Genomic DNA, 243,793 nt, shown 5'->3' with positions numbered 1-243,793 from the left:
TAAAAAGGTGGAGGGAGGTGAGGGGTGAGGCAAGATCATACCTCACACAATAAATGGCAGGTCTGTACCCGACACGGGCAACACCCTGAATAAATCAAAGCATGCTCAAAGTGCTAAATGCCACAGAAAACACAGAGACTGAGTGAATTCTAATGTAGTAAAAGATCCACTTAACTTTATCTTATAAGGGTTTACATTGGATCAAGTGCAAGTGTTTATTTTTAGTCTTTATCGGTAGAATTCCACCCAGAGGTGTATTTTCCTCTAAGAGTAAACATGGTGTTGTACTTGTCCGACCGGTGTTGCAGTGGGTGTGGACTGACACTGCATAAGAGCCTACTGGGCTGGCATTCACTGCACACTGAGCGGGGCGGCTCAGAGGAGGACACGGGTTGGATTTTTCCCTGCATGGGACAAGGATACAAGTTTAATTGTTGTGATAGTTCATACTGTATAGCCAACAACAAACTCTGAAAGACTTTAACTCGACACATGGTCATTCATTTTGACTGGAATCACAATGGAGCACAATGGAACAGTTGGGAATCACGGTGAGTTTGTGTGTGGTGACGAACAGATGTTTTACCATAGTGCAGTTAATGTCATGGAGTTTAATTTAACCTTTGTGACATTTGAATTTCTTCTACTAGTAAAGTCAGGTGAAAAAAAAGTCAGATTCAGCAGACAAATGCTGCTGTTGACAAAACACCGGCAGCTCGCATGTTGTTTTCCTTTAAAGCAAATGTGTGGTCCGAATAATCAGGGTGGGGGCAGTGGTTTTGTTTGTTGATATGTCCCTGTTGCCAGTAAAATATCACGTCTCACGAACTAAGAGAAATGTATGCGGGTGTCATTTCTAACCACAGCCAAAGTGGTTGTTTGGTTTGGTGATGATGGGAAACTTGCAACTGACTCACACAGATTTCAAAGAATAGTTATATAAATCTTTGATTATCTTAAAAGACAGTGGAATAGCAGGGAAACATTTACATTTATCTTTAAATGTATGGAGAACTGAAAACCAGAAGGTTCAAACAGGACAGTTAAGTTATTGTTAAATCTTCATGCAAATTCCCCATGGGGTGGCGCTATTTCACAGCTCTGTCGCACAGCTGAGGATTCAGCAGCATGCAGAGTTTTATATTCAAGATTTTATTGTAAACTATTTGTAAACAGATACAGCAGGATATGTATGTATCCAAGCCCATACTGAAAAGAAAAACACATTTCAACTGTATATCAACATAATTTAGTGTGCATTTAAAGTCGTAATGGAGACTATGATGTAATTTTCTTTTCTTAAAGCACGGGGAAATCATCTCTAAAATGAGACTTTTCACTCAAGGATTGACAGGGTTTTATGAAGTCCCTGAATGTATCATTTGAGCTGATAAAGGCGACATTAAAGCTGCTGTGAGAAGTTTTTGCTTGTTATGAAACAGACTGAAATTAATTCTGATTACTCTATATGATCTACATAAGCAAACAAGACCATCAGCATCAAGACTGATTATTTCTAATGCCTGAAACTGTTGGCGGGGGGTAGGTGTCAGACGACGTGATTAAGCACGCTGCATTTGTTTACATTTTCCAAAGCAAAAATTTTAAGTGATTGATACATGTGACTGTTAAAGAAAGCAGGATGAGATTTTCTGTTATTAACCACTCAAAGCTCCTGTTAGGAACTTTCAGTTTGTGTTAATTTTTGTGCCCCCAGAGGACAAAGCTGTACCTCTTACCTCTTTGCTTATTTTGTCCTGTACATGCTTAAGTTTAAGCTTTAAGTTTGACAAAAAAACGTATCCTGCTGTCTTTAACAGTCATATGTATCACTCACTTAAAATTTTTGCCCTGGAAAATATAAACAAAGGAAGCGTGCTTAGTCTCTTCGTCTGACACCTACCACCCCACCAGTAGTTTCAGGCATTCAAAATAACTATATAGAAATAATCAGTCTTGCCGCTGATGGTCTGGGGTTTTTTTTGTAGGTCATATAAAGACATCAGAATTTATTTCAGTCCATTTCATAACCATCGAAAAGCTCCTCAAGGGGCCTTAATGTGAGTCTCCATTTTAGACCTTTTACCTCTAAAGTGTTTAAAGTCCTCTTCAGCGCGTGCACAGCTGTGGACAGTCACCGCTGCAGTCATAACAGAGCAATAGATGAGTTTAGACCCGCCCCATGAGAGGGGGGGGGACCAGCCTACGTGGTGCCTGCTTCTCTTCCACACCGAGCACAGATTAAACACCGACTGGATGTTTTCATGTTTTTAAAAGTTACCCCACAATGTCTTGTTTACACAAGCGTCCCAAAAGGACTAAATCACAGGAGCTCGCTTTCCAGGAGCAGATGAAAAAAGTTGCGTTGGAGAACGGAAAACGCCTAGGTAAGTGTCCCCCCTAAAGGTGCAATGTGCCTGAGCAGAATGATGCGCGCGCGCTCAATAGTTTGCTAACATAAGCAGGCGCGCGCCCACAATGTTTTGATAGCCCGGATTTTGGAGATCTTAATCGCGTCAGAATAAATCAGTTGTACCTTGCAGGATAATTTGCCTGGTTGTGGTGCTGTGAGGTGAAACGGCGGTGCTTTAACGGTGAGCTGTAAGAGTCTGTATATAGGCTTCCTCATTGCCCGAGGCGATGAATTCTTTCGTTTTGCCATGAAGACAACTCAGGTGACATGTTTCTGTCTTTAAAATAAAGTCAAGTACAAGGAAGTGTTTATAATTAAAATTTAAATATTGCAGGGGAATGTCCCTGTGAAGCTGAGTTTCATTACTTGTGAGTCATTTTGAAAGAACTCCTGTTCACACATTTTTAAATGTAGTATCAACGTGTTGCATTACCTTGTTTGTTCTGCCTAGCCTCTTTATTTAGCTGCCATTAGTGGGGCTTTTGCATCACAAGTCCCTGTAAAAATTATTTTCTTACTTACAAAACAAAAGTAGAGTATTTGTCTGTACCCAAAAGCCTCCCCCACAGTTTGTGTGTGAACCTTTATCATTACCTACTCTCCCTGGAGGAATCCCTCCCTGTTATTTAACCCAAATTCTTCCAATCTTCCTGCCCTAGCTTGCCTCAAATCACGGGGTGTAGCAGTACAAGATCACTTCTTATCCAGGGTTTCATCTGAAAGTGATTACTCTGCAAAAAAAGGAAAAGAAAACTCTTTAAAAAATCAAATATGACTCACTGTTATGTTTTGGGAAGTGTTACAAAGTAGAAACATATGTGTGGCTGTTCTATTAACCTAATGCTAGCATGTACACGTCCTCTTCATGGTAATGGTCTTTATGGGTTACATGGAAAAGGAGTTGGAGGGAAAGCTGACAGAAAGTTTGAGTGAGCAGAGGCGGCGTTCAAACTCTGGAGTCCTCCTCCCTGCCCGCAGAGACACTCATAAACAGCCTCTGTGAGTCTGTGGTTAGAGACGGGGGAAAAAATGTCTGTTATGTTGTGGTCCTGCCCACGAACCAGTCCCCACTGAATCGAAGTGAATGTCATTATCCTCAAATGCCCTGAGAGGACATTAATAACTGTCCTTTTTTAGTCATAACAGTTTCTACGCAGTTGCCTTGTCTTACATTAAAGAACTATTTTAATCTTCTGTAATACATAAAGTGGCCTGTAAAGTCTCCTCCCCACCCACATACACTGACAAACACCCACATTACCTCATATCTGCACAGATGGAAAACAAATAAACCAATCGTCCTGTGAGCTTACTGTTGCTTCCTACAGTGTTGTGCATGAGTTATGAATCATGTCACACACCCTTACAAAGAAAGCCTCCTCAGCAGATTGCTTCACCTGAATGATAAGCCCCTGGCACTGCTCATCTGTTGTGAAACTCTGCACTGTAGATTCAACCCCACCCTCTTACTTATCAGCTGGCGTATCAAATGGAACATGTTTGATATAACCATAGTGTTATTAGACATTAGGCACGACACCACAAAATGCAAATCTGCCTAACTAAGGTTATAAAGGGACATGTAGTGTATGCCTAAAGGGCCATGCCACTGATTTTACACATAAGGGCAAATATTATCTGCAAGCTTGTAAAGAGATAAGACTTATTATCTGCCCTGGTGTTTGAACCCTCGTTTTTAATTAACCCACGCTCAATGTTTTCCCTACCACTTGTAAAAACTGATTTAATTGAATGCAACACTAGTCAAAAAGCAGACTAAGTGGATTTCAAATATGGTAAAACATTCATTATACCTGTGTTAGAAAAGGGCAGGGATGGTCCAGTGAAAAGATGCCATTGGTTGGATTATGGGTAATGTAGGTTATGTGTTTGCGGGTCTTGACTCATACAAGGAACTAAAACTCAGGATATTTCAGCTTCTACTGCTATGATTTGGATTGTTGTTTTTTTAAAGCTCCTGTGAGGAACTTTTGGTTTGTGTCGATTTTGGCGCCCCCTGTGGACCGAGCCGTACCTCTTATCTCTTTGCTGATTTTGTGGTGGTTTTTAACGAAAAATCTCATCCGGCTTTCTTTTAGAGTCACATGTATCACTAAGTTTAAATTTTGCCCTGAAAAATGCAAACAAAAGCAGCGTGCAGTTAAAGACTTCGCCTGACCCCCCCGCCAGCGATTTCAGGCATTAAAAATAACTATTTAGACATAATCAATCTTGTCGCTGATGGTCTGGTTTGCTTGTGTAGGTCATAAAGAGTACTCAAAATACATTTCAGTCTGTTTCGTAACCAGCAAAAAAACTCTTCACAGGAGCTTTAATGTGTCTTGTGTGAGTCACTCAACTTCAAGGAAATGCAACACTACCAGGATGATCCCTTTAAGGAAATAAAAACCCGGCAAACATTTAGTAGTCCAACTGAAAACTTACAGACATATTTCCCCTCAGTAAAAACGCCATTATTTCACTCATAGTAAGATTTGTGTATGACATTTCCTTTTCCACTCCTGCAGGTTTGGAGGGAGATCCAGACCTTCAGTTCCTGCTGGTCGGTGGGGAGCTGGTTAAGGTTCGCTCAAACACCTGGAAGAAGATTCGCTTCTTCAAACTGCAGGAAGACTGCAAAACGTTTTGGCACGAGTCCCAAAAACTCTTCAGGCGAAACCAAACCTGTAAGTAAAATATTCTACTTGGTTTCATGTCTGTTTGCTTTTTTATGTGTGTAAGCAAAATTGGATTTAACTGATATAGTTTTAAAAAAAAACTTAAATAATGAATTCTGTAGGTCATTTTATTTAAGTTAAGTTACTCCGTCTGTCAACTTTGATATCAATATCCCTTTTTACACTGTGGTTCCGCCTCAGCGCCGTAACGAAGCTCCGCTGTCATGCAGCCTTTGCTATTTTACATTAGACCAAGCAATGTCGGCGTAAAGTCGCCTCAACGGTGTTTTTACATAGCGTTCTGGCAGAAGCAAAATGTGCGTGAGGTGTAAACAAACAGTGCGTAATTCAAATACAAACACATGGCGCCCTGCTGGCTCTGCTATTTACACAGATGCCATCTCGCTTCTGTTACAGAACGACTTTGCCCCCCTCCATTACGCCTCCGTGTGTAAGACATAGAAGACAGAACGTAACAGAAGCGTAATAAAAGGGCATAATAATAGCTTCCTGCTTTATAGCAAAAACACACAAAGAAATGGAAACAACTCAAACTGATTCTGCCGACAGAATAGAAAACATTATTTTGAATCAGGACTGTGTGAGGGATTATGTTCCTCTGCTCATCCTGACCGCAGCTACCAGGCCTGATAACCTCTGACCGGAGTCTGAGCCTTGAACAAACACTGAGAGAAAACAGCAGGCCTTATAGTCCCCCATACAGTCACAGCAGATAGTCACTCAGAGGTGATACGGAGCGATGCAGTTGTGTGAACGGTCATGTGTCAGAGATGAGGGCCTTGAGTTTGCAGCCGTTTCCTTGTTTACGGAAATAAGGCTTTATTGCTTTCCTGTGGGCTTTAGCTTTCTGCAATTTACTGATCAGCTCTAAAGGTAAGAGAGTGGGATGATAGCTTTTTTTGTTTTAACCATGTGTTGTATGAGTTTTATCTGATGAAAGGGTTAAGGTTTTTATTGGTGGGAATTTCAAATTCATATGATCATTTTGTTTCCCAAGATTGTAAATCTGCTACTGATGCATGTCTGTGAATCATTCCATCGGGTTGCCATAGTGGTAGAAATCTAATGTCACTAAGCAACGATGGATGACATGTCTATGACAAACAGGAAAAACAGTCACATTAGCGGGTATCTTTAACAAATATACTAATAATCCATACAGCTACTAGGAGTAGAAAGGAATATAAACAAAATGCTTACACTTCAGCCGTGTCCCGATCCACGGGCTGCAGCCTTTGAAGGAGGCGGTCCACTGAGGATGCGCCATTCATAGCCTGCGTAGAGGACCATTAAAGCCGAACTGAAATGAGACGGTCTGGTCCATCCTTGCGTCACCAAACGCCGCTCCTGTTGCCTAGCAACAGGTAGTTAGCGGGCTTACTAGCTAGCATATCTAACTTCATGTAACTTAACCTCTTATTTTAAAGATAATTCGTTTCAAGGGCCCTTTTGTTTTCTTAAACATGTGTAACACTTGCTATTCGATTGAGTTGAAACCAAAAATCTTTTACATTTTAAAGTGTATTGCTCGGCCGTTTAAAAGTCTGCCATTTCGTTTGAATTAGCACGCAATGCATCTCGGTATACGATGGGCGGGGAAATGTAGGATGCATTTGTCGGACACATCTGAAGGAGCCTTCGAATTGGGACAGCCTTCGGTGCGTTTCTGTGACGCAATCAGCCTTCAAATATGGCCTTCGAAGGCTGCGGCCGCTGGATTGGGAACCAGGCTTTTGACGTTGTACTGACTACGGCAATCCAGTCTTTCTCCCGTAGTAAACAGCTGGGCTACAACGACAGGAAGTGCGCAACATGGAACCTTTTTTTTTTAGCCGCCAGTTCACACATCACTGCTTAAAGTCCCTTATAACATTTCCTTTGCGTGTTTTAGCATCTTCAAGCTACTTGAACTTAACAAAAAAAAGTGAACAACTAGCTAGTGAACATGCTGGCTAATTAAGCTGCTAAAGAGGCAGATATGTCCCTCAGGAGTTGGTAGAGACCAAAAACAGAGCTTAAATTACAGTACTGCAGCACAAATAGGATACTGTTTGTTAGCATGTTAGCTAATGAACTTGCAAGCTTGTTTGGCTGCCTAGCTAAAAGTTTCTTGATATACATCAGGAAGTATGTGATTCCATTTTTAATGCTAACTTTTTATTTTAAATGTGTGACGCGTTTCAATTCTACTGACACATTCTGGGTGGTTCATTAATAGAAGTCATTGCCTGTAAATCGTCCACTCTCTATAAGTGAGCGAGAAAAAACCCTTCACTTCTCCTCAGTCCAAATAAAGATCAAAGCTCTGTTTTATTTGCCCTTTTCCACGCACAGTGAGTGACATTTGCCTTGAAATTATTCACACACACCTAGATAAACATGCACTGCACACTGTCAGGGTCATATGAGTTATTCATCAGATGACATGAATATCTCAGGCACGCCCGTCTTACTAGTGTCAGTCTGCTAATTGTCACAGTGATAAAATAATAAGCTGTTGTAAGACTTATCAGATCAGAATTTGACTAAGCAGTATTCATGGGCTCATATCAAGATTGGTGGGTGATTATTTTTTGCATTTCACTTCAGCCTCAAGTTAAATATTAACTTTAAGGTCAAGCTTACATTTAAACGCTAACATGGCTAACTAGCGCTCCACTACAAGGGAAACACCCTTTCCACTGCTAAATACAGACTTCTCTTTGAAGAAAGGAGTTTTAGAAACAGCAGCATGAACTTTGCCAGGGCTTAAACAATAATCTCATTGTGTAAAATTTCATCTGGTATTCAAGCAATGCCGGCGTGACACGGATGACATGACTTGGACATTGTGGTTTCAGCTCTCCAGATGGGATTCTCTGAAAGAGGTCCAAATTTACAGGCCTAAATTCCTCCACAGTGGTCTGTTTTGCTGGGGATAATGTGCATCTACAGATAAAACAAACTCTCCTCTTCTGGCGGGTGCCTTTCAGGTATTTTGTTCACCCGGCCCGCAGTCAGCTGAGTACTCCACCAAGCCTTGGGTGTGTTTCAGCATGCCACCCCCTCACTGTTGTGTTTTTCCCTTCAAGTAGCGTGACCTTTAGATTTATCCTTCCCCGAGATAGTCTCTGATTCTCACAGTAACAATGGCCGCTCTTTATGTGACTCTCAAACGTCGGGATGTAAAGGGCAGGAACACTGTGATTGTAACCCAGCTACAACATATGGCCTCTTAGCTAAGCCTGTGGTCTTTAGTGTTTTGTTACAAGGGCAGTTGCTGCCATTTAGCGTGATTAGATCATACATGGCCGTGCATGCTCTTTCCGTACATTACAACAGAGCTGGCCCCCAACATATGGGTAAAAAACAGAGAGTGGGTGTCTGATGCAACATATCTATCCCAAGATTTGACAACAGAAGCAAGGAGATGTGATGTTAAGTGCGGTAATCAAATCTTCAGATTGTGTTTAGCTAGTTCCATAGTGAACAACAAAATGTCTGTGAAACTATCACAGGGCACTAAAATTGCTGATTTGAGGCCACAATATTCTTTGTTAACCCTAATCTGAGTGAGAAATATTTTATGTATGAAGTATGAAGTGTTTATGCTTTTAAAGCTGCGCTCATCAATCCATTAACAATGGATGGAATGACTACATGTGATGCTAACGTCGCTAGCTAGCAGTGACAAACAAGCAACTGCATCTCCCCTCAGCTTTACTGAGTCTCTTTCAGCTTTGTTTGGGTTTTACGGCCCACAGCTGTACTGTTTTGGTTGACTGTCATTCTTCTAATTATTTTAAACATATTTCCAGTATCAGTCAGCTGTTTCAGTAAAAAAAAAAAGCTCTGATAAACCCACATGAACACAAAACGTCAGAGAGACAAAGTTAGCAGCTAGCTAACAAAGGGAGGTGACTTAGGAGGAGGCAGCTTTAATACCCTACATTACTGCCTACATATTCACTGGTCTTACAGTTTGAAAGTTATTTCCAGTATCAGTCAGCTGTTTCAATTTTAAAAAACATCTGATAAACCCACACGAACACGAAACATCAGAGAGAAACGTCAAATTAGCCCCTAGCTAACAAAGGGAACTTAGTTGTGCATTTAGAAGCAAAAGACCAACATGTCCCTCAGTTAGCTGTACCAGTTTTTATCTTTTGTGTTGTGCCTACTGAGTGAAGGACACAGAAGCGAGCTACAACACAGAAACAAGGCCTTTCCTGTTAGATAAGATGTAAAAACAGTTTGTGCGCTCTGTGTCATTGTGCTCACAGGACAAAAAGTCTGCTGCCAGAAGATACAGACCAGATACTCCATGGTTGTTCCATAATATCACACCAAAACAATTTACAGTGTGGTTCTTATAAAGCCATTAACAATTATCACTACTGCTGAGACTGGAAACCTTGACACCAAAACCATATTATGACAATATATACCTATATATAGGTCTTAATACCTTACTACCAAACCAATCCTTGGCGTCGCCTCAAGGGCCAGAATTTCTAACAAACACCTCCTTCTCTCCAAACAGTCTCCATTGATGACATTGATTCAGTGCGCAAGGGTCGCCAGTCTGAGGGCCTTAATAAACACACAGAGCCCAGTGCTGAACAGCAATGCTTCGCCATCATCTTCAAGGGCCGCAAGAAAAATCTGGACCTGATGGCAACCAGCGAGGAGGAGGCTAAACAATGGGTCAACGGCCTGGAGAAGATCATCAACAACATGCGCAACCTCAGCCGCCAGCAGAAGAGTGAGCAGTATCCTTGACAAGGGGTTTTGGGGAAATGTGTTACATAGGGAGGAGACATTACGTAGTGTTTTTGTAGTCCCAGATTGGTTGGGTACTTTGCGATAAAAGATGTAAACCAAATCCTTACATCTAAATGCCAGCTGGATCATCAACTGCATGCGTAAAGCTGACAAGAATGATGACAACCAGATGACCCTGAAGGAGCTGAAGCACTTCCTGCGGCAGATCAACGTTGAAGTGGACGACACGTACGCAGAGGAAATTTTTAGGGTCAGAAAATTCATCAGTCATCATCTCCTTTTTAACATCAATACATTACCCGTGAAATGTGTTGTTTGTTCAACTTACGTGGGTCTGGTTGATTGATTGTCTCATGTTGTATAGACATGTGACAAGTCCAATTCAGGCTCCTTGGAGGGCTCAGAGATCAAACACTTCTACGACCTGCTGACACACCGGGAGGAGGTCGATGTGATTTATGAACAGTACGCTGAAACAGAAGGCCAGATGAGTGCCAGAGACCTGCTTAACTTCCTGCTGAATGAGCAGAGGGAGCAGGCGTCCATGGAGGACGCTCTGAAGCTGATTGAAAAGTACGAGATGGATGGGACAGGTAGGGTTATCATTGCTAAGGCTTTATTCTGTAGTTAACATTCCTCATAAAATATCATGATCATCCTGTCCTCTGTCCTCCAGCGAAGCAGAAGAAACGCCTAACCAAAGACGGCTTCCTGATGTACCTGCACCAGGAGGACGGCTCCATCCTCAACCCGGCCCACAAACAGGTGTATCAGGACATGCACCAGCCCCTCAACCATTACTACATCTCCTCCTCACATAACACGTACCTGATGGAAGACCAACTCAAGGGACCCAGCAGCACAGAAGCCTACATAAAGTAACTCATTTCACATATTCTAAAAAAACATCTTCAACCCTAACCCCACATTATTTTGATGCCATTCCATGCCACTATGGATATGTTTTAAAGAAATAACCTAAATACTTTTCACCTACTTCCTTTATTGTAAGGAAGTAGTTACATAATTTAGTTTCAATGTCAATGAAAGGAGAAGAAAGTTGGACCGTAAGTCCTAATATTTATTTTAGCAACAACCAGTGTCTGCTTTCAGTTGCACTAAGTAATGCACATACGTTGTAGCAGTCTTGGACCTTCAAATGAAATGCAGGTAGAGTAGTGTGGAGGTTTTCAGGAATGTTTTCCCTCCTTGCAGAGCACTGATGAAAAGCTGTCGCTGTGTGGAGCTGGACTGTTGGGACGGGGCAAACGGGGAGCCTGTCATCTACCACGGCTACACGCTCACATCCAAAGTGCTCTTCAGAGACGTCATCAAAGCCATCAAAGATTATGCCTTCAAAGTATGTCAGATAGTGTGTTAGTGTCCATAAAGAAAGATAAATTCCCCTTTACACAATAAGGGAGAGGCTGAGATTAATCTTTACTGAATGATTGTTTCTTTTTTTTCCTTCCAGACGTCTGACTACCCAGTGATCCTGTCTCTTGAGAACCACTGCACCGTGGACCAACAGAAGCTCATGGCCCATCACCTGATCGCCATCCTGGGTGATGCTTTGGTCACAAAACCTCTGGGCAACGTTATGCCCGCCAACTTCCCCTCACCTGAGGTGGGTGGCCTTTAACCTTACCTTAGTAATTCATATAGCCTCGCTTCAGAGCCTTGCTGTAAATACCCTTCCAGTAAGCTGCAGAGGAAGACCACACCTTCTTCTGTAAGTTAGTGAACCGCTCTGCAAGATTCCTGTCTACCTGTTACCGTTAGATTTATCAACAGATATTTGTGAATCTGAGGCTTGGCTTTTAAAAGAGAGGCTGTTATCCAGTGGAATTTGGTTTGTACTGTTATACTTAAGCAATATCACACTCTTGGTTGTGCTGTTTGATGAATAGCAGCACGGATATTAGGGCTTTGTGTTGAAGATAATCACAGCCATGCGGATATTCAGTACAACAGCACGACCTAGAGTGTGATGCTTTTATACAACAGTTCTACAAACAGCATTTAGCAGCGAATATTTGCCTCGCGTTGTTCGTGCGAGTTTGACGGCCGGTTTAAATAACAGGCGAATATCTGCCCTTCGCTTCCGGAATGGAGGAGAGGAAGCGGGGCTTATCTCCATGGTTACCAATGGCGTCAGGAGAATCTCGATGTTGATAGGCTTTCGCTACACCAAGTGAACTCTGCAAATTCGCAGAGGAAGTAAAATGTTTTCAACTCACGCAAATATTGTGTCTCGTCATTCGCGCCACCCGACACAAATTCGCGTCCTTGCATTGACTTTGTAGGTAATCTCGCCGCAGATTTGCGCCTATTCGCGTTCAGCGTGAACGCACAGTAACGCTAATTAATGCTATTCAGAACACCTTAGGTGAAGGAATACATGGGGTTAAAATCCCAGTGCTGTTGTGCTATATATCAGCAATACGTTGAACAGTTTATTCCAAACAAATTCTTATCTTGTATGGTGATAATTGTCTGTCCAAATGCGGAGGTCCTTGGCTGTGAGAGCGGGGTGGTGGTGGTAAGAGTCTCCAGAATCCAGAGTCAGGGGCTGGCAGGGTTGCAGAGGCTGTAGTCTTGGAGCTGGGCGCAGGAGGCACAGAGATCTGGGCACAAAAAGAAACTAGGACAAGAAAACACTTTCAAAAATTCCTTCAAGAAAAAGCCTGAACTGTGTACCACTCAGGGTAAATGGACGATCTGGCGAGGAGCGGAAGACTGAGCCGGGCTTTTATCTTGCAGAGTGTGTAGGTGGCTTGATTGTGGATGAGTAGCAGGTGTGCAGACTTGATTGGCAGAACAGGCGTGTGAATCCATGCCCAGCTCCTGATGAATGCTCACACACAAACACAAAGAGAGAGAAAAAAGGAGCAACAAGGGGAAAAAAGAGTAGGATCCTCACACACTCATGCAATGCCTGTGGTCCAATCAAATTACTTGCTCAGAACTAACTGTTCTGCAAAACCCTTGGCTGTTAAGGGGGGTGGGGGGGTGACAAAACAGATGCTTTTCCCTATTGAAAAATCAGAATATGCTTCCCTGCATACAGTAATTATATGCCACATTACTTCACAGTATGTATCCTGGGTTTTATGTTTACATATTGCATAACAACACATTGTTTTTGTTCAGGATCTGAAGGGCAAATTCCTCATCAAGGGAAAGCGATTAAACAAACTGAATGCTGCCTTCAACAATAGCAGCACCATAGAGGAAGATACCGTGTCTGAGGAGGACGAGGCTGCAGATGTTAAGGAGAATGGACAGAAAGCCAAACCAAAGGTGTGTCAAGGGTGCCAAATTAAAAAATATATCACCTTTGGATGAGTCGAAACTAAGCTACTATCCCGTCTTCTTTTTTAGAAATCAAAAATCAAACTCGCCAAGGCACTTTCAGACATCGTCATTTACTGCAAGAGTGTCCATTTCAATGGCTTTGAACACGCGAAGGAGAACCAGGACTTCTACGAGATGTCCTCCTTTAAGGAGAGTAAAGCTTTCAACCTGGCTGAGACTTCAGGTAAACACCACATCTTACTAACTTTACTGACATACTTGATAATAATCCTCGAGAGCAAAGTATGAAAATTGTGTTTAAGTGTGTTAAAGGATTGTTGTTTTAATGTGTTACCGTAGCTACAGCCTATATCCATCACAACATGGACAAACTCAGTCGGATCTACCCAGCTGGCTCCAGAACCGACTCCTCGAATTACAGCCCAGTGCCCATGTGGAACGTCGGCTGCCAGATAGGTACACTCCAACATCATCTGCATCATGCAAAAATCCAACTATTAGCATATTAAGTGTTAAGTGTGAGTAATGGTTTTACTCCCTTCTCCCTTTGAATTGGTTTTAGTGGCATTGAACTTCCAGACACCCTCCAAGGAGATGCACATAAACCAGGGTCGCTTTCTGCCAAACGCTGTTTGTGGCTACATCTTGAAACCTGAATTTCAGAGAAGCCTGTCCTCCCAGTTTGATCCCAACACACTTACCAATGGGCCCTGGTTAAAGAGGAAGACCTTTCATGTCATGGTGAGACTTATTTGAGGTTAAAATGGAAAGTTTTCTGCTGAGTTTTCTTCACCTTACATTCAGTGTCAACAAGCTTCACGTGTATACCCGAGAGCTCACAAACATTTTGAATGCTCGTGAAATAATGAAAATGTGTATATATATATATATATATATACCTCTGAAGTTGTGCCGATGTATCTGGCACCAAGACGTTAGCTGTAGATCCTTTAAGTCCTGCAATTTGCGAGGTGGGGCCTCCATGGATCGGACTTGTCCAGCACATCCCACAGACGCTCGATTGGCTGAGATCTGGGGATTCTGGAGGCCAAGTCGACAACTTGAACTCGTTGTCGTGTTCCTCAAACCATTCTTGAACTATTTTTCAGTGTGGCAGGGCGTATTGTCCTGCTGAAAGAGGCCACTGCTATTAGGGAATACCGTTTCAATGAGGGGTGTACTTGGTCTGCAACAATGTTAGGGTAGGTGGTACGTGTCAAAGTAACATCCACATGAATGGCAGGACCCAAGAACATTGCCTCTGCAGGCTTGCCTTCTTTGGGGACAGTACATCCTGGTGCCATGTCTACCCCAGGTAAGCGATGCACATGCACCTGGCCACACTTTAAGCGGTGGACAGGGGTCAGCATGGGCACCCTGACTGCTACACAGCCCCATACGCAACAAACTGCGATGCACTGTGTGTTCTGACACCTTTCTATCAGAACAAGCATTCACTTTTTCAACTACAGTAGCTCTTCTGTTGGATCGGACCACACGGGCCAGCCTCCACTCCCCGACTGCATCAGTGAGCCTTGGCTGCCCATGACGCTGTCGCAGGTTCAGGGGTTTTACCTTCCTTGGACCAACTTTGGTCGGTACTGACCACTGCAGACCGGGAACACCCCAAAAGAGCTGCAGTTTTGGAGATGCTCTAACCCAATCGTCTAGCCATCACCATTAGGCCCTTGTCAAGTCGCTCACATCCTTAAACTTGCCGATTTCCCTGCTTATCAACACATCAACTTCGATCAAAATGTTAACCTGCTGCCTTACATATGGCTTACATATGGCCATTGTAACGAGATAATCAATGTTATTCACTCGACCTGTCAGTGGGCATAATGTCATGGCTGATCAGTGTATATATTTGAGAAAAAGGTCACCTACTTTGTTCACTGTTCAATGTCACATCCATGGTTCAAAGCTAAAAGTCCCCTTCCTTTCATTTCTGTTGGCCTGTTTCTGTTTTTTTGGTGCATTGCCACCACCTGTTGCTGGAAATGTGTATTGAGTGACCCCCTGCTAGAGGACACACTTACAAAGTGGGGACCCTAATAAAAATAAACATTGCTCTACAGCGCTACTAGTGGCCAAAGAAATCATAGCGCTACTAGTGGTTAAAAACTCTACATCTTGTATTTGGATTTGTTTATTATATACTTCAAGGTTTACTGAGGACTTTTTCATGCTGTACACATGATTGAGGTTGTTTTTAACTCCATTTGTACATGTTTTTTGTACTACTAAAGGTGATCTCAGCTCAGCAGTTACCTAAACTCAACAAGGACAAACACAAATCCATTGTTGACCCTCTGGTGAGAGTGGAGCTCTGTGGTGTCCCAGCGGACAACGCAAGCAAGGAGACACACTACATTGAAAACAACGGTCAGCATAACACACATAAGCAGATATGACACACGGTGAATTTTTCCAAACATGAATTTCAGTTTTTTTATTTATTTAACATTTGGCAGAACAAAAAAAAGTTGCACCATCTAAATACTCATCCATCCCTGCAGGGTTCAACCCCATGTGGAACGAGAAATTCCAGTTTGACGTCCATGTCCCAGAGCTCACCATGGTGCGATTTGTGGTTGAGGACTATGACTCAACATCCCAGAATGATCTCGTCGGGCAGTACTGTCTCCCGCTAACCAGTGTACAGGACGGTAGGAAAGACCGGCTCAAACTGCATAAAGTACTGAAGTGGAGAAACAATTCTTTAGGCCCAGATGCGAACAAGAGTTTTACTAAACATACACCCTTTTACCAGTTGATGAATTTTCACCTCATAAGGGTTGCTGACGTCTTGCAATAGATCACATGACGTGCTTTTGACTCTAATTTGCTGACGAAGCTAAAACTCACTTCCCTTTTTTTTCCCCAGGATATCGCCACGTCCCGCTGCTCACAAAGAGAGGAGATGTCATCTGCTCAGCGGGATTGTTTGTGCATCTCATGCTCATCGACGCTCAGTAGGTTGTGTTTGTAAAAAACCCCTCACATCAGCAGCGGAGTCTTTTGTGGAAACTCTAAAGAAAAATATGTCCAGTTTTAAAGCTTAATAACAACAACTCTCATCAAATGTTTTAATGATTTTTCATGGAAAAAAAGACACATCAGCTTCAGGCGCTGACTCACTCTCGTTTGTGCAACACTTTCCTGTCATTGTATAATTTTAGCTTTAAAAAAAGTTTGGTTGAGAGCTCCTGTGTGCTAAAAAGAAGAGTGAACTAATGTGAATGAAAGAGCAGTGAATGAGCAGTGTAGAAAATTATTTAAATATAGTCTTTAAACTGTATTTGCCATACTGGGGAGACGTACAATAAGTAGTAAGAGTAATAGTAAGGTGTAATTCCTAGCTACAGATTTATTTGCTCTGTACTTTCTGAATAGTATTTTAATGTTTTAGGATTTCCCTTCAGAATCAAACAGAATAAAAGTCTTGAAATAATGTATTTTACAAGCAACACAAGTACTTTACGTTTTTGTATTAGTGTTTCTAACTAGAACAAGCCTTGATTTACATTTTTCATTTTCAACACCGTGATGATGTTGGTCACTGCAGCAGTATGAACAGTACGAGAAGGCAAAATGTTTTCCCCAGAGAGCCACGTGTATGTGCATGTGTTCAGGTGTCTTTTTATGCAATGTTTATAGATTCTATTTTCTTTTTTTTTTTAACAGACTAAAAACTTGTTTTATTTGACTAATGAAAAAGTGAATATCAAGAAATGTATCATATGTGAATCTTTTTAAACATATTGACCTTAACACACTTTCTCAAGTATGTCGTGTCAGACAAATCCCATTTTTGTTTTTCAGCATTCAGTGTATTAGGGCAGTTTTTTCAATGACAAATTCACGAGTGTCTTTGCTTTCAGTAGGTCTTGTCACTTTTGCGTACATTTGCACTAGCTCTAAAATAAATCCAGCAGAGACCCTGAATGATTGTTTCGTGTGTTTATTCATAATATACATGATCTAGCCATGCGAATGACAATAATATGCTGAGACAAAATGATCATGCTGTGATCAGCATAAATAATGAAAGATATATATAAATATAAAGCACAACAATTGAATTATTTTATTTATATTGTAATTCAGGTATTTTAGGGATGCACGATATTTGATTTTTTGCCGATATCCTGATATTTTCCAAGCATTTTTGCCGATTTCGATATCGATATATTAGGCACATGTTTTTCAGCTAATGGCAGAGTATATCAATCATCATCACGAACATCATCGTGCACAGTCGCACCGAATAATGTTGTAGCATTAGGTCAAGCTTTTTTAGGAAATCATCGAGCATTTTGGCAGAATTAAAGTGTTGTTTTATCAGTGGAAAATATCGGCAGAAAAATCTCCGATGCCAATATGTCATTTTCAAGCCATAATCTGCAGATACAGATAATATCGGCCATCCCTAATGTATTTGTTATACAACAATCTGGTTAATAAGCACAATCATTAAAACACTTTCATCACTTTAACTTGATTTATGGATGGCAAAATTGTAAGAAAGTAAAAGAAAAAGACAATATTGAGATGAAATGATTGAGGCCTCTAATCGTGTCTCTCTCAACAACTGATAAAATGCTCCCTTAGTTTGCTTGACAGAGTGAGACAGGTTTAGCAACGTGTGTAATCAAACGTTTCTCAGAAAAGACCTGCTTTTTTCTTCAAGTCAGTCTGCCTCCATTTTGGCAGGCGGTAGAAGTCTAGGCGAGTCGTGCCAAGCAGGTTCTCAAAATCCACATCAGACAGGCAGTCCTGAAGTCAGAGCACAGATGAGGACAGAACATAGTTAGGATGACCCCTACTGTACACACTGTGTTATTACATCAGGACACACAAATACTTATTACAATGTGCTGAGCACCTCCCTCTGAATCACAGTCATTCTTGGAGCCATGGAACGATTATAAGACAATGGGGAACTTGGCAGAGGCATGTAAAATGTGCTCCACCCCTGCTTGAATAAGACACTCTGTTTGTGGCTGTTAGTGATGCAAAAAAACTAGATAATAACAACAAAGGTGCATGGTGCCTTTTTGAAGTTGTTTTGTTTACCTTTGCAGCTACTTTGTTTATTTTGTAGTTGTTTTGTGTCTCTTTGTAGTCAGATAGTTACTTTGTGGGTGTTTATCATCTCTTTGAAGTTGTTTTGTTTATCGTTGTAGTTACTTTGTTTATTTTTGTCATTGTTTAGTGTCTCTTTATAGTCAGATAGTTACTTTGTGGATGTTTATCATCTCTTTGAAGTTGATTTGTTTATCTTTGTAGTTGTTTTTGCATCTCTTTGTCCTCATTTTGTGTCTTTGAAGCGTCTCTTTGTAGTTGTATTCCTTCTTTTTATAATCATTGTGTGCTGATAGTTGTTTGCACGTCTTTGCAGTTGTTTCAGAAGTAACACCTTACACATAATGACTACCATGTTTGTCGCCATTTGCGCCAGATCCATAATTCTGCACCCACCTCTTTCTGGCTTGGGTCCACTCCCTTCGGCAGCTCGGTGGGAGACTTGCTGATGAGGAGCTCTGGCTTCAGAAACGTCCCAGAGCCTCCAGCAGAGGGCGACTCAGTGCCACCAGCTCGGAAAGATGACGGGCTGCTGGGAGTAGAGGGTCTGGGAGAAAGATCATGGAACCGGTACATGGGAGGGGAGCTCATCGGGCCCCCTGGGGCCCTGTAACCACCCCCACTCATCCCAACAGGACTCTTATTGAGATCAGCGTTGTTTAGATCCTGCAGGAACCGGATATTAGCGTATGAAAACACATTTTTTAGAGCATTTAGGATAAAACAGACAATATATGTTATTTTTGATATTAGTATGTTTAGTCATTAGGGTTAGCGTGTGAGGATTAGTGTCAGTCAATCACTTACTAAAGTTATCTGTGAGATAGATTCTGCATCACTCAGCTTTTTTTTCATGTCCTCATAGGAGTTTCCTCCCTGTTAAGAAGATCGGGTTAGACAGGGCTGGAAATTAGAAAGCATGCGAGGTCCTCTTCTTTGACAAACATAAGATCATCCACATATAACTGTGTCATTTGTAAGATTTGTGTGAATAAGATTATTCATTGTATTCATGTGATATTTGATGTAATGGAAATGTACAGTCATATAATTAAAAGCACTCTGATTGACATCACAGAGATTAAACAAACTCACGCTCCACTTATGTGGGTCCCATGCGTTGAACCAGCCGGTGAAGGTCAGCGGTTCATATCCCTGTTTAATAAAGATGACGGCTGTGTCGGGGTCCCGGCCTGCTGGGTGGCTCCTCAGGTAGTCCCGAGCGCTGTTCCACGCCTCTTTGGTCTCGTGCTGGTTGGCTGATATTCCAACCCACAAGAAAATCTAAAGAGATTTTGAGAGAGATGAAAAATAGAGATTTATTCCACTTGAATGTATTGCTCATTACTTGTCCATACAAAAGCATATGATTAGTATTTAAAAAAAAAAGTATTTAAAAACACTTTAAATCAAATCTTCCTTAAAGTAACAATCTCACACTTTTTCATTTAAATAAATGTCTTTTAAGTCACTATCCCTGTATAAGGTAACACAATGGTGATTGAGCCAAAGGCCCTCTGATGAAAGCCTTTGCATTTGCAGGATATAGTATAATTATGGACTGGCTGCCTGGTGCGACTGTCGAGGAACAAATCACAAGCGGCGCCCAGTTAGTGACGCGTTTTCCATCAGCCAGCAGTGGTTGGTCTGCCAGAGAGGGTAGGCGGAGCTAAGTGGCTGTAAACAGTAATCTACTATGGCTGAACAAACAAAGAAAAGATGGATGACGACAGATACAACTTCAAAAATAAGTGAAAATCCAAAGAAAAAGAAACAAATTCGACAAATTCCTTGTTGGAAAGGGGTATAACTAATTCCAGCTCCTCCAGCTCCAGACCTCTCACCTCCTCCCAGGCGTCCAGCAGCATGACATCCTCCTCGTCCAGGTCGTTCTGGGCGAAGTCGTTCACCTCTATCATCCTGAACTGGCCGCTCTGATTGGAGCATTCAAACAGCCGGGGACAGTGAGCAGGCTCCTCCCTCTGCAGTCTGAAACAACATCACGCTAGCTGTCATTACAACTGCGTAATCTGCTCCATGTACGTGTGTGTGTGTGTGTAGGGGAAGATGACATTGGGCATATTCCACTGACCTTGATGTAAAAATAATCCATGCAGATTTAAATGTAAGCTTATTACTGTCTCAAAATATGATTAAAGAGCTTTTTGGACCAGTTTTGGAGACTGGTGCTTGTTTATATGTTACTTAAAATAACATATTTTTTTGCTTTATTTACTACAATTATAGCAGTGCCTGTGTTTACCTTTTGTCACTGGCATAGGGGGCCTTTCCTCCCAGAGCTACCCAGAATTCAGCTCGCTCCTGGCCCTCCATCACCACCTGCTTTTCCTGCCTGGACAGCACATCAGACATGGCTCTCCCCATCACCCTCTCGTCCCCGCTGCAGCCCTGGAGACACACAGAGGCAGACATGAAAACACACGCGCGTGTGTGCGAAAATGCAAAAACCTACATTTGCATTCGTAAAAAATTCAGTTTGCGTGATGCTTTTTGCACGCACCTTTCCATACCACAGGTAGCATACGCGGTCGGTCTTCAGCAGGAAAACATCGTTGGTGTTGAGAGAAGTGGAACTCGCCGGCACTTCAGTGGCCTTTGTGTTCAGCTCATCGCTCCCTCTCACCTGGAACAGCCTGGCACCTCGGTCAGGGTTGACCACGCCAGGTCGGCCTGTACCTCCCTGATAAATCACACAAAGCACGCACAGATTTAAACACTTATATGCAAAAGATGTTTGTTATATTTGTAAGTGTTTTGTAAAGCAATTCGCCCCTGAGAAATAAAACATGTTCTTATTATATTGCCGTAACATTTTCCCCAGTCTTCTTCTATAATTGCAGCCATAAAGAAGATATAAATCTTATAGTGCATTTAACAGTTTGTAATCAAGAACAAAGTTGTCTTCTGTGTGAAAAATCGCACCTCGAAGATGATGAATTTGCCTTTGAAAATAGCCAGGAAGTGGCGCGGCTCCTTTCCCATGACCACCCTGACCTGCACTGGGGCTCCATTGTACTGGTTATCGACATTGACAGCCTGGAATGCACAAGCTGTGATCTCATCTTTAGTGGCGTGACGGCCCTGGTGTCAAATAATAAAAAAGGGTTGTAAGAGCCAGAAAGAGATATAAAAAAAAGAGATTCCTTCTGTGGTGATACTGACCTGCCACATGTAGAGTATGTACTGCTGCTGGTATGATCTTTTATACGAGTACAGCACCAAGTAGCAGTCTCCTCCATAAAACTGTCCGTAAGTACTTGGATTTACTTCAGCCAGCTCCAAGTCCTCGATACGCCACACCTAACGTCAAAGTCGACAGAAATGTGAGCGCATTCTTCCTCTCATGATACAGACATAAGCATCAATAATCTTTTTTCTTTGAGTCTTGACCTTAACATCCCCAGCGGCGTCGTCCACCATGCGCTGCTTTGCTGCTAGTTCAGGACGTGCGTGGAGCTGCATCACGTCGAACTTCACTTGCTCCACTTTTGCTGTACGGAGACCCAAAGTTTTCAGTCTTTAAATAAATAATTACATAAATGATACAGAAACAAACTATACTATATTATTGTGAAACTGTTGAAAAAAAAAGATGCTGGAATAAGACAAAAAGTATATCAATTATTGTACACTTTTGGCCTCCATAACCTACGGAAGAGGACTAGGGCCACTGGAAAAAAAAAAAATTAAGGTCCAATTAAAATTTTTTTAAAATTTTTATTCGGAGAAAAAAAGTCAGAATTCTGAGATTAAAATCAGAATTCTGACTTTTTCCTCAAAATTCTGACTTTTTTTCTCCAAAAAAACAAAAAAAAAATGTATTGGACCTTCATTTTTTTTTTCAGTGGCCCTAATCCTCTTCCGTAATAACCACATTTTAACCATCTCTCGTATTTGACCATTTACTTTGACCCAGATGTAAATAAAGGTTGTGTTTAGTTTACCCGTCTTTCCCACGCTGTAGGTGGTACCAAGACCCTGAGTCAGCCCCTGATCTCTCCAGGATTTGAACAAGTGCTTGAACATGGCTGACTCTCCGCCCTCTGTCATTACCTCCACACTGGTGCTGGACGGGTAGTTCTTGGCTTTGATATAACCCTGGTAGAAATGAAGAGTGTCTTTTACTACTTGAATGGTTACTGTTTAACATGCTGGCAAGAGAGGACTATAATATTGAAGAATCATGGCGTGTTGAAGTGTTTTATTTGTAGTACACAATTCGACCTCATATTTAGGTTTGCCAGCTTCACACCTGATTTTTTGTAAACTCACCACTGCCCTGTTGAGAGCTTCCCGTCGCTCCTCTTTGGAGGCGTGTTTGCCTTTCCACACCATCACACTGGAGCCCCTCTGGTCCAAAATGTAACAGTCCTGACCGTGAAAGAAAAAGAACAATAAGACTGGTCCTGTTTTCTACAATAACAGTGTCTGAGGTTTAAAGAATAAAATACATTACAGAGGAGCGCAGCAGGTCTTGTGTGAGAGGCTGCGTGGCCACTTCTTGAACCACCAGATTCCCGCTACTTTCATAGACGCTGAGGGAGAAAACAAATCATTGTCTTATAAAATGGCCAAAACATTTTCAGCAATAACGCTACAGATGAAGTAAAAGTACTTACTGGTAGAGTCTGACCGTGTTGCTCTGCACACTGTCAGTTTGGTCATCAGGAACGGCCCCCCTCAGCGGCCCACTTCTCTGACCCAGCACGGCGGTCATGACCTTCATGAGCTCTGGGGAGCCTTGCTCGTCTCCTCCCTCCACAACGCCGATCTGAGCTCGGCCTGCTCTCTCCCTGTCACGGATGTCCTGAGCCAACAACACCGCCTGCGAACAACCGAGGGGAAAAAAAAGTATCGCTATGATGAGAAATCCTCCATAATCACAATTTGGCAAAATAGACAATTCTGTCATATCCAGTTTTGTTTTACCACTAATTGTAAATCATAAGCTTTAAGTTGTAATTTCAAAGAGTCTCTTTGGCGGCACCTATGGTGATAAACAGTAATTGCGGGAGCACACTTCCCAGATATCCAAACAGTGTTGCATGTGTGACGTCCACGGTTGGCTCCGGTTGTAACTCTTGATTTTCCTCACTGGCGGTCGCTTTTCTTTTTAGACTGTTTGCCTTCATCTGAGCGTGAGAATATACTCCTACGTTGCAGTGGATAGATTACCTTGAGCTTTTCTCTCCTGTTGCTATGGGGCCCGTTCCACTGAATGATGGCTTTCCCGATATCCAGCAAGAATATGTCTCCATTGTTAAAGCTGTTCCATGCCACCTCCACCTGCACACAAGCAAACAATCATCAGCTTCCTTTATTCAAATAAACAGTACATGCTGGCATGAAAACGATAGAAAAACATACTGGGCAACAAATGCTGCGAACACAGGGAAATATTACTCAAGCACCGCACTGTCAGAGAACTCCTCAGGCAATTAACAACAGCTTTGACAGCTTTAAAAAAAAAGCACGCCGTCATTTGTTTAAGAGGGAAAGACAAAACCCCCTGTAGCGACAACAGGAAGTTAGCAACTGTGGCGGGAGGGATATGCTAGTAGGGTGTTATGTTAACCTTTAACCTTGCTCTTGTGTGATTGTATCATTGCAAGTCGGTTTGAATGTGTAGGACAACATAAACAAACATTATTCTAACAGTTTATTGTAAAAGAGTTTCTACAGAAGTCGAATCATTTCGGTGAAATACAATAAATTCATGCTAATCAGCTGCATATTGACCGTGTTGCTCTTGCTATCGATAAGAAACAAGGGAGAGCGGATCATGACAGCTAATTCCAGCACTGAGCATGCTAACACGGTGGAGACATTGTATTCTTACAAATGGAGGCGAATTAAGAGGATAAAAAGGACGAGTGTCTGACGAAGCTGCATTTAATACTGTAAATTAGCGTCGTTAGCTGAAAGTAAGCTAGTTCTGTTACGTGCTGTGTACATTGGGCTGACGTTAGCTGCAGCTAGCAGGCCACTGCTAGCTAGCTTGAGTTGTGTCGCGCTTTTTACACTGTAACATTTAATGAATCTGCTTTTACTGCTGTTATTTTGTAAATTTACAAATGCTTTTCGATTAGCATTGTGGTGTTTTAGATTGTTCAAAATGTTTTTATGCATTTGTTTAGTTAAATAGTGAGGCACAGAATTCATTGTGCCTGCGTTTTACATGTAGTTAAGTACATTTTGATTATATACTTGGTATTATTGAATTTCATTTTTCTTTGTAATAATTTTTGTTATTATTTGTTTTGGTAAAAACCTTTAGCGCCTGCTACAAACAATTCAGCTACCCCATAATTCCTTCAATCCAATTCCCTGCTACGGTGCCAGCAGATTTAATCCCCTATCACAGCCTTTTATATCTCACTGTGCATACCTCTGACGCTGTGACATGCTTCCTCCCTTTGACGTGGAGCAATCTCAGGACATTGTAGGCGTTTGTGTCAACATGGTGAAAACCTGAAGCCACTCCCCCTTTCTTGTAGCTGTGGAGAGATCAGTAACTAAAGTTCAAGTGTAATAAAACAAGAGCAGACTGGAAACAGAATGAATGCAAATCAAAACTATTGAGAGCATTTTTCTTATTAAGTTATATTATGATGAAGGAAAAACGCAATGAAAAGTAAGAGGTCCATGAACTGGTCGAGAGGAAACTGTTTTTCTTTGCTAAGCTTCAACAAAACAAGTGTAATTTGTGTCATAATGATTCCATGCCGAGGGATTAGTCGTGTAAGCCTTGTCCCAGCAAGATTACAGCACAAGTGTGACTCCCTCTTTTTATTTAGTCACCACCCACTTCTCACTCTCATACCAGTCCCTTTTTGTTCACTTACATGAGGCCATTTTTAAAGTAGCTCCTAAACCGTGGCGACTCGCAGCCCTGCACCTCCCTGTGCTGGACCGGACTACCACCCAGGTGCTCGTCCAGCTGGGTGACGAAGATGGCGGCTGCACCTTGCTCGTCCTGAGAGGAGGCCTTTCCTATCCAGTAGTGGATGTCGGCAGACTGTCCTGAACCCTTGTTCTGACTTATCTGGTGTAGATAAACAGAAGGAGGCACCATCACACTTCCATACATACTAGCAAATCAGGCATGAATCACACGGCTTCATTCATTTATGTTGAACCTCTTGTACTCACATAGAGAACAATGTAACAGTCCCCCTCAAAGAAGTTACCAAAGCCCTGGGCTGGAACATGCACCATCTGCATGTTCTGAAGAAGAGAACAACAACAAATGAGTTGATTGTTATGAATTCTGGCACAAAAATAATATTCGAGCACGGTACAACCTGCCGAGTAACGTGCACATAAGCAGTGTTGTGGGTTGTAAGATATTTGTTTCATGGCTGACTTACATTGATGGTCCATATCTGCAGGCCTGGCTTTCGGTGGACATTTCGAAATGCGTCTTGACTGTCATCACTCATCCTTCTGCTGAACTAAAAAAAGAACATAAAGCAAAAAAGTGAGCGAAGCCATTGCTTTCAAATTTCATTAAACAGTGTTTTTCTTCCCCATGTGAAAAAGAAATATACGTATACAGGTGTCTGATTTATGCACAGAAACTTTAAACATCTTACATGCTGAAGCACGATATCTACAACAATACAGTCTTAATATATAGATATATGGTCATCGATAGAATGTAACTTTGTATATTTACTCATGAACTGTGATTACGTGCTGTTTTAATTATATATCAGTATTTCCTTTTACAGCTCCTTTCAAATTTCTACTTCACTAATCTTCATAGTATAATTTTATGAATAAATAATATTGTGTAATAATATGACAATTAAAATTAATTATTTATATACAGTATATTATATATTATTTTATAATAATGTATTTATTTATTTCTATTTACATATTTTATAATAATTAATGAATTAATAATTATTTATATATAATTATTCATATAATGTATAATTATAAAATAATAATATAATATTTTTCATACAATAAAAAAATGGTTACTATTAGGACAGTGGCTTCACTTGATTATTTTTAAGAAAAAAAAATACTACATTTTATTTTCAGAAACAATTAAAAGCTATTAAAAACGTTACAGTTTCACCTCAACCAACTACAACATACATAAATTATTATGAATCCAATAATATATTACACAATAGTTACATCCACCAAAGGTTCTAAAACTGCAATAAAAGTAATCCTATTTTTATTTTTGGAAATAGGTTTTCAAATTGTGTATTTTATTGATAAGACTGCTAATGATAGCTATAGGTTGTGGTTAGCATACTTTGGCTTACCTCAGCTACACTCTTCTGCTATATTAATTGACATCCTAACAATAACACATCTTGGCAAAGTGCGTTGACCTTTAAGTACAAGATTTGAATGAGGGACTTTTACAACGATAACCGTTGAATGGTGAACTTTTTGGTGAAATTGATAAGTGCACTCAATTGCTCTCTTTGAGCTCTATTTTTGGTCTCCACCTCCTCCTGAGGATTATAATTGTCTATTTCACTGCTAAATGCTACATTTTAGGTAGCGTATGGTGGTTTTTAGTCTTTTACAAAAAATAAAAATAATAGTATGCTGTGACATCCACACTTTGAGAGCAGTAAGAGTGAACAGAAAATTAAGTAAATGCCCATGGTCTACTCAGGATTAGTATGTGTCAGATCCTTTAATAGTACATTAGGAAACATCTACAATTAGTCCTCCAGACTACTTCAACAGAGAAACATGCCTTTTTGAAGCCATCTCCTCATCATTGCTCAGTCAGTTTCCTATCTTTTCACTGGAAACAGATGTCCCTGACATGACAAGTGAATCATTTCAAAAGATTGCATCTCTGACAGCAAAACACCTCTAATCCCTCAAATGAGTGTCAGCTTGGCTCCATACAACCTTCAAGTTCTGCAATCAGCGCTGCTTAAACAGCCTCCTGACTGAGATATCAGAAACAACAGCACTGATAAGCAAACACTGTAACCCCAGCAGAGCCACAAATATAGGCTTAGTGATGACACATCATATGGAAACAGGCTCAGGGGGATGTCACGCTGCCGCCAACATATCATGAGTGCAAATACAGGATCCATGCATACAGTAATTGATTTTCGAATAGCCGGAGGAGCTATAGCTGCGGTTATTCTCCAGAGAAATAACCCAGCTTTAATTCATGGCTCATGTACTGCTCGCTGCCTCCGAATCTAATCTTTGCTCCAGGTACAGGTATAAAAATGTCGTGCTAGGCAGTGATTGATGGAGTGGGTGGTGAGAGGTGAAGTGAGCAAGATCAGGTCAGCTATACGCCACCACAATGTTTACCACACCCTTTATTAATATCAAGGCTTTGGTGTACAATAATGAGATAAAGAGGTGACACATGCAGAGCAAACAGAAAAAAGGTTTGAGATTTCAATTAAATTATTGGGCTTGGCTAAAGTTTCAAAATCCAACTACATTCAGTGTGTGAGTCTGAGGAGAACTAGGAGGAGGAGTTGTACGGGAATGACTTCATGATATCAAATGATATCGAGAGTTGCACTTGGATCTTCAGAGCCAGATTATGCAACTAAGCACGGTCAGTAGTGGTCAAAGTAACAATTATGGGATGATAATAAATAGTATAACATAGTGTATCAGTAGGCAAGTGGATAAGACTCATAAAATTAACCAACTGAGTCAGCAATATCTAGCTTCAGTATGCTAACTTTAGCTAACAATAGCCACCATAAGCTACTTGTCATACCAGACCAAAAGAGACTGTAGCAACAAAACTACTGAGTGTATTCAAATGTGTATGCACTCAACATTTAATTTGTAATTTGAATATTGTGTTTTTTTCTGTAGTCAAAAGTTACACCGTCTCACTTTAAAGCCATATTGAAAGCCTGCTAACAGCTAGCCAACTCGTAAATAACTCACATTGCTTTGTAGACAAATGTCCTTGATTTTAATTTGTCTAACATATACATATAATGCGATACACTGTTGTAAGAGTGTGTTATGCTTTATACTGTGTTGGTTATCCCATCCTGTTTGTTAAGTGCATGGCGTTGTGTGACCTTCCAAAGGGCATGTTAAAGTTAGCTCTAAGCTAACTCTGGTAGAATTTATGAATTGTTAATCAAATGTTTGTGTTTAATTTTGCACACGGTCCCATTCAAATCCAAGAAATAGATATGTAACTGGTAATAGTAATTACTTCACAAACTTCGGAAATGTTTTATTTCTTAATTTATGTTGAGAGTTATGCTACGCTAACAGGCTCAAACATCTATTGACCATAATGGTTCAGGCCAAAGATGAGGCCAAAGTTCACCCATGGCTACTCCTTATACCAACTACAAATAATATTTAGCTTCTCTTACTATATCAGTGCATGATATATTTAATGACTTCTGATCAATCTGTACAACAACAAAAACACACAAACAAGCATATTGTTGCCGGGTTTTTGCATCACTTCTCAACAGATACATGTAAATGGTAAACGGACAGCACTTATATAATTATAGACATGATAGAAAAAACACTTCAAGATGTTAAAGAAGTATATTATGAGTATCTTTCTCTTCCCCTCTCTCTTTACTGTGGTTGATTAATTTTATTCAATGGACTTATTAATGTTGTAAATCACATTGCTTATTGCCGGTTATAAAAGGCTGTGGTGGCAACTCCCTGTTGTGAATAAAAAAACAACCATTGTGCTGTGCCACTCGATACCGGTCACCAGAAATGAAAAACTAAAACAAACAACTTATGAAAAGATAAATTGACGACCAGCGAGAGTCTCCTCCATTACTAAGACAGGACAGACTGGTTCCGCATCAATTAAGCTGCGGTGTCCATTGACTTAGCGTACACAATGAGCTTTGTTAATGCTCTATATGAATCCCGATGATGTCATCTGCATTTAATAGAAATGTTGACGGTTGAGGAGAAAACAAAAAGTCTGTTTTAAAGTGTTTTATTTCAAACAACAATATTAAAATATGATGTGATATGCAGTGATTTCAAAAAAAGAAATGTTAAAAATAATGCAGTGAAATGTGTCAGCAAAATAAAAGTATAGCTCTTACCTTGTGTTGTGTCTGGCGGGGTAAAGGCCTGTGTGTCTCCTACAAATTGTGAAGGTGGATTAGTAAGGTTTGGTCTTAATGTAATAAAGTATCACTGGCTTCCCCTCCTCCATGCAAGCTGGAGTGCGTAACGGAGAGAGGAGGTTGGGTGTATTTGTCTCCACGCCCAGGTTTGAACACACCTGCAATTTCCTGCCTGGATATTTACAGTGCAATAACCTCAAATACGCCTCTTCTTACATTACATCCTGGGCATCTAAAATAAAAGGGCAAGTTGTTGTAGAGGGTCTGGCTTGTTTTAATGATGAATGAAGAGATTTACAAAGTGCTTGACGAATCATCCACAACACCTGGATTAAGATGGACACAAGCCTCACTGGAGGTCCTGATTGTGCCTCAAGCAGCCAGACGGTGTTGTGTTTATGTTCAGCTGAGCCCTCAGCAGCACAGCGGGTATTACAGGGACCACTTGACACCAATTATTTATTTCACAACTGTTACAACTAGCAGATGGGGGAAACTGGACTCAAGGAGCTCTGAGTGGTATTGGAGAGGAATCAGAGGCTTTCTGTGGCTCCTTACACAGACTCTCAAGGAGGACGTTATTGAAGGTTTATAGCTCTGGGCTTTGATCAACCAATAGAGGAGGTATTGGCAGCTTTTGTTTCCTTAATGTGAAGATGTATTAAGATGCTGCATCCAAAGTATTTTGCAGTTTTTCAAAATAAAAGAGGATATTCTTTTGCAGAATGTGGACGTTAATCTTAGTAAAACAGTGGATTTTAAGTAAAAATACAAGATCAATTGTGGGTTAGTTGCTTTAACATCTTAAGATAACCTTTAACCTTCAAAAATCAAGTATTCCCCCAAGCATCAAACCCTGCTTCTGCTGTCATCCCGAACATTTCCAAACTGTATGACCAGTCTGTAAACCCCTCCTGCTGCACGTTGCAGTCAGAGCATGAATCATACATCAGGCTCCATGCTTACGTTTTCAGTTCAGGGAAACATCTATAACACACGTCTTTGTCTAATATAGTTCACACAATCCCTGCCAGGGAGTCTGAGGAAAAAAAAAAAGTTACGCAACTAACCTGGTTTTCTCTCCTTAACCAACAGCTTCAAGTGAACAGGCTTAAGTTTTTCTTACCTTTGACCACGGCTTTTCATGTTTAGAATCAGTCCTGAACTCCATCATGAAAATATGGTCATTTCAACAACGTGGAGAATTTCCGTGCACACATTTCTGAGGGACAAGTGGGAAATTAAGGGTGAAAAAAAAAAACAGGCTGGAACAAGAGGCTCTGTAATGCCTAATCCACTGCAGCAGTTAAAGTGGCTGCTACGTAAGCGGAAGCCAAAAGTTCACATCAAGATATCACATGAAGCTTAACGCCTCTTGGTTGCACATTAACCAGTTTATATCCATATCATTAAGGCACCTGCAGATCTTTTTACCCTGCCGACGAAGGAGGTTGTTGAAGAAGTCACTGGTTGTCTCTTGTTATCAATTTATGTTTACAATGTCTTTATTAAAGCACTTTAAACTTTGAAGCTGTAATCTAGCCATAAATCAGCTTGTGCTATAGCTATATTTTGGACGCACTTTTTATTATACGTGTTTAAATCCACTTTACAGCCTGCCAAAAGAAATGGAAAGAAATGTGATTTGTTTTCACTTATGAAACTTCTTAAGACTTTAAAAGAACAAACAAGATCCAAAATAAGTGCCCTAACATTTATTTTTAAAGGCCCTTTTTGTGAGCACTCTAAGATCTTCTCCTCCATGTTGGCTGGATGAGGTTCATTCACAACGTGATCGAAAAGCTCCAGAACAGCTGCAATGGCTGTTAACAAGGTCAAGGGTTAACTTTGAACCCATAATGGGTTTTGATGGCAATTTAAATTAAACTAGAGTATCACTTAAAGGGGACATATTTTAGCTATGCAATACATTTTTCTAATGTGTTTTTGAATCATGTTTGTTTAGTTTTATAAACTGTATACATATTTTAATTTAATTATTTTTCAGAGCCTCTCCTTCCTCCTGAAACGAACAAGCCGTTTTGCCATTCAAAGATCAGACCTTAGCCACGATTGGCTGACAGTATTTGGAGTGACGCCATAGCCCCTCCCCCATGTGGGGGAGCGACCGCACTGCACTGTCACTCCAAAGTTGTAGGAAACATGGCTGCTCTAGGATCAATTATTCTGACTCACATGGACTAGCCAGAATCGCCAGGAGGTAACGGAATGGTAAGTTGAAATCTTGACAACAACTTGACTACAAGCGAGTGCAAGAAGGCAGCCTGAGGTGAATGACAGTGAATGACGATTGGTCGATTTCAGTATAAGCAAGGTTCTACGTAGAAACCTGCAGCTGTTCTGAACGACCCATTTCAGAGGCGACCTTTTTAAAAATGTAATTCTGGAAAGACAGAATAATGCAGTTTTCACTTTTTCACTGTGAACAATAAACACACAAAAATATGAAACCCATGAGGTATGAGAATAGCCATTTAAAAGATATGGCCTCTTTAAATATTGATCCAATTTTCTAGCCAATAGGGGGCAGCAAAACCAACCTGTGACAAAGCCCTCAACATATTACCTTTTACGCTGATATGACAAAGTTGCTAGCAAACAGTCGCTTATTTACACATCCAACAGACAAGTCGCAACATTAGCATCAAGTTAGATTCCTGATTTATAAAGGTCCAATACTCACTCTCTTTTAGCTTTGTTTTTGGTCTCCACCATCTCCAGGCTCTTTAGCAGCTAAGTGCTACATTATGTTCACCAGCCACGCACCAGCCACGTCTACTAATCTGTCCTGGGACATTTAAATACACATTTTCAATTCATTACATGTGAAATAAAGATATTACCTACAGCATCTTTAAGGTAAATTAAAGTCATGACACCATGATACATAGTGACAGTGTGCAAACCTGCAACTTTAATAATGTTGTACAGTACGATTTCAACAGCAGTCTTTACAATGCACCCAACCCCATTTCCCCCAATAAATATAATTTCATGTAATCTAAGCTAATCTTTATATTTTCTTCAAAAGTTTAACATTTATTGGTGGACAGTGATGTCATCACAAAGGTTTCATTTTTTTTTCAATAATAAAGTGGGGTTTCAATGTCTTTTAGGGTCATCAATTTACAGCCACTGTCAAGGATCAAATGACGGCATTCAGTCACAAATCACATTGAATTGTAAAAATCTTTGGTAAATTTAACAATTCAATGTCACTCAACTCAAAAGCAAAGAATCATCCAGGCTGGTTATACTTCTAGAAAATATTCTTTCCTGTTTTCTTAGATTAAATCACAATTAACCAAAGACTTAATTCCGACTTCAATTTAAGGATTTAGTTCAGATGCTTTTGGAGATTTGAGTAAATATGCAGCATTAAAATGCGCACCCCATAACCCGACACAACAAAATCAGCACAGTAATGAAGGCACTTCATTCTGTAAGAGAAGATAAATCACAGTTGTTTGAACAAAAGGTCAGACGAGAAACAACAGCCTGCATAGCACAGCTCAACACAAGAAAACAAAAGGTCACTCATTCTCCAAAAAGAAACAAAAAACTCTTCGTTCTGTCTATTTGATTATTTTTGGTAACTAAAATATTACTTGATAGGATAGTAAAACCTCCTTTCTCTGATAGAAAAATTACTTTATGTATGTCTTGCTCTTAGAAACATATAGTATGTACATACAGTAATATAATCTTTAGTCAGTAGGAGTCCTGTACAAAGAGTCCAAGAATGCAGTTGTTGTCTCTAGATTTCATTTTGACAACGGAACAAATTGCCTGAAGACCTCCGTTTGAGGGCCACGCTGGGACGCCTGGTTCGGTCGTTCGCCGGGCTGCGGAGGGCCGTGGCGGCGAGGTGAGGCCTCTGTGCAGCAGGAGGGGCAGAGGCAGGAAGGACCAGCTGGAGCCTCTGTCTGCTACCTGTTCCTCAGGCTCTGTAACAGGCTGTAAACGTCCTCCTCCTTACTGAGGCCCTCGAACATGGGGATCAGGTCCAGCAGCTCCGTGTCTGTCATGTCGTCAAACCAAGACTGCACTGGGACCTGTTGAGAGGAGAATAATAGAGAGAGCAGAAGAGTCAGATTGCACTCCTTTAATCAAGGGAGCTGACTGTCGATGCTAAAGCGTTGCATTATAGGTGAGGGGATGGTGCGAGCTTTGTGTAAATAATTAATGGGGGAAATGCATCAAAGGCATGAAGAGTGGCAGCAGCAGGGTAACATCTCCACAGAGGAGAGAAATCTCATAAAATTGGGAACACCGCCTCTGGCTCAGCGCTGCTTTTAAGTCAACAGTGCGGATTTAAACTGACACTGTCTAGCAGATATAATGATTTACCATCATTAGTAACTTTATAACTAACTTTTTTCTCTTGTACTTTGACCTCATTTTTGGTCAGAATTTTTTTAGGTCTAAAACACACTGTAAAATGGAAAATCTCACTGTAGCCCTCATAAATATGTGTATAATCACCTTGTTTAGGGCTACAAAAAGAAAATATATCAGGCAGAAGGAGCTCATCAATTATTGATTTTTATGAACTCCTGACAAGGCACATTTATTTTGGGTACCTAAACACAACATCCAGTCTTTCCTCAACGATCTAAGATCATCATGTGAAAAGTTAACAAGACGCCAAACTTGACTTACTGCATTCTCAGGGTGGAAGATGTAGGAGGCAGGTGAGTTGTCTATGATGATGACTTTGCTGAGCTCTCGGCCCAGCCGGCTGAGGTCTTTGACATAGTTTCCTCTGTGGAAAACACAGGATTCCCTGAAGAGCCGGGCACGAAACACCCCCCACTGGTCCAGCAGGTCTGCCACAGGGTCAGCATACTGAACGAACCGAACATCATAAGTTAACACGAGTCAGCGTGAAGCGAAGTTAGTGTTTTAGTCTTAGTGCTACAACATGTAAGCTAACCTTGGCTAAGCTAGCTGTGAAGAGGACACATTCGAAGAGCTCCCCCATCTTCTGGAGGAACTCGTCCACGTGAGGCCTCTTCAGTACATACACCTGAAATATAGAAAAAAAAGCACACACACATTTGTACCAACCCAACATGCCTGTAGTAACTTTTTGGTACAGAGGCCCTTGTGTCAAATGTTGTGTCAAATTATTAACTGTCTACAGGGAAGTGTAGCATCCCTGTCAATGTTTAAGGACGTCTTGCTTGTGAGCTAATTGTGATATCTTTCTGTCAACATATCCATTCACCATTTCACATCACTACAATTTCCCTCTGACGTCATGCTCGCTCAGGGTGGGAAGCTTAAATGCAGTGATTGTAATTTAAAAGCTCCCCAATTGATCGGTGAGGGAAAAAAACTGTTTATAGTAAAACAAATCTGGAGGGAAATTGGGCTAATGTCAAGGTCAATCAACATATTGTGTTACCCGCTAGCTAACGTTTGACGACAGCTAACATGATCAAGCAGCTGATTCCATTAACACTACAGTTAGCTGGGAATTTGTGTCATGTAAAGCTATCAAAGGTAATGTTAGCTAGGAGCTGGTTGAATGCTAACATTAGCCACTTCCTAGCTAATCTTACAGTTCGGTAAATTATAACAGGAGCATACAAATCCCTGGATAATATTAGCTTGAAATTAGACGATTTCTTAAGCTAGCAGGTGTCTTACATTAGCGAACGGATTATCAGACATGTTGTTACTACCTGTAGTATGTTGCTATTTCCCTCTAGGTTTTTCCTATCAATTGTCTTTTTATGGTAAACGATCAGGAATCAGTGAAATGAAAATTACAAATTTCCTACATTTAAACAGTGATAGGACATTGTCCTTTTGCTAACAGCATTTGAGCTTCCTACCCTGAGAGGGACGACAGTGAAAAGTGGCTACCATGTGAGTTCAATGAATTGCTCTTGTCCTAATGAGCAAAATGTACGGAAGCCCTTAGCGGACATGAGTCCATACATTTTATTTACTCAGTTTTCCCATTTCAAATAGTTATTTCAGGTCGTTTTCGCGACACCTCGACTTATTTATCGAGTTATCTCGAGATAACAAAGCTTGTTTTCTCATAATAATGGGATAATTCTCCGGCTATCTAGAAAACAAAACAACAGGCTGCTCACTCTGATGTGATATTACAGAACACGACATACCCTGCTGCCATTTCTCACACTAATGAGGGAAGTGAAGCGTGTTTCTCTGTTTGTTTTGTGCTTTTACAACTCTGGGGAGTTATGATTATCTGACGTTATGGTGGTGCTACGTAGTTATCTAGTAATAACATGATAAATAAGTCAAGATCTCAAGAAAATAAGTTGTTATCACGGGAAAACGGAGTAAATATAATGTATGGATGCATGTCCGCTAAGGGCTTCCGTAAAAATGAGCTAATGTATAAAAAAACATATAAATAAATCTTAAATTCATTTGTTTTTTTACATCAAACATTTGTTAATTTTAGAATTGCCCCGGATATCCTGAAAAAGAAAACATGAAGAACATCTTTATTTGTAGCGAGACTTTGGAAGTTAGATACATCCAAGTATTTGACAAGGCCAGGTGGTGTACACAGCTCCAGATTTAGATTCAGATCAGACTATTTAGGAAATATTCTTGCAGGGCTTAAAAAATAAAAGCTTTGTACCCATTACTTTCTGATCAGACATTCCCTTTCTGCTCGTCTTCTTCCTCTTCAGCAGGCCTCTGCATGGGTCAGTTGCTGCCCCCAAGTGCAAGTAATCAAGCATAGGCCAAGACAGATACAGAAAGCCTATCCTGGATTACTTGAACGTGGTCACAGCTACAGTGCAGCAGCTGTTGCTTCAAAAAGGACACGGAAAATAAACCTTGAACATCAACCCTTTACAAAAAGAAGCACAACATGTGATAAAAACAGGTATGGATAATGCCTCCTTTCTGCCGCCATCAGTCTGATCGCGGCTCATCTCTCTTTACAGCTGAGCAAAGACAGAGAATAAAACAAGAAGCACTGAATTCAGAGAGGGGATATGAGCTGCCCCACTTTGACGTTTCTGTGAGATAATAGAGAATATTAAATCCCAGCTTCCAAGGGATATCTCATTAATTAATACACACCATTTTATTCAAGCCCACTTTTTTTAGGAATTCCTGCACATCAGTGCTACTGTACCTGATGAACTGTCCCATCAATCTCCACTGGAACGATGAAGTCTGCATTGCTGATGGGCTGCAGCAAAAGAAGAAACAGAGAAAGGATTTAAAAATTGTGTTGTTGTTTTTTTTTTTCAAAAATAGGACAAGGGAGTAGCTGAAACATACACCTACATTTTGGGTTCGAAAAAAAGACTAGGGAAAGGTAAAATACTCCTGTAAGGTTCCCCAGGCAAACTAGGAAGTCTTTAAAGCATAATGTGGTTCCCTCTGCTCCACTGCTCTGTATCTCAGTGTTAAATAAAATTCAGAAGTGAGACTCCGGGGAGAAAGCTGGGAGCCGAACAAGGTGACTGACGCGAACAGGAGGAGTGCTGTCGTTTTCTCAGTGAGACTTGTGTCATCTTTAGAGGCAAGAAAGAGGAGAGGAGAGGTGCGGGAGGAAGAGGAAGATAGATGCCGTAGGGTTGTGGGTGGAAGACAAGTGGAGGGCGTAAAGACAAGGATGAAAGGATTAGGTGGGAGGCACAGCGGTGTCATTTCGGAGAGAGAGAGAGAGAGAGAAAGAAAAATATGTGACACTGATAAAAAAAAAAAAGAGCGCTACTGTGAGTTTGACGCACAAAGAGAGCTTTTCCGTAAGAGCTCGACTATCACCTGTTTGGATACTTTGTTGTACAGACTGAAAAGAATAGAGGATTATTTAGAAGTATCTTGTGTATGTTGAACTGACTGTAATGCATCCGTCCACATTTGAATAAAGCAAGTAAATCTGCATCATTACTTTTTTGCCTAGGTGTGCTGCCGAAGTGCACTTCACCTGTTTTTCTCCAAGAGAGGAAATTCAATATTTGCAGTTCACATAATTCAGTTCATATAATTGTTTTCAAATAAAGTTGAAGATGCCATGCAAAAGGACCAAAACAAATGTAATGGTTAACATATTCATTGATTAATGATATCAGCTAATGTAGCTTAAGTTAATTGCAGGAAAATACTCTTAAACTTAACTTCTTTAATTGTTCTTACCCTTTTATAAGTCTAGTGCTAGCTAACAATAACTAGTAAAATAACGTTTGCAACCGTCTGCTGTTTGGCAAAGTAATGTTTAGCACAACTTTTTATCCTATAATGAGCTTTTTTCTTAAGTTAGCATCTATTTAACAATTCGGGTGTACAAAGTCAGACATCAGCAACACAGAAACAGCAAAGCTGTGGAAAAGGTTTTGAAGTTTGAAGCTAATTAGCCAAAAAGCAAAGCAGCTACATCAATAGTTGAATACTTAATTTTATCCATTGAAGAAAAATATATACATTTTTTAATTATTACATTAAGCAACTGCTTTATTTATATGGTATAAATAGTCAATGACATGTAAGATTATCAAATATTCTTTTCAATTACAGGAAACAGGCTTGAAAAGTCAGTAAATTAGCTTTAGAAGTCACTGCCCTCAAGCTAGCTGCTAGCTTGAAATAGCTAGTTAATGCAAACTGTTTTGTTTGTTTATTACCTCTGTTCAGCATTCCCTGAAACTCTTACGTGTTGTTTTATTACACATTTCTTTCTACTATTATAATATAATACATGAAACATTAAAAATCTTGGTGTATGTTTTAACCAAATATGTAGCCTAGTTAGCATTTAGCAACACTTCACTTTAAATCCCCCTGTTAAGTGTTTTTTGGCAGCATATTAACACTGATTAAATGGTTTAAATCACTTCACGCTATAATTGTTAACACATCTGTGATACTACAGATTTGGTCAACAACCAAATGGCTGCTGTATAAACACATGATGAATGAAAACACTGTAAAACAGATTATTATAATCATATGTTAAATATTTGTTGATAGGAAGCGTAATAGGCTAATTGTTGTTCATTGGTTAGTGTGAATTAATTTACATTTAAAAATACTTATAATGCTTTATAGTGTTATAAACCCTTTGCTAGAAATAGGTTTATTTAATGCGTATAAATGCAACAGGAAGTGAAGTGTGACCAGTTGCCGAATAAAATGCTCTCCCCTTTTCATAAAACCGCTGACATTTCTAAACCAGCTGTCCTTGAACATAAGCCTTCTCATGTCTCAAGTGATTGTGTAAATTCAATGCTATTTGTCATCCAGCCTAATACTATAGCTGTAAATTTCAATTCCATCCAACAGAGGGGGTGTTTGCTGTAGGAATACTAAACACAGCACTTTGACCTTCCTCTTGTCACCTGTGTAATCTGTCTAGTATTGACTTTTATGATGGTGACAGTGGAACAATAGACCTGCTGTACTACAGTTGTTTGGTTTTCTTTATGTTATGTAGAGTGACTCGGTTAACTTTTGTTTTTTTTAAAGTGCCAGTAATAAGTAGAATCAGTGACCGGCAGAAGAATAAACAAAAAAAGCAGCATTTTTGTCGAGCTGAGAAAGAGGAAAAGGAGAAAGACACACAGATGGAGGAAGAGATGCAGAAACAGACTTGGCGTGTGCATATTGCTCTTCTGCTGAATCACTCGAATCATTTGAAGACTGAAAACACAACAGCTGCTCATCTCGCTGCTCCGTAATGGGGAAGGATCTGAGACAGCGAGAGATATGGAAATGGAGGAGGGCGAGAGGGAAATGTATGTGTGAGAGAAATGAGAGAGAGTGGTGAAGTTAATTGTTGTTTTATGGATCTCTGATGAGCCGGCGTTGACCTCGACAGCTCTTACAGAGGGAACTTTTTCCGGCTTGTTTCAACAGATGATCACATCTGGCTGTGGTCTAATGTTTCCTTTATATACCTACATATCACAACATTAAATTATTTGGAACAACTGTTAATACATGCCTATGAAAGATGGTGTCTCATAACATATCATATCGTTCTGATTAAACCTGACAATACAATTTTCCGTGATGAGTGTCTCGATATCAAAATAAGCGAGCAGCTTCGCTATTTACTAATTTAAAGATAAACAACGAACCTCTCGTAAGAAGAGAGTCGAAGCATATCACAGCTTGTAGTAGCAGCTACAGCAGTGTTTCTATGTTGTCATGTAGATCCAAACGTGGACGCTGACTGGGTGGGCACAGAGTGGGCTAAAACGTATTATGAAAATGTGCCAGAAGCAACCAAATTTGGGCTTTTACTGCCAAAAAAATTCCCCCAGACGCTGCCTGAAACCACCACCACCACACCAAAACATTATTCAGTTTTCTTTGCAAAAAAATTGTGAAATATCGTGATATAATTTCTCGTCCATATCGCCCACTCCTAATACCTTGTTGGAAAAATACACCAAAATCTGTAAGTATTCAATTTACTATCATAGAAAACCTGCAAATATTATGGTTTAGAGGCTAGCAGCGCTACATAAACGACTAATAAACAAATGACACCTCACATGCTGTATGTTTTATTCTGTATGTTATGAATACAAAAATCCTTGGCCCACTTTGGGATAAGATCTATTTTACGTTTACGATTAAAGTGGATGATAGGATTGTTATTGCTATTTATAGTAATTAAAAGGTAAATTATAGTGCTGTTTATGATCAAAATAATTGCAAGGTTTATTTATTTATTTATCAATTAAAAAAATGTCGAAATAGTTGTAGATTCATTTCTGTCCACCAACATTGAATTAACTAATAGATTCAGTTGTATTTAGTCTGTCTGATAATGAGACTATTTTAGACGCTTGCTTCTGACTTGGTGCAGTCTCAACACCACACTGCCAATACAGTTAGGTCCAAATGGTTTTCTGTAGACAGGGGGAGGCTGTAATAGCAGACGATTAACACTCATTGCTTTGGAATGAGATGATCGACATCATAAATTAGTGTAAAGTTCAGGCGTCCACATACCCTAAAAGTAATTGTTCTGGCTGAATTTTATTCCTACTTCTGCTCTCTGTAAGGCCTCTTATAACACTGGTTTTAAGTAATGTTATATAAAGAAACTTTGCTATTATTATTTTCATTATTCCCATTATTATAAATAGCATGTCCTATCAGCTACTTACACATCCAACGCTAACTGGATCTAATCCTAGAGTGGGCCCGGGAATTCATTTTTCATCCGTAACATACAGGATGAAGCCTATAGTGTTTGAAGCGTTATGTAACCTTTGTTTTTTAGTCTATGTCCATCTGTGCAGTACGTTAAATGTCCCCTGTCAGCTCTGCTGGTTTTTCTGCACTAATTGTCTAATTTATACGGTTATTTGAACGCTGTGGAATAAAAAACCTTAAATTACCTCCTAACCTTCCTCATATTAAAAAAAAAATAATCGACAGGAAATCCTGCCAAAGTGTTGAACGGAACTGAAAATGCTTTGTGTGCGTCATTTTCTGTTTCCCTCTCTTCCTCTCTCAACTGATTTTCATTTATTGCATTGCCTGAGTCCATTTCATACTGCATACTGATCTCTGCACTGAAAGCATTCTGATGGACTGTGCCACTGGGTTTCATCCAAAGGAGAAAAAAAATGGAGTTCCTGTGAGAGTTTCTGATTTGTTTTGTCAGGGGAGAAAATAAAACCCTCCAGAGTTTGAGAACAGATCCAGGTTTTCTGTGAAATTCATCCCGCAGTCATTCAAGGCAACAGAACACTGTTCCGGACACACCCTTGTATGAGTGTGTGTGGCCCTGTACTGCTGGCATGTGACTGTAATGGGTGGGTCCACTACAGTGTGTGTGTGTGTGTGTGTGTGTGTACATTTTTCTCTTTTCATAGCAAATGGGGAATGTATTCTTTGTCATTGGAAGATTGACTGAAAGCGTTTTCCTTGCACTTAGTTTGACGGACAAATAATTTTCTTTCACTGAGTAAAACAGGAGCGAATCATAAAAAGGTTCTTTAGCTTTCACCTAGAGCTCAACCTCTCTGACTTTCTCATTTTAGCAACACTCACGCTGAGGACAAAAGGCACACAGATACAGTAGACACAGGAGTAATCAGTTCAGCTGGGGCCGAGGCAGAGCAGAGCTGAAGTGGGTCACTAGGTGTGCCAGGTGTGTCAGTGGAGGGATGGTGAGATTTTGTGTCTATTGGCGCTATGAGGTAGTGTAAAACTCTGCTTTTTCCCACAATAGCTAAAAATAACTGCCCTCCTTGGCCTCATAGTCGTCAGTTAATTCAAGATATTTTAGACTTACAGTATTTTTTTGTGTGATGGGACAGCAGAGGATGTGTGGTGCGCTGTCGCAGGACTAGAGCACATACAGTAAAATGTACCATTTTTATAGTTTTATTAGTTCATACGACCTTTACCCTCTGCACTGCTGTATAAATGAAGCAGTGGTGCCATTAAAACAAGCAAACAATATTTTTTACATTAGAAAATACACTAAAAATACACAACAATTTTAGCTAGCAACTTAGCTTATGGGGACGACGCTGTTCTATCCTTCCACCGCTTTACTTTAGTACATCTCAGAAACAACTAGAAGCCCTGCCATGGTATTTGGTAGAGACAATAACAGTATGTAGACCTGAGAATTATTATTTATTTATTACCATATTGTTTACTTTAGCAGGGACAGCGCTCAATTAAAAGTAATTGCACCAGAGTTAGCTAGCAGCTAATTTGCATCCGTCACTCCTGAATTGTTTATTTCAATACTTTTGTTGATGAAATACCTTTAAATTTAATGTCCCCACACCTCGCCAGATTCAGTTGTTTTTTTTGTGTTAAGTGAGCATGTGTTAGCATGCTAGCACCCTATGGGAAAACAACACGTTGACGTTGCCGTGGGCATGTTAGCATGCTAACATTAGCGTTTAGCTGTAGCTAAGTGCAGCCTCACAGAGCTGCTAACGTAGCTGTAGACTCTTAGTCTTGTGACGTGTTGAATGAAGGTATGAAATGCTCATTTATGGTTTAAGATAATTCTCCCACGACATTATCTTATAAAACCCTTGAACGCTTCATATAGGCTCATCTTTTGCGTAACAGTTAGCATGTTAAAAAAATAATTGCGGTTAAAATGCACCGCAATGTATACAACCTACTAATGAAACCTTGAAAAATTTGGTCGGCTATCTGACTTAAAAACATTCTCTCCGTGTAAAACCTTGAAAACGTCTTGTATTGCAAGGTCTGAAACACAAATATAATCAATTTGTGTGATTACGTAGGCGGACTCCTTCAGTGGGAGTTGGTGGTGAAAGGTTTCAGGCGGTTAGCTCATAAAAAGCTGACATTTCAGAGCTGCTGCACATGGTTTTCACAATAAAGAGATGATGCTGTGCCTGCTGCCAAACAACTGTATTAGCCAAAGATAAATCCCAGACATGCTGATGAATTGCATGATTTACACAGCAAGCGAGGGTGTATCGCTTGGTAACATTTAGACCTGCTTTTTGCCTTCTCCGGTATAAAAACACCCTCAGGGATATACTCTGCGGTGATTATGTGTACTTCACTGACTCTGACAGCTCAATGGCACCTCATGCTAATCGTCACCATGCCATCGTTCCCATATTGAAGGCAAAGAATGGCATCTCCAGAATTTATTTTGGTATAATCCTATTATCCCTCTAAGGCTATGGAATAAAAGCCCAGCTGAAAAGATGAAAAAGGAACGTACATTATGCGTCTGTAAATTTAAATGTGTATTTGTGTGTTACTGGGAGGTAAACTACCTTGAACGAGCTGTGTACGAGGGTTTCGTCCAGGTCGATCACCACACAGTTCTTGCCGTAGTCTTCTATACTGACCTCGGGCAGGAGGAACTTGGCTGGAGGCTGAAGAGACAAAACATTTACAATATTATACAGATTTTCATTACAGGTTGAAAACACACAGAGTGTGATGATGGCTGTTTCAGGTGCCACTGAAGAAACACTAAACAGCACAAATGCAGATGTCTGTCAATAAGCTTCTGTGGAGGCGTGTCAGAGATAGGATATCAATAAAACACTGGTGTTAGAACCCTTATTCAGTGTTTGTCATTATATTGCAAAATAGTACTTCTCCTTAGTCTTAAGAAGTCCAATTAGTAATTTGTCAATCAACAGCAAGAATCCTGATGATTGATTAATCATTAAAGTAACTTCTTATGAAATGTGCCGAAATAATCCTAAACTCCAGCGACTCAGTTATGAGGATTTTTAGAGAAGGGAAGGTTTTTAGTGACCAAATTAATTATTTGTGAAAAAAATTATTGATGCCAGCCCGAATGAAAGCATATGAGTAAAGATATGACTACTCCTCCTGAATAAAAGAACAATGTCTGCCTTAATTAAAGCTCCTGTGAGGAGTTTTCTGATGGTTATGAAACAGACTGAAATTAATTCTGATGTCTCTGTACGAGCTACAAAAGCAAACCAGACCATCAGCGACAAGACTGATTATTTCCACATAGTTATTTTTAATGCCTGGCGGGGGGTAGGTGTCAGACGAAGCGATTAACTGCACGCTGCCTTTGTTTACATTTTCCAGGGTAAATATTTAAAGTGAGTGATCACCACTTAAGCATGTACAGGAGAAAATCAGCAAAGAGATAAGAGGTACGGCTTTGTCCACAGGAGGCGCCAAAATCAACAATCTGAAAGTTCCTCACAGCAGCTTTAATCAGTATCATCAGTTTTTCACTTGATAATCTTAATAATTTTGTTTAGTAATGTCCAAAAATAGTGAAAAGGGTTCATTACAAGTTCTCAGACTGCAAGGTTAGAGCCTGACTGATCTCGATCTAGTATTTTTGAGACAGATAATATTTATTTTAGGGGCTTTTTTGCCTTTATTAGACAGGACAGCTGAAGAGAGACAGGAAATGTGAGGGGTAGAGAGTGGGGATGACATGCACCAAATGATCTGCAGGTCAGGAGTCGACCCTGCGATCAGTGCGTCGAAGACTGTAGCCTCTGTAAATGGGGTGCCTGCTCTAGAAAGGTAGGTAGCTAGGTAGATAGCTAGATAGATAGTCACCCCAAACATATCGTAATACATATACACTGAAACTAGGGATGCACGATATTATCGGCACGTTACCGGTTAGGCTGATATCGGCTTAAAAATGAACTATCGGCGTGTTGGCCAATATCCGATAGTTAATATTTCATTCATTCGACCGTTGTAATAAATGTGATAATAGTATCACCATTATACTGTACGCTAATTCTAATACAGAAGAGAGTAGATGATCTGTGCAATTAGGTCTGCGGGAAAACAATATCGGTATCGGTATCGGTAATCGGCTAAATGAGTTGTAAAATATCGGCGTATCGGATATCGGCAAAAAAACTAATATTGTGCATCCCTTACTGAAACCATTAAATCTGTGATAGGACAAATCAGCCTGATGTTACTGACCAGCAGATATATCAGTTGGGCTCCAGATGAGATGAGATGAGATCTTATGTTCTGTTCTAATGTCGTACATCCTGTACATGCCGTCATATCAAAATAAGTACTTTGTTCTTGTTGTAGTGCTATTATTGGTTTGAGTGTAAAGACACCCTGCTGATACTTCCTGTGTGACCTCATGTTGACTGAGCTCTGCGACTGACTGTGCTGCCTTCAGGGTCAGGGGGGAAAAAAAAGGGAAACACTTGTGTCCTTTGCCAAGAAGGCCTGGGGTTACAGACGGGCACAGGGCAGATGGTGCGGCCATAGGGGGCGGGGTTACACACACACACACACACACACACACACACACACACTTACACCAACGCACACTCACATATACACACGCTAATCTATCTAGAGGTGATGAGCAAGGACTCTGTTAATCTTACACATACATTTCCTGCATGTATGTGTTCTTTAGTGTGTTTGGTCCTGGGTCACTGTATTTATCACGTCTTATCACTGGTCTGCATGCTGATGTATCACAGGAAGGAGTCTCTGTGAGCGAGGACGCTTAATGGCATCCTGTCAGGGTGTGATGAATGTGATTTACACATGCAGGTTGAGCAAAGACAAAAGACTGACAGGGACCTTGACATTTTCAGCAGGAAGCTGCACTGTGATAAAAAATAAAAGCCCTTTGTTTTTATGCCACAGCCAGGGGGCGCAATCCTGAACCGATAAGGCTCAACCGTCACATGAAACATTTTTATGTAAGCTTCACAATGCTTGTAGAATGATGTGACACATTTAAGCTATAATTAAAAACTAGGAAGCTCCTAATGAGGAAGTACTCGTTTGAGGATGTTGGGACTCAAAGTGGAAGTGTAAAAGAAAGTAAAGAGAGCTTGGGAAGATTTGTGAAGACACAAGGGAATAAATGCACACTGCTATGTGGTATTGATTAGTCTATATTGAGTTCTATTTTGTCCTCATATGTGATACGTTTGAGGTGCATCATTTTCTCGACAGAGAAAGAAAAATTGCTCACTGCAACTGTGATGTGGATAAAGTAAAAGTTGTGCATCAGCCATAACATTATGACCAACTGCCTAATACTGTCCCCCTTTTGACGCCAATACAGCCCTGACTCGTGGAGGCATGGACTCCACTAGACCTCTGAAGTTGTGCCGATGTATATGACGTTAGCAGCAGATCCTTTCAGTCCTGTAAGTTGCGAGGTAGGGCCTCCATGGATCAGACTTGTTTTAAGCACATCCCACAGATGCTCGATTGGATCGAGATCTGGGGGATTTGGAGGCCAAGTCAACACCTTGAACTCGTTGTCGTGTTCCTCAAACCATTCCTGAACCATTTTTGCAGTGTGGCAGGGCACATTATTCTGCCAGTAGGGAATACTGTTTCCATGAAGGGGTGTACTTGGTCTGCAACAATGTTTAGGTAGGTGGTACGTGTCAAAGTAACATCCACATGAACAGCAGGACCCAAGGTTTCCCAGCAGAACATTGCCCAAAGCATCACACTGCCTTCTCTGGCTTGCCTTCTTCCCATAGTGCATCCTGGTGCCATGTCTTCCCCAGGTGACCTTCTTCGACGGCTCCGTGGTCCAGTTCTGATGCTCACATGCTCATTGGAGATGCTTTCAGAGGTGGACAGGGGTCAGCATGGGCACCCTGATACGTTTCTATCAGAACCAGCCAACCACTTTTTCAGCAGTTTGAGCTTCAGTAGCTCTTCTGTTGGATCGGACCACACGGGCCAACCTTCGATCCCCATGCGCATCACTGAGCATTGGCCGCCCATGACCCTGTCACTGGTTCACTGGTTTTCTTCCTTGGACCACTTTTGGTAGGTCCTGCCCACTGCAGACCGGGAACACCCCACAAGAGCTGCAGTTTTGGAGATGCTCGGACCCAATTGTCTTGCCATTTTCCTGCTTCCAACACATCAACTTCGAGGACAAAATGTTCACTTGCTGCCTGTCATATCCCACCCACTGCCAGATGCCATTGTAATGAAATAATCAATGTTACTCACTCCACCTGTCAGTGGTCATAATGTTATGGCTATTCAGCTTATTTGTTGCAGACCTCTCTTGGTGGTTTACTTCCTGATGATGCCTCTAACACTTAAAATCAAGAGTGACGCACATGAAACCTGTCCATGTCAGCTCGAGTTATTTAAGTCGCCTCTCAGTCCTCGCCCAGGAATTTTAAAAAAAAGGAGCAGATCTCATCACCGCATGCACCCGCAGCCATTGAAGGTAGGTGTGTGCTGGGTGGTGTAGTTTAGAGCTTGGCTGCCATGTGGGATGCTGTGAGTGTGAAATCCGAAATTACAGTAAACCGCAGGCACCGAAAAGATTCCAAAATAGCGAAATGAAATGCAGTTTCAGCACAAACAAATCAGCTTTCTGAATGTCTGATGACGTACGACAGTTGAAACCAGTTCTCTCCTAATGGACTAGCAGCAGTTTATTGACCTCTGAGTGCATACTCATGATGTCATGTTTCTCGATACGGACAAGTACCTAATTCAATCAAGTGTTTTAAGGATGTTTCATTCATTTGTTGCGGCTGAAAGGTCTGGTGTAAAATTCAATAAATTTGATCTAATAAGAAAATCAATCTCATGTTCTGTTCCAGCGATCGGACAAACACGGGACAAATGGACATGAAGTCAAAGCCATAAATGAATCACATGAGAATGAATGGACTGGGACGACTTCTTTCTACTGATTGAGTGAGTGCAGGGTAACAGCACAAAGCAGAGCACTGGAAGCGTCACGATTTCAGAAGGCCACAGTGCAAAAAATTTCATCTGCGAGCAAAGAAAAAAAAAAAAATCACCTTTGTGTCAACATCCACATGCAGCAAGAACGATGGAGCGCAGCGAGCAGAGGGAGGAGGTTACTGTGATGGAGCGAGGTGATGAAGAAAAATGAACGATAATAATACATACACTGGGGATGGGGATGACCTGGACCTGGTCACACTGGAGAAAACAAACAAGAGAGAAAAAGAGTGAGCGAGACAGGGTGGAAATAACAGAAAAAAAGAAGCAGGACAGCAAAAGAAAAAAAATCTTTGCGAGGAAGAAATCCACATCAATTTTGTAATCTAGAAATGCGCAGGGAGAGAAAGAGAGAGAGAGAGAGAGAGGGACGGAGAAAAGGGGACACACTGTGATAGAAAGTGAGAACAACTCGCTGAAAAACAAACAGAGCTGCCATAGTAACAAACACGGCTCGCTAGAAATCCAGCAATGGTACACTGATGGGAGGGACTGTGGGGAGGACCCAGTTTGAAAATCAGCCTTGCACTATTACAAGCAGGGTTTTCCCTAGGAGGGCTTCGGTGCTAACTAGGTAATATACGAATGAGAATGACATGAAAAATGATTGAGAACTGTAGAAGACTCCGTGCTGAATCATGGGCGGTTCATTTGAAGTTTGTAGGTGATTTAGTTTTGGGGTTATTGCATTTTTAAACTAACCCATATTGCAATTTGTTGACGGTCCCTTAATCGTACACGCAGCAAGACGGAGATTAGGCTTCATTCGTTCACTAGAGATCGTGATAAACTTAGGTTCTATGTTGATGGTCGTCATCAGCCATTTCTGAATATGCCATCCTTTTGATTGTGTGCCGTTAAGCTCAAAGGTTATTGACGTTAAAAGTCTGAATATCCAATATCCAACCAAATTTAGGCTACCTCCCTGGTTCAGCCACTGACATGGATTTTGCTATACCGTTATTACCGGGATAAACACACGTTTTATTTTTTGTACACACAAGAGGGTCGATTTACTTCCCCCACGTAACACCCGTAGCAGTGTTTCCCACACATAGAACAACAGGAAAAGTCTGTTTGATATCACATTAGTACAGCTTTTTATGAGCACATGAGTCTGTGTGTCACCTGGCTGCAAACTTAAAACATGCACCTGCGTGATGACAGAACAAACGGGCAGTTGCGCGAGGTGGCTAAGTGTGTGTATTCCCGTTATCAGCGGCACCTCGTCCTGGTGCACGTTAACGCTGTGGCTACATAAACAGACCGTTCACGGTTCACTGTTTACTTAGCGGCTACACCTGCAGCGCACACACAGCGTGAGAACGCTCACCGTTGTTTGCCTTTTTATGATCATTCGGCTTAGGCGATGCGCAAAAACTCTTTATGGTAGGGAAAACCCTGACAAGGCTTCTTTAAGTTTAGTCTAAATTGATTTCAAATCTTTGTTGAGAAGGGGATCCAAAGTGGGTCAACCCTGACCTCATGTACGGTGTCTGTAAAGGGCCACACATTCCTCCCCTGAATGAGACATTTACAGGTAAACAGGAGTAGAAATGTGACACGATTTTGCTCCATTTTTAGCCCCGATTTCCTGCTTTGGCAGCAGAACGCCGTGTTTGTTGAGGAGCTCTGGCTTTGGCGCCTTTTCCACAGCTAAAACATTCGCTTCACACGTCCTCACTACACTGACCGGAGTGTGTGTGTGTGTGTGTGTGAGGAGAGGGGGGGGGGAGGCATGGGTGCCAGGCAATCCATCACACCGGACACACACAAGGCCCACTTTATTGGGATTAAAGAAGCAGCAGTATGTGTGCGTATATGTGTTGCCATGGGTGTATGTGCAAGCTTGTGCACTAAGAGCGAAGCGTGTGTGCTTCTCAGGGTGCTCTGTGTGTAATTCTGTGTGTGCGTAGGCCGATATCGAAGAATGCAAGATGGGAAGCGAGCCCGTATTTTCAAGCGGTGGATGGTAAACAACCTCTGGGTTCAACGGGTTTGAAGCAGCTGGAAAAATTTGTGGAAGGAGCTCAGCGAGGCTCTCTGCAGGGAAATACAAACCCCTAACAAGCTCTCTGTAAGAAAACCAAACAAATGTTACTCGTTATTGAACCCCTCGAGTCAAACTATGAGCTCTGTCATACGTTAACCAATCCCCACAAGGGTTTTTTTTGTCATGTGGATGCAAATGGTGTGTAATTTGGACGCTGGCCGAGTATGATGCGAGAGAAAAATAAGCCTCACCTTGGGAGGGCTGCCATTCTCCTCCGGCGGCGGGGGCAGAGATAGTGTCTTGTTGTTGGCGGGTGGTGGCTCCACGTGGTAGTCATTGTAGTTTCGGAAGCAGCAGAAGAAAGGGCTGAAAATGCTCCGGCTCCGGTGCTTCTTTAGGCTGCTGTTGGACTGGGAGACTGGAGGAGAGAACAAGAAATGATAAACTAAAGAGGAAGGTTCGACTGTTTTGTGAATAATAGCTAGTGGTGGACAAAGTATTTAGATATTTTACAAAACCACAATGTTACATGAGAAGAGTTATGTTAGGAATGTTACGAGGAGGATAACGTTTTAGGACACATGGGGTTTGCTTATTTGTGGAAAGCAGGGTGAAAAGGCAGATGTAAAGCTAAAGCTTGCAGGCAGTTAGCTTACAAACAGGAGAACTCAGCTAGCTTGAGTATGTACGCACATACCGAAACACAAAGAAATTACATTTGTTTTTCATGTGAAAAAATCAAGATATACCGTAAAATTTGGTGTATAAGACGCTTCCTCTATAAAGTGGGCCGCGTCCTATTTACTGGTGCGACCAATATACCAGTACAAAATGCAGAGAGAGGTATGTTACGGTACTTTACCCATGGCGCTTATGCTGCTATAATCTAGCTAAAGTTGTCCGTTGTTAAGTGGCAACGCCACACCTCCGCATTAAACTGTTTCCAGGTCCAAGCCACTACGTCTCCTATTTACAAAATGCCGCAGTGCTGTTTTAAGCTAACTTGGTTGTTGCTAACGCTTCGTCATGGACATGAAATGCCATGATCGCCATTGCAGCCGCCACCCTCACAACAATCAACGTTACCGTACGCTGCCAGCTACCGCTACAGCACCGGTAGCTAGCAGGATTGCAAACTCGACTCGGTGAAAACAGATGGTAGGCTGTCATTTGTGTTTTGAATGTGTTTTAAATGAAAATAAATTTAAATATTGTTGAGATAACTTTTATACACATATTTTTATTAATAAATAGCTATAGAAAACCCTTCCCCTTCCCTCTGGGATACCTCTAAAAACAGACTGCGACTGTATGATGTACTGCGAGTAATGTTTGTTTGCTAGTAGGCTAATTTCGATCCTGCAGGACAGAGCTGGCTAGCTGTTTCTGGCCTCTTTGCTCAGCTAACCATGTAGCTGTAGCTTCATATTTAGTCAGCAGATATAAAAATGTCATCAAAGCAACAAAATGTAAGTACTCAATGAAGAAAATCAGCTTATTTAGTGTCTTGCTGTTGTATACAGTGAATTATATACTATAATTTTATGTGCTGTTTAGGTACCGCTTGGTAAATCTCAGAGCTCCTAAAACTTACTCTTTTATGCTTGCAAGTAGAAATCAATACAGTGATTTTTAAGTTTATCGTATGTTCATAAAAACTTTATTAGTTAAGTAATTAATAATTATAGATATAAATTTGTTAAGAAGACATGTAAACACTCCAGTTAACTACAAACAGCTCAAATCTGTATAGGCCTATATTGTGTTAATATGCTTTGACACGCTCCATCGCTGCCTCCTAAAAATGACACTTCCAGACCAGAAACGGCCTCTCGACTTTGAATGAAGTGCTGTTTTAGTGCCTTTCCATCGCAATGGCACCTGTGCAGAGCAGGTTTTTAAAAAAGCCTTTATGTTAATGAAAAACATCCTCTTAAAAAGAGTGTCGCTCAAGAGTTTTCAGACAGACCGTGTCTCACATGCATCATCTCATCGCCGTGACAAAAGGGGCTGAGATGTATGTTGCAGAAAACAGTGAGGCATCGGTTCATGCAATAGGGAGCACGGGGACAAAAATAGGCATCATCAGCGTGCCCTCTGGGAAGGTAGTCGAGTTAATTAACATCAAGAAAGTAGAGAGGAAGACAGACGGATTCATATTATAAATGTGAGGGTGAACTTTCAAAATAAAAGACTGTATCGCCAGAACAGCTGAGATTTGACTCGACTCGACATCAAAGTTAGATTCAGATGCTTGGCAAGAAGGTTGATGAGCGGCCGAGTGTTGCAAAGCTCCAGGGAGCAAACAACATACACATATAGGTCCCTGGTTACATCATTCCTCCTTCACTGTCTCTGAAGCCCGTGGCCTACTTTCACTCTGACAGAGGAGAAACAAGCAGGCTCGCATGCTCTGTAGGCCTGTATGAGAGTTCTATCACGGATTATGATTTTTACATTTCGTGTCGGCGAGGGCGAGGGGATAAAAATAGAAATTTGGGCAGCTCCAGCACAAAGGCTCAAATCTGACAGCGGAAACATCCGGAGGTGTTCCTGAAGCAGACTTTAATTGCCTCAAAGGTAATTTTTTTTTCTAGGCATGGAAATCCCAAATCTGTTCAGGACTTTGAAGTGTCCACGAGCTGACTTCAGCTGGAGTCGTCATTTTCGTGCCTCGGAGCGGCCGTCACGCAAGCGTCCCTGTTTGCCGCCGTCTTGTTAACGTGCTCATACAGCCGTGTGACACGGGCAGCACAGTTAGCCGCACATGCTGAGGCTGTTCGCAGTCTGTTCGGAGAGACTTCAGATTGACGACTGGAACTTTTCCTCGGGTTGCTCCGACTGGATCTGACAGGCTGCGGGCAGTTCTTCTTCTTCTTTGTAGTCTTCGTCTTTGTAGCCCATAGCGTGCTCTGTCTCTTCCTGTCTCCTGATAGATGCTCCTGAGATGCAACACTTTGGTAAACAAACTGAGCTATACAGTGGGAACATGCTGCGATACTATATCCTGTGTGGTATTGAAGTATATGTTCTGCCCTTGTAGAGTTGATGTACTGACAGCAGGTGAACTGAGAAAGTACCCAGACTGCATGAATAAGAGTAAAATTGAATTAATGGTTGAAGTTTAGGAATTAAACTGATTAGAGAGCAAAACCCATAAGAGCAAGGTCTCCATCAAATACACAAACATGTCCACTTACACAGTGCGAAGTGTCATTACTTCAAAGGTGACTTGGTGGTGATGGAATAAGATTACAATTGCCGATCTTTATATTGTGGCGATTACATTTTAGATGCTCGCAGCATTGAATAACTGGTACCATATTTTAATAACGCACCACTGAGTAAGGTATGTAGTATATGCTGTAGCCTAATCTAACGGCTTTAATAATGGTTAAAATAAGTCACACGATTATGAACCGTAATCCATCAATAATGACAATTTTTGGGTTGTGATGTAAATAAAAATGTCTGACTGGTCTTCATCATCCTCCAGGATTTACAATTCTGATAATCAATTAATAATCAATTATCCAGCACTAGTTTAACATTCTTAAATGGGTTGCTGTCTCTTCATTTTATTCTAAATTACCGTAAAATTCAGTGTATAAGACGCACTTTTAACACATTTTCATTCATCTAAAAAGTGACCTATATGCAGGTGCGACCAATATATCAGTATAAAATGCAGAGAGGTATTTTATTTTGTTACGGTATTCCTCCCAGACAATGCTATAATCGAGCTAAAGCTCAGTCACGGACATGCGCCGTCATGATCGCCAGTGCAGGCGCCACTCTCACAGCAATCAACGTTACCGCAGGCTGAGCCACACCGCTAGCTAGCAGCAAACTTCACATGGTGAAAACAGATGGTAGGCTGTAATTTTTGAAGGTGTTTGAAATGAAAATAAATTGAAATAGTGTTGAAATAACGTTTTTATTAATAAATAGCTTTAGTAAATCTTTTTTCCCTCTGGGATACCCCCCAAAATTGACTGCATCTCATATTCCGGTGTGACCTATATTCCAGATTTTACGGTAAATATCTTTGGGTTTAGACACCTGCCCGGACAGAAAAGGGAATTCGAAGACGTCACATTGGTGTCTTGGAAATTTTTACAGCTATTTTTCACTACTGCTGAGTGTTATAGACGTGAAGATGAATTAAATAGACGAGATTTATTAGATTTATCACAATAAAAAATATTTTCAGTTCACCGTCCAGAAACAATGTCATATTGAATTTTTAAAATACAATTTTTTAGGCGAAATAAGTAAAACCAATCCACGTTTATTGCACTGAGGTTGCAACAGAAATTTCAAAGAGAGAGAGACTCAAAACCTGGGAGAAAAGGACAAAGTTCGTAAGTTTACAGAGGCACCCTGAGTCTCCCTAACTCTCACTTTGATGTCATTCTTCGCTCCTCCATTTTGAGACCGTCTACATTTTCCCGCCCTGATCTGCTTCCCCCGAAAAAAGCAGGTGGGAGCGCACGAGAGAGAGAGGGAGAGAAAGGAGAGGAAGCTTGGAGAGCGGAGAGAAGGGCGTAGAATGGGTGGGGAGAGTTACTGTGGCGAGACAGCCTATACTTGGGTCTGATTCTTACTCCACCCCCTCCTGCACCACCACCCTACACAAACAGAGCTTTCCTTTCTCCCTTTGACACAAACAACATAGCTGAGAGTTGACTGCTGCCGGAGAGCGAGGCACACATGCAGCATATGTTCACATGTACAGGCAGAGGGCCACGTGTACGATGATCAACAAGCAGCATACTTCACGGACTTTATTCTTTTAGTGCCCTTGCTCAGGAATGTGAATGAAGTCAGCTCGGCTTGCCCGGCCGTGAGAAAAATACTAGGAGGTTAAAGTGCAACATTTGCCATTAAGAGTACATGAAGCTTGAGCTGCACAAACACTACAGCAGCCAAATAAGACACCCAAAGATCTCTGGAGAGTAAGAGAGAGATATAAGGCGGAAGCTGCAGCCTCTTCAGAGCAGGTGCACGTTATTTACCCACTGAATACACTTCCTTCGATCAGCGTATTCCCTTGATGTGAGCGCTATGAAAACCCTTTAAGGCAGTGCCTGTGTCAATGCTCCGGCAGACGTTAGGTAACAGTGATACTGTAGAAAGGATCGAGTCAATCAGAGCCAGCCAGGCCCAAGCTTTCTGTCACATGTTAAAGGCGCAACCGCTAACAAGGCCGGAAGAGGCGGAAAATGCAGGAAATTCTCTGCATTCCTGACAGGAAGAGATAATCACCCCATGACCCGCAGTGTGGAAAAACGCCAAGCTCCGAGAGGGAACGTGATCCCCGGCTTAGCTCGAGACTTTTGAGGTGGCCTTCTTTACTGTAGCACATAGAGTGTGCGAGCAGTCCAAACACAACATGCCACATTTAAAATACCACAGTATGTTTAAGTTTAGCTGCTGGTTCTCTCTTTACACTGGCGTCTCAAAGGTTTATGTCAGGACAGTCAACACTCTTCGGCCAAATGCTCCTGGGGGAAGCTGCTAAAGGTTTGTTTTAACTTGGGTCTCAGTTTCAAAGTTTTGGCCAACAATTTTAAACATTGTGTTGCCCAACCTAGCTGCTGAGGTCTGGAGATAAAACAACATTGCTACAACAAAACCAGAAAGGGCATTAAACACAAGCAGCCCCTGAATCACACAGAAAAAATTGAGCCTGATTATTTAAACCAACAGGCTTAGACCTTGTTGTAGTTGCTACCAGGTTGTGATTAGGCTAAAGCTAATATCATTTGACATAAAAAGCTGATTAATAATAGGAACTTTATAGGCTATTAAATTATCAACTAGAACTTTCTGTGCTATATTCGTCCACTCTGCTTCCACCTGGTTGTTTATCCGAATATAAAAACAGTCTGGTGCGTTTGGTCCGAATGTTAGCACACCTGAAATGTCAGTTTGACATCCCTGTGTGCACCACAGAGTGTAAAAAGATGGAGGACATGACAGCTCCTTAAAGGTGAACTCAAAACATCTCTATCGCCCCCTGCTGACTGGCTGCGGTATAGGTCATAAAGCCCGTCTCCTCCATGTTAACAGATGGGACATGAGTCAAACTATAAAATCAAAATACACGTCAAATAAATGTTTCTCAAACATGTTTTATGTCATTATAGTTAGTTCTTATCATGCTGATTTACGTCCAAGTGTTCATTTTTCTGAGAAGTTTATTTTTAATTAGTTATTTGATGCTGTAAAAAGGATGATTGACAGCTCTGTTGACAAATACGGCTCCTGCAGCCTATCTGTTTCGGATTAGCAGAGTAGAGGAGGAACGGCGAGAGGAGACGTAACTAAAACAATCACTACAGTCATTGAAGTTTAATATCTGTGAGCGTCTGCTTCAGACCAACACAAAGAAGCTGTTCTGCTGTTAAATACGCCAACATACGGGATCTTTGCTGTTTTTTCGTTAATATTACTGTATTTTGGTTAGCGGAGGTGGCTACGCTCCACCCACCGATCTCTACCCGAACTACTCTATAGGGGCTATTTTGGCTTCAATTTCGTACAATGAGAGCAAACGGAGATGTGTCGCCCATCTAAATATACAGTCATTGCTGTGCACGCACAACTAAAGTAAATACTATAGAAACACGACTCCTCGTATTCACAAATGTTATCATTTTCCTTCAGTATCACTTCCAAATTACTTGGCTGGCCGAACAGCTCGTATCTCTTGTGCTGACCTTGTTAGCAATGTCTTAGCAGTTGGTTAATAATTTTTTCATGATATTTGTTGAAAAAATAATTACATTACTCAACAACAAAATTAATTTGTTACTTAACTTACATTAGTCAAACCAATCTCTGTCTAAAGAGCAGTTAGGAGATTTACTATCCATCAACAGCTAACGTTAGCTTAGCCACTATAAGTATACTGCATACTGCTTTCTATTCACAGAAAGAAAGCTTAAAAACTGAATGCAGGACAGGACTGACAGCTAGCGGGCAACTAGTAAGACATAATATGAACTTATATAATATGAATATGAACTGGACAACTTTTGAGTTACTGGAGTTGTGTTTCTCCCCTTTAGGTAAAGGCTAACTGGTCTATCTTGGGGACAGTTAGCTAATGAATCTTTAAGCTAATTTATTTGAGTGCTACACCACTAAAAAGAGTTCAATGTTGTAAGTTAGTTTTTACTGACAATGACTGATAGGAATGATGGCCAAACTGAAACAGTACAGGACAGAAATTGTATTAGAGCTAAATTATCCTTTAATGTATTGGTGTAGTGCCTGTGTGACAGCCCTTTAACTGCAGCAGTTAGTCAGGCAGCCAGGCGGGTAAAGAGTACAGTACCTGGGGGGCATGAAGGTGAATGTGAGAACGATCCATGTGGAGGTGCAGCTTAAATAATTCAGATGGAAAACAGGCTGGTTTTAAATGGCGCAGCCGGGTACTTAACATACACCAAAATAAAACCGCCAGGAGCCAAAGGGATTATCATGCTATCTCTGCTATACAAAGCTACTGTAGAACTCCGAATATATCCGCCATGACACAGAGAGAACTTGATATCATGGCACAGAGACAGCAACAGTCAAAAATGACATGCTGAAACCCTGCCATGGCCGCAGGCGGTTGGCACGATTTCACAGATTATTCTCCTCCTCCCCTCACTGAGATTTTGAGTGTGGGGCGTTTGAAGCAAAAGTGGGACCAGCTGTCTGGGGCTTATATAACAGAGTGTCAGATAAAATACTTATTGTGCTGCAGCGAAAATAAAGAACAGGACTCCACACACATACACACACACGTACAGGTAATCCACTATTAGCCTGGAGACTCAGATCTAATGTCTTTAGTTGACAACGCTCATGGGTGGAGTGAGATTCACCTGCAGATGAACGCTAACAGCACCAGATAGCAGCTAAGGGGAAGTCCTCTTTCTGCACTCTGTCAGCAAAATAAGAAGGAATCCCTGTAGTAATACATCATAGCCCCAACTTAAATGAAGCTCAGAGAGGAAACACTTTTTCTGCAGTTACACACGATTCATTCATCTCTTCTTTCAACGATCCTTTTATCGCTTCACATGTACAAACGTGGAAAATGCCAGTCACACGCGTGTAATCTTCAAAGTGCTGGTTTTGTTTGATCAACAGTCCAAAATGCAAAGAAATTCAAAGTATAATAAAACAAAGCAAAGAAAAACAGTATTCTTCACATTGAACCAGTTGAAACTGCCGACATTTGTCTAGCTGCATTTGTCCACCATTTTGGTTCTGAACTCAAATATATAGGATGAATTGCTGTGAAATTTGGTAAACATTCATGTCGTCCTCAAGATAAATCTTTGATGATCCCCTGACTTTATATTTAGTGACATCATCAAGGCAACAGTGCAGTGTATAGCCAAATACCTACATTGACAATCCCATTAGCTTCAGCTATACTTTAAATAGCATGTTAGCAAACGTCAGCATGCTAACAAAACTACCATGCTGAATGTCTATCTATCTATCCATCCATCGTAGGCGTACTGTCATTGTGAGACAGTTACCATGCTGACTTTAGCATTTAGCTTAATACAGCTGTGGCTAAACGCAGCCTCACGGAGCTCCTCGATTGGCTGTAATCTTCTCCTTTTATTATAAACTGTTTATTTATCCTGGTTCTGACCTTGTTTTTTCTGCAGCCTAAAACCTAGATTTTTAATTTACAGTGGTATAAAACAGCAAGAAGCAGCAAAACGTCACATTTTGGCAGCTTGCACAAAGATTCAACCACCAATCAAGCAACAAAGAGTAGACCCTTAACACCAACTGAACTACAGTCAATCTACTTTTGGTTATCGGTCGATTTGTCGACTCTTTGTTCAAGCCCTTCTTAAGAACTGCCAAAGACAATCACATTTAAAAGATAAATATCATCAAAAACAGATTATTGATCGTTGCCACACACGAGAAAATCCCACCAAGAGAGGCGACAATAATTACAACAGATCGGCTTCCAAAATACACCAAAGAGCATCTGCTTCACAACTGACTTGAACATGTGTCTGTTTACACACACACACACACACACACACACACACAGAGTAAATCTAAACAGCTGAGTGGAGTTGGGTAGCATCAGATGAGCTGAGCCTGACAGTTCAGGCTGTGTGTGCTCACTGTGCAGAGGTCCTTGGTGGGTTATGTGTGAGGCCATTAAGGCAATAATAGCACAGTATGATAAAATAAACTCCCATTAAGCCTCCTTACTTCCCTGCACAGACAGCTGAGACCCGGGTGAAAATTACACACTGTACTAGCACATGCCTTTAGTCACAGCGACCCTCAGCTGCCCTTCTGGCTTTATTTCCCTACTTATCCGGGAGGATTTATATAAACATATGCATCCTACATGACCTTATATAACTGACATTCACTCACTAACCCAGTTATAAAATAACAAGGAGATGCATCTATTTCTTGCTTGCACCCATGTTGTTTAAGGTCCTAATTCTGCCTGCTGCTGATGTGAACTCTGACACAAAGATGTGGGTGGGTTTGCCCCGCTTTCCTGTCTCAGCCGTTCAACGGCGTAGGTGCTGTGGTGGCGGTGCCAGCCTGCCTGAAGCCCCCCGGGGATGAGGGCTGCTGCTGCTGCTTCTTGAAATGAAGGAGATGACAAGCGCGGGGGGAATTAACCAACTGAGAGCTCAGGGAGAAATAATGAGGGAGATCTGAGTATTCCGACGGAGTTACGCAACCGGCAGCAACGCAGCCCACGTTGTTTGTGGCTACGGCAGGAGATCATTATTTATATATCTTTTTATATTCTCATCCACAACTGAGCGCTCGGTGCCAGAGGCTCAGCGACTGATGGGAAATCCTTTTTTGCCTGCGTGTTGGTTAAAAGAACAAGTTAGTCAAATTAATGTCAGATAAAATTAAAGGCCGTCAGTCTTCAGGCTTCTCTCGAATAAGGACATGCTCATTCACTTAGTGGCTCCGGAGATGATGCTCGTGCAGCTGTAAAAATTATCCTGGAGGTTGTTTCAGAGAACAGGACTGGAATTTAAAGGGGTACTCCAACAATTTAGTATTGATCTTCCATAAAAATGGGGGAACTGTAAACAGACAGATAAAAGAAGAAAGGTAAAAATCGAAGCAGTAGAGGCTTAGAAATCCTCACTTTTTGTCCCTAACTTCGGCCATGCTCCAAAAAAAGACTGGATCCTACATTTCCCATAATGCAACCAATACCATATTTGCATTAAACTTACAGACTATATATAACAAGCAGACGTAGCCTTTATGTCTGAAAAATAAGGCCAATGTGAAAGTGCATTAAACCTGTATTCTTTGTAATCCAGCTGGTTGCAAAAGAAGTCTGATTCTATATAGGTCTATGAGAAAATTACCTGTTTCCTTAGCTGATTATGAGCCAAGTAAACATTTTTCTCACAAGTTTATTGTCTCAATCCCAAATTTCAAGACTTTTTAAAACAATGAATTTCATAACAATGCGTATTCAGCCATATACGACCACTTCTGTCACAGTAGAACCAAGATGATGATGGGGAAAATGCCAATACGTGACATTACAGGGACCATGTCCACTTCTTTTACAGTCTTTTAACTTTATTATTAAACCATTCCTGTCGGATAAATAACTAGGTCTTTGAAAATGCCTGTCCCAAGCCTGTATTCCCTGATGACATCACAATTACATCATCAAAGTTATTTTCAGTCTTTCCAGACTCATCCAGGGTCACAGAAGGCATTATACAACTGTTCTCACAGCTTGAGAGGTACTCTGGATGATTGTGAACTTTCATGTGTAAAATCTTTGGAGCTCCTCTTTAAGTAATGCTATTTGTAGCAGGCGTCACATTACAAATTGAGTGTTTCTCATTAAATCAAATTCATTAACATGCTTTGAATTGAAAGTAGGAAACAAGTAGGCCGTGTATTAGTGAGTGTTGGTGCGAGCATGTGTATTGCTGCTTCAGTTTCCCACGCCTCTGCTCCGTGAGAGGCGTTCATCTCCACATTTCCACACACAGCATGTCCTACTTAGCGCCCCTTGAGATCCACAGTTAAACAGCATTCACCTTTACCTCCAGAGAGGCCTGAATAATATCTTTTTGTGTCTTTTACAGAACTCCAAACTTGTGTATTTGCTTGTCCATTGCTCATTAAAAATGCATAAACCTTTGATAGTCTTCTGTCAAATATCACACAAACAGGCACGCAGCACAATTCAGGAGAGGTGACAGAAAATCATTGAGGACAAAACATGATCTCCCCTCTAGATAGCCAATTACTGGTGATGAATGCCAGGCAGGGGAGGGCAAAATATGCAGAAAGGCCATCGCTTTGTCTGAGACACGCTGGGATGCACCACAGATGCTTTTCTCAACACACAAACACCTCAAGTCTTTCTTCCTTGACCCCTACCTTTTCTGTTGGTATCGACCTGTTTTGACAAAGTCCTTTTGGCTGAATTGACGCTCAATTAATCCAAGCTTGTGGCTTGTTCAAGTCAGGCTTTACAGCAGCGGCATCCAGACGTGTGGCGGACGATTGTCTTTCTCCAGAGGGATTGCAGCTTTTGGAGAACTAATAATGGTTTTCACTCATTCGAAGCTATTGAATGCAGATGCGTCGAGATACACAGAGAAGACGGAGTGATGTAATCCTTAAACAATGCTGTGCGTTCAAATTGAAGCACGACAAGACAAGCTTGAATCAGGGGAACACTGTCAGTCTTCAATTAGTGTGAAGGCTAAAAAGCAGTGACAGCAGCAGTCAATTAGGCCCAAAGTTGGAGACGGACACAAGCCGCTTAGTATGGATGGAGCTCTTCTGTTGTCTTGAACTAAAATGCATATTTTTCTTATTCAGATCAATATAAACTACTTTATTATAGTGCAGTCATAACCGATCAATGCTGAAGATGGAAGACAACTGGGCATTTCATAAAAAATTCACTTAAAATCCCACTGTTGTAGTCTCTTCAAAGTTTATGGTAGACATTTTGAAGTAGTTCTGATCCAAAACAAGCAACCACAGCATACAAGCTGCACTTGAGACAATTTTCAACATGTGTCTTCCCCACAAAGCCGTCAAACACACGGCCAAAGCACACAGATGCCCAGAAAAAAACCAAACCATATAGAGAAGCAGAACCAGCTAACGGGAAGACAAAGAACTTTACTGAGAGCAGAGATATGTTGAGTACTTTACCAAATAAATGGTTTTATTAAATCATAGCAGCAGTTAGGCCTATAGTAATGGTGTGCAGTGGAATTCAAATACTGGCCCTATTCTGTCTGTGGTGGATATAGAAGACGTAAAATATTAAAACAGATTCAGATCCATGGCACAGAGGAATAAGATGACTTTAGCTAAACAGACAATATTTATTTGTAGGATTAATTTATCGTTCTTCTGTCTTTTTATTGGAATTGTTCACAAAATAATAAATACAGACTTTAAGTAAGCTCTGGTGGTTGAGGATAAATGGTCCAAAAGGTCAGATTGTGGAGTCACTGTGGATCAGAGGGCTCTATGGGGGACTGGAATCATATCAACAAGATTCATTACCAAGCAAAATGATGTTGAAGCTCTATTTTAACTACATGCCAGCTTGAGGATTTGAGAGCAGCAGTGATGTGAACTCTTTTCTCTGTTTCCCAGTTAAATCTGCATTCTGAGTGAAGTATTCAGAGGCAGCCAGTGTAGGAGTGAACAAAGTCAACCCACACTTTTTTTCCCCTGTGGCCTCTCCGAGGACGGATTGCAGCGCGATTGCATCTCCATCAGTGAGTCTCACAGTGCATAGATCTACAGGCTGCCTCCTCCTAATTAAGGGCCACTTTGCTGATTTCTAGCTTGAATCTTTATTATGAGCTGGACGTGAAAATCTGACATCTTCCTAATGCATTCTGTGTCACGAGAGATAATCGCTGGCTCTGGAAAACACTCTGCCAGCCATTAGAACACTTAATCAGAGAAATTGACGTTTTTATAATATGTTGTCAGGATCAAAGTCCAACACTGAACGAAAGCACAAAAGAGAAGCAGCAGTTTACAGGACTCCTACTCAGCTAGCGTCCACATATTCAAACACACTGTATCTTTTGAAGACTGGTTCAAACAAATAACGTCTAAAATTGACCAAACACAGTCGGGTCTATGGTCTAATCCTGTAACTCTTGTTAAGGAAATTACTTTTTAACAGAGAATGATCTGCATCTGAAACATAAGACTAGCTATAGTTAGCTTAAACACCAGAAACGGGGAAAACAGCTAGCTTCCACCCATACACTGTAGGCTATATTTTAAGGACTTTGAACAATAAAAAACATCTAAAATTGACCAAACACAGTCAGGCCCATCGTCTCTTCTTAACCTTTTTTTTTTAAATAGAGAATTATCTGTACTTTGGAGGAAATTGTCATCGTGTGAACAGAAACATCTTCTGTTAGCATAAACACTATAAACAGGCTGAAACTGCTGCCCAACAGCTTTGCTCTGTTGGTTGTTTTTATTCTTTAGTTTATGTACAATTTAACAAACAAGCAATAACATGTTATTTTGTTAGCTTTAGAGGTGGTAAGTGAATGATTTTTGTACCTTTTATCGGAGCCAGGCTAGCTTTTTTCTTAATTTAGCCGAATCATTATGGATACTTCTGTTTTTTCAAAACCATTTAGTACAACATGTTCTTACTGAGTAGTGCCAAAATAATTTGAACTGGGGGATATCTTTTTAAGAAAAATTATATTTGAAACATTTGACTGCTTGTTAATTTTTATTTTTAATGGTTAGTTCCAGATGAGTGTAGCAGTTTTTTGCCAACATTTTACATTTCCCTTGTGCTATGTAACAAATATGGCGACTATTTAGGGTGACACGCGTCACTCATTCCACAATTAAAGTTTGAACTTCATGATAACACCATCAAGGACTCCTTGTGCAACGTATTTTGATATAATTGTTGATTTGCTTGTACTTATTCACTCAAAATATCAAGAGTAAGTACATAGGTAAGAGACACATTGTATGTCTTTGGCTAAGCTAAACTATGCTAACCTTCTCCTGGGTGTAGCTTAGCGAATATACAGTCAGTGGTATCAATTTTTTCATCTGTCTTTTGGCAAGAAATAATATGGCAGTATTTCCAAAATTTCAAACTATAGCTGTGTCCCAATCCACGAGCTGCAGCCTTTGAAGAAGGCGGCCTATCGAGGATGCTCCATTCGTAGCCTGCGTAGACCGTTAAAGCCGAACTGAAATGAGACGGTCTGGTCTACGGAGGATTCCCTGTTTGCGTCACCAGCTGTTCCCGCCCTTACCCTTGCGTCACCAAACTCTGCTTCTGTCGCCTAGCGACGGGTAGCTAGCGGGCTAACAAGCTAGCATAACTAACGTTGAGTGAGTTAACCTATTGTTTTAACATCTCATTTGAACTGGTGCGCATTGAATCTTGGGATACATTGGATTCATTTGGATACATTGCACCCGATGGATCCTTCATGGCCCTGGAAAAGGAGGACGCATTTGTCGTCCGCATCTGTTGGAGCCTTCGAATTGGGACAGCCTTTGACGCGCTACTGTGACGCAATTGGCCTTCAATATGGCATTAGAAGGCTGCAGCCCCTGAATTGGGACACAGCTCCAGTGTGTGTCTTTGGCTGAGCTTTAGCCCTGTTATAAATTGTCAATTGGATTTTTCTCGAGAGAAAATTTTCCAACAATTTTTCTAAAAAAATGGAATTGCTGGCCAAAAAATTATATCAAGGGAAAGATATAGTTTTAGGCACAGTTCTTCAGTTAAAACAAAAGATTAATACATCAACAAACACCTCAGGGAGCCACTCTTTGTGATTGACTGTTTATGAGCTCATACGTAATGTGAATTTAAGTGCTGGCAGGTCCATCGTGGTTACTTACAACACCAAACAGACTCTGTGCAGAGCAACAATACAAAGTTACAACAATACATGTGTTTGCTACTTACAGCTGTAAAAACATCACGTTGCATGCTGTGGGACTGAATGAATGTAAAATATGTGATTAATACTAACCCCTAAGTTCCCCTTCAGGCATGTTCACTGAGACAGGGGCCGATCCCGCACATACAGCTAACAAGCTTATCAGCTTAGGCTTGGAAGAAAAAAACATTCAACTCTTCCCAATCAGCTGCCCAATATGGTCCTGGACCCAAGTAATGAAGATGTGTCTAATACTCCAACACTTCCCTGGAGGTGCAGATAATCAGCTTTTCTGAGCAGCATTGGCTGAAATAGGCTCATAAATCTGTAATAAGGACGTGCACTTCAAAGAGTCCAGCTTTTCCTCAGTACAAATGGTGCTGAGAGTACTCACTTCTCTGTACACACACGGCCATCCAATGTGAATGTTAAAGGCTTGAGAATTACTGCATTTTCTAAATAAAACTATGGCACCTATGATCGATTAAAAGATGGTAATCCTCCTCTCCCCGGCACTTGAGTCCACTCATGACAGCTCAGCGCTGTAAACAGCAGAGTGTGCCGGTTGTGCCAGAGACTCCAGAGCTGCCAAAACTCACAGTAGCTCCCCTCGCTCTCTGTGCTGCACACAGCCCTGCAGGTGTGGTCCACACATCGTAAACACTTTATTAATGTACGGCAGCGAGTTCCAGGAATAACCTCAAAAGCCAAGTGTGCATGAAAATCTCAGGGCCGTTCTCCAGATTAATAAATAATTACAGCTTCGGTAGTATTTTTTCATTTTCTGTCTGGCAATGCAAAGATTCTCTAACCAAAACCCTTGAGGGAATCGGGATATTTTAACATGGTATTAGAATAAATCCCAGCATCTGCTGCTGAAAATGTGGATTTCTACTCCAGAAGAGACATTCACAGGCAGTAGGACAGACATGGTACCTTCACCACAGAGTTTTTCAAAGGCTGAAGGTTAATGGGTTCTTTGAAATACACAGTCTGAACCGTCTTGTCACAGCTGCTCAGGATTATGAAGATTACTCAGCCTCAGCCAGGAGGACGCTGCATATGATCAAAATTAAACAGTTTTTCGAGGGACTCCAGGGTAAATTCTATTGATCACTATGAAAGAAGCGTAACAGACAAACACACTGCTTCATTGCTCTGCGACACTAGAGCGCAATCAAAGAAAAAAACCTGCGATATAATATATTTTTCTTCTCGTGAATAATCCCATATAAAGAAATAAATAAACAGTAAATGAATCATACTAGGGCTGGGCAATATGACTATATACATCGTTAAAACAATATGAAAATGTTTTTCTATATCGTCTCTATCGTGAAGTCACAAAAGCTGAACTGCTTTACGGCAGTTTTTACATCATTTTGACTTTACGTTCTAATCCTTGCACGTGGGAGTGAACCTGGAGCGAACCATAGAGGGAGGTGCTGTTTATCAACATGGACATTAACATGCAGAAAAGGACTCAGCCCAAGCAAAAACGGAAACTCTGTGCTTATTTGTCAAGTATTAATTCACACAGGATGATCCAAAAATAGCCTTTACCGTGTGGTTATTTCATATAGACTATGAGATAGAATATTTCATATTATTTGTTAAAAATCCAGAAAACATAAGAAATATCAGGATTTTGGCCATATCGCCCCGCCCTACATCATACTGACAACTTTTGTCAGTGTACCAAAAGCTGGATAAGATATTCCTCTGAGCTAAAGACATCCGTTGTACTGGGAAACAGGATTCTTTCAACCAAAATACACCATCCTGATGCTGTCAATACTTACTAGAAAATGTGTATTACTCCGCAGGGGAATATAGTCCCCAACAAATTTACAAAAGACTCCTGTTTGAGTTATCTTTGCTAAAAACTAAAGTGCCCAGCTATTAAAGGAAATGACTGTCCCTTTTTTAAAATTGGTACTATATGATTGTGACCTGAAATATTTCTTCAATAGGAATCAATTTGGACAGAAAGTATCGAGACACTGGCGAACAAATTGTTAGTTTCTGCTTTCTAAAGGGATTTCTTGCCTATAAAGATAACAGAAGACAAACGCTTTAAAGAGTAATGTAGTGAAGAGAAGGAATGTGCAAAAACATAAAAACCAATCATCGTAAAAACATAAATCCAAACACAAAATCTGTTTCTCTGAATGACTGTTGAAAATGGGAAATGGGGAGTAAAAGGTCCAACTGGAAATGTCCATTACTATAATGTTATTAACTCTGTTGATGTTAAACTGCAGGTTGATCTCAGTGTCTGTCATCACTCTCACTGCCGCAGGGGAAGAGCTAAACTGAGATTTGAGCTAATCTGATTAAGGTAAACAGCTCTGCCATTGATACCTGGCGGACTGTGAAGTTCCCAGAGCAAAGCCTCAGTGATTCCCCCCCAGTCGCAGTGAGACTGAGGCTGGCCGGCCTGTGACTCCCTGCGCTTCGCCGGTCCGGTCGTTACATTTCATTGCATCAGATCGTGAAACGGCCGCCAAATGAAAAGCTTAATTTGGGTTTGGAGAGAAGAAGAGAAAAGCTGTTCTCTCAGCCTCCTGTAAACGCGTATGCTCTGGTTCCTGTGTGAAATATCCAGCCTTGTTTTATTTGATTATACAACATACAGTTTCATAGCCTGCAGAAGTATGACACATTTGACTTTGTACTAATGCATAGGCTGCATCTGAAGAAAGAAACCTCCCACGTTATGCTTCCAACCCTCACCTCATTTAACATAATCCATAATGCATACAGATATAATCTCCACCTGACCAAACGTCTAAAAACACTCGCCTCTAATGAGTTACTACGTCTTTGCTTGGAATGAAACTGATAGGACTCTGAAAATAGCCTGCCCGTGCTCTGAAATATTCAGCATGTGTGTGTGTGTGTGATCATTTGTGGCCTCAGTGCAGCCCGAGCAGGTCAGAGAGTATCCGTCCTGGACAACAAGTGCTGCTTGTTGTCTGTCTGCATTGACAAAGGCGGCAGTGAAGGGCAGGGACTCCATTCAGGAAGCTCCCTGCTGAAACTGTGTGTGTCACAGCAGCCGTTTCAGGAGTGTGTGTGTGTGTGTGTGTGTGTGTGTCCTCGCTGGACAGTGAATGACCCCAGATTTTATCCTGCTAGATTGATTGTTGGATACCACATGTCATCTGGGATTTGCTGTACAAGACAAGCAGGATGTTGCTGACAAGACAGTGTGGGAATCCTGTGTGAGGGATTAAAAATGTGCTAAAAAGGGGAAAAATCTATTTCCTGAATGCGGCTATTTCTCATTAATTCAGCCGAATGTTTGCCGTTAGTAATTGTTTTCACTGATTTGTGATGATGGTTGTAATTATGAAGGCGTAACCAGAAGATTTGACTAAATCGCAAATGTGAGGTTGTGTATAAATTGATCTAGTCGACCTGGAGTAGTTTCATTAGAGTCAAAATAAACAAAACACTTCCTCTCTTGACTTGTATTTGCGTCCAGTTATATCTTATCCAAGCAAACAAGCCGTGATCTTTACGTAAAGACAGGTCAGCGAGTCAGATTGGCTCATGTATGTCAGTGTTGTTCAGCAGAAGGTGATGCAGGAAGGTGACCTTTTCTCCAACAGAGCGCTGGGTGTAGCAGGAAGTAATGGTCCCTGTGGCCTCCAGGCACCCCGTGGCTCGCTGGAATGGGTGCTGGAGGAGGAACACAGCGGTCATGCCCGCCTGCTGCGGCCTCCCGTGGACACAAGTGTCTCCCACGTTCGAGTACACAGCCCTGCATGGCCTTATTTTCTTGTTTGGACTTCACAAACGCAATGTAAGTGTCACCGGCCTGTAGAGACTAGTTTAAACCTCCGTCCTTGTAATGAAAACTGTAAAGCTCCTGATTCATGAAGGGGGGATTTGTCGTTGATGTCATCGCCACAACATGCTGAAGTGGCGACAACACAACAGGGAGAAAATGTGTTTTCATTCAGCCTCTACAGTAATCTGTGCAGCAGCTGTTGACATGTTGTGTTCAGGCACTTTTTACACATCTGGAAGTGGATTTTTCTGAGTATTTAAACACACCCTGTCAGTTATATATCAATATTTGTATTATTGTCCTCAGGCACAAGCTGATAATACTGATAAACACTGTTTTTACTGTAGAGAAGCACATTTTAATTGCCATAAGTGAGTGAGTGTGCAAGACATACACATGTATTTGATGTTATTTGTAGCTTTTGGCTTCATTAATGTAAAAACAACAATAAAGGGACTTCCAATCGTACAATAAAATACATTCCTACTGATATCCATCAAAAATGTGTTTTTCTTCCAAGCCAAACTCTTCTTTTTACCCCTTATCACTGGTGGCATTTGTTATTGTTGGTACATTAGCATTTTATCGTGTCAGTGATGCGTTCAGGGATGTCGCCAGTGCAAGGGAAGAGGAGTAACGTTAGAGTACCCGCCCCCTGTAGTAAACCCAGCTCACTCCACATAGCTACATATTAAAAAATATCACATTTTTAAAGATGTAAAATGTGTAAGATTTTAAATTAGGTTTGGTTTCAGCAAAAAAAAAGCTCCTGGTAGTAAAGTAAAATTGCTCCCTAAACATGATATATATTGACAGGCTGGCTGAGGGCTCTGGCTGTTAATGTTTTTCTGCTTTAGCTGAACAATGGAGGTTTTCCGTCGATACTCTTTGGTGTTACAGAGACCCAATGTGCTTTGGGGCTGCAGATCAGATCTGGCAACCGAGCAACGTAAATAATCTAACGCAGGAAATAAAAAAAAATAAGGCGTCAAGATAAAATAAATAAATAAAAAATGAGAAATTTCTGAGCGTCTTACCTTTATCCTGACTTGAAGAAATGCTCTCCTCCTCTTTCGGATTTGCAACCTGTGTTATTATGGACGTGTTGTCCATGGAAACGAGATGGTCTGCACCTTCGGCTACACCGTTTTATTCCTTGGCAAACATTACCGAGCGTACTACAGTCCCCGGGCTGTGCACAGGCTAGCAGAGCGTCCGCTGCGTGCACCATTAAAATCCCATTTTATTCGAAGCATGCAGTCCCATATCCCCGGACCTTACAAACAAGACGAAATGTCAGCATCAGAGGTGACAGTCCGAGGACGTGCAGGAGACAAACAAAAGCGTCAGTCCTGCATTGGAGTCGTGTGTGTCCGCTGTGGTTGTTGCAGGCAGCATAGCACCCCGCCTGCTGCTCCCGCTGCTGCTGCTGCTGCTACTGTACGCTCCAGCTCCAACCACACACTACACAATATCAACTGCGTGATACGGTTACACTGTTTACCCAGAGATGGCGACCGTGCTCCTGCCACAGGGCCATGCAGGCTCACTACAACAACACGCCGTTAATATTTCTATTATCCATCTCAGTCCAGGCTGAAAAAACACCCTCTCAGTCCGCCCACCACTCACTGTTTGTTGGTGTTCTGATCCTTAAAGCTGAGGAGGGGAGGGGGCTTTTCACACGCAGCTTATATAGTAGGCTCGGGATAGGTTTACAAAAATAAAATAACATTTAATTGATTCTAAATGTTCCAGAAAGTGTTAAGGAGATCAATCGGCAGTTATTGGCACATCAAATAGGCATCGTTTCCAAACAGTTAGGATTTTAGAGTTGCATAGGTCAAGAGTCAACCAACCCCATCCACCCCAAAAACAGAAAAAACTCTTTTTTTGATATATTTTTCATGGTAATATAACAACTAAAATGTATTTTGGCAAATTTCATCCCCCTTCATGCGTGACCGTATTTGTTTTAAAGTCTTCCCCAGGATGCCATTAGTTTTTTTCTAATGGAGAAATGCCAAATCCTGTTATTTTAATTAGCACGTCTGCCATAAAATAGTCCCGCTCAAGGATATGACCTTAAATTTCTTTTTAATTTTACTAAGGCAAACCCGGTCCCCCAACTTCTTTGAAACAATACAGAGGTCATGACCTTGGTGTCATCAATGGTGGCAACAGCCTTGAACAATACATAAAAGAAGGGCAATGCAAAGTGTGTGTTCTTTTGTACATGTTTTTAAATGTTGCATTTATACTGAACAAAAACATGAATGCAACATTTTCAGGCTTGCTATCATTTTTAATGAGCTCAAGTCGTATTTCTATCCAGCAAAAGGGCTTATTTCTACAATATTTTGCTCAGAAATGTGTTTAAACCCTCATTAGTGAGCACCTCTCCACTGCCAAGATAATCCATCCACCTGACAGGTGTGGCTAATCAAGATGCTGATTAGACCGCCTGCTAATTGCACAGGTGTGTCCTCGGCTGATCACAGTACAAGGCCACTTTAAAATGTGCAGATTTATCACACAACACAGCGGCACAGATGTTGCAAGGTTTTGGTGGAAGTGTGCAATTAGCATGCTGGCTGAAGTCATATTGCCAAAGACGTGTAGTTTTAATGTTTATTTCAGAGACCAGAACATCTCTGGCATTGTGTTGTGCGATAAATCTGCACATTTTGAGTGAGCTTTAAAACCATGCACACCTGTGTATTAATCAGTGCCTTGATGTGCCACACCTGTCAGGTGGCTGATTAATCTCAGAAGTATTTATCTCGGTAAAATACCTAATAGCCATTGATAAAGCTCTTACTTACTAAAATCAATAGAAAGTAGTGCTAATATAATCCTTAAAAATCTGTGCGTTTGAGGGTCCTACATTTCCCATAATGCAATTTGAGAACATCTTTTTCATCTACGCAGAAAAAAAGTTGCTGCTAAGATAATTCCTTTAAAACAACATTACCCAGATTTTTGGTTAAAATCACTATGACATCATCAGGGTTATTTTCTCACACTTGATGAGGCTTCTCCAAAACAAACACACTAAAGCTTGTTTAAAATCAGTGAACTGCCCCTTTAATCTACTGTTTACACTGTGTAGTCTCTTCCCCATCTCTTGAGCTGATTCCCACCTGTGCACCACAGACCTCCACCCTCCACATACTCTGATAAACGAACATTATTCATGCTATTTCAGCCTCACTGGACCGTAGAATAACAACAGGGGAGATAAAGTGGTTCTCTGGTCTGTTGCCAGCGGTGACGCGTCCGAGTGTTCGTCCCTCTTCACCTTCGCTGTCACTTTAATGGAGCCGAGACTCCTCAGCCCTAAATAACCCCACCTGAGAGACGGGCGTATGATGGCATATGGACAGGAGGCAAACAGCAGTAAGGGCAGGCTGTCATCTGTTGATTCTGCTTATAATTAGTATGTAATCTCCGGGCCAACATGATGCTCTCAGCGTGGGTCAGTGCCTCTGTGTGATACTTACAATAATGTATGTGTACAACTGACACCACAACCGCAGTCTGTGAGACAATCAGAATCTCTTCTCAGCACTTCACAGTCAGTCTCAGGTTACTGTGTGTGACAGGACTGAATGGACACTTGAAATCTGATGACACAGAACCTGTTGTAACCACAGCTTAGATGTTTGCATGGGTTAAATGAATAATTGCTTAAAGAAATATGGAAGCCTATTCCTGCCAGGAAAAAACAGACAAAAACTTGGGCGATATTAAGCTAATATTATGAGATTAAAAGGTATGCTCATGGGATAAAATGTATTCCTCTCTCATAATCATGAACTTTTATCTCCTAATTTTGACTTTTTATCTCATTAATATCACTTTTATCTCTTTTATTTTGACTTCCTAGCTTATCATTTCCTTTTTTTCAGTTAAAAAGTCAAAATGTTGACATAAAAAGTCCTAATTAAAAGATGACATGTCATGATATCAATTTATCTCATAATTATGAATTGAATCTTTTAAAAAAATTTCTCTTTCATCTCATAAATAGGAATTTGTTCTCATGATTTCACCCTATTATCTCATTATTATGACCATGGAGATATTTTATATATTTTATAGAGGACAGTGGATGGTGTCAGAGGAGGGGAAAGACGCGTGGTAAGGGGCCGCGGGAGGGAGCTGCCGCTTCAAGGAACAAGCCTCTGAACATAGGACGCAGGATTTAACTGCTGAGCTAAACCATAAACTCCATAAAGGAAAACCGTGATAAGTCAGGAGTTGGTAGAGACCAAAATTGTGTTAAAAGTTGAGTAAAAAATTGAAATTGAATCCAAAAAACCCTGTGACAGGCGCTGCCATCTTGCGCTAGTGACGTCATTTGGAGCCAGAGCTGCGCAGTATAGATCGGCAGGGGGAGCCGCCATAGCCACTTCCACTAACCAACACACACCTGACTAAAAAAAACCAACAAAGATCCCGCACCTCGGTGTGTTTAACAGCAGAACAGCTTCTTGTGTCTGTCTGAAGCAGACGTTCACAGATATGCAAACTTATTTGTCAACAGGGCTGTCAATCATACTTATTACAGCATCAAATAACAAATAAAAATAAACTTGTCAGAAAAATTAACCCTTGGACGTAAATCAGCATGATAAGAACTAACTATAATGACAGAAACCATGTTTGAGGAGAATATATTTGACGTGTATTTTGATTTTATAGTTTGACTCAAGTCCCATCTGTTAACATGGAGGAGGCGGGCTTTATGACCTATACTGCAGCCAGCCAAAAGGGGGTGATAGAGATGTTTTGGCTTTGCTTGTAAGTTGCCATCTTTTTATACAGTCTATACTCCATTCAAGAGCTCATCACAAAAACTAGCAGTAAATATTGTTTTCACTGCCCCCCAGTGGCTAATCATAAAACATAACAAGTTTTAAAAAGAGTAGGAGGATTGCCACAGACATCTTTTATAACCTGGTAATGTTTTAGTGCTTATATAACTTATCTGTAAAGCACTGATAAAGTCAGTCATAGCAGGAATAAATGGTGGCATGTGTGTCTTGTGTGTGTGTGTGTAGGCCTTTGCACTGCATTAAAAGCTTATTGTGGACACTGATAATTGCTTTTAAAAATCACAGCAGAAGGGCACAAACGTTCCTCACCCTCTTGTTGGTGAAGGGAGTGGTCAGTGTCAAAGGCTTAAAGAAAGACCCACTTATAATAGACCAACAGAGACATAAGGTTTAACACTGGAGGTTTCACTTCTTTATCACTGACATCAAACAATGCTGCCCTCTGACATTCCTCTCTCTGAGCCACGGCCCTGGAGCAACACATTTCTGTTGATGAATAATTAAACCAAATATGGTCTCGATATTAACTCTGATAAGACACAGATGAGTTTTTTCACCGCCTTCGAATACATCTGCTGTGCCGTCAGACTGCGGGTCCTTTGAATGTTTTATGAACGTGGGTGTAGTTCAGTAAGAATTGGAAACACAGTAATCCTCTCTCTCGCTCTCCCTGCATGGGCCTCGTAGGCTCGTACACGATGTTTCCTCAAGAGGTCGAGCCTTCGAGGTAAACAATGACATGGTGAAGGGTTGAACAGGGACACGGTACAGTACTGAAATAGAAGAACTTAAACCTTTTGTTTCTGTCTTTTGAGCATTGAAATACTTGATTATATAATCTGTGCTGTTAATCTGCCTGTATTATGTCATTGGTTTAGTAAAACTAGGAGGTGTAGCACAAATACACCAGTTTAGTCCTTTGTGTAAGTTTTAAAAGACCTGGACAGAAATAAAAAGACAGAGACATTTTAAAAGCAAAAGAGTGCTCCCTTTCCTCTTGATCAGGCTGATAACTGAAATGGTACCAACAGACTCAAAATGACAGCTTTAAATCATGTGTCCAAACCCTGTTCTACTGTTAAAATTATGTTAAAGTTACCCTAAGACCATCATGTGTGCAAACTGATCAATAAAAACACTGTAAACTGACGTTTGTGGCGTCTCTGGCGCAAAAAAAGTCATACGTTTGCCTGCAGTGCCACCTTGTGGTAAAAATCGGAACTCGCTAGAAGGCATTATTTGTTAAACCTTATTTGAATTTTAGTCACATTTAGAAAGATTATGTAACGTATATTTCCTTGGTGTTTTATTCAGTAGGCAATCCATACCTCATAGTATATATTCATCATTATGATATATTTTAATTTGTGCATTTAAAGCTATTGATGTTGATGCAATGTTTTCTGACAGGCAGTTTGTGTTTGACATTAAAAGAGGAGGAATAGATGACTAGTTTAATGCTTGATCTGCTGCAACTGATTTTTATTATCTTTTATTTATAGATATAAAGTATGCAAAACCAAAGTGTATCTCTTATGTGTTTATATTTATAGCCTATACTGTATATGCTTGCTGTTTTATATCTCTATACACAGAACATAACATAGCATAAATAAACTGAAATTGTGCATGTGTTACCAGATTGTGGACATTTTAGACGAGTATCAGAAGGGAAAACACAGATATAAACGATTAAGTGAATGATGGCTGAATTCCATTTAGCTGCTTCAGATTTCAGGTCCTGGGATTGCACATATTGGCTCACCGTTAATAGAAAAGAGCGGAGTCAAAACAACTGCTACAACAAGTTAAAATATCTGTTGTTAAAAAGGTCAATTAGATCAATGAAATTTGCCACCAAACAAGCGAAACTGATCAAGTCAACAATCCAACGTGACCCCCTGAACTCAAGGATGTTAACTCTGAAAAAGACTCCGACAATAAGTGGCTGAGAAGTCCTTGAGAAACCAGCCATCATCAATCAGATGTCAGGAAATCTTTCTATCAGTGAGGGTTATTAAAATGATTGAAACAGTGAAGGCCGCGTCATCTCGTTCCTCTCCAAAATCAGGACAGGTTTTTAATAAGACTGCGATGATGAGATTTAAGCCCCGGGGAGACGTGAAGTGTCTTGGATTTATCTTGTGGGAGGAATGATTGACTCCTTGTCTTTACAAAAAGGCAAAAGAGTTGGGCAGAAAGATTTCACAGGATTGATTATTTGGGGCCTTCATTGATATCTGAGGGTTTATATCCATGTCTTTCCTGCTCTCTTGTGTTCTATTCAATTTTTTAGTTCAATGCATTGAATTTAAATGGCTGTAAAATCTGTTTGTTGCAAATGAGCTTCTTATTAAGAGTACAGATACCTTAATTAATTTAAATATAACCCTTCATTGCAGCAAAGTAGCCACCATGTTTTTAACTGTATCTGCTTTAAAGCCATCTGCCTCTCTGCACCATTGTAGAGCCATGAACATATCACAATTACATAGTAACAGAAAGTTACACAACATCATAAACAACCAAAGACTATTAAGTAGGCCTGTAACTATATAACATTTCAGTTGTTTTCCTTATAATTTGTAAGCTCATAATTGTATGGAAGTTCATTTTAATAACGACAAAGCAAAAAAAAGTATATCTACATAAAATGAAAGAAGACGTATGATAAAATTAGAAACGGAGTCTTAGTAAGAATTAAAAATACTAAGTAAAATGTTTACAATAATAAAATTACACTTGACTGACGAGACAAAAAATATGACTCGCTATATCAGCCTTCACATCATAAGTTACATGCATCATGTGCATTTTGTATTTTGTATTTATGGATAACATTTTATCTAAATATTTTTTTAGTTATAAATAGTCAAAAATAGGTTTTCAGTGTGGAAGACTATATAAATAAAATAATGTAATCATTATAATTTAATATCCATGTGTTTATTTTATTTTATTATATCTGTTTGACGAATCTGCCGTTACATTGCGGGGTGTTTGTGCCGGTCGTTACGAAAGTGCTTGCCCGGAACAGAAGCAGCATTTACTTACTTCCAGAGATTTCATCATTCGCTTCTCGCATTACGGCGGTCCATGCTTCGTAGCGCAGCAGCAGCACTGCTGAGGACCAGCACTGAGCTTACCGCCCTCTGTCCAGTGTCCACGGTCCGGTTCGCTCGGCAGTCGCTCCGCTTCCCGCCTCCAAACAGGCCGTTTTCCACGTCGGTCTGCTTGTTTAAGAAGAAGAAGAAGAGCCTGTGGCTGCAGCTGCCGGAAGGACAAACCATGGACGGCAACATAGAAGAGATTCTCGCCCCTTTGAGGCTCGCCGTCAAAGAACAGGTACCTCTCATTATCTCAGAATATCAACTAATAAGGAATAAGTGTGTTTGCTTATGTTATGTTATCTTTATTATCATCTCAACCGTAATAACATTAACACAATAGCTGGCCAGGCTAACCGGCTAACCTGACCGGCTTCTGGCAAAGCTGTCAATGAATGAGGGCAGCCATTGCTGTCAAGCTAACTGCTAATGCTAACTGCTAGCCATGTCTGCGCCCTTTGCCACGTTTCAGTCTGCTGCTGCTACTGCTGCAGAGATTTGTCAGCAGGGTGGGGTTGAGAGGAGAGGCAGGCCAAGTCTGTGCAGCTGCCAAAAATATCCCAACCATCAAGTGATTTTAAAAACATGTCTAAACTTGAGTTGAACTGTCGATGTAGCCGGCTCAGGGCTTTTCTGTGTGTCAGTCTCATGCTTCCTCTCTGTTTTAGGGGGACATGGTGCGTCAACTGAAGCAGGATGGAGCTCCTGATGTGGATGTTACTAAAGCTGTGGCTGAACTGAAAGCAAGGAAGAGAGCTCTGGAGGCCAAGGTGTGTGCAATTAACTGTACATTTAATGCTTTGAATTGAATCTGACCTAGTCTGTTGAGTGAATCATACAGCTTCTATACATTTTCAGCTTAAACAGTCAGGCTGTTCTGCAATTATTGATGCAATAAATACATATTTAAAGAGCATCTTCACTCTTTTCTTCACTCATATCCATCAGCCATGTTGACAAGTAGCCGATTGGATATAAGTGCTGCCTGGGGATGCAGGTTAGATTGCAGGTTTGGTTTGAGGTTGCATTTAATTTAGAGAATTTTAATATGATGTTGAGCCCAACTCAATGAAAGAATATGTAACATAATTATATATTGTCAACAAACAAGTGTGGACCGGCGTCTTCTCAGTTGTGGTGCCGACAACACGTGCTGCAGAGATTTATGTAAACAACAGAGTTGCAGTGTGCTTTAGGGAACAAACTTTTTGATGACAGAATTTTATACTATATAAAAACAGTCAGATGCAGTTTGGAGACTCTTTCAGTAAGTGGACCTTTTCAGCCATATTTCTCAAACATCAAGAAAGCATTCCCTGTTCATACATTTCAAAATGGATCTTGGTCTTCAATGCAGGAACTGTCATTGGAACCCAAAGATGACATCGTCGACAGAACCAAGATGGAGGACACCCTCAAGAGGCGATTCTTTTACGATCAGGCCTTTGCCATCTATGGAGGTAAGACTTTGACAGCACGTTAGAAGAAAAATGGTTCCACTTGGTTCTTATACACCACACACACATAGTCTTTAAGCATTCTGTTACCGTACAGTAATGCTCCTCAGGTGTGAGCGGCCTGTACGACTTCGGCCCTGTGGGCTGCGCCCTGAAGAACAACATCCTGCAGGCCTGGAGGCAGCACTTCATCCAGGAGGAGCAGATCCTGGAGATCGACTGCACCATGCTGACTCCTGAGCCTGTCCTCAAGTAAGTGTCGAACATTTAGTCTACATTTTTATGTGCATTTAATTAATGTTAATATTTGAAGCTGCTGTAGAGAGTGCCTGGTGGTTCCTGGAGTCAGCTCCAAAGTGCTGAACTGTGGGTTTTTTGTGAACAGGCGCATATTGATTCTGCGATTTTATGCATGGGAGCTGCCACTATAGCAGCCTTCCATAGCCCGGTTGCAGATACATTGTTTGGATTTAATTGAATATCAATATCCCGTCTCTTAACACGACTTGATGCATCAGATGTTTTGTTTGTTTCTTTGTTACCAGGACATCAGGACATGTTGACAAATTTGCTGACTACATGGTGAAAGATGTCAAGAATGGAGAATGCTTCAGGGCGGATCACCTCCTCAAAGGTGAGCTATTTCAGACATCTGCTTGTTTGTCTTTGAGTTTTTTACAGTCTAAGATTAGTCATTTCAGAACATTTCAGTTTTGTTCTCTTTGGCGGCACTTGTAGCGATAAACCGTTATAGCGGGAGCACCCTTCCCAGATATCCAGACGGTGTCGCAGGTGTGACGTCCACGGTTGGCTCCGGTTGTGACTGTTGATTTTCCTCGCTGGCGGTCACTTTCCTTTTTAGACTGTTTGCCTTCATCTGAGCGTCCAATTTGTTTCTTTTTCTTTGGATTTTCACTTATTTTTGAAGTTGTATCTGTAGCCATCGATCTTTCCTTTGTTTGTTCAGCCATAGTAGATTACTGTTTCCTCACCGGACCGGAAAAGCAGCCGCTTAGCTCTGCCTACTCTCTCTGGCAGGCCAACCACTGCTGGGTGATGGAAAAAGCGTCATTAACTGGGCGCCGCTTCTGATTTTTTTCCGCGAAAGTCGCCACAGACACCCAGTCTGTAATTCTGCAAATGCAAAGGCTTTCATCAGTGGGCCATAGGCTCAATCACCATTGTGTTGCCTCATTCGGCGATAGATATTGACGTAACCAGACGTTTATTTAAATGAAAATCTTTGAGATTATTACTTTAAAGCGCCTCCATCAGAGGTCTTTTATAAGTTTATCTGTATTTGTCGTGGAGCTCTGCAGAGGAAGGGAGGGACATGGTCCATAGTTGTGTCATCAGAGGTTTCTGCTCGTCGGCCGGACTCCGTGTATCATTGTTGTGCCCGAGGTTGAATGGAAGTGGCCGGAGCAGCTGAAATCACACAGGGCTTTCTAAGCTAAACACACTGCTGTGAGCACAGCGACTGGAGCACAGCCAAAAATCTGGGCGGAAATATGACAAGTATGCCGAATGTGAAGAGTTGGAGGAAATGACCGAATGACCCCTGAAAATGTTACGCAAGAAAAGCTGTGTTGTATAATATGTAAGATGTCGTCTTGAAATCTCACTCCTCATAAGTTTGCAGCTAATATTCACACTTTATATTCTCCGGTCTATCAAATACTATCACACCTGTCTTTTAACGCAGCGTTTTCATGTGTCCTGCAGCTCATCTCCAGAAGCTGATGTCAGATAAGAAGTGTGCAGCAGAGAAGAAGGCCCAGATGGAGGAAGTGATCACTCAGGTCAGCCTTAAAACCGTCCTTTAAAGGGATCATGTGGAGAAGCTGTTACAGTCAGATTCACTGTATTTGTTTCCCCCCATCAGATGGACAACTACACCCAGCAGGAGCTCACAGATCTGTTTGTGAAATACAACGTCAAGTCTCCCACTACAGGAAATGACCTCACAGCCCCCATCTCCTTCAACCTGATGTTTCAGACGTCCATCGGGCCGGGGGGGAACATGCCAGGGTAAAATAAAAATGTACAGCTGCAGCTTATTTACTTTACATGTTGCATCATTGTTGACTGATTGATTTAAACTTGCAGCTATCTGAGGCCTGAAACCGCTCAGGGAATCTTCCTCAACTTTAAGCGACTATTGGAGTTCAACCAGGGAAAACTTCCCTTTGCTGCTGCTCAGATAGGAAACTCCTTCAGGAACGAGATCTCTCCTCGCTCTGGACTCATCCGTGTCAGGTGGGAGATCCACTGTGTCGCCGATTATTGAAGCAGTCTGACTCTACTGTAAAGATGTGACATGTGAGTTGTTTTCTTTCACACAGAGAGTTCACGATGGCTGAGATCGAGCACTTTGTGGATCCAAACGAGAAGGTCTCCCCTAAATTCTCCAATGTAGCCGACCTGGAGATCATTTTGTACTCGTCCAAGGCGCAGACCAGCGGCCAGTCTGCTCAGATCATGAGGCTGGGGGACGCCGTGGAGCAGGTAGGAATTACTCCAAGGTCCTTTTTTTTGAGATGATCTTGCACTCTGATTCTTACCTTCTGTCTCTCTTCAGGGAGTGATCAATAACTCCGTCCTGGGATACTTCATCGGGAGGATCTACCTCTACCTTACTAAAGTTGGAGTCGCCAAAGATAAGCTGCGTTTCCGGCAGCACATGGACAACGAGATGGCTCACTACGCTTGTGACTGCTGGGATGCTGAAACCAAAACCTCCTACGTAAGCTCTCCTCCATCGTCTCCTCCTGGCTTATCGGGGAGTTGTCAGAAGTGTGCTCTGAGTAAATGTTTGTCTCTCGCAGGGCTGGATCGAGATCGTTGGATGCGCTGACCGCTCCTGCTTCGATCTGAAATGTCACGCACGAGCTACAAAGGTCCCTCTGGTCGCCGAGAAGCCTCTTAAAGAACCCATATCCTTAAAGTGACACTGCAAAGGAAAACATTTGTTCCATCACAGAGAAAATTATAAGCCAGATGCCTTGTTACTCTCCTTAACTTCTCAACACAAAGTTGTAAACGTCGTCCAGTTCGAGCCCAACAAAGGCGCCATCGGGAAGGCGTATAAGAAGGATGCAAAGATAGCCATGGAGTATCTGTCCGTGTGCGACGAATGCTTCATCACAGAGCAGGAGCAGCTGCTCAATGAGACTGGGTGGGTGCAGTTAACCACAGTCACAGTACAATTATGGGCGTTTGATGAAGCACAGTCAGTGACTTATTTTTGACTCCACAGAGAGTTCACCATCGAGACAGAAGGCAAGACGTTCAAACTCACCAAGGACATGGTCAGCGTGAAGCGCTTCCAGAAGACTCTGCACGGTGAGATCAGGAGAAGCGTGATTTTATTGTCGTAGTGCGTTTTTGTTTTGGGATACTTGGACGTCTTCTATAACTGCTTCCGTCTCTGTTTGTTGCCCACAGTGGAGGAAATTGTTCCCAATGTAATCGAGCCGTCCTTTGGCATCGGCAGGATTATGTACTCCATCTTTGAGCACACATTCCAAGTCAGAGAAGGTGACGAACAAAGAACGGTGAGTGGATACGCTTCAGCAGCAATGTAAACTGTAAACATGGAGGTGTTTGATGTCACGATAATATTGACGTTGATGTTCTTGCAAAGTGCCATTTTTTGCCATGTGAATCAGACAGACATGGCAGCAGATCCTTAACAGTAAAAGCCTTACCTTCTGGCTTAAACATGTTTTATGATTTAATTATGTTAAGGTTTTAGGAGCTTCTTTCCTTCATGCTCTATGATATCAAACAGAATTCCTTGGGACCTCATTGTTTGAATAAATTGAATCATCCATGTGATTGGTTCAGCTTTAAAGTGGCAGTGAGCGACATGAACATACCAGTGTAAAGAACATTCTCTGTATCACTCTACTACACCAAACATGCATGTGCATTTTGCAACCGGTGTGCCGCTCAGCTGTTGTGCGGAGCGTCTCTCTGCAGCACTGAGGCAAGGAGAGAGAGAGAGGAGAGATGCTGTTTAAATACTAAAGTTATCATTACAGTTCTGATTCTTGGTGTGGACCACTGTTTTACCTCTAGGTGTTGAAGCTTAGTGCTACCTCTTCATCGGTTCGCTCTTTAGCCCCTCACACTCCCACTCGTCTGACCCCTCTTTTTATTCAGGGCTCTTTCTAGCTTTTATCTCCTCCAAGCTCGTCCTTCTTTTTGCTTCTTTAGCAGTACATGCCGTTGTCGGCAAAGGAGGTACAGGAAATTTACCGCAAGTTGCCATAGCTCCTGACTGACACAACCTCCGCATCACGTAGAAGCCGGATGGCGCTAGTTTTTTACAGAGTGGCTGTGATTGGCCAGTTATGTGGAAAGCTAACCCTGATTGGTTGTTTGATTCAGACACATTTTTAAACAAACTAAATACAAAGGGGCACTCAGTCACCGATCAGCAATCAACATCATTTCAATTTCTTATAAATTAATGTTCCCTACTGTAGCTTTAACGAACATTAAAATAAGGCTTAACTGAATCTTGTATGATTCACATTCCACACTTTCAAAGCTTAATATTTCTATCATGCAAACCTCAAAAGTTTGTACCACTGCCCCCCATTGTACCCTGTGGCTACACTTTCATGTGCTGTGGTGCTTTATGTATTCATAATCATTTGTCTTCTCCTCCTCTGCAGTACTTTAGCTTCCCTGCTACTGTAGCTCCATACAAGTGCTCCGTCCTGCCTTTGAGTCAAAACCAGGAATTCGTGCCCTTCGTGAAGGAATTATGTAAGTTCCCACATAATGGCAAAGTTTCTGTTCTATTTCTGTCTCAGTGGAGGGAAATCAGCATGTGCTGCTGCTGCTGCTGCTGTGTCGGTTAACTTTTCCCCTCTCTCTCTCTTAGCGGAGGCCATGACCAAAAACGGTGTGTCTCACAAAGTGGACGACTCCTCAGGATCTATCGGGCGGCGCTACGCCAGGACGGACGAGATCGGTGTGGCGTTTGGCATCACAATCGACTTTGACACAGTGAACAAGACGCCTCACACTGCCACGCTGAGAGACAGAGACTCCATGAGGCAGATCAGGGCCGAGGTACACCACAACTTCCCTTATTTAGTCTCGTAAATGTAGGTTAGGGTTCGCTTTTCTTTTAAATGTTCCTTGTGTTTCCTGTTAGAGCCTTCTGGTTTAATTCCCCTAAACTATGAAGCTCACTGACTCTAGATATCGACACGCTCTTCAGAAGTAACGTGTAAAGTAAACGTGTCCCTCTCTCCTCAGGTCAGCGAGTTGCCTGTGATCATTCGGGATTTGGCCAACGGCACGATGAGCTGGGCAGAAGTGGAGAGCAAGTACCCCATCTTTGAAGGACAGGAGACCAGCAAGAAGGACACGGTTGAAGAGTAAAGCTCCCTCATCTGCCTCTCACTCCATTAAAACCCACACAGACTTTGTTGCATTTGCATCACCAGGAAGAAAAACTGCAACCGTATTGTGATAAGCTACAGCGACGCACCGGGCCCTCCTCGTGTTCTGCACCGCTGCCATCACTAAAATGTCATGTATTCATCATATCTAACAGCTGTGGAAAGCTCGCACAGGACTGGTGTTTCTTTGAGGAGCAACTTTTCATCCATGTGACCATGTCGTGTTTTAAAAGGGAGAAAATGTAATCGGGTTGTATTCGTCATTGGATCGAGGCCTCCACCATTCCAGACTTCAGGCAGATTGGATTGAAATATAAAAGAGTTTCAATAAAAACAACCAGCACTTACTGGACACGGGCACACAGCTGTTTGTTTATTTATCAAGAGCATCAAGTCACAAACACACCAGCTTAGGTATAATAAGTAAGATTTTCTTGCATTTTGTCAACAACACATTCAAACTGGGCCCCTCCTCCTGGGCTCTGCGTCACCAGAAGCTCAATCTTAGTCGTGCGAGAACACGCCCATCCCGGCGAGCAAACACCGACAGCATCATGGTTACCTTTGCGCTAGCATGCTAACCGCTGGTTAGCTCGTCCTAACCGGTTTGAGGCAGCTACCTGTCCAACAGAAAGAAGGCCAGCTCTGCATCGCTCTTTCGCCGTGTTCGCCGGTCTGAATGGGGCCCAGCTGCTAATTTGAACCACTCCCACACTCACCTATACGCTGTGATTGGCTCAGGGAACCACAACAGCGCCCCTCCTGAAAACGTCCTGTGCAAAGCAAAACAGAATAGATGCAGAGGGAAGGGTCCTCACACCCACTCACCAACACACGTGTATAGAGGCCCATAAGTTATTATTTACATCATATTATATTTGTAAAAGTCTATTTTATATTTCTAGGAAAATCCTACTTATTATACCTTGTAAGAAATCATGAAGTGCTGCGCTCCAATCAGCAAAATGATATTAGCTTACGTATTTGGAAACATGTCCTGAGACAATAACTGTATTTAGCATGCATTGTTATCTTGAATTCAAATTATAATATCAGATTTTCACTTTCACTTTTACCCCAATGAGTCTATACAATGTTATATAGCTACTGCTGAATTGATTTTCACTTTCATTATCCTTCTAAAACTGTCCCCTATAAGCACTTCTGTTGTTTAATTCAACCCTAAAGTCTTGTTAACGTGTTGCAGCTTTATCTTATGTAACATGACTGCATGTAGGATTATTACAATATAAAATATATAATACAAATATAACAGGGTCCCTTTGATATTTGATATTAATGGTGGCCACTGGATGGCGCCAGATCGTCCATTATTACTTGGGAGGGGTTTACAAGAAATCCCTTTTAGTTATTGGAAAGACCCTAAACCTCCACATGCTTTAACAGTAAAGAAAAGTCTATAGGCAGTGTTTACTGTGAGTATTTATGAAGACATTTTGAAACATTACAGGATTACAAAATAAGATTCATACTTGATTATAGCTAGAAGGCCTGATGCTTGATATGCTGTTGAATTAGTCGTTAGACTTTGTAAGAGTCCAAAGTGTACAACTGGGTCAGGACTGCAAGGGTTAAGGGGTCATTTATATTTAACAAATGATCGTACTCGGGGGCATTTTCAATCAATACAAACAGGAAATGAGTGTTTTAAGACAAGTCGTACCCTCCATAAAGAGTCCTTAATTGTCTTAATATCCCACAGGGGCCTGCTGTCAAAATCTAGTCTTGTAATCTTTGTCTTAGTCAAATGTTGCATTGTCTAAGTGCATTTCTGTTAGGTCTAATTATAAAAGAATTTGGCCTCAATGAAATATATAATTCTGCTATTTGTAGTCTGATGTGTGCAGGAGTATGAGCTGGTTCAAAGGGGGGGTCAAAGGGGTCCCAAGAACTTATTTGTGCCCTGGGACCACAAGCTACTTTAAAGCAGCCGTGCTGGATGCATTTAATAAAATAATTATTTTTGCACTCAATAAAAGTCACTTTTAGAACCTATAGAGCCTGCACAATGAAAGTAAAGTCTGAGCTTCCTGGATGATGCAACAAAAAGCGCTGGTTTCAAACACAATACAGAATGTACAAGAACGCGCCTCCCCTTCTTCCCTTCTCCTCCTCCTCTCTATAAGAGAACGGCCCTTAAACCGGGAAGAAAACAGTTCTGAGTTCAGATCCACGTCTGACTGCTGAAAGAGCGCTGCTCGGAGCTTTTTAAACGTGTCAAGATGGAAGAAGTGCTCGCGCCTTTGAGGGAAGCTGTGAGGGAACAGGTGAGTTACTGCGACAGGTTACACACCTGCAAAACCGAGCATGCAGTTTTACCACAAAGAGCGACCATTGACGTATAATACTAGATAATTTTTTTGAGAATATTTTAAAAACTTTTCGGAGCATGCTCACACAGAAACACCCAAATAGTGCGTATTAACACAGACATTACAGTGATTTCTGTGTTTGGAGCATAAAATAACAACTAAAATACCAACAAATCACTGCCGAATTTAATTGTCGCATCTTAGTAGCATTAGCAAATTGTATTAAGCTTTTCAGTTTGTGTCTATAATGATTAAAACAAATGCAAAATAATTTTTGAACAAAATTTGAACGTTGTTTGGCTACAATGTATGCAGCAGGTTTCAGACCGGTTGTTTTCAAAAGACAAGAAATTCTACAGAGCATCGAGGTGTGAAACAGAAGTGAAAGTTACACTTTGCACCATCCAAACTGCAATTTGTCACTTTAATTGCATTTATAATTATTCATAAATAGATTTACAATACGAACAAACATACACTTATCTCCGAGCGCAGATTTTTTTTTTAATTATTTTGAAATAACGCATTTATACAAATTAGGATTTTTAATAGGTATAATTACAAATTCAATAAAAAACAATTACAAGGATGATTGTTGAGGTGTTTTGTCAAGTTGTGTGGGAAAAAGGTGAAATAAAGTATTTGTCCTCAGGGTGACCTGGTGCATCAATTAAAGGAAAAGGGCGCAACAGAGCAGGAAATGAACAAAGCTGTTGCAGAGCTGAAAGCAAGGAAGAAGATTCTTGAAGCAAAGGTCTGTCTTACAAAGGCTTGTTTTATATTTTCCTTTTGGTTTCACTTTCTATATGTGTCATAATGGCATTGCAAGTAAGCATTCACCTGTGTGTGTGTGTGTGTGTGTGTGTGTGTGTGTGTGTGTGTGTGTGTGTGTGTGTTTGTGTGTGTGTGGGTGTGTGTAGGAGCTGGCGCTGCAGCCCAAAGATGACACAGTGGACCGCGTGAAGATGGAGGACACCTTAAAGAGGAGGTTCTTCTACGATCAGGCTTTTGCCATTTATGGAGGTAAAATATTACGCATGAATTAAAGTGAAGTCACAGAGAGGATCCATAACTTCCAAATATTTCAATGCATAGATTAATCACTGCTGGGTTTGTCTCTCAGGTGTGAGCGGCCTGTACGACTTCGGCCCTGTGGGCTGTGCCCTGAAGAACAACATCCTGCAGGTGTGGAGGCAGCACTTCATCCAGGAGGAGCAGATCCTGGAGATCGACTGCACCATGCTGACTCCTGAGCCTGTCCTCAAGTAAGTTCAAAATAAGCATTTGGTAATTTTGCATCTAAACTTGTTTCGATTCAGGAGGTGCAATCTGTAGCTGCGTGACATTTGTCTTTAAAGTTGTTACTCTCTTCAGGACGTCGGGGCACGTGGATAAATTTGCTGACTACATGGTGAAAGATGCCAAGACGGGAGAATGCTACCGCGCTGATCACCTCCTCAAAGGTGACTTACTTTTTCTCACACCATGACAGCATTTAAAGGATTAAAAGAAGCCCCGCCTACTCCATGCTTGAGCTTTCAGTTATTTCTTTGCATTGCTAACAAGGTGTCAGATTTCACACCTACACCCTGCAGGCTGAACACCAGCTGAGGTGTGTACTTGCACATGATCTGATACTTGTTAGAAATTCAAGTACCTCCAGACTGTCAGATTACATCACAGTAATCATCTTTCTCATCGATTTTGCTGATATTTTCCATGTTTTTGAATTCCTCTGTGCAGAGCAGCGTGTGTGCAGGTTGTTACCTGCCTCACTGGTTCAATTCCTCAGGGAGAGTTGTAGGTCGGGGGGAGAAGTCATGGGTGACTGGTTTTTCAGGTGTTCCTTAATGTGGAGTCAGTCTGTACATCCTTGAACATACTCAACATGTTAAGCTTCTAGTGACATAACTTTATTTAAACATCATGTACAGACAAGCTGAGGGGAGCAGCTTTATTATATTATCTAATCTCTGTCGATATACCATAGCAGACGTTTTTGAAACTTTACATTTTTAGAATACACTTTTAATAAAAAAGGAACAGAATAGTTGAGATATATAAAATTTTCAAGTACATAGACCAAACTATAGTTTTATTTCTTACATTTTTCAGATGTAATTGTGTCTTTTTCTTGATTCTCTCTTCTCTATTCTAAATCTTTTCTGCCATATGCATCATTTTTTATTATATTTTAGGTTTCAATAAAGTTTTATACGCTTAAGAATTTTCCAAATAAGGCTTAAAGCTTTGCGTGTACTCATAAAAAAGGATCGGGACAGTTTATAATGTGCTTAACAAAGACAAAAATAAACGTAAGGAAAATTAACCAATGCTTGTTGCTCCCCAAAAAATAGAAATACTTATGATGTTTGCTGATTCTGATGCTAAATTGTGGGAAAATGCTCAATCTTAGGCTTCTTTTGAGCCTCCTTTTCCAGTGACATTTAATTCAGATTCATGACATTTTCATGACAAAAAAAACACCAAGCTGCTGCACAAATTAAAGCTGCTGTGAGGAACTTTCGGTTAGTGTCGACTTTGGCGCCCCCCCGTGGACAAAGCTGTACCTCTTTTCTCTTTGTTGATTTAAATCTCATCCTGCTTTCTGTAACAGTCATATGTATCACTCTCTTTAAATGTTTGCCCTGGAAAATATAAACAAAGGCAGCGTGCAGTTAATCACTTCGTCTGACACCTACCCCCTGCCAGCAGTTTCAGCCATTAAAAATAACTATATAGAAATAATCAGTCTTGTCGCTGATGGTCTGGTTTGCTTTTGTAGGTCATATAGAGTCATCAGAATTAATTTCAGTCTGTTTCATAACCAGCGAAAAACTCCTCACAGGAGCTTTAATATAATAATTATGACTTGAGCATCTGTTGCTTTAATTCTTCGGCTGTTACATGGCGTGTTTGTTTCCTCGCAGCTCACTTAAAAAAACTGATGTCTGATGAGAAATGCACCACTGAGACGAAGGCCGAGATGGAGGATGTCATCACTCAGGTGAGCGCTTGTTTGCTCACACTTCTCCCACGCACACCAAGCAAATTCATATCTGAAGTGGCTGGGTAAGCTGACATCCTGTTGTGGTTTACTTTCGGTTTCAGATGGATAACTACACCCAGCAGGAGCTGAGTGATCTGTTTGTGAAGTACAACGTCAAGTCTCCCTCCACAGGAAATGACCTCACAGCCCCCATCTCCTTCAACCTGATGTTCCAGACATCCATCGGGCCAGGGGGGAACATGCCCGGGTACTGATCAGTAAATCTTCTGTCTCACGCTTCTTATGTTAAAAGAGGTTTCCTGTATTAACACTGTGGTAAATGATGGTGTCTTTGCAGCTATCTGAGGCCTGAGACAGCTCAGGGAATGTTCCTCAACTTCAAACGCTTACTGGAGTTCAACCAGGGAAAACTTCCCTTTGGAGCCGCTCAGATCGGAAACTCCTTCAGGAACGAGATCTCTCCTCGCTCTGGACTCATCCGCGTCAGGTAGACGGAAACTCTTTAATAACTCAACTGAAAATTTTAATGACAAGTATTTTGAGACGTGACTTCTCCTGCCTGCAGGGAGTTCACCATGGCTGAGATCGAGCACTTTGTGGATCCGAATGACAAGGTGCACCCGAAGTTCTCCAACGTGGCCGACCTGGAGATCTTGTTGTTCTCGTCCAAGGCTCAGACCAGCGGGCAGTCCGCTCAGATCATGAGGCTGGGGGACGCTGTGGAGCAGGTAGGAAGATATGCTTGACTTCTTAAATTATGCCGAAAATGTCTCTTATTTATACCTATAATAAATCTTCTTTCTTTCTCTTCAGGGAGTGATCAACAACTCCGTCCTGGGATATTATATTGGCAGAATCTACCTCTATCTCATTAAAGCCGGTCTGTCCAAAGACAAAGTCCGCTTCCGTCAGCACATGGAGAACGAGATGGCTCACTACGCCTGCGACTGCTGGGACGCCGAGTCCAAAACCTCCTATGTAAGTCTTCTTCTCTTTTACTGACACGTATAGGCTGAGACGTTTGGAAGCTTAAACATGAGCCGAGACTGGTTTGTTTTTCTCCCTCAGGGCTGGATTGAGATTGTGGGCTGTGCTGACAGATCCTGCTACGACCTTTCGTGTCACTCCAGAGCCACCAAGGTCCCCCTGGTGGCGGAAAAGCCCCTGAAGGAACCCATATCCTTTTAGGCATGTAGTGTTCTTTTCCTGCAACAACTATCTTTAAAAAACTGAATGCTATAATCAATTCTAGGCATGTTATTGGACACAGCAGCCTGGAGTGCTGTCGAGTACAGTCTCTCTTATTGTGAAACTACCAGCAGGAGTCGCCAAAGTCTATTTTTAAATCGAGATCTTTAAAGTCTCTCTTCACTCAAAAATGTGTTCTGCTTTCAGTCAGGACATTCTTATGTTTGTCTTTCACTGTGCACATTCTGACACTAGTCTGTTTTTTAACATTATCTGTTTAAAGGAGGAAGTTTCCCTGTGCTCACCTGATATCTGAGTTTAATGTGTGCACCATAATGGAAGAGTTTTGTCACATCACAACAAGTTTAGAAACCAGTTGTGTTTCAAACATCTTACACACATCTGATCAGATCTGACACACTGAGAATGTACTTTCTAAGTCAAGAAGGAAACATCTTGTGTCCAGTCTTAAAATTGAAATTAATTTCTTATTCACCAATTCTTTTGTGAGAGACTTGTTTTGGGGTTTTTTGTCTTGTATTTTACATCTTCAAATATTTCTGGAAGATCTTTAAAGTTATAATCTTGAAGATCTCAGTTTCGTTCTCTTTGGCGGCACCTATGGCGACAAACGGTAATTTCGGGAGCACACTTCCCAGATATCCAGACAGTGTCGCATGCGTGACATCCACGTTTGGCTCCGGTTGTAACTCTAGATTTCCCTCGCTGATGGTCGCTTTCCTTTTTAGACTGTTTGCCTTCATCTGAGCGTCGAGTTTGTTTCTTCTTCTTTGGATTTTCACTTATGTTTGAAGTTGTATCTGTAGTCATCGATCTTTTCTTTGTTTGTTCAGCCATAGTAGATTACTGTTTACTCGCAACGCTCGAGAGACCGGAAAAGCAGCCGCTTAGCTCCGCCTACCCTCTCTGGCAGACCAACCACTGCTGGCTGATGGAAAACGAAAAAAAAACAAAAAACAAATATATATATATATATAATAAAATAATACTATATACTGCAAATGCAAAGGCTTTCATCAGTGGGCCATAGGCCCAATCACCATTGTGTTACCTCATTCAGCGATAGATAGAGACTTAACAGACATTTATTTAAAGCAAGTTTGTAATTCATTGGTACATTAGCATGATGACGTTTGACCAAGGGGGTGTAATATTATTATAAAAGAATATTCAAAACAAATGCATCACTATCATTTTCTTGAGTTTATGTTTTATTCCACCTGCTCAACAAGACTTTATTCTCCATAAAATGAAGGCAAACTACACCCCTCTGTTCTACTCCTTAACTTCTTAACACAAAGTGGTGAATGTCGTCCAGTTTGAGCCCAAAAGAGGACCAATCGGAACAACCTTCAAGAAGGATGCCAAGCTGGTGCTGGACTTCCTGGCTGTCTGTGATGAATGCTACATCACAGACCAGGAGAAGCTTCTCAATGAAAAGGGGTAATTGTACACGGCAGTAATCACTGCTGAAGCTAACTCCATTAGGTTTATTCATGAATGGGTTTTGCTAATCGGTGATGCTGTTTTTTTGTCTGTAGGGAGTTCAGCTTTGAGACAGAGGGCCAGACATTTAAACTGACCAAAGACATGGTCAGTGTGAAGAGGTTCCAGAAAACTCTGCACGGTAAGAGCCCACATGAAACCTGCCTCAGAGCTGCAACAGTGACTTGTTCATGTGGGAAAACAACCGTCTCTCTTTTCCCACAGTGGAGGAGATTGTTCCCAATGTAATCGAGCCGTCCTTTGGCATCGGAAGAATCATGTACTCTATCTTCGAGCACTCGTTCCGCGTCCGGCAGGGGGATGAACAGAGGACGGTGAGAAAACAAAACAACGAATGAGACCTGAGAGAAATAACATGTTGATTTAAAATTGTCTCACTGATCCTCATAACTGAAAATGACTTTTTTTATTGTCCAGTATTTCAGCTTCCCTGCCACTGTAGCTCCATACAAATGCTCCATCCTTCCTCTGAGCCAAAACCAGGAGTTTGTGCCATTCGTCCAGCAGCTATGTGAGTGTGATGCTAACTTTCAGATTTCAGTATTAGCATTATTAAGTTCTGTTACGTTTCCAGAGAAACAAAACCTGGAGGACACGGGTCGCCGTTTGGGAAGCTAACAAAACTTTGCACATGTCCCAAAAGGGTCAAAGCAATATGGGTCCTTTGGGTTTCTCAAAGGTGGCAGTGGGAATAAAACTCCGAAAGGAGAAGTGAGAGTCACTGGAGAGGGGCGGGAACAAAATGAATGGGAACGGAAACTGGCCAAAAGAAGAACACCTCTTCTAACACACACTCAAATCAGATTTTCAGTCAAACCGCCAACTCATGGTGTTGACTCTCTGGAGACAAAAAAACAACTGAACCGGGTATTCAAACTCTCAAATCTGAAAACATTGTCTTTTCACAAAGCATGAGTGCAGTCATTCTGCTGCGCTAGGTTTATTTAGAAAACATTATTTACATTTTTAAACTCACATGCGACAGATTTCCAGATTAGCAGCTCCAGAATAATAGGAACAATAATAAGAACAACCAAAAATACCTGATGACCAGGGAGAATTTCTGCCGTATCCATCATTACCACCACTAAATGAACTGCCTGATCTGAGCGACGTTTGCTCTACGTTCAACCATGGTGACACTCGAGGTACAGGCACGGCAACACCACTTAGACAAACCACAGGCAGAACTACAGGAACACAGTTTATTGTCTTTCAGATTTTAGAAAAGACAAGGAAATCACCAGCTGACTTCAAAGCAAAAGTAGCGAGTGACGAGAATATTCATAGTAGTGGAGTCAAAAGTACGATATTTGTCTTTCAAATGTAGTAGAGTAAAAGTAATAAGTTTACCAGAAAGTTCCCTCAAGTTTACTTTCGTACTGTCCACCCCTGCAGTTAAGAGAAGTAGCTTGTTAAATAGTTTTATTTCTAGTTCAGAGTCGGATAAAAAAATCAACACCACTCTTAAATCTGTCATTTAAATACGGAACTAGTGCCAGCGGACGGTTAGCTTAGCCTAGCAAGGCTGAAAACAGCACTGCTAGCCTGGCTTACTGACGGTAATACATTTTGCCTTTCAACGCGTCTTAAGCTAACTTCTTGACATATTCTATCAAATTTGTTAAATCTGTACAAACCAAGAGTGTAAAAACTACACATTATGGTGTTAAGGGGGTTATGTGCTGGAGTTTTTCTTGGTCGAGGGCAGTTACTTCTCAGAGACTCTTGTTGTCATGTTAAGCTAGGCTAACTGGCTAGTTGGCATCATATTTATTGAATGTCTAATTAGTTGTGTCATAATCTGATCTAACTATTGTCACTAAGGGAAATAAAATGTATTTCCCAAAATTTCAAACTATTTCTTTAACTGTTTCTACTTGAATACCCTTTTTTTCTTTCTAAAGCTCAAGTACTCAAAATAATTGCTAATTTTTGTCGTCCTCTTCTTTCTCCTTTAAAGCTGAGGCGATGACTAAAAACGGCGTGTCCCACAAAGTTGACGACTCCTCTGGATCCATCGGCAGGCGCTACGCCAGGTCCGACGAGATCGGAGTGGCGTTCGGCATCACCATTGACTTCGACACAGTGAAGAAGACGCCTCACACTGCCACACTGAGAGACCGCGACTCCATGAGGCAGATCAGGGCTGAGGTAGAAATACGAAAACTGCAACTCATGAGAACAAAATGTGAGACTCATACAGCATTAAAGCTGATACTTTGTTTCTAATACACAAAAATTGTCTTGCAGGTCTCCGAGCTGCCAGGAGTGGTTCGAGATCTGGCTAACGGCACCCTGATGTGGGCTGAGGTGGAGAAGAAGTACCCCATCTTTGAAGGACAGGAGAGCAGCAAGAAGGAGTAACAAAGCTGTGACTCCTTTACTGAACACCATGACCAAACATTTCGTGTCATTTTTAAAAAAACATATTAGTCCTATACATTTACATTTTTACATTTAGGAAGCAGCTATTTTCTTTCACTGGTAGTTGTTAATGATTGAGATTTGAGTGTGTCACAGACTGGAGGAAAGCTCCACCAGTCACAAACATGCTGGAGGGTTAGCACAGTCCTCTGTGGCCTCCTCACTCGAGCAGTATTACGATCACCTGAGCAACTGTCTTAACAGCTCCCAATGGATGTGTAGCACTGATACTGTGAAGCAGCAACAACCAGTTGTGAACTTGAGTTTCATACATATGTTTTATACTGTATTCCTTTGTCGTTCCTTTCAAATAAACCAATAACTCAATGGTTCTTTTCTTTGTTTGAACATGTCCCACAATCTCCCATTCATAATGACTATACACTGCATTTTACAGCAGTGTCACTAGACGGCACTGCGCGTCATTTCACAGCTAGAATGTGTGAGAGAGAAGCAGGGATGTTTGTTGGCTGCCGCTCAAAATAACAACAGGCTTAGACCCTCCCAAAACAGACCTGGCAACCAGGAATATGGAAAATAGCAACAAGAGGAAATAAAGGGAAGGGCTTTAATTTGAAAATGTTAAATATTTGCAGCACAATGAGGATGCAGACACAGGCTGCAAATGTTAGTTACTTCTTTTATGGTAATTTATGTTATTTTGCATACAGTGACTGTAATGAACCTTTGAAGACAGTTTGCACGTTTTATTTTGACAGGAAATGGGTTTAGGTTACTTTCTGCAGCAGTGAAAGTGGTAGCTGATGGGATCACTGAAATATTTGAAGATAATAGACTCTTAATATAGTGTGGCTTACAGTGTGTTACAATGTTTTAGCACTCTGTTGTTCCGCCCCCTCTTTGTCAGTGGTCAAAGTATAAATACATCATGTCACCTTTAACCGGTGGCAGCTCCCTCACAGGGAGTCAGAGGGACCTGCAGCCCAACCTGCGCCTTAGCAGTTGTTAAAGTTTACATTTTCTTACTTTTTTTTCTGAATGTAAGACGAAATTGTAATTTCCCTTTTGAACGAACGAAAAGGTGCATTTTAATACGATTTTCTTGAAGCCCGCAACTGCTGCGTTCAAGGTCAGTATCACAACAGGTGCTGCGGAGGACAAACTGGAGTGCATGACCGAGTGGCATTTCAACAGCAGGCAGCTCATCTCGGTCAGATATTGTGAAGAGAAAACAGGCAGGGATTTTAACGTAGCCCAAAAAACAAAGTGCTTTTCAGTGACACAAAGATATGAAAGACAATTTTAAATGTGTTTTCCGTTTTAAAAAGTAATACAGTGGGGTTTTTTTAAAGTAGAACTAATGAATAAGTCCACAGGAGGAGTTGTGAGGTTAAAAATAGTGCGCAGCTGTACTTTGTTAATGTCTTTACGTCTCATCAGAGTGAACGTTTGCACTCCACTGTCCTTTTAACATGATAATCACAACAAAGTCCGGAAGATAACATTCATATGTAATGCTGGCTTGAAACACTTAAGACAAACATTTGACGGACACGTGAACCTCATGATTGCATTACTCTACACGACACTGATACCCTTTCATGTAGAAGAGGAAAAAAATAAGCTAGGTCAGAGAAGAGACATCAAAGAAGCACGCAGCATATTTTATGAGCTAATATAGATAACAATATATGGCATGTATCCAGTATGAATAAGTAGAAGTGTGTAAAAGTTGCATTTACTGCTCTAAAGTTTTTTTTCCCACTTTGCTTTACTAATTTACAGTTACTTTACTATATTGCAATTTTTACTCTTTAATTGACTCACACAGAGAAATTTTCCTCGTGGGAAACCTATGATAAGCTAATAAAACGTAAATTTGCTAGCTAACAGTTAAAACGTAGTTAAATAAGCTGCAACTCAACCTACTTCAACATTAAGTTATCAGAAAAACATATATAAAACGTCCTGCTGCCAAATGGGTACTTTTACTTCTGATACTTAAACTCCATTTTACTGCTTTATCCATTTGTATTTTTACATTACGATATTACTTACTTCATTCGAGTAAAAGCAGGATTTCCTACTACTTGAAGCAATGGCGCAGTCTTTGAATAGCCTTTGTAAAACAAATTTAGCACCAATATGTTCTTCAGTAATGACAAGTGAAAAACAAAAAAAACAATTAAAATAATAAGATTTGTTACTGTTTAATTGTAGAATATTGTTTCTCATTGTCCAGGTAGTGCCAAGGCAGTGCTAGAAACTTCTAGAAAGTACATTTACTTGAGTACTGTACTGTACAATTAGCTATTTCACTTGATAGCCTAAATAACCTTCTAAATATAGAAATATTGTGCTTTTTACTCCCCTACTTTTCAGTTCAGCGCTGTTGGCTCATCACTTTTATATAAAATATAAATGATGTAACTGAAAATGTCATCGATTAAACTATATGACTCAACTTTGACCCGGTGTAATGTTAAAGCAACACTAAAATGCTGATGTGAAGTTAACTTTAAACACTAACAGGGGCCATTCTGCATAATAAATACTTTAACTTGTAATACTCACACTACTAGTGTTGGGAATTACGGCTCATTGAAAGGAGCAGGATCTTATGGCTCCGTTCCTTTCTGAGAGCTGTTCAAAACGGTTCATCGTTTGGGATGTCACACTCTCTACCTCGTAGTGTACGAGGCAGAGAGTGTTCAGACTCGCAAACGTGCCTGCGCTATATTCTCCTGTGTCAACACACATGCATATTTAAAATTCTGCGCTTTTAAATTTTAAAAAGGAAAAATCAGGATTATGTAGGAACAATTAGTCAGTGTCATTGATTTGCCAATAATTTATGATACAACTCTGTATGACTACAGAGATGTCAACAAAAAATGTTGTGGTGACATGATTCCGCTGCACATGAAGTAGTATTATGGAGTTGCACTTGAAAAAGCTGCCTGTGGTAATTCAGCTTAAAGGGGAGTGGATCTAGGGCAGGCAGTGAAATTTGGAAGAGCTCTATCCTACGACTCATCAAAGAGCCGTTCAAAAAAATCGGATCGTTTGCAAACATCACAACAATACACACTACTGTGTACTTTTGCTTTGGTTCAAATTTTGAGAAGAGGACTTTTACTTTGAAGGCGGTCCTCTTGTGCAGCACTAACAACACTACATTGAAGCATTCATTACTTTCACCTCTAATAATATTTTAATGCAAGTACGTGACTTTACAAGTGATAGTGACCTAAATTAAGAATGAATGACAAGCATAGGACTCTATTTTTAGTTAGCTGAAATAAATTCCTCTCACACAGACAGTGAAGTTGCATTGTAGCACTTTCCCTTTTAGTTTTATGCTCACAGCTGCTGCAGAGAACCACACACTGTCTTTATAATGTTCCCCTGCTCCCGAGAGTGAGATCCACGAGGTCAGAAAGAGAGATATGATCAGGGTGATTAAGAGATGACCACTGTGTGAACCATCATAATATGCTTGCTATTTGTTGGAGAGATTAGGCAGCCCTCAGGTGCTGTGATAACATGGGTGTCACTTCAGAAGTTAAACCGGTTTTACTTGTACAAATACTCTGGAAATGGTCTTTCTTTGCAGGAGCCTTCAGAGCTCTCTACCTGTCTGTGTCGCAATGGGGATCAAAGCCGCGCTTCCTAAATATGAGATCTACTTCTACAACACGGTGCTGTGTCTGGCCATGTTCTGGGCTGCCAGCTGGATCTCTGAGGTGTCCAGTTGTGAGTATACAGAAGCACACACACACTCCCTCACACATGCAAACACAGGTGGAAAGACTGCTGGAATATCATGCTTGTGAAGTGGTTCATTCTCTGCTAATGATTATGAGTATGACATGTTCACAAGTGAATGTTTAGGGTTAGGCTCAGGCCGACAATGAATCCAATGTGCACGCATTTTGTGCCCAAATGTATCTTAATCCGCAGCTTAAAATAGTCCCTACAAATACACAACTTTCTCCAGTTTAAGAAATGTTTTATAAAAACTACCCAGAGGTTTAAGGGAAAAAATGGGACGTACAAAAGGAAACTAAATATGTTACCCATTTTATTAATATAAAATTAAGTCCTCAATAGGAGTCAATTGTAGTTTAAATCAATGGACACACTAGAGACTCAGCACAGCCACACAGGTGTTTTCAATTAACGCAGCTGATTAGACCACAGCTCAGGTGGAAGCTGGTGAAGTCACCAAACTCCATCTACTGATACACATGACGTTTATTGCTAATATAGTAGGTAGAGTGAGACATCAGTCCAGATAAGGAGAGCTAAAAAAGATTCATCCTTTGTCACAGCCTGCTTAGACTGAGACGTCAGTTGAAGTCAGTTGTGCATGGTGTGTATGAATGGAAATGTGCTGGAAGGATGTTGTGGCGTAAAAACAAAGAAAAGTACACAAAGAGCAACACAGAGCTGTGTGACTAGAGGAGGTCTGCCCAAGGCTGGCTGCTGCTCTGGCTTAAATACACGAGGCCCTCCAGACCCAGGTGTGTCCCATACTCCTGATTAGCCTGCCACCAGGTCTGCAGCCCTGGAGACAGAGAGCAAAAGCAACAACAGACTGCACCAAGTAGAAGTGCTGTGACACCTTTCGTTTGATCGATTAGTTAAAGGGGCCATGTCTTTTGAATGGATATTCTCATATTTTGCATCAGTTTCACATTTTTGGGTGTTAATTGTTCACAGTGAATAAATGAAAGCTGTATAATTTTGTGTTTTCCCAGAATGACATTTTTAAAAAGGTCGCCTCTGAAATGGGCCGTTCAGAACAGCTGCAGGTTTCTACATGAACCTTGCTTTCGCTGAAATCAACCAATCGTCATTCACCATCTTTCGCCTCTGGCTGCCTTCTTGCCCCAGCTTGTCAGTCATTATCAAAATTTCAACTTCCCATTCTGTTACCTCGTGGTGATTCTGGCTCGTACATATAAGGCTGAATAACCGATCCTAGAGCAGCTATGTTTTCTACAACTTTGGAGTGACAACATTGCGGCCACTCCCCCACGAGGAGGAGGGGCTCTGCTGTCAATCAAAATAGTGTCAGCCAATCGTGGCTAAGGTCTAACCTTTGAATGGCAAAACGTCTTTTTCATTTCAGGAGGAAGAAGAGGGTCCGAAAAATAATCACATAAAAAAATTGATACAGTTTAAATAGTTAAGTGTATATAGTTAAAACGAAACAAACTTTACCAACGTGATTCAAAAACACATTAGAATTATAGAAAAGTAATATTCCCCTTGAAAAGCAGAAAATAAATCTGTCATTATTTAAAGTCGAGCAGAAACGCAATTTCGAGAGTATCTAGCTTCCGTATCGTGACGTATATCCGAGTGAAACAGGACGTGCAGGCGGGACATATCAGAGGGATTTGATTTGATCGTTGAGAAGTGGGCGTAGACAGACGTTCTCCACAGCGCAGTAGCTAGCTAACTGACCGAGCGTTCTTGGTGCTCTGCGGCTAAATGTTGCAGATTGATTGGTTGAAATTGTTTTGTGCTAACCTACGTATGCACGCGTGAAATTTAGTTTTACCGGAAGAAAAAATGATCAGATTTTGATATAAGAATAAGAATAAATGGATTTTCTGTATTTTTTTTTTTGCCTATATTGTCAAATAGATGCACAATATTACCGGATCTAAAAGGATTCAAATGACATGTTTTATTGCACCTTGACTTTAAATGCGACTTGATTTAACTCTTTTCCTACTTTCACATGTCAAAATTTGCTTTGTGGAAGAAGTCGTATGCAACATAAAAGAAGTGGGACAGCACAATACTCCACATTTTATAGATGTTAAATTTACATCAGTGCAATTCCACACTGTTTACTGCTAACTAGAGGTCACTTTAGTTTGTCTAATATAAAGGGAGTAGTGAGTAGTGCACGTTCTTGTTCATTATTATCTGTCCTTTATGGAGATAATCATACACTGAACAAAAATATAAACGCAACACTTTTGTTTTTGCTCCCATTTTTCATGAGCTGAACTCTCTCAAATATTGTTCACAAATTTGTCTAAATCTGTGTTAGTGAGCACTTCTCCTTTGCCCAGATAATCCATCCACCTCACAGGTGTGGCATATCAAGATGCTGATAAGACACTTGATTATTGCACAGGTGTGCCTTAGGCTGGCCACAATAAAAGGCCACTCTAAAATGTGCAGTTTTATCACACAGCACAATGCCACAGATGCTTTGACGGAGCGTGCAATTGGCATGCTGACTGCAGGAATGTCCACCAGAGCTGTTGCCCGTGAATTGAATGTTCATTTCTCTACCATAAGCCGTTTCCAAAGGCGTTTCAGAGAATTTGGCAGTACATCCAACCAGCCTCACAACAGCAGCATCTTGCAATCAGCATCTTGATATGCCACACCTGTGAGGTGGAGGGATAATCTTTGAGTTCAGCTCATGAAAAATGGGAGCAAAAACAAAAGTTATGCGTTTATATTTTTGTTCAGTGTATATCTGTGCTTATGTAAAATCAGTCAATACAACAGAATGCCTTTATTGTCAAAATATCACCCATTCAAATGTATTTGTTGGATTTTATTTTGTAAATTATCCCCATGAAAAAGTGTAGAAGTAAGAATCTAAATGCTCCCTTCAATCTTCAGTTCACTAATGATTCCCAAAGTCCCAATTTTTCCTCAAACGCAACAAATATGTCACTGTTTGCTTTGCAATGTGATACTACCTTTCCTCAAAGTAAATGAGTAAGGGATCATGTTTAGTGAGCAGGTTGTCTCCGCTGTTTTTGTCTCTTTTCTTTTTTCTCTCCGTAAACAGGCCGATCAAATTTACCATATTGATGATTACAGTCAGTCCTCTGGATTGCGTGATTACAGCCAAATCCCTAGCAACGGTCTGTTCTTTATAGCAACGGTCTGTTATTGAGAAATAGCACACCTCGGAATGCCGTAATTAACCAATCAGAGTATTTAACACAGCCGTGCATAATAAGTCCTTGGGAGGGAACTTTTAGTAATGTATCAGAATATAAAAAAAGGCTGCTCAAATAAAACGTTAAAATTTGTTACTTTTCAGATTTACACAGAATGTGAAAACACAACACCATACCTGAAATGATGTTTCGGAAATCAGTGCTTTGGTTTATTTAAAAAGTAAAATGAGGCCTGACTTTGAAACCCCCCACATGCACACAACACAATGTGCAGAACACATATAGGGCCAGTGTTACTGTGTGAGGGTGAGGACTTAGAGCTATGCAGACCCTGCAGAGCAGATCAGGTGTCGGTATTAATATCACAGAGCAGAGGAAGAAAATAGGTCCTGTGTTGGCTCTGCGCATTGTGAGTTTTACTGTAACAAAAGTTTCACATCTGCATTCAAAGACAGAAAACTAGAATAAAGGAAAACAGAATATTAAGTGGAAGAAAGTTTGTACAGTTTTTAGATCTCCTTTTCTATTTGCAGCCAGCGCAAACAGGAAGACGTTTAAAACCAGCGTGAAGCCAGGATGGTACTACTTTGGGAGGAACATGGTGAGACCACATTCACAGTTTATCCAGACATTTCTTACTGCTGTACATTTTTTCATCATTTATTTATTTCTGCTTCTTTTTCCTGCAGGACACGGCTGATTTTGAGTGGATGATGTGGTTCTCCACTTTCAGAGAGCACATCCTGTTTGCTCTCTCCGGCCACGTACTGTTCGCTAAGATCTGCTCCATGCTGGCTCCACAGGTGATTCTCCCACTCGCTCATCGGTTACCTGATTGAGCGCTGTAAAGGATGTAAACGACTCGGGGGAACAATCGGATTTATCCCTCACTGTGACATTTGAAATCCTCATTGTCACGATTTATTTTTATAACAGCGCACAGCAGCTTTTTATATCGTTAGCCAAACAGTAGATGATGAATGGGACCAGGTGGAGGGGTAAAGACTGAGCAGAGTCAGATGGAGGGAGGACTGTAGAAGAAGACAAATGAGACAACAAATGGAAACAAAGCTGAACAGCATCATTAGCGAGATATCAGTTGGTTTGGTTAACAACATTTGACCACGTGTCATTTGTCAGCAGAGTCTCTTGGTGACAGTTTGTCCTAAAGTGTCAATTTTAGACTATTTGTTGCGTGTGTACACGCCTGTGTACACGTTTACAGACTGAATGTATCACACATTCATACAAGTATACATTATGCAAAATTGCCCTTTTATTGTTTTACATGGAAATACTCACGTAAACAGTACTTATTAATAGAGATAGACCGATATAGTTTTTTCAGGGCCGATACAGATACCGATTAAAAGTAGTCAAGGAGGCCGATAACCAATATTTGAAGCCGATATTCATTTGAGGTAAAGGTGAAAATATTGGCATCAAAATTTGAATAATACAAACTTCAACACTTAACTTTGTTTAAATGCCTTTAAGAATATGCATCAGAGCCAAAATAACCCAGTTTAAATTGATCTCTTATAGGCCGTCGGATAAAAAAAAGAAAAACATTTTTAAAAAAAAATTTAAAAAAAAAGAGAGGCCGATGCCGTTATGCGTCAAAATGCCGAATATTGGCCCAGCCAATAATCGGTCCATCCCTAATTATTAACGTTCCAGCACTGCTTTACTGTGTAGTTCCTTTGGGGTGCATCTGAGTCTCGTGGTGACACTCTCCTTCTGTCCCACAGTACAGGTCGTTGGTGTACATGGTGTACGGGCTGCTGGCTGTGTGGACCAGTATGGGCTGGACCTACCTCACCCTCATGCTGTCCCACTGCATCCTCCTCTACAGCATCTCCCTGGTCAAAATACGCTGGCTCTGCTTTGTCACGGGCCTCTGCACCCTCGCTACGTTCAAGTGTGAACCCTTCGTGTCCTGGCAGGTAAAATACTGACACGGTCTCCTGAAACAACTTGTCAAAAAGTGTCCACTTTTCAAACTTGTTTCTCCTCTGTGTAGGGAGGTTTTGTGGAGGGAGAATTTGAGCTGCGTCACGTTCTCTTCTACGGAGGTTGTGGTTTCACTATAATGCGCTGTATGAGCTTTGCTCTGGAGAACTGCGAGAGGAAAGATGGAAACTACAACATCCTGGAGCTGCTCAAGTACAACTTCTACCTCCCCTTCTTCTATTTCGGACCCATCATGACCTTTGACAAGTTTTATGTCCAAGTAAGATCTTAATCAAACACCTCAGGCATTTTCAGACTCCTTTATTTAACGCCCAGGATGCTATTTTATACATAGACCGGTGGTTACTAACCCTTTTAAATGAGCCAGCATCTGCATGACAGTAATGGGCACTGTTTTCGCAGGCCAGCCAAAGAATTTCCCTGATTTATTTGAATAATTTTGAGGCCTAAATATTAAAATCATTAAATTATAAACCAAAAAAAAGTCCTATTAGAGCAAAATCTGGACACAAAACTTCATTATCTTGGTGTCATCAACTGTTGAAGGTTTCCTCATAGCAAAATATCACATAAAGCCATAAAGGGGACAAATTTAGAAAGTATATGAGGATAAAACAACTTAAAATACCTGCAGAGTTTATGTAAATTATAGAGTAAGTATTCTAAAAAAACATCTGTACCGATAATTTCACCAACGAAGATAAAGTCAGACCTGTAGACGAATGCTGTGGAGGCGTCTGTTTATGTGACTGTGTATCTGCCGCCCCCTGCAGGCCAACAAGTCCGACCTGAGCAGGAAAGAGCGGGAGATGTGGAACATCAGCCTGCAGGGCCTGATTTACCTGGCAGTCATCCTCTTCGTGGACGTCCTCTTCCACTTCATGTACATCCTCACCATCCCCACCGACATGAAGCTGCTGAAGCACCTCTCGGACTGGGCTCTGGGTCTGTGACACCTTCCATAACTCTTAGACATATAGGCACAAGTTTTATCTACTATCAGCAGTTCTTTGATGACTGATGTGATTGCATTGTTTCCAGTGGGCCTGGCTTACTTCAACCTGGTGTACGACTGGGTGAAAGCAGCCGTCATGTTCGGAGTCATCAACACAGTGTCCAGACTGGATCACCTGGACCCTCCAAAGCCACCCAAATGCATCACTATGCTCTACGTGTTCGCTGAAACGTCAGTGTTGTTTACACAGCTTGATCACATTTGGCTTAATTCACACAAATATGCAAAACTAAACCTGTGTTTTTTCTTTATTTTAGCCATTTTGACAGAGGAATAAACGAGTGGCTGTGCAAGTGAGTGTCCGATAAAGAGCAATAAATTCATCTTTTTTTATGACGCATTTGGATGCTGATGCTGTGTCGTTATCTGCAGGTATGTGTACAACTACCTGGGTGGGAAACATGAGAATGTAGTGGAGGAGCTGATAGCGTCACTGTGCACCTTTGGCGTCACCATCCTGTGGCTGGGACCCTGCGACGTGGTGCTGATCTGGGCTTTCTTCAACTGTTTCGGCCTCAACTTTGAGCTCTGGGCCGCCAAGTTCTTCTCCATGGAGCCTTTTTCCTCTTTTGAGGTCTGTTACTCGAGATTGCTTTTACAATTCAGTTAGAAAAAAATACATTGTGTATTAATAACATTTGATTTACAGGCGGCGATGTCAGAAGCAATGTCCCGCCGCATCAGAGCCATCTTCAACACTTTTAACTTCTGGACCATCGTCTTGTACAACATCCTAGCTTTGAACAGTTTAGATTTCGCCAAGTTGGTCGCCAAGCGGCTGCTTCTCAAAGGTGATTTTGTATTTATTTTGAAAATAGCTACATTTTGTTAATCAACTTTAATAACAACTTTTTCTTCCTGTTCCCAGGCTTCCCTATAACCACCATCATCGTCATGTTCGTGACTTACTGCCTGATCCAAGTGATCAAGGAGAGAGAGAGGAGGCAGGCTCTGATCGATGATCCCGATCCGCTTCCTCCTCCTCCACCTCCAACCGTCAGCACCAGCATGACCGGCACTGCAGCCGCGCCTGCGCCCACGTCCACACCTGCTGCTGCTGCTGCTGCTGCTCAGCCCGCCGCAGACCCCAGCAAGGAAAAAGCAGAGTAGATATTTGATGTTAACTTTATGGTGCTTAGAATGAAGGACGTAAACAGCAAACAGTATTATCGCTAGGCAAAACTGATGTGTAAAACAGCAACTGTAAATACATGTACCATCATTTAACTGTGTTTATACCTAAAATAATAGAGCTCAATGAAAGACAAACAGTGTATGTATGGACATTACAACTGTATACAGTCCAGTAGCAGCAGTATAATTTATCAGTGTTACACTTTAGAGAGGTCAAAAAAACATTTTTGAAACCTTTGTCAACAAAATAAACTGCAAAGAATCGTTCATCATTTTGTGTCTTTACGGAGAGTTTCCTGTCTGATGGAGCTGTGTGAGTGTGAATGAGTGAAGGCGGCTTTTTAAAGTCTGTGAGTCACGACAGAGTCTTGTCATTATGTCTGTGAGGTATTTCTGTAGCGTTACATCAGCGGTTAGCGGCTGAGTTCCTGTTTGAAGCCTCCACACTGGAAACACTTTAAACTACGTCCAATGACACAGCTAACGCCACACCTGTGCATTAAAAGAGTTAATGTCCCTTTTGTTTACAATGCAATATTTTGACTATATATGTACCAGAGTGAAATGTAATATAATATGGCCCCGTCTCCTCTGATGACATACTTTCATGTCCAAAGACTATCTTAAACTTTGTGTCAAACACCTAAAATATTGTTAAAACAAATAAAATAAAAACTGAACAAAAGTGAAATACTTACTTATAAAACATATATATCTTTTTATAATTTGATGAAGTGATTATTTTTTCTGAAACAGCCTGGCTCTTCATTTTACACTAAACAACTAAAACACTAAACACTAAAAAAGGGGAAGTAATTCTGTCCTTGTTGGGGACTATTTGAAGCTGTGGATGAACATACAGTGATCTGGTGAGTATTTACAGCAGCAGAACTGTGTATGTTAGATGTACAAAATAAATTGCAATGAGAAAAAACCTGCCAACCAGTGTAAACGTGTGGCGTCACTGATGTAGTGAACAGCTTTAGAACAACAATGGCACACAGGAATAAGGGACTGTATATCAGGCTTTAGGGGACAGGAGAAAAAATGTTGAAGCGTATTGTCAATTAAGTTTTTTTTTGGGGGGGGGGGGTACTTTAAAGGGCTTAGTTGACAAAAAGAAAATATAAAATATCATCAGACTTCGCCCTTAATTTAGATACTTTTAAAGCTCCCGTGAGGAACTTTTGGTTTGTGTTGACTTTGGCGCCCCCTGTGGACAAAGCTGTACCTCTTATCTCTGCTGATTTTGGGTTAGGGTTACTGATGTTAAAGTGGTGGTTTTTAACAAAAAATCTCATCCTGCTTACTTCAACAGTCACTCGCTTTAAATTTTTACCCTGGAAAATATAAACAAAGGCAGCTTGCAGTTAATCGCTTCATCTGATACCTTCCCCCCCACCAGCAGTTTCAGGCATTAAAAATAACTATAAATAATCGCTGATGGTCTGGTTTGCTTTTGTGGCTCATACAGAGTCATCAGAATTAATTTCAGTCTGTTTCATAACCAGATAAAAACTCCTCACAAAGCTTTAAGTCGTGACATTCTCCCGAAAGTCTTTTACTAATGACTAATGTTTTAAAATACAATCATGTAAATTTAGTAAGATTAACAGAGTGACACTGTCACTATAATGACTGAGTCACAGAGACCCCCCAGGGGGCAGCCTCATACTCTATCTGCCCCATCTTCCCCCATGACTCAGGCTGGACATATTTCCCATGAAGCAATGTGTCAGCTGTCAGAGGGTGGGTGGACGGTCCTGGGGAGTGGGCTTGGGACTGAAGCGTGGATATAATGTTACATGTTCCAGAATGAAGCCCATAGCTCCACACGGACTATAAATAGCCCACCAGTTGGAGCTCAGTTGAAGGGTCAGGACAGCTGAGGAAGTGGGCCGTCCCGGGGTTCAGCTGGTGAGGGGCTGACAGCTTCTGAATCCTCTTTCCAGGCTTGTGGCTGGCTTCTGCCATACAGAAGATCCACTTTTGTTTGATTTGAAGCCCCTGAAAGGCTCCTACCTGCCAGGAACGATGGCTCTGCCGATAAACCCCATGGACGAACCCCGGATGTACCAGCAGACGCTGCTCCAGGACGGCCTGTACGAGCTGCTGGAGAACGACAAGCTGGTCGACTGTACGCTGAAGATCAAAGACAAGGAGTTCCCCTGCCATCGGCTGGTCCTGTGTGCCTGCAGCTCCTTCTTCCGCTCCATCTTCCTGTCGGATTTAGATGAGAGCAAGAAGAGAGAGATCGTCTTGGAGGATGTGGAGCCGGGCGTCATGGGGCTGATCCTGAAGTACCTGTACACCTCCAAAATCAACGTGACGGAGCAGAACGTCCAGGACATCTTCGCTGTGGCTAACGTGTACCAGATCCCTTCGATTTTCACTGTTTGTGTGTCTTTCCTACAAAAGCGCCTGAGCTTAAGCAACTGCCTGGCTATCTTCAGACTCGGTTTGATGTTGGACTGCTCCAGGCTGGCCGTCTCGGCTCGAAACTACGCATGCGAGCGCTTCCAGCTCATCTGCAGAGACGAGGACTTCCTGCAGCTGCTCCCAAGCGAACTGGCAGCCATTTTGGCAAACGACAATCTGAACGTAGAGACGGAGGAGGCGGTGTTCGAGGCGTTGATGAACTGGGTGTCCCGGGACGCTGAGAGCAGAGAGAAAGAGCTGCCAGGTTTGCTGGATTGCGTTCGCTTGCGTCTAGTCAGCAAGGATTTCTTTAAGGAGAAAGTGGAGACAAACAAACTGATCTCTTTAAATCCAGAGCTGCAGCAGAAAGTCCAGCTGGTTAAGGATGCTCACGCTGGGAAATTTCCGGAGGTTAAGAAAAGCAAAAGCAAAACAGAAGACGGCGAGGCGGAGAAGGATGGAGAGAATGAGGAAGAAGAGGAAGAAGAAGGTCTTCTCCCAGGCATCCTGAACGATAACCTGCGATTCGGGATGTTTGTCAGGAACTTGATTCTGATGGTGAACGATACGGGCGCAGTGGCCTACGATCCGTCAGGGAACGACTGCTTTGTAGCATCGCTTTCCACTCAGATCCCAAAGAACCACGCCAGCCTGGTGACCAAGGAGAACCAGATCTTTGTGGCAGGAGGATTTTTCTTTGACGAGCAGAACAAAGAGGAACCGCTGTGCTCGTATTTCCTGCAGGTAGGAAAGATGACAAATCTTACAGTCTATATCTGATTGTGTCATAAAGTGTAAAAAAAAGTTGGTGTTGTTAGTGTTTATTGGCATGTGCCTCAGTAGTTGTACTTCAGGGGGTGTTAACGTAACCCATTCACAAATGTTTGACCCCTGTGACCTCAGTATGACCCGGTGGGTGCTGATTGGGTGGGGATGCCTCCCCTCCCGTCTCCCCGCTTCCTGTTTGGGCTGGCCGAGGCCGAGAACTCCATCTTTGTTTTGGGCGGGAGGGAACTGAAGGAGCAGGAGCAAACACTGGACTCTGTTTTGGTCTATGACAGACAGTGAGTACAAGTAAATGTAACTAATCTGAAGAGTGGGCGGTGAAGTAAGAGAAATTAATACCTTTTCCGGTGGTGTCTCATTTACAGATCTTTTAAATGGGGTGAATCAGAGCCAATTCCTTACCAAGTCTATGGACATCAAACAATATCCCACAATGATGTTGTTTATGTGATTGGAGGAAAAGGAGACGACAAGTGAGTATTAAGGGGGATCAAGTGTAACAATAACTTTAATCAGTGTATTTTACTGAGCAAAAGTCATATAATGACTCCAGTAGGAAATGGCAGGTGTTACATGTATCGTCTCTCTTTTCAAAGGAATTGTTTGAAGGCGATGTGCGCATACGACGCCAAGAGGTTCGAGTGGAAGGAGCTCGCACCCATGAAGGTCGCACGCTCTTTGTTCGGAGCCACCGTTCATAAGGACAAAATATACGTGGCAGCAGGAGTCACCGACACGGGGCTGACGGATACTATGGAGGTGTACGATATCGCTACCAACAAGTAAGTTATGTCGAGAAAACAAAAAGCTGATTTTCCGAGATAATGGCACAATTCTGATCTTATTATACATTATACATTATAGGAGGAAAGAACCGTTTGTTTTCTCATGATAACTGTTTCATTATCTCGTTGTCTCCAGATGTAACGGCTAATTTTCTCAAGTTAACAAAAATATTCACTTGTGATCTCAAGGTGAAAAAAACATGAATTAATGGCTGTTCTAAGCTTCCATAGAGAAAGAAAGTGACAGCGTTTCTTTAAACGTTTAATTAGCTTAACATTTTGACTGAGATGCCCAAATATACATTTCTGAATTGAGCTTCTGAATTTCTTTAATCGTTTTGTTTAACACCTTATTAACCTGTACCTTGTGTGTGTGTTTGTGTGTGCGTGATTTACATTTTTCAGGTGGTCCGATATTGGAGGGTTTCCTCAGGAGCGTAGCTCTCTCAACTTGGTGTCTCTGGTCGGCACGTTGTACGCTGTAGGAGGCTTCGCCATGATGCCTTTGGAGGACAGCGAAGAGATCGTTCCTAAAGAGATGAACGACATCTGGAGGTGGGTCATAATAACACACATTTCATTCTGTCTCACTTATTCATCCATAGATCTCCCATGACTTTCTTTTTAGCTCTTATTAGGGCTTATATCTATAAAGTCCTTCTTCTTCATGTGTTATTAGAAAGTAAAACAGGAAGTCTTATTACAGCTGGTTTTCTAAAGTACTTACAGAAATGATTGTGTCTGAGTTTTACCTTTCATGAGCAAAGCGTGTTACCCTCCTCAGGTATGACGAGACAGAGAAGAAGTGGAACGGGGTCCTCAGAGAGATCCAGTACGCCTCGGGGGCCACCATCCTGGGGGTCCGCCTCAACACCCTGCGACTCACCAAGATGTAAAAACTTTCAACAGTAGGTTAGCTCAGCGTCACAGAGACATCTAACATCAGAGGAGGTGTTATCAATCAGCTTAGTGTGTTTGGTGACCAGTTTTGTTTTTGCTATTCACGTTGTAATGATGTATCTAAATGTAATTCTGGCTGAACGTTATGATTTTTATATATGTGTGTTTAAGTGAATCTAATTGAGATTTAAAAACTGTAAACAATCTGTAGCTTGTTGACACTTTTTGCACTGTATGGAATAAAACTGACATGTTTAATAACAAAAACTGACTCGATCATCATGTTGTTGGCTACAGTTGTGCATTTCCCAACACATGGCAGCAAAGTCGTAAAGCTTTAAAGAGCCTGACTGGAACGTAATACAATTAAAAAAACACAGCACACATGTCTATTTGCAATAATATATCTATACTGTTTAATATTGAAATTATGTCATTACGCTCTGTTGTGTTACAGACAGTAAACACTAGTCAATAATACAATAAAAGACAGAAAATACAGTCTAATGTTATTAGCACCTCTAGACACTATCGTCCTTGTTCGGTTTTTAGTATTTTAATATAGCTGAACTTGACAACTACTGCCTACACATGGTCTTTGTACACCAGAGTTAACTAAGACATAGTGTTTACATTATAAAGTAGAGAATCAGCAAATAACAGTACACGTTATGATTTCTTTAACACAACTGCAGTATGAGTCAGTATGGGAAATGTAGAGGGTTCGTGGATAATACAGCTTTAAATTGACAATGGCATAGGTGCTTATGGTTTTCATCACATACTGTATCACATGCAAGGTAACCAACAGCACTTGTTTCTTATTTTTAAGTTCTGTTTTGATGGAAGCCAGAAACTGACAAAACATAAATTATCATAGAGTCAAAAATACAACTGAACTGCTGAAAAGCTTAAATGACGTATACATTTATATTTTACATTAACCTCATTTCCGTTGGGAAGAAAAGCTATTAACTGTAAAACCAATCAGTTGACAGATGTATAAATCAAATTCGTATACATTATATTTCCTATTTTCTTCACATTTCCAGTTTTCCTCATGTATTTGGTGGCATATCCAGATTATTGACTGGTTCAGAGTTTGTTAGACAGATTTGGAGCGCTCTGTGGCTAGCTAGCTTAACTCAAAACACTGGTAGCTTAACAGACTGAGCACAAGCCTTGATAGACAGCTAGCTACCTAGCAGAAGCTAATTTGTCTAACACCAGCAAGTACACATAATGTCAATTGTCCATATACTCTAATGCATACTAATTTCTTATCACTGTAGTCTTTCTATACTCTTGTTCAGTAGATGAAGCATTTAAGCCGGCATGCTAAACAAAGTTAGCTAGCTGAAGCTAATAAGCATTTGCTAGCTAATAATGCTTCTATCTTAGAGCATGTCTTTTGTCATCGTCACAGACCACAATGATAGCAAGTCTCAGACTTTATTACTGTATGGTATCCTTTACCTTTTGTAGAAGTTTTTGTAATTTCATCTAATTGGTATTTTTCTTCAAAAGAGTCTTCATTTGATGGAGGTTAAAGAAAAAGTATAAACTTTTTTTTTTTTTTACTAGGGCTGAAACCAAGTGTCATTTTCCTTTTGAATATTATCAAACAATATTATCTTTTCATGTAATCAGTTACATTTTTGACTCTTTTGATAACCTTGTGTTGGTTTTGGAGCTCCATAAATTTGCACTCAAATCATAGTTAGCTAAAAAAACAAGAAGTTGAAATTGCACCATCGCTTAAAAATAAGAGACTTTTTTCCATCCTCAAAAGAGTAACACATTTCAAATTCCTACATACAAAGCTTTCTCTCCAATATCATGTCATGGAACTTTAATTGCTTCTTAATCACATCACAATATTCCCAACGCTTTTCTTGAAGCTGAAGGCCACACACTTAGACTCTGGCAGCCAAACCCAAAACTACAAGTCCCAGATGAGGCCCAAATTGGCAATCCCATGAGCAAATGAGTTCTGCTGCTATGCTGAATGCTTCATTATGTGACAAACATTTGCCTTGGGTGCAATGCAGAATGCACCGTCACTGTGGTGCCACTTAATCACTGACAGACCCTCATATAAGGACAAGGGCAGGTCCACCTTCGCTTAAACTAATTCAGACCTTTGGCTGCTAGGAGAGGAGAATTGGTCTAATTAAAAGACCTCCTTGCCTACAATATAAACTCTAAACACTGTGCAAAATTTCCCTTCTCAGTTTCTAGAGCTTTACTGCCATTCAATGTTAAAATATAACATGAAAAAGTTTACTCTTAAAAAGACGTTATATTCTTTTTAGGATTGGGGAAAAATCCTGGCTTATAAATATCTGTCTGTGATAAAAGTTCAATGTACAGGTACATTAAGTGTTTTTACATCATTCGAATGATGTCACAGGTTCTGTGTACTGCTGGATTTAGGGAAGACGCTTAATTCTGCTTGCTAGAGAGAATTTAGACATTTGTAGCCAAAGCAGCCTGATCCATCATAACAGCAATTGATTGATACTACACTACACTGGTTTGGAAGCCCATAACTTACGTACATTCTAGTATTCTATTTCACTCTGATCCAAGCAGGTAATTACAGCTGGACTGATTTGCAGGGTCTGAACAAGGGACCAAACACCTGCCAAGGACACACTTCTGACAGAGACTGCATTTTTGTAATTTCGCCGTGGAAATATATAAAAAACAAAACACACATGCCGACAGCAGATTTAAACTCAAATAACTGCAACCCATCAGCCTTCAAACCGTGCTAGCTGAACTGGAGAATAAAGTGCTCACAATCATCAACATCTTTTCCATTTCTCAATTTGGCAACTGATTTTCTCATGGCATCAAATACAACAGTCACATACGTTAACCTTTACATAAGAACGAACTGTGAAGACCTAAATCTAGCTTCTCTAATAGTGATCAGAGAAGAAACCAATTAGAAATAGCCCTAGTGGCACTGCTTGCACCCTCAGGGAAGAGTCACAAATGCTTGATTAAGAGCGGCACAGTGCAAAACACCCAGACCGGATCATAGAGACAGGCGAGTTACCCTCAGTTTGCAGGATAAAACACACAGAACATAACTTATTCTAGTTAACAAAACACAGGTCAGCCCTCGGTCTGCCACTCTAGATACAAAACACGTGCTCATCATTTATGAGCATACATTTAAAAGAAATGTACGCCTTTGGGTTTACATTTTTCTGGAAATGTTGAAACTTTTGGGAATTTTTCAGTACACATCTCAGCTTGCATCTGCATACATGTTCCCCTCTATACGGGCTAGTGTGGCAATCAAATTCAAAGTGCATAAATCAGTAGTATTGACTACTATCTCTCTCCTCCTTTACCATCATCCCTAACACAAACACATTCAAATCCCTCCAAGTATAAGGCGACAAACTATAACCACAGTATCTCAGTATTGTCTCTTGGGCTAGTGCTTTTCAAAACAGTAAAGTGGGAGAAACATTTAACATAAGTACATTTTTAGCCGTATAAATGATCATAAGGGAGGCTTTTCCCCTTTCTTTAGTATAACATTTTTAGGGTGCAGTTTACTAAGGTGCCACAAGAGAGCAACAGTCCTTATGTTTGCCTTTAGTCCTCTGTCTGTCAACAACAAGAGGCCCCATCTACCAAAGATCAAACCAGATGGGTATATTATGTTTGCAGTTACCTCATCAAACTGCTTAAAATGTCTAAATTGTAGCGCATCTCTGACCCTGGAGCTAAACTCTCCAGTAAGGCAGTAAATTTGATTTATCACAGCCAGAATATATTGAACAGCTCTAGACTTTTCATTTAAAGGGCAGTCTCAAACTGGACCCTGTACAAAAGCAGCAAAACAAAAGTACAAAACGTGTGTTAGACACATAAAAGGAAAAAAGTACCATTATCAAATGACATCTGATGTGGCCCTTACCATTTAACCATGGCCGTTTAAGAAATACATGAAACTTGGGTGAGCTAAGACATACACTGAAGGTGCTTAAATTTGTCGTTTAAATAAAACAATGAACAGCTTATTACATTTACAAAAGCTTATAATCCACAAATTCCAACTTTCTGTAGTACCAGCCAAGACACATATGGGGGCAACATTCGACTGACTCTCCAAATGTAAACATGAGGAATAAATCACGAGGAAGAAACACATCTTAACAATATTTACAGGTTAATGCTTCACTACAAGTCGGCTATCTTTAGATTAAGTGAGCGGGAGTGCATCTTTAGTGCACAGAGACTCTTTTTGGATTATTAATTGATTGAAATATGATTTAAGGAATATTCTGATTTTGGAAATGGGTTTTTTTTTTTGCTTTATTGCAGAGTTACATGAGAAGATTTATACCACTCTCATATGTGTATTAGATATGAAGCTATAGCTAGCAGCCAGTTAGCCTAGCTAAGCGTTAAGGCTGTAAACGGAGGGAAACGGTTAGCCTGGCTCTAACCAACAAAAATCTGCCTACCAGCAACATTAATTTATATGTTTATTTAATCTGTTCCTGAAAGGAAGTGAAAAGACTGCAATTCTTATTCAAAAGGAACTAATACACTCAGGCTAAGTTTAATGAACTGGTAGCTGTATCTTGTGACCAAGCTAGCAGCTACACTGTTTCCAGCCTTTAGCTAGCTTTAGCTTAAGCAAAGTCTAAACCACAAATTGTCAACATTGGTTATTGTAAAAAATTAACAAAATTTAACATATTTATAAGTGAGCTTTAAATGTTTGTTAGGTCAATTTTGAAGTCTGCTTGGCTAAGCTAACCAGCCACTAGCTAGCTTTGTATTTAACATGTACACTCTAGAGTGGTATCAAGCTTAATTTTTAAGCCCTGGCAAGGAATTAAATAAGTGCAATCCCAAAACCATTACTTTAGGGAAGAACTTTCTAATGATAAGCGCTTGATTATTCTTTCTCGCAGTTCTACTCCAGCAGGCAAAGAAATGGACAAAGAAAGTGCTCATAGAGACACATTGTGGAAGCGGAGTTAAACACTGCAGGTCTCTAACTTTGATAGGAAATTAACTAGTTTATAATAGTGAAGAGCCCTTTTAGTGATGCACTCTGTTGTGCCAACAGTAATCACTGTCAGTGCTCTTTGAGAGATTTAGGCATTAGAATATAATCTACGATTTCACAATATACATCATGATAAAATGTGCACATTTAATGAGCTTCATAAGCAGTTTTTAGTGAATATTATTATTCCATCGCTCTTTGTGTTATGCAAACTAATTACACAGATTGGTTTTAGTTGGGAAATGAGCCGTAGGTTAACATTAACATTAGACTTTTAACCTACAAATATACTGTAGGTCTGAGTACATTAGGTTTTAATAAGTCACAGAAAAGTGCGATATCGTCTCAAAGCCAAATCTACAGGAAAGGAGCGCGATTGCTTAATATAAGCAAAAGAGGAGGGTTATTTTATGACTCCATCTCCTGACTCGGGGAAGCTTAAGCGTCGATCTAAAGATCCTCATTTACCATCTCTGCTTCAAATCTCATACACACAAACACGCACACATACATATTGTCACGAACAACACACACTGAATTGCACTGCTGACTCTCCCCGCGTCACATCTTTTCTTCGTCCTTACAAATTGACATAACGTGCCACGAATTACACACTATCACACGACTATAAAAATGAAGACGAGTAGGAGTACATTTTAAATATCACTAGAGTTAAATGTAAGGTGCAGGATCGATTATAAATGCTGTATAACATTATCTAACTATAGCAAGTGAGCTAACAGGATTTGGTTATTGGCAATGCCATATACATGTATACGCTCAAGGACAAATCAGCATTTGGTTATTGCTGGGTCATACCAGAACCACTCGCTACATCTTGGCAGAGAAAAATAAAACATTTTTTCTCATCATAGTGTGGTTCCCAATCTACCAATGACCACCAACTTTAGGAAACTCTTCCTCCCGCTTTGTAAAAGATGCTACAATCAACGCATTGTGCAAGGCTCTGGAGAGGTGCGGCGGTGGGGAAAGAAATGAAACCAAAACGGAGTTGTGAGATTCATGAGGAGTAGCGTGGTGACAACATGTCCAACTGGACTCTGAGGTTATCTATTGTATTTAACAGAGTAAAAAATAATTATTTCTTATTGTTGTAGGTGTATATGGTTCTCTATGAGGCCTCCATGTAGCCTTCAGTCTGTTTTTCCCTCAGAGTAAATGTCACTGAGGTGTAACTGGAGTCCCCTTAAAAGCTCTAAGAAAAACAAAACTAAAGTAACAAAAGTGCTTCAGATGCTACAGAGATTTGTTAGTTGTTGGAGTTCATCCTACCGGCAGAGAACAGGGGAGGCGGTGGGGGTAAATGAGGGGTTGGAGGCCCCCCCATGGAGTGCAGAAGGGGGAGAGACAGCTGAGGGTGTGGGCTGGAGGCAGCAGCGGGTGTGGTCACAGAGGTGGCAGGAAGCGCCGTCCCCAGCTGCACCTGACCGGAAGAGTCCACAGAGGGCGAGCCCAGGGGCAGGTCGAGGCCGAGGGGGTTGTTGCCGTCGTTAACCATGGGGTTGCTCACACGGAAGCATTTCTCCCTGTGGGCCTTGAGCATGTTGGAGAAGCGGAAGCGCTGGCCGCAGACCTCGCAGGGGTACGGCTTCTCCCCGGTGTGGGTGCGGCGGTGGCGCTTCATGTTGGGCCGGCTGGTGAAGCTCTTCCCACAGATCTCACAGATGTACGGCTTCTCTCCTGCACAGAGAGGGACACAAAAAGCTTAAAATAAACCTTTACGTTTACAGCATTCGTCACAAAAATCTGTTTTTATATCAATTTATTAAAATGAGTGTAATGAGTGCAATGAGTTTTGATTTGGTCTTAACACTCTCATATCAATGTATTCAAACTGTTGTTTTTAGCTAAAAATGATCCTCAAACTCACTTTTCACTACCTACACAGGACCAAACAGCAGACAGACAAGAGTTAGCAACTTTTTTGCAAACATACTGGTGCATTTAAGTGCTAAAGAGCAAGATATTCCCCGTTGGTGGAGACCAAAACAGAGCAAAAAAGGAGCATGTGAATTGGACTAACATTGATCATGTGACCAGCAACACATCTCCAAATAATAACAAACGCTTATGTTGCTGTGTGTCTGCTGGATGTGTATAGTTAACCGTTTACTTACCAGTTTACCATATGAACTTAAAGGCTTAATATGCAACATTTTACACATTAATATATCCAAAATCAAGTATGTCCTATGTAAATATATCCTTGAAAAATAACTTCCTAAAAAGAGAGTGAAGTCAAATTGTGTTTGTTGTGCTCAGCTCTTTGTTTACATGGACGGGACAGCGCCGCATTCCTAATTCATGCGAGTTCATGTACGCGTACTAGAGTAACATTAGGGATAGCTAACTCGCTGTTTATGTTACGCTTGCTTGCTTGCTTGCTTGCTTAGTGTTCTGTAGCGTTATCATATCACGGTCATTCTGTGTAATAAACCATGCTAGCGGGGGGCTGTAGCAACATGCATAGGAAAATTAAGTGTGCTAACGTTAGCCCGCAGCAGTACAATGCTGGCTGCCGTCTACTGCAGCTCCAGCTGTAACATGCATTCTGCCTAGATGAGCCTGTACAGGCCTACCAACCAATTTTGATTGTTTGCTCTTTTCTAATTATGTTCAATTGGAGCATAACACTTAGAAATGTCTGCAAAATGGTACCGCAGAATAGGCCAGGCAGAAAGTAGCAGGTGCTGCTGTATGGCTTTTGTTTTGGTTTCATGCTGGTTCTCAAGTGCGACATCTTCTGGACATAAAAGTCGTATAGTAAGCCTTTAAAGATAACCTGAGGGGTTTTTAACCACTAGTTGTGCTATTGAGTAATGTCTTTTTAGAGAGGGTCCCCAATTTGTTTTTCACAGTAAAACGCACAAAGACAGCTGGTGGCAGTGATTTGTAAAGAAGCAAAGCGACGTACCAACAAAGGCAAAGGTTAAAATGAATGTTGACGTATGTTGTAAATATTTACACTATCACTAAATGTTTTATAGGGTATTGAATTGACTCAAAAATGTGTTAAACCTGAAACTGAATGGAAACAAGACTTCACAGGTTATATTTAAAGGTGATAATATGTTGTTATATTTATAGCTTTTCTGCTGCCCCCTAGTGGCTGAAATAAAAACAGTGACTGCTTGTTTAAAAAGCATGTTGCTGTACTGTTATTTAATAGTGCAAGAAGTGACCCACCAGTGTGTGTCTTCATGTGTTCGTCAAAATACTGCTTCATGTTGAAGTCCTTTCCACACCACTGACACATGAACTGCTTGTGTCCGATGTGGATGCTCATGTGGGAACGCAGCTGGTATTTGTACTGGAAGCGCTCGCTGCAGTTCTGAAATTACACACAGAGAACATTTTGACACAAAGTCCAAACTATTATGAAAAAATCGTGGTTACAAAAAGGGAACTTTTATTCCCTTTTTTTTTTTGAAGGTGGAAAGTTATCCACTCAAGTAAAAACCCAGAGATGTAAATGTCTCTTGTGGCAAATCTGATTCTACTCTGTGTTTCTGTGAAGCACATTATAACAGTTTATAATAAAACAGATAAAAAAAAATTCATGTGGAATAAAGACTGTATTATGGGTTTTACAAATGTTGAGTTCTGCAACTAAATATATGACAGTAGGTCAAATTTTACATGAAGCTAATGTGTAGTTAGAAACACAAGTCTTTGCTACTCTAATGTCTGTACAACAGATGTAAGTCAGTCTAGTCCAGCAGTAATTCAATAGCACCATCTTTAACTGGTGGATCTCTCTGTTGGAATAAAACTGAAGGGGAGAGCAGTAGCAGTGTATAAAAGGAGCTCAAACCTCACACTTGAAGGGTTTCTCTCCCGAGTGCTGCAGAGAGTGAACCTTCAGGGACATGCTGCGCTTGAACGACTTCCCACACGTCTCACAGGTAAACGGCATGTCCTTCGTATGGGCTAAACGCACACAGAAACACAGCACAAGATAATGGTATTCAATATTATGGCATTCTTTATCAGCAGGAGGAGAAAAAAGCAAACTGCTACCCTAAAATACCACCAACTAGAATGCTTTTTATTTGCAGATTTATAATGCTTAGGACAATGGATGTGTCACGTAGGAAATAAGCATATCAAACTTTAAAAATACTCCTTAAATAGGAAGGATTAATGGCACTTATGGTACTTTATACAACCTTTCTTTTACAGCTAAAACAAGGATGTATACAAGAAATGAGGTAAACCCATCTGGGAAATAAGATGCTTATCTCCCAAAAAGTGGAAAAGGAAAGCAACACCCACAACAAATCCTGCACAACAATGATTGGGATGTAGAGAAGGAAGCCTAACGGGAACAAAGCAGCCAACCAGCATCTTATATTTCACCGCCACTCACCGACCATGTGCTTCCTCACATGAGCCATGGTGTAAAACTTCTTCTCACAGATCTCGCAGGAGAACTTCTTCTCAGCGTAGCCGTGGACGATCTTGTTGTGCTCGTGCAAAGACCACAGCTTTTTGAAGGCCTTGCCACATGTTACACACTGAGGAAGAAAAAAAGCAGAAGAGAAGGACAAAATATAGTTATTACCAGAGCTATTTGGGTTATGGGAGATATTAAGAAGATCATCATCTGGAACGGCCTTTGCAAATACATTCCAGGTGTGTGAGCTTACACAGATACTTGAGCGTGCACTGTAGCAAAAAGCAATTAGAGACAGAAGATTAAAGCCGCAAATGATCTTCAAAAAGCACAGCAGGAGTCCAGCTGCTCACTGCAGAGAGGATAATAGTGGAGGTCCTGAGACATATCAGAGTTTATTATGACTGAATTACTGTCTTTGTTTTAATATGTTTACATGATTGCAACTGTGCGTATACTAATTAGTGACTAAATACTACTTTAACAAAAGGCAAAGGTTTGTGTCTGAAGTGAGGAACAAATCAGGAATACATTGATCGCTTTTTGCTCCATAATAAATAATATCAACACAATCAGAATAGAATTAGAATTACACAAATAATACAAGAAATAACATTTAATCTCATTGATATAAAAAATACTCTAAAATGTAGATGATTTAAATCTTCAACTGAATATTGTACCTTATTTTGATAATTTAGATTAACACAGATTGTTTAATTAAAGAGGAAATAATATTAATATAAATAGTCACATCTTAATTAAAACATCAATTTATAATTTTGCTTCCCTAAAAAATACAAAAGATGGGAGTGAAGATTTTTCTGCCCAAAGGAGTGTCAGAAGAGCTTTGTGACAAGCTGCATACAGCCACAACTAGCTTCAACAATCAGGGTGCTTGGGGCAAGCTAATTGCAAACATTATACACCTAACATTTACCAGTGCACAAGAAGCACATGTAAACAGTAAAAGATGTCATCCATGTGCAAAACACTTTGTCCAAAACGCTTAGTAACGTCATGACTTCTCGCAGGGATAGTTGCTGAACTACTGTAGCTGGTGCTAGCTAAGTATGCTAGCTAGATAGCTTCACGAGCTATTTTCTATTTCATATGTTGCCGGGCCATTAACTATTTCCTGCCCTTTCTTTAGATAGCTTCTGAGTTTACATAATTTCATTCCAAAAAGTTTTGAATGACTTTTACTGACGAGGGAAAAATAGATGCCAGACTTATTAGCTTTCTTATTGGCTAACTAGCTCATTTAGCTAGCTGGGTTGCTAAGTTTACACAATTTATTAAGCTGATATAAGAACTTCATACAAACCATTTCTTTTTTTTAAACAGTTTATATTCTGAAATATGGGTTAAATAAAAGTTAAGGGTACAACACAGCTAATAAACCAGACCTGCCAACACTCCCGATTTGGGCGGGAGTCTCCCTCATTTTAACCTGCTGTCCCGCTTTACTCCCGATCTGTTATTTCTCTCGATTATCTCCCTATTTCACATTGATACTAAGGTGTTTCTCAACCTCTATGTGGGATATGTTATAAGACCTGGCAACCCAACTGGAGGCAGCTTGCTACCTCTCTACCGCCTAGCTTGCTGCTGAAAATGGCTGAAATGGGCCCAAAAAAGAAAAAATATACCCCTCCAAATTTAACCCCACTTTGTGTGAGAAATTCCGCTTTATTGCCGCTAGCCACATTGATACATACCATGCATTTTGTAAGGTGTGTAGAATGGACTTTAGCGTAGAACACGGTGGGGACTATGATGTTAGCAAGCATGCTAACTGTGCCAAGCACAAGCAAAACATTGAGGCACAGAGGGGATCCTGCAGCAGGAAAATCTCCCTCTTTCTCACGTCCTAATGTCGGCAGGTATGATAAACTACAGTAGCTTCCACCATATTGGACTCTCATGAACATACAGCTTGTATGTTGACTCAAAGGTCAGCCCCGTCAAGATTGCCTTCTATTGGTCAACAAGCCCTGCGAAGTTTAACTCAATATTAACATTTTGAACGGAGTAACTTGCTATTGCTTTGGAATAAAATGATTTTCCTGCTAAAGTAGCCACTAGAAGATTGTGGGAGAACACAACCAGGATTTAAAAAGAGAAGGGGTCTTATTTAGTCATATTTATGTTGAATGGTACCTGGATGCTCTTCTCACAGTCGGTCTGTTGGTGCAGCAGGAGCTCGCTCTCCAGCAGGAAGCGTTTCCCACAGTTATTACAGATCTGCATACGGTTGTGAGTGACGTTCATGTGTTTCTCCAGGTACCAGCGGTTGTTAAACACACGTGGGCATTTCTTACACGGGAAATGTTGCTTCTCCTCCAACCTCACTTTCTGGCCCAGGCCCTCTGTGTCCAGCGTCCTTTTCCCGCCCTGCCGCTGGTTGGCTAACGTGGCCTCTGCGAGCGTCTGTCGCATGGAGGCGGTGGTGCCCGCCATGGCGAAGGCTCTGGTGCCCCGGCGAGGTCGATCCAACATGGCCGACTGATCCAGGCCTGGAATGTTTAGACTGTTCTCCTCCTCTTCTTCATCTTCCTCCTCGTCCTCCTCATCGCTGCTCTGCCCTAGCAAATCCCCCCTCTTCAGGTCGTCATCATCCTCTTCTCCAACTGTGTCATCATTCTCCGCCTCATTTTCCTCCTCGTCCTCTGAATCTCCCTCGTTGTCATGGCAATGACCAAAGATGGTGGCGGTCTCTGTGGCGGTTGCTGATTTGCCCTCTGACCCCTTTGACACGTTCAGGGTCTGGTTGTTTAAGTTGACTTCAACAATGATCTGGTCTCTGTTGAAGGAGGCGTGTCCATCTGCGACCTTTGACTCCTCTCCATTACTCTCTACTTTGCACAAAGAAGCCCCGCCCCCTGACCCCTCCTCCTTCTGGTAATACTGCTTCTGCTGGGAGGCCGACTTTCCTGCCTCTTCCACCCTCACAGAGAACGGGCTGCTGCCATCCCTCTTGTACACCCTCCCTAGCTCTGACTCCTGTTTGATCTCCGAGTACAGCTGGCTGGGGGGCAACGCTGACACAGCTGTGTCACAACCACCGAGCCCTTCCTGATTGGCCATCTCTGCACAGGTGGTCCTCAGCGAGTGGCTGCTTATGAGGTCGCGACAGGAGGCTGCGATGTCGCTCATCTGCAGCAGGGTAGCGGCGTTGAGCACGTCGCGGACAGTGCGGCTGCTCACCAGCAGTTTGGAGGTGTAGATGAAGTTGAGGATTTGCTGCAGGCCCTGCGAGGTCAGAGCGTCCAGCGACAGGTCCACCCGCCGCAGCTGTTTGCTTTGGGCGAAAAGGGAGTGGAAGAATGGGCTGTAGGCCGCCAGCACGCCCTTGTGGGCCGGGAAGGTGCTGTGCTGACGCACCAGAACGATGTCGACGTCACACAGGTCAGGCTGGAAGAGGCGCTGCTCGTTCAGCCTGTCCATCAAACAGGTGAAGTGCAGAGCCACATCCTCCACCAGAGAGAACTCAGCAGAGGGGAAGTCTGTGGTCTTCTCCACTATGAGCTGGAGACAGAGAGAGAACATGATGGAGAGAAGAAAGACGTAGTTATTATGTGGAAATTTAATCAGGAAGTTAATTAGATGAGTATTCAAAATATTTGTTTGCTTTCTTACGAGCTGTGTGAATTTGCATAAAAGCCTATTTAGGGAGCGGCTTTTCAAACCATCTTAGACTACAAATGCTGTGTTTCTTGGTAGAAGTGCACGTCTTGTTTTTGTTTTGTTTATAAAAAGCAGTAAACTAAATAATAGTTGACTAAAAAATAAAAAAGACATATTTATTTTTTCATTAATTTTAAAATTGAGTTTGTTTTTGGCCAAACATTGGTGCAGAAAAAAGTGATAATTTCACAATAGCTCATTTTAATTGCAAAACATTTCATTCTGTTATTACGGAAATGCGACCTCACAGTAGAAGCATAAATTGTAGCTGAAGGAAATTCCTAAAAAACATATTTTTAATGCAGAAATTATACTTAAGTGTCCTGCACAGAGTCACAGACTGTCTGCATGCTGCACGATACGAGTCAGAGGAAAATCAAAAGGTGTAACACTCAGCGCTCTGTGCAAGGTCCTCAACTTCCCAAGGTGGGTTTATTTTAGCACAGGAAGGGCAGGGTTTCGATCCAGACGGGATGTGAGTGGGGACAGAGCAGCAAGCAGAGCAAACACACACGCGCACACACACACACACACACACACACACGCAGAGAGGCGCACTCACACGCATATGTGATGTGCAACCATGCACAAAAAACACACACACACCAACAACAAACACAAACACAGTGTCTGGTCTCTGCAAGGGCTGGCTGGTCGGAGCATTGGTATTCAGTGCCATCTCGCTCCCATTAGCCGGCTCTCTCTGCACACCCACTCGCTACACCGTCCCTGAGGAACGCAGAATTATGCACAAGACAAAACACGTCGGGAGAAATAATTAGGCAAACCGTACCGTATAAATACTAACTAACCCTCCAAACAATTAATGGAATTTATCATTCCAGGCATCACTCGGAGGCGAGTATTGATATGAGCCTTGTTTTGAACATGTTGGAGATGATGAAGCTGTGAGCCGTAGTTACATCTCTACTTATTTTTCTCTATTTAAAGTTTAATATGCAGGACAAGAAATGGGACACTTAGACTTAAGTAATTCATTTAGGGGCAATAACCACGGTGGCATTTATGTTCAGCTCTAAATAACTATCATTGTTCTTTACAATTAAAAAAACTGCCTCTTCTCTTTAAGATCGATGAAGATGACTTTTCATTGTTAAGGCTAGAAAATGGATTTGCATTCGGGCCTCACCTTGAAAATGTGGCCTGTTTGAAGAATTCAATTATGGAGTGTTAGATTTATTCATAGTTTTGAGCTGCTAAATTGGACGCAGAGCCAGAGAGGAGTGGAGATCGGGTTATCTCTCCTCCATGCGAGGCTACAGACATCGCCCAAGGGCAAAATGCTGCAGCCTTAATCAGATCAAGTGTAAGTTGCAGACTGGAAGTTATGCTGCTTTAGTGATAACGATCGGCTTCTTTTCTTGGATTCAAATAGGACAACGCAGGCATAGATTAAATTATACAGTATGAATATCAACAGATTCAAAGCATCAATAGCTGAGGGTCAAAATAAAGGAACCAGCAACACTTTATAAGGTTTAATGTGGAGTGTTTTTTCTTGTTATCATACTTTAACTTAGATATTTAATGAGAGCAAACAAAGTCAGTGGGAAATATGTGTTCATTTATGTGCATGTTTTTCTATCATTAATATAATTGCACCATGCTAATCATCATAATAAGAAATAATATTTAGAGCAAAGACATTTTAATTACATTTCATTTATAATATCAACAAGACACAATTTAAAAGTGCTTTTTAAAACGATGTCTTCTACTTTGATCTTCAAGGCAGGATGCTAACTTTTTAACTCAGACGTGTAGCTTTAGCCCCGGTCTTATTTATATCATGTACTCGGCTGCAAAGTGAATGTTATGGCCTTTTTGAATGGTTGTAGTTTTAAAACTTATCAAAGGGAAACATTAAAAAGTAAGCCAGAGACAGAATATTCAGCCAGCTTAAGGAGCTAATGTAGGGAGCTAGCTAGCTAGATGCTAAAATCTACTACAGTTGACATTTCAGCTTACAAATGTGATGGAGCCATATTGAGAAACCTGCTTTTGTCAGTTTCTGCGTTAAATTAATGCCCACTGTGTCGAAAATCACTAAGAATTTTAAGTTGTTTGATTAAAAGTTTAAAAGTGCTTCTTTTAACTATGCTTCTACTTTGATCTTCAAGGCAGGATGCCAACTTTTTAACTCAGACATGTAGCTTTAGCCCCGGTCTTACTTGGCTGCAAATGGAATATTATGGCACTTTTAAATGGTTATCATTTTAAAACTTATCAAAGGGAAACATTAAAAAGTGAGCCAGAGACAGAATTTTCAGCCAGCTTAAGGAGCAAATGTGGGGAGCTAGCTAGCTAGATGCTAATATCTACTACGGTTGACATTTTCAGCTCACAAATGTGATGGAGCCATATTGAGAAACCTGCTTTTGCCAATGTTTGTGTGTAACAAATGCACTGTGTCGAAAATTAATAAAAATTTTAAGTGGTAGCTAAACTTAAAAGACAATTATGCAGTAGTTGGCAGGGCAGGGCTGACTGGCAATTATGAAGTTAGCTAACTAGCTTAATTAGCTACTGCTTAACTGCCGGATGTTTGCTATTGTCCTAGCAAAGACAGCTAGTTCTCAAGCTAACTTATAAACAGTATTTTAGACACGTACGTTAGTAACTTTCCATTTAGAAAGAACTAAGCCTCCCTAACAATAAATTCTCTTACTAGAAATCACTCTGGAGAAAAACTCTGTTGCTTACAGAAAGTATTTGTATTTTTCTACAGCAAAAACATTCAGATGCAGATGCTCTAAAAGTTCTGTATACTGCTGAGGGTTTGCCATCACGACATTATTGGATTCGGTTCATCTACAGATGCTTTAAAACTATTCAGTCTCATTGCAAATCGTTGTGGTTACCCTGCTTCTGCTGTGTCTCTCACATTATGCAATAAATACAAATCCATCTAGTCACATTTCATCATAAACTGTAGTCAAGCAAATCGAGTACTTCTCAGTTAACGACTGCATTTACTCCCTCCGTCTTGTCTGTCGTTATCTCCCTCTCACCCCTTTCTCCCTGCCCCCCTCCTTTCATTGGAAATGTCAGGGAGAGAGCTTGTTTGCTGTCATTAGAGGGAGCGCCACCTTTAACCAGCCTCTCAGTCAGATGTCTCCCAATACATTATTCATATGCGGCCTGACCCGTGACAAACACGCAGCGGGGGGATTACTGACGCACCCAACAAGAGGTGTCATTTAAACAGGCTTCAATCAAAGACCCGTACACCCTTTCTGCACTCATCTGCTAAACACAACATGTGAGGGGATCCTCTTGCAGTGTAAATGCCTCAGAAAGCCTGTTTCACAAGGCAACTCTCGAGGTTGATGTAATTCTAATCCCATAAAAATGTGATTTATTTTACTGTAGCTGTACTGTGCCCTTTACATGTTATAGAAAATGACAGTTTGGTTATTAATAGTCGCTTCGTCAAAACAGCATATACGCCACTTGATGGGAGAACAATGTCACCAAACGCTCCATTTAGTAGATGCTTTAAAACTTTAGATCACATGACATGATCTTCATGATTGTTGACCTTGAAAAGAAGTCACCATATTCACCTGGCGGCCATTTTCCCCTGACATCAAGTGTCGTTTAGGAATCTTAAATGCTGTTTTAATGTTGTACTGCTGCGTTTAATGTCGCTTTTCAACTCACCAGCGACTGAAAACGGATAGTGAAAATCGAGAGGGACACTGGACCTCTGGTAGCTCACGATGATCACACAACATACTTTGATGAACCATTAGCTAACGTGAAACAACAGCTAACATTTGCATTTAGCCACTTTCAAGCTAACATTAGCCTACTGTTCAAGGGGACACGTTTATGACAGCATAGTCGAACGACCGAAAACAGGATGAAAGTTAAGGTGAAGGTGGATAATTGAGGTAAACAATCTAAGTGTTCAAATAGTTTCGCCATATTTAAAGTGAAGTTAAACGTTGAGTAGACATGGACAACTCACAGGCGACAAAAAACAGTGCACATGTGACAAAATGTTGGTGGAAATGTTTTCCCAATTTCAAGGTTAAACATTATATTTGATAATCTCCAGGCTACCTGTAGACGACAGCTAATGTTAGGATTAAATTGGATTCTTGCTAACATTACCATTTGATAGTGTTAGCAAGTGTAATATGACTGGAATGGTGTAACTTCGTAGCTAACGGTAGTTTTAGCTAGCTAACAGTAATGTTACCTGAGAGCGAAATTGCCGCCCTGTAAATTTGTTGTATTGGCCACAAGGTCTATTTAGTAGCTGTTCTGGAGCGTTCTTTTGTTTGAATTGTTCTCATTTTAAATGAAACTAGTTGGCTGGCTGAATGCTCTCAAATAAAACGTTAAATTTGCCAGCTTTTTAAGGCCAATTTAGTAGGGATAGAACGATTATCAGTGCCGATATTCAGCATTTTGATGCACATCGGCATCGGCCTTTTTTTTTTAATTTAAATTTAAATTTTTAATTATTATTTTTTTATCCGAAGGCCGATAAAAGATCAATTTAAAACTGGGTTATTTTGGCTCTGATGCATATGCTTAAAGGCATTTAAACAAAGTTAAGTGTTGGAGTTTGTATTATTCAAAATTTTGACGCCAATATGTTCACTTTTACTGCAAATGAATATCGGCTTCAAATATCGGTTATCGGCCTCCTTGACTACTAATAATTGGTATCGGTATCAGCCCTGAAAAAACCATATCGGTCTATCTCTACAATTTAGCTTTCCAGTGTTTAACCGGTCTAACGGGGTTTCACTCGAGTATGTGTCTGATATCAAATTTGCCAAATCATGGAAGGTTGGTGCATTTTGGGAAGATAATCAGAGTTTAAAAAAAAAACCATCTTAGCGTGATGGCAATGTTTTAATTAAAATGCAAAGTTTTAAACCATGAAACTTCTTCAGCACTAATCCAGTTTTGATGAAGCTGCGATGGCTGCACATGATCACTGAGTCTGCATCACTCATGAAGGGAAAAAAGATTTTGGTGTTGAATTGTTTCAGCTCTTTTCATGATGGTCAGACTTCCTGGTGAAAGTCAAGCTCATTATCAGCGCTTCATAACAAAGTGGATTTTTGGAGACACTTGGTGAGCCTTCTCCACATTGGGGTCGGTGTGGTATGCACTTGGCAGACGCCCGAGTCCTGGACCCGAGCCAGACAGAGCAGAGTCTGGGAATTAAATGTCTCTTTCTAATTTGACTTTCACTGGTGAGAATGCCCTTTCTCTCCCACACCTTCGCACTGGACGGCCCACGTAGATTTACTACTCTGTAAAGTCTGCATCGCCGACACTGCACAGCTCAGCTACCGGTCAGGGTTTTGCCGTGACCTCTACAAATCTGCCATTTTGAAAGTTCCCTCGTCTCTTCACTGAACTAGTCGCTTATATGAAACAATGACTGTAGCCTGAAAAAAGCTGAACAATGTCTTAAATGTTGACCTTTTCTAATGATATATGTTGTGTTAAAAATAAAGCAGACCAGACTCTTAAAAAGGACGGCAGATTTCTGAGCAGGGAACTAAACAACATCTACCTTGACTGTCTTGTTTGCTTGCTGGCCGCTGAACAAACCGAGCCATTAGCGGGGGCCAATGTCAGAGCACAGTGTAGAGTCACGGACACATCAATAGTGTGAGGGAGGGCAGGTTGTATTCAGGCAGGAGGGAGTCCCAAGAGGAGAGCACTGTGGGGGTTAAAGCTTTCTCTCTGTCTGCCTGCAGATCGCTCAGACTGAACTCAGTGTCCTCATACATTAAGTTCTTCTTCCTTGGACTGTTTGATGGACAATATACACTAAATGTTTTGGACTTCAAACAGTCAAAATGCACAGTGAAGTGACTTTACTGGGGAATAAACATCAGGAACAAAAAGAGATCACCCAACAGTCCACAGTCATGAGGACAGCCCATGAGTTCATGCCTCTGCCCTTCTGCACCCAGCGGGGATGTGGAGGTTTGGGGATAAATCTGCCACATTCACCCACAGAGGACTTCAACCTACAGTAAAGAGCGCACTCAGCAGCGAAGTCTCCTGCTGAGGGGCCCGGCGAAGGGCTCGGCGTGACTGACACCCGGAGGAAGGAGAGTGGGCACCGTGTCAGGCCTCATCTCAGTCACTGGCGAGGAGATGGTAGGAGAGCAGCACCCGCCCCCATCACACACATACACACAGATCCCTGAGTCATCATCGGCGCAGACGAGAGCAGAGCATGACAGAACACAAACTCTCCACGAAGAGATCACCCAGTCACAACTGCAAGTTTGGCCTCACAGTAAGTGCACGTCATTGTTCTCTGACATGGCGGGAAATGGATCGGGCTCCACATAAACACAACTTAACGGGACAAGGGCATGTCATTTCTAGCGGAGTCCAATCAGACAGCCATTAAAAAGTCATCAGGGTAATGACTGACACTGTGTCCTCTGTGTGCTCACCAGACCTTCCCTGCTGCTGCTGCTGCTGACAGCAAACTACAGAGAGGTTTAGTCCCAGAAAGGCTGAGCCAGAGAAGTTAATTCTGATCCTCTCGGTGAAAATCGTGGCACGGCTTTATCCTCTGGGTGTGGGATAGAGGCTGAGCAACACTGGCATGAATAAAAAACTGTCTGCCAAGTTGTCCACTTGCTTCATAGAGTACAAACCCGTGGCTGAAGGTCTGTGGGCATCCCAGTCACTCCTTTTTATTTGGAGATGCAAAGGAATGACTACAAAGCTATACGAGTGATATCAAAGAAACAAATGACTCCAAAGAGATGCATAAGAAGTCTACAATGAGTAAAAAACACAATTCAGATGTAAAGTAAACACAGATATGCATGAGAAGCACAAGCACACAGATGCAAAACAACAACAGGGATGCTACGAGACTACAAAGAGATGTTAAAAAACCTCAAAGAGACACAAAACCTCAGCAAACAGGTGCACATTTTTCCACAAATATACGCTAAAAAAGTTCAAAGAGATGCAAAAAACTACAAAGAGAAGCATAAAAACTGCATGGAGATGCAAATCTTGCAATAAGAGACACAAATCAACCACAAAGAGACACATGGTGCAAAATTAAGACATGCCAAACAACAAGAGGCACAAAACAACTACGAGTTAAAAAGTTTAAAGTAAACACACAGATGTGCAAAAAAACGCACAACCAACAGGGATGCTAAGAGACTAAAAAGAGATGCTAAAAAACCTCAAAGGAGACACAAAACCTCAGCAAACAGGTGCAAAAGACGCATACACATACGCAAAACAACTCCAAACAGATGCAAAACAACTTCAAAGAGACAAACAGGTGCAAACAGGTGACCACGAAGATAAACAAAATAACTACAAAGACATGCAAACAAAACCTACAAAGAGATGACGAGTAACCACGAGGAGATGCAAATCTAACATGAAAACATACAAAACGACCACAAAGAGACACACGGGGACCGAAAAGAGAAGCAAAATGAGCACGAAAATCTGCAGGACAACAGAAAGAGACACAAAATGACTATAAAAAGACCTCAAAGGGATGCAAAATGATTGAAACACGCCACAGAACAATCAAATAAAGAGATGAAAAACACGGAAAAGACTACAAAGAGACAGTCTGTGTGTCCAGTGCAGGAGAGGTGGGGGGACTTTTACATGTCTGTGCCCATTAGCCCACAATTTCATAATCCGTCCATGTGTCTCGTGAAAGATTTCTCCTCTGTCTGCAGTCTGCCCCCCCCCTCCTCTCCCCTCCTCTCTAAATCCAATCAGCACAGAGACCCGGCACTGACCTTGAGGTAGAAGAAGCACATGCAGCAGCAGATGCACGAGCACATCCACCTACACGTCTGCAACCCCGAACGCCTATGCATGCACACCTGCATCATAATGGTGCATTTGTGCCCCGTCAGGAAACGGGGAAATAAAATTTGGCGGATGTGATGAATCTGCTGATGCATGGAAAAACAGATAAAACAGGAGGATCTAACTGCGGTTGGACTGAAACGATCTTCGTATCAAACATGTTGCTCCAGCAGAGACGAAGCAGATCGGTAATAGCACAAGTGACAAGGTCTCACTTCTAACAGGCCCCGCGGTGATCATTACAGCACTATGATAAAAAATGCTAATAAAAATCAATGTTCAATGACTGAAGGGGGGAGCCACCGAGCGGGTGGCAGCACACTCACTGCTGAGGTCACAGACTGCACAGTCACATGCACGAGCACATTTAAGTGGAGTTTAATACGCACTGGGAGGGCAGCGTTTATCAGATAATAATGGTGTTAGGGCTGATGGTGATATTAGGCTACAGGATTATATAAGTCTGTAAATTAATGGCGGTTTCAAAAATCAACCCTTGAATCTCCACACGACCAGTTTCTAAAAATGTGCAGCAGAAGTTATAAAAAGGTGTGCACATTTACTAAACAGGGACGCCCTTTTGAAAGACACTATTGGCATCATGGGAAGTGTAGACCCAAAGAGTCAGGCCTCTCAAAACACCAGACAGAGACGTCAGTTGGATAAATCTGCAAAACCGCATTTTAGGTTTAATGTATTTTAAATTCTCACTTACTACGTCTGTGCATGACAAATACTGGGGAGACGAAACGATACGGCAATATATCGTCGACTCGAGCAATACAGTTATCGATAGACGAGTGCTAAATATCGATATTTACAAATATATGGCACCGTGACTTCTTGCGGTAGCACTTATGACTTGAACGAGGGTAACATGACGGACATTAATTAGCTGAAGAAGAAGTTGACAGCAGGATAAAAGAAGAAGACAGTGGGATGACGTCGGACAGCGGTAAAAGAAGTTAAGACATGTGGCAGCCAAAAATCCGAAGTTTTAATTTGTTCTGTAAATTTAATTTACAGACTGAAAACAAGTACATTGTTTCATTGCAGTTTGTGTCAAATTCTGTCAAAATGACACCAATACATTAATCCTGCACTTTCACATTTAAAAAAAAAAGTGTTTATCTTTTATTAGATAGGACAGGTGAAGAGACACAGGAATTGTGGGGAGTAGATACTGGGGGATGACATGCACCAAATGATTGGCAGACCGGGAGTCGAGCCTGTGATCGGTGCGTCAATTGTAAATGGACTGTACTTGTATAACGCTTTTCTAGTTTTTGCGACCACTCAAAGCTGCTTTTACACTACATGTCACATTCATCCATTCATACACTGATGGCAGAGGCTGCTACCTAAACTGTCAATCAGTTATCGCATTCATACCCGTTGGCTATGCCACCGGGAGCAATTTGGGGGTTCAGTGTCTTGCCCAAGGACACTCAGGGAGCTGAGGATCGAACCTCTGACCTTCCAACTGAAAGACGACCGACTCTACTCGACTCTAATCAGATGTCCTGATGTATCTTTATATGATTGTCTTGCAATATATCCAATCGTGAGTTACCCTGCGATTCCCACCATTATTTTTGACTTTGTGGAGATGAATCTGGTCGATCAAAAGATGATGAAAAATATATATTTCTGTTTAAACTGTATTTCTTTATTTTAGATCGTATCATATTGTGAGTTATCCTGCGATTTCCACCCCTAATGGCAGATACATTACTGTGAATACAAGTGGAGATGATGGTCATTGGAAACGGTTGCATAGATTCAATGAGGCAGAAGTGGAACAACATTATATGTTATCATAATTAGCATCATTATTATCATTATCATTAGGCCTTCACCAACTCTAAAAGCTAATTGTTTCCCGCAAAACTACTGAAGGATCCAAAATGTTCAGCTGGCTAACTTTGCTGTTGAGTGACTGGCAGGTGTTGTCAGAGCAAACACCACTACGAGAACAGCGAGGGTGAAAGTTGCGGGCTTTTATTTTAGAAGTCATCTGCAGTTGAATTAATGTCATGTTATTCAGTGCTCCATCACAAGAGTAGCTCTTTAATTGGAACAAAAACCTGCTCACTAATCAACAGACTTAACTGTAACTTACTGATGCTGTTAAATCAGAGTCAAAAGAACTCAACAAACTAAAGCGCCCAAACACAGAAAACTGATGAGATTTCAGGTGAATTCTTCAGCAGCACAATCTCATTCATGCAAAAAGCAAATCCTAAATTACTTTTAAATATGCTGCTGGTTATTCAGTTCTCTTTCCCCCCACTTTAGCTAATTATTTTATTCCCCTCAGCCTATTAAAACATTTTACTTTCTTAACCACAGCAGTCACTGCTGGCTGCAATTAATAAAGACAATATTATCAGCATTAGTGCTGCTCTAATCCCAGACATCCAATCTCCCCTCCACACTGTCGCCTTCTTTCTGTCCTAATCTAGCACTTTGGACTTGCCCCAGCGTTGCCCCGGTGGAGCTTTCACCATTAGATTTAAATACATTTCCATCTATATGTTAATGCAACCACAGGTGACAAGCCAATCTACAACTGATACGCGTTTACCGGAGCATGAAATTGGGATGCACAAACAAAAATAAGGATGAGAACAGCACGAGCAGCATCTCGGTGACGTACAGTACATTAAAATTTGACAGTGTGAGCAGGACTGCTTCAGCTGCAAGTCATTTCACCGGCTTGTTCTTTGAAAAAAAAACTGGATAAAAGTGGGTTTTATCAGCGTGGTAAAGCTGCGGACAGTGTGTGTGTCGCCTGATCAGGAGTGGCGTTGAAAGAAGACATCAACCGGCGGTCGTCTGGAGCTGAGATGACTCTGACAAGCGGTTGGATAATCAAAGGAGCTGCCTGGAGGCGGGTGTAAAGGGGGGGTCAGCGATGAGGTTAGAGCGTCCGCACTGAAGCTCTGCCAGGAAGTTTGTGTCGGGGCCAATGAGCGGGGAGAGGAAGCGCTGAGTCAGGAAGCCTGGCCAAGAGAGAGGCCCGTGGTGCTGGCATCTCCTCCTCACTCACAACGCTTCACACACCAACGCTCTGCTGGAGTCGTAACACACTGTTCCCGGGCCGACGCCGTACGCGCATGTGCACGACGCGGGGCGCGCACACTCGCCTGCATTCATCGGTAAACACAGGGATCTGACGCCAAATACCTGTGGCTCAATAAAGTGTGCAAACAGAGATATTACAACAGAATCAAGCTGGACAAAAAACAAGTCACTGAAGGGACTGAATCTGATTTGTGTGAATATATACGACACAAAGAGTGAGAGATAAACCTTTGAGGTGATCTATTAGAGACAAAGATATTTCTGATGTGTAGCAGCAAGCAGGTGCAGACACACCAGAGGGCTATTACACGAGATGAGGCTGTGATATCTTCATTATCCCTTTCATAGCATGACACAGAGAGAAGAGGCGAACACAAGACTCTAAAGAGCTGCTTATCAGGGGAATCTCTGCTGTGGCAATACTCTCTCTTTCTGTGTGTGTGTGTGCGTGTGTGTGTGTGTGTGTGAGGAGGCGGTGGATATGTTTGATGAGAAGGTCAGAGAGGACGGAGAGAAAAAGAGGTAGACAGAGCATCGCCTTTCTATAGCTGCATTCAATCGATTGATGACAAAGAAATGGAGGATTTTAACTTAAAGGAATAGCGCGTAGTTTGTTTATAAATTATCTGGAGGTTTAATTTTGAGCATTCAGTTAGCTTAGCTTAGCACAAAAACTGTTAGGGCTGTGCCAGTGCGGGAGGAAGTCCCGGTTGAACCCATCATAATGCAGCAATAAGGGTAAAAAAAACACTCAAGGTTATTTGTATTTGTTTAAACCAATTACAATTGATCGTCTTGGATGGCGTTAAGCCCAGGATGCAGTGACGATGCCCTTGAGAAAAAAAAGTGTTAAAGGACACACTTGTGTTGGAACATTTGCCAGTGTGGGTGTTAGCATGTAAGTTGCTAGCTTGATGGTTGTTTTAGTTTAACTTAGCAACCAAGATCTTGAAAGGGTTAACAAACAGTCTGTCTGAAATAGGAGGCTAACGGCAGGCTAATACGCAAAGTCTACTTCTTGTGAGTCAGCAAATTCTCCATTTTACGATGGATTATGTTTGGGACTATTTCTTGGCCGGGGGCAGCGACTTCCCGGAGTTTTGTTTTTATACTTTTTTTGTCCATCCATCATCTTTCGCCGGAAGGGGCCGGTGGCAGGTGTCCCTCTCCCCATCAACGTTTTCCAGCTCCTCCTGGGGGGATTCTGCGGCGTTCAGGCCAGACAGGATGTATAATCCCTCCAGCGAGCTCTGGGTCTGCCCGGGGTCTCCTCCCAGTTGGACTTGCCCGGAAAACCTCCAAAGGGAGGCGCCCAGGAGGCATCCCAATCAGATGCCCAAACACCTCAACTGGCTCCTTGCGATGCGAAGGAGAAGTGGCTCTACTCATAACTCCCTCCGGATGTCTGAACTCCTTACCCCATCTCTAAGGCTCTCTACTTTTTGTACCAAATTAAATAAACCAGATATAACAATGTATATAAGAATATAATTGTGTTACCTTTGGACAGAACCAGGCTAGCTTCTGTAACGTTGTGGGGTAGCTAGACGGATGGAGTGAAGCAAGAACAAGGAAGCGGCGATGTGCGTTGCTAGCTCAACAGAGCCCAGATTTACTTCCTTGTTGCAGCAACAGCTAACGGAGTTTGAGGTGTCCCCGGAAAAACAACAAACAGGTTGGCCAGCTGCTTTTCTCGCTCAGCTCTCGCTCGCTCAGCGTGCGTCTTATTCTTTTAAGAACGCCAAACTCCCTCTTCGCTCCCCCAGAACTACTTCTCAGCCAGTTACCCACCAGCCTTACACTATGTTTCCCTCCAGTCTTTATGCTAATCTAATCTAACCAGTTGCTAGCTGGATTTAAAGGGCCAGTTTGCGGATTTTCAACCTCAGTCCTATCATGCTATCATGGGGAGCTAATGCCATTATGGTAGAAAAACAAAGCAATTTGGCTCTGTACCTTTGGAGGACGCTATCCACTTCTCCAACAGGCCCTGGAAAACCTCCGCCAGACCAAGTAAAAAAGCGTCATCTGGCAGAGACCAGGGGGCTCGCTAAACTATACTTCCTTAATCTAGGACGCCCGCTTCCGATGTCATGTCTTGTTCAAAATCATCAGGTTTGAAATGTAGACTGCAGACCTGAAGATGTTTTAGACGATCCACCGGTATATTCTCGTCGTATTTCAGATTCTGTACCACTCCGAGCCGTTGCCTGCAGCGCAAACGGTAGTAGTTCACTCCAGCGTCTCTCGCTGGGCTGTTCCTCTCAGAGGGAGGGGCGCAATGCACGCTGGGTGTTGTAGGAATGCAGAATGGGCGAAACCACAAGCTGTTTGTACAACTTTCTCCACAGCTATGGCGCCAATTTCTAATATTATCGCTTCTATCGATTACAGAGAAGCGGCTTTTTCCAGGGGCGAACTGCTCCTTTAACGTAGGGCTACAGTTATAAGAATGGCATCAGTCTATTTATGAACTTTTTGCAAGTCAAATAAGTATATTCCCCAAAATGTAGGAACAAAATTAAATCAAATAAATAAGTGATTAGTTTGAGTTTAAAGGCCTGTTTGGAGGAGTTTATTTGTCAAGCTAATATCTGTAGTCTGTGTTTGTAGCATTCATAAAACACAAATAAGCAGCTAGTGTAATCCTCTATAAAACCCAAACAATAATCTCTGTGTATGACCAAATGAAACAAATATTTGTGATGACTATCAGATCAAGGATTCCTGTTCTCCTGCTTGGCAAATCTCTGAAAACAGCATGAAAACTCATTTCGATCTGCTTTAAAGCTCCTCTTAAGTCTCTCTCTCTCTCTGGCCTAAATTCAGCTAAAAGCTATAAGAACACTCCAGACAGAGCCCCTTAAAAAACTCTCTTAATATCTTTAAATGTCTGACAATGAAAGGCTAATAGAAATCCTCATATCAAGCTGTATGAAAAGAAAAAAGCTGTTTGGCCTCTTTGATAATAGAGTTCACAGCGGTTTTTTAAAGAAGTGCCACAGGGGTTAAATTAGAGGAACTGTTTCTGCAGATGAAAAGCAGGCTGGCACTGCTGAGAAACAATAAAAATGTGGATTTATTCCAAAGAATAAAAAACAAGCAAACATGCCTGAAACAAATACGTGCCATTTTACCCACAAGGAACAAAAGAAGCCTTACATAAGCCGGGTGAGTTTGACCTTGCTCTCTGCAGCCTTGTCCACTGTTCTTAATCTCAGGGGCATAAATTAGCAGCACCTACAGTACAGTCTGAGTTTCCAAGGAGAGCAGCCTCCTACCAGAGGCCAAAGATGTCTGCTGGAGTTTGTAACCGGGGCTGGGGAATGGCTGCACTTGTCACAAGGACTAAAGACAAGTTTCCTCGCTCAGCACCCAGAGACAGTGAAGCCTCAAAGTCAAGGGTGGGCAGGAATGCCCTGAATAGGCAGTTACGTAAAACTCGCAGCACCCTGTGAGGAGAGAGAAGGAGCTGCTCAGGACCTGACAATGCTCTCTGAAAGTAAGCAGCGTCAGAGGGCACAAAGTGTACGGTATGGACGTCTGATGGAACGGAGACGGTGTTACACGCAACAAATCCACAAAATAAAGAGCAATCAAGAACAACCTCTTCTCTCTCTCTCTGAAGACACTTTACGTCTCTTTGTAGTCATTCTGTGAATCACTGTGTCTTTGTTTCTTTGTGTTTCATTTGTTGTCTTGTTGCAAAGCATTTTGGCCTTAGTGCATTTCTTTGTAGTTGTTTTGCATCTTTTTTAACTCTTGTGTCATTTTTTTAGTTGTGTTGCATCTCTTTGAAGTCATTTAGTTTGAAGTCGTACTCTTTTTGTCTCTTTGTGGTAGATTTTTGCTTCTTTGTAGGCTTTTTGTAGAAAAATGTTTATTTGGTATGACACTGGTTTGTATATTTTTACTTGTTCTGTGCGGCTTTGTAGTCGTGTTGCTTCTCTTAGTAGTCATTTAGTGTCTAGACATGCTTGTTTATGTCTCTCTGTGGTTGGTTTGCGTCTCTTTGTAGGCTTTATGCATATTTTTATGGTATTTGGCATCTGTTTGCGGTTCGTTTTTGACTGTTTTTACTTGTTCTGTGGGTCTTTCAAGTCATGTTGCATCTCTTTGTAGTCATTTTGTGTCGAGACTTGCTTGTTTTTGTGTCTGTGGTTGATTTGCGTCTCTTTGCACATTTCTTTGGCCGTTTTCCATCTCTTTCATGTTGTTTACGTCCGTCTTTACCATTCTCTGTCTCTTTGTAGTTGTTTTGCTTCTCTTTGAAGTTCTTAGCGTACACTTTTACTTGTTTTGTGTCTCTTCTGTAGTTGTTTTATTGACTCTACGAGAAGAAATGTAAACAATAACTTCATACAGAGACTCCGGTTCAGAGGCCCTCTGATCTGTCAGGCCACCCCGCCTGAGCCTGTTAGGACCGCTCAGTAATCCATCCCTGAATGATGCCGTTTATGGGATATAAGGTAAGGCTATTGATAACAACAAAATTAGCAGGGACTAATCCGCTTTTGCTGTCAACAAAGTAATTGCAGAAATTATCTGGGGCATGTTTACCAAATACAGATACAGTGTCTCTAATCACCAGCACAATACACTCACCCAATCGCACACTGCACTTTATCGCAGCTTACTCTCAAGCTAAAAAAAAAGCCAATAGAAAAAAAAAGGAACAAAAACACAGCAATACCAAAACCTCCCTCTCCCTTTCTCTCTTTTCTCCCACCAGAAGCCACCCAGCGAGCACCAGGGCTAACCCCGCTGACCTGACCCAGATATTAACCCAAGCCTCCAGATGTGAACGCGCGCTGGGATTACTCCACCGCTGCATCAGGCTCCACATGCTTTCCTAATGAGGCATCCTAAAATGACCCTGGAGACAGAGCGGACTGTCTGCCTCACTATGTGCCTCTATTCCCATAACCCTCGCAGTGTGTCTGTGCAGAATCATCCTCATATCTGCTAACTTAAGGGGGATAAAAACAGCGTGGAGTCTGGTTTAAATGCAAGTTAATCACGGTCACAGAGGGATGCTTGTGAGTAAAAGTGAATCAGACCAAAATAAACCTCATGCAGCAGACAAAAGGCAAGTCGAACTAAAACATCCCATAAAACAGAAAAATGAATTTAATTGACATTTCACTGTACTAGGAAGCTTCTTCTAAGCTGCTTATTCTACTACAGACTCCTTTGCATGAGTGTCACCTGCAACAAAAGTGAAGTTATTAAGACATAAAGAGTGACCTCCTCTCCTCTAGTTTAATCTGTAATGAATGCATGAATGCCAAAGCCTAACAAACTTGTCCTGCACTGCCTGTCTGGTTCAGTTTCCCCCATCCTGTCTACATTTGCACCCGTCTCGACCTGAGCCTTTTGCAGAAGCGCCCTGATATGAAAGAATTTAACTCCTTCTCTGCATCAATGTAGCTATTGTAGCCATTGCATTCTTTCAGCAGCTTCTATTTCCAACTTGTGCCCTGTCGGCAAGTTAAAAACTTCACTTCAAAGGATACAAAGCTCTAAACACAAAGTGACAGCCAGCGGTCCCGACACATAATGAAGCAGAAGTGTGGTAAGTTTGATCGGCCTGCTAAGTAGCTCAAATTTGCAAGAGATCAAACAGGGACAAAAAATAAACAAAAATGCAGCGCTCGTCTGTAGCCTACCATTTTGATCCAGCGTTTCGAGGCTCAAAGGAGTCCCAGAATAACTCCTTTCGCACCAGTTTTCCCTCCGCCATGAAAAAGACCGTTGAATTGTCACATTTCCTCACTATTTGCGTTATCCTCAGTCTTTCTCCCCCCGTGCTGCTGTAGCATTCAGACAGACAAAAATGCAGAGGCTGCTTTTGCAGAAGGAATTGGTGATTGGAGCTCAGGGATCATATGGGCTTTTTGTCAGACGGTTTTAAAGGGACACGGTACTGTTTAACGTGGAGTTGCGAGACGGGCGCATTTCTTTGTACTGTACTTGGATTTTTTTCTTTTTTGTTGGCGCGAACGTAAGGTCTGGGAAGGACATGCAGACATATGGCGCAAAGCTTGATGCGCTTCCTCTTACTGTGCGCTCCTGCAACCGCGTGACGTCACACAGGCAGACAGATGCGGAGGTCAGGAAGTTCATTCCCATTTTTTAGAAGTCGTTTAAACCTAAGTTAGATAATACTCACTGGAGATAATGACATAAAAAACAGCACTTCATAATGTGAAACAGACAAATGGAAGTGGTTTCATGTGCACAGTTATCTAACCACAATAGATTGCAGAATATCAAATGGGAATTCACCTCCTCACCTCCTGAATCAGGGCCACGGTTACTTTGTGTGGGGACCCTGGGACTGAGATAAGATGTGGGCCCCCTATTGCCCCCCTTGATTCTTTCATTATATTTATTAGAAGAGAATAATCTATGTAGTTTTATGTTACTTTTATTAACCACAATTTTAGATTTATATGCATCATTTAGTCGACCGTAATCTAAGTAAATAAAAGCTTTAAAACTAGACAATAATTTGAGACTCCTACAAATGCAGGTGTCCCCTGAAGGCCTCTATATTTTCAGTTAATTGTTTTTTACTTGTAGCTTAATTATCTCAACCTGATTGCAATAAACAATGTTTTTTTGTATTGGATTAATCTGCTAATAATGTTTGAAACATCTTAAAAATGTGAAAAATGTTCTCAATATAAAAGATATTCCCATCATATAAAACAAAAAAACAAGAACAAATGGAAGCTAAAATTAGCAAATATTTTCCTTTTTTCTTGTAAAACGACGTGAAGCTAATCAATTGTAAAAGAAAAAAAAAGTTTTTTGATGCTTAACTTGTCGTTTCAGCTCTAATTGCTACAGAATTTCCCTCCTGATGGTCTAAGGCCCGGGGGGGCACCCTCTCCTGGTCTTTCACTCAGCCTCGTCTTGAACCCCCCTGAAGGAGCCCCTGGACCCCGCTGTCATCACTCACTCCCGAGCAGACTGTACAGAGCAGAAGTCAATACACTCATAACAAGGTGGGAAAAAATTGATCACAACCTGGAGCAGGTCCCATTCATCATTTTCATGTCCAGGACTCACCGAGCCAACAGCACCAGTGGACCTGAATATACAACCAACAAGTCAAAAGCAGGACAAACATCTTCAAACACATTTTAGCACTGAGAGGGTTATAAATGAAGCTCCAGAAATAAAGTATGTAAATAAGGACGTTTATAGACGATGCTGTATTAATATCTTGTGCTGTTAAACAATTATGTTTTTAAATTACAATTACCAACTCTAGTATACAGGAGACACAGAGGAGACATGATCGAGGTGTATAAAATTGTCCACAGAATATATGATGGTACAGCTGAGCCTTTCATCCATTTTTGGAATAACAGGAATGTTTTAAGAGGGATCTCCTTAAAATGATTCCCCCTCGAGTGTTCCTCTGAAAAGAGAAAGAACGTTTTCACACTTCGTGCCGTTAGAGCATCGAACGAGCTTCCAGAGAACAAAGTGCAGGCTCCTTCAGTTAACGCTTTTAAACAAAGATTGGATGAATTCTGGTCAGCGGAGGATGTTTTGTACAGTTTCAATGCTGAAATGTGCGTTTGTGATATTGTTGTGATTTAAAAAATGCGTGTTGTTTTTAGAGGAGAGTCTAGTGTGGAGGATTTGTATCCTGTACCAGAAAATGTTCAATAAATTTCAATACATTTATAATAATAAAGTCAATTAAAGCTTTTATGTTCTAAAAAGTGCCGTTTTTTCGCCACAGCTGCTAATCAAAGAGGGAACTACAGGATACATATCCTGTGATGGAAATGTTCTTATACTGAGGGATGGGTTACATTATCCATTGAAGCAGGGGGTTTTAACCTTTTGCGCTTGTGTGACAAGCGCAAAAGGTATATAACCTAAGTGTAGATGTGGGCTGTAGTTTAGTATGTCTGCATGTAAAAAAAAATTCAACATTAAAGATATATGTGGATAAAGCTATGCACATATATCCAGGCTGAGTTACAATTCATGTACTCACATCAACATGAATTAACATTAAAAAAAAGCCTCCCATACAACTATGTTAATTTCTTATACAAATACATGAATTTCAAGAGTTTTCTAAAGGACTCAAAGAGGTGGAAAAAATCTTGTATTTCACACACAAGAAGTATACATAAGAGAAAATATTAAATATATTTTCTTTCAAATGTTTGAATCACGTTCTGATCCACCAGAATGGTCAAAAGTCCCCCAATAATTGATGACAATTTAACAATACAATGTCCTTACAGTAATAAAAAAACACCACTTCATATTAGTTCTCTCGTAGCATCAAATCAATTCACTTTATCCACTTATGCCTCACGTGATGTATTCTGCTAAAAGAAGCTTGTTGCTACTTTTCTACTCGTGCGTTGATTTTAACTGAGACCCAATCTGTACAAATCAGGCCTGAGCAGTAGATGTACTCACTGCGTGCACTCCTGCATTTCCAGATACAAAACAGACACCTTTGCGTTTCATTGTCGATATCTGAAGGTCTTGGTTTTGTTGCATGCAGCTCAGAAAAAAAACTCCCACATGCCAGAGACAAATGAGGGCAGAGCTTAGAGTGAACGCAGAAACCAAACTTTCAATTAGCTCTGAGTGTGATTAATAATTTAAGGGAGTTATCTCTCTATTTCTTTTATTCCAATGAAGAGCCCCGATCAGGAAGTGAAGTTAAAGCCGTGTGTTAAACAGATTATCCTAAGTGGACGGTATAAGACAAAGTTAATTCTTTAAAAAGAAACCTGCAATCACTGTTTGGTCAGCACGTTTAGTGTTTGACATTAATATTACACACTTCAATCTGCCGGGATGAAGACCTCACACACGCTGCACCTTCTGAACTGAAAGGTAGATGGCGCCATTTGATATGAACTGAGGAAAAAAAGAAAAACAGAAGCTTTATGTGTGATGGTATTTATTAAATGTAAACTGATGGTAACTGTTTGAATAAAAGAAACCGTACTTTGAGTACAGTTTTAACATTCCTGTTACAGTAAGAAAACAAAAGGAACAAAGATTAAACAGCTTCAAACTGCTGCTCAAACTTATTTTCTCTGTCTAACGATCTCGTCATGTCAACTCTGATTTTAAGGCAGAACATCAGACAGTACCCTCTAACTGTTTAACTCCTCACACACATCAGATCTGAAAGGATTACAGTACATTTAATTGCACAAGTCAGTGTATAAAAAACAAAATACAAAATGGTTACAGAAATATACATTAATATAAAACATATACAGCTTATGTGTCACGTAGAAATGTTTTTTATACATGTCAGCTTATGTAGACGGGATGTATCGCAGAGCATTAAACTAGTAACAAGTTTTCCTCTGTGAGCTTCAGTAGCTGATCGGTGATGATAGTAGTCGTTGCACAGTGTCAGACTTTGTGGTTTTGTTCCCTCTCTCCTCTGACCGAGGCTCAGCTGTAGCGACTGCGACTTCTGCGCCTGGAAGAGCTGCGACTGGAGGAGCGGTACGACCTGCAAAAGACCCAGATGTGATTGAAATTAGTCGGATATTTTGGTGTCAAACCACGGCCCAACATCCAGCCGAAGGAAGCAGAAGGGACAGGGTTAAAAGGCTGAAGTGAGACCTGCCACTTCTGCCTGTCAGGGCTCGGCATGGAGCACAGCGTCTTACCGGGATCGGCGGTCGGAGCTCCTGTAGCTGTCACTTCGTCTGCGCCCTCGTCTCCTGCTCGCGCTCCGACTCCGGCTTGAATAGCTGTCGTAGGAGTGTGACCTGCATTAACACACAGCCGGGTGACAACAGAGACACTATGTGATTGGCTTAGAAGAGAAAAAGTCCAAGAAGAATATAAAGACCCAATCAATTTGTCCGCTGCATAGTGACAGACACTGACTGGTTACTCCTGCTTCATACTATGATCAATGTCCACACATAGGACTGATCCATGTAGGACTCATTGATGAATAATGGCAACAACATTTTCTACAGCCTAAAGTGACATCTTTTTATAGAATATTTAGTCTGACAAAAGTTAAACAAAAAACATTTTAAATGTCACGTAACTCAAAGAAAAGCAGCAAATCGTCAAACATTTTCTGTTGATGGATTAATTGCAGCTTGTTGTAGCTCTAATGTCTCTTACAAGAAAGCCTTCTTATGAATGAAAAAGTGAACAAGTCAGTATCAGTTGTTTCCCTGTCATCATACAACCTTATTAAACCCAAAGTTAAAGATATAATCTCGAAGATTTTCATGGAAATAAATGTCTAAGTCACTATCTATCGCCGAATGAGGTAGCACAATGGTGACTGAGCCTATGGCCCACTGATGAAGGCCTTTGCATTTGCAGTATATAGTATAATTATGGACTGAGTGTCTGTGGAGCGGAAAAAAATCACAAGTGACGCCCAGTTAGTGACGGGTTTTCCGTCACCCAGCAGTGGTTGGTCTGCCAGAGAGGGTAGGCGGAGCTTAGCGACTGCTTTTTCCGATCTCTGCAAGTGGTGCTAGTAAACAGTAATCTACTATGGCTGAACAAACAAACAAACAAAAGATCAATGACTACAGATACAACTTCAAAAATAAGACTAAGAAAAAGAAACAAACTCGACGCTCAGATGAAGCAAACAGTCTGAAAAGGAAAGCGAACGTCAGCGAGGAAAATCAAGAGTTACAACCGTAACAAAGGGAGCCAACTGTGGACGTCGCAATTGCCTTTTATCTGCATAAGGTGGCGCCAAGTAGAACGAAACTGAGAACCTCGAGATTATATCTTTAAATCACAGTTTATGAAAACTGACAAATGTATGAATATCCCTCCAAATACTCAACTAATGCTGCAGAGACCTAATTCCTAATTTAACTGTCATTAAGATACAATGACATCACAGTGTTTTCTGACTAAAGCGTTTCCATATCAGTGTTTGTATCTGAGATTAAGGGTACTCAGTGACCTCTTGCATGACTAAGACCACATTTTAGAGCGTCAGTTAGCACATGAACCGACCTGGATCTCCGTCTGTGATTGTGTGAGCGACTTCTGGAATGACTTCTGCTGTACGTCCGACTAAAAAAAGACAAACATAAAAGGTATTCAAAGAGTCAGTAATGATAAAATACACAATGACAGTTTCTTAGCTTTGTAGTAGCTGAAAATACTTTATAACTGGGTTTTATTGGGCGCTACATTAGGATATTAAATCAGTGTAACAGGCTGTACCTGTGACTCCTGTAACTTCGATATGTGCTGCTGTGAGAGTGCGACCGTCTTCCTCTGCGTCTCCTCCGACTCCTGCTGCGGCTGACAACAGAGTTACACCGAGTTATACATCACATTCTACCTTTCACAGCAATCCTCTTCTAGAAGCCTCTCACGGTTTCCTCTCGCCCTGCTCTTAATCAAAGTGTCTCACCTGGACGAGTAGCTGGAGCTGCGGGATCGACTCCTGGACCAGCTGTAGGAGTGGGACCAGCCTCTGGAGCGGGAGCGGTGGCTGGAGACGGAGCGGGACTTCCTGGACGTGGACCTCTTCTTCTCTGATCTCGTGCGAGACGTCCCCCCTTTCGTCCCCTCAGACGGAGACCTTTCCTCGCTAGAGCTCTCCTGGTTCCTCGGCCTCTGGTTGAGCCGCGCTGTCTTCCGGACCTCGTCGAACAGAGACCCCGGCCGGACCCGGCTTTTGCTCTTGATCTCCATTCTCACTCCCTGCGCGTTGGCCGTCTGGCTCTCTTGAATGTGGACGTTCCTCGAGGTGACGGGTGGAACGTTGACGTTCTGTAGAGCCGACATTCCTTTCAAAGGCCTCCATTTAAAGTTAATGACAGTGCCGGCAGGTTTATCAGTGGTTTCTTCTTCTTGTGGTGCGCCGGTTGATGTCATGGAGGTAACAGAAGGCTGCTCTTTGCTATGAGGTGAAGTCGAATCTACAGACCTTGAGGTAGATTTTAAGGTTAACTCTGCATTATTATAACGCTCCTGTGTAACTGAGGATTCTTCTATTCCAGCATCGTGCTCCGGAGTACAAATGTCCATATCCTCTAGAGGCTCCTGCTCTTTGACGTACGCTAAATTAGCACCGTTCCTGTTGGATGACTGAACATGAGATTCAGCGTGTTTTGAGTTCCTGTTGCTACATTCTTCCTCTCTAACAGGCTTCTTGCTCAAAGAGGTTTCGTTTTGTTTCTTATTGTCCAAACCCGGCCTGGCTTTGACCCTCCCAGGACTGCGTCTGTCTCGTTTTGATTCGTCCTCCTCCTCCTCCTCTCCGAACTCTAACGGCGGCTGCCAGTGGAACGTCTCTTTGAGCTTCTGGTGTTTCCTCTTCGATCTCTTCCCTTTGTCTTTACTGTGATGGGAGCTACTTTTGTTATCACCTCTCTTCTTGTGCTTGTGCTTACGTTTGGCCTTCTTCTTACTCTTGTGCTTCTCGGGCTCGGCCGCCTTCTCGGGACCTTCCTCCGACGTCGCGGCAGCGATCGCCGCCTCCTTTTTCCTGGAGGGTTCATACTCCGATTCAGAACTCGCCTCGCCTTCCTCTTTCTCAGATATGGCCGACATCTTTGCGTTTGTTATATTTTCAGAATCGCTCTCTGAATTCCATCCTGTGAGAGCGGACAACTTCTTATCCCGATGTTCGCTGCACTGAGCGGCTTGCTTCTGCTTTTTGGACAGGTGAGCGCTGTTGCTTTGGCTCACTTTATCGCTGTCGCTGTCCCATTCGGACCTGCTATTAAAGCTCTCTGCCAGCACCGAGCTGTGCGGTTTCATCCCCTGATCCTGAGAGCTGCCTTTCTCTTTCACTTTCTCCACAGAGCCACTTCTGATACCAGGGCTCTGCTCACATCCCGCCTCGTTCCCCGATCCTGACTGAGCATCGTGGCTACTAGCGAGTGAGATGTACTTATCTAAATTTTTTATCCTCCTCAGAGAGCTGTAATACTCTTTCCATTCCTTGTCTAGTGATTTCTTCTTGTTGCTCTGCGCCTTCTGGGAGGTTTCGGAGCCTGATCTGCTGTAGGATGACGACCTGGACCTGGATCTGCTGTAACTTCTGCTCCTTGAGCGGCTGTAGGACCTGCTTTGTGAGCGCCCCGCAGGTCTGTGTGCTTTGTCGCTCTCACCCGGCAGACACTTTGGTGCAGCTGTCTGAGCTTTCTCTGCGGCTCCGTCGGCCTTTCCAGCGGAGGAAACATTCCCGGGAGCTGCTTTAGCTTTAATTTCCTGGATGTGGATGTAGGAGGGCTTCCAGGGCTTTTGACCAGGCTTCCAGCGTGACGGTGGAGGACTGTCGCTCAGCGGGACCACAGGGTTGTTTTCAGGAGCCGGGGCAGCTGGGAGTCTGGAGACGGTTGGGACTTTGCTATCTGGAAGCTTTTCCGGCACATGGACCGCGGCGTCCGCTTTGGGATTGCTGGTTTTCCTCTTTCTTGGGGATCTCGATGAACTCCTCTTCCTGGATGGAGATCTTGATCTGTACCTGGATCTTGATCTTGATCGAGAGTAGGACCGAGATCTGGATCTAGACAAAGACCGACTTCTAGACCTAGAAAGGCTCCTGGATCTAGAGTATGACCTGGATCTCCCTCTGGATCTGGACCGGCTGGATGTGTAGGATCTTGAGTAGGATCGTGAGTCTCTGAAAGACAGCGAGGACCGCCGTCGTCTCCGTGCGGATGACTGATGCTGAGCGGAAGTGGAGCGGGATGGAGAGCGTGATCTTCTGGACTTTCTCTCTGAAGACGCCGAGCGCTCTCCCTCGGACAGGTACGCCTCCGGAGCTTTGTTTTTGGAGCTCTTCTTCTTGCTGTGTTTCTGTTTTTTGGCCTTCTTCTTGTGTTTGGCTTTCTTCTTCTCTTTCTTCTGTTTGCGCTGTAGGCTGGACCTCTCCGAGCTGCGGTCTGAGGAGCGCTCTGCAGACCGTGACCACACTGAGTCGCTCCTGTCGTCCCATCTGTTTAAGAGACGATCATTAAAGTGTTAAGCTGGTCGACGATAAAGCAGGAAAATTCTATAAAAGTGAAATGAAGTCGTACTTGTCTCCTTTGCTCCACCTCTCGATGCTCGGCGGCTGATAAACTTTGGTTCTCTTCATCTCTTCTTTCCAGTGAGGCGGAGTTTCACTGCTGCCGCGCTCTTCCACAGAAGCAGAGCGGGATTTTGACCTAGTGGGGGTGTGATATCTCTGCAACAAAGTAAGAATAGAAATATGTCAAAACTCTTTATAGAGCTTACTGAGGCTGTGCTTAAGATTCTTTAACGACGTTTCATTATCTTAACATGAAGATTAGCAACAAAATGTTGAGCAGGCAGAGAGACGCAGGGAGAAAAGCAGTGTCAGAGATGTATTTCCATTTTCACAGCAAAGCTTATTGTCCTCTTTAGCTTGTGAACTCTAGTAGGGATGGGTCATGATTCTCGAAAATATTTGAATAGTCATTAATTTATAAAAAAAATCAAAAAGTTAATGCGTCTCATCTTAAAAATATATTTTTTCCATTGTTTTACCGGCACCTGGTTGTAATGCAGTACCACCATTAAAGGTATAATAAGTAGGATTTTCCTAGACGAATAATATAGACTTTTATAAATACAATATAATGTAAATCATCACTTATGGGCCTCTATACATGTGTGTTGGTGAGTGTGTGTGCAGACTCTTCCCTCTGCATCTATTCTGTTGTTTTGCTTTGCACAGGACGTTTTCAGGAGGGGCGCTGTTGTGGTTCCCTGAGCCAATCACAGCGTACAGGTGAGTGTGGGAGTGGTTCAAATTAGCAACTGGGCCCCATTCAGACCGGCAGACATGGCGAAAGAGCGAAGCAGAGCTGGCCTTCTTTCTGCTGGACAGGTAGGTGCCTCAAACCAGTTAGGACGAGCTAACCGGCGGTTAGCATGGCTAGCGCAAAGGTAACAGTGATGCTGTCTGTGTTAGCTCGGCGGGGTGGCCGTGTTCTCGCACGAGAGAGTGAGAGTGACGAAGAGCCCAGGAGGAGGGGCCCTGGTTGAATGTGTTTTTGACAAAATGCAAGAACATCCTACTTATTATACCTTTAAATAACAAAAGAAGAAGAAAGCATTAGTGCCAGCGGGTGCGGCGCTTTGAGATTCGGAACCTGAGAAAAACGCAGTCGTCTAAGAGTTCTGAGTGAAACTCCTTCGAAAAAATAAACGAAAAAGACACAAACATTTTTTTGGCACAAACTTTGGCATGAAAATACAACAAGAGTTGTGAAAAAGTAGATCCTCTGTCTCTTTATGCCAGTGTGTGTTTGCGTTAGTTCCCAGTGATTATCGAACATTTTTTTTGCTTGAAATGCCCCCCCCTAATCCCGAGGAGGAATAATATTTAAAAGTAAAAGTAAAAGTAGATCCGGTCAAATTACAGGCAGGCTGCAATAATCAATACATAAAGAGGTGAGCATACCATCGTCCCTCTGCCTTTGATTTTCCTTCCTGACTTGGACACGGCTGGTTTCTGGTCTGCTGAAAGTGACGTCTCTTCTTTCTCAGCTCTGAAAAGATCACAAGTAAACATGTTTAAATCTGATGTGTAAACTGTTCGATGTGAAAGCTAAAATATACTTTAAACTTCAAACTGACATCTGTGTCTTATCGTCCTGAGACGGCATGTCCCGCCGCAGCAGGAAGCGGTTCTCCGGCACCGGTGGGATTTCCTCCGGTCGGACGACGGGCTTCTCTCTCTTCCCGCTCTGCTCCTTCTCTCCGTCCGCTTCATTCTCTCCATCCAGAATCTCTCTGTCCGCAGGACGGTGGGAGCTTCATGACGAGACGAGATGCAAAACATTATTTTGTTATGCAAAGAACCTTTGGCTCTCACAGCTGACAGTGAATCATGTCAGTATTTCTATTTATACTTGCCAACATATGAGACACATGATCAAAGAAGATGAAAAAGTACCTTTGTACGGAGAGCAGAACATCCACATTCTTTGTCTTTGATTCCCTCCTTTTCTTCTTCGCCTGTTTACTTGCATGTTTCTTGTGTTTATGATGTTTGTGCTTTTCATCGGATTCACTCTCAGATCCTTCTGAAGACGAGAGCTGAGAGGACGAGTCGTGGGAATTAAAGGACGACTCGGCAGAATGTGACGTCCGTTTCCTCTTCCCTTCAAGCACTGAAGACACATTATTTTTTTTAATTAATTATGCTTATTTTTAAGGACTACAAACACAGAGATGTTCAATAACAGACGGGAGAAAGGAGTCATTTTCAGGGTGGGATGACTCCACATCAACACAGGCTTTGTTTGACTCCACGCTGATGTTGGGGGCGATGAAAGCAGACCTGGCAGAGTCAGGTGGGCAGATGCCAACTGAACTCCAGAGAGATCACCTCGCTGATCCTCATTAAACAGAAGATCGGGTTACACGCCCCGCGTGAATGCCAGCGGGGAGGATGCTGGCAGCTAAATGCCAACCTCTTACAGAATGAGCACAAAATATGACCCAGTTACAATCACAGCAACGCTCTTTATTCCACACAGGGAGAAATAACGAAAGAGAGACAGCAGACGGTGTGAGATTATGTTCAGATCACTGAAAAATGTCTTTATACACAGCAGACATTTTACTCTTGCTGCTCTGCTTTAGTGGCAATTTATTTAATCTTCAAAGTCTTGAACTGGAGAGATTTTCATACAGCAGAAGGTCAAAATTTTAAGCTTAAGTATGAAAAATTACATGTTTTTCTTGTCAACAAATCTCATTTAAATAGCAAAACCAACAATGCACTGCTCTGACTCAGTACAGAGCTCACAACTTGGTTCAAAACACAATCAGTGGCAGAAAATAGTCCCCAACAAATCCAGTATGCACTCCTATCCAAATTTTTGACTTGTTTATTATTGTTAAAAGAATGGGTATTATGCTGTTTCATATTTTAAGACATATATATAATGTTACAATGTAGGATGTCCAGACTAAACGTGGGTGAAGTTTCAAATCTGTAGGTAAAAGTATGTTGGCGTAATCCCCAGCTCAGTCTGCAGGCTGCTGTGAACGACAGCTTTCACACTGTTTTTTGTACCTCAGCAGGCTTCAGAGAGCCGGCCAATCAGAAGAAAGCGAGCTTGTAGGGGCGGGGTTTCTTAAAGGGACAGAGCTGACTGAGTCGTTTCAGGCTTTATGAGGGCCTGCACAAATCACAGAGTGAAATATGAAGCTTGAAATTAGCATAATCCCCCCCTTTAAAGAAGGAACAAATGGGTTTGGTTGTGAGTGCCACTAACAAGGTAGGAAAGCCTGCTTTTGGCCTTTTCATCAGATAACCTGACAATAAAAAAAGTATGAGATCAGTAACCGGACTTACCATCATTAGCAGACTTAGTGAAAAGTTGCCCGCAGTCCATCACTCTCACATCAGCGTAGGGTCTGCTGGCTGAATCTGTCTTTAACCCCTCGATCTTCTTAATCACTTCAAAGCCGGAGATGATGAGACCGAAGACGACGTGGACTCTGCACAGAGGCAGAGAAGATTAATGTCTGATACAACTTAACCCCAGCTTGACTATTATAAGATTTCAGTGCCTTCAAAGTCCCTGAAAACCTGCTTTTTCTCAATCAGTCCCGGTATTAGTGAAGATACTCTACATGGACACAATATTTTATCAAAACTTTGTAATGTTTTTAGTATTTAATGAGATATTTCTTCTTTTTTTGGGGGGTTTCTGTGTTTTTCCTACTGGTTCGAGTTTAACATGGCTCAGTTGGAGTAAATGCAAAAATCAGGATTTAACAACATCTGAATGAAAATCTAATAAAAGTTGTTGCTCGTCTGCTCGATCAAATCAGATCAAACTTCCCAAACAGAGTCTCCATAAGGGAGAGTATCTAAGCTTTGGACTCTTGAATGTTTTACAGATGTTTTCAGGGGCTTTCAAAGTCAAAGCTGGTGTTCTTTGTAATCGATAGAAGCAATATTATTTGAAATTGGTGCCACAGCTGTGCAGAAAGTTGTACAAACAGCTCGTGGTTTCGCCAATTCTACATTCCTACAACACCCAGCGTGCATTGCGCCCCTCCCTCTGAATGGAACAGCCCAGCGAGAGACGCCCGCCAGATGACACTTTCTTTGTAGCCTGGTGGAGGTTTTCCAGGGCCCATTGGCACAGAGCCAAATTGCATAATGGCATTAGCTCCCCATGATAGCATGATAGGACTGAGGTTGAAAATCGGCGAACTGGCCCTTTAAGAATTCCTCATTCCCTTAAAAATCAAGTCAGAGATGCCTTCTGTAAGCTAAATGAGAGTTTACCCGTCAAGATGAGGCGCCGTCTTGGTTGTGCTGTTTGAAGAAGCCAGGGAGGGTCGACCGGTGGGGGGAGGTTGGGTCATGAAAAAAGGAAAAAGAGGAGAAAAAGAATAAACGAGTAACTTCAGCAAACTGTGGGTGCTACTGTATCATGGGGGACATTAATAAAAAAAGTAAAGGATTTGTAAGACCAACGTTTGTTTAATTACACCTGATTGCAAAACATTTGCATATTAAATTAAAAACAGGCATGAGAGTGGGTCCTACACTCTAAAGTATTTTATTGTTTTGTATTACACTCCTTATTTTAAGTATGTTTACAGAGGACACTTCTAACGGTGACAACCTGTTTTAGTGTGGATGATGTCTACAAAGTCAAATAACGCGTGTCACCTGGAGCCATTTGTGAATAGAGTTCAAACATATAAAAAAAAAAACTTGTTGCAAATACAAACTATTGCATGATAAATACAGTCAGGAGAGAGAGAAACACAGCCTTGGAGACACATTACCTTGGAGGAGCAGGACGCTAGAGTTTCTGTAAAATGTTACACAAAACGGCAAGAGAAAACATGTAACACATTTGTAGGTAAAAAAAGAATGAATCCATGTTTCTAACTGCAGGGGATTGTTGACACTCACAATCAATGACAGGTTCTAGTTTACAGTTTAAAATGGAAAGAAAGGGACGGAAATAAAAACAAATACATAGAATTAATGCAAGAAACCTGAGTGATTTGATTTACGTTACTTACATGAAGAACTGTGAGCCGTTGGTGTCCTTCCCGCGATTGGCCATCGACAACAGGAAGGCTCTGTCGTGTTTGAGAGTGAAGTTCTCGTCTGTTTGGAGCAGAAAGAGAAGGATGGAAGTCTCGGAGAGCGTCCTCGGATACGTGATAAGGGAAATATTCAGGGAGAAGCAGGACAAAGGGAGAATATTTTAAACTATCAAACCTAACCATTGCCTCACCGACCGCTCCTTCCATAACAGCACTGTTTATGTTCTTTCATTTTAGTGCTATACTTGACTATTAGCTACAAGTTTACCTCATTAAGTATACCAGAAGGGTGTCCATGTATTTTAGCATGCAATGGGGGGCAAATTTCTTGGACTAGCGAGGTTACAAATTCATCAGGTTTGCTATATATCCAAGTTGCAAAGCAGCATAGTGCAGCTGTGGTTCTCTCTGTGGCAGTGACTAAACTGCAGCCTGCTTCTGCCTTCATGTCATGGAAGTCATGTGGCTATAAATACCACATATATATGTAACATAAAGTAAGCTAAGCAGCCCGAGGCTTTGGGGGTCTAACAGGAAAAGATGTGTGAACAGAAAATCCTGCAACATCCCTCCAGCACAAATTTGCATCGTTGCAAACATTTGCACCGTTTTGAGTGACAGAGGAAGGTGGTGGGGACAGTGTTGACATAGTGTTACAGAGCTGTGTACATCTCTTACCTTCTCATTTTGAAAGACCACTCTATAAATAAAAGAATATGTTGAAAATTTTAGGCAGGAAGATTTCAATAAAGAGAATGCCTACTCTCCATGCTGATGTGATAAAGCTCACTACTGTTACTGAATAGAAGACAGCACTACACAACGGAAAAGTGAAGGTCAACAGAGTCATATGTTGGAAACTTCAAGAGAAACCCATTATTAATGCAGAAGTTACATGCAACTTAATGCTCATGCAGAATTAGCTCAGTTGATTTTACATAAACATTTATAAGACATCAAAACTGCAGACTGATTATTAGATAGTTTGAAATTCCCATTACCTTCAAAGTAGCCACCATATATGGACTCTCCTCCTCTTCCATTTCCTGCAGAGATTAACATAGTTAAATAATAAAGACAAAACTCGCAGCTCTTTACGTTATATCACACTAAACATGTGCACACTTCCCAGCAAATTACAGAACCACCAAAAAAAAAAGAGAAACAAAAGACGTCAATGCAGGTGGCTGCCACATTCAGAAATAGGGGTGGGAATCGCAGGATAATTCACGATACGCGACAGGTTACGCGACACGATACGCATCATGATACGCGGCACGATACGCGACACAATACGCATCATGATACGCGACACGATACGCATTAGGATGCGCGTCACGATACACGTCACGATATGCGACACAATACGCGCCACGATGCGCGACAGGATATGCAACACAGTACGCATCATGATACACGACACGATGCGTGACACAATACGCATTAGGATGCGCGTCACGATACACGACACGCGACACAATACGTGCTCGGATGCACAACACAATACGCGTCACGATTCGCGACAGGATACGCAACACAGTACGCATCACGATACGCGACACAATGCGCGTTAGGATGCACAACACGATACGATACGCGATGCACAATAGGGATAATATCACAATACAGCGATTCTGCAATAATTGATGTATTGCAAGGCAATCATATAATTGATTCATCACGATATCTAATTAACTAATCCTACACTTCAGCTTTATGGGGCCTCGTGTATTCATCAGTGTATTTATTCACTGCAATTTGGTGTCACTTTCATAGAATTTGACACAAACTAAGATGAAACAATGTACGCATTTTCATATTAGGACTTTGAAAGTTGCTGGCACATCTCTTAACTTGTTTTTCCGCTGTGTTCTTCCTCGGCCAATCAATCTCCGTTCACGTTACCCTCATTCATGTCATACGCGCTGTAAGTAGTGACGTAGTGAGTCAAATTCGCAGGGAAATCTGTTTAGAGCGTCTTATATTTGTAAATTAAAATATCGATAATGGGTGCCAGTTTATTGATGACTGTAATGCACAAGTTAGGACAACGATATATTGCCGTATCCATATTTTGTCCCTCCTCTATTCAGAAAACAGTATGGTCTCTTGGATTTCTGAAATAAACACCCTAGTGACCTTTTGATACGATAATAAGCCTTTCTTTGTATTTTTTTCCTGTGACCTTTTTTAAATGAACTGTTAGCTGTCAAACGAGGACTACAGATATTGATTCATGACTGTTGGGAACGAAAAAAAGTTTTAAAATCAGGGCGATGTCAAATTTTCTAACATCTGGAGAACAAGATTTATAGTCCAGGGTAACTCCGCTGCGCTAGTTTTGATGCAAATTTTACTTTTAGATTAGATTTCAATATTGCACTTGCTCATATATTAATTGTGCAGCTCTACATGAAACCATGCAAATTGTCCCCAATAGTAGAAACACTTTTCTTAAGAGCAACTGATTTTGTTCCCAAACAAACGACATTAGATGTAGAATTGAGCCCCTTTAACACTGCCAGTTCAGAGGTTCAGCTTCAGAGGTGGTAACTGAGGCATAAAAAAGTGACGGCGTCAACGTAAATGTCGGACGCGGCAGGGCAGAGCAGCGACAAGTAATGGACAATGGCGGAACACAATATAAAAACACACACTGGGGCGGCTTTATGCAGTGTTGCTTGGTCCAATGTGTAATGTTAAAGGTGGCATGACGGCAGAGCTTTGTTACAGTGCTGCGGCGGAACCGCAGTGTAAAACGGGCAGCCTTGTTTAGCACATTTGCTTTCTGCAGGGTTATTTAAAAATGCAACAGTGTTCAGTCAACTTGATAAAACACACAGTTTAAAGTGACAAAGTTGCATGTTAGACATTGTTACCTTCAGTGAAGTCGCCTCCCTGGATCATAAAGTTCTTTACCACTCTGTGAAAAGTGGAGCCTTTGAAGCACAGCTTTTTCCCTGTGATTTTGCCAGTTCCCTTTTCACCTGCAATTAGATACAAGTTACCAGAGCTCTCATCAATCACACTAATTAAACAGACCTACTTTGTGAGGTGCTTTTGTGTAGATCAGATGCCTTAAGGTGTAGAGAAATGTTAGCCTCGAACGTAGCCGCATGGGAATGAAACCGCAGTTGGGGAATGATGGGGAGGGGGGTTTCAATAAACTGGATGCCTTTGTTCAGGCATCCTGTTGTTAATACTGCTGCAGGATTCATTAACAAGTCTGGAGAGATTCAGACACGGGACAGAATATTGGCTCAAAGCTTTCACCCCATGGATTCTCTTTCCCCCGGAGTGAAAGGTGCTGTGAAGGCAGAGACTTCATTCGATGTGTTGATGTGTTAAAGTGTGCTTTCAGAGGACAGAGGGATGGCTGTTCTAACAGCCGGCTTAGGTTGCTTAACTTATAGTATTTATATTCACTTGCTTCAGCATTGTTCCGAGGGTTTGGTTTCTAATGGCGTGAGCTGATCCCCTCCTAAAAGGACACATTAGTGACTTTGAGAGAGCCACAGCAGACTGCCCAGCTGTACAGAGAATATCTGTGTGTTGTGTTGTGACTGTGAGTCGAGGAAAAGGCTAACAGCCACGTCGGGGTGAAAAATGAGAGGGAGGATGGATCTGGTCTGCTTTCAGATTTATGCCTATCTTTAGGCGGACCAACTTTACTACAGTACACTGTGTCCTACTCAGCGGGATGAAATATCCAGGGAGAGGGACCAGGACCCCCTCTATCAAGCCAGAGACTCCATCTGTCACCGGACAATTTACACTCGCTCTTTTCCTCGAGATATCGAATAACCAAAGCGGGGACTGGAGTGTGAATCTGTGGCTCTTATTTTAATAACAGTTTCTTATTTATTTGAATCAGTTTCTGAAAGATTAGCAAGATAGATTCAGGAGCCACACCGCCTCTGCTTTTACTGGACAAATAAATCAAACAACAGTTCTGATGTGATGCTATCAAACAGGTTTTAAATTGTTTGGTTATGCAAAGCAGTGAATGTTGAACTCGATGTCCTCCGATGATTATTACTCACCAGTGCACAGAGAGAGAAAGTTCTTGCTTGTCTTGGGACAAACATCCGAAAACAGTTGAAAGACAATGCGCCCAACTGCAAGACAGACAAGACAGAAGAGTTAGCTCAGCTACTGAAAAGGAAGATAGGCGAGATGAAACGGCATTTCGAGAGTATCTAGCTTCCGTATCGTGACGTTTGTCCGAGTGAAACAGGAAGTGCAGGCGGGACATATCATTAGAGGGATTTGATTTGATCGTTGAGAAGTGGGCGTAGACAGACGTTTTCCACAGCGCAGTAGCTAGCTAACTGACCGAGCGTTCTTGGTGCTCTGCGGCTAAATGTTGCAGATTGATTGACAGGTGGATGTCATGATATTATTGGTTGAAATTGGTTGGTGCTAGCTTACGTAAGCACACGTGATATTTTGTTTTACAGGAAGAAAAAATGATCGGATTTTTATAAGAACATGGAGAAATTTATTTTTTGCATGCACAATATTACCGGGGTTGTGATCTAAAGGGATTAAAATGACATTTTTCATTTCACCTCGACTTTAAATATGATATGAGGCATTGTCGATATAAACGTGCTGTTACAAAACTTACATTTATAGGCTCAGGATACAATTAATAGTTACAAGTAGCCCAAGTGTTATTAAACTGCATGCTTTAATTGGTTTCCAACAATTAGGAGAATCCTGCGGCGAAGCTCTGACATTATAGAAACTTCTCTGAAGCTCGGCGCAAACCTTAAACATTCTTAAACGTTTGAGGGTTTGTTTGTTCCTCTCTTTCCAAGTATTAATTAAGCATTCTCGTTAAGCCCCAGGCTGATAAACTGGTCCTACCGTCTTAGATTTACATAATTTAGGCTACAGGAAACTGAGTCTTCAAAGGTAAATAATGACAAAAGCTCATAGCAAGACTTCACAACCAGTCAGCGCAGACACAATAACATATGTGTCTGATTATAACAACTAAATGAATATGAATTAAGAGCTCCAGTGCTGCAAGAACAACATACATACATGCAGAGTACACATGTTCATGATGCTGCAAAATTACTAAGTTCTTCTCATACCTGTAAAGTGATTTTAAATTCTCTTACCTGGCTCCCGGTTGAGCTCCACATCAAAGTAACACTGAGGGCGGTCTTTCACCCCCATTGTGATCGAAGTCCAGTGACCTGAAATGTAGAGGAGTAACAAATAAGCTGCTGTCTCTTAAAGAAGCTGCATTCAGGTTCCCCTCTTTTTTAGCTGTCAGTGAACACCTACAGTCTACAGCGTGTGTTGGGAAGCATTGCGGAGAGACTGACAGACAGCGAGGGAGGACAGAAGGAGAAAGGGGAGGGGAGAGAGCGATGGGAGGGGAGTGAGAGAGAAGTCCATGGGGAAATGTACAAGCTATGCAAATCCACACAGAGCCAAGCTTCCTCGCTCATTTTTAACTCTGCAATTGTTCTCTGAGGTATCACTGTGTCTCGGCTTACAGACGGGGAAATGTCACAAACTGCTGCGACAACTGAGCCTGGTCACAACACAGTGAGACAAGTAATGGACATGAATTAACCGTCACTCTGTTCTGAATCTGATGCACATTTGTGGGGGCGTACTGATGGCACTTTCAGAAGAGTACAGTTGGATTGCCACAAATCAGATCGCCACAGGCGGTAATGACATGTAAATAAAGTTCAAATAAAGTTCATGAGTCTTTCCTGGCAAGTAGGGGGAACCAATGCGCACTTTGTCAGCCTGGAAACACAATTTTCAATGTATTGCAATGACTTGAGTTCTGATCAATATAAGACCTAATATTTGAAGACACTTTACACTACATGTCACATTCACTCATTCACACACACTGATGACAATGACCTAAGTGCCAAACTCCAATCAGGATCTATACATTCATACCTGATCGCGATGCCTTCAGGGGCAATTTGGGTTTCAGTGTCTTGCCAAAGGACATTTCGACATGAGACTGTAGCAGTCAGGGATCGAATCCCCAACCTTCAGATTGAGACGACCGACTCTGCCACCGAGCCACAGCCGCCACCCATGAGACAATTTCAACCCTTTGAGCAGCAATCTTGGAAAGATTTAATGATAGTGCTATGCCTTACAATGTTTACCCATGCAAAATAATGAGGTAATTATGGCACCATGTTTGCAAAACCCTTATTCAGCATTGTTCAATGTAACTGTTTCTCCAATGTGTCACAAAAACATTCCTTCTCAACACATGTATGGATAACCTGTATGACTAGCCAGACATAGTTTTGGTGGACCTCACATACTCAGGACACTGACAGCTGCACACCACAATCAAAATGCTGTGGCTTTCCCAGGAACCATGCACCTAGATTCATCTGCATTCACAAATCCTGCCAATAAGAATCGTATTATTGCAGTCTATACAGGAGCCTAAAGGCTCCCATCATTTCGGCTACCACTGCACAACTCAAAGACAAGAATGCATTGTATTCATAGCCTCAGCCTTATCATGTTACAAACCAGGCCTGTCTTTGATGGACTGGAAAAAGCAGTGTCAGATCGTAAAACTTCCCTGCTAAATATATACAACAATAATCGACTTCAATAGCATAGGTCACAACTGTAAAAAGCTTTTTCAAGCCAATTTAGTTTGATATATTAGACGTAATTCAAGCTGCTTTTCCTATTAATCATGCAGAAAACAGCAGCTAATTCGCCTGATTAATTATTTAAACGCAGTTAATATGTGAACATGATAAATAAGAAATATATTCAATCTAAAGAAGGAACAGCTGATCATCACAGAGTCGATATTAAAATGTGCCTATGAATATTGACAATTATGACTTATAGCGTTATAAGTTAATGTCAGCTGCCTGTCAACACATCACATGTTTTACTCTTCAGTCTGAAAACGATAAACGACACGTTCAAGCCATTTCTATATCAATAACATGACGTTAAACACCCCCAGGCTACACGGCAATCAGCAGCTAGCTAACTACTTTAGCACAAATGTTAGCGCAGGGGAAAGGCTCGAGTTAGCAGCTAACGGCTAGTTAGCTAGCTTCCGTTAGATTCATCTCAGCCACAATTACTATTCATATCCAACATAACGATGAAACTAAAGACAGATTTAAAAAAAATGCAAATGACATTACTGACCTTTTTACAGTAGCTAGCTAGACAATAAGCTAGTCACTGACGGCCGACAATTCGCAAGCGCTAACTTCACTTTTATGTGAAGAGCTGAGAGCGCTTGCAAAGATTGAGATTATTTCTGTCCCTCCCGCGTTTCCGTAGCAGATTTGTTGTGGTTTTGGAATATCAGGAAGAAGATTTCAAGTTAGCTCGCTGGCTAATTTTAAAGCAACTTGTTACGTATATGCTATTACAGGTTACAGAAGTTCTTTGTATTCATTATTGGTATTACAAATAATACAATTTGCTTTTCACGCGCTCCTGAAACTGTAACTGGCTCGTGCTAGTATTGTATTTGATATGATGCTGTAGTCAGCTAACCAGCAGTAGCTAAGTAACAAGGTGCAGCATGAAAGCCATGATAATGAGGTAAGGTGCAAACTACACGTATATAATTGACCTCAGAGTGAAATATTACTGTTTAAATTGCACTTAACTTAGCAACTTCCACAAGACTGAAAAATTGAAAAATCTACGCAGTTTATAAAATACCCCCAGTAGCAGCTAGTCTGTGTACACCTGCTAAAACTAATGCGGTGTACCCACAACAAAGGGTTCAAATGTTCAGTTTTAGTCGAAATTAACTCAAGTTTAAGAGAAGTTATTTAACTTTATGGATAGTTGAGATGTAACAGTTTGTGGAGCTGCTGCTTTAGCAATTGTATTATAAGAAGGCTGTCTTTGATGATAGCAGTTAGACGCCCAACAGTAAAGTAAACAAACCCTAAGGCTTTGAAGGCTTTGACTATGAAGTTAAAGCTCCTGTGAGGAGTTTTTCGCTGGTTATGAAACAGACTGAAATTAATTCTGAATACTCTTTTTGACCTACAAAAGCAAACCAGAACACCAACAACAAGATTGATTATTTCTATATAGTTATTTTTAATGCCCAAAACAGTTGGTGCGGGGCAGGTATCAGAGGAAGCGATTAACTTAATCCTGCCTTTTTTTTTTACATTTCACAGAGAAAAAATTTAAAGTGAGTGATATATATGACTCTTGAAAGAAAGCAGTATGAGACTTTTTGTTAAAAATCACCACTTAAGCATTTGTCCACAGGGGGCGCCAAAATCAACACAAACCGAAGGTTCCTGACAGTTCCTAAAACTGCTTTAATTTAGTAAGTAAATGCTTAAAAAAAAGATATGAGCTAATGTACCTAATAAACTTGCAACTGACTTTATTTTGTTATAATATAACCAATTAGTATGTTTTTGGCATAATGTCAAGTTTTTTAAATAATCAATTAAGTAATTTAAAAGTAAATACATTAATCTGCACTCCTTTAAGTCATTTTCATGCAATTAGAAGCCAAAAAGAAAATACTCAGATGTAAATATTGGAGTCCTCTCTTTGTGTTTTCTGTTAATAAACATAATCTCAATTGTTTTACAAAACAAGACTTGTTAGTTTGATCTTTAGGGATGATTTTTTTGCCCTAAATGAAGTGAATCATCAAGAAAAATGATTTCAAATTGTGGAAACTATGAAAAACAGATAACAAAGAAAAAAAGATAAACATAACAATACTGATAATCTGATCTTTCTCTTGACCCCTTGTAGGCAGTGTGTTCTTCATGGACCCAGTGGATCATGTCTCTGATCCTGTTTGCCTTTGTGGTTCGGGTCAGGGATGGACTCCCCCTGTCGGCCTCCACGGACTTTGAACACAACCGAGAGCTCCAGGAGAGGAAGCAGCAGCTCAGGACCATCAGCAAGGCACTGGCCCGGTTCCCTGACAGAGGGACCGTCAAGGGCCAGGAGCTCAACATATAGTAAGGATTCTGGAAATAAAGCAGAAGCAGATGGTTTCAGTTTAGCTCTCTGTCACGGCAAGAAAATACCCAATACAATGATTCTTTTAATACAGAAGACAGCCGGACATTTGATCACAGGGGCATCCATGTCACACTGCGTCAGGCTGTTTGTTTACTAAACACCTTCTCTCCTCTCACCTGTTAAGCTTCGTCTCTTCAGAGGGTGTATCCTACATGAGCGTGTGCCACTGCAGCCTCCCCGTTGCTAAGGCCTTCTGCTTCCTGGAAGATCTGCGCTGGGAGTTCACAGCATGCTTCAATAGCACTGTCGTTGCCTTGGCAGCCAGGCCGTATCCATTTTTGGAATTTGGTGAGTAGGAAGGGAAATATGGTCATGTAAATTTACTGATGATTCATGAGATTGCAGAAGGATTTAGCTTTGAATAATAATAGGACTTGTTGAATAACAAACACAGATACACATTTTTGATACTTTAATTTAGTGTATTCTAATGTTTCCCTTGCTGCCACTTGACAGACGGGACTATTCAGAAACTGAAGCAGCAGTACAATCAGAGCGGTGGTCCGGCCCTGGAGGTGACGTTGGCAGAGGTCCAGGAGGATCTGAGGATCAAACCACCACAAGTAATAAACTTGGAGGAAGTGGATCTCACCAACGGCATTGCTAATGGGCATATGGAGCAAGGTCCTGGATCTGGTGAGACTATTTTTTAAAGCAGTTATGATGAAAATGTATCAGAGGTTTCTCTGTGTTTTGTAACTTTAAAGTACTTTAATGATTGCCGTCTTTTTGTAGCAGGTCAGAATGTAAGACTGGAACCAGTGACGGCACCGGGCATCCTCTCTCTGGTCCTGAATATCATGTGTGCATCTTTGAACATAATCCGCGGTGTTCACCTCATAGAGTACACATTCCAGGTACGGCCAGGGCCAAAATCCTATCGCTTGTATATGAAATAGGTGGGAAAAAACAGAGTAAAACATGTTGATGCTTGGGAAATAGTCATGTGTAAGCTAACTTTTAGAGATATGTTGAGCTGACTGCTGTGCAATAGCATTTTGTTGTGTGAGCAGGTTTTAAAATGAAACGAGTCTGCACAAAAAAAAGATGTCCCTCTTATGTGAATTTAATCAGAAATAATGTCACACTAAAATCAACAGTTTGTTTACTTCCTTCCCTTTACACAGGATGATTATGAAGCTGTATGGAATGTCATGGCGTTTCTTCTGGCGTTTGTCTGCTGCGTGTCTCAGGTAAACGAGCTTCATTGCAAACTGAAACACACTTATATTAAACTCCTTCTGACCCTCTTCTCTCTGCGTCCTCAGTGCCACCTTTATTTGTTCCACTCCTCCCTGAAGAAGCTTAAGTCCTTCACTCTGCTGAGTGCGATCGTCCTATGCAACCTCTACCTGTTCGGCCTGAGGAACGTGTGGCAGCTGATCTTCCACATTTCGGTCGCCTCCCTCTCAACCTTCCTCATTCTCAACCGCAAACTCCAAGACAGAACCAATGACTGTGCGGTCTGAGGAGCAGAGGACTCTTGATCGTGTTGCGCCTCTCACAGCTCGTTGTGTCTCCAGTTCTCAGTGCAGGTGAGGACAAAACAGAGCAAATGGTTTGAATTGAAGGAGTTCTGAGGACAAAAAACTTTGAGTCATCATGGGACATTATTATCACAAGTTGATATTTCTTGTATACAATATGTACTTGCACTTTGTGTACATTGTTTCCAGGACTGTAAAGCGTATACAGTGACTGCAGTTCTTTGTGGATCCTTTAAAGTATCTGTTTCACCTAAAAACCAAACAGATATTAACAGAGAAGCTTAAAGATGTCGGTCTCAGTCAGTGCCATCCTGTCCCAAAAAGGATTTTGAAGAGAATGAAGACGTTTTTTTTAAAGTCAGGAGGTGCTGACCAAAGTTTTTCATGTAGAAACAATGACTATGATAAGAGCTCTGAGAGTGGGAGCTGGTCGTGCTTTCAAAGTTTGTAATTAAGATGCATTTCTGCTCACTTTCAGCTCAGTATTATTTCTGCTGCTTCAGGCCATTGATAACCTTTGCAGTTTACAGCGCAAGGCAACAGTTCTTTATTGTAAAACTATCTTCAATTGAACATTGAAAATAGACACATGCCTGATAAGCAGAAAATAAGTCATCCATCTAAAACAGTTTGATGCTTTTTTAGTGTAGTTTGATTTACGATCAGTGAAAGTCAAGTAGAGCGAACAATGCAGCCGTTTTTATTCTATTTCATTATTAGTTCATTAGACGTGGGAGGTGTAAATGTAAAGCTGTGGGTCGTTTCATGCCTTACTGTGTTTCTTTGATTAATCAGACTTGTACACAGACACACCAGAAAGTGCTCGGCTAGTCTTTGCAAAGGTTCAAATGTAAGGGCTCGGTTATTCAGATTACATGAAGAGTAAATTATAGTATTCATCATAATTTGTCATACAAAAAGGATTGTGTCACATTAGCTCCAATTTAAACTAGGGATGCACGATATTGGATTTTTTGCCGATATCCGATATGCCGATATTTTACAACTCGTTTAGCCGATTACCGATACCGATATTTTTTTCCTGCACACCTAATTGCAGAGATCATCGACTCTCTTCTGTATTGGAATTAGCGTACAGTATAATGGTGAAACTTTGAAAAACTTCCACACCACGGACATTTTGGCCTCTAACTCTCTCATGCTGCAGGTAGACACACGTGACGTCATCACGCTGCGCCGTGCCGGGGACATTGCGCCGAGGTTGGGCATTAATCAAGTATGCAGCGGCGGTTAAATATATCGGCGGATATCGGCATGTTGGCCGATACCCGATAGTTCATTTGTAAGCCAATATCGGCCGATACCGATAACGTGCCGATAATATCGTGCATCCCTAATTTAAACCCATTTTTAATTGATCTTTTTCTACTGTGGGGACGACATGAAGGCACTGATTTCATGGGCACTATTAAGTTTAAATTATTTGTCGTGTTATGACAATTGTTCTTGAATGTGTTGCATATCGGGTTCAGCTATAATTCTATTTATTTAGTGATTTATGTTTATTTGGTTCTTTATTCTCTTTTTTTGGCTCGCTTTTTGTAGTTCTCGTAGCATAAAAAAATCATGGGGTCATAATCAGTGTTAGACGATAGAACACAAAACTGTAGCGCCGCTAAATAAATAGGCTAGCTTTAAGTCTTCTTTTACTTGTTTTTAGCTTCGCCAGTTGCACTGTTGTCCGTTAAACGAGGGAAGTACATTTCTTGGTTTATAGTGTTGTGTCCTTTCCTTCCATCTGTTCCTTTATTATAAGAGGGAAACGTTTAAAAGCAATTAAGACGCTAATTTTTAAGGAAAACAACAAAGGTTGCATCTCATTTGAACATCCAGACATCCTTTACTAGTGTACAAATACTTTAACAAAGTGACTTTTAGCTTGTAGTTTACAAAGAGTGAGTGTTTTCACTGGAAGCATTAAATGTAGCTGCACTGAACACAACCGAGCCTCTTGAGTCGGTCGTGTTATCCAGAAATTTTTCATGTAAACAGACTTGTTGATCATTTTTACCCTTCTGACAGAGGAATAAACACGTTAAGGGGTCGATCTAAATTTACAGTAATTTCAGAAACTAATGAATGAGTATTTTCTGTGCTGGACTTTAGTGACATTGTAATATTTTTGATACAGAGGGGACAGACTCACTATTTCCACTGTACACTACTAAAGTATGACAGAAAGAATTGTAAAATAATTTAGCCTCTAATGTTCCTTCAGATGTCGAACCAAATAATGTGGAGGATATTTAAAGACTTGAAATGAATATGAAGGATAATTATGTTTATATGGAGGTTTATAACGTGCAGCAGAATTACAATGTAACACTGAAACATGGCAGCCTTTTCTAAATCTACGCTCTTTTATTCACTTAAGTCTGATCTGAAGTCCATTCAGGTTCAAGCAACCTGTAGTATGTTTAATAGGACGGATGTTCAACACAGAAGACAGTCAGCAGCATTCAGCTTTTTGTATCTAATTGACTCACATGAGGTTGTTTGAGTGTTTTGTTTGTAAAAATGGGAGGTGATGTAACAATGTCATTGATTGTAACTGCCAAATACACTGGTCATACAGGGCTTTATTTTGTCTTTCCATTGTAAAACTGACATTTCATTAATAAATAGTGACTTTTTTTCCATTTGTGGAGCTTTGATTTGTTTGAATTCATCTTTTGTGTGTCCAGGAGACGACAGAATTATTGCCTTAAAGGGTCAGTTTGCCCATTTTCAACCTCTGTCCTCTCATGCTATTATGGGGAGCTAATGCCATTATGGTAGGAAAAAATGCAATTTGGCTGTGTGCCTTTGGAGGACGCTATCCGCTTCTTCAATGGGCGCTGGAAAACCTTCGCCAGACTGAGTAAAACACATCATCTGGCAGAGGACTAGACTGCAGACCTGTCGTATTTTGGTATTCTGTACCGCTCGGAGCCATTGCCTGCAGCGATCAATGTCTTTATCTTGAAAACAGTAGTGTTCCACTCCAGCCTCTCTCGCTGGGCCGTTCCTTTCAGATGGAGAGGCGCAATGCAAGCTGGGTGTTGTAGGAATGTAGAATGGGCGAAACCACAAGCTGTTTGTGCAACTTTCTCCACAGCTACGGCGCTAATTTTAAATATGATTGCTTCTGTCGATTAAAGAGAACACCAGCTTTGACTGACGGTGGCTTTTTCCAGGGGCAGATTGCTCCTTTAATAATTTGGCTTATTTACCCTGTAAAAATATCTCTGTGCTACATTTAAATAAAAGGTTTTAATGTTTGCCCTCAAGCTTTTAATGCAGGTTCAAACATGGGAAAAAAACTGTCAGTGATAATGCTTTAATTGAATTCATACAGCCAACTTGAAACATGTAAATGTCTTGCTGCATTTCTCCAACATTACACCAGATGGAGCTCTTTCACAAAGTACCAATCTTCATTTTCAGCATGTGTCCAGGCCTTGAATGTTACTCTGGTGAGTTCAGTGTTATAAATTGATTAGATATATCTATTTCAGTTCTGCTACACGCCAACTCTTCCAGAAGAAAGTGTCCTTAGCCTGAGTGAGTTCACTAACACTTTTATACTTGGTATTATTAACTCAACCCTGACAGAAAAGGTCACAGAAGGTGGGAATAAAATACAGAGGATGCGAAATCTTTTTGTTAGGCGGCACATTTTAGCATATTCTGGGAAAAGACCACTTACTCTCCGTACCTGCTGACCCTGTTTTACACATGTCACATTAAGGTTTAAACAGCTGGGACAGTGAGTTCAAGTAAATTCAATTCAACAAGAGGGTTAATGTTTTCATTTAAAGTTCAGACAAATATCTGTGCTCTCATCTGACCAGCCATACCCTATGTCAGTCTGAGCTTTGGTCAGTTGGGTGCAAACTATATGCTGCTTTCATGGCCTTTGACCTTATCCTTCATCACTCACACCAGTTTCCAATAAATAAGCTTCTGTTTAATGTCTACAGATGCCCATAAAACTCTCCCACAAACATCAGCTCAGTGTCTTTGCTGCCAATTTTATCATTTTGTCCTTAGTTTAAAGACATTGACGTAGTTGTGTCATTAGCCGTATTGTACGCACAGTGTTTGTCAGCATTTTCATGCATATTAAGGAAGGGAATTTGAGGTTGCGGCCAGAAACAAACTGATCATGTCCCTCAGAGCTCGTAGTGGCATCATAAATCCACAGTGCCATCAGCCCTGCTACACTGCATCTTAATTAAACCAACAGCTCCAGTGATCCTCATTTGTAGGGATTAACCTCTTTTATCCTAATTGACAGAAGCTCCTGCAGATGAGAAGCTGGCCTCTTATCCCCTAACAAATAGACTTAACAGCATGGGTGGTCCTGCCGAAATGTTTATGCCTCACATTTTTTGCTCGCTCGCAGACAAGTGTGTCCTCTGCTCGGACATGTTCTCAACACAGCAGCACTGTTGCTCCTTTTATAAATGTTTGCCTTATCAGCTCTGGTAGCCTATTATAACACACAGCACATTAATTTTACGGATGATTTAATTCAGCATTTGCTACTATTTCTATTGGACGGTAAAAGAGCTATTGTTTTGTGATGGTTATTAAACACATAAACACACACTGGTCTATTTCCTGACTGTGCTATTTATTGTCACAGGCATAAATTTGCATCCCTGTCAGTCTCAGATTTGACAATATAGCTGACCTGTGCTTATTTTAAGTCTTATAGAGTAATAAAATTAAGCTGGTTTTATTACAGTAGAGACAAGTGTATAATGTTAATTTACATAAGAGCTCACGGCCAGATGTGTGATTCCAAACCAGGGGTAATGAACCCCAGAGGGTACAGATGCAGTCAGTACGTGGAAGGACAGTGGAGTAGCATAAATAATTAACTTTAACCAAAAATATGGAAATAAGAGTTCAATAAAAAAAATGTTTTGAGCTGACTGTTACACATACACACAGCTTGTTGTGACTGAGAGGAAGAAAACTGGCTAGCAAGGAAGCAAAAAATAATGGACAAGAGGGTAAAACAGATAGCCTAGCTAAAAAATGTTCAAATAATCAGCTAAAATTAATGGATAAGTAAGTGGTTTAAATATATGGCGGTTTAAAAATACATGGATAACATATGTAGCTAAAAGTAGCCCAATGAATAAATGGCTAAATCAGCTAGCTGACATTGGTGGCTAAAACAGTTGTAAGTAGCCCAAATGGTTGAAGTGATCAGCCAAAAGTAAATGGCAACTGGTAGCTAACATTGGTGGCTTAAGTCTTATGAGGAATGTTTAGCTAAAAGTAATGGATAAATTAAAAACGGTTAGCTAGAATACTAAAAATTGTTATGGGCTAATTGTTGACATGGTTAGCTAAAAGAAATGGATAAATTACTAAAATGGTTAGCTGAGATCGGTGGCTTAAATTGTTATGTGTAAATGGTTGTAATAGTTAGTTATAGGTGAAACAGTTTGCTCATGGATAGGCTAAATGACACTTAGCTAAAAAATGAAAGGATGAATTAGCTAGAGGTAGGCAAAGATTTAAACAATTAATAGGCTACTTAGCTAGCTGCTGGTTTAGCATTGTTTGCAAAATAAAGTTAATGCATAAACAGTTAAAATATAAAAGTTAAAAATAAAAGTTTAAAATAATTGATAAATGGTTGAATAGTTCGCTTGTAATAAATAACAAGCATTGAAATAGCCTAACAGATAATACATTGGTTATCAAGAAATGGGGAAAGTGTCAGGGTCAGTGCTAAGAAAGAGTTGTTTATTGTTTCATTTCTCTCAAGCTTTGGGGGCACATCTGTTCTGTCAAATAAAGGTTGGGAATCACTGCTCCATGGTTAACCTGAATATGACTGTTGCTTCAGTAAAATCCCACCAAAGTAATTCCTTAAGGTCAAACCTTGTCTTTGAAATTTAAATGCGATGGCAAGATGTCTCTTTGGAATAATCTCAAAAACTCTGAAATTACTCTGGGCTGTGGTCTATTCAATCAAGGTGAGTCACTCTGGCACCCACTCTGATATATTTAATCTTGTCTCAGGTTCAGTGCCCATGCCACTTGCTTGCTGGCAGCCTACACTTTAGAGTGTCCATTAATTTCAGACGCATTACTCATCTCTCTTTCCCAGGGCCATGAGTGTACCAGTCTCTCAGTGGAGGTCTTAAATATACAAAAATACGAAAATCAAAACCCAGAAAGTTCTCGCTGTACTTCAGCAGTCAGCAGATGTTTATTTGGGTGTAATTACTGGCACTGAAAACAAGCTGAAAATAGGCTTCTTCTGACGCATCACTACTTGCATTAAAATGGCAAACTTTGTTCACTGCATCTAACAGTGCTAGCTAGCTAACAGCAACGCAACGTTTTTTTCCTCCAATAGGGTACTGCTTCATCTCACCCTACTGTGCTGTGATTGGTTGGTACAACTGCTACTACTTTCCCCCAGGGGAGAACTATTAGTGTCCTATGTATAACCAAAAGTGAATTTTGAATTAATATTTAACCAAAACCATCTTCAGCTTTGTGAAACGTTAGCAATTTGGTTAGCTTAAGGGACCAAACTATTGGTGAAAGTTAACCTTGACTTTTACACAGGACATGAAGAGTGGCGTCTTGTTCTTTAGGGTTGAAAAAGCCTACGAGCAGAAAGCCTTGAAGGCACTTTGTGGCAACATTTATTATCACAGCAGTGGTGCCACATACAGCTGAACCTTTCTGCATAAAAAAAAGTAGGAGCTGAGTTAGCTGATAATCATCAGACCTCTTTCAAATCTGAAGGGATTCAAACTGTTCTTTTTTAAATATAAGAAAATTGAAATAACAGAAGCGTTCAAGTCATTTAATTATCATAATTATCACAAATGTGAATTCATGAGTTTCTTGTGAACATTTTATCCACCAACCTTTACTGTGAGGAATTCTTACGCTTTTTAGTTTCCTAATGTTGAAGATGCTGGAGGTCCTGGGCTGGTGTGGTTACACGTGGTCTGCGGCTGTGAGGCCGGTTGGATATACTGCCAAATTCTCTGAAACGCCTTTGGAGACGGCTTATGGTAGAGAAATGAACATTCAATTCACGGGCAACAGCTCTGGTGGACATTCCTTCAGTCAGCATGCCAATTGCACGCTCCCTCAAAACTTGAGACATCTGTGGCATTGTGCTGTGTGATAAAACTGCACATTTTAGAGTGGCCTTTTATTGTGGCCAGCCTAAGGCACACCTGTGCAATAATCATGCTGGCTAATCAACATCTTGATATGCCACACCTGTGAGGTGGATGGATTAAGTGCTCAATAACACAGATTTAGACAAATTTGTGAACAATAATTGAGAGAAATAGGCCTTTTGTGTACGTAGAAAAAGTCTTAGATCTTTGAGTTCAGCTCATGAAAAATGGGAGCAAATACAAAAGTGTTGCGTTTTTATTTTTGTTCAGTGTCTAATGCACTGAATCACAGTCGAGTACTCCAGAGCTTCAGGCTATACAGCATGTCCCTTATGGTTATTAGGATGTTCAACAGATCACAAATGCAGAGTCCTTGATGTTCCCTGCTGCTGGCTCGACTGAACCAGTGCATGAAATCACAAAGCAAAAAGAAATCATATGATAAACTTTACTTAAGAGAGTCTGCTGCTTTGAGCCTGTTTTATTTGTTACTTATTAAAAGGGTACAAACGTAGCTTAGCATTTGACCAATGACCCTTTTTTCCATGATTCAATGAGATGTTCTGTTTCATTGATCTGATGTCTTCAGTTGAACCTGAAAAGAAAAACGTTCTTAATTCAATTGATGTATTTCCATTCCTTTCAGCCAAATCTTCCCCTTCTCATGAAATTCAGAGTAGTCAGGAGATAGTCTGAAATTGACTCTGCTATCAGAGCAATGCGAACCGCTCCTCTGAGAGCTATCTGTAGAGCTGCAGAACTAAAATATTGGAGAGACAGAGAGACTATCAGGCGAAAGCAAAGTCAAGGTTATTTTCCGACGTCTGTTCTGCATCATCAATTCAGCACTCGGTTACCTTTTGAATGTATATTTTTCAGAGTGCTTAAGGTTAAGTGGATTTATTTTTTATATTAATATTTATGGAATAACTTGATGATATCCTGAATAGGCTTATATAAAGCTGCAGAGCTGCTAACACATAAATGATCATTTGCGGCTTCGTGCCTACGATCAAATCACAGCCGTGATGATATCCAGTTCAACATCACGGCCTCGAGTGTGACACTTCTTTTATACAACAGTGATACAAGCTGACAAGGACGACAATGCATGACTTTTATGAAGATTAACAAAAAGAGGCTCTTTATTTTCAAGAGTTAGACAATAAAGTATCAAAGCAAAATCACAGCTAAAATGCTGGAAACTAAGAAAAGAGTAACAACAAAAAAGTCACAGCTACACTGGTATCTAAATTCAAAATGGCAAAAACAAACTTGGAACAAGCCTCTGTAGACATGGACGGCTCACGAGCGACTGTCATGACTTGACGATCTGGCACAAGTTACGGGCAGACGCAGACTTTTATACGTGAGGTAATGGGACACAGGTGGAAACAATGAGGGGCGGGGATCACAATCACAACGGCAGGAAAACACCAGGACAGGAAGTGAAGGTACCTGAAACGAGAGGAGAGACGTGACTACAAAATAAAAGCTGACATGACAAACATGAAAGACAAGACTGAAGTAAAAAGGTGTAAACTTAACATAACTGACGAGACGTGACACAAGCTGCAAATAGTAGTAAAAAGTGACAATTAAGAACAGATTATTTTTTGCTCCACCAACTCAACTAGTTCCACAACTTAACTGAAACTGGAATTTTGTTGCCAAGCAACCCAAACATCCTCCTGCACTCTGCGACTTTGCTTTTGTCTGAAAGTTACCACAGAGCAGTCCTCAATCTCGGACGCCCGCCTCCGATGTCATGTCCTGGTGATGTTGTTCTCTGTACCAGCATGGAATCTGTATCTGTATCTGTATCATGGAAAGCCTCTTGTCCAATCAGATTCCTTGGTCGGAAATGACTGTTGTATAATGTAAAATATACAATGGACTTACTTTGTTACTCTCTAGTTTAGCATAAGAAGTGTTTTATCATTTAATAAAAGTTTATTGTTCTTCTATAAACTGTATTTTTCTGTACAGTACACACCACCAGCTACACAACGTCATGCAACATCTCTCCCTGGCAAACCAGCCCGGACCTAAACACAATGCAGTCCCTTCACCCAGGCGAAGGCGGCACTTTGTAATCACTACATGACTCATATTTTCCCCAACTGAATTATGTATTCATGTCGAAAGTGAGATCAAGCATCCTGTCATTGTGTAAATGTGCGGAACAATTTCCTAAAGCTTGTTTACACCCCGGTTAGACATGAATCAAAGAGTGCAGAGGAAAAACACTTTCTTCTGCGGTGTGTGTCGGCGATGACAGATCACTTTAATACTGATGTAAGTGCATACGTTAGAAGAATGGCTCTTTAATAAAGTGCGCTGTGCATTAATCATGGCTGAGTGTACCCTACAGATCGAGATGAAAGCGCGGCGCAGCAACAATGCTCCATTAGGACGGAGGAACTAAAGGGAAAATAACATCTCTGTGAAGCTGCGCTAACTAATTGATTTTTCCCCCTTTTTTTAAAGTCATTCAGCCGCAGTGGGACAAGCTGAAACAAGCTGGAACACAGGCGCCATCACGTCTTCGCATTTAGATTACATTAAAAGCAATGATAGCAATACATTCGGGTATTACTATTCCCATTTATACCCCATTGAGCTACATATTGCTTTGTATACTGCAGTTTAAAGTGTTTATATGACATCAAAGTGAGTAGAACTCAGTCCAGCCGTCTTTTGTTCTTTAATACCAGCTTGCATTGGATGGCGTCTGCATGCTAATGAGTGAAATGTTCATAAAGTTCAAGGTAAAACAGTTTCTTTATACATTCTCTGTCATATGCAAATGTAAAGATAAAGGCGGAGTCAGATATCTTCCCTGCAAGCCAAGCTTTTTTCCCCTCTTCATTCACTGAATAGGTCCTGGAGCAAATCCCGGCCTCAGAGGTCATGAAATCAGACGTTTCCCTCCAGCTTTGCCGCTAAAAAAATGGGCAAACTTGTGATGTTCTTCGGCGCTGCAGATCAGACCGGATCAGCTTTGACAGGCGACTTCTCTTTAAATCAGGAGTCAGGAGTTGTGAGGACGGCAGAGGTAATCAAAGCAGCCTCTTTGGCCGTTTGGACAGAGCTCACTTGTCTGCTCAATCACTCGCCATTTCCAAACTTTATTTGTCACATGAATAGTTAACTGGCGTCATGAATATTGAAAGACGCTTTGAGGCAAAACACCTGTGCTAGAAGTAACTGTCTGCGTCCTGCAACTTTAATTTCTTCTGACAGCGAGTACCTTAAGAAAGCTCTAAAAAAACATACATTTTAAAGCTGCTGAACACGCTCACAGCTTAGAATCCAGACAGAAATAATCAAATGCATCATTTAGTGGCACATTTTCCAACAACAAGACACATATTTATATTTGATCAGCATATTTAGACACCTGGGCTTCAGGGTCGATAATTAATATGCTTTAATCTTTCATGCAGCAACCTTTAACACTGAAAACCGTTTAATTGACAGTCATCACGATCCCTGTAAATACTTAATTGTATTATATGCACGCTCATTTCCACCTCATTGATCGAGCTAATGAAACCTTAGATCCCACTGCGGCTGATAGAGGAGAGCAAGCATGGCAGGGTGCGTTTGTTAATCTCTTTACGCACACAGAGGCTTGACTCGGCTCTTTTTCATGAAGCTGAGCGCACGCAGCGAGAGGTCTGCCGCTTTCAAAGGCAGCGAGTGGACCCATAAACCCTGGGGACAATATACGGATTAACTCAAATATATATTTTTTAACACGAAAGCAAACTGAGTGGGTCAAACCTGTGAGAAGTGAAACCCGGAACTGAGAGGGACTGGAGCGAGAGCTGCTTTGATTTCTGACTTGTGGAAGATTGATTCAGATCCTTTGTCCAGTGGACCAGGAGGAACTGAGATCTAAGTGAAGAAATACACCACAGTGTTAAACATTTGATGTCAAGAAAAAGTCCTGCTTTAGAAGAGTGTTTACATATGGTAAAGTGCATAAGAGTGAGCAGCAAAATGCACTTTAAAGGTCAAAGGTCAGAGCTCTTGTTTTGCAAAATGGTCCCATGTAAAGGGATTTTTTTTTACAGCTTATTATACAGAAATGTAAGGTTGTAGCTTATGGAGGTGGAGCTAATTTTAACAGCTGTATATACTGTTATAACACTGCATCATACTTCATAAACCTTAAACTTTGCTATCACTGCCACCGCTGCCCTGCACCAGCACTGAGCTCAGACTTTCAGCCCCAGCATCCACCTGCAAGGTGCAAAAGCTCCTCAAATTTCTGCATGTAAAATAAATCTGCGAGGAGTGAAACATTTCAAACTAACACAAATGTGAGTCGTCTGATTAGATATTGTTAAATTTGTAAACTGGCTTTATTAAACAAACAATAAAACAATCTCAATCCCATTTTCTCGGCCTTCAGACGCCATTGTCTTTTAAGGGCACTGTGACCTGTTGCAGCAAACAAGGAAGTAATTTACTAGCATTATTCTTTCTGCGGGCTTGGTAGTGTTTTGCATCTTTTGAGCTGCCAATTGCTAACAAATGTTTACCTAAAGTATCTAATGTGCTGCTTTCTCACGATAGTACACATTCATATCAGCTGGAACACCAAGTCGTCTGCATGCACCAATATCTGATCAGCTCAATTTTAAGAACGCTAGTTCAGGAGGTATTTACTGTGCAACATGATATTTATCTGAAAAATACCTGCATGCAGCTTGTTTAATGTTATTTTTTCTACCCTGACAGGGATTAGCATATTTGCATGAACAAATTGAGTCAGAAGCTTAAAGGAGGCGTCTCCGGGGCTGACAAATGAATCAACATAAGGTCACGCCCTGTTAAGTAGCAGAGAGCACAAAATAAGCCTTAATTAAGCAACGATATGTCCATGTAGGCATCAGTGAGGACATAAATGTTCATCATGACGTGACATCGAACATAAAGAGTTGAACTTTCACCACCTTGTATTGCTCTAAATAATTTATTTTACACAGTAAAGTGGAACAATGTAAAAAATGTATGGCAGGTTGAATTCCTGTCAAGATGACACTCTTCACATACACTGTACAACAAAATGAATAATTATAACAATGTACAAAAAATATATTTTAAAACGGGAGGTGTGCACAGATGTGAACTTATAAATATTTGCACTACAGCGGAAGCTTCACAATGGTAACCACTGCACCAGTGTTGCACCCTTTGCACTATTAACAAGCCAAAGAAATGAGCTCTTAAGTGTACACGACACAATATCCAGTTTCTAAAAAACTCTGCTGCACTTTAATACTGAATACTTACTGTAAGCACACATTACAATCATTGTTAATTCAATATCACTTTTAATATTTTCTCACTAATACAAAATAACCATGCCGGGTTACCACGTTAAGATAGTATCTAATATCACCTGTGACCTGTGAGTTGTTTCTTCAATATGTACAAATATGCTTCCATTTCCACTTCATAAGAGGTAAATTGGTAAATTACACTATAATATCAAAACACTGATAACAGAAGACAGACATTAAACAATGTGAAATTATGAGTCCTTCAGGAAGTTGAACTACCTGTACGTTGACATGAAGCTACAGTAGCTAGCTAGCCTAGCTTGGCCAAATGACTTAAAATAGGGGGAAACAGCTGTCCAAAGGTTAGAACTACCTGTTACATTTTGATCGTTTTATCCCTACCAATAACCAAATAATAATGACAAGCAGCAGTTTTACAGCTGGATTGTTTTTAGCTAGCTTCCTGGCAGTACTGGCTAGATGCCTTGAAACCACTCAGTGATGACAAGACTTCATGGGAAATAGATAAGGTATTACGTGTTAGGAGGATAGGTAGGAGGGGGAAAGGAAGGTAGGAATGTTTTGTTACTTTCTTATAGAGTCGGGCTAGCTGTTTCCACCTGCTTCCATTTTTTATGCTAAGTTAGGCTAACTGGATGCTGGAACAGACAAAAATCTAACACTGGTCTGAGTTTACGTTAAGTCTACAGCTAAAACTTGTATATATAATGTGCTGGTAGTTGGATTTGGGTACTCTCTACCACCACCTGCTTCCAGTTGTCATGCTAAGCTAAGCTCACCTAACCGGCTGCTTGAATGGAAGCTACACATTAAAGCTAAGGCAGGTACAGCTTGGCCTTCTGGATGCTCCGTTGTTGATGAAAATGCAACTGACTTTCACGTCTAAACTTGGCACAGAAAAGCACAATGTTAGCATCATTGTGACAGCACCAGTCATCCTCTTCACCTTGTTTTGCTCTAAATAGCGGCTTCAATTCCACTGACTTGTCAGGTTCAAACTCCTCAAGTGGAGAAGATTAAATCTGACAAGTCAATGCAGGTTTCAGAAAATATTCAGGAGTTCAAGCTCCAGTCAAAAACACAAAGCTTCTCTGTATGCCTGTCGTGTCATGCACTGCCTTTATGTAGCAGTTAGCATTACGCTGCAGATTGCTTCATAAACTAGCTCGTACAAGAGAATTTAATGTTCCAGACGAGGCTTTAAATCCCACAAACGTGACAAACAACAATTACAGAGACACATTACTTATATATTACAGCCACGATACAATCGCTCTGGCAGGACAATCCACAGCAATTAATTTTCTTTACACTGTATATTTCTCTGTACAATGTGAAATGACTCCTTCCATGTAAATGTAAACATTCAAGGACTGAAATGATTCAAGGCATTTCCTCTCCGGGGTTTCTGTGAGGTCCGACAGCCAGCGGCGGTATGATTGAAAGTGTCACTTCAACAAACACTGAAACCAGACACTCGCTGGTTTGCTGAACAAAGCTGCACGAACTTTATCACAGGCTCGGAGTCACACTAAACAAGAGGGAACTGAACTGATAAAGGGAAGTCTCTCATTAGAGTGATAGTGCAGAAAAGGGCATATGTACTCCAAACCCATCGCTGTGAATCGGCATTACACGGGTCATCAGTCTGAAGTCTCACCATTTGGCTTTTTTTTTGTTGCACACTGTTTTGTTCTTATACATTCTTTTATGCTGCTTTTCTTTGCCTTTAAAGTCGCTGCACATGCTTTAACAATAAAGTGTGTCTTTGCAGCAGCCTTGTTCATTTGCCACTGCAGGAATCCACTAAGTGATTTTTAATCAGCTCATAATTACATCAGATTGCTCGCATGTGGATCCCCCCCAACCTAACCCCATTAACATATGACATGTTGCTTTGCCCAGTTCTGAGCACACACAAGGAACTTAATAACCATTGATCAAATGATCCATAATGATATGACTCGCAGATTCACCTGTACATGTGCACTGAATCGTGAAATAAAGCGACAGAAATGAATGGCTTTCATTTAAATGTGCAAAAGCTGTGCCTGTGAACAATGCGCTCGTATCTTTGTCACTGTTTTCAGAAGCGTGGAGGTTAGAAGCTGATTACTGTCATCAATTTCTTTTGTCCGCGTCACACTCGAACACCACATCCTGCCAAGTAGATGCGCTGATAAGGGAGTGTGTTTTTTTTTTCATCCTAAAGCTTACACATGCTCCTTCTTTTCTGCCTTACGATTGGCATGAGAGTGTTTTGAACGTCCTTATCACTGTTAGTGTGATATATTTTCATATGCTGGACAGGTCGTCGTGACAGGAGGATGAGCAGCGGCGTGTTTTGGGGCTGCAGCGCGTCAACATGGTGATCTGGGTGCTGAAGTTGTTGCTGCTGCCGATGGACGGATGTTGGTATTTGGTGTCAGAGCGCATGTATCTCTGCAGGTGCCACCGCCGCCACTTCCTCTTGATCTCTCCTTGGACCTAAAACAGATAATAACAGTCAATACAGGCAGCTTTTTTTTATCACCATGTAACTTAAAGGGGGACTATTATGCTAATTTCAAGCTTCATATTTCACTCTGTGACTCCTGTGGAGAAGCTTAATATAATTTACAGTTTAAAAAAACTCATGTCAACTCAATCATTTTTACCTTAAACAACTCAGTCAGCTCTGTCTCTTTAAGAAACCCCGCCCCTACAAGCCCGCTTTCTTCTGATTGGCCAACTTGACGAGCAGAGCCATTGAGCGGGTGGAGTGAAGAAATGTTCGAGGTAGACTGAGCTGCTGGGTGGGCGTGTCCTTGAACTGTGGCAGGGGCAGGAAGTTATACTGTGTCTCGGGCAGATGCCCAAATATAGAGTTCCTCCACTTTGTGACATCACAAAGTGAAGCGTCTAGAAAGCAAGCGTTCAGAGCAGCCTGCAGACTTAGACTTTTTTTTAGCAGGGGATTACTCCGACATACTTTTACCTACAGATTTTAAACTTCACCCACGTTTAGTCTGGACATCCAACATTGTAACATTATATATATGTCTTAAAATGTAAAAAAAGCATAATACCCCCTCTTTAACTAAACTGGCTAGGGTGACGAGAGACCTGGATAGCTACATTAAGAGCTTTAATCTCCCATACTTAGCTAATACTTTAGCAACACCTATAGCCAATATCTTACAATATATATAACAATACACGATTTGTGGCTTTTAGGAATTTTACAGCAAAACTTTGTCGCTGTTAAATTATTATTATTATTATGTTATATGTCAGTGTAACATCTCATGTTTAGCTGAAACTCACCAGGACCTGATATCACTCTCATAGGCTGCATTAATTTAACAACCTCATCACCCTTCACCACCGAAGATTTACACGTCACAAATGACACCTGAACATTGCACCAGATTAAAATTCAGACAGCATAGTGTAAAGTCTTGCCATCCAGCCCATCACAGTGATTCAATCTGGCCAAGCTCCGGGAACATAACTAATGTGCCTACAGAGAGCCTCTGCAGGCACGACTGAATAATCCCTGCCAAGAAGGCCGGGCATTTTACAGCCCTCCCACCCTGCGGAGAAAATATGCCGTGGGGAGGTCCGTGGGAGGAGAGACAGCTTGAGCGGACCAGCGCTGATGACTCACAGTCACATCTCCACCCACCTTTCCAGGAGTGTGTCAATGTAAATGGTGCAGCGAGGGATTTTCTGAGAATTAGCACATGGGACGGTGCGCTTTCTGTGCATGGAAATCTTGAGGTTTAAACAGTGTTTATTCAAACAGTGTTTACGTCACTGAGAGGAGGTCGGGCACCTACCTCTCCGTTGAGGAAGCAGTAAAGGACGGCAACCACAAAGCCCTAAATGGAAAGAAAAACACAAAAGAGAGCATTTGTGACAACTACTCGCAAATCTATGCAAATAAATGCATTACATGACACACAGTACATACAAAGGCTGGTGTATAAGAGAAATAGGGATAAGAAGAGAAGTGCTGGAAAGGTTCCAAGCAGGCTGTAAAGAAGCTCTGCATTCAGTCTGCATTCAGCTTCATCCCTCGCTATGAGATGAACAGAAATAACTCCGGGGTTTAAAACAGGAACACTGCCACTGAATCAGACTCAAAGTGCCTCGAGACCTGCCACAGTTTTCTGCGAGGGGTTTCTTCAATATGGACACTTGCGGGTCTTGGCTGACAGGATGCCAAAGCATTACTTTAGCTCTTGAATGAGGTTCAATTTAAATGTTTATGTTTTTCTTAATACACTTACTTCCTCCTTAAAAGTTAGTTGACATCATACCTGAAATGACCCGAGGATCAAGTCGAAAACGAGCCGCAGCTCGGTCTTCACCTGCTCCGGGATGAATGCAAACACGATGAAATTGATCCCAAACAGAGGAATCAGCAGCAGCGTCGATTTCGCCAGCCTCCTGAAACAACAAAGCGAAAACAGATTCAAATGTCTCCCTCTGCTGAAACCAATTTCCAATCCGTCTCTCTATATGCCAATAATGAAATACAACCGCTGAGTACTTTTCATTTTACATTTCAGCTCAGAGGACCGGAGATTGAAAAAAAAGCTCCATTAAAAGTGTCAGTGGGAAAATAGCTCATGCATTACGGCGGGCTTATGAGATGCTCTCCATCACAGGACAGAATCACGCACAGAGGTCGGCAGTTTATCTCTGTGTTTGCAGCTGCGGGGGAAGGCTGCCATTCTGAATACCTTGACTTTGTTTTGTAATGTTGAAAATATTTGGATTAGTTTGAGCAAGAAAGTTAAATTCCTCAGAGGAAGTTATAAGGAGCCAGTTAAATATAGTCTCTGCTTTCTGTGTCAGAATTCAGCCAAAAACAACGGAGATGGTTGAGATTTTTTGCCCTTATAAGTATCAATAATATTTTGTTTCATTGGTGCTTATGTATAAAGTAATTGACAGCATGAAAAAGACATGAAATTATACTTACGAGTACTGGTTGGACTCATTCCTTCCAATATCTGGGCAGTTGATTTTCTGGCGAAGTATTCGTATGATGCAGATGAATAAAATAAAGTTCATCTGCGGAGGAAATGAGGACAGTATGGGCGGAGTTAATGGGACCTACACCTTGTAGTTAGTGACATTCAAAGCAGAAATATAACACTTTCCAAATACTAATGGAGGGAAGTGGTAGATGGCAAAAAAAAAGCCTGTTCTAAATTTGCTTCTACGTGTTTTCAATGTTTTATCTGGAGGGAGAGGGAAGGAATGTTCTCATAACACATTGTGATGCTGTATTTCATCCCGCACTGATTGGATTATGGTGTTAGCCCGCAGGAAAATTAGCATCTCTAAATAGTTAATTTGTGTTGGACCTGTGAAGTGGCAACAAATCTAACCTGCACACATTACTCAGCTGCTGCAGAGAGAAAGAGACAAGAGGGAATAGAGACAGAAAGGGGCATCTGACAGGCAGGTGGCTGATCCTGATCTTAATCTGTAAGAACACAGAGACCTGCTGTGCCAAGAACTGCAGCCAAGACAAGACAGACAAAGCAGGACATCAGAGGAGGGCGAACCTTATCTGGAAAACTGTCTGTTTTTGGTATCCCATCACATCAGTCTAAAAAACTGGTGTTTAGCATGTTTTTCAAATACAAAAAAAGACAGCTAGCAAATCAATTTAAAGGCAATATCTTCAAAACGGAGATGTGTTTAAATGTGTTTAAATACTATATATATTTTATAGTATTTACTGGCATGACCTGGAGAGACTTAACGTTATTGTACATTAGCTTAGTTGAACACACAAAAAATTTATGCTAGCAGTTCTTTTTCTTCTTCTTTTCTGTAGCACAGCAGGGCTTAGTTGTGTTCATGCTAACACAGCAAGCTAACACGCTAAAGGTGACAATGCTAACGCTGATGTAAAACAGGTATATTGTGTTCTTCTTGGTTTTCATGTTAGCATGGTAACATTTCCACCCCGTTAGCTTTGCTGCTAGCTTATTTTCTCTAGAAATACACTTGTGTTTGTTCACTCAGCACAATTACCTTAACTTTAAAATGGTCTGTATTGGCTGTATAAGAGCCAGAGCTAAGCTAGCCCTCTCAGGGAAATCCTACGGAAATATACTGGAAATCCAAGAATAAAGAAAATGTTGTGCTGACATCCACATTAAATATTCTTCACTGCAGCTTCTAAAGATTGCTGAACTCATCTTAACCCTGCTTTTCCCACCTCTCTGAAAGTGTAGCCCTTTCTCACGCACACTGACACACGCCAATACAGATCACTGTTGGCTTTTCTTACGAGATAAGTGGTTCAATTTTACTGAAGAGCCCATGTGAGAGGTGAGGTGAAAGTACCACACATTAGCCATGTCGATAGATGCCCTGTGGAGAGAAACTCATTTTTCAAATCATCTTCAATCTTTTTGCTTTCATGTCTGTTTGCTAAAAAGTGTTACAGCCAGCAGCCAATTGTAGCTCTGAATAAAGACAGGGACGAGCAGCTAACACATTCTGCCTGAAAGATCAAAGTGAAGTGTAAAAATTATATATTTCATGGCGGGGCTTAGTAACTTCCTGGAGTCATTTTGTCTTACAGCCCTACACAACCAAACAGATTGTGAGAGCAGATTGTTATTTACCTTTGGACGAAGCTAGGCTATCATGCTAACACCTGCTTCCGGTCTTTGTACTAAGCTAAGCTAAACAGATGGTGGCTCTAGCTTCACATTTACTGAACAGAAATGACAGTGATTTCAATCTTCTAATAACTCGTGGCAATAGAGGCAATATTGTTGTTTTAAGAGCCTGCTAGTTAGCTTAGCTTAAAGACTAAAAAAAGCAGCTTACTTTTAATTGAAGTATAGTACACCAACTATACATCCTTTAAAGCTCTCTATATCTTTGCTGTCAATAAGTACACAAATTAAAGGAAGTTAGCCTACATAATAAGCTACTAGCTAGTCAGTACAATCTTTCTGTAGAGGCTAATACTGTGTTCAAAATGGAAATGCAAGAAAAAACAGCCTTAGAAATGTTAAATAATTTAGTACAGGGTGACCTGTGGTGCAGAAAAACAAAACGATTGAGTTGCCAACTTTCTAAAGTGAAGTGAGAACTTTGAGGTCGTACTAACCTCTCTGTTGAGTTGAAATACAGAATGAATACCAACAAGAGTTTAAAAGCCTTCACATAAAATACAATGACAGGCAAGTGTTAGGGGGACTGGTGACATCTGACAAAGACATTTTCTCTCTCTGTGTCAATTTGTTTTTACTTTGGAAAAGTCAGACTTGAAAGTGTCAACGGCTAAGGTGCATAAAGATTTTAGTAATGATTGATGAGAAAGTTCTCAGGGCTTGTAAACTTACCAGGATCGATGCCAAAATAGGGGTTTTAATGATCCACCAGAAGACATCAGTGTTCTCGATTATATCCCAGCACCTGTGGAAACATGGAAAACAATATTTAGCAAATTAGACCCACATGTTCTCGTGGACTCTGGTCGAGCAGTCTGCTGTTTTTCTTACCCCACATCGTTGTAGTAGGCTTTAGCGATGCTCCAGGCTGTGATAAAAACTGTAGGACCTCCTGGGGACATAAAGAAAAGATATAAAAATGCAGGCAAAAGTTATTAGTGCATCCCAACGGCTCAGGAGTTTGTCAGGGAACTGAAGGTGTATAACGGCAGAAAAAGAGACTTCTCACCCCAGCCGATTAAGATGTAGGCCCAGAAGTACTTCCTCTCGGAGAAGAAAGAGACGGCCAACAAAGCGTGAAGATAAAGGCCTTCCACCAGCAGCCAGAAGAAACTGGCCATTATGCAGTACTGGAAGAACACAATCACCACTTTGCAGCCAACCTGGGAACAGACGAAGCACACAAGAGAATGAATGTCGCAGTGCTCTCACTGGACACTGTATATAAATATGCAAGTCTGCAATTTAATTGTCTATAGAGGCAGAACTGCAATTAGAAAGTAGTAATAAGCCTGTATTGATGTTCTTGTCCTTTGGGTGAAGGCTGCCTTCAGTCAAACGTTTTGCTTTGTGAGTCAGCCATGCGCACTGAAACACAAATTAATATATTTCTATACGTTTATTTTAATTAATGAGGACAAAGAGCGCCAACAATTGTGAAGTCTCACGCAGCGCGGGTGGCACAAGTTAGCTGAGAGGCCATCAAGGTAATCAAACTTAATCCATCTCTGTGCCCTCAGTGAATATGAAATCATGGCAGGGTAATGGCAGGGTAATATAAAAGGCTATTCTGTGTAGTAAAAGTAGTCGTTTTATAGTCTTATATTATATTAGCAGCTTTATTGCCTCAAATATTTCTGACAGTGGAAATTTCTTTTCGGTGCTGTTTACATGAAGCAGAATGATGATTATAAAGTCATTACATACAACAGAGGGCTGTGATTGGAACATGTAAAGGTCTTTAAACACATTGGATTCCTTGAACTGGTTCATTGGTGATACAAACACAAGACAAGGTCAGAACCTTGTGTGAGGCTGACTGCATCAGGTCAGTGTGCGCTTTTGTGGGCAATGTGTTACAAGGACTGTCCTTATGAGGCCGGTGACAACGTGTTTGAAAGCAGGTGAGGACAGCAGACAAGCAGCAGAGGAGCAGCCCCGCCTACTCCCCAAAACTAAGTATCCAGAGCCGTATAGATAGAGAGTTGCGTCAGTGGAGGTCCAACATGCTCCATGATCCGCCATTGCGATGTCGCAACTCTCTCTCTCTGTGGCTGTGAAATTACCGTCACTCACTCAGTCACATACATACCCGTGAGTAGGGCTTACCCCGGCGGTCAGCCAAAAATATTACTACCTCTCACTAATAGGGCCTCCTTAACAGAGTTTAATAGAGTAAAAGTCCTTTGTTGATACTTTACAGATCAGTTATAACCATATAATAAAAGAGTCTGTTTATCCTCCTCCAGCTTTTTACTCCAGCCAGAACCAAAATAATTTATTATATCACTAACTTATAAACATTTACAACTCCAGACTTTAATTATTTTATAAATACTACATCAATGTCTTATTAACACTTCCAAATACAGTTCATTTCAGTCAGACAGCTCACGTTGTTATAGTTTTAAATGTTTATTGCAGCAGCAGAACAGAGCTTGTGTTTGGCGTCTGGGCTCCGACCTCATCGCTCCTCGCATTTATTTTACATGCAGAAACTTGAGGAGTGATGAGATCATATCTCAAACTCCCTATTCGGAGCCTGCAGGTGGATGCTGGGGTGGTGGCGGGGCTGAAAGTCTGAGCTCAGTGCTGGTGCGGGGCAGAGATGGCAGAGGAAGAGACCGGAAATCTTGCAGCTTAAATAGAGCGCCACATCGGGAGGAAGCGTTTGACAGGTGACTGTGGAAGTGACGCATATCAATTATTAAATCAGTGCAGCTCAAGTTGTCTGCCTGAACTAGCTCGTAGGCGTATTTAATGCAGTGTAATGATCGTTATCTATCCATCCATACATTATCTATACCGCTTATTCCGTTCACAGTCACGGGGGGCTGGAGCCGATCCCAGCCTACATTGGGTGAGAGGCAGGGTACTCCCTGGACTGATCGCCTGTCAATCAAAGGGCTGACACACAGAGACAGACAACTGGTCACGCTCACACTCACACCTACAGGCACCAATGAACCTAATGAGCATGTCTATGGACTGTGGGAGGAAGACGGAGTACCCGGAGGGAACCCACGCATGCACGGGGAGAACATGCAGACTCCACACAGAAAGGCCAACTTCCTCCAAATTGGGATTCGAACCAGGACGGTTCTAGCTGTAAGGCGACAGTGCTAACCACTGCACCACTGTGCAGCCTTTTGAAAAAATATGTGTTAGAAAAAAACCTCATTGTCTTTTGTAAACTTTATGTAACTGGGTTAACTTTTAAATAGTCTGTGTATTTGCTGTTCGCGGAGGTTTGCTGTAGCTACATTTAGAAGCCTGCAACAGTGGCATATAGATGAATAATGCAACGCACACATACACACTGTGACCTTGTTCACAGGTAGCTAAATTATGCATTTGTCATAGGCTTCTCCACAGTGATAATATCATGAATTAATGTAATGGATAACTGCAGAAAACATCTAACTGTAGGTGAAGGGTAATGAACCAGTGTCTTGTTCAGCTGATGCATGACAGCTGGCTTCTGTCAACCAAAGTGAAAATATATTAAGTGTTAATTCAGGCATTTGATGACATAGAAGCTCCCTCTCTCTCCACCCAGAGGACAAAAAGAAGCGCAGAAATGTCCCACCAGACATTTCAGCTCACAACAGACAAGAGAGGAACACTGAAACGACCATAAAGTAAAACACAATCAGCTCTATTCTTGTCGCGCATCCTGCCGTTGAACCTGTTTTACAACTACATGGTTAATTCGTCTGCCGCTTTGGGCTGAGCTGATGCGTTTAGCTCTTTTTACAGCCTTTTCAGTTCACAGAAAACACTCTCTCTGTGTAGGTCCGAGGTTACAAGCTGTTCAGGGAAGAGCGCCCCAGAGATCCGACAGCGAGGGCATCACTCAGATGAGAAAAATCAATATGGTGCCCATTTTAAAAAAGGACCCTGCGAGAGCGACTGTGTGAGACCTGGGATAAATAGAGAGGAGGCTGAAAAGGACAGAGTGCTATTAGGAATGGACGTAAGCACATTATGGAGGGATACGTTCGGAGGATAGAGACGTACACAAAGACGCAAAACAGACAGAGTGGAACATGTGCAGCGTTTTCATTCAGAGATCCACAGACATCAAAGATGGACACACAGGTCGTGATGTAAAAGCCTCATCATATGTCTCATCATAAAGGGCTAACACTGATGAACGAGCAAACAAGTGACATGAAAAATGCACTCAGGTGTCCGCAGCTCGAGCGCCTGCAGAGGAGCAGGACTCTTCGTGATTACACGAGCATCATAAATCATTGATGAGGACTAAAGAAGTGGACGTCAAACTGCTTTTTATTCAGAGTTTAGAGCCGGAATGTTTCACCTGTGTGTCGGAATGATACTGCGGCTCCTTTTACAACTTTGCTTTTCCAAAACTGGTAAATAAAAGAGACATTTTGAGGGTTTTGTATATAATTTACATGAGACATTTTATTTAATTTAATTTCAACCAATAAATCTTTATTTAAATGGCACCAAATAACAACAACAGTTATCTCATGACGCCTTTCATATAGAGCAGGTCTAGACTGTTCTCTGTATAACATCTTCTATGTATATCTATCTATGTATAATGTAGTATCTCATATACATCCAAACCTGATTTATCACAAATTTAAGCCTCTCTCCAACAGCCTGGATTTTATCCAGTAAACTACAACTCAACAAAACAAAGTCCACTATGATGATATTTGGTACCAAAAAGAAACTCAAATCCAAACCTGACGTCTGTTGTAATTACCTGTAATGATGAATGAAGTTGATAACTTTAAACTTTTTAAGTCAAATTTCTTGTATGTGTAAACCTACTTGACAATAAACTTGATTCTGATTCTGATATTCAAATCACATATTGACTATGTGTTGCCCACAGGCAACTTTAATATCAATGTTTTAAACCCATCTCGGCCCTGTGATTGACTGGCGACCAGTCCAGGGTGTACCCCGCCTTTCACCCAACGACAGCTGGGATAGGCTCCAGCCCCCCGCGACCCTGAACAGGATAAGTGGTATAGATTATGGATGGATGGATGGATAAACCCATCTCTTATAGTTTTACTCTCAGTGTTTGCAAGAAACTTGCTTCTCAAGTGATTCTTCCAATTCTGGGCTACGGTGATGTTATCTATCAAATTGCATTTAAAGACCTCAGACCTCTTTCTTCTTTACACAGCATACAATAGACTCTGCAGATTTGTCCTCATCATTGTACAATTTATGAGGCACTTAAATGGCCATCTATTAGTGTGAGAAGACGCATGCACTGGATTCAGATTTTATTAAAATGTATTCCATTTCTATTGAATTTAAATTGAACATGTCAAAAAAGCTTTTAGGTTTATCTCCTGTGGATTGGAATAATTTACATGTTCGTATTAGGTCCATTTCATCATTTACTACGTTTAAAATTGCTTTTAATGTCACATTGTGAAGTTGATCTCCGTTGGGACCCCCTCGAAAACGAAATGGTAAATCTCAAGGGGTTTAATAAATTCAATTACCCCTTAATTTACTCTGTATAATGCAGTTTGTATTTAACAGGGATCAAATTAAATCCGAACACATTTCAAAAGCAAATATGTTTTTTTTTCTCCACCACGTTTATCTGACTGCTGCTAATCCCCCACCAAGCTCTGACTTCAGGTAAAATCGAAGTGGTGTCACGTGGAGTTAAGGTCTTTGCAGTATTGCTACTTAAACCTAAATCAAAGATCTGCATACTTCTTCTATTTTAATGATATTATGACTCATGCCTCAAGTAGATGTTTGCTTCTTGAATCAAACACACCTGGGCTACAAGTGATAATGTACACATCCTCGAAAAATGTACCTCCTGTTTGTTTTCTGGATGTACGTCTTGTACAAGGAGGTAAAGCTTATTAAAGCAGATTTGGGTTTGGTAGCAGATACACATTGATTCCCGGTAGCACTGAGGGGATGAAAATAGACCCAGATGAGGTGTCTAGACGTTTTCTGCTCTGCTGTGTGCAAATCAGTACAAATGGTTCCCTGTAGCTACATTTAAAAGCCTGCAAATAGTGGCATGTAGATGACTGATGCAACACACACATACACACTGTGACCAATGCACAGGTAGCTAAATAATGCATTTGTTATAGGCTTCACTACATCTATAATATCATGAATTAATCTAATGCATCACTGCAGAAAACATCCAACTGTAGATGAAGGGTAATGAACCAAGCGTGCAGCTGGCTCCTGCCAACCCAATAGCTCCATTATCACAACAGAGGCGGGCCAGAGTGCGCTAATAAACACACTGTGAGGCTCCTCTCGTCGTGTGGTCAGGTCATGTAATGTAAACATCGTGTTCGGAGGCCTATCTGCGGCCTCAGGGGTCTGTGGTTCAGCGGTATGTGTCGGGGCGGCTGACAGAAGTACATCTAAACACTGTGGTTTGATAGAACTCCAAACATAAATGGGCTGTAAGCCTGTAATTATGTAAGGGCAGCCTTGCTCCAGTGGCTTCACATCTTCAGCTGCTGTTCAATGCTGTTTTATTTAATGATTATTCTGCTGCTTGAGAGGTATAAAGGCCACAGCAGTTTCAGTTCACACTATTGACACAGCGGCTATTTTCCTCTGACTTCACGCTCAGGGTGAAAAGCTCAAGTGCTGTTATGTCGTACTTCTGCGTTCCATGTTGTAAGTCCTACAAACTAAGGCAAGCTAACAAATTGTTCTCACTTCATGGCTTCTCATAAATACTGACATATTTAAATTTTAATCAACATATTTGATAGCCCTTTATCTACCGTTAGACAACAGCTAATGCTAGTATTAAACCACTTCCTAGCTAACATTAAATAAGCTACAAAGTAAATAGCTTATAAATCCTAGCTTACATTAGCCTACATTAGCTAAGAAATGTACATCTTTCCTATTGTATCATGTAACATGACTTAACTTTAATAGTAGCTTTCAGCCACTTCCTAGCTAACACTTCAGGTAAGTGGCTAAAGGCTAATGTTAGCTTTTGTTTAACTGTGGCTAAAGGTGGTGATACACGTATCAACTGTTACATCGACATCAACAGTCAATGGTCAATATTGACTGTACACTTTTACATTGAAAAAGGTCAACCTCCTCAGATCTGGAAGTGTCAGCAGCGACCTCTTCCGGTCCACATGCATCAGAAATGCTCCAATCACAGCAAAGATTTTGGGCCATGTGATCTCTCTGGCCTGAAAAATTCTCTAACCTATGGCGGCCATCCAAGCGCAGTGGACAAGGGGAAGGATGATAAAACATTACATCATAACATAACATCGGTCAGGTAAAAATAATTGTATAGAAAACGGATGTTACCTTATCGTTATCGCTTCCCTAAATAAATACGACTTAAAACCTGGAACAGAGCATTACATTATAACAGCATTAGAGCTTCCCACAATAGAGGAAATTATGCTAGGGTGCTATTTGTGATTGTGAATATGGTGTGAATACAACACTTAGCCTGAACAACAAGGTCAATTCACTGCCCGCACACAACCTCTGCAAACCCTGTCTTAAAGAAATTGCTAGTGTTTATTACAGGACCCCTTTCACCACCCCCTTTACACTTTGGTGACACTATATTGGCTGGCTGAATGTTCAAAGACAGTGGCTATGAGTTAAGGAAACACTACATTCATGCACTGCGCTGGATTCTTAAGGTGGTGGTTGGTGAGTGTACAAAGTGCAGCACTATCATACCACAGTATCAGGTTGGAGTCCACGCCCTGTGGTTCAGACCTCAACTCTGGTCGAGGTAATAATTGTCACGTATTACGCCTACTACACTTTCCACCAAAGACTTTAAATTAGCACTCCCCCAGCATGCCGTCAGTGCTACACCAATTTTAATCTTTCTGTCACAGCCAGAATCATTATGACTAAGGCACAACCACAGCCATAATCACAGCAGCAGTCACAGCCAGCGTCATCCCGCGGAGTCATAATCAAAGCTACAATCTGTCTCAATCAGCCTTGTTAGCAGGACCATCACTCACACTGTGGTCCCAACCTGCGGCAGTCTATAACCGAAGTCATTCTGAATCATAATACAGCAGAGTCGCTCTTTGGATGGGAGGTGATGCAAATAAGTCTAAATAGGATATCTGTCAAAGACATGTACAAGTTTTTACAGATTAATGGAGCAGATGATCCACAGTTTTAGTGCATAATAGTAATAATAGTTTATAATAGCCCTTAATTCTTGGTCTGAAACGCAGCTTTTTTTAAACGAGCACGCAACAGCAGCTCGTCCACATAATAATCCCCGCCATGCTGCAGACCGTCTCCACACATGTGGACAAGGTGTGCTCGTGTGCTGGGGTTGAGCTTCGGACAGCCCTGCCCGGATTGGTCTCCCAATTATAAAAATAATGACAATATACTATCACATTGTCCTCATGATCAATGGAAACTTCCTTATAATACTGCGCCACTGTTACCACCAGCTCTCTGCAGGAGGTAATATTTTCACTGTAACTGCGCGGTGCTGTTAGCGCTGCCGTTTGAAATGAGCCCTGTGGCAAAATGTGTCTAATTCATAGAGCTGTTTGCTCTGCAGCGCACTTTGGGGTGTATTTAACCTTCCGCGTGTGCTTGGAGAATTGAGTCTTTTTGTCATTTGCACAAGTTTAGTGGGCGGACAAGTTTAGCAGATGCAAAAGCCGCGCAATCCTTCAGTGCATTCCCCCCTGAGTGTCTTATGAACTAAGGCCGTGGCTAGCAATAGAAGAAGAAGAAGGTAGACTTTATTATTCCCCGAAGGGCAATTCAACTTTTTCACTCACACACAAAGGCCCGCATGCACACACAGGATTTTATGGACAAGCACTTATGGAGAGATGTCAGAGTGAGGGGGCTGCACATGGACATGCGCCGCGAGCAGTTGGGGGATTCGGTACCTTGCTCAAGGACACCTCCACAGTGCCTTAAGCAAGGCAATAATTGTTCTGGTTCAGGCCGTCCCTTTCTGTCTGTCTTATAATGCTTAAAAACCTTCTGGCTGTCTAATTATACATGTTATTTTAGGAATATGCAGGACACAAGCGCAACACAAACAATTAAGCTCTTGTTGACTTTATTTGGGTACTCTTTAAAAAGGGCGTTCACGTGAGGTCATCAATTAGGACCCACCTAACTATGTGAATGGATATTGTGCCTAAGTGCTGCGCACTGCTGGGAAATTAAGTGGCCTGGGCAGTCCTTGTCAAGTTGTCCTGCAACTCATGTTGACCTTGTTTGTCTGTAAAACCCTGACAAAATGATATTATTCTAAACCTTGCCTTGATTCTATCCTTGCAACACTGACTGTCAAACATCTGCACAACACTAATCCATCTTTCCATCCCCGGCTGAGCTGCGGAGATCTCTCATTAGGACGCTTGATGCTGTTAATTAGCAGCTCTGCGTTACGTCTGCGCACCCTGTGAGTCACGTCCTCTTGCTGAGCTTCTTGGAGACTTTCACGGCTCAAGGACACCAAGAAACCCCGTGTCGTTCATCTCCAAACACCCGCCACAAACAGCGGCGTCTTGGATAATTAACTCACCGAACCCGAGGAGCAGTTGTCCACCTCCCCGACCTCGTACAGGACAACATCCTTGACGAACACAGCGATGGCCTTCAGGATGAATGACACGAACAGATGCATGTGGATGTAGTTCCTCGTGCAGTGGAGCTTCCTGGGACGCACAGAAAGAGATGCAAGGATACAGATCAAGACGAAGGCGGACACAATTCAATCAAGAGGGCCTTCATGCCTATTATCCAATGTCCTTGGAGTTAATAGCTTAAAATGACAGATAATAAAAGAACAAGTTAATCATAATAAGGCTCATTAGTTCCCTTTATCATGTGTGTGGGGTCGTTGGTGCGTATGGTTTTGTGTGGATTACCAAATGACCGATCAGAAATCCTCAAGCATCAAATTTTGAATCTTGACATCCTCATAAAGAAGATAGCATGATTAAGGAGAGAGGGGCACAAATGTCGGCTAATGTGTAAAGACTTAAGCTGATGCAACACGTGCCCGATCCCTAAATATCGCTGCAGGGATCTTTAAAGTTTCATTTGACAGCCGAGAGAGCTTGTTCACATTCTGTCACAGCATGTGTGGTTATCCAGATTTTATTCTCACTGTTAATTACGGCATTCCAAGGTTTCATTAAATGAAGCTTTCTTCGGCTGCTACAGCTCTTTAAACACCTATGATCCCTTCAACAAGATGTGTCACCACAGGTCGTACATTTCTAATCTCTTTGTTTTCATTTATTATTTATCACCAGCAAATTACGTTGCACAGCTAACAGATTTGGCATTAACACCTACTCTATACCGAAGGCGGTAGTGAAACCAGAACTGCCAGGTTCCCTTAACCTCATTCAAACCCCATTAACATTTTAACCAGACTTTTGGTGGCTGCATTTGTCTGACGTGTCTGAAATAACAGCAGGGCAAGAGGGAAGAAAATGCTGTAGAAGCTCTTAGAAAGGAAAGGTAACACTTTAAAAAATGGGACATTTCAACCGTTAGAGTCTGTTGACATTTTCTTTTTCATTCACCATCTTTAAACACCGCCATATCCCGTACTGTGTTCCGTTTCATGTTTACTTCATGTGCTGTCTTCAGTTTTGTAGATCTCTCTGTCTTAGCCTTCAGTTTTTGCATCGTTTTGCTCTCTCTCGCTGTTTTGTCTCTTATCCTTCCTCCTCCTTCCCTCTGTAAACAAACCAACGTCAACATTTTCCAGACTCCTCATTTTCCAGAGGATTGATAATGATAACAGTTAGTCCTCTAGACTGTGTGATTAGAGCCGCCGCATCCCTAGCAACAGTCTGTTCTTCATAGCAACGGTTTGTTATTGAGAAATAGTAGACCTCGGAATGCCGTAATTAACCAATTAGAATCAAGTACATAGTTGCTGTTATGAGAATGCCACACCAAGAGGCAGTGATATAACCCAGTCATGCAAATAAGAGAAGGAAAACATGTGTGTGCAGTGGCCTCCGTAGTGCATCTTGAGGCCTCTGTTCCTCAATATAGTGGACGAGTAACTATAAGAAGTTCTGTTAGCATGGTAAGAAGCATCACCTTTTTTTGTCGCGCCATTTTGCAAGGAATGTAGCCTCAATTGTGACGCCTCACAAAGTAGATAACGGCGCACAGCCTGACATCATTTCCCTGTCCACGCGTCTCCGTGGAAACTGAGTTTTGTAAAAGTCTTTACCCTGACCAGAGTTTTAAACCGTTTTCAGTGACGAAACTGAAAGCTATATGTTTGGAAAAACACCTATGTATATGACATGGCCTTACACTGTTCAGGAGCCTCTCCCAGCTGTCATTGGGCAAGAAACGGGATACATCCTGTCAATCACAGGGCTGACACATAGAGACAGACAACCACTCACATTCACACCTACAGGCAATTTTTAGAGTCACCAATGAACCTAATGAGCATCTTTGGACTGTGGGAGGAAGCCGGAGTACCAGGAGGTTAGGAGTAGGGATTCAAACCAGGAACCTCTGGAACTGCACCGCCATGCAGCCCACAAAGGTGACAGACACTCTGCCTAGTCATAAACACCTCTTACTGCAGTGGGCCACTTAGCTTTGTTTGCTGCCCACTGCTCTGTCAGAGGTGCTCTGTAGGCTCAGGGCTGTTGGTTACCATGATGTCACACTTTCGCACATTTTTTTTATCATCCTGACTTTGGTCCCAACAAAACTCTCAGATGTCCAAACCTTCACAGCTGGTGCAGTTTTTGGTGTAAAACATGAAAAGTAGATCAGATCTGTGATTAAATCGGTATCACACAGTGTAGCTGCAGGGACAGACAACAGAGGGACGTATGAAAAACGCCAGCAATGTTCTACAAGAAGTGTTTCCCTTCCTCTCTGTGGCCCTGAAAACAAAGGAGTTTGTATAGAGTAGAGCACTGACTGTTGAAATGTGGGAAGAAAATACTTGTTACGTTAAATTACTTAGTGAGTAACTACTAATGAGCTTAGAAATTAAGGAGATGAAGCGAGCACAGCGAAAGTGCTCAATTTACAGTGTTTTCAGTGCAAGTAAATGCAGCACAGAAGAATAAATACAAGCACAAATCTATACCATACTTCCTCTTTTAGACATGTTTTATCTTCTTGTTACTTTTCTGTATCTTAAAAGTTGGGAACCACCTAAAGTAGAACAACTCTGACAATAAAGAAATTGCGCAGTATTATGCAAGTTGCACACGCATATGTTGTCTGTTCATCGTCCTTTAGGGTGAAGCGTTCGCCATTCTTCACATCAAAACTGTCATTGCCTCTGAGGATGTTACGATCAAACCCTGAAACACGTCAGTCACTTTAATCCCACCATACTTCAGATGTTTAATCTCCAAACGGCCGCAGATATGGGCCATCAAAGGATCTAAACACAGAGGATGGATGAGAGGATCAAAAAGTCTGATTGATTTCATTCTGAACGTTTTTCTTGTTTTTTAAAGTTTAACATAAACCTTCTATTTCTTCTCTGCGCACATCGGAGGTCATTAAATCCCAGTTCAAAGCATTTGATGTGTGACACCGAAACTGTCATGTTGTCCCCGTCGTACGGCCCAGTAGGACTGACGTCAATGTCAGTGTGCTTTATGGTAAATAGCTCATATGAAGGCTCCACGCAGGGGTCCTGAAGGGAGGCCTGCTTTTGTTCTTTTGTTCTTAACTCAATCCTTTTATCCTTTTTCTGAACAGCTGGCCACATGAGGCCAGGAAACAGGTTTATCCAACGGGAAGTCAATATTGGAACTCAAATAACACATCCTTTTTTAAAAATATTTCTCTACCCACTATAAGAAAAAAACAGCGGTGATGTGTGGTGTCTTTCTGTATCTGCACGCACCTGAAGATGCAGAGAATCACGATAGCTGTGATGAGAGAGATGAGGGAGACACTGTGGCCGATGGTGTAGCCGATCTTCACTTGCCAGAAAAACTTGCCCTAAAGAAAAAACAAAAACCCGTAGTTAGTTAGTGCTTTTATAAATACTACAGTTTATACTTAACATATTACGATGTGCCTTAAAAAAGCCATGTTGATGTCGCGTAACAACATTCAGCACCTCTTCTTTCTTAATCTCTGAATTGTAGTAAAAACATTGTAATCCAGCAGGTTTAGTTAGTTAGTTAGTTAGTTTCGTCCATAAACTTTTTGAAATCAATACAACCTCCTCTGCAGATGTACTCCAAGCTAACGGCTAACACAGTGACGTAGCATATTGTGGTTTAGAAAGCACCGGCTCCAGCACATGGGCATTTAGAGGCCTTCAGGGAAGCTTCACAATGTTGTTGCAAAGAAAGCGCATGCTTTGTGTTTGATGAAAATGTAGATCTAGAGTCGTGCCTCCTGCGGCACACAGAGGTATCAAGTATGCAGAAAGGCGGACATAGAATTCCTTTTAGAGTATTTCACCAGCCGGGTCCCTGCTGTGCTCCTATGTGGCATACTAATGAGGCTGAATCAGACAGACAGCAGCAAAGTGAAAGCTTTTACCACCCTGTAGTGCGCATCCACTCTTCACCCTGCTCCACCGTCATCATCAAACAAGACTGGCTTTCTCTGCATTAAACTGAACAAGGATGAACTTACTCCCTTCCTGACCCTGAAGGCAACATGAATAACCTCTAATGACTCAAAATGCCTGAAAACAGAGGCAGGAGATTCGACAGACTCGACTTTGTCAGTGAAAATCAAGTGTGTTTTGCTTCAAAGACATGTGCCTGATATGTTTATATAAGAACTCAAAGAAAGAGTTTAACAATCGCTTATTTGCCGTTCTTTCAACTTCATTAATTCCCTCGTGCCTTTGGGTTTAAAAGGCTAGAATCAGTATTTTTATTATTACGCTTTGCATTGTAAAATTAGATACTCCAAGCACCAAATAACCAATAAATCTCACTGTTAGCCCTGTACTGATTACTGGCTAATGTAGTGTAGCATTTAGCAGCTAAATAGCCAGACAATTCATGTGGTGGTGTGGAGTAGGGCATGCCTGTGTAGAGGCAACTGTTAGGTCAGAATTTCGCCATATAAAATTAATAGGTAATAAAGTTTGAATTTAGTTTGTAAAAATTGTTTCTGTTGCCCAACGTACCCCAGATATAGAATAAAACTAGAGCTAGCATGCAATTAGCTAAGCTGCATTAAGTAGAAGAAAGCTATCTCCAGTTATAGAATGGTACCAACACCTTTAAAGCACACTTAAAACACTAAAGAGAATGTAAAAAAGACAATTCATGTTTTCTACAGGAAGCTACGTTCAATAACTTTGTTAAAGCTAACAGGCGACCATTAGAGACAGAAACTTTTCTCTTTGAAACCCAAAGTAAAACCCTAAATTGCCTTTTCACATACACATTTTGTGTTCTATTTAAGTAATTTTGGGTACACTGTGATAAGTAGTTGGTATTAGTGAGTTTACTTTTCACCTTTTGACTGTACCAGGCTAGCCGTTTCCTGCTTGCAGTCTTCGTCCAAAGCTAGGCTAAGCTAATCACTCGCTAGCTACAGGTACAGCACACTTAATGGGTACATTTTCTCCTAACAATCTCTGCGCTAAAGAGAATAAGCAAATTTCCTGCAATCTACTCTTTAAATAAATACTTCCTGGTATTTCTCAAGCTATAAACATTTTAATCGCTAATGTGAGACAACTTTAAAGGGTTACGCCGCACATTCAGTTGTGTTACTTTTAAATAAACCAGTCAAGAAAACTATTTAAAAAAAGACCTTATGGAGGTGAAAAACAAAAACGAGTGAAGCACTTGAGTTGTGAAACAAGCAATCAATAAAGCTGTTTTCCTGATAGTGTAACAACACCCACCCACAGCGAAAGGAAAATACGCTCTACTTAAATTCTTCCCGCTCACTGGCTCCTGTGATGGTTTCACACTGTGCTGCTGTGAGTTCATTCACAACGGGACCATCAGGTATCTGTTCTGCAGTTTACTCACATCATCACTGGTGCCGTTGATATTGTACCCACAGTTCATGGCGATGTCAAAAGGATGCATCTCAGTCCAGCCGTCTGCTGTGCAGGTTTTGGAGAGGTTACCTGGAGATGAAAGACAGAAACGGGTCATGACCACCCAGGAAGTGGATTTCTCTTTTATCTGCTCAGAAAGCTGGTAGATAATTCAGTCCAACGCTCTCCTGTGAGACAGAGTGACATTGTCACTGACCCGGCTTCTTGTACCACTGCAAAAATACTAGACAACCTCCTACTCTACAAACTCCTGTATGACTCACTCCCACTAATGCGAGCCATTATTGACTCCTGCATTATCTGAGCCTGCAGGAGGTGCTTGGCTGTTACAGATATTGACTTTCTGATCCTCTTCTTGTCACTCATCCAAATAAAGATTAACGAGCTTAGGCCAGCCTGGTTAGACAAGCCCGTCTCTTACAGTAGAGGTGCTGTTTACGTAGGACTAAATAGTTTTCCCAATAGCATCGTAGTGACGTGTGTAATCAACTCAAAGATCGTCTTTGACAACAGAGGCTGGGATTTGCATCCTGAGCAGGGGCGTGTCTAGTCTAGTAGTTAAATCTATTTTATTCATTAAGGTATTAATCAGATGTTACATTCCTTTGTGTAAGTTTTTGAATTTAACAAGACTAGGTCAAAACCTCGTATGTGGCTGACCGCATCAGGTCAATGTGCGCTTTTGTGGGCAATGTGTTACAAGGACTGTCCTTATGAGGCCGATGACAACGTGTTTGAAAGCAGGTGTGCGCTGCGGATGTAGGTGAGGAAAGTGGACGAGTAGCGGAGGAGCAGCCCCGCCTACTCCCTGAACACAGTATCCAGAACTGTATAGACAGAGAGTCGCGTCAGTGGAGGTCCAATGTGCTCCATGATCCGCCATTGCAATTTCGCAACTCTCTCTCTCTATGGCTGTGAAAGTACCGTCAATCAGTCAGTCACATACAGACCCATGTGTAGGGCTGACCCCGGCGGTCAGCCAACAATAACACAACAGAGTGGCAACTTATAAATCTATCATTATATCCATATTATTATTTAAAGCCCCCCTCCAGTGAAAATCAAGTGTTTAACCTTGTAAACATCTCCATGTGGTGTTCTTCATGTGCTACAAGACATATCAGAGACAACATCAGCATCATCTCCATGGCTGGGCCTGTCTGCTTTTAAACTGCAGTGTACCAAGGACAGGCTGAACAACACGTTTTCAGATTGGCAGGTTTGAGAGGTCACAAACCTAAGGAGCCAATCCTGTTAATGGACAGTGTGACGCTATGCATATCATAATGTTCAACCTATGGCAACCACTTTGGCAATGCGCTAGCCAGCTGTAACTGTCGTCATAATTTTTGCAAACTCACTACTGACTACTAACGTTAACGTTACTACTACTAATTACTACATTTCAAGCTCGCTAAGTTTCAACAAGTTGCCACTAAACGATGGCATAGACGTGTTTTGTTTCGCGACGGGAGGGGTCTTGCATAGTGGGCGGGGAATATGCAGATTGGGAAATTTTAAATGAGGGAGAAGGAGGAGATGCCTTGGGAGGATTTTGCAGAAAAAACAGATCAGACACAATTTATTATTTCAAGCAGAGCATTTTAAATGTCTTAAAACATGACTGGAGCTGCTCTTTGACTCAAAAAGAAGATGCTGTAAAAAGTAACAAAATAAAAATTGCTACATTAAAACGCCACAAAGGCTACGAGCAGCCTGTTGATAGACAACCCAAAAAGTCGGCTGATCCTGAGCCCTGTGTTGGGTTAAGTTTAGGCAGTTAGAGGTCTTCCATTTACGTTAGTGATGTTGGCTTTAGTTTGAGGTTAATACAGTGTGTCTCTAGCTTTAAACCACTGTAGTCCTTTATCTGTATTTAACTAAGAACCAAATCCCAATTATTACCAAAAAAAAAATAGAATTAAGCTGGGTTTTCTGTATGAATAGATGATTGATTGCAAGAGCAGATGTTTAGATTGTTAACTATTAAATTACCTAGGGAACTTTTTGATTGAGAAATTCGGTCTCAACATATCTCTGCCTGCCAGTTTAATTACATTAATTAACAATAATTCCTCATCATTTTGATTAAAAAACTGAATCCAAGCAGTTTTATGCGTCTTTGCTGTTGAGTTGTACATAAACGTAATGTTAACAGTAGCAGATTGTTGAGGAAAACTTGACAGGAACTCAACATTTTTCACCATCTTCTTTTAAAGACCATCTGTGTTCAAGGCTGCATTCAAAAAGCAACATATTCAGACAATTCTGAAAGTTTTCTGTGGCATTGAACAAGTTAAGAGGTTTGTGGCTGAGTCATCCGTTGTGCCGGAATAAAAGATTTTCTCTATATTCAGTGTTTAATTGTTCATTTCTTTCTCTATATCCTTTGTTTCTCCTCTGTAATGATGTAGGCCGTTTAGAGTCATGTGACCTCTGATGTTGGGGCAGTTATTTCCTATCAAATCCGTCTATTACAATATATTCTGATATATTTTGCTAATTCATTAGACTGTGCCCTTATTTTTTTATGTTGCTGACTAAAACAATCGGTCGCAGAGTCAGAGAAAGACATAATTACTGAGGCATTACTGTAAGAAATTATTATTTCCCTTTTGAATTAATCGCAGGTGAACTGTGCTCTGAGAGGAGCCCCAGAAATAGTCTGTTATTTGTTTCTTCATGGGTTTTACTCATGGTTTATTCATTTGTGGGGCACCAGAGGTTCACGTCAACAGCTTAACCCAAATGAGGCCTTAACCTCAATGTGACCGAGAGCCGAGCTGCAGTCAGAGGCTGGTGATGTATTTGAGCGTCATGCTGGGGTGATGTTTCTGAATCCCCTCTTATTTCTTCCAGCAAAGAGGTTATTTTTCTGTGCTGCTTGGCGGGTTTGAATGACATGTAGGTAAAGGGTGCAGCAGGGGCAATGGGAAGAACCCATTCAATTTTGGAACAAGCAATAATAATGAACAGGCTGCAATGTTCATGAAGTGTTTTCTTTCATTCTTTACACAATGAATGCAAAGCTGAGATGATGCTTCAGCGAAGTACAAACATATATTGGAAATATATTCAGACATAAAATGTCCGATAATATAAGACTGGATTATTGGCCTTGGAAGAGGTCTGCGTTCTCTTATCCAAGCACTTGAGGATGTGAAACACGCAAGGCACAAGTCTCATTTCACCAACATCCTCCACCTTCCGCTCCTCTCACCAAAGCACCTTTCAGAGGGTTTTCGAGCACGGTACTCCAGGATAGCGCGGGCTGAATCCTCCTGAATAAAAAACGCCTTCTGAAGTCGGCGTAAAGTCATCTTTCGGGCACACAGTGTTCATTTGCAGCCTGGGTGCTAAACTCGGCGTCTTTTCAACAGATTTATCGCTGCCTGCGGAACATTGCAGAATAGCAAAGAGGGGAAGGACAGAGAAGCAGATGAAAGCAGAGCGACTGTCACCTGGACGCAAGGCCAGTGCACAAACGGTATATTGTAACAGCTGTAGCAGTCTTACACAGATGGCCTGCAAAAAGCCTGAACTGCTTCTCCTTCAAGGTCTCTGCATCATGCTCTGTACTGTCCTTTACAGCTCTACGAGATGAGCACACAAAGCATATTGTATTTGTGAGGCTAACTTAAGATACACACAGGTAAGGAGGCTCGGGCTGAGCAGGCCGAACCCGGACACATGTGAGTGTGGCGCCGTGATAAACTGACACACTCACAATAGTTAATTCAAGAGCAAAAGTACCGTAGGCAGGGGACGTGGTCGAGGACGCAGGAGATTGTCATTACTACCAGCACCAGCTTTCTGTGTGGATTCTGATGCAGCAGGGGCGTTTTTCAACAAGATGATGTCAATGATGATTCAGCCTCTGATGCAAGCAGCTGCCTTGACATTTTCTTGCTTTTGACAGAAGAAAGCCCAAGCGGCGCACCGTCATCGGCCAGAGCACGGAGCCATTCGCAGAGAAAAGACGACCCCACCGAGCTGGGTCATTGTAACCTCAAACAACTTCTCTTTTCCCACAGAAAGCTTCTTCAGCTGCGGCTTACCACCAAACTTACAGCTGAGGAAGAGGGAGATCATCCCAGCTGTAATAGATAGGCAGAGGAGGAAGTAAAGAACAGCTATCATTCAGTCAAGAGTGATTCAGGATAGTGGGGCGACTGATGATTGATAGACATTCATATGTCAAAACAGTTGACTGAATGTTTTCAGACGTCTTATTATTATAGCCAAACAGCCTTTTCAGACATGGTGTCATCAGCTTGCAGATGCTCAGTTGGATATTGATTTCTGTTTAACAAGTATTTGTCTCTGCCAACCTGGAAACTCGATAAGCGCTTGCAATCACAGATACACAGTTTTCCCTGATCGGTTTTCTGACATGTGCGATAGATTTCTGTTATGGATGTCCATCTTTGCACCCACAGAGGACATGAAGTCATTTTACTTTAATGAGGAAGTCACTTAAGAACTTAAGTGTTGTCTGAACTCTGAACCTTCCCTGAGCAGTAAATGCTCGGAAGGATAAAACTAGAAAAGTTTACAGCCTTATCAAGGCTCTGTGAGGCCTTACTCAGGCTGATGTGTGGCAGCCACATTGCTTACCATGTTAACCGTTAAGAACGATAAGTGTTAGCATTAAATATAAGTACAGTTTAGGCTGGAGGGAATGTAATTAGTTTTGCAGGTATTTCATCATAAAAGTGTAAAGTATTGGAAAAATAAAAATCAAAGGCAACCTCCTGAGCTGGAAATGAAGCTAATTGCCAAAAAATGCGGTTCCTCTAGTGGCCACTTGAGGCTGGTACCAAAAGTGAGTCAATCCCCATTAGGTCCCATATCAAAATGTCAGACTTTACAGCAGAAAGTCTGTACATGTTTACTGCCTGGTGCTAAAAAATATTTTGGTTTACAGCAATTTCTCCACGCATGATAACTTTACGGGTAGTTTTTAATTGTTTTTTCTTAATATAACTCACCCGTTCAAATTATATTAAGGCTTAAAACTATGCATATTTTAGGGTGAGGTCGTCCCAGTCCTTCAAACTGTCAATGTGGCTATTTCCATTTTTTCAGCTCGCTCTCCAACCAGAGTTGTGTGTGTTGGAGCAACTAGTCTGATCTTTTAGCTTTTATGGTTGAAATAACTCTGGTCAGCTACCACCACAAAAACACTGCAGAAACACTGTGGTTAACCATCTAATTAGCAAACTAATTAATCAGCCATCAGCATTAGTCTAGTAGGAAGATAGGGTCTCCATGCACCCCATGGATATATTTTTCTTACTTAGTTTTTTATAATCCTCATGGTGTCTAGTAAACAAATTTTGATGTTCCCAACTCAAAATATTGTCCGAAGGGTCTGTTTGGCAGCCATCTAGGATTTCTGACAAAAGCCAGCCAGCCAGCCAATGCCGCGGCTTGTGTAGCTCTCGTGATAAATTACAGGAAGTTAGATTGGTGTAGATTAGTGTCCGTTTACACGGACAAACGCATGATTACGTTTTCATTCATTTAAAACAAACATAACGTACTGAAACCCTGTCTATTTTCTGTCCTCTGTGTTTTGTAATGGGCCCATAGCTGGGCCGCTGATAAAGCAGCGGAGGACAGTATACCCTGGTAGTAAAGCTGTTGATAAGCTAACGGCACTGGGGAAGCTAATTTACGATAACTCTTGATAAAGCTTCATTAAACGGCTTCATTAAACCGTCACAACATGGAGAGAAATGACGGAAAGTATTTCTGTCCGTCACATTGTGTTAAATTAACTTGTATTCGTGTGTTTAGTTGAAATTCGGTCGGACAGACACTGGAGTGTAACATAACGTGATGGAGTTTTTGAATATCTAATAGCCTAAAGTGAATCTCTAATTTATTCACAACAGAAACATCAGCAATATCGGATTAAATATATTTTGGTGAGTTACATTTACCTGTTATACTCAGTTTATGGCTGCATCCCCAATGTCCTGTTTTATTGTGGTAGGCCTTGTCTGTACTTTGCTTTTTCATGTCAAATTGTCAAGATATAATATTTTGTTTGTTTTGAATATAATGCCAATACAAAAATTGATCTTTTTTTCTTTTCATCTGATTAATAATAGATTAATTGTAGAAATAATCGACAGATTAATCGATTATCAGAATAGTTAGTTGCCCCCTGGCTTCCAAAAAACCAACATGGCAACGGTCACATTGCTAAACATGAGGCCGAAAACAGAAGTCCACAAACCAATGGATGATGTCACTGGGGGTTGGTCAACTGTTGTACACAGTCTATGATAAAAAAATCTTTGCTGTGCTCGATCCTGTGGTGGATATCAATGGCTCTACCAAATTTCATCCCAATCCATCAAACATTGTAGATTTTTCACCCATAACCACAAATGTCAAATTCTTGGTGGCAAAAAATTCAGAGATCAACAAAGTCCTGAAAACATATTCTGGGGGCCGTGAACAATCAGGGCTAATTGATGGTCTTTATTCTGAAGATGACTAGTGATGAAGAGAGTAAAATGACTTTGCTAAATTATCTAAATTTGAAGGGACAGAAGTGCATAAAAGAGAAAGTACAAAAGAAATAAAGAAGGAGACAAATCGGGGACATGAAAGAGTTTTAGAAGTTGAGGTTTGAAGTTGTGGATTTAGACAGATTTGTTTGAGTGACGGGCTCTGCAGGAGAGTTTATCTCAAGCTGTTCCTGTCTCATTATATTTCCTTGAGTCTGTGTGTAAATTCCTGCAGTATTTGCATAGATTATATTGCATGGTTGCAGCACCTTCTTCTCATGAGGTAATACCATTAAACCTTCAGAGAGTCTACTTTTACATTCTTGAGATTTTATGAAGTGGTAAGTCTCCAGAAATCCCGACATCGCTCACTGAGTTTACCTGAAACCAGCAGACACCAATCTCCTCCTGCCTTTTCAGTTATGCTTTCTACAACATTCGGAACTTTAATACATTTATAATGAGGCCTTTAATTTCCCAGTTTCCATAATCTTCTGAATATTTGAAAAAGTTCTACATAACTTCTAAAAGTAGAAGTTATGTTGCTATTGGTCTGACAAGGGCGGTCTTGATCTGCGGCATCCTTACACAGTGACCCCCAAAGAGGGAACTTTACCTGACAGCCCTGTGAGTAGCCTAAGCAAAAACAACAGAGACAAAAGTTTAATGAAAGATTCGAGAAGTAAATAGGATATACATGTTGTCGTTTTTGTCTTTTTGGTTTATTCCAACATAAATTTAACTCAAAGACCCACGAAGCAGAGCAATTCTATGATTGTAGATGCAAAGTAGGTAATCACTCACAACTGATGTCTAAACTAAATGGGACTAGGGAAAAAAATCCACTTAAGTTGCAAAATGGCACAAAAATGATGAATGATTGATTTGTCTCATGTTGGAAAATTGGAAAAGATGCTGTTTTAGAACACGTTGCATGTGTTGGTGTATTGGATGAGCTCCTTATTATCAGTCGTGCCACATGTTGAAAGCACGTTTGTACACTTAAGCCCTTCTCGTACAACACCTTCTTGTTCCTTGTACAACATCAGGAGGACCAGAACGCAGCAGCGCGACTGGTCTTCAGTCAACCCAAAACAACACGTCACTCCACTGCTCATATCCCTCCTCTGGCTCCCAGTTGCCGCATGCATCAAATTCAAAACCCTGTAGCTCCTGCCTACCTGAACGCCCTCATCCAGGTCTACACTCCGTCCCGCCCACTACGCTCTGCTAATGAAAGGCGCCTGGTACTCCCATCACAACAGGGCCGCTAACTAGACTCTTCTCCTCAGTCGTCCCCAGGTGGTGGAACGAGCTACCAAACTCCTTTCAGTCCGCAGAGTCCCTTTCACCTTTAAGAAGAAGCTAAAGACCCAGCTCTTTATGAGCACCTCTGACCTTACTGATATTGATGCTATTGATGATGACAACATTGAGGGTGGCACCAGTGTCCGATCGCACTTGAAGCTCTTTGTTGGCTCTTACTGGCTTCGTTCCCTCCTGTCTTGATTGTAGCTTGTGTTGTATTAACTCTCAGAAGTATATCACTTTGGACAAAAGGGTCTGCTAAATGGAAAAAAAAAAAAAAAGTAATACTAATAGCATGAAAATTATGTGAGTCACTACAAAATAATAAATTGACTAGATAGTTACGGGTCGTAGTAAGTGCACAAAAACTCCAGATCCCATCCTGTTTGGAAGAAAATCTGTCACTCGGACAGGAATCTACAGCCGATAGTTTTGCGTCCTCCTGACTCACATTTTTCCACAGCTTGTGTGTGACAGAGAGAGTTTTTTTAGTGCTTAACCGGCGTCCTGTGCGAGCAGCAGCAGCTGTGATGATCTTTGTGGTAAACACAGCTGGCTTTTATCTGGTCTCACAGCAGAGAAGCAGTCAGTCAGCTGGTCGCATGGTGATCATTAGAGGTCCTTGTGGGTCCTAAATGATGGAGCCTTTACCTTATGATCCCGGGGAATTTGCTCTGCATTCTAATGGAACCCGATAATTTTTAAATATGACTCCTTTTTGCCTGAGATATTAAGCTTGTTTTTGTACCTTAGGCAACTATGATGGTGTACTATATACAGTCATGGCCAAAAATATTGGCACCCCTGCACTTCTGTCAGATAATGCACCACTTCTCCCAGAAAATTGTTGCAATTACAAATGCTTTGGTATTCACATGTTTATTTCTTTTATTTGCATTGGAACAACACAAAAAAGCAGAGAAAAAAAGTCAAATCTGATATAATTCTACACAGAACTCCAAAAATGGACTGGACAAAATTATTGGCACCCTCAACTTAATATTTGGTAGCACACCCTTTGGAAAATATAACTGAAATCAATCACTTCCTATAACCATCAATGAGTTTCTTACACCTCTCTACTGGAATTTTGGACCACTCTTCTTTTGCCAACTGCTCCAGGTCTCTCAGATTTGAAGGGTGCCTTCTCCCAACTGCTGTTTTGAGATCTCTCCACAGGTGTTCTATGGGATTTAGATCTGGACTCATTGCTGGCCACTTCAGAACTCTCCAGCACTTTGTCTTAAACCATTTCTGGGTGCTTTTTGAAGTATGCTTTGGGTCATTGTCCTGCTGGAAGACCCATGACCTCTGACGGAGACCCAGCTTTCTGACACTGGGCCCTACACTGTGCCCCAAAATTCTTTGGTAGTCTTTAGATTTCATGATGCCATACACACAGTCAAGGCATCCGGTGCCAGAAGCAGCAAAGCAACCCCAAAACATCTGTGAACCTCCACCATGTTTGACCGTAGGGATCGTGTTCTTTTCTTTGAAGGCCTCATTTCGTTTTCTGTAAACAGTACAATGATGGACTTTACCAAAAAGCTCTACTTTGGTCTCATCTGTCCACAGAACGTTCTCCCAGAAGGATTTTGGCTTCCTCGGGTAAGTTTAGGCAAACTCCAGTCTGGCTTTTTTATGTCTCTGTGTCAGCAGTGGGGTCCTCCTGGGCCTCCTGCCATAGCGTCCCATTTCATTCAGATGGCGACTGATAGTGCAAGCTGACACTGTTGTACCCTGTGTCTGCAGGTCAGCTTGAATTTGTTTGGAAGTTGACTGAGGTTCTTTATCCACCATTCAAACAATCCTTCGTTGCAATCTTTTATCAATTTTTCTCTTCCATCCACGTCCAGGGAGGTTAGCTACAGTACCATGGGCTGTAAACGTCTTGATGACATTGCGCACAGTGGACACAGGAACATTAAGAGCTCTGGAGATGGACTTGTAGCCTTGAGATTGTCCATGCTTTTCCACAATTTTGGTTCTCAAATCCTCGGACAATTCTTTGCTCTTTCTTTTCTCCATGCTCAGTGTGGTACACACAGACACACAACACAAAGGTTTAGTCAACTTTTCTCCATTTTAACTGGCTGCAAATGTGATTTCTATATTGCCAGCACTTGTTACTTGCCACAGGTGAGTTTAAATGCAAATTAAAGGAGCATCACACGCTTGAAATACAATTATTTCTTAAAATTTTGAAAAGGTGCCAATAATTTTGTCCAATCCATTTTTGGAGTTCTGTGTAGAATTATATCAGATTTGACTTTTTTTCTCTGCTTTTTTGTGTTGTTCCAATGCAAACAAAATAAATAAACATGTGAATACCAAAGCATTTGTAATTGCAACAATTTTCTGGGAGAAGTGGTGCATTATCAGACAGAAGTGCAGGGGTGCCAATATTTCTGGCCATGACTGTATGTACTACAGTGCAGGGTGATACACTAAGGACTTTAAGATTATAAAAAGGTATACATTCACGAGGAAAAACTCAAATTAATGAGAACACATAATCTATTTTAAAGCTCTATGACACCTTTACAGAAAACCCTCACCAATACCATAGAAGTTTCTTTGTCTTGGCCATGTTCGACTTGTCGGTGCATACATTGACAGTGCAAACTTCCTTTCATAAAACTCAAACTGAATAAATCGAGGGAAAAGCTTTTCCACCTTAAAAGGTGAAGCAAACAAAGGAGGAGCTGCAGATAAAGAAATAAAGAGAAAAAGAAATTAGAGTTGTGCAAAGGAGCTGCAATCCAATAGAGAAAGGTCGTACACGTTTTGTTCTTCACAGTGAATCAAAGTAAAGAAGGAAGAACAGAAGAATCTCAATTTAAAGTGACATTTGCTTTTGTTTGAAGACGCCTACACGGCCAAGTCTGACAAAAGACGGTTTCAGAGTGTGGTGTTATTAACTTCAAGTTTTATCCTCATACCTGCTGCTTCTTTTTAGGATGGATTTACCAGTGGAAGCTGCGTGACGTCCACGGTTGGCTCCGGTTGTGACTCTTGATTTTCCTCGCTGACGGTCGCTTTCCTTTTTAGACTGTTTGCCTTCATCTGAGCGTCAAATTTGTTCGTTTTTCTTTGGATTTTCACTTCTTGTTGAAGTTGTATCTGTAGTCATCCATCTTTTCTTTGTTTGTTCAGCCATAGTAGATTACTGTTTACTCGCAACACTTGCAGAGACAGGAAAAGCAGCCGCTTAGCTCCGCCTACCCTCTCTGGCAGACCAACCACTGCTGGCTGATGGAAAACGCGTAACTAACTGGACGCCCGTGAAAGTCGCACGATCACCATTGTGTTACCTCATTCGGCGATAGATAATGACTTAATAATCTTTGAGATTATAACTTTAATCATCTAACATTTCCTGTGACGTGCATTGTAGTCACTTTCACATGTATGAATTCATAATAAATTTGTTTGAAAGACACAAAATCACGACCACATGATCAGCGAACATCTTTGCAAACACAAAAATGAAATCCTTTTATGTTTCAGCACCTTCGTAGTTTACTCAAAGATTATTAAAACTGTATCAGATTACTTGGTCAGACTAACTGTTGTAAATAGATAACATACAGGTTCAACTGACAGGTGTTGTAAGTGAACAAGAATTTCACTATAAATAGAAATTTAAAGGTCTTACTTCACTGTCAGAACACAATCATAGCGAATACTTAACATGACAGACCATCTTTAGTTGTCCAAACGTCCATACACAATTTAAGCTAATGATATATGACAAAGCAGGAAGTTGTCCTCTGTCACTCTGTTTTGCCTCAGTATGTTTATTCTTGGAGGAGGAATCAGACCACAAATTACTTGAATAACAGGAAAGCAGGTGTTGTGTTGTACATGCTGTTTGAGGCCTTCCAATTACATTAAAATATGTGCGTGTGTCTCACAAACAAGATGCTCTTATTAAAGCCAGATTGCTTTTTATAATTAGATATGCCGACAATAAATACCATTTTAGATACTGTAAGTCTAATAAAAAACACTTTCACAATTCAAATGACTAAAAAATCGACCCTGATAATAAAGCACGCTGCGAGAATGAGACAAAATATTATATATAAGTGAAATTTAAACTGAGACTTTTATTGCAGCCACTTGTTCATCCATCCTTCTGCTCTGATTATGAGTGGGAGTATTTTAAGTCCATTTAGAGCAGACCTACATTTTTCTGACTATTGCCATAAGCTTCGAACTCGTCCTCCTTCACGCTGCCATCGGTGCATGTGGGGTTTAAAAGTGCAATCCTCCATCTTTGAAGTGTCATGTTTTCCCTGTGTCTACCTCTCAGAAGTGCTAATGCCTGTTAAGTAGACACGTTAGCTGCACAAACGGCTCAGTGGGGATACCATATGTTAAATGTTCACTGGCTGAATTGGCTTTTAGACCCACAGAAATGCAAAGGTGTGTAGGAGCAGGATTTGGGATGCGAAACATAGAAGGTTAATACATCAAAATTAAAGCATTGAGACAAAACAAAGCAGAAACACATGGAGTCTACAGTTTCTCCTCACAGCCTTGTTGTCTTCAAAGCAGTGGCCGGAGGCTAAATTACAAATCAATCTGGATTTACCCCCAATTACCCCTTAAAAACGTGGAAAAGAAAGGTTAAACATTTTGCTAATTCACCAGCTTTCAATGAGTTACATGAGAAAATCAATACCACTCTCAGGTTGATTAAATAAGAGGCCTATTAGCTTAAGCTAGCTTAGCCTAGCTAAATTTAGCTTAACATTGAGGCTGATAGGAGGGAAAAACAGCTAGCATTGTGCCGTTAAAGGGTCACAAAATCTGCTTAAGACCTCTAATAACTAACTTTAACCCCAACTACAACAACTTTATTTTTACTTTCACAGAGACTAAAACACTTTAATTTAAAATGCTAACTAGCGAGGAAGGGTTCTTTTTGCTCTGGGCCAGGCTAGCTAGTCTCCCTCTGTTTCAAGTCTTGATGCTAAGCTAACTGGTTGCAGCCTCATAGTTAACAGACATGAGAGTGGTTTCAATCTTCACATCTAACTCATATAACTGTATTTCCCAGAAACGTCTGTTCCTTTAAGACTTTGACGTAAGGCGAAACACATCAGCAAAGTTTAAAGTGACCAAATAAAAAGGTGAGTAGAGCTAATTCATGGTGTGTTTATGTCTTTACAGGGCGTGTTCATCATTTTTACTGCGAGATCAAAGTGAAACTAGTCGTGACGAAGAATCTGGGAAAAACAATAAGAGTTTCTCTTGTGAAGAAGCAATCAAAGAGTAATGAACCGTTTCATTGCGTCTTGAGGTGGGAAAAAGTGCAGCCTTGAAATAACAGTGAGAACAAGCGAATGTCAACACAAGGAGGTGCAGTAAAGAAAAATAATGAAACAAAGGAATAATACATTCATATTTATGTGATAGAGAAATACTCTTACTGTGAAAACTCTGAAATCCATTCAACTGTAAAATTATGAATATTTTCTGTCTTTCACCATGGGGTAAGGTCATGAAACAGCCCCATCAGTCCCGTCTGTCCAATAGTTGTAAATAGCAGGGTATTAGCACGTCTCTCAGTCTGGGGGGAAAGAGGACGATGGAGGGAAATAGCCGGGAGTTGTAGAAAAGACTAAATTGCTCTCCTCCAGCAGAGATCTGAAAAAGACTCTGAGGAGGAAAATAAGGATCTGAGGGAGAGATTCAGCAGCAGCGCAGAAAACATCCAAACAGGTGTCCGTGCTGATCCGCTCCACAGTCTGCCTCGCTTTGATGTGTGTTCAGTTCAATAACCCGATATTCAATTCAAGTCAAGTGTACAGAAGGAAACCTGAATTACCGCCTCAGGGTTGTAGACCTCATGCTGTTTAAAGCCAGCGGAGAGTTTCCCACAGAGTAACGGTAGAAAATATTCAAAAGAACCAATCAGCCTAAAAACAAAACAACTGCATAATTAGGCGGACATGAAACGGGAGAAGTCACACCACAGGCATTTAAAGGAGGGACATAATACGCCGGCTTGTCTTCTTCCCATAATGCATCCTGGTGCCATGTCTTCCCCAGGTGAGCGACCTTCTTCCTTGTCTAGCCATCACAATTGGGCCCTTGTTAAAGTCGCTCACATTCTTACACCTGCCCCATTTTTCCTGCTTCCAACACATCAACTTCGAGGACAAAATGTTCAATGTTGCTGTCCAATCTCGGATCCCATCGGCTACAGCCTGTCGACGACAAAACCTCTGGGGACAGCGGTGAACATGCCGGGCGTGTAGCCGGCGGTTAGCGATAAACGACTTTCAGTCAAGACTTCCTTTTCTGCGTGCTGCACTGTTTACAGAAAAAGAAACAGGATCGATCATTTCTGATGCATTCGAGGAAGTCGGGAAATCTGAACACTAAACGGCTTTCGTGACACAGCGTGACTGCGTTATCCAGAATGGATTGTTAGCTGAACTTGCTGCAGTTGTCTGTTTATAGAGATTAATAAGAAGCTAAATCATCGTCAGATGACCGCTGATGGGAGCCCGGGATGTCATTCCAGCTCCACACGGACTGTTTTTCCTGCACACGGCGCAATATTACTCGGATTACAAGCGTGGTACAAATGGAAACCAGAACACTTGCCGTCCCTAAAATCCACACCCCTGCCAACAGATTCTACATTTCTATGAAGAATCTGTAAATAGAGATCACTTGCTGCCGAACATATCCCACCCACTGACAGGTGCCATTGTAGCAAGATAATCATGTTATTCACTTCACCTGTCAGTGGTCATAATGTTATGATAAATCACTACTATTGTCCAAAACACAAAAATGTCAGCAAAAGTAAAACCTGGTAGTTTGGGGGACGACATGATTTCTTATTGTGCAGGTATGGACAGAAACTTTTACAGGTTCGAGTGCATAAATTGTGCATCACTTGCAACTACTCATCACCTATGAAGGTCAAATACACAAAAAACGCACTGTGCTAAAGATTCAAGCACATCAACGCGCAGTTTGTCCTTGTGTAAAGTATAAATGTGGCTCTGCGGCAAGAACACAAAGAAGGTAGGAAAATGGCTATTTAATCACACTTTTAAATAATTTCATGGCATATTGTCGCCTTCATTTGCAGATTTAGCTGCCTCTGAAGCTTTGCAGTTCTGCAACAAAGAACATTTGCAGACAGCGGAGGAGCTGAATGTGTCGAAGGCAAAGACAAGGACACAAGGTTTTCAGTCAGAATCAGACACGACTGCGAAAAGGAGAACTTTAGGTTTGTGATTTTAATAGCACTCCGAGCAGTGGTCTAAAAAAGGCCAAGAAGAAAACCCTCAAAATGTAGAAACCGACGAGGACGGTGGTCCACAAAAACATGGTGATGTTTCTCTTTCTTATCTGAGGCCAGCGAATCCTCTCTCCTCCCGCTTTCGTCTGAGCGGCCTCCAAAATAAAGGTTAAAGGATGAGCTGGATTCCTTGTTCCTTGGATTCCTGCGTGTTTTCTTAGACCCTGACTGTAAGCTGTGACTCAGCGCTCATGTCAACGCTGCACACGGTTTACAGTAACTTGACTTCACTTTTATCCAGGGTTTAAGGTACCTGGAGGACTCCCAGATCTCTCTCTGAAACAGCAAGTTCACAGGGTCAATGCTGATGGGTAACCTTTTCCCTGAGCATTGTCTTTAAGGTGCTGTTAGCGCACAGAGAAGGAGAGCTGTCTCTCTCTTTTGCTTGTTGAAATAATATGACATTTTACAGACTTGTCTTATAAACAACGATGTAATGATTCTGTTCACCAGGCTCATGAACTAATATCCGCCTCAGGCTTTCTAATAATCTGTCCAATGTCCTCAGGAGGCAACTATAAAACCCGTTTGATGACTCTGAATGTCCATTTGCATGCAGGCCACACATTTCATCTTCAGTATCTACCACATTTATTCCATTGTCTTTAATCAAACATGATAGAAATGATAGATAAATGCTAAATCTTGTGTGTGGTGTTTACCTCGGTGCTGGTCACTGAAGTAGCTGAAGTACGTGGGGCAGGTTATCGTCACCACCTCTCCCACTCGGGCTGAAGGCCAGCAGGCGATGATGTCCCACATGCCCTGGCAGCCTGCCCGCAGGAGACAATGACATTCACATGGCATCACTGACACTGCGACGCTCAGGTAAACACACTGGCAAAATTAAATCATGCGCTCAACGACACCAGCAACACAATCAATGCTGCAGTGGCTGTCACAAGATTAATACAAGTCTAATTCAGTTGCATAAAATAAGGTTTAAATGTTGTTCTTTATGTAAGGCTTACATTTTAATATCTCAATAAAATAATGTGTGTTAATAATCTGTTATCTCTTATTTTGGCTTTTAGATTCTCAATCTAGTTTTTACACAATGACACAAGCATGTAGCTAAAATTTTAAACCCTCACTGCCACTACTTCTTAAGTTGTTCAGTCTTCTCTGACGTACTGAGGCGTGAGCAAAAATGTTATATAATAGAAGCAAATGTGTTGTAGCTCAGTCTGCTGCAGCTCGGACCTCTGATTTTTTGGTTTAAGGGCCTAAATGTACAATCACAAATGTTTAACTCTTTATTGTGTTTATAATGTAAACCGATCTGATAGTGTACTGTAGGTTGACAGCAACGTTTACATACACCTGTGAGAGCTTGAAGCTTAAGAAAAGTGTGACACAACCAAAACAGAAGCAAAGAGACATTACGAAAAAAGAATATCCAGTTACAGTCTTAACAAAAAGGGAGTGGGCCCAGAAGCAGACTTCGAAGATTTAACACAAGCAAAAAGGAAGACAGAAGGAAGAGCAGGGAGTCCGAGGGTGACAGGAGAATCAAAAGTAAGGTGACAAGGTCCATAAAACACGGTAAAACGTGAAAACACTGACACAGAAACAGGGGAAGACTAAACACACTGGGGAGCTGAGGGTAATCAGGCACAGGTGGGACTAACGAGGAGCAGGTGAGAACAATCAGGGCGGGGCTAACGAGCAAACAAGCGGGAAAACAGATAAAGGCAGGAAGTACATCAACAAGAGAGAAGAAAGTAAACACATGACAAAGATTGATTTCATAAGTGAAATAGAAGTTTTAAAAGGTAGAGAGTCTTCTGTGAAATTATCTCAGTTATAACAGAGTAGAGAGCTACTTTAGCGCTGCATACCAGAATGATAGATATTAATGTGTCTGTTCTGTTCATCACTATATTTAACACGTTGCATAACCACAGGCCGTGAACATATGGTTTCTCACAGACGCACGCTGCTAATTCATTTATTAGGGATGTGACCTCTGAGAGCAGCGTTACTACCTTCCTGTGAGGAAGCAGATAGGGCGGTAGAGAAATGAGGGTTATTCAGAGATAAGGAGAAAGTGTTTCAACACATGCAGCTCTAAATGCACGATGCATTATGTAAAAACTGTGCACAAATGGAGATAGTACAGAGTGTTTATTGGTTCTTAAAGTCATAGAAAGGAGGACAAACAAATACTACAGTATGACAGAGAAGAAACCTTTATACTAATCTAAGTCTTATTGATGAAAGTTTCATACTTCAATTCCTTTCAGAGGCCTGGAGCCGAGTGCACAAACTAGGAGTACGCCTGGGTGTAACATTACGTCTGGCCTAGTGCTGAAAGTTACGACCAACTTCAAGTTATTCCCTGTGCACCATTTAGACTTGAGCTCTGTTTGTGTTTCACCTGGGTGTATCTTTTACGCCTAGGATGGGGCAGGCGTAAGTTTAGAAAGTGAGTCTTAAATCAAAGGTAAAACAAACGGTGTTCTTTACAGGATACATAAGGAAAGGGGATCAAGACAAGAGAGAGAGATCAAAAGGTTTTGTTCTGGCAGACAAGCCCCCTGCTTGAATTATTTAAAACTCTCCCCTCAGCTCCGGCATGTGTCGGACAGAAACGTGCCGCTGTCCCCGCCCTGCAGGTGCTGATTGAGCTCAGATTTTATGCCAACGGGTTCTTTCAAAACACCGTAAGGGACATGATAAATGTACATCGACATGCGTATCATTATTTTTTTGCAGCGGTGATCAGTTCCAAGTCGATTACCTTTGTTTGTCTGTTTGTTTCTGTGTTGTTGAGTTTTGCTATGACAACATTTTTATGTTCTGCATACTACTCTCTGAGTTTCCTTATTTTACTATCCGTAAAATAAGTTTTTATTTTCTTTTGGTTTGTGTTATCCATATCTTCGGAAGAGAATAAGAGAGTGGAGACGTGTGTTGCTTGTTCACGTGGATGCGCATTATAAGCCTGGGCGCAGCTACGACAGGTGTCAGTCAGACTTGGTGCACTTGGTGTAAATTGGAATCAACAAGTCGGATGCAAAAGACGAGAGAAAAGACCTATTTTTTTTGCACCCAGCTGGTGCAATCAGCTCCTGAAGTTTGGCATTTTAACCGTTGCCATCTTGTTTTTTTGAGCCAGAAATGAGGATATTTGGTCGACGGGTACATATACATGTTGCTACGTGGGGGGACAGGTTGCTGTGGCTGTACTTTGTTTATCACAGATAACCCAAACATAAAGCATGCCTAGCTTTATATCCTATTTTTACTCTAAATAGGACAATAACTTACAAAATTAAATTAACATCATGCTCTGTTGAAGAAGACTGAAAACTAGCAACTGGGACCATAAACTCATTCGGACAATATTTACTGAGGCTCATTTTCTCATCTGGTTTCATGCAATCAGACTTGTTTTTGCAACCAGTGGATCCTCCCCCTGCTGGCCATTAGAAAGAATGCAGTTTTATGGCACAGTTTCTCCTTGTATGAAACATAAATGCAGCTTTAGAGCTGACCCCTGCCCTGTTTAAGACATTATAGTCAACACTTTGAGCTGGTCTGACCTAAATGATGGGGGAATAACGATCAATGATTTTTTAATGTGTGGATTAATGGCTCTTCTAAGGCTGTGACCATCTTACAACTTTCTTTTTTCCGTTATTGGAAAAGTTTTTTTCGACACTCAGCATTATTCAGGAAAACTTTATTTTGGCCTGCTATAAAATGCATTTGACTCCCTCACTGTATTGCATTACCTCACTATGTATTTACTCATGCTGTTCCCTTTTCCCCTAATAGCCTCCTGCACCCCAAACAGTCAGCATGAGGGTAATATGTTTTGGAGAATGACCTGAAGTGAGGTTCCCGAAGGTGCTGTTCTCACAGCGCTCTCTCTCCAGCTCGATCTCGTTCACCACGTCGCACATCTGCAGCGAGAGCACCTGTGGAGGAGGCAGAGAGCACATTGAGGCGTCAAGAATGCAGTGTGTATCCATCACGGGGCAATTAGGCCCTCAGAGAATACATGAACTGAGAGGCACTCCATTCCGCTGAATATGGACTAGTTAATATTTTAAACAGCATTTCCCTGCACAACTTTTCCTTTTTTTACAATGAACCTCGTCAGCAAACACACAGAAATGTTCTACATCTGAAATCCATAAAGAGCTCCCTCTAGCCTGGCAAATAGACGCTATCATGCAAACAGATTGGGAGGTGGAGAAGGGAGCCGCTGAGTAATCTGCCGCGATTGTTCATTTGTGTCAACAAAAGGCTGAAAAATGTGAGCTGACAGCTGCTGGCGCAGAGCCGGTGGGTCAATGCAAACGCGTAAGACGAGCAGCGCGGAGCTGGAGAAGGTCAGTGGAAATGAGGAGAGAAGGGAGAGAGAGAAGAAGACTCGAGGCTCAAGGAAGTACAGGTTGTGATGAGAGGGACAAAGGGCATCATATATTTACATTTGTGCAACTCTTATGTAGTCTAATTGGGCTGTTTCGTGAGCCTACCTCATTCTGGAGCTGTCAAATATTAAATGATCTTCATCAATCATCCACAACTTCCCTGTTTAGTCTCCCACTTGTTGCAAACGTCAGTCTGCAAAACACGGCACATGACTCACAATCACAATTCCGGTGAAAGTTGGCTATAAAAAGTCTGATTGCTTAAAGTCACAACCGTGTGGGTCCCCCAAACTAATTACAGAAGAAGTGGCTTATCATTGTCCTCCAAAATGACCCATACAAATCGTTCTTTATTGATTTTCAAACCCATCACAGACTATAAAAAATTTTTTGTGCACTTATACAATTCAAGTGGGTCTTTTATTTTAATGATGTGAAACTGTTCATACCTAAAAAGTTTCAGACCACAATATCAGAGCTGCTTAAAGGAGCAATTGGCCCCTGATAAAAGTCACTGTCGGTCAAAGCTGGTGTGTAATCGATAGAAGCAATAATATTTTAAATTGGCGCCATAGCTGTTGAGAAAGTTGTACAAACAGCTCGTGGTTTCGCCCATTCTTCATTCCTACAACACCCAGCGTGCATTGCGCCCCTCCCTCTGAAAGGAACGGCCCAGCAAGCGACACTGAAGTGAAATACTACTGTTTTTGCTGCAGGCAACGGCTCAGAGCGGTACAGAATCCGAAATACATCAAGTATATACCGGTGGATTGTCTGAAAAATCTTCAGGTCTGCAGTCTACATTTCAAACCTGACGATTTTGAACGAGACATGACATCAGAGGCGGGCGTCCTAGATAGCGTCCTCAAAATTGCATTTTTTTTCTACATTCATTAACTCCCCATAATATCATGATAGGACTAAGGTTGAAAATCGTCGAACTGGCTCTTGGTGCAGTGGTTAGCGCTGTCGCCTCACAGTTAGAAGGTTCCTAGTTCAAATCCCGGTTCAGTCGTAGGAGGCCTCTCTCCTCTGTGTGGAGTTTGCATGTTCTCCCCTGTGCATGCCTGGGTTCTCTTTGGGTATTCCGGCTTCCTCCCACAGTCCAAAGACATGTTCGTTATGTTCACTGGTGGCTCTAAATTGTGTGTGAGTGTGTAAAACCACATCAGAGACAAGTTATAATTCCAAGCAGAGTATTTAAGAAGTTCCTAGAACATGTTTAGAGGGGAGCTTTAAATCCGAACGGGGCTTTAAAGATTTGGCTTAAGGTAAAAGTGAAGAATTTCATTTATACGTCTCTGCTGCTCAACTAAAGCTTAACTTAGACTACAGGACTTGAAGAAGAAACTTCCAAGGTGTTTTTCTTGTTCTCTAATCTAAATCATGCACACACTTTAAGATTTGAAAATATCACGTTGCATATTACGAGATAATGTTGTTGATGATGTTTACGACTGGAATTTAAAAGCCTTTTAGGCAATAAACTCAGTATTGAATAAGGTCGCAGGCCAAATTTCTCTTCAAATTGTAGGCAGGTGTTGAGCGGGGTACAAATGGGTCCTGTAGCCTGAGTTCAAGTCTATCAGTTGCATCATAAATGACGTACATAATCGCAACCACACTACATCAAGGCCAAGAGCTTCCTCTCTCTAAACCCCTTATGAAGCATATGAAAAAGTGCAGACCACACTCTACAAACTATGTAATACCTCAGTATTATTTACTGCCACTTTTCCAAAGAGTCTTTCTCACTCTCTCCCCCGGGGATGAGGTCGTCCTGACATTATCAAAATCCAAAGAACTTTGCTCTCAGGAGTTTTTGCCTGCCACCGATTACAGCTGGAAATCCAACATATCCTGAAGTAATAGCAGCGGCAGCAGCACAGGAGATAACACAGCTAACATCTACTGCAGTGCAACATCAGTGAAAGAGGGAGTCTTATGATAGTCAGACCCCTATTCAACCTTCATCTGAATAGCATTAAAGCATAAAATATATTATACAACCTGTATAGCCTGATATATCAGAGAGCTATAACTATGTGCAACCTCAGCACTGTTATTTTAATGCTAGGTAAAGCTAATTTTACACATAAAGACACTTAAAGTTCAAGAAATGTGTAAATGTATTTAATATTTTATGACCTATGTCATAAACTGGCAGCAGGAAGCTCAGCCAAAAAACTCTGCTAACTCACTGTGGGCTAGTTGCTAAGAATCAAATGCTAGGGAACTTTAGCAACTAGCTGGAGAACAAGCGGAGCATGTGTTGGCAGCAAATACAGATTTAAAAGATGAGGAATACATGTTGAATGGAAGATGATGGACTTAAATTTGCCAGGTGGACAGAAACGCGACACTTAATAAACGCTAACATTTGTCCTTGTCTTCTGGATGTGAAAGTACTTGTTTGCTAACATGTTAGCCATATCAACTTCAAAGGGCAATCAAATCTCGTTGTTTTTCAACTTATCTCCTGTGGGCTAGCTGCTAAGAATCAAACGCTAGGGAAGGTTAGCTGGTGAACCTAGCCGAGCATTTGTGGGAAGATATTTCCCTCAGGAGTTGGTGTGGGCAGCAAACAGAGTTAAAAGATGAGGAATACATGATGAATGGAAGATGATGGACTTAGCCTACATTAGCCAGGTGGAGAGAAACAGGACATCAAATAAACGCTAACATTTGTCCTTGTCTTCTGTATGTGAAAATGTAAGCATTATCAATTTCAAAGGGCAATAAAATATTGTTGTTTTTCAGCTTTATTTCCTGTGGGCTAGCTGCTAAGAATCAAACGCTAGGTTAGCAACTAGCTGGTGAACCTAGCAGAGCATTTGTAAGCTAATGGGACATTTCCCTCAGGCTACAGAGTTAAAAGATGAGGAATACACGATGAATGGAAGATGATGGACTTACATCTGCCAGGTGGTGCCAGAAACACAACACCAAATAAATGCTCAAATTTGTCTTGTGAAAATAAGCACTTGTTTGCTAACATGTTAGCATTATCAACTTCAAAGGGCAATAAAAAAAATGTTGTTGTTTTTCAGCTTTATCGCCTGCCCCCTAGTGCCCTAAAAAGCCTAGTGCCGTGATGCCTCTTTCACATAAGACACATAATCAGTAGAAAAAGTGCAACAGGTGTCAATAGTGACATTAAGGGCTGAATTCCATTTAGCTGCTTCAGTTTAAGAGTCTTGCTGTTGTGCAGAATGAGTCACCTCACTGTTGCGGTTAAAGAACGACTAGCCAGATTTTTCGGTTAAATTTGATAGAAGGTGGTGTGTTGTTTTCATTCGGCTTTCGGGAAGTGCACACCAGTGGCAACAAATCTGAAGTTAACCATTAATGCTGCATAAACATTAGAAAAACCCTAAGAAAGTCCCTCATCGGGGGGGAAAGAGACATGATACTGGAATGTGGACTTGTACTTTAGGCTGCTGGGATCAAGCTCTCCTCATTGCATGAAGGTAGTTTATTGGTTCACATATTAGCCAGTATATTGTGAATAGAGCCAGAATACACAAAGAGGGAGACACATGATAACAACAGCTCAGAGTATGTGATTTATGGGAGGGGTTGAATTTCGGCTACATTTCCTAATTTATAAAGATACAAAAGACAAGTGGAAAGTTCCTGACAGTGATTTATGCTCGAGCTTAAATTGTTCAAGACAAGTATTAATTGTCTACCAGTAAGAGAAGATAAAAAAAACATACTTAAAGTTTCTTCACTTTGGACCAGCCATGGGAGATTGCTGTATTGGGCAATTAATTAAAATGTCAATCTATGCTAAGTGAACTTCTGCAAAGCCTTCAGGACACACATATACACGCCGTCTACATGAGAAAAACATCACATAAATTCCTGCCAGCTTTGATGGTTTGTTAGCGCAAAGCTCATCACGAGGGCTGAGGGCAGTTGCTTCAAGTTTTAGCGATTGTTGTCATTTCAAATGTCTGCCGGCCTTGTCTCGTTTGAGTATAAGATAATGGATTAGATAACAACCAAGAGAGCTGAGAGGAAAATGAAAGGAGGAGCGTGTCACACAGAGTAATGTTTTAATCCCTGTCCTTTACTTCACTGGAGAGCATCGTCTACTTCATTCATATGCCTCTCAAGCCATCAGCAGCTCACGTTGTTTCACTTGGGGTTTTATCTTAAGTGGAATTGTAAATTAGAGTTAGTTCAGAATATCAATACCGTTCTCGAGTCTGTGCATCAACTATGAAGCTAGATCCGGCAGCCAATTAGCTTTACTTAGCATAAAGGCTGGAAGCAGGGGAAACGGCTTGGCTCTGTACAAAGTTCAAAGACATACACGGGCCTACCAGCAGCGATAAAGCTCACTAATTGCCATGTAATAGCTGCTGTGTTGTGGTGGAATTATTTCTCTCTGGGCTCTTGGATTTTAAATAGTATGTGGCACTGTGCTGTATCATCCCTGTTTTTAGGTTTGGTTTTACTTATTTAACTGTTCAGTTAACTTTTCCTGTTCACTCATTCATGTTCATATGTTTTCTCTAACGTTGTTTTGCTTTTGGATAGTGTCTTGCTTGCTTCCCATGGGCTTCATTAAAACCGTAAGCCTTTTGACTTTTGTTTTTTGTGAGAATAAATTCTTCTCAGTCTGTTTCTGGATCATACGTCTTTGTGTTAAAGCTATGTGATAGAGCGTACATGCCAATACAGGACTCAGCGGACTTTGATGAACTAATTTCAAACCTGATTTTCACACAAGATGTTTGGAGAAAACGTTGGACTTTGTTGTCAGTATGATGTTGGGCTTTGATGTCAATCCAACGTTGGGCTTCGACGCCAGACCGACATTGGGCTTTGACATCAGTTTGATGTGGGGTTTTGTTGATTTCCAACGTACGTGGTTGACATCAATCCAAGTTGGGCTTAGATGTAAAACGGGTTTTGAATTGTGGTTGGAAAACTTACGATCTGTCTGATGTTGGTGGTTGACGTCTATCTAACGTTGTGTTTTGACGTCAATATGAAGTTGGATTTTGACGTCTGTCTGACGTTGGGTTCTGACATCTGACGATGGGTTCTGAAATCTTTCTGATGTTGGGTTCTGACATCTGTCTGCCGTTGGGTTTTGAAGTCTTTCCAACATTAGACATTTAAGTCTGTCTCACATTGGTGGTTGTCAATGGACTTTGATGTCAGTCAAAAGTTGGGCTTTGATGTCATTCCAACGTTGGAGGTTGAAGTCATGTCATTGTGGGTTTTGACGTCTGTCCAACATTGGAGGTTGATATAAATCTAATGTTGGGTTTTGACGTCAGTCAAATGTTGGAGGTTGAAGTCGTGTCATTGTGAGCTTTAACCTCAACCTGACTTTCATTTCCAACCACAATTCAACACCTGCCCATTGTTGGGGGTTGATGTCACGTCAACATTGGGTTTTATGTCAACCTTAATTTTTATGTACATGGTAAATGCACAAGATATAATGCATTAATGGATTAATAGACTTGTAAATATGTTTATATTATAATTTGGAGTGATCCAGGGTAGCTTTTTAACGTCTTGTAGTTTTCATCTGGCTACTGTAAGCCTATCAGAAACTTAAACATGCAGCAGTAGCTCTTATTTAATGTTCATTGATATGAGAAAGATATTGATCTTCTCATTAAACTCTTTGCAAATGGCGGATTTTGAAAAAATCAATGAGATTCAAGGTATTTATGGTCTTTTGGTTCCCGTTAAGTGGTTTGTTAGGAGAGAGGCCAAAAGGAAAGTCATTGTAGCCCACCCTCCGTAATCCTTAGCATCGCCTCTTCTCCCATCTGCATTGTGTTACACCAGTAACATCCAGCCACTAACATCCACTTTTTAACCGCTTAAAGGATTTTCAATGTTTCCCTCAACACCACTTTTCCTCTCCAGACATATTGATGAAACATGTCAGCGAATGTTATTGTGAAGCAGCTGCCTACGACTGTGGAAAGGACACCAAAGAAGCTCACCAGGAGCACACCCGCAAACCATCAAATGTTTTCCACACTGGTGTCTATAAGAGCCACTAAAGTATGTCACAAATGATTAATCTGTTTGACCCTTTAAAGCCTCAGGGTGGGCCACACATTAGCGATGTCAGTGAGGAGTGAGGAGAGAAGAATTTTCACCAAGTCTCTTCACGGACTGGAAATGAGCTTTCACGGACAAGATGCTTATGATGAAATAGCTAACGTCCATCCAAATACATTAAATATCAAAATCCTGAATCTTAAGCTTATATTCAAACTGCTTTTTAATTTACTGTCACATATTTCTTAAATTGTACCCAAAATGAGTCGTTCTTCTCAAACTCCCAACGCTACACAGAGCAGAACAACAGTTTTACTTATCATGTTGCCCGGTGGATTTATTTCAAGGCTAATTCTGATTAGCCTATACACACACAAAAAAATCTAATTTAATTCCCAAGCTTCATCACACATAGCTGCAGGAAAGTGTATTTATCTTGTATCCTCATGTGTACCCTTCAGTTGTCAAAATGTCTTGCAGCAAAGCACTGAGGCACTGAAAGGTTAGGCACCTTATTACCCTGCGGCGATGCACAAAGGCTTCTCTCCAATTAACTAAACCCAGAGAGACGACATATATAAATTGGAAAATCATTAGTTTAGTCCACTTAAATTACTGCAGATGTGTCCTCATGGAAGGAAGTATCTAATATAGTCGTAGCATGCCCTGTTGTTTATGAGATGTCATACTACTTCCATTAAATAGATATGTAGCATTGCCTTCAGTAATTAAAGGCTACTTTCCCCCCTATTGAATAGGCTTCTGAAGAAGCAATTATCAGATTCAATAATTAAAACTGAGGCTTTTAAATTCACATTAAAGGAAAAAATCCTGAACTCAGTTACAGATCACATTTCAATGACCGTGAACTCAATCTTAAGGCTGTTCAAATTTTGGTCATTAAATTAAGTCTGAACGCTCTTATTCGACTACCTCTGTCACTCCTTTTATGTTGCCACGGTAGCTCAGACTGTTATAGATCAAACTTCACCTTCACCTGAACTGACTCAGAACAACAGGCTGAAATATGTCTCTGTATTCTTTTAAATACAGATGTCTTAGCAGGAGATATGACCAAGAACTTTAGCCAGCTACATACAGGAAAGGAAATTCACTGTTTCTGACATAACTTAAATTGTTTTATACATTATGTTATTAAAATGTCTATCACACACCAGCTAATAGCGTCTAAGGGGCTACTATAGTCAGTAACTGCAAAATTAGACAGTTTTCCTTTCAAAATAAGACGCAACATGACGCAAAAGTAGGCTACTTACTTTTGGCAGATATCCGTAGAAAAGCAGTAGAAATAACATCAGTGAAGTATCCATTCTGTCTTTAGTTTTTTTATCCAACATTCATCGGTATTACTCCTGTCAAAATCTGTCAAGATGTGTGTGAACAACGCGAGGCTGTATCGTGTGCGTTCAGAGGCGCTAACACGCCGCTGTCCTTGTATGTAAACGTAATTTGTGGGAGTCACGGATGACTGTGCTGCCGCCCCATTGGACTGCAGCGCTTTTCTCTGAGCGCTCCTTCAGCAGGAGAGCTGCATCTGTTTCACTGTACACCCCCTCCCCACCTCCTCCTCCTCCTCTCATTCACAACTCCAGCCCGCGAGTCCCAGGAGGCAGTTTGTTTGCCAGGCTACTGGAGATGGACTAATGTTGATTAAAGAGGATACTGTAAGTAAAAGGACTTTATGTAACCTCGTGACTCCTCTTATTTTTGCAACCAAATTTGATCCCTTTTCCATTCACTACTCCTCATTGAGACCATGAATAACGGGCGGACTGTATGAGAAGGAATGAAAACGGCACCAATTGCACACGGTGGGGCACCAGTTTGTACAAAAGTTGGGGGGCATTTATGGTCAAACTACGGAAGCCTATTGCTGCCAACCCATTAAAAAGAAATAATGGATCAGTGTTACGCTATAACTTGAATAGATGTTTTTCACTTTATAACAAGTATATGTGCTATTGTCAAGATATTTTCTGCAGTATGATGACATTCACACTTATCATGTAATAAGAAAAAAACCCAATAGTATTTTATTTTTTAATATTTCCCTGTTAAAAGGTCAAAAGTTTTATTTAAAACCTGAATAACTTTAGCTGTTATCACATGATGTATCGGCCTTTAGTTGCACTTGGTGTTTGTACATTTATATTATGTATATTTAAGAATCTTATTTATTATATCTTGAATTTTTTATGCCTACTGTATTTGCCATGGTGCACTCGATTTGTCGTAAGTCTGCTAGTCTTAGGTCGTTGTTTGTTTTGAGTTCTAACAAGTTGCACTGAACTGTATTTTGCACTTTTGCCCTAGGCAAGCATCCCCTCTGGGACAATAAAGTATCTTATGTCATCTTAGCTCTCACATTATAACAAGATAAGTAGATCTCAGATAGACGTGGACTTGTGATATGTTGGCCTTCTCTGGTCGTAAACTGGCACTTAGCATTTTACAATAAACTAGCGTGGTGTAGCATGTATTAAGCCCAGAACCATAGGCACAATATATACATATAAATCTATGATACTACCCATCCCACTAAGTGCAACGCTCAACATAGATGATAATATTATTACATTATTTCTAATATTACTTGATCATGAATTGAGTAATTGCACACGTGAAAAACATCCCAGAACAAAGGATATTTTTCCGTGTAACGCGATGCTTATCTGTTTTTGCTGTTTTTACTGGATGGCAGCAACAGTTCCAAACAATCACAATGATGTGACTCAGATTTTAGGCTATAATGACTACAGCACTAACAGCACAAAAGGAAGACACATTCTCTGTGTCCCAATTCAGGGGCTGCATCCTTCGAAAGACATATTTCAAGGCGATTGCATCACAGCGTGGCGTCGAAGGCCAACTAATGTGTCCTCCTTTTCCCGGGCCACGAAGGATCCATCGACGGATGCAGCCCCTGAATCGAGACACAACTGCAACTGTGTCTTCTCTCTGGCATGTAGAGCAGCCTGTCTGCCACTGCATCATGTTTGCTCTGTTTTAAGGGCACCTATTAGTTAAAGGAATCCCATTTTCTTTACTGGAAGAGCACATTATTCTACTTTGCACACATACAGGAGACTTAATTTTACCTGCAACATGAGGCTGCAAGAGGGAAGTTTTTGTCGTACATGGGGGCACCAGGGTGGACCTGAAGAAACCCGATCACTCTGTGCAAGATTGCATGCGCTTAAAATTCCAGTCTGGAGATATGATGATGGAGATATAGCCAACAGTAACAGTCAAAGAGGAGGAGGGACAGCTTTAACCCTAATGTGGGAATAAAACTGCCTGATTTGTGAGCAAGGGTATAAAAAAATACTGTTTAAAAACAGCTGCTTGTTTTGCATGATAAGAAGCCCATTACCTAAATTGCACTGGTGCATCCTCTTGTAATGGCTAATGCATAAAGATGAGAAAGATGTAATGTTGAATAAAAAGTGATGTATATCCATATTGCTCTTGAACAAAACGTCAAAACAGAGAGGAGGGAAGGGAAGACAGATTTTGTTTGCATCACTTTGTTCAGCTGTGAACTTCAATTTATGCGAGTCTGACTGCGGCGGTGACAGGGAAACAACAAGTCGGCTTTATTGGGTCAAAGCGGGGGACACAAAGTGATCTATAGGCCCTTTCAGCACCCCTGCAGTCACACAAATACACCCATCATCCCTCCTGGATTACCGGCTGCAACAACAGACGTCCAACCTCCTCTGTCATGTACAGCCGCGGTGCCACGCTCGTCCTGTCACTGTCACGTCTGATTAACCTGCACAAGCCCACTCATGAATGTTGATGGAAAATATGCACAGCACAAGCATCAGCACAAAGAACATAAATTTGTTTGTCACGCTGCCTTTTTACTTTTCATAATAACCTCTATTTCCATGAATCTGTGTGCGGCAACTCTCTATACGCTCCAGTATAATAACACTGTGTGGGCTGGAGCGTGTTTGTACATGAGAAGAAACAAGCGATAAATACAAGAGTACATTCTGAATAATGCACACAGAACACAATGTAAAGTGGAGGAAATGTAATAAAAGTGCTGCTGTGAAATCATTGGAGCAAAGCAGGATGATGTAACAACCAAAAACCTGATGCAAAGGTTAGATTATTACACCGCAGAGGATGTGGGATACTTGCTCGAAAAATAGCTGTTATTAAGTCATCTCCAGTTTTAATTGTTCACCCATTTATAAAGGAATTAAGTAAGAAATATTTGAGTGTCCTATTCAAATCTATGAATCAATCAATACAGACTACATTTCTGTACCGTTAGGACACTTCTGTACCGCCGGGGGTCAGCCCTACACATGGGTCTGTATGTGACTGACTCCGCTGCTCGCCCGCTATCCTCACCATGTCCCGCCGTGCATATCCAGGGGTTGTTTCGGGTCTTTGTTTTAAAGATTTCCGTGGGTTGGTCTTAAAAGAAAACTATTATTTACATTAGAAACGGGACCTTAATTAACGCACAGCGAAACAACCGTATGAGCTGAGAGGAACAGACGGAGATTGCACCCAAGTTGCGTCTGTTACATGATGTAATTCAGTTATTTTTACTAAAATACACTTCTGGCCTGCGGGAGACTTATGACTACGTTTTTTTTTTTTTTTTAAAGAAAACTTTTTGGGCTTTTTGCCTGTATTCATAGGACAGCTGAAGCGAGACAGGAAATGTGGGGAGCAGAGAGTGGGGGATGACATGCACCAAATGGATCGGCAGACTGGGAGTCGAACCTGCGATCAGTGCGACGAGGACTGTAGCATCTATACATGGGGCGCCTGCTCTACCTACCGAGCCAAACCAGCACCCCCAAGAAAATTAAGCAGGATCCGCAATAAGGAGCCTGTGAGTGACTTTATCGATCAAATAACCTCCTGGAAAAGTTACAAATAAAGTAAATAAAAATGATAACAACAGCCTGGGAAACACTTCAAAATAACAGTATTGTGTATAAACGAGGGGAGTCAGAATGCCACATCGGGCTTTTACTTTGAAAAAGCATACCGGAAGTGTTGACCTCCTTTACTCTCCATGCCTGTGACTTTTACAACAGGAAGAGATGTTAATATTGCTGTCAGAGATCAATAGGACTCATCACAATTCATTTTCACCGTGTATGTTTGCCGAGAACCGAGCGTGGCTCACGGTAAAAATAGGCGAGCCTCCTATTCTCTACATTTTCGGCGCGTGTCACGCCAGCAGTGTGACTCTCATTTGTTTTCATGCATTTCAGATGAAAATGAACACGTCCCGCAGCAGCTGTCACGCACACGCCACGCTTCCAGTGTTGCCCACAAAAACGGACTATAAATCCCATTGACTTTGGTGAGGTCCTGACTGGTTTAGCGCCACCATGAGGTTTGAGCTTTTGTAAATTCTGGGCCCCCTGACCTTTAACCTGGTTAAAGCATTATTTCAGACATCTCACGTCTGTGATAGTTGGAAATGTTTATTGCTGCAGCAGAACATAGCTCGTGTTTGGCGTCTCGGCTCAGACCTCATCGCTCCTCGCAGATTTCTTTTACATGCAGAAACGTCAGGAGCGGTGGGATAATATCTTAAAGCCGGTGCAGGTGGATGCTGGGGTGGTGTTTGGGCTGAATGTCTAAGCTCAGAGCTGGTGCGGGGCAGCGGTGGCAGTGACAGAACAGAGAGAGATAGAGAGAGACTGGAAATCTTGCAGCTTAAATCGAGCGCCAAATTTGGAGGAAGTGTGTCGCATGTCAAGTGTGAAATCGGTGCAGCTCGGGTTGCCTGCCTGAACTAGCTTGCAGGCGTCGCTTCATTTTCTAAGATACAGTAGCAGGCAAAACATCATCCGCCTCAGCTGCTCTTTGGATTTACCACCACCACAAATGTTAGCATCTTAACAGGCTAGAAAGGATTAACATGAGCACCATTAAAACACTTTAGCATGGTCATTATCAGAATGTTAGAACACTGTTACAAAGATAGAGTATAAATGCTAATGTTAGCACGCTAACATTTACTGACATTATTTACTCCCTCTATTGTTTTGTTTTTTGAGTGGACCATGATATGTCCTTAAGTCTCTCCATTAAACTATCAATGTCTTCCATTATGGAAACAAATTCTTATTAATTTTGAATTGTAAGTTACTGCTAAGACCATGTGCTGTTAAAAACCTTGACATTTGACAGCATGAACTGACACATTTTCCCGTCTTAGATGGTTAAAGAAGAGCTGCTTTTCACGTTGAAAGAGACAATCAGGGGAGAAAGGATCTTCAGTTGCATTTGGAACAGATCTGACCTTTACATCCAGCAGGGTGATGTATTAGAGCAGCAGACCATGGGAAACTAAAAGGATCTCTATCTTTGTAAGGTCAAAAGCCTTTGCTCTGAATGAATGCAGAGCTACCTCTTTCAGGTATTTCTGCACTAAAGAAGCAATAAAGGATAATAAATTAAAGTGATGGATTATTTACAGGCAGGATAAACTGTTCCTGCAGGAAGTGGTAGCTCACACTAATTCTGTAGCATGATTTCATCTAGGTGTGGGCATGAGTTCGGAAGTAGCATTTTCGTTTTTCATTCAGTGCGATGGCACTTTACGTATAGTAAATAGACATTATACAAGTTGACATGTCCTTGGACGGATCGCTGAGATGTTACAGCTATCTATGAATCAGTGCACAGATCTACAGAGCAAAAACAACAGCTGAAAGTTACGTTCAACGTCATCTATTGTGACAGGCGGAGAGGCGATCAGCAGGCCTAAGTGTTTGGAAGTACATCGACAAAGTAAATAAAATGAAGTTAAACTTGCATATCAGACAATACAATTACAAATGGAATATCTCTTACAGCTTACAGAAGTCTATTAAACCATTTAGCCTAAGTTAGTCATTCCAGAGGCTGAGAAAAAAGTAGCAAATCCTCACACTAAAGAAGCTGGAACGGGAAAGAAATCAGCATTTCTTCTTGAAAAATGACTCCGACATTTAATCCATAATCCTTTTTTTTTTAGTACATTCAAATAATGTTTATAGATTAACATTTTCCTGCTCTTCTAGGATTTAAAGAAATGTGAATGACGGTACTTAAATACGCTTATGTCCAACAAATAAAGTTTTATCAAGGTTGTTAACAGGATTATAATTATTATTATTTCATCTAATGGAAACTCTTTCTGGAAACTTTTAAATTAGCATCTAACTGAGAAGCCCACGGCTGTGTATTTAACCATATTGAGGTTTTGTGTTATAAGTTTGCATCCACTTTCCGTCTAATCATGTTTATTTTGAAGTGGTTTTTAGGGCGTTATATAATAAACCAAATGTTACATAAAACATTCATAAATGTGTTTTGGTTTTAACTCTCAAAAGCTGGCCCACATTTCATCCATCTGTATGTATTTAAGAACAGCAGAGGCCTTTTAACAGACTGAATACAGACTGACATCATTATTATATCATCACAATGGTTTCACAGTTATGCTCCCCTCTCTGTGGTGATTGTTTATCCACAAAGCAACATCACGTTTCTGCCTCCATTTAAAAGAAAAAAGGCCTTAACCCAAGGTGAAGGTTGGAGCATGACTCTATTGTGTTTGAATATCATCGTCAGCGTGTGATTCAAACACACATGTAGGCAGGACGGCTGCCAACTGAGCCCGAGCGCAGTGAATGGAGCGAGAGGAAATTGGAAGTGAGTTGCTACACCTGCGCCTTTCGGACATCATAAATGTATTCAGAAACACCTCTTTGTTATCTGTTGACAGTGGGGAAAAATGAGTGTGCCGCTTCTGATTCACATCAAGTATATGATGGCTGTAATAAATTGAGAAGTATTGGGTTTGGATGAAAGATTAAGGAACTTTGCAGTAGTCTGCAGTAGTTTTGCATTGGCTGTTCAGGAGAGACACAAAAGAGGAAAGCGATAGGAGCGATGACATAAGATGAGACGTGACAGTTTGAAGACAACATGAAATCTGAGCTGTTGTATATCCTGAGCACCTTTTAATTACTTCCTTTCAGGTGTATCGAGCTTGAAGCTGGGAATTCTACATATATTTAACTAATTGAGGTGCCATGCAGTGTAGGCACAGGGGCGTTTACAAAGGGGGGCCTAGGGTGGCATGGCCACCGTAAAATCACCCCAGATGTCTTTCAATTACATTTTGATTTACAGGAAGTATGAACCATAATAACTGTGGTGGGGTCGTGATAGATTTTCGCCACCATGAGGCTAACATTTATGGTTTTAATTGAAATGCTAATAGTCTGAGCTGTTGGTTAGCTAGCATCCCCGTCACCTCATTTCGTACAATACTTTGGTTCATGACCAAACGCAGATGCACATTGGGTTTACAGCTGATTAGCATATGTTAGCATCACGCTAAAAGATGGTAAACACAGTTAACATTATACCAGCTGAACATGTTAGCATTGTCGTTATGAGATTGTGACGAGCTTACTTTCTTAGATTGATTTGTCATTGAATTGAGAATCTTACAATATTGCAATTTCATTTAGCGTTTTGTGCAAAGCGACGTACATCAGAGGAAACAATTGGATGTAAATAGAATGAGGAATGGGAGGTCTAAAGAAGTCATTCATTGGTTGTTCAGGAAAGACACAAAATAGGACAGTGGTGGTTGTGACAACAAATTTCAGGCATCAAGACTGAGCTGTTGTATATAATGACCATTTCCATCCAGCTTGTTGCTTCTCCTTGTTTGTCTGTAAATTTTGTAAAGACAACCATTGCTGTCAATCACATCTCCATCCGTCTGGCTCTCTGTCTTATCTTGACTGCAGACAATCTAAAAGCTTATTGCAGGCGAGAAAAAGGGATGAAGAAGAAGAATCACGTTGGGTTCTTTTTCAAGCATCAATCGGAAGATCAAGGGAATTCTAAACACAGCTTTTGGCAAATTGTTATAATAATATGTTTTTATCTGACCTGCTGCCATCAACCTGATTAAGCAATTAAAGAAATGGCTCCAGTGGTCAGGGTGCCTCATGGATTATCTTCACAACCTGGTGATTCAGGAAGTATCTCATCTTTTGTCTGGTTTACAAAAGAGATATACCTTTCCATACACATGTCTCTGCAGTGAGTACACCAGCAGATTGGTGGCAGTTATTCTCTTCAGGAGGCCTTGTGGATATCAGTAATGGAGGCATGCGTTTATGTCTAAGTGCCAAACCTCAATTTCCAGCTTGCAGCATGGTCTGGATGCTGAGGATAAGCTCTCTTTGCTTAAAGGCTCCCCACATCTTAAAGGGTAGTTTGCACTTTAGCTTCTCTGCTGAGCTGTGCAGGGGGGATGAAGTAAACATTGCTAAAGCTGCAGGAAGCGCAGAAGGTGAAAACATGATGCACATCATAATGAAGATACAAGCAATCACATTGACAGGCAATTTGATTTTCTCTCTGGTGAGGTATGGAAGAGTTGCCGACCAGATGTGGTGTAGCCAATCAGTTGTCATCTTTAATACTCTACCCATACATTCTCATCTATCTCTGACTCTACCTGTACCACCGACTGCCAAATACAACGTAACCAAACGTATTCATTCAAGTACTGTACTTATTTAGAGTATTTATAAGCAGGAAAGAACCAAACCCAGGCAGAAACAGGCTGACTGATGCAGGTCAACGATTTACGGTGCACAAGAGTACTTACAGGTAGGTACTTGCAAGGAGGTAAACCAATATGTGACTGGCAGGGGAAAAGGAAATGATCCTGTGTATATGGAGTGAGGCTGATGGGGAAATTGGAGACAGGTGAGCAGGAGAATCAGGCCTGATTAGAAGAGAAAACAGGTGTGTTGATGGTAAAAGGGGAGAAATACTGAGGGCACCCAGTGGTGTATGTGGAGCATAACAGGAGGAACAGGAACAAGATTCCCTTAAGTTCCTTTATAGACTAAATTCTTGCGCACACTCGGCTGCATAAATTGTATTTTAACATAAAAACAATAAACTAAAAGATAAAATTTGTAGCTCAAGGTCCAGCGAAGTGGAACCCACGGGTGGTGATTTGAGTGGGTCCCTGGAAAATTGAACAACAAAATTTTAGTTTTTTGAGAAATTGTAGTGTTAAACTCGTGTTTGTTGGTATGATATGCTTATAATTAACAGATATATATTATAATTAAAAGAATAAAGGGAGGATGCAGAGGTAGAAGAAGCAGAAAACACAGCTGCAATAGTTCACTGGAGAGCAATCCGTTATGTTTTTATTCTGTGGAATTTTTAAAAGGTTTTTCTTTCACTGCTTACTTGGGGAAAAAACAGGATATCGCTGGTTACGGGATATATGCGCAGACGTTTTCTGAGCATAAGAACATTGGAACGTATTTTTTTCACATGTATGTTTTGTTTACTTCACTACAGCACATAGACGGTAAATCAGACAATCAACACAGCATGTGCGGTAGACACTTGTCCTAGTAGCATGTCCAAAAGCTAAAGCTCTTTTCTTTTTTTAGTAATGAGTCAGTGCGACAGACAAAGGGACAAAACACACAAAGACAATCAGCAGTGGATGAGTGGATCTCTTCAAGGACAAACACAAATCCTCCTTCTAATTGTTTGACTTGCTATTAAAGGGACACTTTGAGACGTTTTTACATTAATAGTACTTGACCCAAAAGAAAGAGAACAAATTGATCTGCAATCACTTCAAGACGTTTTTAAATGCCTCACCATTTTGCTGACAGGATGGACGTATTTGTCACTTGGTTGAAGGATTGGATAATGATAAAAATGGGAGCAAAGTGACATTACCAAAGTCAGTGTCCCTGTATCCTCCTCTACGAAATCTCCTCAGTTTCAGTACGTGTTTGACAGAGAGCAGCTCCTCACTCACACCTCCCAGAAAGGGAAACTAGCTGGGCGGAATGCGGTTTCACACTGAGACCTCACCTTTAGCCTCAAAGTAGTCATTTTGTTTTATGAGTGTAAAATGGTTATGGCCTTCAGAAGTACCTCAGCTTCCATGACGTCTGCGAAAAAAGGAATGTGGAGCGGGGCTGATGGTCGTAGATCCCTGCAGCTAACCATTTACATGATATTTACTTTTAAATCTGAGCAACAGAAAATTAGGGCCTGAAATTTTGACAACAAATTACGTGATATAAATACAATTCATACATTTTTCTAGTGTTTATCGAGGTCCAGGTCCAGCTTGGTTCCAGGCAAAGAGACTTCTTTTTGTTCCTGGGGGATCCCACGGTGATTCCAGGCCAGATGGGATAAATAATCCTCCCTTGGTGTCCTTGTTTTTCTCCCAATCTATTGTGCTAAGAATACTTTGACAAGAAGGCGCCCAGAAGCTTAAAGACCAGATGCTCAGACCACCACTAGGCTGAAAACGAGCTCTAGGGATGTGGCATATCAGACTGACAAGCACATGGTTCCCCAAGCTAGCAGCATTTGGGCTTGAATTGCTGGTCTGTTGGTTGGTCTAACGCTTTGCTCCAGACTGAAATACTTCGACTAATAATGGATGGATTTTAAGGAAGTTTGGTGCTGATATTTGGGGTCTTGAGAGGAAACTTGGCGATCCCCTCACCAACTATTGGGTAGGTCTCAGGAGGATTTGTAGTAACTAATAATCCCTAATTTCTATCAGCAAAAGTCACATGCAGCAAATGATATGCTAACATGTTAAATTATGATGAAGTAATTAGCAGACCTGCTGAATATGAGCTTATTAGCACTGTTACTGTGAGGGTGCTAGCATTCTGACATTAGCATTTAGCTCAAAGCATGGCAGTGCCTGCAGCTTCGCACCACTGCTAGCATCTCTTATCAAAGATGCTAGCTCCTGTAGACTTTAAGTCTTGTTGAATAGCATTAAAATGAGAGAAATTAGTATAATTCTAAATGTTGCGCAATCAAGCACATAAGCTAAATACTAAATGCTCGGTCAAGATTTTTTTTTCCGGTTGTACACTGCTATACATGCAGAAAGGTTGTGCTGTACATTTCTTTTGGAAGACGTTGCCCTTCACTTTAAACAGCATCAATCTATAATTCAGGTACAGCTCAGTGTGTGTTCGTGTTAGCAGGAGAAACTGTCCTGAACACTTTCTGCAAGGACATTTGAGGAGCTTCCTCTGCAATCAAAATGAAATTGGTCCATTTCTGAACCTTAGCGGGGCTGAATAAGGGTAATTCTGCAGAAAGTCTTTGCTCAACAGCTTTCATTTGTCAGAAACAGCTAAAATTGTAACATTATTGTCAAGTGACTTGTTATTTCGCATCTGTGTGTGGCTTTTGATTCTCCCAATCACCTGCAGGGGACCAAAAAACTACATACCTGCAGTATTTGTTTCTGTGTCCTGGTATTTAAAGTCAGACTTGTTAGATTAAGAAATTAGCTTGCTGTTGACTGCAGTACAATCAGGTATTGTCCTAAATTTGGATGTCGAATCCGCCATGTGTTTATATTTGCACGATTGTCCTTTGCAGGCCTGTAGATACTAGTTAATATTTAATGTTGAATGAAGGCTTGTACATGTTAGTTTAATTTCTGATATTTAGTGTTTAAGTGTATGTAGAGAACAAAATTAAACCGGATTCCTTTGAAATGTATGTGTGTACATACCTGGCGAACCGATTCTGATTCTGGTGTTTGCACTGGGTCAGATCTGCTGGTGAGTGACATTTTTAAAACTGCAGGGAGTCAGCAGAGTTGTTCAGGAGCAGCAGGCCTTCAGAGTCCTGAGACAGGAAGAAAAATGACTTGAGAGAAGTTTCATAAAATACAAAGTTAAATGATTTTTCAACTTTAAACTATAAACTATAAATCTCCAACTGGCGTTGCGCTGCTGGAAATGTACAAACCCTGTAGTTGAGCCTTGACTTAGCAACAGCTTTAACACATGTTTTTGAGACCATCTCCATCACTCAGTGTTGGTCTAGTTCAATATCGACCGTTGGTTTCAAGATTGTTTCACAGTGACAGTCACAGTTTAAGACTCAAAGGCAGTTGAACTTTGGGCAGAAATATAAGCCAAAAAAAGAATTCTAAAACAACCATCTGCACAGCCACACTTAGTGTTAATCGCTAATTAACAAGTGTTAGCATGCTAACACGTTAAACAAGATGGTGAGCATGGAAAACAATAGACCTGCTAAACATAAACGTTTGCTTTTCAAGCAGGTGAGGCATGTGCCCCACCAGATTTTTATATGTAGAGTCTACTATAATTGAAAATTACTACATTATTTAAATTTTTTCTGTTGAGAAGAATCCCATGCTCCCACCTCGAGCCATGTATTTTACACTCCTGGTGTTAGCATTGTCATTGTTAGCATGTTAGTCAGCATTTAGCTAAAAGCACCACTTTGCTGAAGGTTAGCCACGCACATCCATTAGCATAATGATTTTTAGTCTTGTTTGAACTTAATTCTTCACTCGAGTGTCACGTGAATGTCCTGAGACTTCTGGGTTCTGTGTTCTGGGTTCTGGGACGCCTGAGCTAACTTTAGCGCCTCCCTGAGGGGTTGTGGGCCTAATGGTGCGTTCCATTTGTACTCAGAAGTTGGAATTCGGAACTGGGAATGACGTCACACACGAGTTGAGCTAGCTCTAGCCATTGTTAGCAATACCAGGGGATAACAACACATTATTTGGTATTTTGCGCATACAGACACCATAACAACATGTCCACAGATAGAAGTTGGATGTGTGAGTACGGCTGATTTAATCGAGACACAAATAAGACAGAAGTGATAATAAACAGTTAATACTACAGCTTTCATTTACTGTTGATGCACGGAGATATGAGGTTGGGGTTGGTGAGGTTCCTCCGACTTTCAGAGTCGGAAATCTGACTTCAGGGGGCGTTCCAGTTGAAAATTCCGACTTCCGAGTACAAATGGAACGCACCATATCTTGACACAACACTGGCGAAGGGAGGTGTCCACTTGATAACCCTGTTGTTGTGCTGGCTCTCGCTTCTCATGTAACTACAAGTGTGAGTTGTGGGGGCCATTAGGAGCCATGTGGTAAGGTAGGTAGTATCGGCGTTGTCAGTACCCGGAGCTAGCATGAACGGAGCCTTGGTCTGTTGAAGGTGGCAATGCTGCTTGGGTTGCGGTGACCAATAAGGGTCATGTGGTAGGTTAATTTTAAGTATTTGGGATGAGGGCACACTGAGCTCTTACCCTTATCATTAGGGCACAAGTATTTTTTGTTTAATTCAAATTGTTTATTATTCTCTAAAAAAAAAAAAAGAGGCATCCACTGAGTCCAACAAGTAACATCCTGCTCATCAAAATCTTGGCATGTGACCGTATTGATTCCTTTTCAACATGTCTTAAAGTGGTCTGATGCAGTCTTTCTCTCTTTCTCACAACAGCCTGATGATCACTCAGCCACCAGAAGTAAATCACCAACCAGAACACGACAGAAGAAAGGACGACAATGGGGGAAGAAGTGGAAACATTACTGTGCATTTATGCTTGAAGTTGAAACACAGGACAGATTGTAACTGTTCGCTTCCTATTTGCGACCTCTTCAGTGTCAAATCAGCAGAATGAATCACCTCAGGTGGTGCTCATCTGCATCTATCGAGCAGCATGAACAGCATGATACGTTCTGTCGTAACCGATCATACTCTATAATTTCAAAGTGTCCGTCTATGTTCAGCAGAGATGAAACAATATGCTTATGGGATTGTCTTCTGTCATCACATCACTGCTGGGAGTATCACTTGTAGGCCGTCCAGGGAAACAAACAAAATAAATAAATAACATTCACTATTTTGACTGTGGGGATGTTGAGCTCAGGTCACAGACAGCTGGTGTGACCTGAAGGCTCAGTGAATATGTTTACAGAGAGACATTCGGACTCTCTGAACTAAAAATGAATGTCATTGCTGCCACTCAGTTTTAATCCTAGAATTATAAATAAAATAAAAAAGAGATCTATTCACACTTATTTACTTTACACAATACAATCCCAGAAGAGCTGTCGCACACCGGCCACATGTTTATGGATTTTTGCTGCCTGGTGCATGCTGGGAGAGCCTTCAAAATGACATGGCTGGATGGAAAATCAATACATGAATGCATAAAGAATACAGGTTTTATCAGGTTTCAGTGTTTAGTCCCACTTTATTTATACAATTCAGGTTGTTACTCAGCTTCCTGTCATGCAAGTATAAAATACAGCATATAGACATGTAGAGAAGGCCTGAGGTTACCTTGGGCTATTTCTCGCAATAGTGACTAACACACTTTACACCAGTTGTCCTTGTGCAAAGGGACAATTGATTGTGGAAATGCTTTTTCTGTAAAACGACAGTAACACATGAATTACTTATATGTTGAATGCAAAAAATGGTTTTAAAAGCGGGTATTATGGTAATGTCAAGCTTCATATTTCACTCTGTGATACCTGTGGAGTAGCTTAGCATAATCTACAGTTAAAAAAACTCATCATTTTTCTCACACTGGTGCTCTGTGCAGGCCCTCATACAGCCACTGCCTGAACGACTCAGTCAGCTCTGTCCCTTTAAGAAGCCCCGCCCCTACAAGCCCACTTTCTTCTGATTGGCCAGCTCTCCGAAGCCCGCTGAGGCGTGTAGAAAAAACTATGTGAAACCTGGCGTTCACAGCAGCCTGCAGACTGAGGTGGGGATTACTCCAACATACTTTTACCTACAGATGTGAAACTTCACCCACATTTAGCCTGGAATCCAACATTGTAACATTATGTCTTAATAAAATGTGAAACAGCATAATACCCCCTCTTTAAACTACATCAGTGATGATTGCAATGTAAGATTATTTATACTCAATCTGCCACAAAGTCAAGTGATACGCATAAAAAAGTGAATCATTTATGCGACTTTATTTACCCATCATCTATTTGTTTTTTTTAACACCATTATACATGTAAAAAAATCACATACACTACTGTACAGGCAAATGTATTCGTCAGTTAAAACACGTGTGATTGCCACATGTGATATTTAGATAATTCAAATGTCAAATGTCACTTAATGATTCCTATTGATTACTATTGTGGGATGCAGCTTACAGTTATCGATAATCTCCCAATTATTTTCTTTATTAATCAATTAATTATTTTTAAATGCAACTCCAAGGTGATGTCATGTTATTTTATGTCTGATCAACAGTTCCAAATCCCCAGCACATTAATTGAATGATCATGTATCCCAAAGAAAAGCAGAAAATCCCCATACATGATTGAACACTGCACCGATTTACATAAAGCTGGAACATATTCAGCTAAGGAAAAGTTCTATTTATTTCTGTATCATTAAAAATAAATAGATACATTTTCATGATGCAAAAGTTTCACCTTATTCATGTGATGTCAGTCAAGTGTATTGAATTACTGACTGAGGCCTCGACAGCCTGTTAGCTTAATTAGAGGGACTGTGTAAAAGGCTCCATCTGATCCAGTGTATACACTTCCTTTTAAAGTCCTCCAACACAACCACAGCACAATTTACCTCATCTTTGTAACTCCAGAAGAAAATCAATGTTTTACAAAACATCTATTTTATGATTAAAGCCCTCACCATCACACGTATATGCTGTAATGAGCTCAGAGATGCGATGGCTTTCTAGTGCTATTACCAGTTTCTAATACCAGTGCTTTTGCATTAAGATTGTTTGATGCTGAGCCGCCCCAGCGGTCTTTAATCTTTGCACCAGATTGATTATCCTGATCATATCATAGATCAATGATGTTTTGGTGTGAGAGAAGGGATACAAACCCAGCAGGCTGCCTTAATATTTTAACATTCCTCTGGGCCTCGTGCAGACAAACACTGTGCTGTTTCTTTTCCTCTCCACATGTCACACTCTGTATTTATTCTTTGCAATGGATCCTATTCTTTGAGTACGAAACTCTGTTATACCTTATAATAAAGGACACAAAATTGTAAGTTATTAGGAAACAAATGAGGAAGAAATCATTTAAGTTCATTTATAGTAGCTAATAAAAAGTTAAATATTCTTTTTTAAGGAAAGGAGTGAAAAACTAATAGGGAGCAACTTGAATTCTGATTAATTGTTCAAAATTAGACTTACCTTACCCATAACTCCTCTGAGATACTTCTTCTATTGGTTCTTGCCAAAGCCCTCTGAAAGCCAGATTTATTTAATCAAAATTCAGAGGTGTCTTTCCGTCACCAATGTCACAGTAGGGGCCGCAACTGAATACATTGAGACGGATTAAAATGTATGATGCTGTGTGAATAAATTCACCGTGCAGTGCAATATGTGAACATATTTTTTTTCATAACTCAACGCCAGCCCTGAACAAAATTACTTTTCAACACAAATCATGTGAAAGTCATGTACACCTTCACCCAGCGCCATGAAGATTTCAGAATAAATTTACAACCAATTGTTTTTTTGTTTTTTTTTTACAACTGCCTGCTTATGCAACAGGTGGACAGGTTGATCCAGTTCAACAAACAACATGTAGAATCTATAAAAAAATTAAACAATGAATGCTTGAAAGCATTAAGGACATGTCACGTTTTGCACACAGACAGTCATAGACAATGCTGTTGATAGCACTCGCCTGTCACTCCCCACCCATCATCCCTGTCCCCCCCAGCTTAACCTGAGGGCTGGATGAGAGCTCGAGCTACCTGTCACTTCCATTACAGTCACAAAGGAAGATGTGCACTTCCAGGATGAAAAGCTCCTTGCTTCTGGACCGTTGTATGTGTTTGTAATCATTGACTGTTCTCTTTACAAGGTGTAAATAGTGAACACATGCAAGCTATTGAACTAGAAATAGCCAAAATCATTCAATATGTGAACATGCTTCACCTCAAATTCAGAGAAAAATTAGCATTTACATGTTTTGATACCTCTATGAAAAAAAACAGGTGTCCCTGTTTAATCTCGGGATATGATTGTTAAAAGGTGGATGGTCTAGACCGAGACTTTCTGAGTTAAGACTCAAAACATCCAAGATGCAAGTTTCCAGGCATGTAACCTCCTGTCATTGTGTGAATTATGATGTTGGTCACAAGCACGGGCAGACAAAGTGTGACAATGTTTTTATGACGCTCAGACCTCTCTCCTCACGCACCCAAAGACCTCTCTCCTCAGAAACCTCAGACCTCTCATAACCCGCTCGAGTACCTCATGCGGGTTATAACGCTGTCATTATGTCTGACTGTGTCATTACACCTGTCGTCGTGATGTTTCGTCTGTAGGGCTGCACCCTGAAAGTAGAGAAGCACAAGGCTTCGTTATCAAACTAAGTTGTATATCATACATCATTCTCAAATTCAGATTTCAGGTTGATTTCTGGTCGATTTCTGACTTCAGTTTTTGATCCCGATTTTTCACGACAGGCCGGGGGGGTTCTCAAATACAGATTTCAGGTCGATTTTTGGTCATTTTCTGACTTCAGCTTTTGACACTGTTTTTTGCCGACAGGGGGGGGATTTCTCAAATACAGATTTCAGGTCGATTTTTGACTTCAGTTTTTGACCCCGACTTTTCACGACAGGGGGGGGATTTCTCAAATACAGATTTCAGGTCGATTTTTTGGACGACAGGGCTGGGGTGGTTCTCGATGTCCCATTTTGAGGTTGATTTTTGACTTCAGTTTTTGACCCCGATTCTTCACGACAGGGCCGGGGTGGTTCTCAAAGTCAGATTTCAGGACGAGCTTTGACTTCAGTTTTTGACCCCGATTTGCGTCAGTATAGCTGTTGTCCTGATGTGTCGCCTTCCTGCATCATTATACCTGTTGTCCTGATGTGTCAACTTACTGCGTCATTATACCTGTTGTCCTGATGTGTCAACTTACTGCGTCATTATACCTGTCGTCCTGATGTGTCAACTTACTGCGTCATTATACCTGTTGTCCTGATGTGTCAACTTACTGCGTCATTATACCTGTTGTCCTGATGTGTCAACTTACTGCGTCATTATACCTGTTGTCCTGATGTGTCAACTTACTGCGTCATTATACCTGTCGTCCTGATGTGTCAACTTACTGCGTCATTATACCTATCGTCCTTATGTGTCGTCTTACTGAATCATTACACCTGTTGTCCTGATGTGTCATCCTACTGCGTCATTATACCTGTCGTCCTGATGTGTCATCTTACTGCGTCATTATACCTGTCATCCTGGCTGTCAACTTACTGCATCATTATACCTGTCATCCTGGCTGTCAACTTACTGCATCATTATACCTGTCATCCTGGCTGTCAACTTACTGTGTCATTATACCTGTCGTCCTGATGTGTCATCTTACTGCGTCATTATACATGTCGTCCTGATGTGTCATCTTACTGTGTCATTATACCTGTCGTCCTGATGTGTCGTCTTACTGCGTCATTATACCTGTCGTCCTGATGTGTCGCCTTACTGTGTCATTATACCTGTCGTCCTGTTGTGTCGTTATACCTGTCATACTGATGTGACGTCTGAGTGCCTCGATAGATCTTATTTTCTATTTCCATGACTGCTGTGAATCCAAGTAATAGAAATGTTTCTTAGTAATGTCCCACAGAATGCCTTTCAAACTACAAATTGCCAAACATCAGCTGGTAAACTCAGCAACAACGATTTCCTACAATACAACAGCTTTGTACATTAACTTTGGGCTGTAGGCTTCACAGTCGACATGATAAGGACCCAGGATAATCCTTTTGTTACTCCTGTTCGAGCACCATGGAGAGAAACCAATTCAATTACTGCTAAGAGGGTAATTTACCCTTTAATCATGGCACACCACACACTTCACACAGTGGTCAGTTAAGGACCTACTGATTTCATAAGGTACCGTCATTTTCACCATAGAAAAAGCACACGTGCCTTCTGAGGGGCAAAATGAAAGGTTGTGACTTGAATGCCGATGACATGTACAAGGAAATTATAAATCCAGCTGCTGTTGATCGGTGAAGTCTGGTTTTTGGCATGTTGCACGAGTCACACAAACAATACAATTTCCTGCCTTAATATCTGGAACCATTTCCTCCTTCATGAAATTGTCCATAGGCAGCAGAGCCAATAACAAAGGTATTTAAAGACAAAATTTGCTGTAAATATCAATTTCAAATGGTTTAATCCACATTGTTCTACACTAAAATACTGTTCAAAAGCAGCTGTTAGCCAAGTGCTCTTATCTGGTCTAATGCTGATATTTCTCATGCCCATGATTACATGCTATTGTTTTAACACTTCCTGATTGATTACCAACTGAAAGGACAATCAATCTGAAAATCTGGAGTCACATTGAAGTCATATTTCATGTTAAAACAACAAACTTTATAACTCATCAGCTACCACCAGACAACAGCGAACATTAGCATTCAACCACCTCTTAGCCAAAACTGCAGTTAGAGGGTGTTGCACGATTTAAGAGGGAAAGCTTGAAATCCTTTCTGACAGTATTGTTGGCTGGAAAATTATGCTTTTCTTATTATTTAGTTTTTTGGCAAGCTAAACTTTTAGCATAGACTACCTAGTTACAAAGCTATCGCACGAACACAGCAGAAGCCTACGACAATGTGAGCTAGGAATTTATGCCTTTTTTATTAGAGTGTGTAGGCTATTAAATTGTC

At 41.2% G+C, this 243,793-nt stretch overlaps 11 protein-coding genes and 1 non-coding gene across 18 annotated transcripts; 7 read left to right on the top strand and 5 right to left on the bottom strand.

Annotated features, from left to right (window-relative positions):
* The first annotated feature begins 379 nt into the window (after window positions 1–379).
* Window positions 380–17,145, top strand: plcd1a (phospholipase C, delta 1a). Of its 4 annotated transcripts, none has more exons than XM_069666977.1 (15): window positions 380–551; window positions 4,942–5,100; window positions 9,635–9,863; window positions 9,997–10,126; window positions 10,241–10,469; window positions 10,553–10,754; window positions 11,092–11,236; window positions 11,351–11,503; window positions 13,030–13,179; window positions 13,261–13,417; window positions 13,534–13,650; window positions 13,757–13,935; window positions 15,447–15,582; window positions 15,717–15,866; window positions 16,085–17,145. In XM_069666977.1, exons 1-15 carry the CDS (start codon window positions 521–523, stop codon window positions 16,174–16,176), a joined length of 2,259 nt encoding a protein of 752 aa, XP_069523078.1. In that variant the 5' UTR covers window positions 380–520; the 3' UTR covers window positions 16,177–17,145. The 4 variants fall into 4 exon arrangements, with proteins under 4 accessions (XP_069523078.1, XP_069523077.1, XP_069523076.1 ...); XM_069666975.1 differs by lacking the exon at window positions 380–551 and adding an exon at window positions 2,249–2,387; XM_069666976.1 differs by having other exon boundaries at window positions 15,717–16,177.
* A 657-nt stretch (window positions 17,146–17,802) lies between these two features.
* On the bottom strand, window positions 17,803–25,748 carry vill (villin-like). The gene is made up of 18 exons (XM_069666972.1): window positions 25,677–25,748; window positions 25,459–25,533; window positions 25,152–25,351; window positions 24,695–24,803; window positions 23,482–23,592; window positions 22,926–23,131; window positions 22,763–22,841; window positions 22,579–22,677; window positions 22,251–22,404; window positions 21,697–21,797; window positions 21,469–21,606; window positions 21,229–21,387; window positions 20,807–20,986; window positions 20,549–20,694; window positions 20,130–20,274; window positions 19,381–19,569; window positions 18,682–18,951; window positions 17,803–17,976 (listed from the first exon to the last, which is right to left on the bottom strand). The coding sequence occupies exons 1-18, from the start codon at window positions 25,746–25,748 to the stop codon at window positions 17,863–17,865; spliced, it is 2,547 nt and encodes an 848-aa protein (XP_069523073.1). The 3' UTR covers window positions 17,803–17,862.
* Window positions 25,749–32,339: 6,591 nt separating this feature from the next.
* ctdspla (CTD (carboxy-terminal domain, RNA polymerase II, polypeptide A) small phosphatase-like a) lies at window positions 32,340–69,919 on the bottom strand. Of its 2 annotated transcripts, XM_069667152.1 has the most exons (8): window positions 69,450–69,919; window positions 49,887–50,053; window positions 47,811–47,843; window positions 43,181–43,282; window positions 36,565–36,621; window positions 34,363–34,455; window positions 34,089–34,274; window positions 32,340–33,481 (listed from the first exon to the last, which is right to left on the bottom strand). In XM_069667152.1, the coding sequence occupies exons 1-8, from the start codon at window positions 69,523–69,525 to the stop codon at window positions 33,356–33,358; spliced, it is 840 nt and encodes a 279-aa protein (XP_069523253.1). In that variant the 5' UTR covers window positions 69,526–69,919; the 3' UTR covers window positions 32,340–33,355. The 2 variants fall into 2 exon arrangements, with proteins under 2 accessions (XP_069523253.1, XP_069523254.1); XM_069667153.1 differs by lacking the exon at window positions 47,811–47,843.
* A 6,470-nt stretch (window positions 69,920–76,389) lies between these two features.
* On the top strand, window positions 76,390–83,600 carry LOC138595973 (glycine--tRNA ligase). The gene is made up of 17 exons (XM_069667523.1): window positions 76,390–76,598; window positions 77,029–77,130; window positions 77,718–77,820; window positions 77,928–78,069; window positions 78,363–78,451; window positions 79,543–79,619; window positions 79,703–79,848; window positions 79,927–80,076; window positions 80,163–80,325; window positions 80,399–80,563; window positions 80,646–80,754; window positions 80,851–80,995; window positions 81,077–81,162; window positions 81,265–81,374; window positions 82,503–82,596; window positions 82,715–82,905; window positions 83,095–83,600. Exons 1-17 carry the CDS (start codon window positions 76,542–76,544, stop codon window positions 83,218–83,220), a joined length of 2,055 nt encoding a protein of 684 aa, XP_069523624.1. The 5' UTR covers window positions 76,390–76,541; the 3' UTR covers window positions 83,221–83,600.
* On the top strand, window positions 78,145–78,280 carry LOC138596310 (small nucleolar RNA SNORA84). Its single transcript, XR_011308581.1, has one exon. It is a non-coding gene; the product is annotated as a small nucleolar RNA SNORA84 (small nucleolar RNA).
* Window positions 83,601–85,404: 1,804 nt separating the features above from the next.
* Window positions 85,405–94,052, top strand: LOC138595662 (glycine--tRNA ligase-like). The gene is made up of 17 exons (XM_069667006.1): window positions 85,405–85,528; window positions 86,226–86,327; window positions 86,494–86,596; window positions 86,697–86,838; window positions 86,948–87,036; window positions 88,504–88,580; window positions 88,685–88,830; window positions 88,921–89,070; window positions 89,149–89,311; window positions 89,397–89,561; window positions 89,652–89,760; window positions 91,091–91,235; window positions 91,334–91,419; window positions 91,503–91,612; window positions 91,716–91,809; window positions 93,262–93,452; window positions 93,552–94,052. The coding sequence occupies exons 1-17, from the start codon at window positions 85,484–85,486 to the stop codon at window positions 93,663–93,665; spliced, it is 2,031 nt and encodes a 676-aa protein (XP_069523107.1). The 5' UTR covers window positions 85,405–85,483; the 3' UTR covers window positions 93,666–94,052.
* A 601-nt stretch (window positions 94,053–94,653) lies between these two features.
* hhatlb (hedgehog acyltransferase like, b) lies at window positions 94,654–105,018 on the top strand. The gene is made up of 12 exons (XM_069667008.1): window positions 94,654–94,815; window positions 97,303–97,442; window positions 101,167–101,234; window positions 101,323–101,436; window positions 102,385–102,579; window positions 102,657–102,866; window positions 103,381–103,552; window positions 103,649–103,793; window positions 103,880–103,915; window positions 103,995–104,196; window positions 104,272–104,413; window positions 104,491–105,018. Exons 2-12 carry the CDS (start codon window positions 97,337–97,339, stop codon window positions 104,730–104,732), a joined length of 1,632 nt encoding a protein of 543 aa, XP_069523109.1. The 5' UTR covers window positions 94,654–94,815; window positions 97,303–97,336; the 3' UTR covers window positions 104,733–105,018.
* A 1,700-nt stretch (window positions 105,019–106,718) lies between these two features.
* Window positions 106,719–109,889, top strand: klhl40b (kelch-like family member 40b). The gene is made up of 6 exons (XM_069667223.1): window positions 106,719–107,918; window positions 108,078–108,238; window positions 108,326–108,433; window positions 108,557–108,742; window positions 109,151–109,300; window positions 109,530–109,889. Exons 1-6 carry the CDS (start codon window positions 106,791–106,793, stop codon window positions 109,639–109,641), a joined length of 1,845 nt encoding a protein of 614 aa, XP_069523324.1. The 5' UTR covers window positions 106,719–106,790; the 3' UTR covers window positions 109,642–109,889.
* A 4,451-nt stretch (window positions 109,890–114,340) lies between these two features.
* Window positions 114,341–122,575, bottom strand: zbtb47b (zinc finger and BTB domain containing 47b). Its single transcript, XM_069667563.1, has 5 exons — window positions 121,273–122,575; window positions 119,083–119,230; window positions 118,528–118,643; window positions 117,900–118,044; window positions 114,341–116,393 (listed from the first exon to the last, which is right to left on the bottom strand). Exons 1-5 carry the CDS (start codon window positions 122,557–122,559, stop codon window positions 115,963–115,965), a joined length of 2,127 nt encoding a protein of 708 aa, XP_069523664.1. The 5' UTR covers window positions 122,560–122,575; the 3' UTR covers window positions 114,341–115,962.
* A 20,133-nt stretch (window positions 122,576–142,708) lies between these two features.
* nktr (natural killer cell triggering receptor) lies at window positions 142,709–160,098 on the bottom strand. Of its 2 annotated transcripts, XM_069667105.1 has the most exons (17): window positions 160,012–160,098; window positions 157,959–158,036; window positions 156,870–156,944; window positions 155,706–155,813; window positions 153,828–153,872; window positions 152,800–152,887; window positions 152,048–152,077; window positions 151,103–151,248; window positions 149,693–149,909; window positions 149,374–149,550; window positions 149,198–149,285; window positions 147,807–147,955; window positions 145,187–147,724; window positions 144,994–145,074; window positions 144,781–144,840; window positions 143,445–143,546; window positions 142,709–143,284 (listed from the first exon to the last, which is right to left on the bottom strand). In XM_069667105.1, the coding sequence occupies exons 2-17, from the start codon at window positions 158,014–158,016 to the stop codon at window positions 143,224–143,226; spliced, it is 4,023 nt and encodes a 1,340-aa protein (XP_069523206.1). In that variant the 5' UTR covers window positions 158,017–158,036; window positions 160,012–160,098; the 3' UTR covers window positions 142,709–143,223. The 2 variants fall into 2 exon arrangements, with proteins under 2 accessions (XP_069523206.1, XP_069523208.1); XM_069667107.1 differs by lacking the exons at window positions 155,706–155,813; window positions 156,870–156,944; window positions 157,959–158,036; window positions 160,012–160,098 and adding an exon at window positions 153,505–153,526 and having other exon boundaries at window positions 153,828–153,871.
* A 1,528-nt stretch (window positions 160,099–161,626) lies between these two features.
* Window positions 161,627–166,033, top strand: sec22c (SEC22 homolog C, vesicle trafficking protein). 2 transcript variants are annotated; one of them, XM_069667369.1, is made up of 6 exons: window positions 161,627–161,822; window positions 162,011–162,174; window positions 162,343–162,522; window positions 162,625–162,743; window positions 163,014–163,079; window positions 163,155–166,033. In XM_069667369.1, the coding sequence occupies exons 1-6, from the start codon at window positions 161,641–161,643 to the stop codon at window positions 163,353–163,355; spliced, it is 912 nt and encodes a 303-aa protein (XP_069523470.1). In that variant the 5' UTR covers window positions 161,627–161,640; the 3' UTR covers window positions 163,356–166,033. The 2 variants fall into 2 exon arrangements, with proteins under 2 accessions (XP_069523470.1, XP_069523469.1); XM_069667368.1 differs by having other exon boundaries at window positions 162,622–162,743.
* An 11,496-nt stretch (window positions 166,034–177,529) lies between these two features.
* vipr1b (vasoactive intestinal peptide receptor 1b) lies at window positions 177,530–224,524 on the bottom strand. Its single transcript, XM_069667147.1, has 13 exons — window positions 224,471–224,524; window positions 216,602–216,692; window positions 213,429–213,539; window positions 197,570–197,670; window positions 195,460–195,557; window positions 192,124–192,256; window positions 183,571–183,724; window positions 183,393–183,453; window positions 183,234–183,306; window positions 180,839–180,930; window positions 180,171–180,300; window positions 179,688–179,729; window positions 177,530–178,353 (listed from the first exon to the last, which is right to left on the bottom strand). Exons 1-13 carry the CDS (start codon window positions 224,522–224,524, stop codon window positions 178,162–178,164), a joined length of 1,332 nt encoding a protein of 443 aa, XP_069523248.1. The 3' UTR covers window positions 177,530–178,161.
* Window positions 224,525–243,793: the final 19,269 nt, after the last annotated feature.

The sequence above is a fragment of the Semicossyphus pulcher genome, unplaced genomic scaffold (genome assembly GCF_022749685.1).
Source record: "Semicossyphus pulcher isolate SPU_LCO1_2020_fin unplaced genomic scaffold, fSemPul1.0.p SCAF_18, whole genome shotgun sequence".
Lineage (NCBI taxonomy): Eukaryota > Metazoa > Chordata > Actinopteri > Labriformes > Labridae > Semicossyphus > Semicossyphus pulcher.
Note: the sequence above shows the minus strand (reverse complement) of the source record. Positions and strands in the feature narration are given on the sequence as shown.

Excerpts from the sequence above, each read along its gene's own strand:
- nktr (XM_069667105.1), bottom strand. The coding sequence starts at position 158,016 with ATGGGGGTGAAAGACCGCCCTCAGTGTTACTTTGATGTGGAGCTCAAC. Across the intron at positions 155,814-156,869 it reads CTTTCTCTCTCTGTGCACTG|GTGAAAAGGGAACTGGCAAA; the intron begins GTGAGTAATAAT and ends ATCTAATTGCAG. Across the intron at positions 149,910-151,102 it reads CACTAAGTCTGCTAATGATG|TGCTTGAAGGGAAGAGGAAA; the intron begins GTAAGTCCGGTT and ends ATGTGTCTTCAG.
- vill (XM_069666972.1), bottom strand. The coding sequence starts at position 25,748 with ATGAGTGATGACAGTCAAGACGCATTTCGAAATGTCCACCGAAAGCCA. Across the intron at positions 21,798-22,250 it reads CTACAGCGTGGGAAAGACGG|CAAAAGTGGAGCAAGTGAAG; the intron begins GTAAACTAAACA and ends GTCTCCGTACAG. Across the intron at positions 17,977-18,681 it reads TGGACCCAAGCCAGAAAGAG|GACTGCCTGTCTGATGTGGA; the intron begins GTGGGTGCAGAA and ends CTCTGACTTCAG.
- plcd1a (XM_069666974.1), top strand. The coding sequence starts at position 2,288 with ATGTCTTGTTTACACAAGCGTCCCAAAAGGACTAAATCACAGGAGCTC. Across the intron at positions 10,470-10,552 it reads GTACGAGATGGATGGGACAG|CGAAGCAGAAGAAACGCCTA; the intron begins GTAGGGTTATCA and ends TCTGTCCTCCAG. Across the intron at positions 11,504-13,029 it reads CCAACTTCCCCTCACCTGAG|GATCTGAAGGGCAAATTCCT; the intron begins GTGGGTGGCCTT and ends GTTTTTGTTCAG.
- LOC138595662 (XM_069667006.1), top strand. The coding sequence starts at position 85,484 with ATGGAAGAAGTGCTCGCGCCTTTGAGGGAAGCTGTGAGGGAACAG. Across the intron at positions 85,529-86,225 it reads GGGAAGCTGTGAGGGAACAG|GGTGACCTGGTGCATCAATT; the intron begins GTGAGTTACTGC and ends ATTTGTCCTCAG. Across the intron at positions 88,581-88,684 it reads TGGAGGATGTCATCACTCAG|ATGGATAACTACACCCAGCA; the intron begins GTGAGCGCTTGT and ends TTTCGGTTTCAG.
- hhatlb (XM_069667008.1), top strand. The coding sequence starts at position 97,337 with ATGGGGATCAAAGCCGCGCTTCCTAAATATGAGATCTACTTCTACAAC. Across the intron at positions 101,235-101,322 it reads ACTACTTTGGGAGGAACATG|GACACGGCTGATTTTGAGTG; the intron begins GTGAGACCACAT and ends TTTTTCCTGCAG. Across the intron at positions 103,553-103,648 it reads CCTCTCGGACTGGGCTCTGG|TGGGCCTGGCTTACTTCAAC; the intron begins GTCTGTGACACC and ends CATTGTTTCCAG.
- LOC138595973 (XM_069667523.1), top strand. The coding sequence starts at position 76,542 with ATGGACGGCAACATAGAAGAGATTCTCGCCCCTTTGAGGCTCGCCGTC. Across the intron at positions 81,163-81,264 it reads CTTCCAGAAGACTCTGCACG|TGGAGGAAATTGTTCCCAAT; the intron begins GTGAGATCAGGA and ends TGTTGCCCACAG. Across the intron at positions 82,906-83,094 it reads TGAGGCAGATCAGGGCCGAG|GTCAGCGAGTTGCCTGTGAT; the intron begins GTACACCACAAC and ends CTCTCTCCTCAG.
- ctdspla (XM_069667152.1), bottom strand. The coding sequence starts at position 69,525 with ATGGACAACACGTCCATAATAACACAGGTTGCAAATCCGAAAGAGGAG. Across the intron at positions 47,844-49,886 it reads AGAATGGCAGCCCTCCCAAG|TGTGACCAGGTCCAGGTCAT; the intron begins GTGAGGCTTATT and ends TGTTTTCTCCAG. Across the intron at positions 34,275-34,362 it reads TCACAGCTAGCTTAGCCAAG|TATGCTGACCCTGTGGCAGA; the intron begins GTTAGCTTACAT and ends CGGTTCGTTCAG.
- zbtb47b (XM_069667563.1), bottom strand. The coding sequence starts at position 122,559 with ATGGACAGGCTGAACGAGCAGCGCCTCTTCCAGCCTGACCTGTGTGAC. Across the intron at positions 119,231-121,272 it reads ACTGTGAGAAGAGCATCCAG|TGTGTAACATGTGGCAAGGC; the intron begins GTACCATTCAAC and ends TTTCTTCCTCAG. Across the intron at positions 118,045-118,527 it reads AGAAACCCTTCAAGTGTGAG|AACTGCAGCGAGCGCTTCCA; the intron begins GTTTGAGCTCCT and ends GTGTAATTTCAG.
- vipr1b (XM_069667147.1), bottom strand. The coding sequence starts at position 224,524 with ATGGATACTTCACTGATGTTATTTCTACTGCTTTTCTACGGATATCTG. Across the intron at positions 183,307-183,392 it reads GCCTACTACAACGATGTGGG|GTGCTGGGATATAATCGAGA; the intron begins GTAAGAAAAACA and ends ATGTTTCCACAG. Across the intron at positions 180,301-180,838 it reads AATGAGTCCAACCAGTACTC|GAGGCTGGCGAAATCGACGC; the intron begins GTAAGTATAATT and ends TTGTTGTTTCAG.
- klhl40b (XM_069667223.1), top strand. The coding sequence starts at position 106,791 with ATGGCTCTGCCGATAAACCCCATGGACGAACCCCGGATGTACCAGCAG. Across the intron at positions 108,434-108,556 it reads GGAGGAAAAGGAGACGACAA|GAATTGTTTGAAGGCGATGT; the intron begins GTGAGTATTAAG and ends CTCTTTTCAAAG. Across the intron at positions 109,301-109,529 it reads GAGATGAACGACATCTGGAG|GTATGACGAGACAGAGAAGA; the intron begins GTGGGTCATAAT and ends TACCCTCCTCAG.
- sec22c (XM_069667368.1), top strand. The coding sequence starts at position 161,641 with ATGTCTCTGATCCTGTTTGCCTTTGTGGTTCGGGTCAGGGATGGACTC. Across the intron at positions 162,744-163,013 it reads TCATAGAGTACACATTCCAG|GATGATTATGAAGCTGTATG; the intron begins GTACGGCCAGGG and ends CCCTTTACACAG. Across the intron at positions 163,080-163,154 it reads TTGTCTGCTGCGTGTCTCAG|TGCCACCTTTATTTGTTCCA; the intron begins GTAAACGAGCTT and ends CTGCGTCCTCAG.